Source organism: Culex quinquefasciatus, chromosome 3 (genome assembly GCF_015732765.1).
Source record: "Culex quinquefasciatus strain JHB chromosome 3, VPISU_Cqui_1.0_pri_paternal, whole genome shotgun sequence".
NCBI classification, from domain to species: Eukaryota; Metazoa; Arthropoda; class Insecta; order Diptera; family Culicidae; genus Culex; species Culex quinquefasciatus.
The window spans coordinates 186839686-187049852 of NC_051863.1; the positions used below are offsets into that span (position 1 = coordinate 186839686).

Genomic DNA, 210167 nt, shown 5'->3' on the forward strand with positions numbered 1-210167 from the left:
TTGCTTATATGTTGGACAAGAAAACTTACGCTGTTATGGAATGAATAGAAACTATTTTATTTTTGACAACCTTTTTAATGTTTTTTTGTTATATCATTTGAAAAAAGATATTTACATCTTCCGCCAAGATCAACATTGAGATTTGTTTGACTTTTTTTTATCTTGAACATGTTGGATGGAAACTGAACTGATATAATTAAATTTTTAAAAAAGGTTTGTGTAAGAAGAATTTGTTTCTAAGTATTCGAGAAATTACAGATTGAATTTATAAATTTATGAAACACGTGAGCTACCAAGGGCGTAAGAGGGTTATATATGAAAAAATATCGTTGTATTTCAACCACTTATAAATGCTCAACATTATTTTAATCTAATTGATTTATTAGGCTGAATACCATATAACTAAAGTAATATCATAAAACCATGAAAAACAATTTAAAAACAACTTCGTATCAAATTTTCAAGTTGAAAAATAGTGTTTCAGGTTAAAAAGTGCTAGAAATTAGATTTTTAAGTTAAATTCAATGATTATTTATTTATTCACATGTTGATTTTTTTGTTTTTATTTTTTATTTTAACTTTATGGTCACTGAGACAAATTTAAAAGCAATTTTATGGTTGTGGAGCATAGATTTTCACTGTCCAAACACATTGATTTTAAAAAATCCTTCTCAACAAAAATACTAATAATATTTTTTTTCATTTGGGACGATTTCAAAATTAGAAAGTTTATATATTTTCTCAAAGTTGCATGATTTTTTACAAGCAGTCAAGCCATTAATTGATCCTCACACTCATTTAGACCATTAAAGTTGTTGTTCTATACAATTTCGTTGCAGAAGATTAATCAGAAACAGGATTAGAATAATTTTCGTTAAATTTCAAATTTCCCGGGAATTCCCGGGATTTCCCGGGAAATTTGTTGAAAATTTCCCGTTTCCCGGGAATTTTGTAACCCCGGGAAATTGGACGCTCTAAATAAAACACAATTTAACAAAACTCGCAATGTTGAATGTCAGGCGGGTTAATTTTCAACATTTTAAAGTTTTTAAGTTTTAGAATTTTTGGAATTAAGAAATTTCTAACTTTCTTAATTTGAAAATTGTAGAATTTGTGTATATTTCATAATTTTAGAATTTTAGAATTTTAGAATTGTAGAATTTTTAGAATTTTAGAATTTTTAGATTTTAGAATTTTTGAAAGAATTTTAAAATTTTAGAATTTTAGAATTTTAGAATTTTAGAATTTTAGAATTTTAGAATTTTAGAATTTTAGAATTTTAGAATTTTAGAATTTTAGAATTTTAGAATTTTAGAATTTTAAATTTTAAATTTTAGAATTTTAAATTTTAGAATTTTAGAATTTTAAATTTTAGAATTTTAGAATTTTAGAATTTTAGAATTTTAGAATTTCAGAATTTTAAATTTTAAATTTTAGAATTTTAGAATTTTAGAATTTTAAATTTTAGAATTTTAGAATTTTAAATTTTAAATTTTAGAATTTTAGAATTTTAAATTTTAGAATTTTAGAATTTTAAATTTTAAATTTTAGAATTTTAAATTTTAGAATTTTAGAATTTTAAATTTTAAATTTTAAATTTTAAATTTTAAATTTTAGATTTTAGAATTTTAGAATTTTAAAATTTTAAAATTTTAAATTTTTTTAAATTTTAAATTTTAAATTTTAGAATTTTAAATTTTAGAATTTTAGAATTTTAAATTTTAAATTTTAAATTTTAGAATTTTAAATTTTAGAATTTTAAATTTTAAATTTTAGAATTTTAGAATTTTAAATTTTAGAATTTTAGAATTTTAAATTTTAGAATTTTAAATTTTAAATTTTAGAATTTTAGAATTTTGGAATTTTAAATTTTAAATTTTAAAATTTTAAATTTTAGAATTTTAGAATTTTAGAATTTTAGAATTTTAGAATTTTAGAATTTTAGAATTTTAGAATTTTAAATTTTAGAATTTTAAATTTTAAAAAATTTTAAATTTTAAATTTTAGAATTTTAGAATTTTAGAATTTTAGAATTTTAAATTTTAGAATTTTAAATTTTAAATTTTAAATTTTAGAATTTTAAATTTTAGAATTTTAGAATTTTAGAATTTTAAATTTTAAATTTTAAATTTTAGAATTTTAAATTTTAAATTTTAAATTTTAGAATTTTAGAATTTTAGAATTTTAAATTTTAGAATTTTAGAATTTTAAATTTTAAATTTTAAATTTTAAATTTTAGAATTTTAGAATTTTAATTTTAATTTTGAATTTTAGAATTTTAGAATTTTAGAATTTTAGAATTTTAGAATTTTAGAATTTTAAATTTTAGAATTTTAAATTTTAGAATTTTAAATTTTAAATTTTAGAATTTTAAATTTTAGAATTTTAGAATTTTAAATTTTAAATTTTAAATTTTAAATTTTAGAATTTTAAATTTTAGAATTTTAGAATTTTAGAATTTTAGAATTTTAGAATTTTAGAATTTTAGAATTTTAGAATTTTAGAATTTTAAATTTTAGAATTTTAAATTTTAGAATTTTAAATTTTAAATTTTAAATTTTAAATTTTAGAATTTTAAATTTTAGAATTTTAGAATTTTAGAATTTTAGAATTTTAAATTTTAGAATTTTAGAATTTTAAATTTTAAATTTTAGAATTTTAAATTTTAAATTTTAAATTTTAGAATTTTAAATTTTAAATTTTAAATTTTAAATTTTAGAATTTTAGAATTTTAAATTTTAAATTTTAAATTTTAAATTTTAGAATTTTAGAATTTTAGAATTTTAAATTTTAGAATTTTAAATTTTAGAATTTTAAATTTTAAATTTTAGAATTTTAAATTTTAAATTTTAAATTTTAGAATTTTAGAATTTTAAATTTTAAATTTTAGAATTTTAAATTTTAAATTTTAAATTTTAAATTTTAAATTTTAAATTTTAAATTTTAGAATTTTAGAATTTTAAATTTTAAATTTTAAATTTTAGAATTTTAGAATTTTAAATTTTAAATTTTAGAATTTTAGATTTTAAATTTTAAATTTTAAATTTTAAATTTTAAATTTTAGAATTTTAGAATTTTAAATTTTAGAATTTTAGAATTTTAAATTTTAAATTTTAAATTTTAAATTTTAGAATTTTAAATTTTAAATTTTAGAATTTTAGAATTTTAGAATTTTAAATTTTAGAATTTTAAATTTTAGAATTTTAAATTTTAAATTTTAAATTTTAGAATTTTAGAATTTTAAATTTTAGAATTTTAAATTTTAAATTTTAGAATTTTAGAATTTTAGAATTTTAAATTTTAGAATTTTAGAATTTTAGAATTTTAGAATTTTAGAATTTTAAATTTTAGAATTTTAGAATTTTAAATTTTAGAATTTTAAATTTTAGAATTTTAGAATTTTAAATTTTAAATTTTAGAATTTTAGAATTTTAGAATTTTAAATTTTAAAATACGAGTCATCTCTGCGATACGGCTTTACGCAGTAGGCCTGGCCGCTTTAACGCTTGTGATGTTTCAATGCATTCCGATGCAATGGCACACTACAAATGTTAATAAATGACAAGAAGAGTGCTAGGCGTCATCTAACCTAAGGCACTCTCCAGGATCCCTTCGAAAGATTGGCTGCGCTAGGGTCTGATTAGATTAGATTAGATTAGATTTTGAATTTTTGAATTTTTGAATTTTTGAATTTTTGAATTTTTGAATTTTTGAATTTTTGAATTTTTGAATTTTAGAATTTTAGAATTTTAGAATTTTAGAATTTTAGAATTTTAGAATTTTAGAATTTTAGAATTTTAAATTTTAAATTTTAGAATTTTAGAATTTTAAATTTTAAATTTTAGAATTTTAGAATTTTAGAATTTTAAATTTTAGAATTTTAAATTTTAAATTTTAAATTTTAAATTTTAAATTTCAAATTTTAGAATTTTAGAATTTTAGAATTTTAGAATTTTAAATTTTAAATTTTAGAATTTTAAATTTTAAATTTTAAATTTTAAATTTTAGAATTTTAAATTTTAGAATTTTAGAATTTTAAATTTTAGAATTTTAAATTTTAAATTTTAAATTTTAGAATTTTAAATTTTAAATTTTAGAATTTTAAATTTTAAATTTTAAATTTTAAATTTTAGAATTTTAAATTTTAAATTTTAAATTTTAGAATTTTAAATTTTAAATTTTAAATTTTAAATTTTAAATTTTAGAATTTTAGAATTTTAGAATTTTAGAATTTTAGAATTTTAGAATTTTAAATTTTAGAATTTTAGAATTTTAGAATTTTAAATTTTAAATTTTAAATTTTAGAATTTTAGAATTTTAAATTTTAAATTTTAGAATTTTAAATTTTAAATTTTAGAATTTTAAATTTTAAATTTTAAATTTTAGAATTTTAAATTTTAAATTTTAAATTTTAAATTTTAGAATTTTAAATTTTAAATTTTAAATTTTAAATTTTAAATTTTAAATTTTAAATTTTAAATTTTAAATTTTAAATTTTAGAATTTTAAATTTTAGAATTTTAAATTTTAAATTTTAAATTTTAAATTTTAGAATTTTAGAATTTTAGAATTTTAGAATTTTAAATTTTAAATTTTAAATTTTAGAATTTTAAATTTTAAATTTTAAATTTTAGAATTTTAAATTTTAAATTTTAGAATTTTAAATTTTAAATTTTAAATTTTAGAATTTTAAATTTTAAATTTTAGAATTTTAGAATTTTAAATTTTAGAATTTTAGAATTTTAAATTTTAAATTTTAAATTTTAGAATTTTAGAAATTTTAAATTTTAAATTTTAGAATTTTAAATTTTAAAATTTTAAATTTTAAATTTTAAATTTTAGAATTTTAAATTTTAAAATTTTAAAATTTTAAAATTTTAAATTTTAAATTTTAAATTTTAAATTTTAGAATTTTAGAATTTTAGAATTTTAGAATTTTAGAATTTTAAATTTTAGAATTTTAGAATTTTAGAATTTTAGAATTTTAAATTTTAGAATTTTAGAATTTTAAATTTTAGAATTTTAAATTTTAGAATTTTAGAATTTTAGAATTTTAAATTTTAGAATTTTAGAATTTTAAATTTTAGAATTTTAGAATTTTAGAATTTTAGAATTTTAAATTTTAGAATTTTAAATTTTAGAATTTTAAATTTTAGAATTTTAAATTTTAAATTTTAAATTTTAGAATTTTAAAATTTTAAATTTTAGAATTTTAAATTTTAAATTTTAGAATTTTAAATTTTAAATTTTAAATTTTAGAATTTTAGAATTTTAAATTTTAGAATTTTAAATTTTAAATTTTAAATTTTAAATTTTAAATTTTAGAATTTTAGAATTTTAAATTTTAAATTTTAGAATTTTAAATTTTAAATTTTAAATTTTAAATTTTAAATTTTAAATTTTAGAATTTTAAATTTTAAATTTTAGAATTTTAGAATTTTTAAATTTTAAATTTTAAATTTTAGAATTTTAAATTTTAGATTTTAAATTTTAAATTTTAAATTTTAGAATTTTAGAATTTTAGAATTTTAGAATTTTAAATTTTAGAATTTTAAATTTTAAATTTTAGAATTTTAGAATTTTAGAATTTTAGAATTTTAGAATTTTAGAATTTTAGAATTTTAAATTTTAAATTTTAGAATTTTAAATTTTAAATTTTAGAATTTTAGAATTTTAAATTTTAGAATTTTAAATTTTAGATTTTAAATTTTAGAATTTTTTATTTTAGAATTTTAAATTTTAAATTTTAGAATTTTAAATTTTAGAATTTTAAATTTTAGAATTTTAAAATTTTAGAATTTTAGAATTTTAGAATTTTAAATTTTAGAATTTTAGAAATTTTAAATTTTAAATTTTAGAATTTTAGAATTTTAGAATTTTAAATTTTAAATTTTAAATTTTAAATTTTAGAATTTTAAATTTTAAATTTTAAATTTTAAATTTTAGAATTTTAGAATTTTAAATTTTAGAATTTTAGAATTTTAAATTTTAGAATTTTAGAATTTTAAATTTTAAATTTTAAATTTTAAATTTTAGAATTTTAAATTTTAAATTTTAGAATTTTAAATTTTAAATTTTAAATTTTAGAATTTTAAATTTTAGAATTTTAAATTTTAGAATTTTAAATTTTAAATTTTAAATTTTAAATTTTAGAATTTTAGAATTTTAAATTTTAAATTTTAGAATTTTAAATTTTAAATTTTAGAATTTTAAATTTTAGAATTTTAAATTTTAGAATTTTAGAATTTTAGAATTTTAAATTTTAAATTTTAAATTTTAGAATTTTAGAATTTTAAATTTTAGAATTTTAGAATTTTAAATTTTAGAATTTTAAATTTTAAATTTTAAATTTTAAATTTTAAATTTTAAATTTTAAATTTTAAATTTTAAATTTTAGAATTTTAAATTTTAAATTTTAGAATTTTAAATTTTAAATTTTAGAATTTTAAATTTTAGAATTTTAAATTTTAAATTTTAGAATTTTAGAATTTTAAATTTTAAATTTTAAATTTTAGAATTTTAAATTTTAGAATTTTAAATTTTAAATTTTAGAATTTTAAATTTTAGAATTTTAAATTTTAGAATTTTAAATTTTAAATTTTAAATTTTAGAATTTTAAATTTTAGAATTTTAAATTTTAAATTTTAGAATTTTAAATTTTAGAATTTTAGAATTTTAAATTTTAGAATTTTAAATTTTAGAATTTTAAATTTTAGAATTTTAAATTTTAAATTTTAAATTTTAGAATTTTAGAATTTTAGAATTTTAGAATTTTAAATTTTAAATTTTAGAATTTTAAATTTTAAATTTTAGAATTTTAAATTTTAAATTTTAAATTTTAGAATTTTAAATTTTAGAATTTTAGAATTTTAGAATTTTAAATTTTAAATTTTAGAATTTTAAATTTTAAATTTTAGAATTTTAAATTTTAGAATTTTAAATTTTAAATTTTAAATTTTAGAATTTTAGAATTTTAAATTTTAAATTTTAAATTTTAAATTTTAAATTTTAGAATTTTAAATTTTAGAATTTTAAATTTTAAATTTTAAATTTTAGAATTTTAGAATTTTAGAATTTTAAATTTTAGAATTTTAGAATTTTAGATTTTAGAATTTTAAATTTTAAATTTTAGAATTTTAAATTTTAGAATTTTAGAATTTTAGAATTTTAAATTTTAAATTTTAAATTTTAAATTTTAGAATTTTAAATTTTAGATTTTAGAATTTTAGAATTTTAAATTTTAAATTTTAGAATTTTAGAATTTTAAATTTTAGAATTTTAAATTTTAAATTTTAAATTTTAAATTTTAAATTTTAAATTTTAAATTTTAAATTTTAAATTTTAGAATTTTAAATTTTAAATTTTAAATTTTAAATTTTAAATTTTAAATTTTAGAATTTTAAATTTTAGAATTTTAAATTTTAGAATTTTAGAATTTTAAATTTTAGAATTTTAGAATTTTAGAATTTTAGAATTTTAAATTTTAAATTTTAAATTTTAGAATTTTAGAATTTTAAATTTTAGAATTTTAGAATTTTAGAATTTTGAATTTTGAATTTTAATTTTAGAATTTTAGAATTTTAGAATTTTAGAATTTTAAATTTTAAATTTTAAATTTTAAATTTTAGAATTTTAGAATTTTAGAATTTTAGAATTTTAAATTTTAAATTTTAAATTTTAAATTTTAAATTTTAGAATTTTAAATTTTAAATTTTAAATTTTAAATTTTAAATTTTAAATTTTAGAATTTTAAATTTTAGAATTTTAGAATTTTAGAATTTTAAATTTTAGAATTTTAGAATTTTAGAATTTTAGAATTTTAGAATTTTAAATTTTAGAATTTTAGAATTTTAAATTTTAAATTTTAAATTTTAGAATTTTAGAATTTAGAATTTTAGAATTTTAAATTTTAAATTTTAGAATTTTAGAATTTTAGAATTTTAGAATTTTAGAATTTTAAATTTTAGAATTTTAGAATTTTAAATTTTAAATTTTAAATTTTAAATTTTAAATTTTAAATTTTAGAATTTTAAATTTTAAATTTTAAATTTTAGAATTTTAGAATTTTAGAATTTTAAATTTTAGAATTTTAGAATTTTAAATTTTAAATTTTAGAATTTTAGAATTTTAAATTTTAGAATTTTAAATTTTAAATTTTAAATTTTAAATTTTAGAATTTTAGAATTTTAAATTTTAAATTTTAGAATTTTAGAATTTTAGAATTTTAAATTTTAAATTTTAGAATTTTAAATTTTAAATTTTAAATTTTAGAATTTTAGATTTTTAGAATTTTTTTTAATTTTAGAATTTTAGAATTTTAGAATTTTAGAATTTTGAATTTTAGAATTTTAGAATTTTAGAATTTTAAATTTTAGAATTTTAAATTTTAAATTTTAGAATTTTAGAATTTTAAATTTTAGAATTTTAGAATTTTAAATTTTAAATTTTAGAATTTTAAATTTTAGAATTTTAAATTTTAGAATTTTAGAATTTTAAAATTTTAGAATTTTAAATTTTAGAATTTTAGAATTTTAAATTTTGAATTTTAATTTTTGAATTTTAGAATTTTAGAATTTTAAATTTTAAATTTTAAATTTTAGAATTTTAAATTTTAGAATTTTAGAATTTTAAATTTTAGAATTTTAGAATTTTAGAATTTTAGAATTTTAAATTTTAGAATTTAAATTTTAGAATTTTAGAATTTTAGAATTTTAAATTTTAGAATTTTAAATTTTAGAATTTTAGAATTTTAGAATTTTAGAATTTTAGATTTTAAATTTTAGAATTTTAGATTTTAGAATTTTAAATTTTAGAATTTTAAATTTTAGAATTTTAGAATTTTAGAATTTTAGAATTTTAGAATTTTAGAATTTTAGAATTTTAGAATTTTAGAATTTTAGAATTTTAGAATTTTAGAATTTTAAAATTTTAGGATCTTTGAATTTTAGAATTTTAGAATTTTAAAATTTTAGGATCTTTGAATTTTAGAATTTTTGAGTCATTGAATCTTTTAATTTATTTAATGGTTTTTTAATTATCTGACACTTTTTTAATTGTTTGATTTAAGGAATTTGTAAAAATAAATACAGCAGTTTTTAGAATTTTTGAAATTTTCCACATTTAAAAGAAAATTGAATTTTTAAAATTTCTAAATTAAAAAAATATATATATTTTTTTAAGATTTTTTTTTTTAATGTTAAGAATTTATGTAATTTTTTAATTTTAAAGAATTTTCGAATTTCAATTTTTTTAAAATTTATAGAACTGGTAGGATTTTTTAGAATTTTTGGAATTTTTAGAACTTATAGAATTTTTAGCATTTTTTTAACTTTTTAATTTTTAAAAATTTTTAAAATTTTTAAAAAAATTTAAAATTTTTAAAAATTTTCATTTTTTTAGAATTTTTAAATTTTTTTTGAACTTTTAGATTTTTTTGAATTTTTAAAACTTTTAGATTCTTTTAAATTTCTAAGGCCGATGCAAATATTTTTCAAAGTAAATGTCGCCGCCCCCACCCCCCTTAAGAGTTGACCTGAATAATCAAGGGGCGCAAAATTTTTTTTTCGAAAAACTTCAAAATTTTAATGAAAATTGATGTTTAATCAACTGAAAACCAGTTAAAATGCATTTTCCCGCGTTTATAATCATATTCAGCATGTTTGAACTCCTTTGAAAACATTTTAAATTTTAATGAAAAACCAATGTACAGTCGCACAAAAAGTTTTTAAATTTTTAAAATTTTTAGAATTTTTAAGTTGTCTAGAATTTTTAGAATTTTTAATTTTTTTAGAATTTTTAAAAATTTTAGAATTTTAATGTTTTTTAAGAATTTTTAGAATTTTTAGAATTTCTAGAATTTTTCGAATTTTTAGAAGTTTTAGAATTTTTAGAATTTTTAAAAATTTTAGAATTTCTAGAATTTTCAGAATTTTTAAAATTTTTAAAAAATTTAGAGTTTTTAGATTTTTTAGAATTTTTTAATCTTTTTGAATTTTTAGAATTGATTGCAATCTTTTCTCCTCTCTCTCTATATAAAAAATTACCAAGAAAAACAAAATATTTTTAAGAAATTTTATTTATTTTTCAACGCAAAGTGTAAGTGTGCAAAACGCAAAAAACTCGGTGAAAATCCGTGCACCAAACAAGAAGCGATTTCACTCCCGTTACTCCTCCTCAACCTGCCACTCGGTCCCCCCATCACCGGTCACCGGTTCCTGCGCCGGTCGCTTCTTCTTAGCCTTGCTCTTCCGCTTGCTCTTCCTCCGAATGCCCAGATGAGCCTCCCGGTAGTGCTTGTTGAACACCGACTTCGAGTGGTAAACCCGGGCGCACACGTGGCAAACAATTTCCTCGTCCAGCTTGTGCACGTTCAACCGGTGAACCCGGAGTGCGCACCGCTTCATTTCGGCCCCGCAAATCTCGCACGCGACCAGCTCGTGCTTGTAGGCGTGAAGCGTCAGCAGGTTCCGGCTGGGAAACGACTCGACGCACTGATCGCAGTGGAAGATTTCCTCGACCGACCGGGATCGCTCGCTGAAGAAGGTGGCCTCGCAGTGGTCACACTTGGTCGGCGGCTTCCGGTGGCTGTTGATGTGCTCCACGATGTGGTACTTTGTTTTGAACCGTCGATTGCAGCAGGTTATGAAGAAACCTTCCTCTCGGTGGCTTTTTTGGAAGTGAACCCGAAGGTCCAGGTAGGAGGATCCGGTGTAGTCGCACAGCTCGCAATCCATCTTGTAGAACGCTTCGATGAGGGCGTCGTCTTTGGAATTCTCCGGAACTTGTCGGATGGTGGGGGATGGTTCCACCGTCGTAGGAAGACCCTTCCGGTGGCGTAGCAGATGAACGATGACTCCCTGGCGGGTAAACATGGTCTTACCACAGCACTGAATGTAAAACTTTTCCTTGGGATGTCCGATCTTGAAGTGGTTCTGTCGACCAGTGTACGTACTGATCTCTGCTCCGCACAGCTCACAGTTCAACGGCGTGTGCTTTGCGATCAGGTAATCTTGCATCTGATGAAGTCGCTTCATCCGCTCGACGGTCTTCGTTTCCGGAATCTTCTTCGGTGGTGTGAACCCTCCCTCGATGAGATCCTCACGAAACTCGTTCATCAACGGTCCGTAAACCGCCTGGTCCTGCTTCATCCGAGCACTCTCCACCGCTTCCGTTTCCATTTTGACCTGTTTGACGACCTTGGCCCTGGCCGACTCGTGGCGCCAGTGACGATTCAAGTGTCTCATGATGCTGATCCTCGGCGAGAACCGCTGTCGACAGCACGACACAAAGTACTTCTCACTCGGGTGATTCTGCCGGAAGTGCATCCGACGATCGTTCAAATTGCTTATCTTGAGTCCACACAACTCGCAGTCCAGCGTAAAGTACGTCTGCACCAGATAGTCCTGAACGTCGTACATCTTTTTCTGCTCTTCAATGTCCCCTTTCAACGCCGCGGCCATATCCGGCAACGGTTCGTAACCCTCCAAATCCCGTTTAAAGTCACTCAACATCGACCCAAACGCCAACTCCACGCGCCGCTCCCAAGTGCCGACCTTGGCGGAAACCTTCGGACTCTTGATCGCATTCATGTGCTTCTGCAAGTGTTCCGAAATCCTGCCCTCGCTGGACAGCTTCTCGCCGCAGCAAACCACGTAAGCCACCCGACGTCCGTGGTGTCGCCGGAAGTGAGTCTCCAGCCGCTGGTACGTGTACTGATCCTCGTGGCAGAGGTCGCAAACCATGTCCAAATATCTGCTGATCAAGTTCCGCTCGAATCGAATGGCCGCGCTTTTCGACTTTTGCTTGCGCGTGATCTTGACCGATATCTCCGGATCTTGCACCTTGGCCGTTTCTTCGCTCATCGCACGGAACAGATGTTTGTAGTTTTCCTTTGGGGAGCGTCGGACGGCCTTTTCTATGATGGCGCCCAGTTCCGCTTGCATCGAGTCCTCGTCGTCGATCTGGTCCAGCAGCTGCTGCTGGTTCTGGTGCACCGTGGTGGCAAAGTTGTAGAGATACGGGAATTTTTGATGCAAAAACATATTTTTTTGTTACAAAAACAGGTTCAAGCAAATACCTTGGATACGGTGATGGCACAATCCGGACAGATGGACTTGGAGAGGCGTTTATTGTAAGGAATCTGCAGGAAAATTTAGAAAGATGTTATTTATCATACAAATCACTTTTGTTGTTCTCTGAAAATACAATTAAAAAATGGTACAGAATTCATCAAGTGATACCATTTTCTCAGCAGTTTTCATTGAAAATATTTTTCTTAGTCCTTCAGCGACTTTGCTTCATATTTTTTGGCTTAAATGAAATGTTATCCATTCCTGATCTCAAAAGAAGCCATTTCGCATAATACTCTATATAATATTTTAGACTGGTCATACAAAATTCTGACTTCTGGAATTCTGGATGAGTTTTTTTTTTTAAATCGGAGTTTGAAACATTAATTGGATATAGGGGAAATATACATTTTCTAATCAAACACATATCTTCGTCACAGGAAGAGTTTGATGCTCGATTTAAGCTCTAAAAATACTATACCAGGTTTTTAAACGAAAATGGCGTTCGAATGATGAACGCCCGAAATGTCAGATCACGCGGTGATACCAACATTACGAAAAAATTGTACCATGGCATGACAGTCACATTTTTTTCTAATGTTGGTGCTATACTGCGCGATTTTGACATTTCGAACGCCATCTTCGCTTAAAAACCTGGATAGGCTATAAACTTACCAGAAACAGCACCACCTCAAGTAAGCACGCAAATTTATGCCATTTACTGGCCAAAAAGATCAAATTTAATGCACTTTTGATCATAATTTCTCTTTTGCGAGACCATTTCTCATCATTTTGTTGGCACACACAACCACACGCAAGATCAGAGGTTAACTGTTTAACGAAAGTCGCCCTCAATATCTTTTCACTTGCGCTAACGATTTCAAAGCCCTAAAGATGTAAAATTGCTTCCAACTACCGGCAACATGTTCTTTTGACGATTAGTTAGTCACTCACTTGAAAAATAATCCCGTAACATGTAAATAATTAGCAAGCGCCATCAAAAAACCAAACGCGCCAAGTCTTTTGACAATTGACTTTTGACGACCCATTCCAATCGAACGCTGAAGAAAACCGAGCGCAAAGCGAAGGCAAATAAAGAACAAAGAGTGGCTACCAACACCACCAGCAGCGCCTGTTGGAGTGAGCCAGTGATGCCAGGAAATATTCTCTATAAGTGCTACTGTTCGTGAGTTTTCACTCAAAATTTCATCAATTTTGGCAGCACTAAGCAGACCTAAAACAGCGCTGGAAGAAAAAAGAACTAAGCTGAAAATAGGAAAATAGGCGTGGCCTAATGCATTCTCGACTGATTAGAATACATTTGGGAATTATTTTTTTAAATGCTTGTAAAAGGAATAGAATAGCTTTAAGTAGAAGTGGAAATAAACAGAAATGTTCACAAAAAGTTGCTCTACTCGTTTGTGTACTTGGTTTTAGTAAATTTCAAGGAACACTCCAGATTATCCAGCATCATTAAAACACGTTCGCTTACTAGGCTTAAAATGGATATATTTCCCCTAAAGCACCATGCGTCTACACCAAAATGGTCTGGGAACTCATTTCGATGGACTCACTCCATAATTTTGCATTTTTTCCGCGATTTTGAGTTTTTTTTTTTTTTTTGATTTGGATGAAACTTTTTCCTTGCGTTCCTTACGTCAAAAGAATTCATTTGCATAATTAGTTTTTCCTTACAAGTCTCCTTGTGCATGTTCGAAAAACTGTATCTTGGGAAGGGATTTTTTAATCGATTTGATGGCTTCGGAAAAGTTGTAGGTTATGATTAGGACTTTTCAGAAACAGATAGGTACATGGAAAACAACATTCCTGATTTATTTATTTGACGTTTTATTACATAAAGTTGAATTCCGAAAATACGCTCTTTTTTAATTTTGTATTTTTATATTAGTGTTAGAGAACTAATATTCTCACACCCCGATGGTTTGACACCAACTGACACCAACCAACCACAAACGAACCGGGTCATTTTTTAGTTTGACACCCCTTTTACACGGAGTTCACACACACACTACTGAACGTTCGTTTTGATAGTGTGCGTGAGCGCGGCCAAAAAGTGACAGTTCGTCAAACTAAAAAAGTGACCAACCACCGAGGATTGAGTGTAAAGATTTTTTGCGCTAGATTTTAGAATGGTGCAAAATCTGGTGCTGTAAAACGGGGTGACTTTGATAGATTTGCGATTTTTCCACAGAAAGAAGAGTACAATTAAGTACAATTATTGAAAGCTTCTCAAAGGGTCATGATTTTCTCAATGAACATGATTTTGAATTGGAAAACGGAATGCATTTTCGGATTCTTTGGACAATTTTCCACTTGGAAAAGGTTAAATAAGTTTGTGAATAATATAGTAGTTTATGCAACAAGTTGCAAAAAGAAGATTTTTTCAGCACGAGTTGTACATTTATCCAACGAGGTTTACCGAGTTGGATAAATACGACGAGTGCTGAAAAAATTAAGTTTTGCAACGAGTTGCTTACAACATTTTTTGCAATTCCGAAAAACGCTTATTTAATGGGATTTTATGTCAAACATTCATGTGTTTAGTAAATTCATCGTTCAAAACAAAACAATATTGAAAAATGTTACTTTTCGATACTAGTGCTGAAAAGTTCAACTTTTCAGCACTCATTTCAGTGCTGAAAAGTAGAACTTTTCAGCACTGTTATTGAAAAGCATTCATTTACCATTCAGTTATTTTTGGTAGGGAAAAGTAGGCCGTTTCGTTTCTCCAGAAGGACAGGAAAAGTTGACAGTTTCACAGCGGAATTGCAAAAAATAATTTTTGAAACACAATTAAAAAAACTAATAATTTAAAGGAAATTTCAGTTGAACAAATTTCATGCAAAATGTGACAACTTGTGATTCGTGCTTCGAATTCAGTATAAAATGCAATATAAATCGATAATTTTTCAAACAAAATTAGTTTTAACAATTTTCAAGCAAAATTCCGACTTTTTAACAAATTTACCAAAAATTTATTTGTATGTAGCTTAGTTAACTAAATATAAACATTGTTTTTTTTTTCTTAAAAACTATATCAGCTACTTTAGTGATGGTACATTTAATGTAAAAATTAACTTTGAACATCGTAAATATGATTTTAATTTAAAAAAAAACTATGACTATCAAAGTCACCAAGGAATTTAAACTAAGAATTTTTAACGTGACTATTTTTCTAAACACTATTAAAAAAAATCCAAAAAAGTGCACGGATTTTGTAACCTACTCCAGTACATGTTTTAAAAATAATAATCTTGAGAAAACCTCACCTGTTGGAAAATATTCCAAAAAAAATGAAATCCTATCAAAATTACCCCGGTTTACGGTACCGGAAATATAAATTTTGGAAAATTGTATTATTTTTTTTTGTAAAATATTCAACATATTGAGAAACAAAGCCAATGTAATTATTAGACACAAAACCATATTTTCTATTGTATAGACTTTATGGGCATTTCAAAGCGTAATTTTTTGAAAAATTACAGTTTTTTTTTGCAATTTATAAATATTTTATGAAGGATTAATAATTCTGCAATTTTTTTTTCAAATGCTGACAAAATTTTCTATTTTTTTTTTCTTTTGATGAAATTGTTGATCGGACTGCTGGTTGCTGAAAAACAACCTCTTGCATCTAAAATGTTGTGAAAAATGAAAAATTCTTCTTGTTAATTTTAAACTCTTCGGAACTTCGGAAGCTAATGGTTCGATTTTCAATGTAAAATAATGAAACTTTTGCAAACCGTTCTGTTCTTTTCTAAAAAAAATAAATGTCATTAATTTGTTTTTTTTTTTTATCTAAAAAGTAATTCAAAGTTTAGAAAATTTGTGAATCCAATTTGTGTATAGAATAAAAGAACAACAAAAATACATTTATACAGCAATTCCATTTCAAAAGAGCCTAAACCGAAAAAAAGTGTTACCAAAATTTTCGTTATTAAAATACGCAGCTTTTGGTACCGTAACATGTATAAGTCATCGCTGAAATTCGCAAAAAAGTTTATTTTTGCCGATTTCGTCATTTTCCTATTTTTGCGCGTGGTGCGTTGAAAAACTCAGTTTTAATTTTCAAGTAATCGTATCTCGGAATCGTACGGTTCGATATCGCCAATTTTTTTATATGTTATGTGAAATTTTCCGAGGAATCCGATAAAAATATTTTCAGATATATAGTCTCTTTGGTCCAGATACGGTCAAAACGCCATTTTAAGTTTCCATACGACTTTTTCAATTGTTAAGCTAGATTTTTGAAACTTCTTACTTTTTTCTTTTGCGTCTAAGAAAAAAAAACGGTTTTTGCGAAAAATGACGAAAATTGCAAATTTTTCGAATCACTCTAGCACGATGTAGGTCACCCTAATGGCCAAACAAAAAAAAAATACGGGTCTAATTATTTTGGCCAAGAAACCCCCAGAAAAATGTTGAGCACGATCGGAGAACTTTTTTTCGGTTTAGGCTTTTTTCAAATGGAATTGCTGTATATTTTGTTATATATTCTATAGGGTCAATTAATAAACCACATAGGCACTTTTTGAAAATTCTGGATGATACGCTCGAAATTAAACACTTTTGTCATAGCCGACGCGACCGTCAGTGAACGCACACAAAGTTGAAACGAACGGAAACCGAACTCGGCACTCAAACAAACGCTCGAGACGCGTGCATTTGCTCTCTCTCTTGATTTCTTTCTTTCTCAACCTCTCTCTTTTATTACTCGTGCGCTGCTGCGTAGTGAAAGAAATCATTTGATAGCAGTCAGGGCGCAGATGATCGAAATTTCGGTAGAATGTCAAATGCTTGTTCTGTGAGTAAAAGGATTTCTGGTGAGAGGCAAATGACTGTGTGAGTGACTTTTTTGTTGCGATATCTCGGAAATTTCTTGGTGGTTCTCCAGAAAATATGCCTTTTTTAATGAAAAAAAAACTTGATATTTGACCCTTGCAAAAAACACCAAATTGGTAAAAAAAAAACCCAATTCTGGTAGGACAGCTGGCAAAATTGTATTACAATTTACAAGGACAAATTAATGATGCAAAAAGCAACAAAACTGAACAAAAAGCTCATTCTTGGAAGATTTGCTCACCTACTGCAAAAACAACCACATGTTTCACACTTGTTGGACCCGACACGGCACACTGCACTACAACGCACTCACCTCGAACGTGAACACCGTCCTCAGCTTGGCCTCCATGCTGTGGATGCTGAAGGCGTCCTCCGGAAGTGGCTGCAAAAAGTCCCCCAGGCAGAGGCGGCAGCTGTCCATCGTGGCCAGCGGTCTGGCAAGTTGTGCCGGAAAAGGGACGACTTCGTTCGCATTTATTTGCCCGTTTTTACTAGCAAATTAATCTAGGTAATTGGAGCAACGGGTTATTCCGGTTCACGCTGTAAACAGCAACACTCGTGGAACGCAATTTGGGAGTGCCTTTAGGTTCTCGTGAGTTCCTGAAGAGGTGGAGTTCATTTGGAGCTTGAATTAGGTAGATTAAAATGCAATTTTGTGTTTGAAAAAAGATTGATTGATTTTTTAAGATTGTTAATATTAATTTACAAATTTTATAAATTATATCAAAGAAGTGTAATGGAGACGCATGGCAAATAACTAATATGTGATGGAGACGCATGCTTTTTTCAACCTAGAAATGGAGACGCATGGCTGTTCGATTTGGTTTGCATCACAATTTCCACAGAAAATTCTAGTGCAAATGTACAATTTCCGGAAATGCCACCGTACTGATGCTGCTGCAGTTGCATCTTTCGTGTCTCAGTCCGTCACTCAGTCATCATCCATGTCCCGAAGGGTGTTTCCGTCGTCGTCGTCGTCATCACGTGGCCGCCCAGCCGACATTGAAACGTGAAGAGAGAAAAAACAGAACAGAATAAGTGGAAACTATAAAGCTCACACCACAACCATAATCGGTGCCTGCCTGCTCGAGGAGCTGTTGCGTCCTCGCACCTGAAAGAGGTGAGAGAGCTGGGTGGTTGACATGAGAATTGACGCCATGCTTGATGAGTGGTAGAGGGAGTTGTGCTTTGTTTGACTTGATTAACATTTCCTTTTTTTTGTGATGTTAAGTGCCCTTCGGAGCGATATTGTATGATTTTGAAGATATTTTAAAGAAATTTCAAGAAATTTATCCAAAATAAAACAAATAATGATGCTTCACAGATTGCTTGAAAGATAAACATGTTTGTTAAATATCTGAGAATTCGTAAATATTTATTTTAAACCTGTCAAAATTCAAATGTCATTGTTAAAAATTGATAAATGCGGGACAGAAAAACCCCAAATAAACAAACATTATTTAAAAAAATTAAATAAAACAGCGTACAAAAAATCTTAAACAGTTCAGACTCGATAATCCGAAGCTTCGATTCTCGAAAGTTTCGATATCTGAAGGTTTATATGGGACTTCTGATAATTTATTCTTTTTTTTCGTTTTTAATTTTTTTAAATATCAAATTCGAGTTTTGCGACCCCATTTTATTCAAATTTGAATAGTTAATCGCTTAATCGTTAATCGACAGGCAAAATGTAATGATAGGAAGTGGTAGAATAGGCCAAATATTACCAAAAACAAACATAAACTAAGCAAGATAAATACATATTAAAAAACCAAAAATAAAACAATGAAAACATAAAACAAGAGAAGTAAAGTTTTTCGTAGAACAACAGTTGCTCAAAGTGACCTCCTGAACACGGGAAAAATAGAAATTTTCAAAAAAAAATTGGGCAGTAGAGGGTTACATTACTAAAAGCATTTTTCTGTATTTTATCTTCGCCATTTTGGTCGTCTTGACAATAAAAAAAAGACAAAGAAAATATCGGGTCTGGACTGATATGGCTTACAATAGGACACATCAAGATTAAGGATTTTAAATTGAATGGTCTTTACAGAAATGAATGTGCTGCAGTACTATGTTTGCCTTTAGTTTTCTTTTTTAAATTAGTTGAAGTGCAATAAAAAACAGGAATAATAAATTCTCTTACCTTTTGTAATGTTTCTCGTGAATTTTAACGTCTAAACAATTTAATGAAAAAAATGTTTAAAAATGCATTTTAGACTAGTTCACTGCTCCTGATCGCATAAATGTCCCATATGAATTTTCATCGCTTTTGAGTTATTGATGCAGTTTGATTCAAAATCGTGTGCTCTTTCAGCAAAGTCTATAACATCCAGTACTGTGTTCTAGAAATCAGGAGGAAATCTAGTTTTTTGTAAGGTTTGACAAAAGCAAAAAAAATAGCAAAAAAAACTTTGTACGGTACTGCACATCAAAAATTTATTTTTTTTCAATAAGCTCAAACTTTTCAAAAATGGTTTTAAACATAGGGGGATACATTTTAAATTGATTTCGACTGATTGCACTTGAATATCCTTTGATTTTTTTTAGTTTAAAAAAAATGTTTTTGTCCCGCCCGTGTGGATCAATCGGACCGCGCACTGGACTCACAATCCAGAGGTCGCTAGTTTGAATCCCGCGGCGGGCGCTCTAAAATTCTTTGTGTAAATATGGGTATTCGGCGCCGTCGCTCCGTGCCTTGCTTTCATACACTTAGGAGCTCAGGGCGGCGAAGTCCTTGTAGATAAAAGGAAGACACTAGTGGTTGGTACTAGCAATGGTGGCCGACAGCTATAAAGTCAACTTCGTTTTTTTTGTCCCCTGATTTTTTGGACCGATTTTGTAATATTTGTACCAGCCTTATTTAAGTTATGGAAATGCCCAACTAAAAAAAGCATAGTTGGAATCATGAAACTTTTTTTTTAATTTTTTTATAAAATCATTTTATAATCTTTGATAAAAAAAATAAAATAATTCAGCTAGGTACGTGTTAAAAGAAAAATGCATTATTTTATTAATTTTTATGATACAGACTTTACTAAATCGTCAACCTCTTAGGCCAATGCAAATTTTAGCCAAAAATTTTAAGTTTCATAGAAAATACTCGAAAAATCTATTATGAACTTTTAAGAATACATTGAATATCGATTATTGATGCATTTTCTATCTTATAAAAATGATTCTTTAGTCTCAAAGATCAGAAAAAGATAAAAAAAACTTTAAGATAAAATGTTCATTAATTAATTTTTCAAATTTGTGACAAAAACATAACTGTAATAATGTTAAAAGCATTTGGTATTACTTTTTGTTCAAAATTTGAAAATTTGGCTTGAAATTTAAAATAAAGTTTTATTTTTGTTTGCGAATGTATGAAAAATTGATTTAACTCAGTTTACTATAGGAGAAATATGCCCATTTTAAGCCTAATAAGCGGTCGTGTTTGAATGATGCTGGATAATCTGAAGTGTTCCTTGAAGTTTACTAAAACCAAGTACACCAACGAGTAGAGCAACTTTTTGTGAACATTTCTGTTTGTTTCCACTGTTACTTAAAGCTACAGTCGATTCTCTGGCTGTCGATCTTCTCGATATCAATATTGCTCCATCTATCGATGAATTCTTCAGTCCCTTCAATCTGCATACTCCAATTCTCTTCATTCCTCGATATTTTCTCTTGCTTGAAGGATCTCTTCCTCGACGGTCCCTTGGATTCTGTTTGCTTTAAAAATCTCTTCCGGTTGTCAAAAATTTCACTTTTTCATGGCTTGCATAGACATTTTTCTTCGCGAAACGAAGCTTTTAAGGGTGTTTTACATAAGTTTGTTTTTGTTTGCTGGACGTTGCCATGATTCTCTCCCCTAGCTGGGTATCAAGAAAAAAAATTCAATCGAGTCTTCATTTTGCATCTTTCTGTAAACTGATGATTTTCTTCCTCAGCGGTCCCTTGGATATTGACAACCAGAGAGTCGACTGTATTATATTCCTTTTAAAGTCACTTAAAAAAATATCCCAAATGTATTCTTATCAGTCGAGAATGCATTGGGCCACGCCTTTTTTCCTATTTTCAGCTTTGTTCTTTTTTCTTCCAGCGCTCTTTTAGTTCTGCTTAGTGCTGCCAAAATTGATAAAATTTTAAGCGAAAACTCACGAAAAGTAGCATTTATAGAGAATATTTCCTGGCATCACTGGCTCACTCCAACAGGCGCTGCTGGTGGTGTTGGTGGCCACCCTTTGTTTTTTGTTTGCCTTCGCTTTGCGCTCGGTTTTCTTCAGCCTTCGACTGGAATGGGTCGTCAAAATTCAATTGTCAAAAGACTTGGCGCGTTTGGTTTTTTTGATGGCGCTTGCTAATTATTTACATGTTTCGGGATTATTTTTCAAGTGAGTGACCAACTAATGTGCAAAAGAGCATGTTGCCGGTAGTTGGAAGCAATTTCATATCTTTAGGGCCTTGAAAACGTTAGCGCAAGTGAAAAGATATTGAGGGTTACTTTCGTTGAGCAGTTAAGTTATGCTCTCATCTTGCGTGTGGATGTATGTGCCAACAAAATGATGAGAAATGGTCAAAATAGAAATTATGATCAAAAGTGCATTAGATTTGCGTGCTTACTCGAAGCGGTGCTGTTGCTGGTATATTTATAGCCTAAATAGTATTTTTGGAGCTTTAATCGAGCATCAAACTCTCCATATGATGAAGATAGGTGTTTGATTAGAAAGGGTATATTTCCCCAACTCAGATTTGAGACAATTTTCTTTTGCTTCTTGATTTTTTGAGAATATTTGTGAGGACGTCAAGGTGGTTCTAAAAACATCTCAAAAAGGGAAAATTAAAAATTTAGTTTGTTGAAACTTAAAAAATAATACAAGAAGAAGGTGTACAACTTATGTCATTAATAGATTTTTATGATTCATTTATGTTCACATTAATTAACCTCATTTTGTTAGCCTCAGAATCGCTCCCCGTGCTGTTGGGTCCTCTTCCCCATGAGTGGGTAATGGCAAACATTTTAACCTATAATACAGCAAACGCGTGTGTGAGTGGTATCGCTGTGGGGCTTTCCCTTTGAAGAGTGTATGCGTGGGTGGGTGGTTGGACACCGTTCCTGTTCTGTGAAAATGGGCAAATCGGTTTTCCCTCTTCACTCCATCGCAGTAGGCAGTCGCGTTTTTGCAGCTCGAGGTGTTGGTTTGTGGTTTTCTTCGAGGCTTGAACTTGATCCTTGAACTAGAAAAGAGAGAGGATTTTCCTGTGTTGTGGGTGGACTATTTTTGATCTCGTGAATTTTTCTAGTGAAAATCGTAGTGTGAATTGGTGGGAAATTTGTTTTACATTGATAGTTATGGACGAGTTGAAAAGAAGCCAAACGAAAAAAACAGTGTATTTGAAGTGATTGAAAAATTTATGCTAATAAGTTTGTGGGTTTTGAGAATTTTCGAGAAAAACACTCAAAATGATTTCCAACAAGGTGATTAGAAGAAAAGCATAATACATGTTTGAAATAGTGCATTGGCAGTGAAAAATCAATAGTGTGTCAAGTTTGAAACATTTTCATGGCCTTTCCGCAGTCGCATCGCACAAGTTTTTCCACAGTTTTTCTTCGTTTTCTTCTGTCGCAGAGCATATCACCTCACTACTTCACATAATCGTCGCCGTTGTCGTCATCCGCCACTACACCACAGCATATCCGTCACTCACTCATACACCACCCACAACACACTCATCCTCGAGGAGTGTTCATCTCCATCGCATCCGCTCTCATTTTGCAGAACTCACGAATTAACTCCACTAGAACGAACATGCTGTTGAGCCTCTACGCTTAACGCTTACTGAATGGGTGGGTGGTTGGGGGTGGCAGTCGGTCTTGAGTGATTGAACCCATGTTGGGTGGCAGCGAGTGAGTGTGACTGTGAGTGCGAGTGCTCCATTGTTTACATTCACGCTTGTTAACGCCTGCGTTGACGGAGTTGGCGGTTGCCAAGGTTTCCGCGAATGAGTGAGACAGGGTGGGTGTTATTTATTATTAAAAAAAAGAAAATACAGAATTGTACATTTAAAAATGTATTCCCATCAATTATTTCGGACGTATAAACTGTCCATATTTGCGTTTAAAGTTCCGTACTAAAATGGAGTCCATTTGTTCAGAAGATTTGAAAACCATCGCCGAGGAAGTTTGTCCTTTTTTATGAAAATGGCCTTATATGAGTTTTGCTGGTCTATTCCAAGCAGGTTCTACAATATTCCGGTGAAAACCCAGCGTTTTCCCTTTTTACTTAAATCATTATTTATTCAGCGAAAGTCGATGCGATTATTCTTCGGGCGACTGAAGAAAATGTTCAATTATCAGTCCAGTTGCGAACATGTTTTAGTGTAATTTAAAAAATCAAAATTATTTTGCAGAGATTAGAAAGATTAGATTTTACGCTGAAAATCTACCACAGTCCAAACTCGATTCTCCGAAGTTCCGATTATCCGAAGGGTTGTATGGGACTTCGGATAATCGAAACACGAGCATTTTTTTCGTTTTTTTTTTTATTTTTAAAATGTCAAAGATAAGGCTAACATTTTAAAAAGGATTTTTCAATTTTCAAAAGGAAAACCTTAAAAAAATGATTTTCTCATCATTTTACGATCCGTGGTTTAAAAATTCCAAATTTGTTAAAAAGCTTCAACGTGCTTTAAAGATAACATCTAACTTTTTCGGTTTACAATATACTGTGAATGCACAGTAAATAAATCATGGTAATACTACATCTGGGAAGGTGGACACATTTTGTGTTAGAAAAAATGTGTTATGTTCTTGGTAATGTTAGCTCGAAAAATGGTGTAAATTTACATTTTTTATGTGTAATTGCACTTTTCCCCCACAAATTCAAGTAAAATTACAGCTAAATAGGAAAATATTTAGCCATTTACATTTTGATCATTAGTTTTTCCTGAATATGTTGGGAAAAATATCAAAATAAAATTTTCAACAAAGGTTTTTATCGTGGCTCGATAACGATAATGATAGTCTTATCGTTATCGTTATTGTTAATTCTATCGGCGATAATCTCTTCGCTAATTTTTGAAGTTTATGTCCCTCGGCTCTGATCAAAGTCGAGAGGGGGCAAAAACATAAAAAAGATTAAACATTAAAATTACAGGCCACGGTATCAACATTTGAATGAAAAAGTGTTTTGAAATGCTTTATACACCTGTCCACTTGTTTTTCAATGAATAATTTCCAAAATTTCTAAGTACTGACGAAAATTTTTTTTGCGAGAAAAAAAAATGTTTTTGCGGTGCTTGTAATTTTATAAAAGTTCAAAATATTTTTAAACGAGCCCAAACATGCTAAATATGATTATCAATGCAGAAAAAGACATTTTAGATTGTTCTCAGGAGCGATTCTCCACCAAAACCGGAAATGGATTTAATTTGTATTTTTTGATTTGGCTCAAACTTTGTGGGGGTCTTCCCTATGATCAAATAAACTATTTTGTGTGATTGCTTCATCCATACAAGTCTCCATACAATTTTGGCTGCTGTCCATACAAAAATGGTATGTAAATATTCAAACAGCTGTAACTTTTGAGTGAATTTTCTGATCAATTTGGTGTCTTGGGCAAAGTTGTAGGTATTGTTGAGGACTTTTGAGGAAAAAAATAGGTACACAAAAAAAAATTGCAGATTTTTAGTCAACTTTTTTTTTTACTAAAACTCAATTTCCCAAAATACGTATTTTTTGATTTTCGAGATTTTTTTTAAATGTTTTAGTGGACAAAAATCCGCAATTTTTGAGCCATAGAGAAACATGGTCAAAAAATCTGCCGCCGAGTTATAAATTTTTGAAAAATAGTGATTTTTGTAAAAAATCGAAGTTTTATGCAAAAACAAGTATGACATTATTTTTTAATGCAAAATTGAATTTGCAATCAAAAATTACTTTAAAGATTTTTTCATAAAGGGCTCTGTTGTCAAGATATAGCCCTCGAAAGTTTGATTTTAGCGAAATATTTGCAGTTTTTCAATTTTTAAAAATAGTGACCATGAGTGACCGTTTCTAAAAATATATTTTTTGAAAAGTTCAGAAAATTTGCTATTAAATTGTCTAAGTGACATTGAAGATTGGACCTCGGGTTGCTGAGATAGAGCCGCTTTAAGAAAAAGAAACCCGAAAATTGAAGTTTTCTAAATCTCACCAAAACAACCCACCATTTTCTAATGATATCTCAGCAAATAATGGTCCGATTTTCAATTTTAATACATGAAAAATTCGTGAAATTTTCCGATCTTTTCGAAAAAAATATTTTGAAATGATTTAAATCAAGACTAGCATTTTAAATGGGCATAATATTCTATGTTTGGCCCTTTTAAAATTTTAGTCTTGATTTAAAAATGTTCAAAATATTTTTGTCGAAAAGATCGGAAAATTTCACGAATGTTTCATGTGTTAACATTGATGATCGGACCATTAGTTGCTGAGATATCGTTATATATTGACATAAACTTCGGGAAATATTTGCCAGCCCGGGAGCATGTTGACAGCTCTCATACAAACTGAGCGTACCTCTTTTTGTGGGCCCAGTGGGCCTAAGATGGCGGCCTTTGATATCATCTAGCCAAACATTTGAAAATGGCGAATAGTTTTAATTAATATAGTTTTTGCCTACTTTCGGTTTAAAACGACAAAATAAGCATTTTGGAATCATTTTCTTGAAAAACTTGTTTTAAGATACGCCACGTTAAAATATTAGTCTCGAACAGTTGGAGGGAGCGTGCCGCGAAAGCCGTCACGGAAAAAAAGTTTCCCATGCAAATTTTGAGTTGCGTTTTTAATGGGCGGACTCCGACGAGGTCCACATGCCATCTGTCGGTGGATACGCGCAATTAACGAAAACTGTCATGTTAGGGGACGGCTGATATTTGCATTTTGCCTTATCGTATTTTTTACAAAAGTTCACATTATTTCAAAATTTGCAATTTACAATGCAAAAATTTCGCTTCGTTTCGAACCCATATTGCATTTTTTGAAAATTTTAGTTTTTTGTGAAAAATACGATAATTTGTAAAAATTTTAGTATTTTCCAAAAAAAAAATGAAAAAGCATATCAAATTTCAATTCGTTTGGTACCCATATTGCAATTTTAGAAAATTTGAGTGTTTTTGAAAAAAAGGTAAATTGTGAAATTTTTAGTATTTTCAAAAAAGAAAACTCTAATAAATTTACCTATATCGCAAATTATCAAAATTTTAGTACTTTAGAAAAAATACGGTATTTTGTGAAAACTTTAGTGTTTTACTAAAATACTTAATTAAAGTGAAAAAATATACAAAATTTCACTTCGTGTGATTGCCAATTATAAAAAATTTGAGTAGTTTCGAAAAATACGATAATTTGTGAAAATTTTAGTATTTTCCAAAAAATTAAAAAAAAAATAAAAAGCATTCAAAATTTCAATTCGTTTGGTACTCATACTACAATTATAGAAAATTGGAGTATTTTTGAAAAATACGGTAAATTGTGAAAATTTTAGTATTTTCAAAAAAGAAAACTCTAATAAATTGCAAATTATCAAAATTTGAGTACTTTCGAAAAATACGGTATTTTGTGAAAACTTTAGTATTTTACAAAAATACTTAATTAAAGTGAAAAAATTTACAAAATTATAAAAAAGTTGAGTAGTTTCGAAAAATACGATACTTTAAAACTTACTTCATTTTCAAAAAAAAATATTCTTAGTGAAAGCATTGAAAATTTAACATGTTATGGTTGAATCAATCGATTTTTGAAAGATTATCGCCGATAGAACTATCGAAATAACGATAATGATAGATTATCGTTATCGTCAGACGATAATATTATCGACGATAATTTTATCGATTAACAACCTTGATTTTCAGGTTATTGAAAAATCTACAATTTGCATTTTTTTTTATGCAATCCACAATACTCGCACAACTTCGTCCTTTTTGAGTTCCACCTTCGCGTGAGTCCTTTGGAGCAACAATTTTCCAGAGAGTGAGTTTCCTCTCAACTTTTTTTTCCCCGAAGAGTCCTTTCGGCTTTTCCAGTGTGATCGTTTTGCGTTGGCATCTCCGCTCGAGTCGAGATTCAGCGGTGAAAGTGTTTGGATGCTGAACGGAACGAGCTCGCGCGTCGTTTGTTTCTTGTGCCCAGTTGCCCATACTTATATCCTGGTGTGCAAATCAATTCCCCTAGCTTGTGTGTGTGTGTGGGTTTGTGTGCAAGAGTGAAAAGCCTGTGTGTTACCTAACGATTTTTATGAATGAATGGTTCGGTGACAAAAATCGATTCCGTTGCAATTTGTGCACACTTAGTTGTACTTAGACGCAAAGTGCCCCGTCAAGGATTATGTCGATGGCCTGGAAGGAAGGATTACCGGAACGTGCAACGCCTTGAAAGTTTTAGCCCTTTTTTGCTGCGCTTTAAGTGTACGATTCATTGTGTGAGTGAGCGAGCTTTGTAAGGAAAGTGTGTAATCGAGATTTATTGGCCGATATCGAGTTAAATCACGTCGTTGTTGTGTGAAAGCAAAAGATTAAGTGATTGTGTTTGAAGATGTAACCGGATATTGAAACCGACAATTGCCATCGCCATTTGGGAAAATTTTGCTACAGATAGAGGGATAACACTCTTCACAGTGCGCGAGGGCTGCTGCGTTTCTATGACAACATAATTACATCATACGACCAATACCATGCACATATATCGGGAAAACTATTCGGTTCCTCCCCGTTCCAGGACTTTCGTACAATGTCACTCGATTGTGTTCTCTGTTGTTCATGTTCATCATATATTTAAAACCCGTCAGTCAGGACACTGCCTGAGTGGGTTCAATGTTGTTGCTATAATTAGAACCTCCGAGAGATAACCATCGGATGCAACATGCAAGATAAATGGCGAACCGCAGAACCACCCTGTTAAGCCACCCCCTCGTTCCTCCCTTTCTCGTCTCTACGGGCCGCCCTAACGGAGGGCAGGGATGAATGTCACTAATTATACACCCACCACGACCCGGTCTGGGTCTGGTCAGCAAGTAGTGTGGTCGGGAACAGTGTGGTGTACTAAACTGGACACAAACATCACATCATCATAAATTCTCGAACTTGGACAAGTCTCCTTTTTGTGTGTGTGCATTTGTGGCTGGTTTCGCCTCGCAGAATGGAGCAAGTAATTAACCTTTGAATGTTCGGGGTTCTTTGTTGTGGGCGGTTTTGTTATTGCAATCATTATTGATTTTCGATTTCAGAGAAATTACAGATTTTCACTGGACAAGCTTTTCCGATATGTTCACGGCAGTTATAGAGTTTTTACACAATTCATTATTTTTCTATTTATGACAATAGCTTCAAGATCGTCATTACCAAGATATTGTTTTAATTGCAAGTTATCTTTTGGAACAGACATTGATTTACATAAAAAATTCGGATAAGTTGAATGCAATTCAAATCTTGTTTCAAAATTACAATACAACAATTTAAAAAAAATCATTTACCAAATGGTGAATTTTGATCCAATACCTCTAGCAAATCTTTACTTCATTGAATAACAATCAAATTTCGTGTTTTCCTTCAGTTTAAAAAATCTAAACTAATTTGTCACTAAAATCCTTCAAGAATTGTAGTTCCTCTACTACCCAGCAGTCGTAGAATAAATCATACATATACATTTTTTTCTCCGCGGTTCTCAACCTTTTCTTAGAAAATTACTCCTTTTTGTTTTATTTCAAAACTGCTGGTACTCCTTAGTATTTATACATGGTAATTTTACTTCCAAAAATTTCTGAATATTTTTTATTAAAAACTTCAAATTTGAAAAAAAAAAACAAGATGAAAAATTTGTTTCAGCATATTGTGAAGCAAAATAAGGTATTAGACTATAACAAACACAGAAACAATCTCGCACTTTTTCGTGTTTGATAGTTTGCCAAACACGCAAAATTTATGCTGGCGTACGATTCTGCAAACAAACAAAGCCGGCAAACTATCAAACTAACAAAAAGTGCGAGTTTATTTCTTTGTCATAGTCTGATACCTCCTTAAAAATGCCAATGACTTTGAAGACATGCTACCATTTGTTAACTAAATTTCACTTTTAAATTTGATGTTTTATTTGAAAATTCACAATAAATTGATTGTCAGATTTTTCAATACTGATATTTTAATTTTTATAACAAATGACATTGGCGCAAGATAAGAAAAAAAAAACAATTTTATAAAAAAAATATTTACTGAAAATGCCAATAAATTCGTAGATATTTTACTCAATTTTTATTGCATAGACTTTTAGATTTTTCAATCAATGTGTGTGTTCTACTTGACTTAAAGTCAGAATTTTCAGAAATAACCTCGTTGGATAAATGTACGACTCGTGCTGAAAAAATCCTCTTTTTGCAACTTGTTGCATAAACTACTATTAAAATATTTTATTTTAAAAAATACAAAAAGATGTCAATGCATTGCTGTTTATGCAACATTGAAAATAGAATAAATAAGTTTCAAGATATCAACAATAAAAAACTTGGGGTACTTAAGCACTGCATTTTTTTCATCTAAATATTTTTTAACTTGCTGCGTGTTTGTCGATACTTTATAATTTTTGTTTTTTTTTTTATATTTAATTGGAGTACGAACCCACGAGTAATAATTTTTAAAAAGTGGAATAGTTAACTGTTCCATTCTAAATTAAAATTTGAAAAATAAAGTTTAAAAATAAGTTCCGATTTTTTTATTTTAAATTCAACAAACTTTACACTGCAAAATTAATACCATGAGCGTTTAATTCCACATTAAAAAAAATTTAAACAGATGTATTTTTATTGTTTGTATTATAAAATAAACGAAAATGTCTGAATTATGACAATTGGCACAGAATCTGTTGTTATTGTTACTTTTAATAATTAGTTCTGAACTTTTCTGTGAATAACAAAATAAAAAAAAAGAATTCAAATTTGAATAGACCGTCTACAACTGACGTTTGCTCGAGGGTTGGAATTTATAATGGGGGAAGGTGGGGCAGGACGACCACATGGGGCAAGAGGAACAATCGCTCGCACGGCAGTAATTTTTGCAATTTTGATTATTTCCAGTATAAAGAATTGTTGCTAGCAATGCAATTAGCTGATTCTACTACCACATAACAGCTAAAACGACGTAAACGCCACTGGGCATAATATTGTACGAAGTTGTTTTTAAAACCTTTGTTTTCTTATAATATTTGGAAAGTACAAAATAAGGCCTAGGGTTCGTTTTAAGGCTCATTTTATCAAAATGCTATTTTTCCTAGATGAGTAGTGTCCCTACCAATTACTTGCACCTATTATAAAGTATGATTTAACATTTGGTTATTTTTGTTGAGAGTGTACCATATGGATTTTTAGTATGGAAAAAAATACGAATTGCTGCAACAACATATTTTATTGTGAAATAAATACATAAAAGTACTTAAAAACGGAAAAACAATTGTTAAAAAAAATGTCCATACAAAATATAGTGATATCATGAAAATTTGCTATTTATCATCCAAGAAATTTTTTTCCTAAAAACTATCAAATTTTTAGTAAAATATATTTTTTTTAAACTAAAAATGAAAGAAACGTTTCAAATACATTCTAATCTGATGTATCTAAATAATAACAGTTCAATTGTTAGCAAATTAACATGTTGTTTCATGCATTGTTCCTCTTGCCCCAACCGGTTATTCGTCTTGCCCCACTAGTTGAGTAAAACGTACGGAAAATCAAAAATTTTAAAACCGATTTTTTACATTTAAAAACTGGAGTTTTTTTTAAACTAGTTCTATCAAGACCTGGAATAAGATGATTATAAAAAATCCGACAAATTTTTTAACGTTTTTAATGGGTTATAACGAGCATTTCCTTAGCTCGTTACACTTGCCCCACTTTCCCCTAATCAGAGTATGAACTTTTCGCCCAACAATAATAACAAAAAAGTGGAATAGTTAAAGAAATAAACTGTTCCATTTTAAATTAAAATTTGGAAAATAATGTTTAAAAATAATTTCTGATTTTTTTCAACAAACTTTAATCTGCAAAATTGATGTTTTTTTTTTGTTTGTATTATAAAATAAACGAAGATTGCTAAATAATGACAATTGGCACAGATTTCTCAATAATATATGGATGTGGACGAATCTGTTTTCATTGTGACATTTAATAATTCGTTTTGAACTTTTCTTTTGTGTTGATCTTCATCAGGGAATCTATGATCAATGTCTGTTCGCAATCTATGATTGAATGTTTCATAAATTTTAAAAGTATCCAAATTTGAACTTCACAGTTTCCTCAATTGAAATCTGTGAATAACAAAACAAAAAGTATTCAATTTTGAATAGATGTATAATCAGTTCGATACAACTGCCTCGACGTTTGCTCGAGGGTTGGAATTTATAATACCATCATTTATGTCGATGGAATTCATATTTTTCTATCATCATAAATTCAAATTTCACCAACCGAAAAGTGTACGCAACGGCGGAGAAATCCGAAATCAAAAGCCATGTTTTACGACAGAACCCTTTTCTCGACCAAACCTGTGATTCCAACGGCACAGAAAGCTGACATAAAGCCCCGAATAGCCAATACACACGGGGTCATGCCGTCGTCATGCTGGTCTGGCCTGTGTGCCTTTCGGTGGCGACGCGTTGGGGCTCAACGTAAACAACAACCGTAAGGGGCAGCAGCACTAGTCATCGACCCAAATTCTTCCGTGTATTTTTTTTTCTTCCTCCTATAACTGCTACTACTTTTTTTCTCTACACTGCCTATGTGTAGCTACGACTAGTTTGTTTGATGTGTTTGTGTAGTCGCAAGTCTCTCTAAGTATGTCTTCTCTTACTATCTTTTTACCGCCCCAGTTTCTGCGCCTTGCTAGTTTTGTACAGCCAGTCAGCCAACCGGCCAGGACATTCATGTTTCGTGCATAAGAATCTAGTTGCCGCTGGCTAAAGCTACCTTTTCGAAAAGCTAAATTTTCCTCCTATCAAGTCGACGTTATGTATATGATGTTAGCTCCCTCCTAGCTGTTAATGTGAGGATGTCGACCTGTGTGTGTTTGTGTATCTGTAAGTGAGCTCATGTTTTCATAAGGATATGGTATGTTTTTCCTTGATTTTACCTTTCGAACAGTGCAGTGATCTTGCATTATTCTAAGAATAAGAATTTGAGATTTTAGGAATTTTTATCAAGCTGAATAACTCACAAATAGTCTTTGAAGCAAACTTTTACAAGAAATTTTAAAAATTCGAATAAAAAAATGTAAACTCTGTTAGGTGAATACATCCTTGACCTAGCCTGCTCTCTCCGAAGGGACTGTAAGGAAAATATTTGGCCAATCTACCCTCCCTGTTCCGAAAGCAGAACCATGTTACGGTGGCGCGCTGAGGTTTGCAGGCGACCGTCTATCGATTAATTGAATTATACATCCAAATTGGGCCTGAGGTCATCGTTACGGTGTCAGGTTGCTGTGGAATGTTGGATCTTGTGTATATTTAGGGCTTTTTGAAGGGAGATAATTGGGAAAGCTAAAGGAATGTCCTAGTGATCTCCGTTATCAGCAAAATGAGTAGTAACTTCTTTGTTTACAAAAATATATATTTTTTCTTGCTAAATGAAAATTAAGTACAAAAAAAAAAGAAACGAATTTCCAATAATACAAAAAGCCATGTTTTTTTAAATTTTAAGTTTTATATCAATGAAAATTAAGAAAACACATTCTTGAATATTAGAAAACCTATATGAAGAGGCTAAATGTTACTCTCTGTGTTCCAATCGAACTGTCAAAACAGGATTCCAATCAAACGAAATGACCTTGCAAGTATAAGGTTTAAATCTGTTTGATCAAAATACTACTTTTCAAACATTAAATATTTTGTGAAACTTGTTTTATGGAAATAATAGTAAAAACAACAGTTTCAAATTGTGCGATACTTAACATTTCGTTTTTTTGATCAAAATTATTTCAAACTGTTTCCAACCTTATACTTGCAAGGTATTGTCGCTCGATTGGGTCCCTGTTTTGACAGTTCGATTGGAGAGTAACATTTCGCCTCTCCATATAGAAGACTCTCTATAGAATATGCTGTGTCATTCACACACATATATCAAAATTTGAGTCTAAAAATTGAACATCAGATTATTATTTAGAAACGATTCAAATAATCTTGCTGAAATTTTAAAGAAATATTTTTTTTAGTTTACAAATCAAACATTTAATTACATTTAAAAGTGGCCTTTTAAAATATGAGAAAAGCGTATTTTTTAGAATGAACATGAGACCAATGGAAATTTTCTATCATGTAAAAATTCTCCAAAAAATAAGGGGACAAAATAATGTTTTTGCTGATAGATGAAATTTTTATTTCATGTTTTGGTAGAAGCATTGCCGTATTAATGTATAGAGCTTGTGCAGAATTGCAGAAATCTGCAGGTACGGAAATAGACCTATTGAAAAATCGCCAAATATTAATTTTCAACCCATTTTTGGACTGTAAACATGTAAAGAATAATTCTGAAATTTTGAGAAAAAGTTTCAAAACATTTTTTTAAAGTTTTTTTTTTGTTTGTAAGGCAGCAATCAGTTAATATTAATGCTTATTTTATTTCATGTTTTTGAGTCCCTCTCTCCCTTATTTAATATTTGCCTTAAACAAGCGGGCAAAAATAGTTTTAAATTTATTTTTTTTTATTGAAAAAACTTGTAAAATCAAGTGAAAACTACTCAACATAAATTGTAATGCATTTTACAGGTTTATAATTGCAATTTGCAATTGCAAATTGCAATTCAACTTAAAATTGCCACCTAAAAAAAGAAATAGTTTTAACTTCAAAAATAAATTCAGACCAGAGATTTAAAACCTTGGAAAAGATCGCCTTTCCGCCAAATTCCTTCAATTTCCTTTCTTTTCAATAAACCTAAATTGGAACGAAAACATTGTTTTACGATAAAAAATAAACTTTTCGCGGTGGGTGCTACTAGTTGAAATAAGCTTAAATATGCAAGAATTTAGAACAATACAATTAATTTATCAAAAATTGTTTTCTGTTGGTTGCAATTCAGTTTCATTACAATTTTAAGGTTGTCGAAAAAATATTTAGAGTGCCCCTTGATATTTCGGAACTTTGTTGAAGATAGCTTAAAATGTGCATGACTTTAAAAAAATACTAAATTTCTATTGCTTTTTTCCAAGCTCTGTCTTAAAGTAGCATTTTCAATCAAAATCGTGTAATAACCCAGTAAGAAGTATTCTAGCAAGTTACTATCAAAAGCTCTGAAAAATATTTTTTAAAGAGCAATTCCAGCTTAAATCAAGATTTTTTCTCGAACTTTTGTACCCGACCCGCTCCGATTTCAATGAATCTTTTAATACATGTTTTCCTAGGCCTATATAAGCCATTTTTGTGTATATGGAGCCAATTGTACTAGAAAATATCATTCAAGAAGGGCGTAAATTATTTAAATATTTTTGTATTTTGCAATTTAAAAATAACTGTATCTCAAAGCCATTGCATTGCATTAAAAAGTGGTCAATGACAAACTTGTAGGAAATTTGACGGGCTTTCTGAAAAAACTACACTGAAAGAAAAATTCACGTGACAGTGTCCTATGTACAATCCTTGGGAAGATAAAAAACCTATTTTTTCGAGATTTTTATTTTCAAAACCGCTATATCTTCCCAAGGATTGGACATAGGACAATGGTCAATATGAAGACTTTTAAGTAAAATTGTCTGGGAAATCGATTCCAACAGCCTGTTTTTTTTTTTAAATTTTGACGTTTAGACCACTTTTCAAAAAAACAGTTTTAGTAAATTATTTTTGTATTTTTCGTGAGTCTTTTTGTAACATTTTAGGCTATTTCCTCCAAAATTTTGAACGAAAAAAAAAACCTTAAAATTTGACGATTAAGCTTAAAGATCAAAAAATCTCATAAAGGTGGAGTGTATTTTTCTTTCAGTGTAGGGGAGAGTGAATTGTTTGATAAACATATCAACTCCAAAACCCTTACACATTTGACGTTAAATTTATCGTCATACTATTTTTACAATAAATTGTTTAAAAAAGTGCGTTTAGGGAGACTTGATCCCTGCATTTTTACAGTCACTGGAATCAGCCTCAAGATTAAATAAAGGGCTGGATTTTCTTACATAGTTTCCTTTAGTATAGTTGTACATAAATTACTGCAGTTTGAACCATTTTTTCAAAAGTTTTGTAAACAAAAATTACCAGCTTTTGTAAACATGCTCAATTTTGGTCTAAAAAAGAAAATTTTAAGTTTTTAAATATTTTGCATGCTAAACTTGTTATATTTTGAACACAAACGTACAGGTTAAATGTGAAATTGCTGTAACTTATAGAAAATTAACAGTTTGGATGAATAAGAAACATTTTGCTTAAGATTTCTTAAAAATGTTGAAACATTTTGAAAATGCCGGTTTGAAATATTTTTTTAAAACGCTCAGCATGATTCGAAGAGTTTATCTGATGAAATACCCTTATCAGCCAAACATAGTTGAATATTTAAGCTTTCAATTCATGCAAAAAGTTCAAAGTTTTTGAGAAATTGACAGAGTTATGTGCGATACAAAAAAAGGGGATCAAGTCTCCCCACTCTCCCCTAGTTTTTTTCTCAGAAAGCCCATCCAATTTCCTACAAGTTTATCATTGACCACTTTTTGATACGATGCAACGGCTTCGAGATACAGTAATTTTTAAATTGCAAAACACAAAATTATTTAAATAACTTACGCCCTTCTCAAATGTCATTTTCGAGTACAATTGGCTCCATATACACAAAAATGGCTTATATAGTAGGCCCAGGATAACATGTCTAAAAAGATTCATTGAAATCGGAGAGGGTCGGATAAAAAAGTTCCAGAAAAAATCATAATTTGAGCTGGAATTTCTCTATATAGAAAATTTTTCTATGTTTAGAATTTTTCAAAAATGGGAACGCATGGTATTTTTCCTACAAAAAACGCAACATTTTCAACAACATTCTGTATCGATTTCACCAAACCTGACCAGGGAGCTTTTTCTCCCAGGTGAATCGTTCCAACTTTGACTGCCTTCGGATCCGACAAACAGTTAAGATAACCACAAATGGGTGGTAAAAAAACGCTGGAGCCGTTCTGCGGAAAAGTTACGAGAACCACGCCACGGTCCTATTCGCGGCAGAGGTCAAATCGTTACAGAGAACAAACTGCAAATTGGTCGCCACGAAAAACGGTCGAATTTGTACCGAATTTAATCCTTGCGAAAATCGAGTGTGAGTGTATGTTTGCGCGTATTTGTACAACGTTTGTGTGCGTGTATGTGTTTGGTGTAATCTGACTTAATTTAGCACCTGGCAGGTTTTAATTGGCTTTGTGTTTCAGCAGTAACTACTAGCTAAAAAGGCAGCAGCAGCAGCCCCGAAACGCCCTTAAATTTACGACGAATTTGCTGCGCCACCAGGAAAAGCTCCCTCTAATGGTAGTGTTGTAGTGGAACGTTAATTTTGAAAAAAAAAAAACAAGCAGCTTGATTAAGAAAAAAAGAACATTTGAACACACATTTTTTTTCGGCTCGAATATGGCGGAAAGTGTGTCCTCCTCTTCCTCCTCTCATGAACATGACGGACAGAAAGACAATCTCAGGTAAATATTAAAAATAGAAAAGAAAAAAAAACCTCTCCCAGTAGTGAAGCGCTTTCGGCACCCCCTTGCTCCGAATTTCCCTGGTTTTTCCTTGCCCGAGAGACAACTCTACAACACGAACTGAACCGTGAGCAGAACAACGAATGTGTATGTGTGTGTGTGTGCAACTACCAACTACTTACTATCTCACTCCTTCACTACACACTTAAAAATAGGGTTTTTGATAGCTTCTTCCACAAAACAACAAAATGCTTGAAAACAGACTGCACAAAATCACGTCTTTTCTTACTGGCTAGGGATACGTTTCACGAAATGAAGTGGAAAAAAGTCGTTTGAGGATTTAAAATTGAGGAAAAAAACGTTCAGATATTCTCAAACCGTAGAGTTGGGAGAAATTGAGTACATGCTTGGTTGAAAACATTAACTTAGCGATTGATTTTAGGAAGGGTTGATCGCAATAATGATTTGTTAAGATGGATTGAATTTGAATGATTCTAAGTTTGTTTATTTTTTATGTGTTGTTCGCAAGACCTAATTTAAAATGTTTTTATTAAAGTCCGTCATCATCACCATCATCAGGGACAAAATTGGGTCTGGGTTGCGATTGGGTCATACAAAAATGCAAAAAACCAACGTTACCCCTGTTGATGTATAAATAAAACACGGCAAAATGAGTTATTTTGTTGATGTAAATCATAATTTATTTGCCTTTTTATATTATTGATGTAAAAGTGAAAAGGTTAATGAATGCACCTAAGGTGGTTGGTGCTTTCCTCACATTAAATAGTTTTTTTTAAAGATCCGACCAACAAATATTTAAAAAAATTAGCTTCATATACAGTAGGGTGACAATAAAAAAAAAGTCGACATCAGGGATACCCTTTGACTCGATTCCTTAGGCAAAATTAAGTGTCAGTGCCAATTTTGAGCCAAATCGGTTAAGGTTATCGGCTTTTTATCGTTGAAGTTTATATGGGGAATATCCAGACTGGTGGCAAGCTTGTCAAAAAGTGAACCTCGCTTTTGACAGTCCATATAGGGTGAACGCTCCATAAACTGGTTGCGCAAAATAGGGTATACAGGCCATTTATGAGTTAATTTGAAAATAAGTTAATTTAATATTTAGGTTTGTAATTTGAAATTGTTATTTATTGTCTAGTTATTAATTTTTTGTTAAGACCGAGCCATGCGGTAACGCTTCCGCCTCTTAAATGGGAGTTCAGAACCCGGTGCGGACCAACATAGTTGGTTATCGTTTCCCTACTGGATTCGATTTCTAAGTAAAGTAAAAGTAGTTTATCGTCACAAGCTGGACATTATCTTTTTGGAAAATTGACATTTAACACTAAAATGCTTTAATGAGTTAACAATAAAAAATGTGAACGATTGACTTCGTCCTCAAAAGGCTGGATAATATTTTATTTTTTCTAGTTATTTATTTTTTGATAAAACATATTCAAAATGAATCATGAAAAACAAAATTTAAAATATTTTTTCACAAAAAAAACTTTTTTTCAATTGCACATTTGCTGCCCCTTTACCCTATATTTAGCGTCAGAGGGGTAAAGCGACCAAATAGCGGGGTCCACGGTCCAACCAATGTGAGTATCGCGGCCCATACATACAATTTGACAATCTTGCCATCAGGCTGGGAAAATCGCGTAAATGTATGCAGAAAAACATCGTTTCAGTATTTTTGTGTCAGGTGGCGCGGCTCTCGCCCAAAACTGTTCTTAGTCCAATTTAATTCCCTACAACTTTGCCGAAGGGTGCAAAACGATCTGATGTGATCCTGATTTTTTTTTGTGATTTTCTTTATTAAATAGTATTTTTTAACATACTGACTATATACCCCTTATATACTTTCAAGTATATAGGACGATTTCTTTTCATCGCATTGCTAATAAATCTTCAGGATCAACTTGGATCTTCATGGACCCTTCGACAAAGCGACCCCTTAACCATAACCAATTTGGCTCAAAATTTGCACAGTTACTTATTACTGCCTGAAGAATCAAGCCAGATTTACGATTACGATTTTCCAAAATTTTCAAATTTTCTTATTCACCCTAATATACAGTCGACTCTCTGGCTGTCGATCTCCTCGATATCAATATTGCTCCAGTTGTCAATAAATTTTTCAGTCCCTTCAAGAAGCTTGCTTCGATTTTTTTTTGTTCTATAATTTGATACCCCGGACAAATAAAAGTAATATATCAGGAATATACTCTCTTACATCAAAACGAGATTTTTCAAAGTTGAAAAATTATTTTACTTTAAAAATTGTAAAGAAAACGTTGAATTTTCAAAATGTCACAATAATTTTCCAAATTACGAAAAATCCAAAGTCTCTATATTCCCTTTACCTGTCTCTATATATTTTTTACCTGTAAAAAGTCAAGAATTCAAAAATATACGCAAAAATTTCAAAGTCCAGCATAAATAAAATTATGAAATATTATTCTAAGTGTCCGAAATTATTCATTTCACGATGCTTGGGTAAAATTTTGGAAAAATTAAAATTTTCCAAGGTCCGAAAAAACTACCACTAATAACTCAATATCAATTATAGATAATGCAGTATGATCATGGAATATACTTTCCATGATACGCAGTCGGTTTCAAAAGTCGTCCTAACTCGAGGAGTTTACAGCAAGTTGCGAATAAACAAGCCAAGATAGTTCGAAGTTATCGCCACCAACTCACTTTCCGCCCGAGACCTCCCGTTCTCGACAGGCCCTTCAATATCGACAACGAAAGAGTCCAATGCACTATTGGTGGCCAAGTTTAAAAAAAGTGACCTTCTCCGAATATTTTTTGGTATTTTTTCTCGAAAGTAAACATTCTTACTAAGAAAAATCCAAATTTTCAAAGCTCTAAGTTTGTTCATTACGGAGATACGCAAGCTGAAAGTCAAAAAATGGAGTAAAAATCTAGCGTTTTTCGTAAAAAAGGCTGATTGTTTAATTTTAACATAGCTCAACCATTTTAAATATTTTATTAGGACAATTATACATCGTTGGAAAGGTAATGAGATAAGCTTTGAAACTATTGATGGATAAAATTTTGTTTCCAAACCAAAAACTGAAGTTTTCATCGAATAACTGGAGCATTTTTTTGACAAAACTTATTTTTTTGTGTTTGTTAATCGAGTACTTTTTTTGCTAACCGATGCTAAACATGAAATTAAGATCGCTTGAAAGATTGGATCATAATCTAACATTGCTGAAATTTCCAGCCTGCGATTTTTTGCGTTTTCGGAGATATGCCATTTTGAACATTTACGTTTTATCAAAATTTGCTGCAATCTACATATGCGCCCGTTTATTTCACTTACTTTGCTACCTACTTCGTGGGCATTGTCGCTTCAAAAATCAATACCTGGTTTCAAGAAGTTCGAAATGATTTTATTGGAATTTTCTGTTACCTACATTTAAAATTGAGTGCCTTAGTCAAAATGAGGTATTCGTACCGAAATTTCTCAAGCGAAACTGGAGAATCTCAGTTTGATACCGAAAAAAGTATTCAGCAAAATATTGACTTAGCATAATGCATTTCTGCGATCAATCCATGAAACTGATCCACATTTAAGTTCTATGTTGGTTAGTACAAAACATCACAAAAAGTACCTTTAAGATATCCTGCAGGAGCTTCATGAAGCTGTCAGAAACTCTATAATCATATGAATTTTCATGAACAAGAACATTAGGATTAGTAAGAATATGGTTTGTATTTTATCGTTTTACTTCATAATTAATATTTTGAATAAAATCAATTTTCTGTTATTTGATTTAACAATTAAAATTTTCAAAATTTATGCCTGTAAGGATGGGAGGTCTCAAGTTATATGGCATGGACTCACAAAAAGAAACACACAGCAGTAAATAATAAATACTTGACTTAAAATGAATTTATTACGCTTAACAACATTTTGGTGGTGAGGAGGGAAGGAGGGGAGGGGGGGGGTGGTGAAAGACAGAGGAGGGAGGGGTTGTGTCCTTAAAGTGGGGATGAATTAGCTTATTCATAATTTAATAATATAAACTTGCAATACTATATATATGCAATTCTGTTGCACTTGCAAATGTATGAAAAGACTATTTATTATAAACAATCAACTATTGAAAAACATGAAAACTCATAAAAATCGACGTATATCATTTCAATACCATACAATTACCCAAATTTGTATGAAAAAAACATTTAAAAAGCAAAAAAATAATTTGGCCGCCTGTTTGTATGGAGATGGACCATAGTGCAATGTAGGGTAGGGTAGTCATCAATGAGACACTTTTGGTTTTCAACTTTCAACGATTTTTCTAATTTTTGAATCAGCATGTTTTAATAAGCTTTTTGTTGAATAATCTTTATTTTAATGTGTTCCAACATTGACCAAAATATGAGATCAATCCGACATCTACAGCCAGAGTTATACAACTGTCTCATTGTAGACGCACTTGGCAGGAACAATGAGACAGCTGGGGAACAATGAGACACTCTACAAAAATCTATATTTTTCTAGTAAAACATCATTTTTTATATTGTTCCATTGCAGGTGACTTGCTTGGAACATTTTCAAGCAATTCTGTCAACAAGAAACTTCAATTAACAAAAGTTATACTAAAAAGTATTTAAATTTTGTAAAAATCATATATTTTACAAAATAACTTTATATTTTTGGTTAAATGAAGTTCAAACTCAATAAATATGCCAAAAATCACTTCCAATTCATGATTTGAAAGATTTCCATAGATTTTGAAAAGTTTAATGAAGAAAAATTAATGTGTCTCATTGTTACCCATGGGCCGAAAAGAGTGGGGAACAATGAGGCAGCCCTGGATTCTGGGTTTATTCTAAATTTTGGCCAAATCTAATGAAAGGACATTGTAGCCCAACTCAATCCCTATGGAACGTCGAAAGAAATTTAAAGAAATATTAGTTTTGGTGTAAATGGCAGCCTACGAGCGAAAAAGTAATTTTTGTCAACAATTTACTTTTACACCACAGAATCAAACATTTATGAATAACTTTTCAAGGGAGCGTCCATAACCAAAGCCACTAATATGGCAGACGTGTATCCAGTAGACACACCTTTCCCCCAAATATGAGCCTGATTGGTTGAAACTACGACTTGTGAGAGCCATTTTATCATTGTTCCCCGTGTCTCATTGATGACTACTCTACCCTACTCATTTTACTACTCAAGTTTCGACAGGGTTGACAGATCTTCAGTACAACATAAATAAGGTTGGCTGAATCGTTTACAAAATTTTACGAAATTGAGCTCACATGTTTTCAGTAACTTTCCTGTGCACAAATATTCATAAATATCACAATTTTGCGTTAATTTTAAGGTAGATTTTAGAATACCGTGAAATTTCAATGTGCCGCGTAATTTTTTTTTTTCGCCGTGAAAAATCACTAGCCCTAATTATGATGAACAGCTTTATTTTACATTTAAAATAAAATCAGAAAAGATCAAGTTCAACCAAGCAAAAGCTCAAAATCCCCCAACTTATCGGTTTGCCCCAACCAAATTTGTCTTCCCGAAACACAGTTTCTGGAGTGAAAACTTTTCAATTTCGCACCGTCTCAGGTTCTGTTATTCGGGACTCTACCAAACTAACCCCACCACCTGGCAGCTGCTCTCCTAACGAATTCTTCGAGCAATTCCCAACTTGCACGAATGTATTACTCTTTTTGTGATGTTGTATGTTGCTTCCCCCCTTTTTGCATAATCTCACACTATTATACTGCGCTGTGCTGAACATTTGCCTGAGTATCTTCGTGTTTCTTTTGCTTTCGCTAAAACAAAACTTATTTTTAATCTTCTTAGAATTATCCTGCGGTTGTCTGGAGCTTGACACTCGACTGCAATGGCATTTTCCCCCTCACTTTGTGTTACTTCTTACTTTACGACGTCCTGAGTAAACAGCTACCGGAAGTGCCTTCGGTGTCCATTCCCAACCTCAACATTGTCACTGTTGCTCGGTCACGCCATCTGGCGAGCGTCAGCCGTTTCGGATTTTCGGAGTTGATCCACACGGCGTCCGACAGCCGGGGCTTGAGAGTACTTACGCCGCGCCCAACCAAAAGCACGCAATCACTTGGGGCTCTGATTAGGCCGCTGCACGTGACGGGTTTCGTGATTGCCTACCGTTGGGGGTAAAGTGCGACTGACCAGCGCCATCTCGTTTTTCACCGTCGGAAGTCACTTAGGTTTTTTTGATTGGCCAGATTGCTGCGATGACGCATGGTTTCGTTCTGTTGAACTTGAAGTTTTAATTAGTGGGGAAAATACCAGTTGAATGCGCCCGAAGGTAGAGGGAAAATTAATCTTTCAACCGATATTGATGGTTGGTGGGGTGGGGTAAAATTCCAATCACGCTTTTTATAGTTTTCGCTTGATTGAAGAGCAACCAAGCGAGTAAATAGTTGCGGGATGAAAAGTGCAATCAGTGGCTTCCGTGGTTATGTAATATTGAATTCCAAGGGTAAACTTGCAGCAAAGTTCGCAGCAAGTTTAAATTCTTGGATCGAGCATGAAACGGGTTTCCCAATCAAAGGGTCAAATAATAGAAAAAAAAACTTTGAGTTTGGGATGAAAACAAATGATTGACACTGCTTAAAGGCGCCACGTCCATCATTTTTCCACTTGAATGAAGATCCCCTTCAACGACGTCGACTGTCTGATTATGTTTATCCAAAATGTGTTGCGGTCCGTAATTGAAAGCTTGATAACGTGATCCGCACAAGTGATTATTCGATTCTGCGACGTCTCAAAATCAATTAAACGTGAAAAATGTTCTTGGCATTTCCACTTGTTGAAGATGGATTAATCAATTTGGATGAGCCTGAGGCATCTTTTTCTTTCAGATAACATCCTTCAAGCTCAATTTGCTTTTGATTAACTTCAGTTGACAATTTCCCCCTAAAGGCAAAAAGTGTCTAAAATTTTGAGCACGTGTCAAACCTCAAAGCAGGGTTTCCCATAAATTCCCGTCCAGAATGTATAATCAAAATAATTCCAACTACTGCCACGTGGACCAACAGCAAAAAAAAAGGTGGACCCAAAACGTGAAACTTGGAAATGTCCAGACACGTTCCTAGCATGGTTGCAAAACAACACAAAAATGCCCTCTCAACATATAACGTCATGATTCGAATTCCCGGACGCTTCGAAACCCGGACACTTCAACTTGTTTTATCAATTATTTGGATACAAGTTCGCATTATGAATGTCAAAACTGTGTTATTTGATGAATTCTTACATCAACTTTCATTTAAAGTTTGTTTGAACGCTGTAAATAATGCCAAAACAATTAAATAAAATAAAAGTATAAGTTTACCAAAAATGCGAAACACTTCAACGGAAATATTTCATAGGCGTCCGAAGCACCGGGAAGGCAAAGCAGAAATTTATGTTTTTGATTTTCTTAAATTCTAGACATTTTTTATAAAAACTATCGATTGTTTTGATGTTAACAGCGTATTTGAGACCTAAAGAATGCAATTCACTAACATTTAAGTCCAAATTTGTGCGATTCATAAGCAAAATCGAGTGTCCGGAATTCGAAGCAAAAGTGTCCGGATTTCGAATCAGTTTTAACAGTGTCCGGGATTCAAAGCACAACAAGTCATTTTAATTTTCAAACTCTGATGAAAAATTGTTGGAAAAGACATATTTTGCATGCATTCTCTTAAAACTGACTGTTTATACTAAATCCTGATGATTTTTTTTCATTTCCAACTTATTACATGATTTTTTGCCAGCTATAACAAAAATAATATGGTACTAAGTGTCCGGATTTCGAATCATGACGTTATACCTTGGTGTGTGTGTAGGGCACATAGTTATGCCTCAGCTGTTCGAGAGCTGTGTCCCGTGTAGAGGTGTATATTAGTACGGTGAAGCCAATTTTCGGCGGCGGAATCTCATTTGCATTATTTTTGCCCATCAGCTTCTTCTTGCGACGGAAATCCCGAGTATTGGTATGCGACACAAAATCATTATAATTTTTATATTTAGAATTTAGAAATATTAAATGTTTTGTTGTTTACACAATAAGGCCGTTGCAAATATTTTTCAATATTTATGTCGCCAAATATACAAAAATTCAAAAATCTATATCTTTTGAAAGAATTTTTGATCGATTTGGTGTCTTGGCCAAAGTTGTAGGCATATATAAGGACTATATTGAAAAAAAATGATACACGATAAAAAATAGGGCAGCGAATGATCAAGAAGGTTAAAGCTGCTAGAAATAAATAAATTAACAACAACAACAACGATAAAAAATTTATGATTTTTAATTTAACTTTTTGTCACTGAAACTTTTTTTTTTTCAAAAAAACACTATTTTTATTTTTTTATATGTCTAAGGAGACTTGATGCCAACTTTTAAGAAATTTCCAGGTTGTGCAAAAAATATTAGAGCTTAGATTCCTTAGACATCAATAAATATCCGTGCTAATTTTGAGCCAAATCGGTCGCTTTTTTAACGTTGAAGTTAATATGGGGAAAATCGCAAAAATGTATGCAAAAAAACATCGTTTCAGTATTTTTCTGCCAGGTAGCGCGGGTTTCGCTCAAAATTGTCCAAGTGTCGTAGGGTGATAAAAGATCTGAGTTGATCCTGATTTTCATTGATTTTTTCAGTAAAAAAGTATATACCTATATACTAGGGTGTTTCATCCAAAACCAAAAGTTCTCAAAATCAGGCAAACCGAGGTTCCCCTAGTAGAGGATACCCATAGGGACTCTCATGCCAAATATCAGCCCATTTGGTTGAGAATTGGCCTGTCCCCAGCGGTTCAAAGTTTACATGTAAATTACTATGGGATTTTTATGTTTTTCGTTCAATCGTTCCTACAGGTCTTGGGACAACATGGATTCACTCGGAATAAAGACAGGTGTGTAGGGGATGGTCCAATGAACACATTCCAGAAGGAATTAGGCTTGTCCATTCTGTCCCCAAGGTGCGCATTGGATCGACGTCCGGTGTCTCCAAAACCAACGATTCATCCTTCAAATGCATCGCATTTCCTTAGTATGCTATGACGGCTAGGTGGAAACCACGACGCCCCATATGAGACGGTGAACACGTGGCAGAGCATCTACTCGAGTTTTGGCTCAGAAACATTCTTTAAAGTACTAAAATTATAATTATTGATGTTCCTGGAAGAATTTCAACTATTCTAAATAAAGTAAAATGATTATTTTGTGTTAATAATGCAATCGATGCCTCTCCACGTGCTCATCGTCTCATATGGGGCGTCGTGGTTTCCACCTAGCCGTCATAGCATACTAAGGAAATGCGATGCATTTGAAGGATGAATCGTTGGTTTTGGAGACACCGGACGTCGATCCAATGCGCACCTTGGGGACAGAATGGACAAGCCTAATTCCTTCTGGAATGTGTTCATTGGACCATCCCCTACACACCTGTCTTTATTCCGAGTGAATTCATGTTGTCCCAAGACCTGTAGGAACGATTGAACGAAAAGCATAAAAATCCCATAGTAATTTACATGTAAACTTTGAACCGCTGGGGACAGTCCAATTCTCAACCAAATGGGCTGATATTTGGCATGAGAGTCCCTATGGGTGTTCTCTACAAGGGGAACCTCGGTTTGCCGTAATCTGAGAACTTTTTTGTTTGGCTGAAACACCCTACTATATACCCCTTACATACTTTCAAGTATATAAGCCGATTTATTTTCATCGCATTGCTAAAAATTCTTCAGGATCAACTTTAGTCTTCTTGCACCCTTCGACAAAGTTGTAGGAAATTAAATTTACTAGAAGAATCTCACACTTGGATAATTTTGGTCGAGACCAGCGCCATCTGCAGCCAAAATCCTGAAGCGATGTTTTTCCCCATACATTTTAGCGAATTTCCCCATATAAACTTCAACGATAAAAAGTGACCCCTTAACCATAACCAATTTGGCTCAAAATTGACACAGTTACTTATTATTGCCAGATTTTCTAAAATTTTATTTTTTTCTTGTCACCCTAATCAATACTGTTTTATTTTACAAAAAAAAAATTAGAACACAAACGAAAAATTATCGAAAGATATCTGCTCTTAAGGGGTTACATACATGTAGAAAATCACAAAATTTCATGTTTCAGAAAATTTATTCAATCCACTTAAAAGATGATTATCAATCACTCCTGAAAGTTTCATGAAGATATTCCATGATTAAACTGAGTAAGAGATGATTTACGCTCAAAATTTTGCCATGCGCAAAGCGAACTGTCAAACTTTGTGAGCGTTTTTCTCTAAACGCCGAGTTGATTTACGGGTGCCATGATATCTCGAGATGGGATGGACCAAACTGGCTGAAATTTGAGGTGAAGACTTGCAAGACATATTTCGTGTGCATGACGAAGCCCGATTTTGAAATTTTGCATTTTTTTGAAATACAAAAATCAAAAACTGACAATTTTTTATATGAAAAACACAGAAATATTTTTATCTTTTTTTTTTTCAAATATTTTTTTTTGAAAATCGGGCTTCGTCATGCACACAGGACCGGTTTAACGAGGCTTCACCAAAATTTTGAGCCGATTTGGTCAAAGCAGTGTTGAGATATCGTGGCACCCGTTTTTTGAAACTGCTAACTTCAAATATCTATATCTCGGCAATTATACAACCAAATGTCTTCAAATTTATTTTGATAATAATTGAAAATATTTATTTAATGACCTTAAAACAGATTTAAAAAAAGGTTTAAGTGTGTGCTCAAACCAACCTCTGAAATTTTTGCCGATTTACATGTATGTAACCCCTTAAACCTTCCATGCTACAAAACTGTGTATGGGTAAGAGATGGGCCATCCGAGGAATTTGAAAATCGAAATTTTTCAACTTCTTTTTTCAATGTAAAATCAAATTTGTAATCAAACTATTTTTTTTTGAAAATAGTCGCAGTTATTCGTTTTTTTAAATTTGTGCACATGTTGCCCACTTCTGAAACAAATATTTTTGAAAAGCTGAAAGGGCCAAACATTTAATATTACGCCCTTTTGAAATGTTAGTCTTGATTCAAAAACATAAAAATATAGTTTTCGGAAAGATCGGCAAATTTCACGAATGTTTCATAATTCTTAACATTGTCAACAATCTCAATTTTGACAAACTATACCTTCTTAAATTTATTTTGTAATATTATTGAAAATATTTGAAAAAACTCGATAGAAATTCCAAAAATAAATTTCGGTTTCAATAATGATTTTGCAATTCTTAAGTTTTTTTTTAATATTTCAATAAGCAAATCAAAGTTATAACCGTTTTTGGTCATTATAAAAAAATGTCTGTTTCAAATTTTATAAATAGCATCCATTCTTGTCTATCTCTGAAAAACAAATTTTCAAACAACTGAGAAAATGCCCAACAAATCTGTTTGTTGATTCAACCTTTGGTTGTTGAGATACGGATTTTCAAAAAATAAAGGTTTGAAATATTTGTTATGTTATATAGATTTTTGAATTTTCATACATCATTTTTGTATGGACAGCTGCCAAAATGGCTTTTTTGGGCATACCGAAGGCACCAAAAAAGTTTCAGTCGGATTAAAAAATACAAAAATAAAAATTCTTTAAAAAGACCGATTTCATAGAGAACTGCTCTTCAGCCTTCTATTTTTTTTTTTGAAAATCCTAATCATAATTTACAACTTTGTCCATCATACGAAATCGATCAGAAAATCACTTCGCCAGTTAGGGATTTTCTAACGTAAAAGCGATATTGTATGGACAGCTCCAAATTTAGTTTGAAGTCTTGTATAATTATACGTTTGAAGTAATTATATAATTTTTAAGACATGAAGAATCGATAGATAAAGTTTCATGTAAATAAATAATAAAATACATTTAAAAGTTGATTTGCGAAAACGCAGAGAATTGATCATAATTATTCACTTATCCATTTGGTACGGACAACTTTTTCTTATTTTGTGTGATTCGGTATAAAATTACCAATTTTTTGTTGATGTAGCGAGCATAACTTTTTTGCAACATTCTTGTGTACATATTTTTCTCAAATGGAGAGGAAAAAAACTGAAGCAACAGGACGTCAAGCAGAATATTCACATCGCGTAGTGGCAGTTGTTGTTGCTGTTGCTATTTATGCTAGAAAGCTCAGCCCAGCGGAAAACGAAATCCGACTCTGTCGTCGTTCGCAACTACCACGGTGCTAAGCCAAATCCCCGCAGAGGGCCCTCTCATCCGGCAAGGCACTTCCGCGCGTCGTTTCGCGCCGCCACACCATACGGTCGGTCATTCGCCAAAAGTCAATCCCCTTATCAGTGGGGTTTGCTCGCACTGATAGGCTAAGTCTATCATCGCAAGAAATCCTAATCCGGTGCAAAAGTTGTTGAACACACAGTTTCAACTTGTATTTCCGCCTCCGGGGTGGAAAAACAGGGGAAAATTTTCCGCTTTGGCGAAGGTGACAAAGTTACTTGGGAGTCGAAAAATAAAGAGCAAGAAAACAAGATAAATTCACACCAAGGCTCGAGGCGAAAATTGGACGAAGTGCCACCGAGACAGATGGATAGACAAGTGCCAAAATGGATCCCTCATCCCTTCGGTAGACTTCTTGGTAATGGGAACATCGAGTTACTACGAAGTCTGATTTAATCACGGTTTATTTGGGGCCACGTTTGGGGAATAAGCACATCTTAAGATGCTGTGGAGTATAAGGATTGATAGGAGACGGTTTCCGTCCGTGGATTCAACGGTACCGGAAGGGAAGGACTGTGACGAGGGACGACCGAGCTATTATATTATACGCAGCTTTGAAAGGATGGGTATGCTGAGCTCTATGGAATGAAGAGTTGTGTCTTCGTGGGATGAGCTTTTGTGTGGAAATACTGTCCTTAATTAACAATTCATGGAAACTGTTTAATTTATTCCGGTGGAACCACTAGCTTATGGGTCTGCATCGCATAGAGTGATGAATATTTAGGGCTTTGTCTAACTACTTACATCCCGGTTTTCGGCCGGTCAGTACGCTTACTAAACTAAAGTTTTGAAGGTTATAATACATTTTGAACCGAAACAAATTAAACTTCTGAGATACTAAGATCGATTTCCAGGGACAAAATTTCCGGAAAATTTTCAAAACCGGGAATTCCCGAATCCTTAAATGCTGTCTGTGCAAAGCTTTTTCTTTTTCAATTATAAGGTATAATATTTATGTAAAAAAAATGCTTCCCATTCTAAATAAATTTTCATATTTAACAACTTTTCCTTGGGTACCGTCATCTGGAGTGAATCAGGACAAATTTCTCACACATTTTTTTGATATTTTAAAACAGAAACAGAACCACACATTTAGTAGGACACCGATTTCCAAATTGAATGCAGTCCAATCTACTTTCTCAGTTCATTAGTTCCAATTTGCCCCAGTTGGCGGTAGTGTCTTCAATTGAGTTAAGGGGTTACATACACATAGTAAATCCCAAAATTTCATATTGCAGGAAATTAATTAAATCTACTAATAAGATGACATTCAATCACTCCTAAAAGTTTCATGCAGATGTTTCATGACTGAACTGAGTAAGAAACGATTTAAGTTCACAATTTTGCCATGCGCAAAGCGGACTGTCAAACTTTGAGAACGTATTTTCCTTAAAACCGAGTTGATTTACAGGTGCCACGATGTCTCGAAATGAAATGAACCAAATTGGCTGAAATTTGGGGTGAAGACTCTCAAGACATGTGTGCATGACGAAGCCCGATTTTGAAATTTTGTTTTTTTTAAATACAAAAATCAAAAATATACGATTTTACGCATGAAAAAAAATTATCTTGTTTTAAAATAAACTTTCTGAAAATCGACCTTCGTCATGCACACGAAAATTTTGAGCCGATTTGGTCAAATCAGTGTTGAGATATCGTGGCTTCCGTTTTTTAAACTTCTAATAGCTAGCTGAATAGCTGTATCTCGGCAATGATACAATCAAATAGCATAGCATAGCATAGCATTGGTGTCTACCCGTAGCTGCTACTTCGTTATTGACCAGGACCCCCAAACATTGCTCCGTGGACCACAGATGAAAAGTAGGAACCAATCATCACCCCTTCGCAATTTTCAAAGGTCCCTATCGTGCTGATCAATACCGACGCCGGCCACGACCAGTGGTAAGACACGGGGAAGTGGATGGGAATGTTAGCCGATACTTGAGTGATGGGACCGCCAAATCGACTGCGTCTCCGACAAAGTATCACATGAGTTTTGAGGGGTTAGTAAGATGGGTATGAGGTCAGGATTCACTGTGGTAGGTGATGCGACCATGAGCAATTTGTTTATCGGTTGAAATTTTAAAAATCTTAGGCAGCCGGCTGCGGAAAGATACCTATCTAGGGATTTAAATATAGTATTAATTCCACCGCGATTCTCTAGAAATTCTCCGTCGGCGTGCCTTCCGATCAACGGTGATGTAGGAAGGGCTTCATTCATTAAAATTATTTTATATCATAAGCCTTAAAACATATCCGTCGACGTGCCTTCCGATCCTCGATGATATGGAAAGGACTTAATCCAGCAATACGACTTGCTTGTCTCAAAAATCAGATCGTTTCTATCGAAAACTATATAAAGAGAACAAAAATTAAATTCATCGACCAACGAACGCGCGAACAAAAAATAAATGAAAAAAGAAGAAGAAGAAATCCAATCACCCCATGCACTCGAACAGCGACACAAAAGAGACGGAAAATAACAAGAAAAAACAGGACTGCGCGTCCCACACGCACCGCACTACTGATGCCATTGTTTAATTATCTCGGCAATGATACAATCAAATGTCTTTAAATTTGTTTTGGTAATAAATCTAGCAAAACAATGCAAAAGGACCGAAGCCGAAGTGTAAACAAAGAGTCTATCCTGCTCGTTCCGAATGTAAACATCAACTGACGTGAACAGGATAGACTCTTTGTTTACACTTCGGCTTCGGTCCTTTTGCATTGTTTTGCTAGAAATAAAAATGTATATTTCGATGCCCTGAAAACGGATTAAAAAAAGTTTCAAAGTGTGCGCATACCAACCTTTGATATTTTTGACGATTTAGATGTATGTAACCACTTAAGGGTTCGTTCAAAAATTACGTCCACGAATAGGGGGAGGGGGGAGGGGCTAGGATTTGTGACAGCCCATGTTAAAGGTATAGGAAAAGTGCGGGACAGAAGGGAGGGGGGGGGGAGGTCTGAAATCCCGAAAACCTCTGGACGTAATATTTGAACAAACCCTTGATATATTGTTTAGATGATATTTGTTAAACAAAACACCACATTTTTAACTCACATAAAGTTTTAAGTTGTAATGGTATAATCTTAGTTTTTCCGTGTTTTTTAATTTGATAAAACTTTCTTTCTTGTTAATAAACGCATAAATTACAATGTTACGTTTACAAAGACATTTTTAAGCATTTCTGGTCTTTTTAAAAACAAATAAACAAAAGACATTTATTGTTAAGAATCTTACAAAATCGTCACAAATACATTGAAATAGTAGTTTATGCAACACGTTGTAAAAAGAGGATATTTTCAGCACGAGTAGTACATTTATTCAACGAGGTTCACCGAGTTGGATTAATACGACGAGTGCTGAAAAAATCAAGTTTTGCAACAAGTTCCATACAACATTGTTTGCAGTTCCGAAATTTTAGGTCAAATTTTCATGTATTTTGTCAATAAATCGTTTAAATCATTTTTTTTTTAAAAGTGTTGCTTTTTGAAACAAGTGCTGAATAGTTCAACTTTTAAGCTTTCATTTCAGTGCTGTGCATTTCAGTTTATTTTGAAAAGTGTTGCTATTCGATTCTGTTACTTTTGGTACAGAAAAAACTATTTCGTCGTTCAAGAATGACAGAAAAAGTAAGTAGTTTCACGGATTTGCTAATAGTAGTTTATGCGACAAGTTGCAAAAAGAAGATTTTTTCAGCACGAGTTGTACATTTATCCAACGAGGTTTACCGAGTTGGATAAATACGATGAGTGCTGAAAAAATCAAGTTTTGCAACGAGTTGCTTACAACATTTTTTGCAATTCCGAAAATCGCTTATTTAATGGGATTTTACGTCAAACATTCATGTGTTTAGTAAATTCATCGTTCAAAACAAAACAATATTGAAAAATGTTACTTTTCCATACTAGTGCTGAAAAGTTCAACTTTTCAGCACCCATTTCAGTGCTGAAAAGTAGAACTTTTCAGCATTGTTATTGAAAGGTATTCATTTAACATTCAGTTATTTTTGGTAGGGAAAAGTAGGCCGTTTCGTTTCTTCCTGTCCTTACAGGAAAAGTTGACAGTTTCACAGCGGAATTGCAAAAAATGGTTTTAGGACTATTTAAAAAAAAACGGGATCCCGGGAAAGTTCAAAAATATTATTCCAGTTTCCCGGGAATTTTGGCCTACTTTTCAATTGACGGGTTTTCAAACGTTTTCTACATTGACCCAGAAGGGAGAAACCAATTATGCAAAATGGCTTTTTTGGACATAAGAAATCCATGGGTATAGTTTCATCAAAATAAAGAAATATAATAAAAAATCCATTTGCAAAAATATTGCTTTTTCTTCGTTTCACTGGACAACGAAAGGGGCTATTTCAAGTAAAAAAATCCTCTTCCATTTAATGCCTTTCAGGCCTTTTTTGGTCAATATTTTAGACAATAGAGGTAAAAAAACACACTTTACCCATTTAAAAAACCTCTTCGATTTGCGTGAAACTTTGTCCTAAGGGATAACTTTTGTCCCTGCTCGCGAATCCGAGGTCCGTTTTTTGATATCTCGTGACGCAGGGGCAGTACGACCCCTTCCATTTTTTAACATGCGAAAAAAGAGGTGTTTTTCAATAATTTGCAGCCTGAAACGGTGATGAGATAGAAATTTGGTGTCAAAGGGACTTTTATGTAAAATTAGACGCCCGATTTGATGGCATACTCAGAATTCCGAATAAACGTATTTTTCATCGAAAAAAACACTAAAAAAGTTTTAAAAATTCTCCCATTTTCCGTTACTCGACTGTAAAAATTTTTGGAACTTGTTATTTTATGGGAAATTTAATGTACTTTTCGAAACTACATTGACCCAGAAGGGTCATTTTTTCATTTAGAACAAAATTTTTCATTTTAAAATTTCGTGTTTTTTCTAACTTTGCAGGGTTATTTTTTAGAGTGTAACAATGTTCTACAAAGTTGTAGAGCAGACAATTACAAAAAATTTGATATATAGACATAAGGGGTTTGCTTATAAACATCACGAGTTATCGCGATTTTACGAAAAAAAGTTTTGAAAAAGTTACTTTTTGCGTTTTTCTTCGTTTCGTCGTCCGTGTCTGTCGCGGGTGACTATGAACGGCCATGATCGATGACGACCAACTCCGTCACGAGATATCAAAAAACGGACCTCGGATTCATGATCAGGGACAAAAGCTACCCCATAGGACAAAGTTTCACGCAAATTGAAGAGGGGTCGGGGCAACTGCTGTGTGAGTTGGCGGGAAATTACCCAATTGCAGAAATGATAATGTTGTATATTTTCATTAGGAATTGAGCAATTTAATCTAGAAATACACTGAAACTTTCATTCTAACTCAAATTTTCCAAAATTCCAGAAATTCTATACATGATAGGTTTAGTTTTTATAACCTGTTACACGTCAATAGTTTTCTCCAGTCTCCAGTGACTAGGGGAACTATACCCTTTCTCAGCCTATTTCTATTATCGGCCTATCAGCACTTTGATCATGAATTACAGCTTTCATAAAGTGTTTTTGACTGTTCCAAAGTAATAAATAGCTCAAAGAAAAGTGAGAAAGCAACTTTACATAGTTGATACATCTGAAAATGTCGATTTAATAGCGGAAAACGGCAAAAGTGATGATAATTGGTTGAACGGCTTAGAGTGATTAAAATGGGTATATTTCCCCTAATTCCCCTATTTATTCAAACCAGATGGAAATATATACAGTTCGTTCCATTAGTATTTCAAATATTTACTCAATCAGTTCCAACTGCATGGAAAGCAAACACCTCACCCAGCTGGGAATATAATTGTGATGAGTTTGCTTCATTCTTGCATAAAATTTCAAGGTTGAATTCCCGTTCCGGTACAGCTCAATTAGCATATTATTTTAATGGTTATCTCGAAATTTATTCCCGTTCGAAACTCGTTCGTTTTTTGGGAGGGGGAGGAGAGGGCATCAGATGGCAATGAAAACTCTTCGAAATTAAATATGGATTAAATGTTTGTTCGCAACCCACCTCAAAAGTTCGCACCGAGATTCACGCAGATCGATTTTGGGGGCAAGTTTTTCCTTGCTGCGACACACGGTGAAAAGCTGTTGCAGTCCCCAGCAGCATCAGAGGGTTGTTTCCCAATTTCCGGCACAGCATTTTTTTTTTTTTGCATCGGCACGCCGTAAAATATGTGCCCAAGTGGATTGCGATTCCACCGTTTTGTGGGACTTGTTGAGGGGGCCTCAATTCATTCATTATTCATTGCCGTTTTCTGGGTGGTTTTTTTTTTTTATTTGCTCGAGGTGGGAAAACGCGAACGATGATTGTCGCCTCCGAATCGTTTAGTCAATAATCAGCTCGGGAAAATTTGGCAAACGAACATGTCGCTGACGAGTGAGTGTGTCGAATGCTTGCAAAATTGGCATGGGGAAAAGTTGTGAATAGAAAATTGAAAATTGGAAAGTTGGCAACCGGTTGGGAATTGTTGCGAGGACGAGGACGAACGAAGTGGCACGTTCTTTTTGTAATCGTTGCAGAAACAACATAATGTGTTCGTAAACTTTGTAAAGTGCAATACGTGATCGGTAAATCATTTTTATGCAGTTTTTGACCCTCAGTGACATAGGAACATGTCAATATATATTTTTTATTGAAATTGTGATTTCTGTGACTTCTTTTTACAAATATATCATATTGAAGCTATCGTGAAACGGGTGATATTGACAAGATGTATTTATTTTTCAAGTGCTATTCATTTGTTTAGACTTGTTTTAAGGTTCATATATTTAAACAAGAACAGGGGTAGGGCATACAACGCGTATTTTTTCCAAAATGTGTTTTTAATAGTGTCTTAAAAAATTTTCGCTGAAAATTGTTATTTTGAAACCGAGGTTTTTTTGATTTTTTTTTTAAATTAAATGTGTCTTTATTGAACATTCTTATAATAATTACTTTTCTTTTACATGCTAAGTGGTATGGCTAAATGCTCTTCATGTTTGTTGTACTTTTCGTTTTATTATTAACTGTTCGCAATCATTTATTAACTTCAAATTGTTTTAAATTTTTGCATTGAATCGATTACACTTGGGTAAAAAAATCACTTTAACCTTTAATCCGAGGTTGATTTGATAACCACTGTATTTTTTCTTTTTGAAAAAAAAACTATCTATATAATTGATTCTTCTGTTGATTTCCTTCAAAAGCTCATGAGCGATTCTGTAAAAAATCGGCCGTTTTCGACCATTTTTATTTATTTTTGTTGAAATTGTTTAGCTTTGTGATTTATTTGTTGTCTTTTGATTTGATGTCTTCGGCAAAGTTGTAGTTATTGTTGAGGACTATTCAGAAGAAAGGTACACGGAAAAAATGCCGATTTTTAAATCAACTTTTTTCACAATGAATAAAATTCCCAAAATCCATTTTTTTATTTTTTTTATATATAATTTAGGGGAAAAACCGCAACTTTTGAGCCAAAGAGAAGATTGAAAAAAAAATTGCCGCAGAGTTAGGATTAAAAAAAAATTGGAAAAAAACATTTTTTTTTTTGGTAAACAAAATTGACTTCACCTTTTTTATGTAATAATAAAGATGCAATCGAAATAAACTTAACATTGTTTTTTGATAAAGTGCACCGTTCTCAAAATATAGTTAAAGTTGAAAAAAAAACGTTTTTTTTTTTATTTTTTGAAATACAGTATGGCCCATAAAAAATGCGACATGTGCATTTTTCACAGAAAAAGTGGTGCCATTCTTAAATTTATTTAACAATCTGTTTTTTTTTATGTATTATGGTGTTAGTTTAGTATGTTTTGAAGATAACGTCATGGTAGTTTTTTGCAGTTCACCAAAACTGTGCACAGGCGGTCTTCAATTATGAATGTATTTTTGGAACAATATTTACCCTAATTAAATAATTTATATTTCAAAAACGAAACAGTTCAAAATATCCAACAATGTGCCGAAAGCATCTTTAGAAGTCCTTCTTAAATACGCCCAATCAACGAAGTTTTTTTTTAATTTTGTTAAAATTGGTAATTTGTGTGAAAAATGCAATTTTGGTTATTATTTTGTGTGATTCTGTCAAAATAAATCAATAACTTAAAATCGTTGTCGATGGCTCAAAAGCGTGCCCAGCGACTCTATATTGTTAAAAGTCACATCAGAGCATCTGTTAGTATCAATTACCATCATTAGAGGCATTGGTTTTTTTCGTTGAAACATTGCAGACTCCAAAAACTCCCAAAAATTGATGCATTTTCAGAATCGGGATATTTTTGAAAAGTTCACTATTTTACTATAACTGGTAAATAGAATGCGTAAAATTCGGTGGAACTAACTCTTACAACTCTCAAAAACAGTAACCTTGAAGGCTGTATACTTTTTAGTCCATAAAAATACCATAATAGGCTATCCAGATCGACCAACATGAAAAAAGTATGTTTTTCTTTATATGGCCTGGGCGTAGAGCAAATTGGAAAATTATAAAATTCAATGAGCTGTAACTTATTGTATGCTAAGGGAATGGTTTTAAAGGCATTGATTGTTTGTTTTGAACCTATTTGACATGTACACATGCTACATACATCATAAATAGTAAAAACACAGTCCCGATTTACACCTAATAACAATGTCGCATTTTTTTATGGGCCATACTGTAGTGTCAATGATAGTCTTATCCTTAAAAAAAGTATTTTTCGAAAAGTTCAGAAAAATTAGAACTAAAATTTAATAAAATTATAACATGTCTTGCAAATAGTTGGCATCAAAATAAAAAAAAATCCTGAAAAATAGCCAAAATTAACTTTTGCTTCCAGGGAATTTGAAAAAATTGCGATAAATTTACTACCGTAAACTGGGGTCAATCGGGACACATGGGGAGAATTGGGACAGCAGTTTTTACCATGTTGGAGCACAATATTTTGATTTTTCTGGTTGGTTTCGGTTAGAACAGACTCAGGCCAACAAAATGTGTACATCCATTTCCAAATTTAAAAGGTTAAGTGCTCTAAAAACTGCTGTCCCTATTCAGACTGTAGTCCCGATTCACCCCAGATTACGGTATATAAATAATACAGTCCAAAATCGATTTTCCGATCTTTTCTTAAAATTTTCGGAAAATCGAATAACGATTATGATTTTGTCGTCTTGTTTTCTTGTTGTCTTGTTTTTTTTTTTTCGTTGAGCTCGGGGACCCAACAAATGCTCTGATGTGATTTGGAAATTTTAATTTGGAGATGGCAGCCAAGATGGCAAAAATAAAACATTGAAAAATGCATTTGGTAGTGTAATAAGCAATCGATCACTCAAATTAGGTAAACATTAGATAGAAAGAAATAATTAATTAAAAAAATGTTTTTGGTCACGTTTCGAGTCTCCGAAGTTTCTTAAAAAACCTTCGGATAATCAAAATTCGGATAATCTTAACTTCAGATACTCCAATCTCCAATCGAGTAGAGACGCTACAGGAATTGCAAACATCTAAATTAAAATTATCTCAGAAATCTTTGAAGAGTGAAACGCTAAAAAAATTAATCACTTTTTTTTCCTCAAAATCTGGTTCTAGAAAATATCATAGCAGGCCTTGCCTTATTTGGGAACAAAATAATTACAAATTGGAAACAAAAAAAAAACAAATGGACCATCAAACGTATTACATAGAAAAAAATGATGGTAATATTCATCAGGAAATCGTGACAGATTTTGTGGCAAAAAAATGATTAATTTTACCCCAGAAAATGATGAATTTTCATCAGTTTTTGATGAATATTCATCAGGTTCACATTTTTTTATGTAATATTACTCAAAAAAAAAAAAAGGAAATATTCAAACTACCAAATTTTTAACATTCCAAAATTGAACTTTTTTTTTGTTTATTTATTCAAGTTCAATTCAATTATCACGTTTATGTTTACGTAGTTTTGAAGTTTGCCTGTTTTTTTAAATTTGTCTTATTTTTATTTTGGACTGAAACTTTATCCATCCGAAGCTGCTCTCCATACAAAAGTGATGACATTGGCAAAATTGTAGGTTTTCGAAAAAAAATCTGTTTTTTTTTTTTGGAAAAAATAGATTTAAGAAATATTACTCTTTCTGTTTCTGTTACTGTTTTGTTCTATTCTGTTACTGTTTCTTTCATAGAGTTGATCTTGACACTAGTTTTGGCAGCTTTTAGAACAATAGTGATTTTAAAAATGCATTAAAAATTTATTCGAAAACTTCTCTTTTTTTAAATTTTTTTTTTTATGAAATTTGTAAAAAAAAAATTTTAATGTTGTCTAAAAAAAGAGTCTCTTTCAATCAATTTCGGTTATCATTTTAAATTGTTATTTTTATTTTTTCAAATTGAAATTCCCAACTATTTTCTATCTTGTATTTTTTCAGGAACTTCAGGTAATCGATACGAATTTTAAATCTCCATATCTTTAGAGCACTGTTGGGATAATATTTAAGGTCAACGAATCAAAGTTAAACAACAACGAAACAAATATTTTGTAATTCGATTATCTGAAGTGATTTTTTTCTGTGGACTTCGAATAATGGAGTGTGGACTGTAGTTTTATACCTATTTTAAAGTGCTTGATGGTTAAAGCTTCACTATGCATTCAAAATCATCCTCATGGCCATTAAGCTCAAATAATAAAACTCGTCAAAGCCCTATTGTCAAGCTTTCAAGCAGTGACATTTCCACCAGCTCTAAATTCCCTCCATTTTCAAGGAGACACTCTTGTGCCACCGCCGTCGCCGTGGTGGACAAATCATGAATCGTCATTCTTTTCTGCCGATGCGCGCGATGCCGGTTACGTAATCTAGAATCCTTTTCGTCAAACAAAAAAAAAAAACAAATTCCAGCATTTCTGCCCCTTGTGTCCTTTCTTCTCGTTGGCTCGCACACCACTGAGTTTTGTCCGCACACACAATCTCAGCAACCCAACAAAATCGGGGGCGGAAAAAATGACGGACAAATGGAACTGTCACGTGGGTGCCCTTCAAGTGGACCACCCCCTCCCACCCACAACTCAGCCTACTGGGAAAACTGTCAGCATCTTCGCAGAAGACAGCTGGATTAATATCTCGCTGGCTTAGCAGGCCATATTTTTTTCGATTCCAAGAAAAGTACAATCAAATGATGATGGAGGGAATGTGCCACCCGCGTTGGAAGTTTATAGGTTCTTTTTTTTTGCTTTGCTTCTCCTGTTCTGGCTTCTGTTCTGTAATAGCGACTTAATCCCATGTCATGTAGAATCTGAGCGCACACACACACAAATACCCGCAAACCGCAGAGCTTTCAATTGATGTCAGATGCGTGCTGCTGTTAGTGACTGTTGGCTTTTCGCAGTGCAGGACGCTAGCAGCTTACGTGGGAGGTTGAACCGGGTATGAGTTGTGTACGTACCGGATGTGACGGGAGGAAAAAATCTGACTTGGTCGGAAGTCATGAATAATAATGCACTCGCTTTCACTCGTGCAATATGAATTTCATGGTTTGTGTTTGCATGGTGAATCTAAAAAAATCTAAAAAGTTTCCGAACCAAATTTGATACATTTCAAGAATAAATAAAAAAAAATGAGCATGAAACACTGCCAAACTTAGAGTATTTCTATAAATGCTTTTTATTACCCAAAACGTTACCAAAACTTTAAAATATTAAAACATTTTTGTTTGAAAATTATTTGCAACGGCCTTACGAGTTCTCGGAGTTTTTCGGACAAAAATGCCATTTTCACGATTTTGGGAACTCTTTTTTCTCCGTGTACTTTCTGAAAATGGATCACATAAATAAAAGATCTGGGAATAATTTTCATCTGAATTATTATTTTTTTGGAAAGTACATCATGACATGAGACAGGGTTGACAGATTTTCAATATTTTGAACTCATTAGGAAGGTCTCTCGATTACCTATCCAACCTTAAGTCGGAGGATGGATGCAGAAATCGTTTACATAAGTTTACATCCGGCTTCTTAAAAGTACTTAGATATCACTTAAGTGGTCATAACTTTAAGCAGGGTTGCCAGTTCTTCAATGTTGTGGACTCGTTGGATAGGCCTTTAGTTAAGTCATTGTTTTTTTTTGTTTTTTTTTTGTGTTTGTCACACACACAGTTTAAAATGTTCACATTTATGTCTCGTTCATTGTCCTCGTCCGTCATTGTTTTTGTCCGTCCAAGTGCTTTAAAACTAAGTTGGCTCCCGGGGCGGCTCGATCTCCCTCAAACCGGTGAAGATTGCGGAAAACCGCGCAGCCCCGGAACATAAACTATCCAACGAGATATAATGTGGTGACATTTGGTATGATTTTAGGTCATTTATCTTACATCCGGATATGCGAAAACACACTTTTACCCATAACTTTTGAACTAATGTTAAAAATTCAAAATACTGGTCAATCAACCCAAACATGCTAAAAATTATTTTTAACGCAATTTGATTTTAGCTGATTTCACTTAATTTTCTATAGAAATATTGAAGTTATTTGAAAAAAATAATTTTGTTGACCTAAAACTAGTATCAGCCTTATTGATTCACATTTATGAAAAGCAGTATATGAATGATTTTTCCAGGTTATTTACTGTCTATTAGAGGGTGACGAGCGGGAATTCCCGGGAAATCCATCATTTTTGGACCTCTCGATTCCCGGGAAATTTGGTTGAGACTCTCGGGATATTTTATTCTTATAAATATGAAAGCCAAATTATATAAAATAATCAGAAAAACATTTGAAAAAATCAAAATTGTTTAGAAAATTGAGTATTCAATGATCGATATTCAAGTTCGAATAAACCAATGCTTCTATAATCTTCTTATTCAGAAAGTGTAAATTTTAACTTGTCACAAACCCAATAACTATAATTGAGTGTAGCCAAAAGTTACTTTAAAGCATAATTAACAGGTACACCCCAGAAATGAAAAACTCAAGCTTAAAAAAAAATATTTCTATTTATTATTTCTAAGAGGGAAAAGCCTTTTCAAGATAAGTTCAATTTCCGTATCAGCTCTCGAGCATAGCAAACCTTGAAATTTTGTTTTTTTTTTAATTCTGAGAAAGTTAATTTAGCTGTATTAAGGTAATTTCCTTTTTGATGTCAATAGTAGTTTTGGGTTTTGCATCAACCTCAATATTAAATTACATTTTGAAGAAATAACTCTGCAACTCTTTGTAAAGTTCAGGTCCGCCAATTGTTAAAATTGTGGTTTTCCGGATAACTGTTCATATTTCTTCATTTAATATTTTTCAGATAAATATTTCTTTATTTAATATTTACAGTTGACCCAAGAAGGAAAAACAATTTTAAGTTGTTGTTTTGAGTCGTTATTTATCATATTGCAAAAATAAAAATTCTAAGAAATTATATATTAGCTAATTTTATTTTTTTAGAATCTAATAAAGTTCATGCAAAAAGCTTGAGAATTCAGAATAAAATATATCAAAATGTAGAACTGTGAACTATAAAACGAGGCTACATAAATTAACGTTTCATTGAATAAGTTTGAATTAATTGTAACTGAATTGGTTGAAAAGTAACAAATTAAGTACATTTCTGTTAATTTACATAGTTAAAAAAAAACTCCCGGGTCCCGGGAATTCCCGGGAAATAGCAAAATACAACTATCGATTCCCGGGAAATTGAAAATCTCTAGGATCGTCACCCTCTACTGTCTATTTACATAGCTTTTCACTAAGGGTGGCCGTCTTATCCCAATCTCAATGTTTGCATTTGAAACGATGAGGAAATTTACAACTTATTTCGCCAAGGAGTGTAAATAACAAACATATGATTAACAAAAATAAATATTTTGAATGAATTTAAATTTATCTTTATTGGACACCTTGATCAAGGAACGTACTGCCCCTGATCGCATAAATGTCTCATATGCATTTTCATCGATTTCGAGTTATTGATGCAGTTTAGTTAAAAATCGTGTGCTCTTTCGAAAGATCCTATAATATCCAGCACTTTGTTCTAGAAATCAAGAGGAAATCCAGTTTTTTCGCGAAAATTTAACATGTAGCCTTATGTATGGGACAAACTTCAAATGCGTTTTTCTCAGCTTGCTGTTGCTGTTTTTGCATATGGGACATTTATGCGTAGCTTTTTTCATGGATTTTAGAGCAAAAAATAAACGTTGAACAATGTTTTCCAAGTAGTGTACAAGCGATTCTACTAGTCTTTTTAATAAAAGTTCTTCAAGCTTGCTTCAAGCATTTTTATTTGCTCACAGATTTCTTGAAAAAAATAATGTGGGCGAAACAAAAACAGAGAATCATCATCGATCGGGAACTTTCAAGCAGTGTTATGAAGTTTATTTCCTCTTTCCCAAAATGCAATCTTAATGTAATTACCTTAACTGTTATCCCTAAATGCCAATCCACTCTGCATGATATCATCCAATTAAACTCGAACAAAAGCTTTGCACAGGAACTTCTCCCCGCTTACACTGTTGATTTTGATGTTTGACCCTTTCCATGTTTGTTTGATGTTCAATTAGTAAGTTTCCCAACAAAAAAAAAAAAAAAAAACAAGCTTTCCTCCGGAGAGATCCCCAAAACAAAGTTATCGCAAAAGTCTTTCCGGGGCGCTTATCTCCTCATCGTTGTCTTTCCCCAATCTTATCGTGGTGGCGAGTGACGTTAAACATTCTGGAGTTCTTCTTTTCGTGGAAATCTTGCTTTATGAACACACACACACACCAGCAACGACCTTTTCTCGGCCCGCGACGTGCTGTTTTACTTTTGTTTGTTGAGCTTTCCCATTAGAGCATTGAAAAAGGCGGCGCCGCGATCCGAGGGTGGTTCCCACACGAAAATGGCGCAAAAATGCGACCCTCTCCAGTTTTGGGCACGTGGCATGGTGGTAGCATACCCCGAAGGGACCAGCAACATTTCTCTTTTTTATTTGTTTTTTTTTTTTGCTTAATCGTTCTGCCCACGTGTCGAGGACGTGCTTTTTTTGCATGGCGTGTTTTCCTTTGAATTTTAGAAAACACCATCTTCACCACTTTAATCTTGAAGAAAGCAGCACTTACCTCCCACGTGGTAAACACAAATTTCACAGTAAGAGGAGGGCACTTACATAATTTGATTTAAATGAGATTCTTCCTGCACTTGAATGTTGCTACTTGACACGAAATGTATTGTGAGAATAATTTCTTTCTGAATAATGACTTCGAAAAATTTCATTACGGTGGCAAAAACATTTGAAAAATTCATAATAATCCAGCTCAAGGACGACAGCACATGTGTGGCCCCACGGGAGCCAAAAGCCAAGCACATACCGGAGCAAATCAACTTAAACTTTTCCAACTTTCCACTACCAACTGTTGTTGTTGAAACTGGTGCACATCACTTTATCACACCACCCACCGCAACCCACCACTAAACCGCCATCCCACTTTCTCTCACAGAACGACATCATTCTTACATCACTCACACCCACCACTCACATCATGAAGGTACGGCCACAGACAAGCCGACGCGCAACTCGTTCTAATTTGATCGCACAAATTAACGGTTAATTTAAATTCAAAATTGAACTTACAAAAATATCCGTTTGTCTGTGGCCAAACTTTGCACATTGTTCACCGCACGCGAGACTCATTCAAGCATAGAAAAAGAAAGGAAACAAAAAAAAAACAGATGCGCAAAATAAACTAATTTATCTTGGAAATTCGCCGCCAGGAAGCCAACCTTCCGCCCGTTCAAGTCTCACATCCAGTACATTAATCACAACTCTTTCTTTCCCTCCTCCCACTCCACGTGTGTGTGGTTTTTCTCCCCGCTCGGGTTTTCTTCTCTTTCTCCCACTTTTCTTTTATGTTCCAAAAATGACAACATTATTATGCCCGTTCACACCTGGGAACTAAACAAAAAAAAATCGCATCATCATCATAAAAAAAAAATCCGGAAAAATCGCTCAAATCAATCAGAACCTCGCTGCCGGTGCCCATGTTCTCGCGGAATGACTTCAACATCTGGTCAGTGCTGAAGAATTGCATCGGTAAGGAGCTAAGCAAAATCACCATGCCCGTCGTCTTCAACGAGCCGCTGAGGTGAGTAATTTCATTAAAAAAAAAAAACTAAATTGTCTGATGAGTCTGTGTTAGTCAAACAGTGAAAGAGAAATATGTTTTGTTTTTAATTTGTTAAATTCTTATGTTACTCTTTAAAGAATAAAAAAAACTGTTTGCTAAACGAATATTGCCTAAAAAATCCCAAAGTCCCGCTAGGTTTGCAGTGCGAGCATGTTGCCAGTAGAAAAAATGTAGAAAAAGTTAACTTGTTTAATTGCATTAGAACGGTTTGATCACTCAGCGCAGCACCAGCAATCATGCATCTCAATATTATTAGAATGCTTTGTTTACATTACTATGTCATCATTAATACCTGTCAAAGAATATGGTGGGGTGGAACAAAATATTTATCACATTATTTCACGATGTAGAGGCGAAAGATTATGCAATCAATATTTATTTGAACAGATACACAGATAGACAGACTGCCGTGTTAAGCATGATTGTCCCATGTCATTTTTTATGATTTTAACTGTTATTCATTTTCAAGGATTATTTTTGGAGTATATTTTGAGTTTGCAAGTAGCAGACGAACCACGTTTCGTTCAAAATATTTATAAACCTGATCTCAGTGATGTTTGTTGTGCTTCATAACGGCATCACTACTTTGGAATTCTGGTATACGCCTTGACAAGGGTGATTTAAAAATCGCAGACGTTTTGAATAACTTCAATTATTCCAGCTCTTACAACCCATATTCTTTGAAAAAGTTGAATGAGCTATTGTAAAATAAAACTAACTTAATCCACCTATGTGGTTGGTGCCTTCCTCACTCCTTACTAAAAGATTCTCATCGATCTTTGCAACTCAAAAATTTTAGGGTTGGAAGTTTAACTTGTGAGTAATTCTCTACGAAATCGGTCTTTTTTCTTAAATTTCATTTTTTTTAACCCGACTGAAACTTTTTTGGTGCCTTCGTTATGCCCAAAAAAGCCATTTTGCATCATTAGTTTGTCCATATAATTTTCCATACAAATTTGGCAGCTGGCCATACAAATGATGTATGAAAATTTAAAAATCTGTATCTTTTGAAGGAATTTTTTGATCGATTTGGTGTCTTGGGCAAAGTTGTAGGTATGGATATTAGGGTGGGTATGGATTTTGAAAAGTTCTCAGATCAAGTTCTGGTGTGGTTCCCCTTGGAGGGCATACCCATAGGGACTCTCACGCCAAATTTCAGCTCATTTGGTTGAAAACTGGCTTGTCTCAAGCGGGTTCAAGTTTACATGGAAATTACTATGGGAAATTTTGAATTTTCGTTCATTCGCTCCTATAGGCCTGGGGAAAACATGTAGAAACTTCTAGGATGGCCATAAATGAGCGGAATCGTCTGGAGAACAACTTTCCCTAAGAGACCAGGTCGATTTGTTTAGGGCGTCCAATTTTCCCGGGTTTTAAATTTCCCGGGAAACGGGAAAAATATTTTTGGAATCCCGGGAATTCCCGGGATCCCGGGAAATTTTTGAATCAGTAATAAAATCTATGTTTCATTATATTTGTTATGTTTTCAATCTTAAAATCATTGAATTAGCTTAATAATATCAAATGGTTATAATCCTCACTTCAATCTAAACAAAGACGACAGTTTTAAAATAGCCTAAAAGATTTTTTTGTCTTTGTGGTGTTTAGGATTTTATATCAACTACTATTTTTAATTCCAGTATGATTAATCATTTTTTTATTTGCGAATCAAATTACATAATTCTTTTTTTTGAAAAGGTCCAATAAGCTTTTGTTTTCCATATGTTTATAGGACCTATTCAAAAAAACTTTGGAATTCTTTCATATTTTTTTTCTTTTATATATATTTTATATGACATGACTAAAACAGCTAGAAAACAAACAACGACAATAAATAAAATGATACCAGTCAATGTAAAATTTTAGATAAGTTTTGAATTCATTGTTTTATATAAAACATATTTTACAAATTATCTTCAAGTTACTACCGCCAACCGAGGGAAAATCAGAACTACAGTCTAAATAGGTACAGGAGATTTTAGAGCAATACATTTGGAAGTACAAATTGTTTTGTTCTGTTACTGTTTCAACCGAAGTAATCCAAAACGTCATGCAAATATTTTTTGCTTTAATAGCTGTATTTATTCGTTACATTTGTACGTATTTGCCCTGGATGCCGGTGTTTGATTATAATTTAAAATCGAAAATATACGTAAATATATCCAGTTTTTCAAAAAAATAAAATAATAGAGAAAAAAATGTAAAGCACTAGGCATTTTGCGGACCTGGTAATTCAAATTATAATATTTTTTCCTTAAATGCCAATTTAATGCTGAGATTTGCTGAATACAAATTTTAATTCATTTTATTGTTCTACTATTTTCACAACCAAATCTGAATTTCCAGACCAAAATATGATTTTTTTTTCAATTTCGGGAATTCCCGGGACAAATTATAGAAAATCCCGGGATTCGGGAATTCCCGGTTTAGGAAAAATCCCGGGATTTTTGTCCCGGGAATTCCCGGGATGGACGCACTAGATTTGTTCAACCCCCATCGAGCTCAACGGCAATACATCCGGGGTTTTCGGAACCAACCGTTTTCTCCAGAAGGACATCAAATTTTCCTTAGCATGCTATGAATGCTTGATGAACACCGCGACGCCACATGTCAAACAGCTACCACGTGATTGTAAAATTTTTCACCATAACAATTTTTTCTAATTTGGAGAATACAGCTAAATAGTATCAGGATCACCATAAATGATAATTCTATAGTTCAAAAAGTAATAAAAAGTATTTTTTTATAGGCGATGCTAGTCCACGTGATAGCTGTTTGACATGTGGCGTCGCGGTGGTCATCAAGCATTCATAGCATGCTAAGGAAAATTTGATGTCCTTCTGGAGAAAACGGTTGGTTCCGAAAACCCCGGATGTATTGCCGTTGAGCTCGATGGGGGTTCAAAGAATCGACCTGGTCTCTTAAGGAAAGTTGATCTCCAGACGATTCCGCGCATTCCTGGCCATCCTAGAAGTTTCTACATGTTTTCCCCAGGCCTGTAGGAGAGAATGAACGAAAATTCAAAAATTCCCATAGTAATTTCCATGTAAACTTGAACCCGCTTGAGACAAGCCAGTTTTCAACCAAATGAGCTGAAATTTGGCGTGAGAGTCCCTATTTGTATGCCCTCCAATGGGAACCACACCAGAACTTGTTCTGAGAACCTTTCAAAATCCGTACCCACCCTAATGGATATGGACTACACTAAAAAAAATGATGCACGGTAAAAAAATTTGGTGATTTTTTATTTAACTTTTTGTCACTAAAACTTGATTTGCAAAAAACACTATTTTTAATTTTTTTTATATTTTGATATGTTTTAGAGGACATCAAATGCCAACTTTTCAGAAATTTCCAGGTTGTGCCAAAAATTTTTGAGCGAGTTATGAATCTTTGAATCAATACCGATTTTTTCAAAAAATTGAAAAATTGGTGGCAAAAATGTTTCAACTTCATTTTTTGATGTAAAATCAAATTTGCAATCAAAAAGATACGACCCTTACCCCACATAAACTAAACAAGATAAATGCAATTAAAAGACTAAAAATAAAACAAGAAAAAAACAAAAAAAGTAAAGTTTTTCGTAGAACAAAAGTTGCTCAAAATGACCTCCTAAACACGGAAAAATTTTAAAAAATCAAAAAAAAAATGTAAGCTTTCGAAAATTCTAAAGAATTGTCAAACAAAATTTTAAAAATCATCTCAACATGAATTCAATGAAATTTGCAATCGAAAATTATTTTACACATTTTTTGATAAAGCACACTATTTTCAAGTTACAGGCATTTTTAGGTATTTTCTCGCAAAAATATTTATTTTTGCGATTTAAAAATACTAAACGAAACACCTCCACAAAAATATGTATGAAAAGATTAAATAATTTCCTTCATTTATTTTAATTTTTGATCGGACTGCTGCACCTAAAAAAACCATTTTAGATTTTTTTTAATCAGAGGAACCTTTTTAAAAAAAGGTTTTTTTTTGAAAATGCTAAAATGTTGGGAATGATTTTCAACTTTTAAATTATTTTTATTGAAAAGTTGGGCTCAATTCTGGAGTTTTTTTGAATACCCCTGACTCAAGGCGGTTTCAAAAACACCCAAAAAGCAAAAACTGAAAAATTTGGTTTTTGGGACCTTTTAAAAAAAAAACTCCAGAATTGAACAATTTGCTTTAACAATGCAAATCAAACCAACAGTTTCCTATATATCGCGTTGAATGGGGGCTAAACGGTGCTTTCTTTAATAAAGTATTTTTATCTTACACAAAAAGAAATCTGAAAAAAGTCACCTTAAAATGTGTATAACATACGCCAGTTTCATCGTTGCAGATTTTGAATCATTTTTGATTGCAAATTCCGTTTTGCTTCTAAAAATTATTTTTTGAATTGTGTTGTAAAATTTGAACTTATTCAATATAAAAAAAAAATATCAATGAAAAGCAAAACAAAAGAAAGAAAAAAAAATCAGCAGTCAATCTTGGGAAATTATTTCCATTTTTTTTCTTAGTTGATTCTGTTTCGGTATGATAAAAATATATAAAAATATATTCATTGGAAAACCTTTTAATTGATATTAAAATCGGGGTGTTCCACGATTCACAAATGATTTTCAATAAAAATACTTTGAGGTAAAATTAGTTTAATTTCCTTATTTTCGATAAGGCCGATGCAAATATTTAAAAAAGTTTTTGTCCCTCGGCCCTGGCCGAGGTCAAGGGGGGGGCAAAAAAATAAAAAAATATAAAAATTGAAATAACAAGCCATAATCTTCACATTTAAATGAAAAAAGTGTTTTAAAATGCATTTTACACTAGTTCAGTTGTTTTGCAATCATTAGTTTTCAAAAAATCTAAGATCTGACAAAAACAAAAATTGTATCGAAAAAAAAAGGTTTTGCATCGAAAATTTTCAAAAAATCTTAAGATTTTTAATAAACCCAAACATGCTAAAAATGATTTTAAACGCAGGAGAATGTATTTTAATTTGATTTCAGCTGGTTGCACTTGAATTTTCATTGAAATTTTGAAGTTTATTGTAAAATATTTTTTGCCCCTGATTTTTGGGCCAATTTTGAAGGGGGTTACAAAAACTTTTAAAAATATTTGTACCAGCCTAAGTGATTTTAATAATTTTAAACGTTTAAAACGTAACCTTAAATAAAAATAATATTATTTCCTACGGAATTTAAAACAGCAATTGTGCTAAAATTTAAACACCAACTTTAAAGCGGGAAATTGTTTGCATGCCTGAAAGAAGAGAGGTACAGAATTTTCAACAGCAATGGAATGCATGGAAAAAGAAGCATGCATGATGCTGGAATGAATTCGATTTGGATGGAATCCGTTTATCCAGTGCACAATCCCAACCCCACCTTGAATATTGAATTTCGTGCAGCAGAGAAAAAAAAAGTTAAGCAATGCCTCTCTCTTAAAGTACCATGCTGCTCCATTGAATTAAAACATAGTGCGTAAACTTTTCCCATGTTTTCGATCGTTCCACGAAACTTTAACCATTCAAACTTGCTCGTATGTGTCGGTGTCGTTTTCTTGGTGAAAGAAGCACTTCCGGTGCAATAAACGCACACACTTGTGTGAGCTGGTTTCGTCAAGTTCAAATAAAATAGAGAAAAACAAATCCCACCAACCAATTCCCCTTAACAATTAAGCAAGCATCGTTCGCAAGTGTCGAAAACACTCTCAAACACACGCACACACACGCAAGCCACAAAATTTCGTTAACAAACTGTCTTTCTCTCTCTCTCTCTCTTTCAACGAACTTTGCAGCTTCCTCCAGCGGATGACCGAGTACATGGAGTACGCCCGGCTGCTCCGGATAGCCGCACAACAGCAGGACCCGGTCGAGCGGCTCAAGTTTGTGTCGGCGTTTGCCGTGTCCGCGCTGGCCTCCAACTGGGAGCGGCTGGGCAAGCCGTTCAACCCACTGCTGGGCGAAACGTACGAACTCACACGGCCCGACTTCCGGATCATATGCGAACAGGTTGGTGGTTGTTGAGGTTGAATGTTGAACAATCTATTGTAAAGTGTTCAGAATACATCATATAACGTAATTGCTGTATTTTCAATACATTTTGACACATTTATACTCCCATTCTACGCATAATTGTCCCATGTTTAAAAAAGTGCAACTGAAAAAAAACGCGATTGAAATTTTTCGATGTTTTTTGTCTCTCTACGCATAATTGTCCTGTAGTTTTTCACTCTTATTATTATTATCACTATAGTTATCCCCTTGGTATACAACAGGCAAACAAGACACAATACTTCGCAAAACTAATGATTTCGTGAACAAAAAAAATTGGTGGGACAATTATGCGTAAAAGTACAACAATGTGACGAACAGAGTTGTTTGTTTTTTAGACCCATGTAAACATTATTAAAAGTTTTTTTCCTCGACTCTGACCGCAAAACAAAATTGATATTACAGGCCAATATTTTGTAATTTGTTGATTTATTGGTTAAAACTTTTGATCAGGTCAAGGTTAACATTTTAAAAAAATTAATAAATGCATCATATACCCGTACAGTTGGTTTGCGATCGACATTTTCCAAAAAAAAAAAAAGATTTGAAAAATTAAAAAAGTAATCGAAGAAAAGCCTTAAATCAGTACAGTACATCGATAATTTATAAAATTTTAAATATTTTTAAATAAATCTAAAAATGCTAAAAATGATTGTAAACGTAGGAGAATGCATTTTAAAATTGACTGCACTTAAATTTCCATTGAAATTTCAAAGTTTTTTGTTATTTCTTCTTGAGCCATTGTTGAGGGGGATGACAAAAACTTTGAAAAACAGTTGCAGTGGCCTAAGTATATCTTAGCACAAATTTAGAAAATTGGAAAAGACGTCAAACTTTATAAAGTATATATATATATATGTAATTGAAAGACGCTACTAAGACTATCCAAAACAGTACAGTTATTGTCCGCCCGTGTGGATCAGTCGGACCGCGCACAGGATTCACAATTCAGAGGTCGCAGGTTCGAATCCCGCGGCGGGCGCTCTAAAATTCTTTGTGTAAATATGGGTATTCGGCGCCGTCGCTCCGTGCCATACTTTCATACACTTAGAAGCCCAGGGCGGCAAAGTCCTTGTAGATAAAAGGAAGGCACTAGTGGTTGGTACTAGCAATGGTGGCCGACAGCTATAAAGTCAACTTCGTTTGTAAAGTTATTTCAGTCTCAGGGTGACCACTTAAATTTCATTTTCAAATTCCCGACTTTTTCCCGACTTTTTTCCAGACTTTTCCAGAATGCTCAAATAATAGGAATTTCTTATCTAAAGAATGATTTCAAGCAAAAAACTTTCTATAAGAAAAGTCAATATTAACCACCGAAAAAAATCTCAATGAATTAAAAAAATCCAAATATAGGCATTTTTTGAAAATACCGAAACTAAACAACAAATAATAAAGAAAACTTCAAAAATGTAATTTCATTATTATGATTCAGAGTAGAAACACAACCATTTAGTCTTTGAAAAAATAATCGAAAGTTCAACAATACTTATAACTTCCATGGTATTTTTTAAATTGGCAAACGTGTAGTTTTTGATATTATTTTTAACTTCATCATCATTTTAAATCAAAGAATGATTAAAACGTAATTGCTGTTATTATTCATTAAATCCTTTAGGAAGATCCTTTTAGAAAAATGGCAAGGAATTCATAAAAAAATGTTTTTGCCAAGTTCCCTTTTTAATTATGTAATTTTTGATATTGATTTTTTTAATCAATGTTAATTTTTCTAGTGGTCAGTATTTGACTGTTTGTTTTTTCAGTGAAAATTCAGTTTGATATGATTTAATGTTTTCCCACTTATTTTAAGCGACTGTTTGAAGAGACAATTTTTTTTAAATAATTATGCAAGAGCTCAAAATTTCTTGTATTATTTTTTTGCAATTTCAATATTCTCCAATATTCATAAAAATTTTATAGGTCTTAAACAGCGTATGAACTCAAATATATTGAAATAGTGAAAATAACCTTAAATTTAAAGTTAGTTACTCAAGCAGAAATGAGTGAATTCCATTTGAAAATTGTACAAAAATGTTCACGTTGTCTTTTGATAAACTTCTGTGATTTTATGAGTTGTTTATGTACATTGTAAAACCTCCTAGGAATCTGATAAAACATATTTTCAGGCATATGCTCTTTGGTCCAGAAACATCAAACTATTTTTCCTAGAAATTTCAACTAATCACTTATCATTTACAACCAAGAGAGCTAAAATCGCTTGAAATTACGAGAAGTAAAACTTTAGAAAAAAATATTTTTGCAAAAAATTTCGATTTTTCAGACCACCCTAACACGGCGTAGATCTCCCAAATGGCAAAAATGAGTCTAATTATTCGGGCTAGTCAAATTTATAGTCTGCTGTATGTATTTATAAATGCAAAAGAAATAAAGATTCTATATTCAAAATGACCTCTTGAACACGGGAAAATTGAAAAAAAAATCCAAAAAATGAGCAAAAGAGGGTTTAACAATGTTTTGCAGCATAACTGTACAATGTGTGAAGCATTTAGTGAAACTTTTCTACCAGATCGGAAATAGCAGAAAAATTGAAGAAAAAAAAATGCAAATCTTCATTAATTTAAAAAAAAAATCTTAAGTCTGTGGGCTTTCCGATCTTTCTAATCTAATCTTATCATACCCTAGCGCAGCCAGCTTCTTTTTATCACAATCAGAAGCAGAAACGTTAAAGCGGCCAGGCCTACTGCGTAAAGATTATCGCATAGATGGTTCGTTGAAGTGGGTTGAGTTTGAGCACCGAGTGTTCAAACAACAACACAATTCTGAATCTGAAGGGTGTCGTGATTGAGGACTTTCTTCTATAATAAAAACACAGATATTTTGCAATTAACAAACAACACGTCTTATTCCACACAAAGTAACCACAAAACTTGTTCGGTACGAACGAAGCCAGAAACCCCACCGTGACGACCATCTGCGTTGCCGACGACGAGGGAGAAACGTCATTTGCAACACACCAAGAGCGCGCGGGCAGCGCGCCAAGTAAGTCCGCATCCAACCTCCGACCGAGAAGGACGAAGCAGTAACAACAACAGCAGTGAAAGTGAAGTGCAGAAGAAAGAGGAAAGAGTGGGAGAAAATAAACCAGAAAACGCAATTCCCCGGTGTTTTCCTTTTTCCGTGGCCCCCCTTTCCCCCTACAACTCCAAGCACATACAGTCCACCGCTTCCCATGTCGGCCAGGCCCGAACATGGTCACATCGAACCGGATTTGAAACCAGCTCAAGCCTCCAGAATTGAAGTCGCCGGTTCCAACCGGGACTAGCCAAGCCGCTCCGGAAGCAACCGGAGAGTACCAAGAAGTGCTACTGCCCAAGTTCCCCCTGCGTCCAATCGCAGTTCGACCGTTTCCGAGAGACTGTCCAGCCGTGGAGGTCATCGGAAGTCGGATTCCCGGAAGTATCCACCCTAGGAACTTCCTTTCTGCAGTTGAACCGTCGAACTGAACTCGCGCGGATGCACAAAGCCGGTGAGTCGTTCCTGCCCAAGTTTTCCCGTTCCCTCCATATCCGCGTTCCGGAAGCGACAGGAAAGTGCCGATCGAGAGCTCCTGTCCAAGTTCCCCACCCCGCTGCCCCATCGCAGCTCGACCATTTCCGAGCGACTGTCCAGCCGTGGAAGTCATCGGGAGTCGGATATCCGGAAGGTAACTCGCGCGGATGCACAAAGCCGGCGAGTCATTCCTACCCAAGTTCCCCCTGCTGTCCATCCTAGGAACTTCGTCCAAGCAGTTCACCCGACGAATTGCTCTCGCGCGGATGAACAAAGCCGGCGAGTAGTCCCAGTTCAAGCGTTCCCGATCCAACCCGTTCCGAGCCGAGCTCGCGAGCAAATGCGTTTGCGCGCGTGTGTGTCACCGATCAAAAAGTGACGCAACGAGAAGTGTCGTCGGCCATCCGAGGGGACGAACTTTTCCAGACGAAGCGCTGCGACCCAGCAGCACAAACCAAATCCTCGACGTGGGCTTCCCGGCTAGCGGGAAGCGGCCATGGATCAAACAATGAAGAAGTTGACATATGCGTTACAGCAGCGACACCTGGCGGAACAGAAGGTGGTGTTTGTAGAGGATCTTCTTCTGGGTTTGTACCAACCCACGCTACCACAGCTGACAACCCTGTACGACTTCTTGTGTGCAGCGTTCCGAGAGTACAGCCAGCACCACCTCACGGTCCTCGAACTCATCCCAATAGAGGACCTCGCTCAGCAGGAGGCTGAATTCGAGAGGAACGATGCGAGTTTCTACAATGTTGCCACTGCGGTGGCAGAAATGCAGATCGAAGCAGAGGGAAAGCCAACATCAACCCTGATCGCGCAACGCCAGCAGCACTTGCAAGCAAAAGTATGGCTGAAACAGATGCATAAGGCCTGGGAGGCCAACCAAGTGGACGTTCCAAAGCCTGCACCGAGCCACAAACTCCTCCAGAACCAACAGACTGCTCCCACGAGGCCGATCGTCATCGATTCTGCCAGCGGACTTGGCGGTGAATCCCTGACAATCCAGAGCTCGGACCAGCCGAGTGCAGCCGATTCCCGATCAGCGAGGGATATCAACGCGAACCCGAATGCGAACGCCAGGTCTGACTTGCTCGAGGCAACCAGTTGTAAGTCTAAGGTCGTCACCGCCGAATCGGAGTCAGGCCGAGTGCAGCCAGCAATGGTGCGATGTTCCGACGACGAAGCCGACCAGCGCCATGTCTGCAGCGATAGTGGCCTCCAACGTGGGGTCCAAATCCACAATCACAGCCAAATCCAGATTTGCCGCCTCCGGATCGGATCTATCCCGAACTTGACGACTCTGATGACCGTCCCGGAGAACCAACCGCTTCTGCAGGCCGCGGCTAGGGCACCAGACAAGTGTGAAGTTCCCTTTTCAAGCCACGTAACTCCGGACAAGATCGCAGTCCACAAGCCAACAAGGAATCCGCCAAAACTAGCGCCCTCGATCAGTGCAAGACCGGATTACCACCTCCCAAACCCTCCAGGAGCAGCAGACGGCAACTGCGGAGCCGGTGGCCATCGAATCCACCTACAAGCTTGGCAGCGATTCCCGGCCAAGCCAGAACGCGGAACAACCGAATTCAGTCGCCTCCCGACTAAGTGAGAAAGTCACCACGAACCCGAGTATGGACACCAAGTCCGACTTCCCCGATGAGAGTAGCAGTGAGCCGACGCATCCAACCGGACACTTAAAGGACGTCACCACCGATGCTGAACTCGACAACGAGCTGCCAGCTGCAGTGTTCCTGTCCAAACAAGTTCCCCCACACAACAGCGACCTTAAACCAGAAGCGACCGTGAAGACTGAGCCACTACAACCGAAAGTGGCTCAAAATTCCGTTCACCACGGCGAGCCAGAACAACGCCGTGTCCACAGCGACAGCGGTCTACAGAAGATGGACGTACCAGAATCCGAGCAAAAGCCGAACTGCTTCCATCAGAACGGCAGTTACAACATGGACTTTGCGATGGTGATGACCGTCCCAGTGTACAAACCGCTGCCGCAGCCAGCGGCCAAGGCACCAGACAAGCGTAGACTTCTCTTACCAAGCCGCGTACATCTGGACAAAAGCGTAGTCCACGTCGAAGAAGGGCGTCCTCCCGACGACTTGGTTCTCGCCGGAGAACCCGAGTTGAAGTGTAGCCGATCAACCCAATCCCGATCCCACTCCGAGCCTGCATCGTCAGAAATGCACGTGGTCAACCAGTCGAGAAAACGCCACAAGTCAGTAAGTAATCTGTCCAACCTAACCCCGTACAAGTTCGCCAACGTAGACACGAGCCGTCGTGTGCCCAGCATCCAGATCACAAACCGCCAGAGGTGGTGCACCATCTGGTTTCTGATCGCTCAAGTGCAGAGTCAACCAGTCGCGTTGAAGCTCGTGATCTCAATGATTGGCCCCAAGGTAGCTTTCATGAACCGCCCAGCCAAGATGAACCGTTCCAAGTACGAGATCAACTCAGTCGTTTCCAGCGAACGGTCGATCGCCGGCGCAAGAGCTGGCATTCGACAATCTCACCGGACAAGTCACGCGATCCCGAGTCAGCTCAACCCTGCAAGCGCAGGAGCAACCTCCGAGAGTTTCACGCCGTTTTACCGGCCATCGAAGACGTCGGCGAGCGACGAGAACCGGCGGACCAGTCCGCAGCCATCCACCGGAAGCGTTGTGTGGGCCGAACCAAAGAGTTGAGGGACCTCAACGGGGGGGAGTATGTTCGGTACGAACGAAGCCAGAAACCCCACCGTGACGACCATCTGCGTTGCCGACGACGAGGGAGAAACGTCATTTGCAACACACCAAGAGCGCGCGGGCAGCGCGCCTAGTAAGTCCGCATCCAACCTCCGACCGAGAAGGACGAAGCAGTAACAACAACAGCAGTGAAAGTGAAGTGCAGAAGAAAGAGGAAAGAGTGGGAGAAAATAAACCAGAAAACGCAATTCCCCGGTGTTTTCCTTTTTCCGTGGCCCCCCTTTCCCCCTACAACTCCAAGCACATACAGTCCACCGCTTCCCATGTCGGCCAGGCCCGAACAAAACTGATTCGACAATCTTTATTCTCTCTTTCGCCGGCCTACCCTGACTGAAAAGTTCGTCGGACGTCCGTCGTTTGTCGTCCGTGCAATCGTACGACGTCGCACGACAATGTCGTGCGACTTTCGCGCGAATGTCATACGTTTTTGCACCAAAATGTCGTGTTTGTCGTGCGATCGATGATCGAAATTGTACGACATTGTCGTACGACATTCGACCGACGTCGCACGGTTTTGTTATTTAGGATGTCGTGCCTTTGTCGTGTGATGTCATTTCGGGTTTTTAGGTTATGTTGCATTAAAAAATAGATATTTTTTTTTTATTTTTTTTATTTTTAGATGTATTTTTATTGTAAATTTCACTTTTTCACTCGATTTAAAATACATTCATTAATTTTACTTGTGTGTCGCGATCTCCACGTAGTTTTTGGCGTTGTCTTCCAGTTGGTCTTTCAGCTCATCGCTCGGCATCTTGGCCGGAAGTTTTTGGCGTTGTCTTCCGTGTCCGGAATTTGCCAGCCATCATTTCGAGCCGACCGCCACCGTTTATGTCCCATGGATTGATGGCCACCGGAATACGGGACAACGTCGGTTTACGTACTTCCGGAGCAGATGTTTATGCGGTCGTTACAGCTTCCGTTCAACAAACTGCGTGGGACAACACAAAGACGCTGGTTTGTTAGCAGGATCAGATTGGAAAATTTTTGGTTACCTGAAAAAAGATAACGTCATTCGGCATAATCATAATATCCAAATCATACCTAGAGTTTTGTAGTTGAAACAAAGGGAATCTCATGACAGATATTATACTCAAAAAATCTGTGAAAATTCATAAAATAATTAATTGTGGAATATTCAAAAATTTAACTTTCAATGTAAAATTTTGAAATAAAAATTAAAAAGCAGTTAATTTAAACTTATAATTTTTTTAGAAAATAAAGATAAAAGAAAGTTTAAGACAACAAAAAATTCTAACATTTTAAATTAAAAATTAAAAATCAACATCAACGCATGGGTTTTCTCCAAAGTTTTATGGAGAAAACCCATCTGGACCTGTTTAAATATTTTTGATTTTTTAAAATTTAAAGTGCATGTGTTTCTGAAGACCCCAAAGTCTATGCTTTGAGGATGCTAAGAACTTAAAAGACTTAAATTTTAAAATGTTCGAATGTTTAAATTAATCGTAAAAATTTAAAATATCTGATTAATTTAAAAAAGAAAATTAATCTTTGACATTTTGAAATTTGCAAATATCAAGAATTATAAGAATACACTCAAAACCCGATGGTTTGACACCAACTGTTGTCAAACGAAAGGGTCACTTTTAGTTTGACACCCATTTTACAAACAAAAAAGTGACCAACCACCGGGGGCTGAGTGTAATACAATATAAAAATTTAAGAGATTAAAAATTGTGAAACCTAAGTATTTCAAAATAATAAAATTTTTAGAATTTAGAGTTTTAGAACTTAAAAATTATGAAAAACTAAAATTCTTAAATTCTATAAATCTTTAAGTCTAAAATTTAAAAATCCTAAAATTCTAAAATTCAAAAAAAATATTTTTAAATCCTAAAATTATAAAAAATGCTAAATTTTAGAATTTTAGAATTTTAGAATTTTAGAATTTTAGAATTTTAGAATTTTAGAATTTTAGAATTTTAGAATTTTAGAGTTTTAGAATTTTAGAATTTTAGAATTTTAGAATTTTAGAATTTTAGAATTTTAGAATTTTAGAATTTTAGAAATTTAGAAATTTAGAATTTTAGAATTTTAGAATTTTAGAATTTTAGAATTTTAGAATTTTAGAATTTTAGAATTTTAGAATTTTAGAATTTTAGAATTTTAGAATTTTAGAATTTTAGAATTTTAGAATTTTAGAATTTTAGAATTTTAGAATTTTAGAATTTTAGAATTTTAGAATTTTAGAATTTTAGAATTTTAGAATTTTAGAATTTTAGAATTTTAGAATTTTAGAATTTTAGAATTTTAGAATTCTAGAATTTTAGAATTTTAGAATTTTAGAATTTTAGAATTTTAGAATTTTAGAATTTTAGAATTTTAGAATTTTAGAATTTTAGAATTTTAGAATTTTAGAATTTTAGAATTTTAGAATTTTAGAATTTTAGAATTTTAGAATTTTAGAATTTTAGAATTTTAGAATTTTAGAATTTTAGAATTTTAGAATTTTAGAATTTTAGAATTTTAGAATTTTAGAATTTTAGAATTTTAGAATTTTAGAATTTTAGAATTTTAGAAATTTAGAAATTTAGAATTTTAGAATTTTAGAATTTTAGAATTTTAGAATTTTAGAATTTTAGAATTTTAGAATTTTAGAATTTTAGAATTTTAGAATTTTAGAATTTTAGAATTTTAGAATTTTAGAATTTTAGAATTTTAGAATCTTAGAATTTTAGAATTTTAGAATTTTAGAATTTTAGAATTTTAGAATTCTAGAATTTTAGAATTTTAGAATTTTAGAATTTTAGAATTTTAGAATTTTAGAATTTTAGAATTTTAGAATTTTAGAATTTTAGAATTTTAGAATTTTAGAATTTTAGAATTTTAGAATTTTAGAATTTTAGAATTTTAGAATTTTAGAATTTTAGAATTTTAGAATTTTAGAATTTTAGAATTTTAGAATTTTAGAATTTTAGAATTTTAGAATTTTATAATTTTATAATTTTAGAATTTTATAATTTTATAATTTTATAATTTTATAATTTTAAAATTTTAGAATTTTAGAATTTTAGAATTTTAGAATTTTAGAATTTTAGAATTCTAGAATTGTAGAATTTTAGAATTTTAGAATTTTAGAATTTTAGAATTTTAGAATTTTAGAATTTTAGAATTTTAGAATTTTAGAATTTTTGAATTTTTTTATAATTTTAATATAAATATTTTATTACTTAAAATACTTCAAAATTTCAATAAAAACAAAAGTTAAATCAACTGAAAACCATCTAAAATGCATTTTTCTGCATTGATAATCATATTTAGCATGTTTGGGCTAGAATTACAATATTTTGAATTTTTATGGAGTTCCAATGCACAGAGCCGCAAAAACTTTTTTTTTTCGCGAAAAATAAAATTTTCATCAATACTTAGATATTTTGAAAACTGATGATTGCAAAACAACTGGATAGGTGTATAATGCATTTTAAAACACTTTTTTCATTGAAATGTTGAAACCATGGCTCGTAAATTCAATTTTTAAACTTTTTTTATTTTTTTTGCCCTCCCCCCCCCCTCGACTTTGGTCAGTGGCGAGGGACATAAACTTCAAAAAATATTTGCAACGGCCTAAAAAATATATAAAAAATATAAAAAAAAATCTGTAAAATATTATTCAGGATGTTAGTAGTTTTTAAATTTTGAAACTCATCATCGAGATAATCCTGGCGGCGCACTTATGTTAGAGTTTTTTTTATTGTACAATTCTGAAGTCCACTAATCATAACACACAATATTAGCCCTCATACTTTCCGTCTTCCAAGCTCACTCCCGATACTTTGAAATGCGCCTCTTCCATCATTTCAATGACTTAAAGCAACAGTTCTTTTGATTAAAACTTCCGGTGGATCAGAAACACCGCCACGAGATGATTATTCTGTACCTCTTTTTCTCTTACCTTGGGTAGAACTTTTGACACTCGGTGTTTCATCCTCCTCCTCCTTTGGAATGAACCATATCCTCCATAAGCTCGGTTCCTTCCGGTCCCGTCTTCCGCCACGAAGACCTGGCCCGCCGGATTCATGCGTCTCGTCCTCCTCCCCCACCGCCACGAAGACCGAATTCTGAATATCTGGAACATAAGAAACTATAATTTGGCCACTTGCCCACTCCGGCCGGAACTTTTCGACAGAAAAAGAAGCACAACTTACCTATCAACCGGTCAAAATCCTTCCGAAGCCCAACATCAACAATAACGGGTTCGATTCGGTTGCAATCAAGTCCAAACAAGACCAGCTGAAGAGAACTGTCAAACTGTTTGCGTCGACGAAAATCGTGACGTCGAATTGAAGGAAAATCGATGGAAAAAAAAACAATGTCGGGCATGTCGAGTGTTTGTCGTACGTTTGTCGTCCTTTCGACCAATCGATATCGAAACGGTAAAATCAAAACCGCGCGACAGCTTGTACGACGTGCGACATTTTTCAAACAGGGTAGCTGTTTACTAGCTCGTTGTTCTCTCTCGCAGCTCTTTTGTTGCGCTCTCTTATTTATGAATTACATCAATCTTATAATAAATACTCATTTAATAATTTATTACATATTCAATCCTGCAACCCTTAATCCCTAAGGACGGAAGAATCGTTTTTAGGAAATTATTCTTTGGGAGCACCATGCTATAAGTTGTTGTACTTGTGTTTCCACGAATGCCGTGATTATTCGCCACAACTTGCACTTTGTGGGCTATTCCAATCATATGGTCCTAAAATTCTACTTTATTTGATAGAAAACACAAAAAAAAATTATGTACTCTTCATAGCAAAAAAAAAAAAGCATTGGCCTTAAATAAAATAAATAAAACATCAAATTTCAAACAAAATATTATAAACAAATTATGAAAAAGCAACAATATAATGATCGAAAGTATGAATAAATTGATATTTCAAACAAATCGACACTGTCCTGCTATCTTCTCGTACGTTGCTTTTTGACGTTCCGAAAAAAAAACGCGTTTTAATGTTTGACCTTAGGTCTATTCCCGTACTGCAGAATTCTGCAATTCTGCACAAAAATGGCAGCATAGCGTTCCCGTACTTTTCTGCAACAAAAGTAACTTTTCTCTCAGGCAGAACTTCTGCAGTGAGAGAGGTAGAAGTTGCAGTGAAACCGTTCCCGTACTTTTCTGCAAGCTCTCTCTTCTCTTTCTTGTTGAAAAGTTACTGCAATTTGGTGTGATGGATGTTGACTACACGCTTACATAAAATTTGCAAGTTGGGTGCAATCAAGCATTTTATTATAAGTTGTAATAATAAATGATTTTGGGGTAGTTTTTTTTATGTCTGGTTTTATTGAAAACGATTTTTTTTTATGTTTACGATTTCAGGCTCAGTTCATTCATGTTGATGATAAAGCGATTTTTTTAGTGTTTTTTTTTTGCCTGATAAAAACGGCTAGTACTCCAACATAACAAAATGTACTATAAAAACAAATTGTTTTAAAAACTTTTAAAAGACACATTTCTTTTGAGTTTAATAATTTAAAATAAATATTTGTTCAGGAATAACTTTTGATCTTGAATTGATTTTGAATTTAGTATAGGGGAAGGTGGGGCAAGACGACCATACGGGGCAAGAGGAACAATCGCTCGTACGGCCGTAATTTTTACAATTTTGATTATTTCCAGTATGAGGATTTTTTGCTAGTAATGCAATTAGCTGATTCTACTACCACATAACCGCCAAAACGACGTAAACGCCACGGGGCATAAGATTAAATGAAGTTTTTTCAAAACCTTTGTTTTCTTATAATATTTGGAAAGTACAAAATAAGGCTTAGGGTTCGTTTTAAGACTCATTTTATCAAAATGCTATTTTTCCTAGATCAGTAGTGTTCCAACCAATGACTTGCACCTATTAGAGAGTATGATTTAACTTTTGGTTATTTTTGTTGAGAGCTTTTAAAAAATCTTGTTCAGGTGGGGCAAGTGTACCATATGAATTTTTAGTATGGAAAAAATTACGAATTGCGGCAACAACATATTTTATTGGGAAATAAATACATGAAAGTACTTAAAAACTGATAAACAATTGTTAAAAAAATTGTCCATACAAAACATAGTGATATTATGAAAATTTACTATTTATCATCTTAATAATATTTTTTTTTCGTGAAAACGATAAAAATTTTAGTAAAACATTATTATTTAGTCTAAAAATGGAAGAAACCTTTCAAATACATTCTAATCTGATGTATCTAAGTGATAACAGTTCAATTGTTAGCAAATTAACATGTTTTTTCATGCATTGTTCCTCTTGCCCCAACGGGTTGTTCGTCTTGCCCCACTAGTTGAGTAAAATGTACGGAAAATCAAAATTTTTAAAATCAATTTTTTACATAAAAAAAAAACAGGATTTTTTTAAAACTTGCTCTGACAAAGTCTTAGTCAAGACCTAGAATAAGATGATTATAATAAAATCCGACAGATTTTTTAACTTTTTAATGGGTTATAACGAGCATTTCCTTAGCTTGTTACACTTGCCCCACTTTCCCCTATATTTAGTAGTGTTAAAATAATAGGTAAATTTAATTGGCAAATAATAAATTGTACCATTAACGGTGCTACCAATTTGTATTCTTATATGAACAAAAAAAAAATTAATGTAATTTTGTCAAAACTAAAATTCCGATACTCTGAAATTCTTGAATTCATAAATTCTCAAATTATTAAATTCTTAAGTTCCTAAATTCTCAAATTCTTCGCAATCTTGAATCATAAAAAACACACATTTTTTGGAGTCATATTTTAGGGTAGAAACTTAAATTTAGAGGATCTAGAGATTGGACATTTGGACTGTATCTGTTTTATTTATGTTTGAGTTTTAAAATTTTTGGATTACAGAATTTTTTAGTTTTAATTATTTTTGAAATTATAGTTTCTTTAATTTTTATTCCTATTATTTTTAACAGTTGCTTTTGAATTTTTGGTGTTCTGAACTCATAAATATTCAAACTTTAGTTTTTTTTCTATTTCTATTTTTTCAATTTTAATTTTTTTTTTAATTTTCAAAATTAAGATTCTTTTGAAATTGCAAACATTTTGAAATATTTAGTTTACAATTATTTGAATTTTTAAGCTTTGAATTTGTGATTTATTATTTTTTTATATTTTTCTGATATTATTATTTGCATTTTGAAATTCCTCAAATATCTGATTTATGTTTTTTGATAGTTTCTCAATTTGAAATTATTAGTTTTTTTTTTATATTTTTAATTATGGATTTCTTATTTTCCAAATCTTTGATTTAGAGTTTATCAAAAATTTTGAGTTTTTGATTTTTTTTTTCAAATTTGTCAATTTTGCTGCGTTGTTCGTTGTTCATGTGACATCCAGTCATAATTTATTTATGTTATTATGAATAATCTTTCAAACATTCTGCAATTAAAACTTGTGTTTTTGGTCCCTTCTATATAAAACCTATATTTGTCTTTTTTAATCATATTTATTAAATGTACCTGCCACTCTAATTAGTGTAAAATTAGGTTAACATTAGGTAAACAATGTACAAAATTTGAGTTGTGTCTAATATTAATTTCTACCTAAGCATAATAAATTTTTAGTTACTTAATAAATAATACATCCTTGATTTTTTAAATAAAACGTTGTACTGCATAAAAAATAATATCCCCGTTATAGAGGAAAACTTCTTTCAATTACTTTTTTTGTGAACCATTTTTTAATATGTTGAAATAATTAAAAAACTTTAATACCCAATTTGAGTAAATCCACTCAACTGTGTACAATATTGCAGAAAAAGTACTGGAACGCGCTACCCAGGCAAATGTTTTGCGGTTTCTCTCCTTGCAGAACTTCTGCAAAAGAGAGAGATGAAGAGAGCGAACTGAAAAGTACGGGAACGTGCTGCAAAAAAGTGACTTATGCTGGCTGCAGAATTCTGCAGAAGCTGCAGAAATTCTGCAATTCTGCAAGTACGGGAATAGACCTCTTGAATAAACAAAAACGAGAGCACGCAATGTAAACTGTCGCACTTACATCAATTTTAAGGCTGTGTCAAGATAGCACGGCAAGATTGAAACTTCTTTCATATGAAAAATGACAAAAGTTCACGGAGTGTTTTTCGGTTTTTATCGAATATAAAATTAAAAATATAAATATTGAAATTACATACCATAGTTCAGTTGTTTTGCAATTAATAATTTGTAAGATTTGGCAAAAACTAAAATTTTAGCAAAAAAAAATCACAAATTTTCAAAAAATGTTTTTTATTCTACAATAATTCTAAACGCAGGGGAATGCATTTTAAATTGATTTAATCTGATTGCACACGAATTTCTATTAAAATTTTGAAGTTTTTTGGAAAACATTTTTTTTTTGCCTCCTGATTTTTCGAGCCCGATATTTGTATCAGCCTTATCACTTTTAATAAAATTTTACAAGCACAGGTTAAAATGTTGGAATTATTTTTACTAAATACATATTGTCGTCCAATTTCTCCAGGTCTCCCACCACCCGCCGATATCGGCGTTCCACGCGGACTGCCCGGACGGGTTCACCTTCCACGGGTCGATCCACCCGAAGCTCAAGTTCTGGGGCAAGAGCGTCGAGATCCAGCCCAAGGGCACGGTCACGGTGGAGCTGCCGGGCCACGGCGAGGCGTACTCGTGGAACAACGTCAACTGCTGCGTGCACAACATAATCGTCGGCAAGCTGTGGATCGAGCAGTACGGCACGATGGAGGTCGTGAGCCACGAGCACGGGCTGAAGGCCACGCTGACGTTCAAGACGGCCGGCGCCGGGAACAAGGATCTGCACCGGGTCGAGGGGTACATTTCGGACCGGAGGTGGGGTGGCGATTTTAATGGGTGTGAAAAGAGGAGAGATATTGAAGAGTGTCTTCTTTTTCAGCAAACGCCGAACGCACTTCCTGTACGGCAAGTGGACCGAGTTCATCAAGTGCACGGACTACGCTTCGTACGAGGAGTACTGCAAAGAGAACGGCTACAAGTTCAAGCGGGCTGATGAGCGCAGCAAGAGCCCGAACGAGTCCCCGGGAAATACTCCGAGGAAGGTCCTGTCCAAGCTCAACAGCATCAAGCTCAGCTCGTTCAAGAGCTTGTCGATATCGGAGGTGCGAGACTTGCATGGCGAGAGAGCGTTAACAGTTCGTAAACTAAGCAATTTCACTCTCATTTTAGCCGGACGACCCGCCGGAACCGGCCGACGGTGGGGACATCCCCAAGAGCGACTCCACCTACTCGATCGACATTCCCAACTCGGTGACGCTGTGGGAGGCGGAACCGCGGCCCGGAAATACCGCCGAGTACTACCAGTTTACACGGTTTGCCATGTCGCTGAACCAGATGGAGGACCACATGCGTGGACCGCAGCGGCCACTGTGTCCGACGGATTCGCGGCTGCGGCCCGATATTCGCAAGCTGGAGAAGGGAGACATGGACGGTGCGGCGGCGGAGAAGACGCGCCTCGAGGAGAAGCAGCGCGAAAACCGGAAGAAGTGTAAAAAGGCCGATGAGAGCATCTTTCCGAGGTATTTGGTAGTAACATCTTGCGTGTTTGGCTGGTTCTTTGAGAATTGCATCCCATTTCAGATGGTTCAAACAGGCCGTCAACCCTCACACGAAGCAGGACGACTGGCTGTACAAGGGCGGCTACTGGGAGCGCACGGACGATTCGATGGTGATGGAGATCTTCTAAGATGTGTCTGTTGAAAAGAGAAACCGTTTGTGCAGGGCAACATTTTAAAACCACTCAAATTTGGGAGAGGGGCGGGAAACTTCCAATTTGGTGTTCCATCATCAACATAAAAAAGCAAAATCATATTACATAAAAGGTGTAAAAGCTTCTTACTTTTCTAAGAAGTGTTGAAAAGAGTCATTTTCGTTGAAAGAAAACAAAGAATTAATGCTAGAAATGCTTCGGGCAAAGCTGTGCCAACGAATGAGTTAAGGAAAAGCATACACTGCATAACACTGACAACCATAAATAATCGCATAAATTCATGTTTTAGCAAGACAGACCAATAAACCACATTTAGAAGCAAACAGGCAGGTTAAATTGGAGTTGTTTTGAACGCTAAAAATCGGTTAACCTAGCAATAAATTGTTACCAGAAAATATAACAAAAAAACAACATTTAGAAACATGTTTAACTGCTTTCATTTTAGTTTGATGCACAGTGTAAAACGCAAAAAAAGATGTGTTTTAAAAAATAGTTAAGAAATTCCAGCCAACGAGGCAATAAATTGCTACCATACAAAATTCGACAATATCATTATAATCGTTAGAAGAAGCAAACTAAAAAAAAGAGTCACAACTTCTGAGCGTTTCCGGTAGTACTAACTGTAAGGTCAAAATCAGCCAGAATCAACTCGAATATAATTTGACGTCAATTACCGTATACTGTATAGTTTTTCTAAACATTAACCATTACGGGATGTTCGAAATTGAGATTCTTTGTTCTTTCATTTCCGCTGGTCAGAATTATCTATAGAAGAAGAAGCAAAAGTTCGACGTGGACCAACGTTGGGCGCAAACTGACAATGGGTGTGCTTTTTTTGGAAGTAGTACTAACACTATTTATTCGCTAGTGAACATTGCACTTTGCGTTAGGGTGGGAGGTTGTTCTTAAACAGTTTATCAAATATATTAAAAACAAGCTAAACCCGACAAACTTCGTCTTGTCTTTTTTTTGTTTTTTTAACGTTTTTAGCTTGTTTGCTTATTCAGCCTCCTGTGAATAAAATTTGACTTTACGCAACTTTTCCAGCAGGGCAGAAAATTTCACAAAAGACTATTTTTTAAATTAAAAATCGAACCAATAGTTTTCGAGGCATCGCGAGTTGATAAATGAGATCTATTTAGGTTACACTGAAAACAAAAACATTTTTCACAAAAATTCTCTTTAAGAAACTATCTCAGCAATCAGTAGTCCGATTAACTAAGGCCAAATTAAATTGAAAATAAAGCAGGTTTTTGGGTGCCTTCCGTATGACCAAACAAGCCATTGTACATCATCAGTTTGTCTAAATATGGCTGCTGTCCATAATCAAAGGTCTGTACAAATTTTAAAATCTGTATTTATTTTAACGAATTCTTTGATCGAATTAAAAAATATACGCGGGAGATTATTTTTGCTGATTTAAAAAATCACTTTTTGCTACTTTACCTGTCATACTTGAACGAAAACGCCTACTTTTCTGTACCATAAATAAAAAAATAAAATAGAGAAACTTTTCAAAATAAATGCTAAAAAGTTCAACTTTTGAAAAACTTTTCAACTTTTAAGCACTTGTTTCGAAAAAAATTACTTTCCAAAATTTTTTTTATTTAAACAGTTATTTGATAACATACATGAACATTTTGACGTCGTATTTATCAAACTCGATAAACCTCGTTGGATAAATGTACGTCTCGCGCTGAAAATATCTTCTTTTTGCAACTTGTTGCATAAACCACTACAGTCCAGACTCGATTATCCAAAGGCCTCGGAAAAAATTCACTTCGGATAATCGAATCACGTAGAAAAAACGCTTTCTTATTTTTGATTGTCAAGCTTTAGCATGACTCCTAAACTACGCTAAAGTGATTCAGAATTTTTAATTCCAAGATGTCGACCAATATGGCGGTGATGAAATATTGAAAAAAAGCATTTTTTTCAAAATTAACTAAAATAGAGTCGTAGAACTCGAATTTGATGTTGAAAACAAAAAAAAAATTAAAGAAATATTTTTTTTCTCAATTCGATTATCTGAAGTCCCATTCAAACCTTCGGATAATCGAATCTGGACTGTATTTTGTCACTGAAAATTGATAAAAAAAACTTTTTTTTATTTTTTATGTTTTCACGGACATAAAACACATTCTTTTCAGAATATTCCAGAATAGTAAAAAATCTTTGATTAATTTTTGATTTTTGAAAACATACCGTCCTTAGGGGTGACATAGGGCCTGGAGGGTGAGGTTGGGTCATACGAATTTCAGGAAATTTCAGCATTTTTGTATCACTTAATTATACCCCTTAGATCCAACGTCACCTCCGATGACGGCAGTAATTTAATGTTTTTTTTAAAGAGGTCGAACAAAATTATTAAACCAATTTTTAATGTAACTTTTATTCATGTAACCTTTAGAAGTTCATGAAAGGGTTAAAACACTTATTTTTGAAATATTTATTGAAATGACGGGCTACATTTTAAGATTTCGAAATACATTTTATTGAAACCAGAAAATTACATAAAAAAACATTTTTTAATATTATAATAGAACAAGTGATCAAAAAACGAGGGCTAATTTAGCAACACTGATTTTATCAACCATATAATCAAGATTTGCAGCCAGATTTTATCAACCGTATAATCAAAGTTCAAAAAAGCAAAATGCAGGAACATTTCTTAACTTTTCAAAAATATTTATTTTTTGTTTCAAAAAATCGCAAGCCTAGACACAATTTTTAAAAATTTAAAAACTGCGATTTAAAAAAAAAAGTTCGAAAGATTTAAATTAAAAAAGGTGCACTTTATCAATACTTCACTGAAGTATTTTTAGATTTCTAATTTAATTTTATTTTTACCCTTTTTAAGATTTTATTTTATCACAATTTAAAAATAAATAAATTTTGATTTTGAAAGCTGATTTTTCTAATTTTTGGTATACCCTCTAAGAGAACAGATAAATTTGTTGATTGCTCATAACAACATTTGTTATTATTTTTATCTTTTTTAAATAAAAATTTGAACAATGTTTTGAGGGTCATCAAGATGGCCATGAGTTGCAATCTTCAATATAAAAAAATTGTAAAATGTTTTAAATTTTCATTTTTTTTTATTGTGATATTTAATTGTGATAGGCTGTGTAGTCGGAGTTACCGAATTCTAAGAAGCTTAATTTTCTCAAGGTGGCTTAAAATTGAAAACTTAAATTAGCAAAAAATATCTTTCATTTCAAGAGTTTTATTTCAATAGTACTATACTGTTCTACGCATAATTGTCTCATGTTCAAAAAAATGCAATTGAGAAAAATGCGATTGAAATTTTTTTTAACGATTTCCTTGTTTCTACGCATAATTGTCCCGTGAGTCCCTGTACACCCTGTATATCCCTTATCACATAGGTCAATTATGCGTAGAAAGGCAGTAGGGGAAATCTACCCATTTTAATCCTAATAAGCGGTCGTGTTTGAATGATGCTGGATAATCTAGAGTCTCCCTTGAATTTTACTAAAACCAAGTACACCAACGAGTAGAGCAAGTTTTTGTGAACATTTCTGTTTATTTTCACTTTCACTAAAAGTTATTCTATTTCTTTACCAAGCATTTAACAAAAAAATCCCAAGGGTATTCTAATCGAGGCGAATGCATTGGGCCACGCCCATTTTTCTAATATCGGCTTAGTTCTTTTTCTTCCAACACTCTGTCGAGTGTTGCCATTTGCGCTGACAGTTCAAACGAACACTCACGAAAAGTGGCATTTATAGGGAAAGTTTCCTGGCATCGCTGGCTGTGCTGCTGGTGGTGTTGACGGCCAGCCTTTGTTCTTTTTTTGCCTTCGTCTCTCGCTCGGTTTTCTTCATCCTTCGATTGGAATGCAAAGTGAAAATTGAAACGTCAAACGACTTGGCGCGTTTGTTTTTTTTTATGGCGCTTGCTAATTTATTACATTTTTCGGGATTATTCTTCAAGTGAGTGCCTTACTAATGATCAAAAGAACATGTTGCCGGTAGTTGGAAGCAATTTCATATCTTAAGCGCCGTGAAAAAGTAAGCGAAAGTGAAAAGTTAATTTTGGCGATATTCATTAAGCGTTTGAGGGATTCTCGTGTGTGTCACTGTGTGTGCCAACAAAATGATGAGAAGTGGTCTCGCAAAATACAAATTATGTTCAAAAGTGCATTAAATGTGATCTTTTTGGCCAGTAAGTGGCATACATTTGCGTGCTTACTCGAGGCGGTGCTGTTGCTGGTAAGTTTATAGCCCAAATAGTATTTTTGGAGCTTTAATCGAGCATCAAACTCTCCATATGACGAAGATAGGTGTTTGATTGGAAAGGGTAGATTTCCCCTATAAGCGCTCAGTTTCCGAACAAGCTCCAAGGCTACGCCCATACAGTCTTAGAGGGGTGGTTTGGGAAAGATTCGCAATTTTGAATGAAACTGCACTTGGACTGGCAGCTGAATTTTGACGTTTGAGATTTTTGAATTTGAACAAAGCACAAACTTAGCTTACCATACAAAAATGGTATGTAAACAACATGTTGGTAAATGGTATGTAAACATAAGTTGGTAATTTCTAATTCAAGTTTTTATACTGCTTTTGTTTATTTTTGTTTTTTTTTTTTCAGAGAGTGTAAACATTATTTTTGAATACAAAATTGACAACTTGATTGCTTCAATTTAATTAAAAACAGTTTGGTAACAATTTCCCACCCTTTTTGGCAAGGCAATCGCAAATTGGTGCAGCTCTGAGAAATGTACAGCATATTTGTGGGGGAAGAAAAATCTCGCCGGTAAAGCGAGAGATGCGAATCACTGTTCGCAACCACACACATATAAAATAAATCAATAGATGAAACTTAACCGGTGAAACGGTCCAGAAGAAAATGAAAACCCAAGTAGCGCATATTGTTCAATATTGTTATTTGATGATGAAGAAGAAAAAAACGATAGTCGATATATGTAATGGAATTAAGAAGCATTTAGAAGTACATTAAACAAAATATATATATATTTGAATTGTAAAGAAGTAAAAGATCAATGTGAAATAAAACCAGCAAAAAATCCAGCTCAACGCAACCCGTTAGGACTTTCTTTTTCGCTCCATTTTTGAAAGAAAATTCAACACTTTTTTTTCAGCATTGAAGACTAATCCTTTTCGGTGTTTGGTATTCTTCAAGAAATGAATTTTATTTTGGGTTTGATTAGAAATTACTATTGGTTGTTTTTGAGTTTGTGTGTGTGGCTTTTCCCCTTCGAAAAAAATCCATGCATTCTTTAATACTTTTTCTTGCTCTGTTTGACGGGAAATATTTACAATTTGCTTCTTTCTCTTTATTTTTTTTTTTTGCTGCGGGGTGTGCTTTTATTTCTGTTTCTTTTAAAATCAATAATCTGCTCAACAATGATATAATATAATCTCGTAGATGCTTTTGCTTTTTTGTCTATCTCATTTGCTATAACGACAAAGTTGTGTGTGTGTTTGGGTGTGAGTTTTGTTGGCTCTTGTTTTACTTTCTCTAGAATCAACTATAAAATCTGCTTGCACTATCCTACAATATCTTTCTCTTCTTCTGTTTCTACTTTATGTTATAATTTCTTTTTGCTAATTTTTGTGCTACTTTCTAAAAAACTAATCTTTGCTTGCTCTGCTTCTACTGCTACCAACATCTTCAGTGTATTCTGTTTCTCTCTTGCTCAAAAAACGACGATAACGGATCAATTAAGGGCACGCGGAACCAAAATAGGCGTAACTCCGAAAAGCCAACGAAACAGAAAACGAAACCCAAACGTCCCAATTCAACTCACGTGCCGCCGCTGCTTCTCCTCCTCCTCCTCCACATCCTCCTCGAAGCTTTCGTTGGCGTAGTCCTCCGTCACCGAAACGGGCGCCACCACCCCGGATGTGTCCACCACCTTCGGCACGCACGTCTCCCACGCCCTCCGACGACGATGCTGCTGCTGCTGGCTTTGTCGCTGCTGGCGCCGATGGCGAGCTCCCTTACTGGGGGAACCGTGCAACCGGTTGCTGTGGGTGCTACTCCGGGACAGGTCGTCGTCCCGGAACAACCGGCTGTCTTCCTCATCGCCATCGCCATCGTCGTCGTCGTCATCGTCCAGAACCACCAGCAGAATCTCGCTGTTGTCGTCCGTGGCCACTTCCTCCTCTAGCGCTGGTCCCGCGGGCTTCGAACCTGCAAGTCAACAACCCCCGGCCGGAAAGCGGGTCGGTCCCGGAAATAAATTGCGAAAATTGCCGAAAAGGTTGCAGAACACATAAAGAAAAAGGAGAGAAACGAACGAAACGCGAGGAAAGAGAAAGAAAAAATCAAACGAAGAAAGAGGAGAAAAAAGCAATCAGTTAAAACTGTTATTCAACGGTTTCTTTCTTTTTGTAAAAAGCATCAATTTTGATTTTCATAAATTGTACCAGCAGGGAAAGTTAAGGAGGAAATTTTGGGGAATTATTTACAAACAAGACTCACAGAGGAAAAGGCACAAGAAATTTTGCTTAGCAAATTAAGGTGGCTCGAAAACCTCTCTTCACATTACACATTGACATCGAAGGTTTGTGTTGAATCCATTGCTTTGTTTTTGTTTTGCGCTAATCTATTCTACTACTCACTACTATTGCATGGTTTGCTTCGATTTCACTAAAATTCTACTCTCTTGTTATGCTCAACAACGCTCTCTCACTCTCTCAACTGTGATATTCGATTAGTAACAAATGCTTACTTGGTTTACAATTTGTTAGACGAATTCGATAAAAGTCTGTTCTACTGATTTGCTATTGTTTTGCGATATAACGAAATCTCTCTACTGAGTATGTGAGTGTGATTTGCGTGTGTGTTTGTTCTGGTAAGCTATATTTAGTTTGAAGAGATATTTTGTTTTGTTTCTTTGGCCGTTTTCAACAGGTGCGCGTGTGCTTTAATTGCATTTTTTTTGTTTTATTAGTGAAAGCTATAGATTTTTACCTTTTGTTAAGTGTATTTGTGCGGATTTTAAATCCTGTTAATCTTTTGCGTTGTTTTGGGTTAATTTGATAGAGCTACTTGTTGCTTCTGTGATACTTTCATTAGTGTGTGTGTGGGTGTACGTTTGGGTTGGAATACGGGAAGGATTGTGGGAGGAATTGTTCGTACGTATATAGACTTTTTTTTGCGAAATGTACAAAATTTCTGCAAAAGAAGCTGAGATTTAACTCAATTTCGCGAATGTTATCTTAACTTATTCTGTTGAAAAAAATATTTCAAAAACATGAGAATGTTAACAAAATCAAAATGTCAACATCGTTTTGAAAAAACTTTAATAATGAAAAATTAAAAAAATCAAAAATTAAAAAAAAAACTTGATTCGATTATTAGAAGTCTATAACCAATTTTCGATTTTATATATATTTTTTTTGATTATTGAAGTATTGGGTTTAAATTTAATTTTCAGTTTTAGGATTTAAAAATTAATGAATATTAAAATTTTCAAGATTCAGAATTCTAAAATACAAAATAATAATTTAGAGTAGTTCAGGACTTTTTTAATTTTAGTATTTTTTTCATTAATTTTTAAATTAAACAATAATTACAGAATTATGAAAACATGAATTTTTGAATATTCGATTTTCAAAATTCTTGAATATTAAAAATTAACAAATTCAAAAAATTTAGAATTTTAACACTAAAAAAAATCAGAATTTTAAAATTTAAAAATTTTAAGTTTCCAGATTTTTGGAATTTTAAGAATTTTAGAACTTCAGAATTTATGAGTTTGAAAATTTTAGAATTTTGTAATTTCGGAATCAAGGAATTGAGATTGATTAATTTTCAATTTTTAGAATTCTGAAACCAATTTTTATTAAATATTTTTAAATTAAAAAATTGAAGAATTGAAGAGTTTCAGTATTACAAATATAAAAATTTAAAAATTTTAGACATTTTAAGATTTTAGAATTTTAGAATTTTAAGTTTTTGTGTTTTCAGAACTATGGAATTTTTTAGAATTTATAACTAAAGAATTTAAGAGCTAGAAAATGAAGAATTTAAAAATCTAAGAATTTTAGAATTTTGGAATCAAGAAATTGAGAATTAATCAATACAATTTTTATAAATTTTTAGAATTTTGGAATCAAATTATAAACCTTATAAATTCTATAATTTTTAAAATTATAGAATTGAAGAATTTCAGTATCAAAATTGTATGTTTTTTTGTTTTTGAAATTCGAAATTTTAAAATTTTAAATCTGAGAAGTTTTTTTTTTTGAATTTTAAAATTTTAAAATTTTAGTATTTTAGAATTTTACAATTTTAGAATTTTAGAATTTTAGAATTTTAGAATTTTAGAATTTTAGAATTTTAGAATTTTAGAATTTTAGAATTTTAGAATTTTAGAATTTTAGAATTTTAGAATTTTAGAATTTTAGAATTTTAGAATTTTAGAATTTTAGAATTTTAGAATTTTAGAATTTTAGAATTTTAGAATTTTAGAATTTTAGAATTTTAGAATTTTAGAATTTTAGAATTTTAGAACTTTAGAATTTTAGAATTTTAGAATTTTAGAATTTCAGAATTTTAGAATTTTAGAATTTTAGAATTTTAGAATTTTAGAATTTTAGAATTTTAGAATTTTAGAATTTTAGAATTTTAGAATTTTAGAATTTTAGAATTTTAGAATTTTAGAATTTTAGAATTTTAGAATTTTAGAATTTTAGAATTTTAGAATTTTAGAATTTTAGAATTTTAGAATTTTAGAATTTTAGAATTTTAGAATTTTAGAATTTTAGAATTTTAGAATTTTAGAATTTTAGAATTTTAGAATTTTAGAATTTTAGAATTTTAGAATTTTAGAATTTTAGAAGTTTGGAAGTTTAGAATTTTAGAATTTTAAAATTTTAGAATTTTTGAATTTTTGAATTTTGGAATTTCAGAATTTTAGAATTTTGAAATTTCAGAATTTTTTATTATTCTTGAATTTAGAATTTCGAATTTTTGAATTTTGGTATTTCTATTTTTTTTTTTAGTGTCTTAGGCGATACAAACAAATGTATAAATTGATTTTGCTTAGCATTCTTATGTTCAATAATTGAATACAATTGTAAGTAATTCACAATTTTTTAAGTATTCGTAACAGACGCAGGACGAAGTTTAAATTCGTTAGTGCGAATAATAATCGAGCATAATTTTGCATACCACAAAACAACTCTTGGTAAAATCACAGTTTGGCATCTCGCAGACACATTCAAAATAAACTTTGCAAACGTAAAAAAAACTCTCAACTAAATTCCCACCGCGACCAACCCGCAAACAAAGGGTCGAGTTTGCACTCCGGTGGCAATTTAGATCAATTATTCGCACTATTTCTTGTCGAGCCGCAGATCGAGCGAATCGACCAGGTCCAGGTTCAGAACCTGCTGCGGCCGGGACAGATCCACCATGGCGGGAAAGCCCGAACCGCCCGATGACGCCGCCGTGGCCGCTTCGTGGACGTCGTGCAAACTGACCACGTCGTAGATGGACGAAAAAGTGGCAAACGTTCCGTCGAAGATGTTGTTCTCGGACTTGGAGGAGGTTAGGGAGCTGCATGGGCTGGCCGACGAACTGGACGCGGATGGAGCGCGGAAGCTGGGGCTGCTGTCCAGGAGGAGGAGATGCGGGGAGGCCGACTCGTCGGGGAAGATTAGGCGCTGCGGGGGAAGTTGGGAGTAGGAAGAGGACGGAGTCGCTTGGAGGAGGGGGATGGTGGACGTGGTGTGCGCCAGTGGCGAGTGGGCCGAGTTGGTTGGCGTGTTGAGAGTGCTGGTGCCTGTGCTGTAGTCGTACGGATAGTCTTCGTCGATGTTGAGACTGCTGATGGTGTTGGCGCTGCTGCTGCTGTTCAGCACCGAGTAGGTACACTTGACCGGCGGTGGAGCAATCAGGCAGTCTACGTCGCAGAACGAATGTCGCGTGTGGGTTGAGGCCGCCGTGTGGCTTTGGTAGCCGAGGGAAGTCCTGCTGTTGAGCGGTAGAGACCGTGCCGCAGGTTGTTGTTGCGTGCTTCTGATCGTGTTGATGCTACAACTACCACATTCAACAGAGGTGGAGGGAGGTTTCATTCTACTGTAACTAGTACTAACGGTAAGGTTGGCTCCGCTGTCGCGAGTTCCACCGGAGGAGGAGGACGGGAGGACGCCGGAGCCACTAATTGGTACAGGGGCGGAGGACACGTTACGGGAAGTAGACACAGGTTCGGTAACGGACACATACATCGAATTACCACCACCACCACCGCTAGCACCGTTCGGGTAGAAACGGGGCGAACCGGGCATCCGGTTATTACCTGTCGATTGCTGAATGGCTCCCATCGCCGATTGGCTCATGCGGCCGTCGCCTCCGCCATCCACCAGGCTTATGCACGTTCCGTCCGGTTCCCGCAGCGAGAGACTGGTCAACCCTGTTGCGAGCACGTTTCCGGGGTGGTCATCTGAAAGGCAAAACAGATTAGAAGCGATTCTGTGTTCAACAACACTTCATCTTACCACATCGATCCGGCGGCATGTCGTCGTCGTGCGAAAGCGGACAGCACTCGTCGTCGTCCAGGAAGGAATCGTCCATGTGGGCGTCGTCCCCGTCCATCGACTCACCCTCCATCGAAAGACTATGCGGCGAAGTGGACAGGCCCGTCTGGCTCGAACAAACGTTCGCGTCCACGTAGAACTTTTCCGGGTTTGTTTCGTACGGCTCGCAGGGGATGATCTTGGCAAAGTTGAACTGCGCCTGGTTGATCTCTTGCGTCATCCATTCCGTCTCGAGCAGCTGCTTGATGGTCAGTCGCGTCTTTGGGTTCTTGTCCAGCAAGCCCAGCAACACGTGCTCCAACTCCTCGCTGATCTCGTGCGGAATGATCAACTCCGACTGCAGAATCTCCTCGACGTCCACAAACGGATTCTCGAAGAACATCAACACGTACAGCGTCACTCCGAGCGCCCACATCTCCAACTCCGGCCCGCTGTACCGATTGCCAGCGAGCACCTCCGGCGAGCAGTACTCCGTTGTGCCGTAAAACGTGGAAAACAGCTGTCCCTCCTGCACGAACGTCGCCGACCCAAAATCAATCAGCTTGATATGAAAGTTGTGATCAATGATCACGTTCTCGTCCTTGATATCTCGGTGCAAAATGTTCAACGAGTGCAGAAAGGCCACCGCGTTCGCAATCTGGCGGAAGATTAAACAGCCCAACTTTTCCGTCATGACCGGCCGCCGATCGATAAACTCAAACAGGTCCATCCCGGAGCCGTGGATTTCCATCACCACCTGGAAGAACTTTTCGTTCTCGAACCAGTCGAACATGTTGACAATGTTTGGGTGCTTGACGTGGGTCAGCAGATACACCTCCATCGGAATCTCCCGGTTGTCCTCGCTCGTGATCATAAACTGTGGGACGAGCTTGTCCTTCAGGATGAACTTGGAGATGACCAGCAGCCTGTCCGAGTTCCGGTAGCTCAGCTTCACGTACCCGTACGCGCCCTTCCCGATGTGCCTCACCAGCGTATAATACTTGCTGTACTCGCCGTGCGTCAGATCATCGTCACACTGCGACATTCGCGAAGCGGACGCCGGTCGATCCGTCGAATGTTGACCTGCCGCGGCCGCCGTATTCTTAATCGCCTGCCCCAGCGAGTTGTCCACCGTGCTCGTGATGCTGTTGAACGTCAGCGTCAGATTCTGGTGGCGATCTTCGTCCTCCTCGAGCACGTCGTTGTACGACGACTCCGGATCGCGACTCACCCAAATGCAGAACACCTTCCGACCGCAGGGCAGCGTTTGCTTCGAGATGGTGTACAGGATGTCTATCACGTTGCCGTCGTAATGGATCGCCTCGCCGCGATACTTGCCGTCGGTGTAGATGGCCGATCGTCGGGGACCGCCTGCCGCTGGGGCTGTCGTGGGAGGCAGGTTGGGCAGGACGGCCGCGGCCGAGTGTCGCTTCTGTTGGTCCGGGGTTGAAGTGACCATGGCTTTGGAGAGTTCGTAAGGCTTGATGTAGCGAGGCGTGGTGACCGTTGGAGGAGCGCTCAGTGGGGCGGAGTAGTCCCGACTGAGGGCGGAGTTGATGTCCTCCGTGCTGTAGAGTTGCTCCTTGGAGCTGTTGTCTTCGCTGGCGTTTCCCATGAGACTCTTGGAGGTGTCGTTGACCGGCGTGAGTAGATCACAGTCGACGAGGTCTTCCAGCGCTGGCGGTTTCGTGAGGACACCCTCGCGAAGTGCAACCGAGCTTGACGACGTTGTGGCCGCCGTTTTGATCGCGTTGCAACTGGCCGACCCGGACAGGTTCGCGTAGTTGCGGTTATTTTCGCTGTTGCTCTCCAGGTAGAGCAGGTTCTCGGGAACTGAACAGACGATGATCGAGCTGAATAGGCCACTGGATTCGTTTGCCGGTTCGGCGGGTGCCGGAGGATGATCCGCTGTCAGCGAGATCGACATGCCGTCCGTGCGGTTGTTGCTGGTGGAGTTGGCTGTGAAATCTAAACACACCTTCCGGGACTCCTTCACTGGACTTCCGGACGCGACATCCCCCGTTTCGGCACTCTTCATGCTGTTGATCGCGTTGTGGATAAACTCGTCCTTGTTCTCAAAGTCCACGTGGTCCGTCTCCGTTTCGGACTCGTCGTTGTCCAGCGAAGACAGCGTGGCATTCCGACTGCGCACCATAAAACCCAAATAATCGCACTCCTGGCCAAAGTTGGGCAAGATCTTCGTAATGTGCTCGCCGATGATCTTCTGCTGCGAGTATCCAAACATCAGCATGGAGAAGTGATGATTGCACGACTCAATGACGGAATTTTCGTCGATCACAATCAGGCCGGACATGTTGGTGAAGACCCAAATCGTGATCACGTACAAATGGTTCGGGTTCGATAGGCCGCTGTCGGCGGTGTCCGTACCGGAGTCGTGATGGGCAATCATCAGGCAGAGCGGAAAGGCCACTCCTTCGGCCGTTTTCCCAGTGGCTTTTTGCTTCCGGATGTGCTTCGCAATCATGCTGTTGTCCGCGTCCGGCAACTGAATCGCCGGGATCAACAACGTAACGTCCATTCCATTAAACTTTTCGATCGAGTCCAGCTGGAACAACATCAACGCTTCGTAATCTCCAGACACAACGTACCCGCCCTTGTCCACCACCAGTTGGGCCACTCTCCGTTCCACAGGTTCCGCCACGGCCAAGCACCGAGCTTCATTATCAATCTGACGAACCCACAGCGAAACGGCCACGTGATCCCCAGACTTTGTACACAGCTCCACCACCTTTCCACTCAAGATGATCACCGTGCCATCTTCGCTGTTCAGCTGACCCTCGGACAACGCCGAAACGTGCATCTTGTTCTTGTTCGGCAACAAACTGGCAAACTGCATCTCGCACAGTTCCTTCGAGCTGTACCCCAACAACTCGCACGCATTCCGATTCACAATCAATATCTGCGAACTCTTGGCATCGATCGTAAAAATCGCCTTGTTCGGGTTGATCCCGGTCTTGGGCAGCCGTCCAATCGATTCCGACGCCGACGCCACGTACGACGCATTATTGTACGGCGAGCTAACCCCCGCCCCCAGGCATCCCTTCGGCCGGAACGCCGTGAACCGCAACCCGTTCGCACCGTCCACCCGAACGCGATCCATCAGGAACGCTGACCGCTGGTGGCGCTTCCTGCCGCCGGTTGTGGTTACAACGGATATCGGCGCCTCCGACGGCCCACGGTAGAATCGCAACGGAGTGTTCAGCAGCAGGTCCGCATCGCGGCGCCGCACCCGCCGATTAACGATCCCCGGGAAGCTCTGGTTGACCTCGAACGAGTTGCTGAAGAAGCTGCGCCAGTCCGAGTCCGTGCCCGAGTTGCCACGCTGGGATGTCCTGGGAGGGGGGAAAGAGTGAAAAGTTCATGAAATATGCAACAGCTTGGAGGCACACATGCCACACAATATGGATGGATGGGATGGGTTTAAAGGTTAACGGGGAGCGTCACAGCTGGCGAAAAATCGCATCACATTATGCTGTGCAGCAAGGACAACGCACTTGGCGCTCGGCGGTCGTTATCGTCGCATGTTTCGGTTGAAGGCGTTGGAAAACAAAGCACCTTCGCTCGCGAGCTGTCTTTGTTGTTTTAGGTGGCTAAGCTTTCTTTCTCGTGGATTTTATCCAAGCAAGGCTAGAACAAAGGACATGGTAATCTGTTAATCGCAATCCTTCGGAATGAATTTTTGGAACTTATTGAGATGTAAGGAATGCAAGCAGAAATAAACCATCCAATCAAGGATTGAGCTTCGTTGTCTAACATGAGAGAAGGAATAAATAGTTTCTTTAAGTCCTTGCAAAATATTCAACATTTTAAAAAACAAAAGTCCAAAAATTCTAAAATTTCAAAAATACTATTATTCTAAGATTAGGGGAGCAGCATCTAATTCCAGCTTGCCTCGAATGTTGGCAGTTCAGAACTTTGACATTCAAATTATAAGCGTTTTCAACTGAAGAAGAAGTGAGCAAGCAAGTTTCTATCAAAAGTATTGCAAAATGTGTTGTTTAAATAGTGAAAATCAACCAATTGGATGGAGTTAGGAGCGAGTGCTTAACCTGCCAAACATACGAGAATTTCCCCGGTAAAAAGTTAAAATCAAACAGTTCAAAAGTTCTAAAATTCTCAATTTATCGAATTCAAATATTCTCAAATTCTAAAGTTTCAGAATTTTCTAAATTATAGAAATTTGGTGGTTAGGATGAGCGTTTTAGCAGAAAGTATTACTAGAGATATAGCGGAATTAAAAGGAACAACTCGTCTCTTTGTATTCATAGTATAAAATTTTTAATTTTTATAATATTAGATTTTTTATAAATATTCTGATTTTTGAGTTTTTTACATTTTCTGAATTTTTAGATTTTTTTAAATTTTCTTAACTTTTTGAATTTATTGATTTTTTTTTGAATCACCTAAACTATCTGAAATTTCGGAAGTTTTTAATTGAATCTGAAGTATCTGATTTATTGAATTATCTTATTTTTTGAATTTATTGAATCATCAAAATTTTCCGAATTTTCAGATTTTTTTCATTTTGTGAATTTTCTGTTTTCTTTTAATTTTTGATTTGTTTTGAATTCACTAAATTTTCTGAAATTTAAAAAATTACTAAATTTTCTGAATTTTCAATTTTTTTTAGCAATTTTTTTTTATTGCGTTGAAGTTTCTAAATTTTTCGAATATCAGAATTTGGAGAATTTTGAGAATCTGGAGAATTTAAAAAAATCAAAATTGAGAATTTTGGAAATTTTGAAAATTTTGATAATTATAGTATAAGAAGAATTTGGAGAGTTAGTAGTATTTTGAAAATTTAGAGCATTTTGAGAATTTTGAGAATTTTGGAATTTGGTGAATAATTTTGAGCGTCTTGCGAATTTTGAGAGTTTAGAAAATTTGAAAATTTGGAAAATTTAGAAAAAAAATGTTGAGCATTTTTGGAATTTTGAGAATATAAAAATTTAAGAATAAGGAGAATTTTGAAAATTTTAAAAAATTGAGAATTGTAGAAATTGGAGAATTTTGAATTTGAAGAATTTGGAGAATTTTGAATTTGAAGAATTTGGAGAGTTTTAAGAATTCAGAAAATTTTAAAGCTTTTGAAATTTTAGATTTTGAGAATTAGAGAATTTGGAGGATTCGGAGATCGTATTGAATTTATTTTGAAAAAAAGTTGAGAATGTTAAGAATTTTGAGAAAGTTGAAAATTAAATAATTGGGAATTTTAAGAGTTTAGAAAATTAGAAAATTTGGAAAATTTAGAAAAAAAATTAAATGTTGAGCATTTTTGGAATTTTGAGAATATAAGAATTTAAGAAATAGAAGAATTTTGAAAATTTTGAGAATTGTAGAAATTGGAGAGTTTTGAATTTGAAGAACTTGGAGAATTTTGAATTTGGAGAATTTTGAATTTGAAGAATTTGGAGAGTTTTAAGAAATCAGAAAATTTTGAAGCTCTTGACATTTTAGATTTTGAGAATTAGAGAATTCGGAGAATTCGGAGATCGTATTGATTTTTTTTTTTTCAAGAAAAATCTAGAATGTTAAGAATTTTGAGAATGTTGAAAATTAAAAAAAAAAAATGGGAATATTGAGACTTTTAAAATTTGGGCAAATTGGAGAATTTTAGAATTTGGAGAATTTGAAGGTTTTGGAGAATTTGGATATTTTGAAGAATTTAGAAAATTTGGAGAGTATTGAAGATTTAGAAAATTTCGACAATTTTAACAATTTTGGGAATTTGAAAATTGAGAATATTGAGAATTTTAAAAATTGGAGAATTTTTGATTTTTTTTTCAGAATTTGGGGAGTTTTGAAAATTGTAGAAATTGAAGAATTTTGAATTTGAAGAATTTGAAGAATTTCGAATTTAAAGAATTTGAGAATGGAGAATTCAGAGATATTGAATTCAGATAATATTGAAAATTAAAAAAAAAACGAGGATGTTAAGAATTTTGAGAATGTTGAAAATTCATTGATTGAGAATTTTAAAATTTGGAGAATTTTAGAATTTGGAGAATTTTATGAATTTGGATAATATGGATGATTTAAAGAATTTAGAGAATTTTAACAATTTTGAGAGTTGAGAATTTAAAATTTTAAAGTGTTGAGAATTTTACAAAATTGGAAGATTTAGAGAATTTGGATAATTTTAAGATTTAAAAAAAAATTAAAATTTGAGGGATTTGAAGAATTTTAGAATATGGAAAATTTGAAGAATTTGGAGAATTTAAATTTTGAGAAATTTGAAAATTTTGAGAAGCTTGAGAATTAAAAAAAAAATGAGAATTACTTATATTTTTTTATTTGTTTGACCAGAGTCGAGGGACAAAACTTCAAAAAATATTTGCAACGGCCTAAATTAAATTCTGCTTTTTGAGAGTCAGGTTGACTGAGGCAACTCTGGAATATTGAATATTGAATATTATAACGAATGCAGAACTTATTTTAAACAAGCATCGCGCGAAAAAACCTTAAACTCCACATTCTTTTTATGTCCTTTTTCAGCTGCCTAACGCTTAAGAAAAATCACAAACCTTTCTTGAGTGTTTTTTTTTTTTTTTTTGTATGGGGTTTTGCATTCCTTTCGAGCTGCGTACTAGCCTCATAAGAACTGAAAAAATGCCAGTTTTGAACCTTCTACGACAAAAGGAGATGAATTTATGGATTCATTTGAAACGTTTTAAAATACTTAAAACAGTTTGGGGGCTATAAAAATTTATTTAGAATTTGTGTTCACTTAGGAAAAATAGATCAGCGCAATTTCAACCCAAACAGCGCTCATGTTCCACAATGCACGCAAGGGAAACCCTTTCATGTTGGAATGTTCTACATGCCCTTCTAGCACTTCAAACCTCCCCTCCGAGCATTCCAACCCGCAAGCCCTTATCCCAATTTTCCCACCTTCAACAGCACACACTCACCTGAGCTTGTTCAACGGCGTGAAGATACTGCTCGGCTTGAGGCCACCCTTGGCCGCTTTCCGATCGCACGTCGGCGGTGTCTCCGCTTGCTCCCCCACCGCCTGTGGCCTGTGGCGCCGAAAGAGGACCCGCTTCTTGCTAGTGGAGCAGGCAACTCGCTGCAGCAGCTGCTTCCGCCTGGGATCTCTGCGGACCGAGTTTTCCTTGTCCTCCTCGTCCTCGTCCCCAGCGAAGCCCGTTCCGGTGGGCGCGGGGAACTTTTTCCAGCTGATCTGGCCCGTCGGAGGTGTCCGCAGGTTGTGGGCACTGGAGGACGACTTGACGGATTGTCTTTTTTTGGGGGTTGAAAAAAGTGGGAAAACAATCGATCAGAGGGACTTCTTTTCGTGGCGCAAATGGACTCGAACGACGCGGGAATCGACGGTGGTCACTGTAAAACAGCAGGGAACACTCGTTGGACAACACGGGGACAACAATCACACAAAGTCGACAGCAGTGTCCGCGAGGGAATGTGCGTAAGTGACGAAAAAACGGGAATCACAAAGATTTCGCGACCTGATGGACACATACAAACGTACACACACACATACACACTACTGGGGTGCAAGGATTTTTGACAGGATGTGTGCAAGAGAATTCTGAAAATCGATTCCGTTTTGGCAGGACGGATGACATACGGGCCATGAGATGGAACCGTGTGCGCATGTTTGCCACCACCGTCAATTCCCGCGCGCCAATTAGTTTGAAATTGGACCGTTGCGAAACAGAATCTAGAGCAATCTTACCTGTTCATGGTTCCGAGTAGACCTGTGTCCGGAAATAATCGAAGCAACCTGCCACACGGAACGTTCACCGGAAATTACAAATTTAAAGGATTGACGCACAATGTCACAATGGAACTTCTAAATTTAAATCGAAAACACGTAACGAAACCAAACACTTATCCTAGAATCTAAAATATTCTAAAATTTACGAATTAAAACACAATAATTTTAAAAATTAATTAATCAGCGCGTTGGCGGCAGTTGCACTTCAAACGGATCTTTTGTTTCTGACTTGACAAGCGATTTAAAAGGACGAGTGCAGAAAAAAACTGCAAAACAAACAAAACAAAACAACGGGAACGATTGGAAACGGAACGCGCAAAAAAGCGAAACATTGCACTGCACTGTAAAAAAAACTAGAAAAAAAAAGTTAAAAAAATGCTTTTTTTCATATTATTTTTTTAAATGTGCAGAAATTTGATTTTACGACAATAAAAAACAAAACATTCAAAAAACAATTTCATATCATTTTTTTTCAATTTTAGTACATATTATATTAAATATTATTTAGTTGACTGCGCTGGCTCAACTCGAGGAGAAGCATAAAGTTTAGGGTCCCCAGAAACACGTGCACATTGAATTCTTCAATGGTATTTCTCCAAATTTTGTATGGTGAATTAGGGCAGTTCATTGGAGATAACCGTTTTCCCCTGTTTAAGGGCCGGTATGCTCTTCAAAAGAAAGGGGGTCAAGAAACAGCTTTACGAACGGCAGAACAAAAGAGAGGGAACGTTTTCTTGGGGCTATTCTTCACCCTCTCTGGCGTTCTCTACCGCTGCTGCCCATTTGAATTTTTTCTTGACCGGTTTCTTCCGAAGTACATACCTTACATAAATATTTTTGAAAAATACTAATTGCGTGTGTTCCTGGGGACTCCAAAGTTCATGTTTCCCTTCGAGTTGAACCAGCGTAGAAATTTCGGTGTAATCAATAAATAATAAAAAGTGTATTATTTCACAGTATGCAATGACTGTCTTGACGTTATTCGGAATCATAAAAACACATTTTCAGACTGATTACATTCGAACATTATGTTTATTATCATCAACATAGCAGTGGTGTTCTCTTTGTACTCTGCGGTTTGAACTCTTTCATCGCCATCATCTCCTGAATGACCTCGAACGACTTTCCCTTGGTTTCCGGTATGAAGAAATATATCAGCACGCCCGTACACGTGGTACACAAGCTGAAAATCCAGAACGACACGTACGTTCCTGCCCCGTCGGAAATGACCTGGAACAACTTCACCACGGCAAAAACAACCACCGAAGTTATCATGGCAAATACAGCGTTTGCGTTTGCCTTGATGTGCTTGGGAAACACTTCACCCAGTATGGCAAACGGAACCGTTGCCAGACCGACGGCAAACGAGATGATGAAAAATAGGGTACCCACAAACGGAACCCAGCTAAACTCTTCAACGGGATACCCCAGGGTATCCATGGTGAAGAATACACTACACGTGACCAATCCCAAAACTGATCCACCACTGGAGATGAATAGCAGTGGTCGACGTCCAGCTTTGTCTACTACAAAGGTTGGAATTATTACAGCAATCAGCTGCACGACCGCCATGATAATCGATAGTTCAGCTGCTTTCAAGTCCATATCCAATTTCGAGAAGATGGTTTGCGAGTATCCAAGAATAGCATTGATTCCAGTAAGCTGCATCCCACATGACAGCAACAGTATGATCACCAAGCACTTTCGATTGGATTTTGCAAACAAGGCTCCCATTGAAGTTTGATTCTGCTTTTGCTTCTCGATGAGTGACTTCATCTGTTGGAACTCCTTATTCAGCTCAATTGAATTATCATCTAATCGACGCAACCACCGCAAACTGTTCAAGGCTGCTTTGTCATTGCCTTGAGCAAGTAGGTAATACGGCGTTTCAGGCATCCACAAGAACGTAGCTAAGAATGCTATGGGGAAGCAGAGAGATATCCATGAAAGCGCTCTAAATGTAACGAAAGGTCCAATGCTGTATTCAAGAAGAAATGCTAGCTTTGCCATCACTGTTACAAGCACCCCTGTTGATCCACGAATAGCATTGGATGATATCTCCCCCAAATATATTGGGGTTACCGAGTAAACGGTTCCATACGAGATTCCCTGGAGGAAACGCGCCAGGTAAATCATTGGCACATTGCTAGCGAGTCCGATGATGATCCATCCAACTAAGAGTGGAATCACCGATAGCAACAGAGTTAGTTTTCGACCATGAACATCGACGACTAATCCGGTAATGATCGGACCGAAAAATGAACCAATCGAAAGGATGGACACTATCCAAGATCCCTGATCTGCAGTGATAGGAACTGGTGAATCTTCACGCTTCAGTGCAGGAATTGCGGGAGATGACCAGCCGGCTGCAGCTACTGTTGCTACGAGGGATAGTGTGGCTATAATTGAATAATGACGTTGAATGGACTTTAAACTATGGAAACTTCCTATTACACGTACCAGTCAGTGCAGCAATGTATTCATTGCGATACTGAGACCAACTGCCTCTTTTTGTTTCAACGACCATGCTGCTTGAACTTTGAAGTAAAACTAAATCAAGGTGGTGTCGAATGCACCCGAAAATGCCCTCCATTGCTACCTTGTGTTACTAAATGAGGGGCTATGTTTGATCATGTCTAGCAAGCTCTCAATAAAGATTAGGCCGTTGTAATAAAGATAAGCGCCAGGGCATTCACACCCCCTGTTAACCGCACTAATTAGAACGATCGTAACCAATTATTTGCTTTCTCCACCGACGCCCATTGCCCGGTATGTACACATCGCCGAGATTAAGCTGTAAATACTGCAGTGTTTGCAAACCGGGTTGGTCGCTGCCGACATCGCTGAAATCACAACAGAGTCTGAGATAAGAACGCGACATTTAGTTGAATTCCGTTGAGTTGCCATCAGCAGTACTGGTTTGAATCAGCACTTGACCGACATATAACATTTAGTAGACGATCAAGTTTGCAATTTGCGCTCTAGAGAACTTAAAGGATTTTCTTAAAAAGCTTTCACATTGAGCCCTGAGAATGCTACTAGGCAAACCAAATCACATTTTTCGCTTTCATCGATTTCGCAAACTGGTTTACACCGAAACACCCACCAGATTGCTCGACTACCTCTACAAATCCAGATCGGTACAATAAAAATTGTCTTATCTTAGCGCTGTTATGACGCTGCGCTCTAAATCACGCTATCCCGGTGGGTCTGACCAGGGTCGCGCTTATCTTTGCAGCGGCTGCCCCTGCGCCTTATCTTACTCACTTTCTATGAAATATTTATAACCAGTGCTACATCAGCGGGTGCTATCTCGCGCAATACATGCCGCGCTTGACCAATCAATCAATCATATCTTAGCACCGAAATACCTTATTGGTTATCAAAGGGGCTTAGCCATTGTCCGAAATTCTGCAAGGTTTCAATCGGTGTCGTGAATTTGAAGTGAAAAGACGTTGCTAAAATTGCTAAAAGTGCGAGTAAAATAATTAGCTTTTAAAAACATTCAAAATGGGAGCATGGGATAGCATAAAAGATTTTAGAAAGTACTCTAATCAGTATCTTGCAGCATTCACAGGTAATTTTCAACAGTTTATTTCTTACGGGTTGATTCATTCTATATCTGTTGTACTTTATTTTATTCCACGAAGAATTTTGGATCGAGCCTCCAGTCGATTTGACTCGAGTTCGAGCCTAAAGCGGATTACGCACTTGGCAAGCTGCTTTTTGACCCTAAATCGACTCGAGGCTAGAGCCATAATCCTCAGTGGGATTGTTCATAATTCAAGCGGACTTTCTTAAACGGTCATAGCTAAGTAGTAAATCTAAAGCACATTAATGGTAACAATAAAATATTCAAGAACTATTGTTATGGAACTTATCAGTTTAATCATCACAGAAAATGCTCAACATGATTTCTTAATTCACCGTTAAAAATGTTTCCAACGCATTCGATGCCTTATCTAATCTCAGCATTTAGGAGAACAATACTTCGCTGAATTACTCAATCCTGTTGGACCGGTTGTACCCAAACATTGCCTCAGGTGGGCGTGTACGTCATCATACTGATAGCTCATTGTTTTCAGTTACCCTGCTAACTTTATCGGTGATTGCATCTTACGGTTGGACTTCGCCAACGCTACCAATTCTACTGGCACCTGATTCACCACTACCAATCACACCCGATGAAAGCTCATGGATCGTCTCAATTCTGGTTCTGGCATCGATCGCTGGTCCAGTTCCGACCGCCTGGTCCGTAGACAAATTCGGGCGGAAATACACCATGCTGTTTGCGGCTCTTCCAGCAATAATTGGATGGGTTTTGATTGGTGTGGCTCAATCAGTGGAAGTTCTCTATGTTTCGCGACTACTAAGCGGCCTGTCTTACGGTATGGCGTACTCCTCGATGCCTCTATATTTAGGCGAAATTGCATCTGACCCGATTCGTGGATCCATCGGAACGCTGCTTACGGTTATGGCAAAAGCTGGTATTTTGATAGAGTATAGTATTGGGCCATTTGTCGATTTCCGAACGCTGGCTTGGATTTCAATTGCCTTCCCATCGGCTTTCTTCCTTCTATTTATGTGGATGCCCGAATCACCATATTTCCTATTAGCGAAGGAGAAAAATGATTCTGCTAAAGAAAGCTTGCAATGGCTTCGTAAACGCGATGAAGTCACCGATGAATTGGCCATGATGAAAGCTGCTGTAGACCGATCTAAACAAAACAAAGGAACGTTCCGAGAACTTTTTACAAAAGGAAATAGGCGATCGCTGACCATCGTGCTCGGGCTTGGTGCACTGCAACAACTCTGCGGAAGTCAAGCAGTGATCGCGTATTCGCAACAAATCTTCGAAGAAGTACAAAGTGGACTCGAGGCGCATGAATCATCCATCATCATGGCGGTTATTCAACTTGTAACGGCTGCCCTCTCGTCTTCGGTGGTGGACCGCGTGGGACGAAGACCACTTCTGCTGATTTCAACGGCTGGATGTGCGATTGGAACGTTTGTTGTAGGACTTTACTTTTTCTTGCAGCAGCAAGGAGTTGCAGTTCAAAGTGTTAGTTGGATCCCACTCGTAGTGATGATGCTATATATTGTTTCGTATACGATTGGCTTGGCCACGGTTCCATTCGCAATTTTGGGCGAACTTTTCCCTTCAAACGTGAAGGCCGTTGCAGCCGCAATGTATACCATGTTTGCATCCGCGGTTGGATTTGGCGTGGCCAAGCTGTATCAGGTTATTTCGGACGAGATTGGAACGTATGTTTCGTTTTGGATCTTTGCGGTGTGCTCCACATTCTTTTTGGTATTTGTCTTTTTATTGGTGCCCGAAACCAAGGGCAAATCACTTGATCAAATCTTGCAGGAGATGCATTCTCCGCAGAAACGAAGTTTAAACTGTGGAAGTTGTTGTGGACAGAAGAAATCAGTTAGTTTTTGAAGTTGATAGAATTGTTTAAAATTCTGCTTGGTCACTGTAAAATAAAATAGAAGTTAAGAAATTAAAAAAAATGTAGGCTCGAACATGATGTGATGATTAAAAAAGATCTTTTTTTATTCTTCGAAAATTCCTTGTTGTAGTCTTCCCATCGGATGATGTTTGCGAAATATCAAATTGCTCTTTTTGATTAAGGAAATTATGGTCAGAACTTTTTAATGCATCTGTTTAAACTTATAAAATTGTTTTTTTTTTTTCATGTGGCACTAGGGTGTAGTAACAAAATCGCGTTTCCAGCACATACATTTTTTAGTTGATTTTGGGATCCTAAACAACTCCTCAAAGTTTGGGATCGATCGGTTGAGTTTCCACTTTGCGCAAAGCGATTCAATTTCCATGGAAATTTGTATGAAGGAAACCATTTTTTTGAATGACGTTTCAGTCCAGTTTTTAAACGCTGTCTCTGTTTTTGGGAGCACCATATCTCTTCGGGAAAGTTGTAGATCACATTTTAGAAGAGTTATCGTTATAATGTAAGGTATGCACTTCGGAAGGAACCGGTCAAGAAAAAAATCAAATGGGCAGCAGCGGCAGCGCAAGCAAGTCAGAGAGGGTGAAGAAAAGCCCCAAGAAATCGCTCCCTCTCCTTTGTTCTGCTGTTCGTGAAGCTATTTCTTGACCCCTTTCCTTCCGATCTGCATACTAGCCTTAAATCCGGTTTTAATATATCGTAAAACGTGGATTTTTGAAATATCAAAATAAAAAAATCCTCATACGCATAATTATCATTCAACACTGAATCGCTTTGCCCCAATATCAAATACATCCCAAACTTTAGGGATGTATTGGATATTGGGACCCTAAAAGGAACTGAAAAGTTGTAGTGGCTCAAACAATTTATACAACTTTATTTTTTTCCATAAAAAATTATATTTCGCACAGTGCCAACGATATTCTTTTCTCTTTGATGAATCACCCCTTGTACGTCAAGATTTCTACTGGAACGCTTTGAAACTGAAACCAAAACATAACGTGAACTGTCAAAAAATGTAAACAAATGCTGTTTAAAACTTTGATTCTCAAATTAAATTTATTTTTGTCTACTAAACCAACGCTAAGGCTGTGTTAACTCGTAAGTTTAAGCTTAATTAACCCCATCCAACAAAATGTCCCGCTCCCCATGGATCACCGGAACGTTGCTTCTGCTGGCGGCTGTGGTTCCGGCCAGCTTTGAGGCCGAAATCGACTGCGCGGATCTGCGGATGGGTCAGTTCCTGTGTCCGGATCCGTCCCGAAGGGACCACATCGACCCGAAGACGCAACAGCTGCGAGGCTGCACGAAGGAGGGCAAGGCCAAGGTTTGGTGCCTGGCCGTCGACGGAATCGTCTGCAGCGAGACTAAGAACGGGACGTTTACCCGGGAGATGCCCTGCAAGTGGACGTGAGTTGAAATGAACAGGAAGTTTGTTGTGGAATTTTGTTAATGTTTATGTTTGTTGTAAATTTCAGCAACGGATACCACTTTGACACGGCGCTCTTGTTGTCTGTTTTTCTGGGAATGTTTGGTGTGGACCGGTTCTATCTGGGTTATCCAGCGATCGGCCTGTTGAAATTCTGCACCCTTGGCTTCATGTTCCTTGGCCAGTTGGTGGACGTTATATTGATAGCCACGCAGGTCGTAGGGCCAGCGGACGGGTCGGCATACGTGATTCCCTTCTACGGTCCCGGCATCGCGGTCGTCCGAAGTGACAACTGGACCTATCGATTACCCCAGGACAATTGGTGATCCTTAACGTTAAACGGAAAGGTCTTAAAATAAAAAGAATCGAAAAAAATAGACGAGTCGTTTTACATAAAATCCGCTCAACTATTGACTAGTTCAGTTTAGCCACCGTTTGCAACCTTCCCAAGGACGTTGAATTCGTCATGCTCTGAAAGGGTTTTTTCATGCCAAAAAATCAACAATCCATCAATCAATCACGAAAGAAAGCCAAAAAGGTATTTTCTCTGCCTCCCTCTGGTCTTGATCTGCTGCAGTCTAGCCTTTAGCGAGTGAGTGCACAATAAAATTGGCGACTCATCTATTGGTTTTATGGAATTTATTGATGTATCTCTCACAAAAAATATGCGAGCATGGACGAACAATCGTGTAAGAACTTTGTTTGTTTGGAGTTTTGGACCCAACAAAATTGAATAGCTCGCTGCTCTGCTCTGTTGCTGTCTAATTTTATTAGCTTGTGAAGACAACAACGGTGATGGTCGTCCCTGGCCAAGGTAAGGTTCAGGCGGCTCGCGCCCTTGTCCTAGATAAATCGGTTCCTTCGGCATTTTCGGTTGTTTATGGTGCATTAAACGAAGGCAGCAAAGTCGACGGCGCGGTTCAAGATTTATTGCTCTTTTGAATGGGAAAAGGCACCCCGAAATTGCACCACGCGCCGAATCGAACCGAATGGCGGGGGTGAAAAGGGCGAGTTTGATTGGTTTACAATAATTGAAATGGTGCGGAGTTTTGATTTATGGCTGTCTTGTGCAATCAACGGAAGGACATTGCGTTTGAGTGACAAGGTCTCGCGTTCCCACGACGACGTTTCATTCGAATTTTAAAGTATCAATTTTACATTTTTGAGAAAAAGTCAAGAAAACTTTTCGTCCTAATGACTGATTTTTTCGTGACGGGACCACGTTTGTACGCATATGTTTTTAGTTTTTTTTGCTTATAACTTTAAAATCTGTGGGAAAAGGTACTAATATTTATACAGATTCGGAAAGTACGATAAATTTCCCATAAACTTTACTCCAGAAAACATAAAAAAAAAACAAAAATTGAGGTCGGAGAGATAAAAATGCGGCGTGACGGGATAACATCGTACAATTGAATAATATGGCGGTGCTAGAATTTTGGAATTTTGTTATACACAAATGTAACAGGCAATCAACAGGTCAAATTCAACTGATTTGGGGTAGCTGACTGATCCCTAGTACTCAGGTATTTGAAAGCCATCTTGGATTGCACATTCCAAGAGTACTATGTTTAAAAAAAAATCCAAGATTCTAGCTTCATCAGCCTAGGGCCAAGAAGGATGAAACTGCCAGAAAAAAATGAATTAACAACAGCATCGCCATATTGGCCACCATCGGCAATTCAAGATGATGGCCAATATGGCGATGCTGTTGTTAATTCATTTTTTTCCCTGAATACTTTAGATTTTTATTATTATATTCGAGTTGAGCGATCCCAAATTAGTTAAATTTGACTAGTTGATTGAACTAAAAAATTCTTTTATGGTCGTTTTTCCATTCAGCCGACATTGGACGCCATCTTGAATATCTTGCTCCACTTAGAGAACTAAGAAAATCAACAAGCAAATTCAGATTCAGGATGGTCTATTTAGTCTAGATCGATTAAAACTGGCCTGTTGCACGATTTGCTTCTAGACACGAAAATGAGCACCTTTTAGAAAATTAAGAAAATCCGTAAAGTTACCAAAACTGGATATTTTTTTTTAGCACCATCAGTAGTAATAAGAATCAATCATCAGAAATGTTCGAAACATATTAGAATCCAAAAACCAAACATTCCAAATTTTCCAACCTTTTCGAAAACAAAATCTAGATTTGATTTTTTTAAATCAAGACTAACATTTCAAAATGACCAAAATTCAATATAACGCCACTATTTAAAAAAAAAACAACTCAAAATTTTGGTGCATACTTCTGAATGGCTTCAATGAAGCGGGGTGTTGACCCATAAAACATTTACAAAAAAAATGATTTTGGGAAATTGATTTTTTTGTGAAAAAAAAATTAATTTAAAAATCAAAATTATTTTTCCGTGTACCTATCTTTTCTGAACAGTCCTCATTAATATTTACCTACAGCTTTGTTGCAAACACCAAATCAATCAAAAAATCCTTGAAAAGCTACAGATTTTCGAATATTTACGTACCATTTTTGTATGAACAGCTGAGCAACTCTCTACGAAATCGGCCGATTTCGACCATTTTTATTTTTTGTATTTTTTTATTTGACTCAAACTTTGTGGAGGCCTTCCCTATGACCAAATAAGCTATTTTGCATAATTGGTTCACCCATACAAGTCTCCATACAATTTTGGCTGCTGTCCATACAAAAATGGTATGTAAATATTCAAACAGCTGTAACTTTTGAGTGAATTTTCTGTATCAGTTGTAGGTATTGTTGAGGACTTTTGAGAAAAAAATAGGTACACGGAAAAAACAAATTTGGAGATTTTTTTATCAACTTTTTTTTCACTAAAACTCAATTTCCCAAAATACGTATTTTTTGATTTTCGAAATTTTTTTGATATGTTTTAGGGGACAAAAATCCGCAACTTTTGAGCCATAGAGAAACATGGTCAAAAAATCTGCCGCCGAGTTATGAATTTTTGAAAAAATAGTGATTTTTGGAAAAAATTGAAGTTTCATGCAAAAACAAATTTGACATTATTTTTTAATGCAAAATTGAATTTGCAATCGAAAAGTACTTTACAGTTTTTCAATTTTTAAAAATAGTGACCATGAGTGACAATTTCTAAAAATATTTTTTTTGAAAAGTTCCGAAAATTTGCTATAAAATTGTCTAAGAGACATTGAAGATTGGACCTCGGGTTGCTGAGATAGAGCCGCTTTAAGAATAAGAAACACGAAAATTGAAGTTTTCTAAATCTCACCAAAACAACCCACCTTTTTCTAATGACGATATCTCAGCAACTAATGGTCCGATTTTCTATGTTAATATATGAAACATTCGTGAAATTTTCCGATCTTTTCGAAAAAAATATTTTGAAAATTTTTAAATCAAGACTAACATTTTAAAAGGGCCAAATATTGAATATTACGCCCATTTTAAATGCTTGTCTTCATTAAAAAAATTTCAAAATATATTTTTCGAAAAGATCGGAAAATTTCACGAATGTTTCATATATTAACATTGAAAATCGGACCATTAATTGCTGAGATAACGTCATTAGAAAATGGTGGGCTGGTTGGGTGAGACTTAAAAAACTTCAATTTTCGTGTTTCTTTTTCTTTAAGACGCTGTATTTCAGCAACCAGAGGTCCAATCTTCAATGTCTCTTAGACAATTTTATAGCAAATTTTCCGAACTTTTCAAAAAAAATATTTTTAGAAATGGTCACTAATGGTCACTATTTTTAAAAATTAAAAAACTGCAAATATTTCGCTAAAATCAAACTTTCGGTGGCTATATCTTGAAAACGGAGCCCTTTATCAAAAAATCTGTAAAGTACTTTTCGATTGCAAATTCAATTTTGCATTAAAAAGTAATGTCAAACTTGTTTTTGCATAAAACTTCAATTTTTCCAAAAATCACTATTTTTCAAAAATTCATAACTCGGCGGCAGATTTTTTGACCATGTTTCTCTATGGCTCAAAAGTTGCGGATTTTTGTCCCCTAAAACATATTAAAAAATCTCAAAAATCAAAAAATACGTATTTTGGGAAATTGAGTTTTAGTGAAAAAAAAGTTGATAAAAAAATCTCCAAATTTGTTTTTTCCGTGTACCTATTTTTTTCTCAAAAGTCCTCAACAATACCTACAACTTTGCCGAAGACACCAAATTGATCAGAAAATTCACTCAAAAGTTACAGCTGTTTGAATATTTACAAACCATTTTTGTATGGACAGCTGCCAACAGGGCCGTAGCCAGGATTTTTGTTCGGGGGGGGCCTGGGTGCAAAAATTCAAGGAGTATAAAAATCAGCAAATCATTTATACCATCACTTGGTTTGTGGTATAATTATTGAGATGAATTGTAAAATTGTAATGTAATGTATGCAAAAAAGTTTTCGAAGATTTTCATATTAAATTTTCAATGTTGAAGAAACTCCTTCGTCATTTTTTTTCTCTTTATTTTAAAAGCTAGTTTGTGTTAAAGGAGTAGAGAAAGTGTTTTTTTTTTTACATTTTCTTGAATTGTTTAATTGTAATCCAATTTCGTGAAAAACGTCGCTAAATTTAAAACATACTTAACTTGAATCAAATTTTTGAAAGCAAAAATTTTTTTTAAAAGAAATATTGATTTATCTAACCATAAGTATTATGTTTTCTGTATTTTATACTGAGAGAAATTTTAAACCGTCTGGATTTATATTTTCAGCTGTGTGATAATTGTGATGGTTTATCTAACATTTTTCATTTTTTCAAGCACAACATAAAACTCATATCTGGAATATTTGTTGTTCTTAAAATTTTATAAACAAACATAAACAATGTTTTATTTTAATTGTTCTAAGCTAATGAAGCCATTTCATATTTTGCGAAGCTCCTGGTGCTCTCAAAAATAAATAATTTTAATGAAATACAAAAAAAAAAAATAATCGATGAAATTTCAGCTTCTGAAGTGTCTCCATGGTAATTGGACGACACTATAGGCCTATAATAAATATCTGTTAATAAATAGATTTGAAGAAAAAAAATCAGTGCCTGTGTTTAATTTTAAAGTGTTAAAAAATTTAGATAAATTATATTAAATTAATTTTCAACGCCAAAATATTCACTGGAAGAGTTGTTAATAATGCATATGTAATGAATATGTAACCGTTAAAATTTTCCTCGATTGCATCAAACAATAAAACGATTCATGTTTAACTTTAATATTCCAACTAAACGCCATATTTAAATTCATTACTCATTGTATTCTGAAAATTGGTCCAGAATTTGAGCAAAAATAAAATTTTAAAACATTACAAAAAAATTTAATCAGATCTTCATTCTAAAGATAATTTTTTAATAAAATTTAAATCTATCGTTGCAGTGCTGCTTATCTTCGAAATTTAAAAAATAAATAAATTAAAAATAAAATTTTCTGATCGAATAAACGGTTAAATTTAAACCAAAGAGTATCAAAAAGACATTATTAAAGATATCCAGAGTCAAAATATTTAAAAGTCTATGAATTCATAGAATTCATTCATTTTTTATCGATAAAAAAATAAATCCACAGTAAGCTTTAAAGTGCATATTTCGTTAAAACACAAAAATTAACATTATCCAATTTATTGAAAATAGTGTACAAACTGTTTAACAAGTATTTCAATGAAAATGATATAACAGCAACATCAAGCAAAACTTTTATTGTTCTTATCGTGTAAAGACTCAGAACCATTGGAGATTGATCTATTAGTTCCTGAGACACATCTTCTCGAAATAAAATAAAATGTACGATAAAAATTGTAAATGCGAACACGATTAACAAATTAAAATCTTCAATTCACTTATTTATTTATTTTGAAATAACTATCAAAACTATATTATTTTTAAAATAAGTTTTGATAACCAATATGATTTTACAAGATAAAGGGGAAAAATAATGTAAATTGGCTGTGGTGGTTCTAGAAAAGACTCTCTGAATATTTCTAAGCAAAACAAAAAAAAAACACACAAATGAAACCCTTTTTTTCTATTTCTGGGATCTAATCATGTTTAATAATTTAGGATTGTAACCATTTATTAAAATCGATGTTTGTTCAAGCAATATCTTGACTCTGGGAACAAAATTCTGCACATTTTATGGTTTAGAAATTGTACATTTACGAAACCTTGCTAAATTAAAAATAAAGAAAACTTTATGTAAGAATTCATAAATCGATTAGTTTTATCCTGTAAATCTAATCTTAGTCTGCACTAGAATTCAAACATACCAATATTCGAAGCATAAAAAAATTAAGATTATTAAAACATAATTTATTGAAATGATTGAATATTATTTTTTGAATATCTTTATTTAAAAATGATAAAAAATGTTTTTTTTATAATTTAAGGATTATTTTAGTTGTAAATATTTTATATTTTTTATGTTTTTGATTTTTTTTCATTTTTGGAATTTCTGATTTTTTTTAAATTATCATGTGTAATTATTATCTTAAATTTTTGTTTTAAAAGTAAAGAATACTTTATGTAAGAATTCTTAAATCGATTACATTTTTCCTGTAAATCAAATCTTAGTCTGAATTTTGATGCAAGAACCATATTTTACATTCGAACGAAAATTTTAAAAAATGTCCTGTAGACTCTTAAAACTCCATACAAAAAAATCTCAAGAAACGGTCAAGAAAAACTTTACGAAAAGACTTCTCTCAAGCGGTACGCAGCTGAAAAGGAACAGAAACAAAAAGCGTCGTTTGATATTTCTTCGGGTGCAATATGTGTTGATGAGGTTTTGATTTGTTTATTTGGATGCGACTGAAAATAACGTTTGAAAATAATGTATTCGCTTAAATAATATTGAAGAATTGCCTCATGAAGCTGACTATCAAAACGCTGAATCTTAAAATGCTGAAATAAGGGAAAAGCTATTACAATAATCACCTAATTTTCTGGTAAAAATAAATAAATTTAGGAATACTAGAATTCAAACATAAAAATATTTAAAGCATCCAAAAATTAAGATTGAAAAAACATAATTTATTGGATTTTGAATAACTTAATTTTAAAATGATATTTTTTTTAGTTTAGGATTTCTTAAGTATTATTAATTTTTCAGTTTTAGATTTTTTTATGTTTTTATTATTTTTATTTTTGATTTCTGGCATTTCTTTGTCTTATACCAAAAAAATTTAAATCAAAAATTATAAAAATTTAGAAATTTGAAAGTGTAACATTTTTAAATCTTCAATTAGCCGTTGCGAATATTATTCTGAAGTTTATGTCACTAAACGCTGACCGAAGTTGAGAGGGTTACAAATCAAAACTACAAGGTATGGTTTTATTATTTTAAAAGTGTTCAAAACACACTTTAAATCAGTACAGTTGTTTTGCATCATTAGTTTTCAAAATATCTAGCTGATGGCGAAATCCTTTTTTCGTGAGAAAAAACTTTCCGCGGTTCCGCGACATGTTACAAAAATTCTAAATATTTTTAAACGAGCCCAAACATGTCGTATATGATAATCAAAGCAGGAAAAACATTTCAAATTTGTTTTCCGGACCGACCTGGTCGCTGGTCCTAAAAAGACTTAATCGAAATAAGTTATTTCCATTAAAATTGTGAAGCTATTTTTTTTAAATATTGTATTTGTTCTCTGTTTTTTGGTCCATTTTGAAAAGGAAATAATAATAAAGAAATTTTAAAATTTTCAAAATGCAAATTCTAATCTGTAAAATCCAAAAAATAGAAATTAAATAGTTTAAAAATGAATTACCAATCAGAAATTATATAATTTGAAAGTGATGTTTAATTAATTTAATTTCAGAGTTTTTGAATCCAAGCTTAATTTTTTTTAACGTTTTGAATATTTTTATCATTTTATTTCTTCCTTTAAAAATCGCAAGCTCATGCACAAAGTGAAAATTAGTTGATAATAAGTATTCACTTAGTTGATCTTCCGATTTTTGATATATTAAATAAAAATGGTCGAGTGGTTTCGGAAAAAAGGTTTACGAAAAAGTAATAAAAAAATACACAAAGATATTTCTCAAGCATTTTTCTCTAAGGTCTTAGATATGTAACTAACCATATTCTTAAAACCACAACGATAAAATTAGAATTGTATTTCTGATAATAGTCGAAATTCACTCAAATGTTTTTCATATTAAATGCTTTCGTTTTTGAAAACAAAATCTAAATATTTTTGAGAAATTATGATAAATTTTGAAAAATGTAGAAAAAAACATTTGTTAACAGTTTAAAGGTTTTAATGCAAATAAAGGAGGGCTATTAATTTTACAGTCCAAATTCGACTAGCCGAAGCCTCGATTATCCAAAGTTTCGATTATCCGAAGTTCAAAGGACTTCGGATAACCGAATCAGGAACAAATGAAATCGGCATGTTTTATTTGCTTATTTTTAACATCAAATTCGGCATCTGTTTTTTTAATGGTCCAATACACCAAATTTTCAGTTTTTGCTTTTTGGGTGTTTTTTAATACCCATGACGGTTTCAAAAGCACCCAAAAAGCAAAAACTGGAAATTTGGTTAATTAGACCTTTAAAAAAAACACCAGAAATATTTCTTGACCTCCATTTTGGCCGCCACATTGAATCCAACTAAATTATTTTATGGTTCTTCAGGGGTCATACTTAAGTTCTACAATCAAAAATAAGACAACAAGATCTAAGGATTTTTGCTGTCCCTATTCAGACTGTAGTCCCGATTCGCCCCAGATGACGGTAATTATTTCTATGTAGCCCCTTAGAGCAGTCCGCTCGGAAATTGTTATTTTCGAAGGTTAATAACTTTTTAAAAAAAAACCCAAAAAAATAAGGTGTCTTCGGGAAAGTTTTTCCAAATTTAAAGAAGATATTAGTTCTGAAAATTGATAAGAACTGGATAGTTATTGCGCCTTCCATTGGTCAAAAACTGAAACAGTTGCTTTTCTCCATACAATTTGACGATTTTGCCCATTTTGACGATTTTGTTTTGGTGGTCAGTGGTCAGAAAATGCTCAAATTTTGGAACTTAGACTAGTGATCAATCTTTGATTTTAGGGGGGTAGCCCCAAGTAAGCCCAGATTTGGACCATCCTAACCAATGTAATGCTAAAACTACAAGATAAATGAGATGTTACTGAATGGAACAATGTTCAAATCTGCAGCTCAATTTTTAAATATTGGATCCATAATCTACAAAAACTGAGCCCAGCAATGGACAGGCAAATTACTTAGTTTGATCAATCTATTCTTGATTCTCTATCTTGCAAATTATTTCTGGGAAGAGAACACACAATCATTGATTTGAGATTTTTTAAGGTAGTTCAATTTAAAAAAAAAATGGAAAAAATTTCGGGGGGGGCTGCAGCCCGGAAGCCCCCCCCCTGGCTACGGGCCTGGCTGCCAAAATTTTATGGAGATTTGTATGTATGGACCAATGACACGAAATGGCCCCCACAAAGTTTGAGCCAAATCAAAAAAATACAAAAATCAAAAATGGTCGAAATCGGCCGATTTCGTAGAGAATTGCTCAATAACAAATCGGAGCGTTTGGTACGGTATGTTCACGCATCCCTCCTCCGCTGTAAATTCTGTTAAATATGATCCGTTCACTGAATCCCTTTCTGCGGTAAACACAACGCAATAGGGCTGGCCGTTTTAGGTTTTGTAATACATTTTCGGATATTCTCGGATGTACTGCAATAGAGCATATCCATTCGAGAAGTTTTTGCTTTTTTCTACAATGTATTCCTTATGGGAGAACTGATTTAGTGCGCTGACCACGGGGACGCGCTGTCTTGTTTTTGCATGCTCATTTTCATTTCTTTTGTGTCGATGTTTTTGTGCATGGGGTGATTGGTTATTATAATTGAATAATGACATCATAAGTGCAGTGCTTCTGGGGACGCGCAGTCCTGTTTTTTCGCGATAATTTTCGTCGTTAATGATCGTAAAAATTTACTCCAACTGGCAGTTTTAGTATCAACTCATCAAACTATCGATTTTATGAAGAGTAAAGCGTCATTTATTTACTATTTTTGAAATTTGCTCGCGTTATCTAAATTGTAAAAACAGTAAAAATATACTGATAAGTCCAGCCCATAGCACTACTGCTCGGCTGGCACGCGTTCGATTAAAAAAAACTTTTTAAATAATCAATTATCTATCTTTCCGCAGCCGGCTGCCTAAGATTTAAAATTTTCAATCGATAAACAAAATGCTCATGGTCACATCACTGCCACTCGTGAATCCTGACCTCATACCCATCTACTAACCCCCTCAAAACTCATGTGATACTTTGTCGGAGATGCAGTCGATTGGGCGGACTCTATCACTCAAGTATCGGACTAACATTCCCATCCACTTCCCCGTGTCTTACCACTGGTCGTGGCCGGCGCCGATATTGATCAGCATGATAGGGGCCTTTGAGAAGTTGCGAAGCGAGGAAAGATAGCTCCCACTTATCTTCCACGGCTCGTGGATGTAACTTCTGGAGGTCCTGGTCAATAACGGAGTAGCAACTGCGGGTGGGCACCTATGCTTATGCTTATGCTTAATGTATTCCTTATGGGAGAACTGTCATTTCTACCACTCAAATCGGGTGCTCCAGTATTAATATTGACAGGACAACAGCGCTTGGGGCTGAATCTAACTCTGAGGCTTTTCAGTATGCTTTCATCGGATTGGCTGCGTCTGTATTGAATTAGATTAGATTAACTTCATCGTTATTATTAAGTTAAAATATATTAATATATTTCTTGATCTTCTAGAATTGCTCAACTTGATGTAAATCATTGGCTCATGAAAAATATCATACAAATACACGTATACAAAATAGCAAAACGTTGAACACGAAATTATGTTTCTATGCCAGCAGGTTCAACATAGTGATTAAACAACAACCAAGTTGTAAACACCAAACATCAACATAAAACAACCAGCACTATTCCAGAGTGGCAGTGACACGCTGCAATTTTCGCGCGCGCCAGCACACACGTGAGAGTGTGATACTTTTGCACGCTTTCTCTCTCTCTCTCTTCCACGTGGTCCACACCCTTAACACACTGACCCAACTGTGTCAGCAGCAGCAGCAGTTTAAAACGTCGGCATGCCTGGTGCAAAAATTGGCCAACATTTTGAAGCGCCTCGGAGCGGGGTGCCCTTTTTGATCGATACGCCCGATAAACAGCAAACAACAGCAACTCGGCACCAAACAGTAACCAAGTGAACACGTGCGCGTATCGTGCGATTTTCGTGAATGCTCCACCTCGCAAGAGCTTGCTGTTTGATGACTCCGAAATCAATAGACAACAGTAATAACCACAAAACAGCAGCAATAACCAGTGACAAAGAGTTTGGCAAAAAAAAGGACAGTCAAATGCGGGAAATAGGCAGTTTTTTTTGGAAAAGCATGAAATTGGAGTATTGTGTTGATTATTCCACAATGTTTGAACTTACAAAAAAGTGAATAAAAAGTACAACAATCTGAAATCCACTCCGGTCACAGGAATCCCAACTCAAACATAAAACCGTGGTTAGTATTGGGGCATTGCTTCCCATATTTTTACAACCACCATTCAGTTTTATTCAGACGTTGTTGTTCCGAGACTGAGTTATCCACCGTGATGAACACTTATATTCGGCCAAATCCTTCCCCAGAAAGTGTGTCGTTTTGTCACGAAACTTGGGGTTGCAAATGATAGTCACCTGTAGACAATTTATGTCACCTTGGTTAGCAAACCGTGAAAATATGGTAATCATATGCGCAGTGTCGTGTTTGGCATTTGACGGTGACAGTTTTGCGATGACAAAGAAAATCGTTGGGTGTACCCGAATTTGAATCATTTATTGAACCGTCAAGGTCAAAGGTTGATCATATTTTGTCTCTCGAATTGCGAGTTTTTTGGAAATAATTTATGTGCCAATAATCCTCTCAATTACTTTTTTGTTTTCGATTTCCATAAATAGTGATCATTATTTATATTTTTTGTGTACCTCGTAACTTTTTTCCTGAACATTGATTTGCTTAAAACCACCAAGACATATCGGGGTATAAGATGACTTTGTGTATACTTTTTTCAGAAAGAACTAGATTAAATTTGGTCAAATTTGAGTTTAAAGGGTACACAAATATTGGCAAAAGGATGCAGTCAAAAATCAATTAAATATTTCTGACTACAAAACCAATATTGTTTTTATTTTTTTTAGTTATGATGATACTACATACTTAGGTAAGAGCTGATTAACAGGTTATCATTAGGTGATCTCTAAAAAAATAAAAATGGCAACGCAGCGCATGCAACTTGAAAAAAAAATATAAGAAGTTTTTTAAATTAATCTGTTTTATAGCAAATACTAAAAAATAAAAAATAAACATAATTTTTGATAAGGCCACGACGTGAAAAAAAAATTCAATGTATTCCATAATCTTCTAGCACTTTCTCGCGGATTCTCGCACGTCGATTCTCCAACCGATCTCCCCCACGAACACCACACGACTCACTAAAACAATTAAAAATTAAAAGAAAAAAAAAACACATTGGATTTCAGCATTTTTTTTAAACATTGTCAAACATTAGGTTTATGTTTTTTTGGTTTCATAAGTAAAAGAAATAATAATTGAAAAAGATAAAAAAATACCAAAATTTTCAAAGGCTTCTAACCAATTGATGCAAAATTCAAATCAACAATCGAAATCAATAGATTAAAATAGTAAGGGACACTTTGTTAAGTGCTCCAAACTAACTGAGTTAATTTGAATTGAAAATTGAACGAAATATAACAACATTATTCAAAACATAGAAAACAATTTTCAAAGCTTGGGATACCCCAAACTTTTTTTTTACAAAATTCAATAACTCCCGATTTTTTACGAACTTTGGGGAAATCCAAACTACAACCCGATCTTCCCGATTTCCCGACTTAGTGCCCACCCTTTGACATGTGCACAATAACTCGGCCACAAAGCTATTTTTTTTTGCGAAAAATGTTAGTGGTTTCAAAGTACAAAATCATTCCAAACATTGTTTTTAAATAACTTTTTATTGTTCAATCGAAATTGCTGTGTGCAGTACTTTACGAACATTTCGAAAAAAACTTTCCCGTTTTCGAGATGCATTGTTTAATTTGAACAAATCCGTAATTTAATAATTTTAAGGGAGTGCTCATGGATTCCGAATTTTGAAAACTTGTGTTTAAAGAGCTGAACGAATTGCAAAAAAAAAATCTTTTAATAAACATTGATCATTTCTGAAGCAACATTCGAAATGGGAGCATATGCATTTTGACAGCAATTTTGCAATTTTAGGGACAACAGTTAACTTTTTAACTACACTCGATGTGTTAAAGGAGCTAGCTATTGTTCAATATTTCGAATTTTGTAAAATAATTACGTGCAGTTTAAAAAAATTAAAAAGTTGTTTTTATGACACTTGAAAAACTTAAATGTAAATGTTTCGTTTTTGAGTGGCTGTATTTCAGAAAAAAAAACAACCTTCAATGTTTCTCAGATCAATTTTAAGGCATTTTCTCAGCTTTTCGGTACAAAAATAACGCTTCAACTTTTTTGCGGGTTTTTATTTTTTTTTTCGAAAATTACAACTACATACTTTAAAAAAATTATAGATCAGCGAAAGATTGTTGACTAAATTTATGATGTTGAAAAAACAATTTAATTAATTTATATTTTTTGAACCGTCCTGTACAATGATATCTATCTCTGTCCCCTAAAATAAGAAAGAAAAAAACAAAGATATAATACAGTGTTACTATTTTTCTGGAATAGTCCACCGTTACATCGAAGAATAGAAGAAAGGAAAAACATAATTGCATGGATATTTGAATGGGAATAAAAATTATGCAGAACGCCTTTTTTTGACAAAGAGATTGAAATTTTTCAAAAGCTGATTAAAAAAACGGTTAAATTGTTCAAAAGTTATTGGATTAAAAAAAAAGGTTTAATTTCGCATAGCTAAGCTAAGTGTCATTACTATAATATTAGATGTCGTCAATTTGCTATGGAGTTGCAAGGTTGTTCAAGTTCAGTCATCAAGCACCAAGCGTCTCCATGGAAAACACCCGTAACTTGTTCTTTACATCTCTTCACCTCCGGTACAACAACACAAAGCGAATCATGAATGAAGAAATAAGAAATATATCCCCGCGTCTCAGGCAATGGCAAAGAAAACATGGTCACGGTGGGGTGGCTACGGTTAAACTCCCAAAAACCAACAAAGTTCTTTGTGCAGTGTTGGTTTTCAGCAAAAGCACGAAAAGTTTGTTGGTGTTCTTTCTCTGTCTGGCTCGTTTGCACGTGGTTGTCGTTCCTGCCTGCTTTAGTACTCCGGCGAAACCCCAATAAATTGAGCCTTTATGGTAGTGGTGAAGACTTGGGGGCAACATTTAGGGTACCATTGCTACTTTTGGTTGAAATTATATTTTGACGTTTTTTTTTCTTCTAACTTTTATAGTTCAAAAACCTTTAGTAATGTTTTTTTTTTCTTTTTGCAGTTTCAACAACAACTCACCTACCCTAGAACGAAAAAGTGGTTCGCGCGCGCAAAAAGGAAACCCCCGCCCGCAGGAGCAACATTTCGCGAGGTCCTCACGCCATTCACCAACATCAACGTCGTCGTCGTCCCGGGTCCTGGTCGTAACGATTGCCGAACCGTGGTCGGTTGGAACATGCCAGCGCCATCGCCGTGGCAGACATTCATCAAGTCCTGGAACAACGGCTAGCAGTAGCGAAGACGGCGTGCGCACGGCCAGGTTGCCAGGCCACATGTAAAAGGGCATTGATCCAAGTTCAATCGGTGCCAGTGCTCTCGCGTGGTAGGAGAACGAAGAAGCCCCTCAAGAATTGGGCCTTTGGGGTGTGCTGAAGGCCGCCGCGTGTCGTTGTCTATCATTTCAATAAATAAATAATATTTACGATTTGAGGGCACGCCGGAGGTTCGTCGGAGCCGAGCGGAGTTTGGTTGCTGCCATCAGTCAGCGTCAGCAGTTTGGAGCTGAAGACCCCAGCACATAGTACATAGTGAACCGATCGGGCGTGTGTTTGCTCTAAATGTATACCGCGTCAATAGCTCGGGGGTTTTAGCCACGTGTTAGTGTGGTTCCACGGAGAGCGAGTGTCTTTGTGTAGTGATGGTGCCGCAGTTGTCCCGCAGTCTCGCGCCATCCTGGCAGTAAATTGTCCTCTCTCGGTTCCACCAGTCAATCCTTTCCTCCTTCCCTAAACTTTTGCGAGACCACGACCAAGAACCGCTCGCTCGCGAGGGCATAAAACAAGAAAATGTCTACCAGTCGCTACTTAAACTGGTCGCGACCGTCGCCCGCGAGGCACCATCCGCTCCGGAAGCAGATGTCCTGCATCGAAAGCTTCTCCGGTGGTGGTAGCACGGGACGAAGTCTTTCGGTGAGCAATCTCTCCACGGTTGGCGCCGGTGGTGGTGCCGATTTCGCCACCTTCGTGACGGCGGCCATCATTCACACGAACCGGTTCCAGCAGCAGCAGCAGTCGTACCAGGACCCTCCGAAGGCCACGTTGAGCCGGCGACCGGCCAGTGCGACGACGTCCTCGGCACGACACGCTTCGACGTCCTCCGCGACGACCATGGCCAAGCGGTTGAACAATAAGGTGTTGACGAAGCAGCTGTCGCTGGACCACCACAGTCCGGCGGCGGGACACGCTTGGACCACAGCGGCACCAGCGACGGCCAGTCGGACGGCGCTGTCGACCGGTGCAGGACTTTCTGCGGGACAGGAAGTTGGGCAAGGCCACCAAAACAATCCGAAAAGTTGCGTCGTCAAGAAGAGACCGCCCGGACTAAGTGTGAAGAATGAGTGCGTGAAGTTTATGTTTTTAAATATTATGGCAGAAAAGCGGGAGTTTGTGAATGGAAAAATGCCAGAGGAATCAAATTACCTACGGATTATTGGGAATATTGTTCACAAACCTATAACAAGCTCAGGATTAGTAACAGGAAAAAAATGTTCTAGTGTTATTTATTCCAAGTGTTTTTTTGGTGATATTGTATAAATTCATACAAGGAGAAAATATTAGGAGAAATTTGTCTTGCTCAAAATTTAAATTTGGTGACAAGCGTAACGCCACTGCATAAAAACAGATTTCCCCATATTTTTTTTTATGTTTTAGGGGACATTAAATGCCAACTTTTCAGAAATTTCCAGAACGGGCAAAAAAACTTTGACCGAAGTATACATTTTTTAATCAAGACTGATTTTTTCTAAAAAATCGAAATATTGGTCACAAAAAAATTTCAACTTCGTTTTTCGATGTAAAATCGAATTGCAATTGAAATTAAAATCAAAAAGTACTTATGTGAAATTTTAATAAAGTGCATCGTTTTCTTAAAAAAAGTATTTTTGAAATGCTGAGAAAATTCTCTATATTTTGCTTTTTAAACTTTGTCGATACGACTTTTAGTTGCTGAGATGCCATGCAAAGATTTAAAAACAGGAAAATTGATGTTTTGACTTCGACTCACCCAAACAACCTCCCATTTTCTAATGTCGATATCTCAGCAACCTAATGGTCAGGTTTTCTATGCGAAAATATGAAACATTCTTAAGATTTTCCGATCTTTTCGAAAACAATATTTTTAATTTATTAAAATCAAAACTAACATTTCAAAAGGGCGTAATATTGAATGTTTGGCCCTTTTGAAATGTTAGCCTTGATTTAAAAAAAAATGAAAATATTGTTTTCGAAAATATATGCGTTCTAACATTGAACACATATTGACCCATTTTTTAAGTAGAAAATAATGTATGACAAAATTGAATGTATGCAACTAAAACAAGCATTGATAGATGAGTTTCAAATGGGATAGTAAAAAGGAATGGAGCAGTTTTAATTTGACAAAAAAGTTGTAAAATTAAAAAATTACAGTAAGTAAAAAACATTGCATTATTGAGCCAAATGTAATTTTCTGCCGAGATAAATTTTACTTCAGCAACTTAAAGAGCATCAAAATTGCTCAGTATAAAAATTACTCGCACTACACGAACCTGCCAAATCCGCAAACTTGTTTGCGTCAAACTCGCAAACACGACGGCAACATTTCAAAAGGCATCATGTACATTTTGACACTTTCTGGGTTATTACATGTTCTGAAATGAGCAAAAGTTACTCCAGTAAAATCTGTTTACCCAAGTAACATTTTTAAACCAGCTAGCCACCACCAAGTTTTTTTTTGAGGTTTTATTGTAGCATCTTGATTGCTTAATAGTTTTATTTGGGCATTCACCGCAACCAACAAGCAAGAGCTAATTAATAGGTTCAGGGTTTTATGCCTCGGACATAAAACCGGGTGGAAACAAAACCCGACTGGCTTTCAATAAGGTTTTATGAAAGTTTTAATAGAGGCTTGAAAACCAGATGGCAATGCCATGCCAAACGGTTTTATCGCATGCTTTGTTAAAACCTAGGGTGTTGTAGCTGTCAATTGCCGTTATGCATGTAAAAAAGCTCACTTAAAACCATAAGCTCCTAAAAGAGCATTTATCGCGGCCAAATAGCAGTGCATAAATATGGCGCTAAACGCGTGCTCTGATTGAATATGATTGACCGCCATCTTGATTGAAAAAATAGAAAACTGAAAAATTTGATTTAAATTTGATGAAAACACACATTTATGCTGAATTTCTAGTATGATTAATAGGGGAAATATACCCATTTTAATCACACTAAGCCGTTCGACCAATTCTCATCACTTTTGCCGTTTTCCGCTATTAAATAACATTTTCAGGCGTATGAACAATGATGAGTTGCTTGCTCACTTTTATTTGAGCTATTCATTAGTTTGGAACAGTCAAAAACACTTTATTTAAGCTGTAATTCATGATCAAAGTGCTGATAGGCCGATAATAGAAATAGGCTGAGAAAGGGTATAGTTCCCCTACTATGATGATAGATGTTTAAAAATATATTAATCATTTTTTTCAAAGAATTGCAACAAAATATGTTTTAACATTTATCACTATGATTACAAAATATCGATTTTTGATGAAGCGAGTTGAATTTTTTGGCTCTATCTCCCCTTCATTTATCAATAAAATTTCAACCGCAGCTGAATTTGAGCCATCGATTGCGAGAAATGAGCTTTCAAATTATTAGGATTACCTCTAATATCTATTATTTATCATTGCCATCATTGCCATGCAAGACGAAGACTTATTTTTGCCAAAATAAATCTATTTGGCATAAGACGTTTGAAGACGTATGAAATGTCATTTTTCCATAACTCCTAGGTTTTAACAAAGATTTTATCAAGGCTTTGAGTATGTTGTTAGGATTCAGTTGTAAAGCCTTGAACTCCTATGTAGGTTTTATAAATAGGCCGTAACAACCTTTTGCGGAGGTCCTTTTGTGGGGGGTGTGGGGTTTATCAAGGTTCTGGGGAGCTTGTTACTACTAAGGGGTTTTAATGTTGGTTTTGGCTGATAGGTTTAATAGCGGTTGTGACAGCTTTGATAAAGCCTAAAATGTTACTTGGGTAATAATGAATTTAAATAAAGTAACATAAACAAAATCTCTGGCATCAGCTGTCCCTGTCCCTGTAAACCTGTCAAATAAAAGACTACATGAACCTCGTGACGAAAAAAAAAGCGTCATGAAAAAGACGCCATGTACATTCGCCGACGAAAAGCGAATCATAACAAAACTTTCCCTCCGCTTGTAAAAAGCGCCATGTACATTCGGCGAAGAAAAACGAATCATAACAAAGGGTGATATAGACATTGGTGATTTCAAAAGAAGTTATGTTTTTTTAATATAATGAAGAAAATAATGTTTTATTGAATATGGATGATCAAGTATCTATAAAAGCATCGTTTTTCATCGTTTGTGATCATTAGAACATTTCCTTTTGCTTTTATATAAATATGGGAATTGACAAATGATACCCAACATTCAAATGCGTTTTTCTTAAAACGCATGGTTTGTACATGATGCTTTTTGAAATGTTGGCGTCGAACAAAGCAAAATGTATGCAGGCTGACGTTTCTGCAAACAAATGCAGACAAACGAACAAAGCAGAAAAACTGTCAAAAAGTGCGAGTTTGTTTGTTTGTTTGTCATAGTCTAATCCCTCCTTAAGTTTAGCAAAAGTTTAATACATTTTCGTCTTAAAAGATTTTTATTATAAAATTGGTTTAAATCTGCAGGATTGCCAGCATTACTTTATCACCACTTGTAAACAAAATCATTTTTGATTGGATCACGATCAATTTTCAAACTTTTAATTTCAAAATGCTTTAAAATAATCAAAATTGAACGGTTTGGTCTAGAGAAAAAAAAATTAACAAGACATCATAATTACTGATTCAGTGTTCCAATTCGAGATGTCATCACAAATTTACAACTATTTAAAAGTGTGAAATTTTGTATTAAAGTAAAAATTCCGTATGTTAAAAATCAAAATTATGGCATGTGAATGTCTGTTTCAAAACGTACCCACGGGGCCACCAAATATAAGCCGGCGGGCCACATTTGGCACCCTTGATTCTAAGGGATGTTTCAAAGTTTGTCAAGTAAATTTTCCATTCACTGATAATGCTCTATTTTGACAATTACTTTCGAAACGAAGCAAATAATCTAATATCTTCCTCCAAAAAAAAACAGCACCGAACCAAACGAGCACACCAAAAAGGTCCTGAAGCAGGCCAAGGATTCCCGTATCAACATCAAGATCTTTCTCGGCCAAACCGTCCAGCAGGACTCGTCCGACAACGGCGTCAGCGACACGGAATGTTCCGTAATCCAGCGCGAACCCGCCACCGTCCCGAACCTACCCCAACAACAACAACAAGGCAATCAAAAGGCCGAAGTGGAAAATTCGGTAAGTTTTTCACTTTTTTCCCTCCGTGGCGAGCCCACCCACCCACAAACACACGTGGCCCACACGGCCTGCCACGAATCGATTTAAATTTCAATCAAAGATTCTTTTTTTTTTGGTTCAACGAAAAATTCAGTCACGAAAATGGGCCAACCAGCGCACTAGCACTTGTGTGTCTTGTGATTTCAGTTTTCTTTTTTTGATAAATTACTCAGCACCGCCATTCACATGGCACAGTTTTTCAGTTGATGGAGCAACTCACTCGCCATCCCTTTGGAAAAATGGGGAAATTTAAGTGGGGGTGGGAAACTAAAACTGGGTTTTCCCCCACATTCCAATGGGCTTTCTTCTATAGGAGGGAGTTGTGTATGATTTGTTGGGAGAAGATTTGTCAAAATATTTAGTCGTTTCAAAAAATCTGGAGTTTTTTTTGAAAAACCAATAAACCAAATTTTCAGTTTCTGCTTTTTGGGTGTTTTTCAATATTCCTGACTCAAGGCGGTTCTAAAAACACCCAAAAAGCAAAAACTGGAAATTTGGTTTATTGGTCCTTTTCAAAAAAAACTCCAGAAATAATTTTATTTCAAGGTTGAAAATTTTCCATGAATTTCAAATGATTCTTCCTAATAACGGCCTCCCCCTACTTGTCAAGCTGCCGAGGCATACATTTCACCGGTTTGAAGAAATCCCAGCAGGCAGTGATTTGCAAAACTCAGCAGTCACGCTATTTTCACGGGGCTGCTGGCGCGGCAGCCAGCGTTTGTTGTCAGCGGTTGCTGAAACTTTATTGTGGAGGTAATCGTTGTTGTTTGCTAGGAATTTTTCAAAAGGTCTTAACAAGCCGCAAAATTAAAAAAAAACAAATTCATGCTATTGTGTTTCAATCACACTAGAAAAACCAGTATTAAAAAAATCTTCGTTAAAAAAGAGCACTATTGAATCGCACACCCAGCCATGGTAAACAGAATGACGAGAGTACAAACTTTCGAGACAATAAAACTGGGGCATCATTGACGCTTTCTGGCACGTGTACCTCTCATGCCTCCGCGAACCTCCGCGAACCTCCGCGAACGAAACTCGGTCCCAAATCGTCGTTATGGGGTGAGAAATGTGGAAAACCCATTTCTCTACAAGGTAGCAACTTTTCGGGTTAAAATAAGACGGTGTCGTAAAATGCCCAAACTAACTTTCTCCGAAATATAAGTTTTAGGACGATCAAAGTAGGCACCGGTTGAATCGGGCAGGTCGTGCGTTTGGACGCCTCTTGCAAACTTGAACTTGGGGCCACGTGTTCTTGCCAGGGCAACCACGCACAAATAAACACAACGCGGAATGTTGTCTGAGGACACGAACCGAGGTTATAGAACTTTTTTTATGATGAACAAACTGCAGAAATTAAAAAGACATCAAATTGATGGTTTATTAATTGCGCACAGTTTGTCATTTTGCCGCGATTTATTCTGCTGAGAAAGATGACTGCAGTCACGACATGATTTTAATATTTCACCATTTACAAGTGAGGTAACAAACCTTTGTCAACTGTAGGGATACCAATCAATTTACTATTTTTTAAGTGACCTACTTTGGGAAATCATCGTTATCAATATAAGAAATATGTTGAAAATTAAGGTTGTTCGGAGCACTTTTCACACTTTTCTCTAAAACTTAACCCTGAATTGCTACGTTCAAAAACTGATGTTAGAAGATTTGCTCAGATGCTTTCTCTAAATTTGTTCGTAGAAGGCGTAGAATACGAGAAAAAAAATGGTGTATTGGACAAAGTTGCTCGGATTGGCACGCCCAACAACTTTCTAGAAGCCAAAAAAAATCCCAAAAGTATTCTTGAAAAGTTAGATTTTCAAAACCACCGTAATCGTGAACCACCCTAATTTTGAACCAAACCAAAAGTTGCCCTTTTCCATTTGCAACAACTCTTCTCTAGACACCAAAGCTCTAAATCGTCACCATTTTTCGGAAAATCCATTTTCCACTTAATTTTGCATTCTGGACCACTGTGCAATGGTTTCTGAGATTTGAAGATTGAAAAATGAGGTTCAATTGGGTAGAACTTGCAAAATAACAGTTTTTAGTAATTTTCATTCTTTACAAGGCCATACCACAGCAATCAAAAGTCGGATCAACAATGTCTGAAAAAGCTCATTGTAGAGAAGCCATTGGTAAGCAGAACCGTAATATCCTTTCAGCACTACTGATCATATGATTCGACTATCAAGTGGTGTTTCCTTTATCAACAGCATGTATGAATGCGCCGAAAGATAAAACACCATGATTGGCAAAACTAGATCAGTAGCGAAAAGGTAACAGTCATTGGCCACCAACGGCGCCCGCCATGTCGGTTTGTAGATCTCGATTTTAAGGGACGGGAATGATAGTTAACGCAGGTTGCTACTATTAGGGCAGCTGATTTACTCTGTGCTTACACCCCACAAGCGCCAGGAACCTGAAAATGTGTTAGTAGGATAGGGTTTTTGGTCAGGATTCATCATAGAAGACCGTTTTCATTATTATAATTCAGAGTGGAAACACAAACAATTAGTCTTTGAAAAAATAATCGAAAGTTCAACAATACTTATAACTTCCATGTTATTTTTTTAATTGACAAACGTTTAGTTTTTGATACTTCGTTTCAACTGAAAATGACAAAAAGTTAAAGATAACTGAACTTAAAATAGCGTTCCTATTTTTTCAAAACTGCATCATCATTTTAAATCAAAAAATGATTGAAACATAATTGCTGTTATTATTCATTCAAAAGATTTAGAAAAATGTCAAGGAATTCATAAAAAAATGTTTTTGACAAGTTCCCTTTTTAATTTTGAAATTTTTGATATTAAATTTTCTAATCAATTTTAATTTATCTAGTGGTCAGTATTTAACTGTTTTTTTTTTCAATGAAAATTAAGTTGATTTTATGTTTTCCCTCTTATTTTAAGCAAAATATTTGAAGAAACAATTTTTTTAAACAATTTTGCAATAACTAAAAGTTTCTTGGATTATTTTTTTTGAAATTTCAATATTTTCTTTATGTTTCCGAAACGTAAAAAAGTTTTTCAATTTTGGATTTTATTCGATAGTTAAGTTTTCCGAAAAACTGAAAATCAAGCTTTATCTTTAGCTTTACCCATACTCACAAAAAAAAGTTCAAGGGCAACATTTGGAAAAAAAATAATTTTAAATTACTTAATAAATTTAGTTAAACAATTAAAAATATTCACCAAAAAAATCCATTGACAAACTCAAGTTGGAATCTGTTACCAAATATCCAATTATGTGACAAAATGAAATAGAATCATAATTCTAAGCTGGCCATTAGGCTCTATTTTTATATTAGTTTTTCATTAACTTTACCTCTTGTTTGATGAACAAAAATTAAAGCGATCATTTGATTAATAAAAAATATTATGAAAATCTGTGTCAAAGACTCCAATATTCATTAAGATTTTGAATGCCTTTAACATCTTTTGTATACTCAAATATATTGAAATAGTGAAAAGAACCTTAAATTTAAAGTAAGTTACTAAAGCAGAAATGAGTGAGTTCAATTTGAAAATTTTACAAAATATTACAAAATTATTCAAGAGTTTAAAAATAATTTTCAATCAAGTATGCTCAGAATTCCCGACTTTTCCCGACCTTTTGACAAAAAATCATAAATTCCCGACTTTTTCCCGATTTTTGGCGGATTTTGGCGAATTCCCGACTTTCCCGATTTCCCGACTTGAGTGGCCACCCTGTATATATTATTCTCAAGGCAAGCAAATGCTGCGGATGAAACATTTCCCGTTTATTGGTTGTTAAATTTTAAATGAAATGGTTAACCTTAGACAGCCGGCCGTGGAAAGATAGAACCAAGATCATTTGTAATTGAAGAATAAAGAATTTAACAGTCTGACATTTAAATTGTGATGTTTTTACGAGTTTTAAATGATTGGTGTTTAGTGAGGTACTGATAAAAGAAGCGAATGACGAGCTGAAATGGATAAAAGAAGCGACCCGCGAAAAAAACGAAAAGCACACCGACGATGAACGCCAAAAATCCCGCGACCCGGCAGAAAGGCATCGCAAATCGAACTGCTGTAGAGAAGCTTTTCGAATATATTTTCAAAAATGAACAAGGATGAAAACTATTTCTAAAAGTTAAGTAAACACAGTTTTTGTGGAATATTTAGTATTCAATTTCACATAACCGGCTCCGTGGCTTAATGGTTACGGCTTCTGTCTACCAAGCAGAAGGTTCAGGGATCAAATCCCGGTCGGTACTTTTGAAATTTGGAATCAGGAATTTGTACTTTGAATAAAAACTTTAATGAATCAGGTGGGATTTGAACTCACACCTTTGGATTGGTGGTGGTCTGGGACGCTAAGCAGTCGGCCATCAGAAGGTTTACACTCTAGTAGTGAATTGATCCGTAGTGTTGAAACATGTTATCTCTTCTTCTTATATTATTAAATACGCGCTGATCCCTGATTTGCCTGACGGGATTGGAAGTCTAAATATAGATCGAGTTTCCTTCAGATGCTTGCTTCTATGTTTAGGCGGGGCCGAACAATGCCCAACGACCTCGGAATTGGACCGCAAGGAGCTCTGTCATTCTGAAATGGGTCGTTGGAAGCAGCGCGAGGGCTATCACCACCTAATACCCGGGACTGAGATAAGCTGTATCAGCATTCGGCATATACACAGTCTGATACAAATTATACTTTCCCATAATTTCGCTACCGGTTAGCGGGTATTGGATTGGACCACACACACACACACACACATATTTAGTATTCAATTTCACATCTATTTTTTTTTGTATGCATTTTTAATACTTTTTCAAAAGCACTTTTTCCTAAAAATCATAACTTGGCCAAAAACAAAACGTTCGTCTTCCCTATTTGTTGGGAAGGTTTTTTGGACATATTTTCAATTCATGATGAGAGATCAAGATTACCCATAAGAGCAAAGTTTCACGGAACTCGAAGAGGGGTCAGGGATACTATTTTACGATTTCGTGTGAGTTGGCAGAGAATGACCATATATTTATTTTATATATTGAGCAATTTTAACGATTTCGTGTGAGTTGGCAGAGAATGACCATATATTTATTTTATATATTGAGCAATTTTCTACGAAATCGACCGATTTCGACCATTTTATTTAATGTATTTTTTTTATTTGGCTCAAACTTTGTGGGGGCTTTTCCTACAAACAAAGAAGTCATTTTGTGTCATTGGTTCACCCATACAAGTCTCCATACAGTTTTGGTAGTTGTCCATTAAAAAAAGGTACGTAAATATTCGTAAATCTGTAACTTTTGAAGGAATTTTCTGATCAATTTGGTGCCATCGACAAAGTTGTAGGTACTGTTGATGACTATTCGGAAAAAATAGATACTCCAATTTTTTCGTCTTTTTTGATTAAAGAAAAAGAAACAAGAAAATTTAAGTTTTCTAAGTCTCACCCAAACAATCCACCATTTTCTAAAGTCGATATTTCCGCAACTAATGGTCCGATTTTAAATGTTAAAAATGTTAAGGGACCATCCATAAACCACGTGGACACTTTTTTGGGAATCTTTTACCCCCTCTCCCCCTTCGTGGACAATTGTCCATACAAAAAAAAAACTTTTTTGTATGGATCGTGGACAATCGCCATAACATCGTGCTGCCACCTGGTTTTTTTAAGTGCAAGAGTGGAAAAGTGCTGAGTCATCGTCTAAAAATAGACGGCGTCCTATCTCGCCCAGCAAAATGAAGTCGATAAAGTAGTCGGTTTCGATGAGAAAAAGTGGAAAACGTGGTCTAAAAATAGCGACGCCATCCCCCTATTCTGAATCGACAGGGGAGGAAGAAGCGTGGGGACACACCACCATACGCTCCGAGATTTGGTTGTATTCGTTGGGAGCACCATGCTAAGAAGGTTTGGTACTCCGGGACCCTCTGGGATGGGACATTGTATTTCCACGAATGCCCTGGACACTATTTGCCGTGGTTATAGCGCCACAACTCGCTCTCTGTAACAGTATTCCTAATTCCAGTCCACGCTCACCAAGTCGTTATGGCCTAGTGGTTAGCATTTTTGCTTACCAATCCAAAGGACGGAGGATCGAACCCCACCTCGAGCGACTTAGATTTTTCGTTCATATTCAACATTTCAAATTTATGTGTTCTTAACTTTCTCGTTGGGAGCAGATGGGAATCGAACCCAGAACCATTCGCTTACAAAGCGAACACCGTAACCAGTCGGCCACGGCCGCTCCTAATTTGTGAAATTTTCCGATCTTTTCGAAAAAACTTCAATTTTTCTATTTCTTTTTCCTTAAGCCACTGTAGCTTAGCAACCAGATGTCCAATTTCAAAAATGATCACTATTTTCAAAAATTGAAAAACTGCAAATATTTTGCTAAAATCAAACTTTGAGTGGATATATCTTGAAAACAAGGCCCTTTGCCAGAAAATCTGTAAAGTACTTTCAATTTTTTCCGTTTACAGTCATCCCACATATTCGGAACACTTTTATGATAATTTGTCAATAGCATGCCAAAAGTAGCTTTTCTGTCGACTTTACTATTTTTAGAACCTTAATTTGGACATTATCTTGCTATTTCGCTAGTAAAAGTAGTACTTTTTGAACAAAAAACTTCATTCCAAGACTATTTTGTCCACAGCAACAAAATACTACCTCCAAATGGCCTGTTTCATAATTGTGGGATGTTATCGGCCTCCCACAATTGTGGAACACCTGAATTTAACTGATATTTTCACAAAAAAAGTTATCAAACCATGTGTAAAACATCACTAAGCTTGAGTTTCATTGGTTTCAGTGTGTGAAGTCATTATTTGGTAATAAATATGTACTCCTGGACAGATCCAAAGTTTGTTTACATTCGTAAGAAAAAAGTGTTCCGAATTTGTGGATTTCAAGAGTCAAAGTAATTCTTTTAAAACTTCATATAAAATTTAAAATTTGCAGATGTGCGATACAGAATTCGAAAGATCGCAAGAAAAGCTTTCAAATGAAGGTAAAAGCGAATCATTAAGTTCAATTATCGATTTGCTATGATTTTTTGAACATTGGCCGATCTGGAAACCGTTCCGAATATGTGGGATGACTGTACCTATTTTTTTTTAAATATTCCACACCAATACATACTTACAACTTTGCTGAAGACACCAAATTAATCTAAAAATTCCCTCAAAAGTCACACATTTGCTTATATTTACGTACCTTTTTTGTGAGAACAGCTTCCAAGATTGTATGGAAACTTGTATGGGTGAACCAATGACACAAAATGGCTGTTTTGGTCATAGGGAAGGCCCGGACAAAGTTGAGCCAAATAAAAAAAATACAAATAAAATCCATTTCCGGATTTGGTAGAGAATAACTCAACTTAATTATTCTGCCCATAATTGAAAATTCGGCTATTATGCCAAATCAAGTATTCCGAGAAAAACGCGTTTTAGTGTTTGTAACAAAACCTCCGTCAAGGCAATTTCCCATAAGAGAGGCATATTAGCCGTTTGGTTTTTCGCATCGGCAGCCAAGTCTAAATATTATTTCAGTGAAATTCAAGTTCCAGGAGATGCGTTGGAACATCCTCTACCATCTGGTGCTAATATCTCGTTTTTGCCAAAAGTGGATATTAGCCGTTTTTTCAATGGTGGGCAGTATTGGGGGGGCGAATGGGAATGCTAATTCATTTTAAATATATTGTTTGCCCAAGAAGGGTTATTGCAACTGCACCAGCAACGTTGTGGGTGGCGGCTTTGACGCTGATAGCAGGTGCTGTGTTCCAATTCGAAGCTTCAATGCACCCGCTCATCGGTGGAAGGACCGGAAGCAATACCACCACCAACTGCTACAACTGCAACAAGGATGCACTGCACATGTTCGAACGTGTGCGTGACTTCAATTCTGCCCAAACAAATTAGATATTTTGCTCTCAAGGTAGCGCGAAATCGTGCCGAATTCAGATGATTAACCCGTTTTTTCGCAATAACAACAACAAAACACACAAGTCATGACCCGATTTGAAGCCGAGGGAAAAGAAAACATTGTGTTTTTAAAAATCGAACAAAACAAAGTGAACATGTGCCACTTCAGGCCCGGAAGGATGTAGGCTTGTAGGACCACGCGATTTCTGGGTGTCTTTTTTTTCGGGGCAACGATTATATTGGCTCGAAACAATCGGTTGCAATCACGGACCGACAGTTGGTTGGGGATTTCCGCGCTAACAAGAGCGCTTCTTCGTCTGTATAGATAAGAGAGGAACAGCTAGGAAATAGCCTACCGTTAGGCGATATTGCACGCGGGTTGGCCTACTTTCGGGGGTTTTCCCCTTACGCCGCCACACAAGAGTGTGAAAAGTGGCAATTAGTTGGTTGCCTGTCGCGTGGTGAAAAAGAAAACCGATTTCACAGTCAAGTGGAAGAAAGGTCCTTGTGACCTGGGCCGAAACTGGGGGAAGGACAGCACCGTTGACTTGCTTAAAACAAAAACTTCGCAACAAAGCCAAAAAATAACCATTTCCGTATTTCAACACCCGAAGCATTCGAGAATTAAGTCGAGGACTTTCGGTTCCGCGATAGCATCAAACAAACTTTCGAGAGTGCTGCTTGTAGTGGTAGAACAGTCCTCGCGCCAAAGTTGAGTTGAGTTGTTTGTTTGGGTAGTTGTTGTTGTTTTTTTTTCCTCAGTGCATTTTTCCAGTTGGCTGCACAGCACGGACATACCTCCTGTGCCAGTCGCCACTCTTCCGTCACGTGGCCAACAAGAGGGAGGGACTAATGGAGTAATTAGTCGCGGTGGAAGTTGTGCAAGTGCATTCCTTGGTGCTGGTTTGCCCGGCTGTCCGTGAAAGAATTTTTGTGGTTTTTTGCGCTTTTTTGTTATTGTGTTTAATACGATGAGTGAATGAAAGTGAAATTTTAATTACGAGAAAGTTTAGAGTATTGTGGCACGATATACAGAACTATAGTTCAAGGTAAGATGGTTTTAGTGGTGTGCACGAACTTGTTGAAATTGTTTCTTGAAGCGCAATTTATCTTCGAATAAAGCAAAACTGTGGAAAACAATTTAATAAATCGTAGGCTTCAAATCGCTCAAATGTTAAAAAAGAATCAGCAATTCCACGTCGAACCAGTAGGATCCTGATCAAAAGTGCTCCGTTTGTCTCAAAATAATTAGAACCGTATTTTTTTGTTTGGCGATTAGGGTGGTCCTATGTGTAATAGGGTTGTCTTAAATAAGACTTTTTCAACCATTCAAATTTCAAAAAAATCGTTTCAAAAGAAGGAAAGGAAACATTAATTATTTTTAAAAACATTGCTAATTAGAAGGTCTCGGGACCAAAGAGCTCACAGCTAAAAATATTTGTCTATGATTTTTCATAATGTTTAACGCAAAACATTCAAAAATGATAAATATCCATAAATAGAATTCTGAAATATGATCTTTTAAAAAAAATACGGTTTCGGTACAGTAGGGTAGAGTAGTCATCAATGAGACACGGGGAACAATGATAAAATGGCTCTCTCAAGTCGTAGTTTCAATCAATCAGGCTCATATTTGGGGGAAAGGTGTATCTACTGGATACACGTCTGCTATAACAGTGGCTTTGATTATGGACGCTTCCTTGAAAAGTTATTCATAAATGTTTGATTCTGGGGAGTAAAAGTAAATTATGGACAAAAAATACTTTTTCGCGCGTAGGCTGCCATTTACACCAAAACTAATATTTCTTCAAATTTCTTTCGACGTTCCATAGGGATTGAGTTGGGCTACAATGTCCTTTCATTAGGTTTGGCCAAAATTAAGAATATACCCAGAATCCAGGGCTGTCTCATTGTTCCCCACTCATTTCAGCCCATGGGTAACAATGAGACACTTTGATTTTTCTTCACTAAACTTTTCAAAATCTATGGAAATCTTTCAAAACATTAATTGAAAGTGATTTTTGGCTTATTTATAGAGTTTTTACCAAATTTATCCAAAAATACAAAGTTATTTGGTATAAATATATGGATTTTACAAAATTTAAATACTTTTAAGTATAACTTTTGTTAACTAAACTTTCATGTTGGCAAAATTGCTTTAAAATGTTCAAGGCAAGTCACCTGCTATGGAACAATACAAAAACATGATATTTTAATAGAAAAGTATTGATTTTCATAGGGTGTCTCATTGTTCCCCAGCTGTCTCATTGTTCCTGCCAAGTGCGTCTACAATGAGACAGTTGAATAACTCGGGCTGTAGATGTCGGATCGATCTCATATTTTGGTCAATGTTAGAACACATAAAAAGAAAGAAAATGTAACAAAAAGCTCATTAAAACATGCACATGAAAAAAATAGAAAAATTGTTGAAAGTTGAAAACCAAAAGTGTCTCATTGATGACTACCCTACCCTACAGACACGATTATCCGAAGGCCTCGGAAAAAATAACTTGGGAAAATCAAATCATCGGATAATCGAATCACGAAAAAAAAATTTTTTTCGTTGTCTTATTTTTGGTGGTTTAGCTGACTCATAAACTGCCGAGAAAAACGCATGTCAAATTTGTCTCGCCCATAAGGCTACGTGTTAGAATTTCACGAAAAAATGGACTTTCTACAGTTTCTAGAACAAAGTACTAAATTTTATTTGTTTTTCTGATAGTTTACATGATTTCGAACCAACCTGCATCATTACCTCAAAATTGACGAAATTACTCTAAAATAATTAATAATTTGTTAAGATGGTGTCCAAAATAGCGGTAACATAACGAAAAATAGCATTTTTTTAATTTAAAATGCAATCAAATTTTGCCTAGAATGGGGTCACAGAACTCGAATTCAATGTTAAAAGTATAAAACAATGGTTATAATTTGATTATCCGAAGTTCCATACAAACCTTCGGATAATCGAACTTCGGATAATCGAACTTCGGATAATCGAGTCTGAACTGCATATCAATCGAACTCAAAGTACCATATTCCCAGTATATTTTGCAGGAGACGCATGGTGTTTTATGCAATTTATGCGCCATTTAAGTTTATCTCCAGAATTCAATTGCTGGAAACCACAATAATTTTAAATTCTCATTTTTTAAGTATAAATCGGAAAACGGTCAGCATTTTCAGCTCCACGTAAAACTTGTGTTTAAATTAAAATTTTAAAGGCTGGTTGAAAAAATATTTTGTCACTCGGCTCTGGTCAAGGTCGGGGGTAGACAAAAATAAAACAAAATTTCAACCCTAATTTTCGAAATTCCTGGATAAAAAGTACGTATACCAAAATACTTTTCAATCATCACAGTAAGGCCGTTGCAAATATTTTTCGAAGTTTATGTTCCCTATCCCCCTTCCAAATCGGCCCGAAATGTTTTTTTTTCAAATTACTTCAAAATGTTAATGGAAATAGAAGTCAAATCAATGGAAAACAATTTGAATGTATGTATTTTCCTAAATTAAAAATCATATCTGGAGTTTTTTTTTTGAAAAGGTCCTATAAACCAAATTTTCACTTTTTGCTTTTTGGGTGTTTTAAGAACCGTTATGAGTCAGGGGTATTCAAAAACACCCAAAAAGCAAAAAATGAAAATTTGTTTTTTGCAATTCCGTCGTGAAACTACTTACTTTTCCTGTCATTCTTGAACGACGAAATAGCCTACTTTTGTCTACCAAAAATAACAGAATCGAATAGCAAAACTTTTCAAAATAAATACTGAAAAGTTCTACTTTTCAGCACTCAAATGGGTGCTGAAAAGTTGAACTTTTCAGCACTTGTTTTGAAAAGTAACACTTTTCAACATTTTTTTGATTTAAACGATTTATTGACAAAATACATGAAAATTTGACTTAAAATTTCACTCAGTGTGTGTTTTTTGGAATTGCAAAAAATGTTGTATGGAACTCGTTGCAAAACTTGATTTTTTTCAGCACTCTTCGTATTTATCCAACTCGGTGAACCTCGTTGGATAAATGTACGACTCGTGCTGAAAAAATCCTCTTTTTGCAAATTGTTGCATAAACTACTATTATAGGACCTTTTCTAAAAAAACTCCAGATATTTACCATGTTTGGGCTCGATTGAAAAAAGTTAGATAGTACCGCAAAGTTTTTTTTCGCAAAAACTTATAAATTCATCTTAAAATTTAAAAAGGAAAAAGATTAAAAAGTTTGTTTTTTTATTTAAAATAAATATAAAGTCTGTTTTAAATTTTATTTATGTTTTTGTCCCTAAGCTCTGGTTCTGAAAGGGGTAAAATTTCAGGCCAATTTTCAAAAAAAAAAAATAAGCAGAAAGCATTACAAAACGCTTTGTACATTTTTACAGTTATGTTACTTCCGAAAATATAAAGTTTTATGTCTTTTCCCGATTTGTGGTCCCAAAATTCAAAATTTGCAAAAAGTTCAAAAGTGTCATATTTTGATTTTAAATAAAAATTAAACGTGTATTTGGAATAGTTTACAATCAATTATACAGTTATTTTTTATTATTTAAAACTAAAATATTTTACAATAATTATTTTTTTGTTCCCTGATTTTTTGAGGAATTTTTAAAGAGAGGGGGGAGGGATGAAAAATTTGAAATGGCCAAGTGTCTCTAAAACAGGAATTCAAAATATCTTTGATTCTCTAGCCTTTTTGTACAACAAATCTCAAGTAATTGTGAAATCTCTTTGGTTTATTTATGCATCAAAGTAGATTACAAGCAAAAATAGGTTATATTTCCATGATAAATCTTTTTAATGATTATATTATATTTTTCATATTGGAGGAAAATTATTAGTTTTTGTTTCTAAACCAAAAAATTTATTACACAAACATTTCTCGATATTTTTTTCAGATCATTAACCAAAATTTAATATTCATTTCTTTTGCATTTTAAGTGTTTTTGAAACCACCAAGTAAAGGACTTTCAAAAACACTCCAGATAAAAATGGTTTAATCAGTTTTTTATCGAATTTTTTGAAGTTTTATGAAAAACGTTTTGTTTTCCCCAAAGATTTATTATATTTATATATTCTTCAAACAAAAAAAAAAGGCATGGCAATGTTAACAGATTAAAGCGGAAGAGTTGTAACTTGCTATTTAGCCTAAATCTCGTCAACGTTTAGACAACAAAGTGAGTTAGGCAAAATTGGTTACATCATGTCAAAAACAATTTAAAAAAAATTAATTGAGTATATTAAAACACTATTTTAAAATTGGTGTTTTGTTTTTTTTTTATTCTAAAAACTACCGAATTTAGTTGTGTATTGAACTATTTTTTCGGAAAGTATGAATCCAATGTTAAAAGTCATAAATAAAAATATGGACAAAAGAAAAAGAAATCATTGAACAAAATTATACTTTCGATAATAAACTATTCAGGATATGGTACAACGTTAATTTTCAAACTTTTGCGGTTTCATTCTTTTAAAAATATGAATTTCGGTACCACACATTGAAAATAAACGCAAAACTTTAGACAAAAATATATATATTTGAATTAACTGATATTTTGATATTTTTCTAGTAGTAATGGCTGTTACAATGTACATTATGTGACCGATTGTTGTATTGGAAACTGAAAATGGATTTTTGTTGAATTTAAATTGAGCTTTTTTCAATAGATTCACATAAAATAACTAAAATCTACTTTTGTTCAGCAACCAAACTCATGATTGCTCAAGTGACGTCCATATTTTCGATAAATCGAAACTATTTTCAGGCAAAACCCATGTCGCACATGCCGAACAAATGTGATATCAACTGAAACCCCAAGGCCAAAGAAACATATTCGTAACCAAATCGAGCTCCGTCCATCAAAATCGTTCCAATCGAATGTGGCAAAAAAAGACTGCGGAAGTACGTTGCAAATGGGCGATCAATAACTTACGAAACAACTTTTTTTTATTATTATTTTTCGCACAAAACAACTTCCACGTGTGCGCGATTCAACACAAAACGTTTTGCCCTCAAAATAAGCTTCCCCACCTGCCAGCACACATACGCGTACGGTGTGCACCGCGACGCAAGAAAGTGAGAAGCCACAAGTTCAGCAATCAGCACGCGACAGGATAATAGAACGCAACGTTCCACCGTCCTGACGGCAATTGCGTCACGACAACTTCACACTTTCTTGCAGCAAAGGTGTTGAAAAGAGAAAGTTTCTAAACTTGGTCCGTTTTCTTTTTTTCTTTTTTGCAGCACCCGGAAGGTGAGACGCTCTCCAAGCACTCCAAGCCGAGCAGTTCTTCGTCGGCGTCGTCGTCTTCCTCCACCGCGTCTTCGACTTCAAGTGGTCGCAACTCGTCGCTGGCTCAGCAGCGCCGGGCCCAGTACCAAGCGAGCAGCCGCCAAAATTCCGAATCCACCGCCGAGAAGCGCCCGCCCCTGGTGCGGGCTATGTCCGCGCCGATCCGACCCATAGACGACAACTCCAAGTTCCTACAGAGCAGCAAGCGGAAGGCCCGCAAGAAGAAGGTTCTGCGGTGAGTCATTCGAGGTTCTGTGAGGTTTGTGTCTGAATTACCCCACCTTCCCCTCCAAACAGCGATCGTGACGAAATCAACGAATGCGACGAGGATGCTTACGAGGACGATCCGCTCAAGACTAGCAAGGACAGCAACGCCGCAGCCAACAACAACAGTAAGGTCATCGCTGGAGGTCCGCGAGCCCGTTCCGTGCTAGGAGGACCGTGCGACATCGAGACGCTCGTTTCGCTGCTCAGCTCCGGCGGAAGTGACTCGGAGAAGGAGGACTCCGCTCCGTCGCCACTGACGGACACGGACAGCTTCGCCTACAACAACCTGAACAACAACCTCATCGGATCGAAGCGCCCTCCAATGCTGAAGAAGGCGGGAAAATCGGGTAAGAGGTTGACGCACAAGGAGAGAGGTCATACGTTTAAGCGAATTGGTTCTTTTCGCAGTTTCGTTCCAAGAGTCCGAGCTGAAGCAGCCAACCGCCGGGCTCAACCGGGACTACTACCCGGCTGGGCACCGGAAGCCTCCGGCGTTGCAACCCATTGCCAACCGCATCAGGAGAAGCCAGCAGCTGGCCAACTCGCTGAATGCGTTTCATCTGAAGGATGTTAAGAAGAGGTAGTGTTATCAACACAAACTGTCACATTTCTTTGACACATTGACGTCTTTTTCAGTTCCAGCGAGGAAAGCAAATCCGACGACGAAAAGGACCACACCGGCGAAGACCCGCCCCCGCCCTCGAAAGAGTCAAAACCCAAAAAGGAGCCAAAGGCCGCGCAGCAAAAAGCCGACGAGCAGCAGCTGGTCGACGGCCAAACACCAAAGGAGCGCGAATGCTACCGCCTGTTCCAGAAAATGTCCACCATGGGCCTGTCGGTTTCGTACGACACGATCCTGCGCGGGATGCTCACGCCGACCGAGCTGCGAGTGCTCGAAAAGCAACGCAACAAGCTCCAAAAGCAGCAAGAATCGCAGCAAGCTTCGCGACAAAACAGCAGCGAATCCGAGGGGAACGACACCGGCAAGACAGCGCCGATCGATCTGACCGCCGGGTTGGGTTTGGTTGGCTCGATTGGGGTGGTGGAGCTGGCCAGTGGGGCACGGTTGGAACAGTATGCCACCATTGTAGAGTGAGTTGTAAGTTGAACCACCACGCTTCTCCACCGAGAAAAGTGTGAATGATGGAGACGCATGGCGTCTCAATTGTTGAAGCCCGCGAAAAGCATGTTTGCAAGCAAAGCCACGCTTGGCCACGACCATTACGTTGAGTTTATTTCCATCATAATCATTCAGTAGTGAAGCGAATATAGAGAGTTTGATCGGCAAACTGTGATAGGACAGGAAAAGAGCTTTATTCTGTGTTGGAAGCAAAACAAAAACGTAAAACCAAACAAAGGAAGCAACAATGTTAGAGTGCACTTATTACAGTAACACAAACACACAAAACAGGCACACCACCAGATGGAAACAGAGAGTTTAATGATGTTGGCAAGTGAGTTGATTTGGTTTAACAAACAGAGAGATGGTTATTAGCAAACAATAGTTTAGACATTAGCGGCACAGGTTATATAGAGTTTTGGTAACGGCATTGGCTTGGAAATTCATGTAATGATTAGCAATGTAATAAAAAATAGAATAAAAAAAATAGTTTCAATTCAATTTTCAATTGTTATCTTTCATCAATCAAAAATCTTGTTCAAATATTTGCCTGGTTTCTATATTTAACTTAAACTGATTTTTGGACAATTTTATTCAATTTTTGAGCCAACTCCGTAGCAAAATTTGGAAAAAAGACCATGCAAATTTTGGAGGGATGGAACTTTGTTAAACAAATTACTTGGCAAAAGGTAATAATACATTCCTTTGATACATTGAAAAACTAATACATTTTGCATTTTTTATATGGCTAAAACTTGCATCATTAGTTCATCCATTCAAAAGAAGCTGATTTCCTTAAAAATCAACAAATGCATATTTTCAACGTTTCATCACCGCCATTTTGGCCGCCATCTTGGATTTAAAAATTCTAAACTACTTTAAAGTAGCTTACGAGTCAAATAAAAAACAAGACAACGTAAATGACAACGATTTTTTTCCTGATTCGAGTCGAGTCGAGTCTGGACTGTACCGCAAAATGTGTATAAAGCTACCGTAAAAAAATATTTTTTCCAAATCTTTTAAGTCTTTTACCGATCTGTGGGCAAACAATTAAAAAATGGTTAAAAAATAAAATGTAAAATTTTAATTAAAAAGGCACAAATAACCGTTAAAGATTATATTCTGAATAGTTTAAATTCAATGTTACAAGTTTCTTCCCATGAAAATTTCGATTTTAGTCAATAATTTCCCTAATTGTTTGATGAAATTTTGAAAGGGGAGGAGACAAAAACTTAAAAATAAATTCGGAATGGCCTAAAGTGTGTTTCTTTGAAAACGTTAGAAATATTTTTTTTCATCGACATCAGCCTTGGATATTTTTTTCTGGGCACCCGAATGCCTGCTCAATCCTTTCAGGCCAAATTTAAAAAAATATGATGGCGAAATGATTTTAAGGACCATACTGCCGTTCTACGCATAATTGTCCCATGTTCAAAAAAGTGCAACTGAGAAAAACGCGATTGAAATTTTTCAACCGATTTCTGTGTTTCTACGCATAATTATCCCGTGGGTTCCTATTCGCCCTATGTGTCCCTAATCGCCCCAGTTAGCAGTTTATCACCCTTATTTGTGCTTCTCTTGCTATACAACAAGTAAACAAGACATAATGCTTAGTAAAACTAATGATTCCGTGTAAGAAAATACTTGGTGGGACAATTATGCGTAGAAGTTTAACGATGGGACAAACAAACTTGGTGTTGTTTTGAATGAGTTTCCGAACAAAGTACCAGATTTTATGTATTTTTCTTAAAGTAAACAGCAGACTGAACTTAAAAATGTCATAAAGTCAAAATCGTCCAGAACTGACATGGGACAATTATGCGTAGAACGGCAGCATACCTTGCAGAGAAGATTTTGATTTTTGGTTCAATATCAATAATCAGGTCTGAGAAGGTTAAGTCTCTGAGAGAACTCAAGTCAATTTTCTCTCTGAAACATAATAGAATTCAACATTTAGAAGACAATATGGAAAGACAGATGTGTCAACACACTCATTTGAAACAAAACCATTTGATTGGTTGGAGTCCCAACAATCAAATGGTTGTAGACATCCAGCATCCTTATTTGGGGTAAATTTTCATCGGTAGATGTCTCTATCCCAACCAATCAGGGATCAGTACCTTTACGATCTAGACTGCCGTTCTACGCATAATTGTCCCATGTCATTTTTGGTCGATTTTGACTTTTTGTCATTTTTAGGTTCAGTTTGACATTAACTTTTCGAAAAACACATAAATTCTAGTACTTTGTTCGGAAACTTAATTGTCCCACCAAGAATTTTCTTTCACGAAATTATCAGTTTTACGAAGTATTGTGTCTTGTTTATCTATTGTATACTGCCGTTCTACGCATAATTGTCCCATGTCATTTTTGGACGATTTTGACTTTTTAACATTTTTAAGTTTAGTTTGTCGTATACTTTAAGAAAAACACATAAAATCGGGTACTTTGTTCGGAAACTCATTGAAAACAACATCAAGTTTGTTTGTCCCATCGTTAAACTTCTACGCATAATTGTCCCACCAAGTATTTTCTTATACGGAATCATTAGTTTTATGTAGTACTATGCCGTGTTTACCTGTTGTTTAGCAAGAGGATCACAAATAATAGTGATACACTGCTAACTGGGGCAATTATGGACACATTGGGCGAATAGGAACCCACGGGACAATTATGCGTAGAAACACAGAAATCGATCGAAAAATTTCAATCGCGTTTTTCTCAGTTGCACTTTTTCGAACATGGGACAATTATGCGTAGAACGGCAGTATAGCAAGAGGATTACAAAAAAGAGGGATAAACTGCTAACTGGGATGATTAGGGACTTATGGGGTGAATAGGGTTCGAAGGGACAATTATGCGTAGAAACACAAAAAAACGGTCGAAAAATTTCAATCGCGTTTTTCTCAGTTGCACTTTTTTGAACATGGGACAATTATGCGTAGAACGGCAGTAGAGACAATTGACATTGACATTTTACCGAAATTCCAATCACTTTTCCGATGACTGCATTCAAATGATTGCTGTCAGCACTTTGCACCACACAAGCAATAAAGAGAAAGAGAGAAAGAAAACGACCATGTGTCGTCGTGTCGCCCGGCGGTTTGAGTACGGAGTTCGGCATTCTTTCGTGTCAACTTCGTGTTTTTCAACTGACGGTAAGCCGGTAATTTCGGAATTCACCAGGTTAGCCTCAGCTGAAATTCATGCTGTCCCTTGTTGCTTGTTCCTATGTAGACCTGAAGAAGCCTTTGCCACTAGCAAAGGTGAGCAAACTCTATGCAATCAACCTGCGACATAACTCTTCGGACCACCCAGGTCAACCACAAAGCTACACAAGGGCAGTCCGTGCAGGAGCAGAAAGCGGAGGTTCGAACCTAACTTTTAAGAAGAATTAAATCTTACAAGAGAGAAACAACTTTTCAAAATTAATCATAAAATTAGAGGGAATTTCTTTTGTTCTATTCGCATATCAAAGTGTTAGGTTGTCTTGAGAATGTTAAATATTAAATATTTAATTTGGATGCCTGAACTGCGTAACTGTCTCCTGTAATGTACGGCATCCGCTTGTGAGTGTTTCCTCTCTCTCTTTCAGTATGTGTTTTATATTCTCTTTAAATAGTTTGCTGATTCAAGCCGCAAACTCAAAACACGGAGGCTAACATTGCTATAAAATAACTTTTAAAAAAATGGGATTCGCTCGTACAAATATAGTCTAAAAAATAACGTACACTTTAAATTAAATAACATATATCACACGCACTTTTAGTTCAATTGTAGCACATATACTGTGTTCGCCTGTGACCCCATCTGCATTTCCGTCTCGCTCGTAACAAAACAAAAAATAACCCTCTCCTGCACCGTCAACCCTGGATTGTCACCACACCCTAGTAATCATTTAATGTTTGACGACACACTGTGTAATACTGATTTCATTTAAACGAATCTTTTTTTTTCGGTGTGGGGCGACAATCTCTTGCGTACCTTAAATGCTTAAATGCTACCTCAGCTCAGCACAACGGACATTCATGCGCCTTCTTCTCTTGTTCGTAAAAGTAGGTTTTGAAAGCGAAACTTTTTTATTTTTTTTTTTTGATTCGCTGATTTAGTTTAAGAGTGCGATATAAAGTGCGAAAATATCACTGGTATCATGAGGAAGGGGGAAGGGGGAGGATGTCGCAATGTAACAGGGAAGAATTACAGTCGGAAACAGTGAAATCTTGAGGATTCAGCAGATTTTGTAGTTGAACTACCATGCGTCTCCATTAACTACACAAAGTAGTGCAGATGGAGTTGCATGGTTCTTCAAATGACAAAAATACACAAAATGCTTTGTTACATTGCCTAGTGGGAAGGATGGTACTTTTGATCGTATATGATACACAATTGTTTGTTCGTTTATGATAATTGCTTTTCCCCATCAATAGGGTGCACTCGTTTACTGTTATTGCTGTTTAGTCAAGGTTATGATAAAATTGTTTATCGACGACGATTTTAATTCTAGTGAAGATTGTCAAACCTAATTTCTGAATTGATTTTTGTTTGACAAAATTGCACATTTTTTTCGTTTGCAAAACAATCGCCCACAGCGACAATTTCATCGTTAACAACCTTGACTGTTTAGAACATGGCACTAGCACTCAGTTTTCAACTCGCTCTCAAATCAACTCGCCATATCTCTAAAAGGGGCTTTTTCGGATAATATCCGTGGCCAGGAAGGAAGCAGCAACCTGGGCACCTGCCTCCGATCGTCGTCGACAGAGTTTGTTTTAAGTCTCATTCGTGTGCAGATTCTCGTCTCTCATTCCCCCTAGTCACTCTTGAGGACCGACTCGAGCGGGTTCGGCCCACGGAACTTGGACGTGGACGACGTGGACAGCGATGGCTTCCAGTCGGACAGCGACGGGCCTCCCGACGAGGAGGAGGAAGCTGAGGAGAATGCCGACGCCGACGGCGAGGACGCACTCTTCGGGGAAGCCATGCTGTCCACGTACGGCGTCCGCTGGGTCTGCAGGCAGTTGAGCCACTCGGACAGTGTGATTTTGCGGTCGTTGTTCACGTCGCAATATCGGGGCATCTTTTTGCCGCACTTGCGCAGTTGCCTTTTGGATTTTTGAAAATTTGCGTCATTTACGGAATTTGACCACTTGGATTCTATAAATTGACTTACCTCGCCGCCGTCACCAGCTCCCGGAAGGTCTTCCACTCCTTGCGCTCCCAAACCTTGTTCTTGTTCTTATCCAGCAGGACGAAGCTGAGCGTGGCGATCTTCTCGTCTTCCGTGCCCCACTTGGTGTTGTTTGCGCTAAAACCAAAAACAAAAAATCAACTCAACATCACCCCCGCTTACAACACCTCAAAACTCCTTACGCCGTGACCGAGTTACTCGCAATCTGCTGCTTCAAAAAGTCTTTCAAATCCCTCAGAAACTCCAGCTTCTTGTCGTCCGGGCAGCCCCGCATCTGACGACCTCCAACGCCCGGATAGACATCACACTGGGGTCGCTTGTCCTTCGTCGACGTGCCGGGAATGTTCTTGCCAGTGTCCTCGTGCACGCACCAGCAGTAGCCGGTCGATCGGTAGCACTGCACCCGTTGATACCGGCCATCGGCGGTACATTCCGGCACGTACAGGGCGGTCGCTCCACTCTGGAAGAACAAAACAGGTTAAGCCTCAGTAATTGAAGAAATTTAGAGCAAAATTACCCTCTGCTCCTCCAGGGCGGCCGCCTGGTCACTCAGGCAGTCCGACTCGGCCTCGCTGTCCTTGAAGATGGGATCCTGCTCGCCACGTAGCTCCATCGTCGTTTTGGCCTGCAGCACTGAGCTCATGGATTGAAGTGAAGGGACGATTAGTATTTATTTAATTGAAGGGCAAAATTACTGTAATTCTAAATTGAGAGCTACCTTTCATCAACATGTACGTACTCAAAACTGTTGGTTTTGTCAAGTAACTAAACAAAAAATGAGTAGGGGAAGGTGCGGCAAGTGTAACAAGCTAAGGAATGCTCGTTAAAACCCACTAAACATTTGAGCAATTCTCTACAAAACCGGCCGATTTCGACCATTTTTATTTTTTGTATTTTTTGATTTGGCTCAAACTTTGTGGGGGCCTTCCCTATGACCAAAGAAGCCATTTTGCATCATTAGTTTGTCCATATAAATTTCCGTACAAATTTGGCAGCTGTTCATACAAAAATGGTACGTAAATATTCGAAAATCTGTAACTTTTGAAGGAATTTTTTGATCAATTTGGTGTCTTCGGCAAAGTTGTAGGTATTGTTAAGGACTATTTAGAAAAAAATAGGTACACGGAAAAAAAAATTTCCCGATTTTTTTATTAATTTTTTTTCACAAAAACTCAAATTCCCAAAATACGTATTTTTTGATTTTCGAGATTTTTTGATATGTTTTAGGGGACAAAAATCCGCAACTTTTGAGCTATAGAGAAACATGGTCAAAAAATTTGCCGCCGAGTTATGATTTTTTGAAAAACTGGTGATTTTGGAAAAATCGAAATTTCATACATAAAATTTTTGACCTAATTTTTATGCAAAATTGAATTTGCAATCAAAAATTACTTTACAGATTTTTTGATAAAGGGCCCCGTTTTCAAGATATAGCCACCGAAAGTTTGATTTCAGCGAAATATTTGCAGTTTTTCGATTTTTAAAAATAGTGACCATGAGTGACCATTTCTAAAAATATTTTTTTTGAAAAGTTCAGAAAATTTGCTATAAAATTGTCTAAGAGACATCGAAGATTGGACCTCTGGTTGTTGAGATACAGCGGCTAAAAGAAAAAGAAACACGAAAATTGAAGTTTTCTAAGTCTCACCCAAACAGCCCACGATTTTCTAATGACGATATCTCAGCAACTAATGGTTCAATTTTCAATGTTAATACATGAAACATTCGTGAAATTTTCCGATCTTTTCGAAAAAAATATTTTGAAAAAAATTAAATCAAGACTAACATTTTAAAAGGGCCAAACATTGAATATTATTGTATCTCAACAACCAGAGGTCCAATCTTCAATGTCTCTTAGACAATTTTATAGCAAATTTTCTGAACTTTTCAAAAAAAATATTTTTAGAGATGGTCACTCATGGTCACTATTTTTAAAAATCGAAAAACTGCAAATATTTCGCTGAAATCAAACTTTCGGTGGCTATATCTTGAAAACGGGGCCCTTTATCAAAAAATCTGTAAAGTAATTTTCGATTGCAAATTCAATTTTGCATAAAAAAATGAGGTCAAAAAATTTTATGTATGAAATTTCGATTTTTCCAAAATCACCAGTTTTTCAAAAATCATAACTCGGCGGCAGATTTTTTGACCATGTTTCTCTATAGCTCAAAAGTTGCGGATTTTGTCCCTAAAACATATCAAAAATCTCGAAAATAAAAATACGTATTTTGGGAATTTGAGTTTTGTGAAAAAAGTTAATAAAAAAATCGGGAAATTTTTTTTTCCGTGTACCTATTTTTTTCTAAATAGTCCTTCACAATACCTACAACTTTGCCGAAGACACCAAATTGATCAAAAAATTCCTTCAAAAGTTACAGATTTTCGAATATTTACGTACCATTTTTTTATGAACAGCTGCCAAATTTGTATGGAAATTTATATGGACAAACTAATGATGCAAAATGGCTTCTTTGGTCATAGGGAAGGTCCCCACAAAGTTTGAGCCAAATCAAAAAATACAAATAAAATCCATTTCCGGTTTTGGTAGAGAATTGCTCATTTATATAAATCAGTCGGATTTTTTGATAATCATCTTATTTCAGGCATAAGCAGGTTTCAAACAAATCCAGTTTTTGACTGTAAAAAATTGATTGTAAAATTATTGATTTTTTGAGCGTCTTACGCAACTAGTGGGGCAAGACGAACAATGCATTGAACAACATGTTAATTTGCGAACAATCGAACTGTTATCACGTTGTCACATCAGATTATTAGAAGGTATTTGAAACGTTACTTTCATTTTCAGATAAAATAATAATATTTTACTAATATTTTGATCGTTTTTGCGAAAAAAATAAATTACTTAGATGATAAATAGTAAATTTTCATAACATCACTATATTTTAAAGGGATAATTGATTTTAAAAATTGTTTATCAATTTTAAGTACTTTTATGTATTTATTTCTCAGTAAAATATGTACTTGTAGCAATTCGTATTTTTTCTGTACTTAAAATCCATATGGTACACTTGCTCCACCTGAACAAAGCTTTTTATAAGCTCTCAACAAAAATAACCAAATGATGAATCATACTTTATAATAGGTGCAAATCATTGTTATGAATGCTTCTGAATGCTTTTGATAAAATGAACTTCCAAATGTTATAAGAAAACGAAGGATTAAAAAAAACATTCAATCTTGTGTCCCGTGGCGTTTACATCATTTTTGTTGTTATTTGATAGTAGAATTAACTAATTGCATTGCTCTTGCCCACTTTCCCCTATAAAAAAATAAACTCGCAATGCTGCAATTCTACATCTGCATTTTTATTTTTTATTTTTCAACATTGTGTGTGGACCTTTCTCACGAGTCGTAAGACTTACAAGACTAACATTTCAAAAGGGCGTAATATTGAATGATTGGCCCTTATACTGTTTTCGCAAAGATCGGAAAATTTCAAGAACGAATTGAATATTTTGAAAACGGTGTACTTAATAAAAAAAATGTAAGGTACTTTTCGATTGCAAAGATTTTACAAAAAAAAAATGAGTATAAGATTTTTTTTTACAAAAATCACTATTTAAATAAAGTATAGCTCATCGGCTAAATTTTGGTCTACACTTCTGAATGGCTTTAAAGATGCGGGTTCTTGTCCCATAAAACATAAAAAATGCGTATTTTTGGAAATTGATTCTTTGTGAAAAAAAATTATAAAAAACACAAAAAAAAATCAGTGTGCCTAAATTTTCAACAATACTTGCAACTTTGCCGGGACACCAATCAATCAAAAAATTCCTTGAAAAGTTATAGATTTGATGGGTAAACCAGCGATGGAATAATGTTCATCAAAAGAAAATCGTTGGAATTTGAAAAAAAATCATCATCTTAAATATTTGGCGGAACATCTTTTTCACAACTACACTTGCAAGTGTTTTAAATATTTTTGTTATGATGTGTTCGAAAAGTGTAAGTCACATTTAAGCTTTTTTGTAATTCTGTAATTTCAGAATACACCCGTCCGGCTGCAGATGAAAATTCATGCTGTCCCATGTCGCATGTTCGGGTGACTAAGTCGCTTTTAAGCATTTTTTCTGAAAATTGCACATTTGTTTGGAAAATGAAAAAAGTGAAAATAGTTGTGTCTAATTAGCTTTTATTTTTTAAATGAACATATTCAGAAACTATTGTTCGATTTTCAAATTTGAGATTCCAAATTTGATTTTGCATCTGAAAATTAATTCTTAACTTTTTTGCACGTTATATCCAGCATTTGAAAAAATCATAGCTTCTTTTTGGCGAACATAATAAATCGATCCGAAAAATCGAAAGCAAAAATTAGTTTTTTACTATTTTTGTTCAAAAAAGTGCCAAATCTGACCGATTTACTCTAAAAGACGCTTACTTTGATTGGAATTTCGAATACCCGCTATCGACTTTTATACAAGGCCCTGCGTGGATCTGGCAAAACTTTCGGCCATCGGCCTTTTTTGCATGCAGAATCTAAACGTTCAGAAAGATCCGTGCATGTTGTATGGCCGGCCTTGTATAGAAAAACGAATTAACCCAAATGTTTTCTTTTTCATATGTAATAAATGCATGGACAAAATTTCATACAAAATAAAAATAAAAAATCTGTTAAAAAGTTTCAAATAATAATACAAATCGCGTTTCAAAAGAGTTGATTGAATTTTAAACCCAACAAGCAAACTATTCACCAAACTCCAAGTGACTTCAATGTCGTCGCACTTGTCACCGAGAAAGCGACGAACCTCAAAGAAGGGGAGATAAAACCAACAGTTTTGAGTGCCAAAATCGTACAAAGGTGTTTTAACTCACGTCACTTTGTAAGCCATTTTTTTATTTTTCTAAACATTCTAAACAGATACACAAACTATTCCGCTATCTAAAAAGGAGAGTGACAGAAACAACAACAACAACAAAAGGAAATAAAAACTCGATAATGACAGATGTTAAGGGTGAGAGCACAAAGAGGTGTGTTGGGGTTTAATTTTGCCAAATACCGAAACACCGAAAGTGGTTTTGTTTTTTTTATGGGTTGATTTTGATGAAAATGAAGACAATTCGGCCAAAAATGTGCGAGGGCGGGGGTGTCTTAGCATCCGTCATTTTGGGGGTACTTCTACAGAGAGAGGTTTTGCGAGTAAAACATACAACAATTAGGGGGATTGGTTGGGAGGTTTCGGGGGTGGTTTGGAGCGAAATAATAAAGAAAAGAAGAGAAGACGGGGGAGGGGGGAAGGAAACAAAAACTTGACTTGACTGAGTTGAATTAGATACATACACAGATTGGGCTGCAGCCGCTTGTCGGCAATGCGAAAGTGCAGTCCGTTTAGTAGCGTGTTATCACTATCGGGCAGTTCGTCCGAATCGTCGTCATTTTCTGAGTAATCGTCTTCATCTTCAAATTCAGTGTAATCGGTGGAGCCATTCTGCTGTGACTCGTCGTACCGGAGGAAGCTAGTGCTAGAGCTAGAGCTAGAGGAGTGATGTGAGGAGGGGGAGGAGCCACCGACACCGATTACTGTGCCACCTCCACCGCCACCGACCGCCGGATGCTGGCCGTGGAACAGCCCGCCGGACGAACCGGATGATGAAGATGATGGGTAGTGGTGCTCCATCTCGGCTGGATGGACCACAAGTTTAAAGTTGGTTTTATTGTTTTATGTGTGTGTATGGTTTGTTTTTGTTGTTATTTAATATTGATTAATCATTTATCGTGAGGATGGTGGACAGAAGAGGAGGAAGAGAATGAAGTTGTAATTAATTACAAAATATTTAATCACATCGTGGTCGAATCTCTAATGATCAAAACAGTTCTAAAGAAGGGTGTTAGTCACTGACGTTAATGGATGAGTTAAGCTCCTCGCAACCGCTTCGCCAAAATCCCAAGAGAATCCGAAATTGATAAAGATACCAACGTTGAAAGGTTGTGAGCCGCTCGTAAAAGCTCGACCATAAAGTTTACGGATGTCACCGCGACAACGCGTCACATTCCTGCGATATCGTTAGGGGAACGGTTTCGGTTCGGGTCAAAAAGGCAAAACAGTTCTTCACATGGTGTCTACTCAAACCTCACGCCTAATCCTGCCAACTTGTTCGGTGACAAAACGCCCCTCATTAGCAAGCCATATGGAAGTTGCGACAACATTCCACGACAGAAGTCTCCCGGTTTAGCAGGTCGCCAATAAATCTTTGATTCGCTTTTAGGAAATTCTGGAACTGGCAGCTGCGGTTGCTGGCGGAGCTTTTCGTAGAACTTTCAATGTGTGAAATGGTGAATTTTGTGGGTTATGTTACAAAATTTTGATGCAAAGTGTTAGTCAGGGATGAGAAACTATGGGGCGATCAAAGATACTCACGTGTTAGGTTATCTTTCGAAAAACAGTTGGACCACTCCAGTCGGGACAGCCGCTCGTCCTGGTCGGCGTCGCAGCTCTTTCCAAACGATCGGCCGCACCGTTTTGGTTTCACAACCTGCAAGCAGAATCCTGTAAACGGCTATTCTTAGCCTTCCACTATCTACGATTAACCTACTTTCTTGATCAATCGCTTCAGCTCCCGGTACTCGTTCTTGTCCAGCATGCCGTTCTTGTTGCCGTCGATCGAGCCAAACTTCCAGTCCAGCACGCTCTTCTCCGTCAGCCCAACGCTCTTCGCACTCTGATGGTGGTGTACCCGAATGTGCTCGTTCTCGAACAGCTTCAACAGGTTCCGATTAAATTCCGCCCGGTCCATGCGGGAGCAACCTGCGACCGCGATAGCAAAAGTGTTAAAAGGTGCCGATTTTTAGGAACTTTTCATAAATTCCACGAAGCAAAAAAAGAAGGTGTGATTCGGCGCGCGGATTAGCCGCCAAAGTGTTCCATAAATTATCGGATTGATAAATATTTTGAGCTCGCGGCGACATCAGCCGGGCTCGTTATCAGCAATATTTATAACAACCAACAAACAACAATACACTCACTGCGTTTGTTCCTAACCGGATTCCGGGGCGAGGATCGGCGCTGGTTCGATTTGCCCTTCTTCACGCAAACCGGTTTGCCGTGCTGGACCGTCGTGTTGGGCAGCGGTTTGCCCTGGCCGTTGACGCACCAGCAGCCGACGCTCTCGAGGCACTGGACCGGGGCGTACGTTCCGTCCTCCCGGCAGCGCGGCACGAACTTGACGCCGTACGGCGAGCTGGACCGGTGCTGGAGGGCGTACGTCCGGGACGCGAGGCAGACGTCTGCGAAGGATCGTGAATTTTTCGTTTACGTTCAGAGTAAACTACTCAAAATGTTATCATTCCTACCTTTACACGTGCCCCGGTGCTTGAGGCTGACCTGGTGGCCACTGCACTGCGCCCGGATTAGGTGGCACCGCGTCGGATAGGTCTGGTTATCTGTGCCGCAGACTGGCCGCCCCTTGCTCTCGTCACACTCACCGCCCTTGGCCGTACACTCGGAGATCTGCAACCGGAAAAAAATAAACGAAAGAAAAGATCAGCTTGACTAGCGCACACCGATAAAAGTCAAATATGTGCAACAATTTAACGGTTTCCCCTCACCTCTCCCCCCCTCTTGTTAGCAAGGATTGCATATAAAAATTAAACGACTCTATTAGTTCGGGCCAAAACGCATTCATTAAACGATCGCGACGAAGATCGTCCATCAGCAGCAGCAGCACCCCCCGGGGGGACGCACACAAACACGAATCAGTCACTCAACGGAACTCCACGACCGCCTTCAAGCAGTGAAAACAAATCGTTAGAATAACCAGCAAAAAAACGTATGAATCCATCTAGCAGTGCAGATAATTACATGGGATTTTTAACTTCTGTCCAAGAAATAAGAATACATCACGATTCGTAAAATGAAAAACGACACACACACACACAAAAAACGCGCAGATCGTCGTTGCAGAGAACGAGGAATTATGAGCCAAGCGCCGATAATGATGGCGCCAATTTTCATTAGTGTTTGCAAATTGTACCTTCCCCTCCGCGCAGAGCCGGCACCGTCCTCTGGCCACGTGCCACAAACTCTGTGCTGCTCGGTAAAAAGCTGACCAGTCCACACAGTGCACACTTGAGATAGCAAACCGTTACAGCTAATTCTTTCGCTTTACAGTGCTGATATTTGTAGACTCCCACCAAACACAAACAAAAACATAGTGTGCGTATAAATCATATTCTAATTCTGTCGCAATAGTCGGGATACTTAATAATTTGATAATATTATTTTGATCAGAATCAGATTCACGAATGAGATATCGGCAAAAATCATTTTTTTGTTGTCACCCTTATGGACAGCTGTTCAATTTCTATGGAAACTTCTGGAGTTTTTTTTTTTGAAAAGGTCGAATAAACCAAATTTTCAGTTGTTGCTTTTTGGGTGTTTTTTAATACCCCTGACTCAAGGCGGTTTCAAAAACACCCAAAAAGCAAAAACTGAAAATTTGGTTTATTGAACCTTTTCAAAAAAAACTCCAGACTTGTATGGACGACCCAACTACCGTCATCAGGGGTGAGACAAGGGGTTTCTAGCATCAAGGATTACTGACCAGTATGTCAAGGGATTATTGGGATTACTGGCAATATGTCAAGGATTACTTTGACTTCCCAGAATTTCTGTCATGTACCAGATACCACACGGAATTTCTCAAAATTAATAAAAATTACTTGGAGTTACTGCCTAGCATATTATTTAATAAAAAGTCTTTTGAATGTAATCGACTGACAGCTGTCAAACGCACAAAACCACGTGCTTGGAAATAGCGCGTCCATCTAAGGAATTCCTGGGATAAAATTGACGGATTTTTTCAAAAACTGAGAATTGCCGAATTCCTGAGATTTTTATATTTTGCACTAGGAAAAACCTGGGTGCTGAATAGTGGTTCGCAAAACGGCCTCAATTTTGAACTGTCAAAGTGGAACCAATTTACTGTTCGCCAAAAGTAGAGAGTATTGCTATCGATCATTAAAAATTGTTCTGTTTTTTTTTTGCAATAATGAAAAATTTGTGGCTTTTGAGGACCATAAGTTGAAATCAAGATATCTTAAGAAAGTTGAAGACGAAATCGTATTTTTTTATATTATGAATGGAAGTTGCTTATGGAGTCGATGCGGTTGTATCCATTCAGAAGCTGTCTTAATTGTTTGATTCCGTTTGAAAACCTACTGGTTTAGTAAAAATCTTCTCTGTTTGATGGATCAGCTTCCCTACAATTAACGTTGTTTTTTCGCTGGACCAGGAAGAGCTGCAAGATTCCAAAATTTGCCAGGGAATTTTTCTGCGACATTGCAGAGTGACACTCTCGCCGCAGTTCGTCGTCACCCGTAAAAAACAGTGTTCCCACTAGCCTAAGCCATCGGCTAGGCTAGGTTCATTTTTCTGGTTCAGGTTCACTCCACACGTCGGCAAGCATCGTCGGCTCAGGCTCAACGAGCGTCGTGAGCCATGGTTCATTTGGTTCAAACCAGGCGAGGCTAGCCAAATTGAACCATTGGCTTGAACCAGGCTTGAACCTGATCAAAGAATGTTAGGCTAAACGGCGAGCTCTGTTACACCATGATACTGTTCAACCCTTAATCTACTACTGCGTAACAGTGTTACACCGTAACAGTGTTACACCGTAACAGTGTTACACCGTAACATTGTTACACCGTAACATTGTTACACCGTAACATTGTTACACCGTAACAGTGTTACACCGTAACAATGTTACACCGTAACAGTGTTACACCGTAACAGTGTTACACCGTAACAGTGTTACACCGTAACAGTGTTACACCGTAACAGTGTTACACCGTAACAGTGTTACACCGTAACAGTGTTACACCGTAACAGTGTTACACCGTAACAGTGTTACACCGTAACAGTGTAACACCGTAACAGTGTAACACCGTAACAGTGTTACACCGTAACAGTGTTGCAACGAATGTTGTGGTGTAACAATGTTATGGTGTGACGAATGTTACGGTGTAATAAATGTTACGGTGTAACAAATATGACGTTATAACAATGTTACAGTGTAACAATGTTACAGTGTAACAATGTTACGGTGTAACAATGTTACGGTGTAACAATGTTACGGTGTAACAATGTTACGATGTAACAATGTTACGGTGTAACATTGTTACAATGTTATGGTGTAACATTGTTACATCATTATATTTGTTACACGGTAGCATTGTTGCACCGTAACACTCATGCATAGTAGCCTGTCCCATTTTGAGGTCATGTCGAGGAATTTCAGGTGCTCACTTCTTAAATGGTAGATTATGATGTTAGGAACAATGTTTTCTTAGACAAGAAAAATTAATAAAATACTTTCTCGCACCCCCTAGTCGATTTACTGAAAAAAGTCACTTTTTTGAACAAATTTTCTAAAATCGCTTGGAATCAATACAAAAACTGTTTCGATCAGGTGTGTATTATCTTCAAACGATAGGTTTTTGTCCATAGATTAAGATGCACTATCAATATTGGACCAAAATTTAAGTTTTTGGACTCTCCCAGGCGGATTTGTGTCGAAAAAATCGCATTTTTTCGAAACTTTTTTCAGAAATGTTCATTTAATTTAGGGTAGCCTATTTTTCCCAGTAAAACCAATACATGCAGCTTGTAGGAAATTTCATGGCGAACATTTTTCCCTCTGAGAAAATGCAATTTTGACACTCCAGAGCCGAGATATTTGAGTTTTAGTGAGGAAAAACGTGCCAATTTTCAAAATTTCTCAGAATTTAGAAGCAAGGCCTACTAATTACACGATGTAGCAAGCATATGTCTCAAAGGTCGGGGTATGCTTTTTTATAGTAATTTTGGCCGCTGAATCCGAATCTGAAATCAAATTTCGTGTACACAGTGATGTTTTGGAGCTACACCCTTTTGGAATGTTATTTGCGTGTTTAAGAGGCAGTTTTTGTAAATATTGCTCCGTTTGTTCTAGAGGTCGTATCGAGGTGCTCCGATTTGGATGAAACTTTCAGCGTTTGTTTGACTATACATGAGATGAACTCATGCCAAATATGAGCCCTCTACGACAAAGGGAAGTGGGGTAAAAAAACATAAAAAATCTTAAAATTAAATTGCTCGCATTTTAGTAAAACTTCATCAATTCCCACTCTCTTAGATGCATTCGAAAGGTCTTTTGAAGCACTTCAAAATGAGCCATAGACATCCAGGATTGGTTTAACTTTTTCTCATAGCTTTTGCAAATTACTGTTATTTTTTTTTGCAGCAACCTCCAACACCCATACTCTTTTAGTTCAAAAGTTAGGGAATTTCATGGACTATAAGCCTACGGTAATAACTTGTTGGCCAATCGCAGTTTTTCTCATAGTTTTTCGATTTTTCTATAACAAACATTTTACAACGTTAGTTATTGTCCTGTAGGCATCCATAGCGGCTCTTTTTAGTCTCGCTTTTGTCATATTCGAAATCCTCGGAAAATTCAAACTTCAATGCCCGTTTTACCCCACTTCCCTTTGTCATAGAGGGCTCATATTTGGCATGAGTTCATCTCATGTATAGACAAACAAACGCTGAAAGTTTCATCCAAATCGGAGCACCTCGATACGACCTCTAGAACAAACGGAGCAATATTTACAAAAACTGCCTCTTAAACACGCAAATAACATTCCAAAAGGGTGTAGCTCCAAAACATCACTGTGTACACGAAATTTGATTTCAGATTCGGATTCAGCGGCCAAAATTACTATAAAAAAGCATACCCCGACCTTTGAGACATATGCTTGCTACATCGTGTAATTAGTAGGCCTTGCTTCTAAATTCTGAGAAATTTTGAAAATTGGCACGTTTTTCCTCACTAAAACTCAAATATCTCGGCTCTGGAGTGTCAAAATTGCATTTTCTCAGAGGGAAAAATGTTTGCCATGAAATTTCCTATAAGCTGCATGTATTGGTTTTACTGGGAAAAATAGGCTACCCTAAATTAAATGAACATTTCTGAAAAAAGTTTCGAAAAAATGCGATTTTTTCGACACAAATCCGCCTGGGAGAGTCCAAAAACTTAAATTTTGGTCCAGTATTGATAGTGCATCTTAATCTATGGAAAAAACCTATCGTTTGAAGATAATACACACCTGATCGAAACAGTTTTTGTATTGATTCCAAGCGATTTTAGAAAATTTGTTCAAAAAAGTGACTTTTTTCAGTAAATCGACTAGGGGGTGCGAGAAAGTATTTTATTAATTTTTCTTGTCTAAGAAAACATTGTTCCTAACATCATAATCTACCATTTAAGAAGTGAGCACCTGAAATTCCTCGACATGACCTCAAAATGGGACAGGCTAATGCATAGTCATGGTTTTCATTAGCCGGGTTAGCCTGGCTTAAGCCATGGTTCATGGTTCACTGAACCAGGATTGAACCACAAAAGGAGGCTTAAGCCGAACCAATTTTATTGGTGAACCTAGCCTAGCCGGTTCATTTGGGAACTCTGGTAAAAAAAGAAAAACATCTTCTAACCGACCGAAACTTGAAAACACACATAATAAACAGCAGAAAAGTCAGAAAAGTAAAAAACTATACAAAATAAAACACAAACCATTGATTATGAAACAGCTCATTTACCAGTAAGAAAAAAAGTCATGCTTGTGCTTGAACAGCCTCCTACTTTGTAGATGTAAACAAAGTGGGATCATTCGAAAATCACGTTACGCATTCTCTCTATTCATCACCCAGGGAAAAACCGGAATTGATAAAAAAAGCTAAATTTTGGTCAGGAAATTCATATTTGGTTGTGTAAATACAGTTTAATAATAAGTAATCGTTGATAAATTTATAGCATAACAAATTTAAACCAGCATTTATCAGCATTTATTTTTCCCCGTTTCCTGGGAAATTCGAGACCTAGGAAAAACTTGGAAATCATCGAAAATTTTGGGTAAATATCAACATCAGTTTGACAACTGGTTTTGACGTTTGAGTGCTTTTTCATCCGAATAAATTTGAATTATCGAGCATTCTAACTAGCGAAATTCGCTCTGTGTTCCCTTTAATTACCAGTTAATGGGAAATACACGAATTACTATGGAGTTACACGAATCACTACGGAATTACTAAGTGATTCAGAAATTACAAGAATTACTTCAGAATTGGGTTTTAATTCTGGAATTACTGAATTCTTGCTCATAATCCGAATGATTCCGTATTAGCTACAACTTTGGTTCCTTATTGAAAATTAATAGGCAATAAATAGATTCATTCCAACAGTTACCGAGATTATCTTTTTAACAGTTATTTTTAATGTTTTATGATTTTCTGAAGAATGTTTTCACATAGAAAGAATCATGGAAATACTCTGGATTACTCTGGAATTACACAGTAAATGCAGAATTACCGAATTACTTGCTCAAATTCCAAGTAATTCCAGATTAGTGAACAGTCTGACACGACGCTGGACACCCCTTGGGGTGAGATTGTGTCTAAAAATGTCAGCATTTTTGTATGGTCCAATCTCACCCCCAGGCTCAGTGTCACTAGTGACAAAATTTTGGAGGTTGCTGAAATGTTAACAAAAAGTACATGATTTCCAGAAAACTATAAATAAAAAAATGTTCGGTTGAAATGGCGAGTTATGATTTTGTTAAAAATATGTTTTTTTGCGAAAATCAAAGAAAATTGCTATTTTTCGGACCACCCTAACACGGCGTAGGTCACCCTAGTGTCCAAACAAAAAAACGGGTCTGTTAATTTTGGCCAACGAACCAGCAGAAAATCTTAGAGCTCGATCGGAGAACTTTTTTTTCGAATCATGCTGTTTTCGTGTGGAATTCTAGATTTAATTTTCAAAGGTCCTATCTGCATAGGAAACACATGAGAAATAGTTTGTTTTAAAAATTTAGTCTAGAATTGTTGTATTGAAATATAAAAAAAAATAACTTTTGCAAATTTTCTTTAAACTAAATGCATTTTGTACACGGTATAAAATCGTCAACATTTTTCAAAATAGATAACATTGCTGTTCGCAATCGAAAAAAATGTTGACGATTTAAAAAAAACAATTCCATGTTGTCGAATTCAACAAAACAGAGTTACCGGATTTGCTTCCAGGATTTCCAAAAGGTGACAACAGAAATGTCCGTCCAAAAGTAGTGCTGCAGAAAAACTTATTATTTAAAAAAAAAATTAACAGATCAGCAAAGAATTACAAGTTAGATAGTCAAAATATACTTAATAGTTGGTTTTGTCATTAAATGACAAATTTTGTTTTTGCAAAACCGCATATTTTTAAACGAAAATGCCAAAAATATTCGTAATTGCCTTTTGCCTCTTGGTGGCGCTTTGTGTTAGTATGTGTGTGGTCGATGTTTGCGGACGTGCACATAGAACAGTGAGAACTAGCAAAAATTCCTCACTTTTTTTCTGATACAAGTCGCTTTATTAAAATTGCTTGAAGTTGCAATAGTTCATCCAAATTATTGAAAGTATCCTGGAGAGTGCTAGGTCGAACACATCCAACATCTTTCTTTTAATGGCCAGGCCTACTGTGTAAAGTAAGCCGCAAAGATGCTTCATTGAAAGTATTAATCTTGAGTGCAACAATGTGCAAAAGATTGCATTGCACTGAGCCTCACCTGCATAAAAATTGAGGAGAAACAATAATCTCTACAATTTACTTTTTTATGATAAACTAAAAAAAACGATTCTAAAAATATCTCAATTCTCTACTTCACATTCCTCGGCCATGATTCACCGAAACCGATGACATCGATAGCTCGATAGGTCATCAATCCGGTTTGATTGAACACAAACTTTGCCAAATCTTGCCACGGTAATCATATTCACATCGTATAAGCGATATCCAAACCCTCAACACCTTCCACCCCGTTCTCTATCCCCATTTCTATTTCCTTGTATTCAATTAAGGCGCCACTTGTTCGCATGTTAATTAATACACACATTGTTTATTTTCACCACGGTTGACGTCGCGCGGTCGTCGTCACCAGATGGCGCCACCACCACCAGGCACCAGGGGTCTGGCCCAGGGCCAAAATATCAACATTTTGGATTGGTGGCAGACGCCACAATCAGGTGGAAGACGCCACCTTTTTTTTTGTTTTTTTTTTTGCTTGATTGCTTAAAAATTCCGTGGACCTAGGTTTGCTTCCCAAAAAAATATGCGACCATCGAGCAGCCCCCCGTCGGATTGGTGCTTGCAAGTGTGGCTAATGGTCGATGGCATTTTAGTTCGTCAGCGCGACTGACAGGCGGCGCTTATGCAAATTTCCTCTTAAATCAAAACAAAAAGATGCGGTATTTGCTAATACAGCTCTCGAGGCGAGGCGACGAGGGCTCAAATTTCCAACTCGTTTGTTTTTTTTTTTTTGGGTTCATCAATAAAACGTATTAATATGATGTTTGTTGATTTTTTTTTTCGCGCGCTCATTTCGCTGACATGACGCCAGCCAGCAGTGTCCAGTGTCCGGCGAAGGGGCCAATTCCGGACAATCCCCCAGCGTCCAGGAATGGGACCGAACGGATTCTCCGTTTACGGTGTGGGGTGGTTGCCGACGAGGGGAAACAAATTCGTCATTGTAATCATAATAGGAAAAACATAGCCGTGCTCAAATAAATTTTACAATCAGCGTTTCTGTCTCTCGGACGCTGGCCCCGAGGGCCAATCCAAGACGGGTTGACCCACCCGACTCCTTCACATCGCTCATGCTTTTCAATTGATAGGGTTACCAGAAAGAATACAAAAATACTCTTAACTGCTATGTCTACTTGTCTATGTATTCAGCTTGTTACATAACCTCAAATACAACTACCTTAACCTTCGGGAAGTCGCGCTAGTGTACTTTGTGCACCAGATTTGGGAAACTTCGAAAAACAATTATTTTTCATGAAACAATCAAGCCGTAGCCTTGATATATGCTCAAGATAAACCTTTTTACTTACGGAAACAAGTTGACCTAAGATATTGTATAGTTAAAACTATTTTTAATATATTTTTTAAAATAGTGTTTTTGGGTTGGTGCACAAAGTACACCAGCGCGACTGCTCGTGTAAGTATTTTTTTTTGTGGAATGAATACCGGAAGTTACACATTGTTTTTATGAGTCTCAATTTGGATCAATTGACCCCAAAACTGTTGCATTGTATTCAGGGGGGCCTCTAATAACGACTCAATGCATATATGGGATCTGAGTGCGGTCCGGTGGCCCTTGGGGATGTTCCGAAGAGGGGACATATCCGAAATTCCGGTCCGCTAGGCATGATAGGTGTCAAACTTCATAAATTTCAACGGCAAACCTCAATATGAACATTTCAAGTGTCAAAGATGATCTTGCCACCATCCGGATTAACCCCGTGGCCCCGGGGATGTTCCGAAGAGAGGACATTTCCGAAATTCCGGTGTGCATGGCATGATGGGTGTCAAACATACAATTTTCAACGGCAAACCTTAATATGAACATTTCAAATATCACAGATGATCTTGCCACCATCCGGATTAACCCGGTGGCCCCGGGGATGTTCCGAAGAGGGGACATTTCCGGAAATCCGGTCCACAAGCCATGATGAGTGTCAAACTTCATAATTTTCAACGGCAAATCTCAATATGAACATTTCAAGTGTCACAGATGATCTTGCCACCATCCGGATTAACCCGGTGGCCCCGGGGATGTTCCGAAGAGGGGACATTTCCGGAAATCCGGTCCACAAGCCATGATGGGTGTCAAACTTCATAATTTTCAACGGCAAACCTCAATATGAACATTTCAAGTGTCACAGATGATCTTGCCACCATCCGGATTAACCCGGTGGCCCCGGGGATGTTCCGAAGAGAGGACATTTCCGAAATTCCGGTGCGCATGGCATGACGGGTGTCAAACAGACAATTTTCAACGGCAAACCTTAATATGAACATTTCAAATATCACAGATGATCTTGCCACCATCCGGATTAACCCGGTGGCCCCGGGGATGTTCCGAAGAGGGGACATTTCCGGAAATCCGGTCCACAAGCCATGATGAGTGTCAAACTTCATAATTTTCAACGGCAAATCTCAATATGAACATTTCAAGTGTCACAGATGATCTTGCCACCATCCGGATTAACCCGGTGGCCCCGGGGATGTTCCGAAGAGGGGACATTTCCTAAATTCCGGTCCACAAGCCATGATGGGTGTCAAACTTCATAATTTTCAACGGCAAACCTCAATATGAACACGGAAAGTGTCAGAGATGATCTTGCCACCATCCGGATTAACCCACCCGGTGGACCCGGGGATGTTCCGAAGAGGGGACATTTCCTAAATTCCGGTCCACAAGCCATGAAGGGTGTCAAACTTCATAATTTTCAACGGCAAATCTCAATATGAACATTTCAAGTGTCACAGATGATCTTGCCACCATCCGGATTAACCCGGTGGCCCCGGGGACATTTCCGGAAATCCGGTCCACAAGCCATGATGGGTGTCAAACTTCATAATTTTCAACGGCAAACCTCAATATGAACATTTCAAGTGTCAGAGATGATATGCATTTTTGTAAAATTTCCAGTTATCAAAATCAAAATCAAAGTGAACATCGTGATCAGTACACAGCGAAAAAAAGTTGAATTTTGGAAAGATAAAAATTTGGTTGGTTGAATATAACCTCTTTTTTGAGTAATATTACTTGAAACATTTTCCTGCAAATTGGATATTTTTGGAAATCTCGATTCCCGGGAAATTTGGTGACTCCCGGGAATTTTGAAACTTATAAATATTGAAGCAAAATATTATATAGCCAATCAGAAACACTAGGTTACTTATATTGTATACAGATTATTGTTGTTGTTAGGAGCGGCCGTGGCTGACTCGTTACGGTGTTCGCTTTGAAAGCGAACGGTTTTGGGTTCGATTCCCATCTGCTCCCAACGAGAAAATTAAGAACACAAAAATTTGAAATGATGAATATGAACAAAAAATCAAAGTCGCTCGAAGCGGGGTTCATTCCACCGTCCTTTGGATTGGTAAGCAAAAATGCTAACCACCATGACTACTAGGTGAGCTTTGACTGGAATATGGAATACTGTTACAGAGAGCGCGTTGTGGCGCAATAACCACGGCAAATAGTGTCCATGGCGGTGTGCCCCACGCTTCTTCCTTCCCTTGTCGATTCAGAATTGTGTTGTTGTTCGAACACTCCGTGCTCAAACTCAACCCACTTCAACGAATCATATCTCTGCAATACGACTTTACGCAGTAGGCCTGGCCGCTTTTACGCTTGTGATGTTTCAATGCATTCTAATGCAATGGCGCACAAATGTTAATAAATGACAAGAAGAGATCTAGGCGTAATCTAACCTAAGGCACTTTCCAGGATCCCTTCGAAAGATTGGCTGCGTTAGAGTTTGGTTAGATAAGATGAGATTAGATTGTTGTTAATTCAGTTATTTCTGACTGATTTCACCTTCTTGGTCATTCGTTGCCCTATGCTAAAGAGGAAAAATAAAATGTTCATATTGAGGTTTGCCGTTGAACACCCATCATGCCTTGCGGACCGGAATTTCGGAAATGTCCTCTCTTCGGAACATCCCCGGGCCACCGGGTTAATCCGGATGGTGGCAAGATCATCTGTGACACTTGAAATGTTCATATTGAGATTTGCCGTTGAAAATTATGAAGTTTGACACCCTTCATGGCTTGTGGACCGGATTTCCGGAAATGTCCCCTCTTCGGAACATCCCCGGGGCCACTGGGTTAATCCGGATGGTGGCAAGATCATCTGTGACACTTGAAATGTTCATATTGAGATTTGCCGTTGAAAATTATGAAGTTTGACACCCTTCATGGCTTGTGGACCGGAATTTCGGAAATGTCCCCTCTCCGGAACATCCCCGGGTCCACCGGGTGGGTTAATCCGGATGGTGGCAAAATCATCTCTGACACTTTCCATGTTCATATTGAGGTTTGCCGTTGAAAATTATGAAGTTTGACACCCATCATGGCTTGTGGACCGGATTTCCGGAAATGTCCCCTCTTCGGAACATCCCCGGGGCCACCGTGTTAATCCGGATGGTGGCAAGATCATCTGTGACACTTGAAATGTTCATATTGAGATTTGCCGTTGAAAATTATGAAGTTTGACACCCTTCATGGCTTGTGGACCGGATTTCCGGAAATGTCCCCTCTTCGGAACATCCCCGGGGCCACCGGGTTAATCCGGATGGTGGCAAAATCATCTCTGACACTTTCCATGTTCATATTGAGATTTGCCGTTGAAACTTATGAAGTTTGACACCCATCATGCTTTGCGGACCGGAATTTCGGAAATGTCCTCTCTTCGGAACATCCTCGAGGCCCCCCGGTTTATTCTGGATGGTGGTTAGATATCTGATGACATTCTTGTTGGTGAAATCAACAACTTTGTAGAACATTGTTTCTTCCTATTTTGAATTATATTCGATTTATTTTAAAATTTCTGACAGGTGCACAAAGTACACCACGCGACTGCTCTTGTAGTTTTTTTTTGCGCGACTTCCCGAAGGTTAATAAAAAAATGAAAGACGATAAATCTGGTCACCCTATAGCGGCGCAATCGAAACAGCGCTTACAGCTGCTTGGAATAATAAAACAAGCAAATTGATTATTATTAATACTGGTTATTAAAACATTATCTACATTTTATAAAACAAACGCGAGCAGCAAGCTCGGAGGCGCTTAGCGCCGCCGCCGGACGCGTGATTGAAATTGCTTGGAGTTGCTTTCCCGTTCGCGCTCTTGTGAGTGCAAAACACAGACGAGTTGATTGTTTGCAACTCTTTGAACGATCTGTAGGGTGCGATTAGTGCTTGCAGTGCTACATGCACACACATGATGATTCTGGGAAATGTCACAAAGAGAAAATTGTTTGCATTTTGCTTAAAGTATTCGACAAAGAAATGAAATTAAATGTTTGCAAAAAAATGTAAAATATCATTTTCATACTTTTAATAATTAAAAAGAGAGCGATTCAAGAAAATTTGGTACCGTAAAACGGGGTGACTTTGATAGCCGGGGTGAATTGCGAGGTTTGCGATTATTCCCCAAAATGAAGAGTACAATTAAAATACGTAAGGAATGGTTCAGAAACATACTGACCGTGGTAGAGAAGTGTTCAAAGTACCTCATGAAGAACTTTTCATAAATTTTTGAAAAGTTTATAAAGTTAGTTAACTATAGTTAAGAAAATGTGGATGAAAGTCATTATTTTAAACTTCTCAAAGTGTCATGATTTTCTCAATGAACATGATTTTTAATCGGAAAACGGAATGCATTTTCGGATTCTTTGGACAATTTTCCACTAGGAGAAGGTTAAATAAGTTTGTAAATAATAAATAATATGTGTTTTTGAATCACAATTAAAAAAATCTCCAAATTTATAGGCAAATTCAGTTGAACAAATTTCATGTAAAATGTGAAAACTTGTGATTCGTGCTTCGAATTCAGTATAAAATGCAATATAGATCGATAATTTTATAAACAAAACTATTTTTAACAAATTTCAGGCAAAATTCCGACTTTTTAACAATTTTACCTAAAATTTATATGTATTTTGTTAAAAAGCTTATAAACTTAGTTAACTTAATATAAACATTGATTTTTTTCTTACAAACTATATCAGCTACTTTAGTGATGGTATATTTAACGTACAAATAAAGTTTGAACATCTTAAATATGATTTTAACAAGAAAAACTATGACTATCAAAGTCACCCCGGAATTAAAACCAAGAATTTTTAACGTAACTATTTTTCTAAACACTATTGAAAAAACTTTTTTTCCAAAATAGTGCATGGACTTTGTGTGGCCTACCCCAGTACATGTTTTAAAAATAATAATCTTGAGAAAAATCTAACCTGTTGGAAAATATTCTAAAAAAAAATTGAAATCCTATCAAAGTCACCCCGGTTTACTGTACTCATTATCTGGACTGCGGTGTCAGAAAGGTGACTCCAGCTTGGACAAATTCCGTAGTCCCACTCTTACTCAACGTGAATTTTCACTACTGTGTACTACTGTCATATTGTTTGTTTACATTCAAGGTTTCGCCCTATTGCAAATTCACTACGGAATTTTTCTAAGCTGGAGTTACCTTTCTGACACCGAGTCCAGAAAACGAGTCTATGAAAATATAAGTATATACGAAGAGAACGGCCGGGGCAAATCTAAGAAAATCTTGATAAGTTTAACTAAAAGTATGGGTTAATTTTTTACACAGCTTTTATTCAACAATCGATTGTTATTTTGTTAACCCGAAATTGCTGCTGTTGGAATTGCCATTTTTGTTGGCCGAACAAAATTCTAGCAGTCGACTGCTATAATATTTTTTTCAGAAAGTTAACTAAAAATTTCTTGTTTTCAGCTGAAATATTGTGGAATATTCTGTTAAAAACTGGCTACACGGAGAAAAAAGATTTCCCAAAATCGTGAACACCCGTTCATGAAATTCGGAACCACGAACAAAGTGTTCAATTGCCATGGTACCATGAACGGGTGTTGACGATTTTGAGAACTCTTTTTTCTCCGTGTAGGACATATTTTTTAACTATTTTCGAACAATTTGTTTTCGTTGTATCAACCGAAATATTTTTGAATGCAGCAAATTATTAGTGGTTTATAACAAAACATTTTTTAATTAGACAATGTTAATGTAAGTATTGGCATATATTTTCTTTAATTATCTAACGATATAGGCTGGGCCGAATTTCTAGCTATATTTTAACTAATATCTTACTTGAATACAGAAAAATATTCGTACATGTAGTCAATAATTAGCTGATATTAGCAATATTTTTATTGAATTTGCAGTAAATTTTGTAATAATGCCTCACAAATTAGTGCTGAGTGTTTTTATTTTCGCATTTATTTTGCCTAAAAATTTAACGTTTTTTACTAATTTGTTTTTTTTTTTGCATTAAGTTGTTAAATTACTGTTAAAAAGCATCAAAACAAAACATTTTTTAACTGTTTTAATGAGACATGTAAAGTTTGACTAATGATTCAAAAAACTACGTTGCATTAATCTAAAAAGATAATAAAAAGGCATATTACAAATTTCTCGTGAATTCCTTAAAAATAGAAATCGAGCAAAATTTTCAAAATTAAGTGTTGTATTCACTTACCATCACTGTGAAATCACCCGATAAGTCATCATCATCTACAACGGTCTCAGGTTTAGTTATTTTCCTTGTGTTAGGACACAGAATTATCACCAAAGTGAACCTTTTGCTGCAAATAGACATATGAAATTTATCAGTAATTTAATAAAAAAAATCTTAATTTCGGCTATAAACTTAAAAAAAGGAACGTAAATAAATGTAATTATAATGAGGAAAGAAGAAATATCAATAATGCTACTAACCAAGCTTGCATTTATTTAACAATTACTTTTGGCAACAACCTTTCACTGCATTTGATTCAATTTATTCAACGTACTCCGATTCCTGAAAAAAATATTTTGAGTTTAACTTACCAGTTTATTGAGCAGTCGTATTGCAACAAAACTTTCAAGATAATAATTATCTTCTTTTATATATTTTTTAAAATATTTTTCTAATAAGAATCACATAAGAAAAATACTTACATGGATAACCCAACATTTTGTTAAATTTGCCCGGGCTGCTCTATCCGTGAAGAGTTGGCCCGCATCTCCCTTCTACTGCCCTCTCTTTCCTTCAAACATTCTTATAACGTCTTTAGCTCACTCGCATTAGAGGTCCTCATGGCGAAGGTCGTCCTCTTGCTCTTCATAGTTTATCACCTGCAAAGAAATCATCAACAAACCTACTCACCAATTCCACCTCCCCAGTTGCAACACTTTGATTTGCCACTTCAACATTAGCCAAATAGTGTTATTTTCACCTTTCACATCCTCTCACTTCATAATTAACAACACAAACTCAACAAATCGACCGCTCTCGTTCGAATCCTGACTTCAAATGACAGACGTAAACCAACCCAAGTTCGTCTTTTGAATATTTAACTAATTGTTAATTATATTCAACCAACAAAATTTTTGTTTTTCCTAAAACCAAAGCTAACAGTCGTGCACGTTCATTCGAGTTCGGGAAATATGTTAGCTTTTTGCCTTTAGCATTTTCAACAAACAGGTTATTAAAATAATACTGAATTTGGGATAACTGGATAAAAACATTATCGAAATTACGATAACGATAATGGTTATCTTTAACGTCTGGACGATAACGTTAAAATATCGTTATCAAAATTTCGATAATGAGCAGTTCTTTACGGAATCGGTCTTTTTTCTTTAATTTTAATTTTTGTATTTTTTATCCGACTGAAACTTTTTTGGTGCTATTGGTATGCCCAAAGAAGCCATTTTGCATCATAAGTTTGGCCATATAATTTTCCATACAAATTTGGCAGCTGTCCATACAAAAATGATGCATGAAAATTCAAAAATCTGTATCTTTTGAAGGAATTTGTTGATCGAATTGGTATCTTCGGCAAAGCTGTAGGACTACACTAGAAAAAATGATTCACGGTAAAAAAAATTTGGTGATTTTTTATTTAAATTTTTGTCACTAAAACTTGATTTGCAAAAAAATACTATTTTTAATTTTTTTCTTTTTCTGATATGTTTTAAAAGACATAAAATGCCAACTTTTCAGAAATTTCCAGGTTGTGGAAAAAATCTTTGACCGAGTCAGGAATTTTTTAATCAATACTGATTTTTTCAAAAAATCGAAATACTGGTCGCAAAAATTTTTCAACTTCATTTTTCATGTTAAGTCAAATTTGCAATCAAAAAGTACTTTAAGGAAATTTTGATAAAGTGCACCGTTTTCAAGTTATAGCCATTTTTAGGTATTTTTTTGGAAAATAGTCGCAGTTTATATTTATTTTTTTAAATTAGTGCACATGTTTGCCCACTTTAAAAAATAGTTTTGATAAGCTAAGAATATTTTCTATATTTTGCATTTTTGAACTTTGTTGATACGACCCTTAGTTGTTGATATATTGCCATGCAAAGGTTTAAAAACATGAAAATTGTTTTTTTCCATGTCTCACCCAAACAACCCACCATTTTCTTACTTCGATATCTCAGCAACTAGTGAACTTTTTTCAAAAAACTGTTCATGTTTAAAAAAAAGGGACAATTTAACAGTATATTTAGAACGACCAGGAATAGGTTGGGTTAAAAAAAATTAAAATCAATCACTTTTTAGGAGTCACTTTTTTCACAATCGATATTTTGTCCTTTCCACCTTATGTCTTTCGACCTTTTAACAATTGAACTTTTGTTTATATGACCTTTTGTCGAACATCCGATAAAGCATGTTTGGATTTATTGGAAAGTCCGATTTACAGTAGGGGAGAGTGGGGAGACTTGATCCCCTTTTTTTGTATCGCACATAACTCTGTCAATTTCTCACAAAACTATAAATTTTTTGCATGAATTGAAAGCTTAAACATTCACCTATGTTTGGCTAATAAGGGTATTTCGTCAGATGAACTCTTCGAATCATGCCAAGCGTTATGAAAAAATATTTTAAACCGGCATTTTAAAAATGTTGGGAGTAACTTGATCCCCCTTTCAACATTTTGAAGAATTAGCCCAGCCCAATTAATTATTTACAATAAATCTTGAGGCTGATTCCAGTGACTGTAAAATGCAGAGAACAAGTCTCCCTTAACGCACTTTTTTAAACAATTGATTGTAAAAATAGTATGACGATAAATTTAATGTCAAATGCGTAAGGGTTTTGGAGCTGATAAGTTTATCAAACAATTCATGTATAAAAAATATTTTTGTGAATAATTTTTGAGTGTTTTCTATACATATCAAAACAAACAAAAAAAAGATCTCTTGAAAGTTTTTTGCAGTTCGTTTAAGAAAAATGTGTGTAACTCAACCTAAACATTTTTTAATTTTTTTCTTTGTTTTCTACAATGAGTTTAAGTTAATTTCAAACAACTTTCTAGAACAAAGCTAATTGTTTTACACGCTGACGAGATACAGGCTTGGGATCAAGTGTCCCCGGGGATCAAGTCTCCCCACTCTCCCCTACGTGAATACCGCAGTTTTGTCGCTGAACTTTTTTTTCATCACAATTGATATTTTGAAAATAAATCGTTGCTAAACAACTGTGCTGACTTTTATCATTCACGTTATAATACCATGGATAGCAATTTCAACTTAAATAGTCTTTTTTCATATCTGAAACAATCTGTAACTAAAGCTTTAAAAAAGTTCTATAAAGCATTAATACGGCATAACGTAGAGTTAAAATCTGATATTTAGTAACATATTTTAAATATTACCATGCCCTGATTTAATCCTACTTTTGCACAATGCCACATTTTTAAGTCCAAATTCCTCCTTACTTGCTGGACAACCCATCGCCAGTCATGCTGGCTAATTGAGCTGCTCCGAGCAAAACATTCTGATGGGGATGGGGAGGGCTGGGGTGAAGTGTAGCAACGAAACTGAATCGGGACTGCTCGTGACTGACCCCGCGACTGAGACCACAGAGTTTAAAATCAATTAATTTTTATGCGCTTGTTAGGGGTCCGAAAATTACGTCGTCCTCGCAGTTCTGCGTGCTATTTTTGCAGAACAAAAAAGGCCGTTAGTCATCCCCAAAGAGAGAAAGAACGACGCAGACGCGACACATCCGTCAACGACACGTTTCCTTTCGCCATAAAGTGACATTGGGCGGGGGTTGGCGAAATTAAATTTAAGTTTTTTTTTTTTTGTTTGGTTTTGCTGGCTCAAGTCACCAAGCGGAAGGTCCGTTCACCCTTTTTGTGGTGTTGTTTTGAATAATTCAGTTGTACGTCTACGGTTCACGACAGACACGTGTTCTAGATAACGCGGTTATGTCCCCGCATTGACGCGGACGACGTCACACTTTGAGTTCCGTCAAATTGGACCTGATTGAGCTGAATTGAGGTTTATGTCTTAGTTTGTGAGGTTTCTTTGGCTTTAGGATTCCTTGGAAATGGTTGATAGGCTACTTGGCTTATCGTAGTGAACTTGGAGATAAGGTGTTGCAGGAATAGTGGGGGAATTGATTTCTTTTATCTTCTAGGAATCGCCGTTGATCCAACCTCGTCAATCAACTAGTTTCCAAGGAATCTGTAATACTTGACGGGTAATGATCTACGCCGAGTGACACACTTATTGCCGCTGACATTGTTGTGCTGATTTGCATCGAATGTCTCACTTCAATAGTCATAACAACTTGTCGGACGAGAATGCAACTCTGAATGGAAGATGACAAGTAACTTTTTCTTAGCACCGAAGCGGAATCACTGTTGAATTTTTGAATGGAGCGATTTTTTGAACTTTAGCAACCAAACAGGTGTCACATTTACAAACCTCTTCAACTCCCGACAAAGTCTCTCCTCAAAATCGAGGAGGTGTAGCAGGTGATCAAAACGGCTAACTAATGGGTCGGAAATCAAGATCAACAGTGGGCTCGCGCTAATCGGGTAAAATATGGTTATTCTATTCAAATTTGGCTTATTTTAGATCGAATTTGTGTCCCAACCTGATTGTTTATCGGATATTTATACGAATTTTTGAGCGAGCGACGACTAGTTGAAATTTGAGAAACCAGTTGTTGTGAGGTTCGTCAAAATGTGAGAATTTGCTTGGTTTTGACCGAAAAAATCCAGCTGAAGCAGCTTCCTTCGAGTTCCTTAATGTTTATCTATTAATTGATCAGCAAGGTGTACAATAGTTAGAACAAAATCAATTCAAATTTATTCGTCTCGGCGTTTCGAAAGAATCCCCCCTAGAATACAACTCAACATATACGTTAATCATGCCGCAGGAAAGATAAGTTCAGGGGGCTTGTCCGCGGTGCGAATTGCAATTAGCTATAGCGTGGTGATCGATCACTTAGCCGTGTGACGCCGGAGAGCAAGAGTGTTAACAAATGTTAACATGCACTTTTACACCTTTCGAAGTCGGCGTTCTGGCTGGAATTACTAATTGCAACCTGGAGATCCGCTAGATCGTGCAATGCGACGATTAATTAATCCGACATTTGATGGGAGTGATGTCTGTTGTCACAATATTGAAAAGTGTAAATGAACACGAAAGTCTAATTGAGCATATAATTTATAAGTTTATTTTTAAATTAAAAAAAAATGCAGCTTTCAAATCGTGGGAACCAGCTTGGATTGCGGAAGTAACCGGAAGCTGTTTTATCATAATATATTATGTTTACATACGTATGTTTGAAATGTAGTTGAAATTGTTATCTGACACCTAGTCAACATTGAAGCAGGTTCGCCTAAGAAACCTAAATTCTCTTCTTATTTATTTTAGCCATCATTCAACCTTTATCAGCGTGTACAATAAACGAATGTATACGCACACAAACGGTGTTTGAAACATGTTTACAAACATAAACATGCAAACAAAGTGTTTTAAGATGAAGAAAATATAGGGTAGATGGTCCTATTTTGAACCAGTATTTTTAAGAGCTATTAAAAACTTAATTGCTTTGGCTGCTTTTGTAAAGTATGGATATGAAGACTTTAGAGAATTACTCTTGTGAGTTTGTTGTTTGAGGCAAAACAAAAAAAAAAATGGATATATGTTGTACCTAAACAGACAAAAAAATCAGAAACAAATTAAATAAAAAAGAACATATTAGGCTGGTACAAATTTTATTCTAAGTATTATGATACCATATTTTGAGTGTGACAATTTTGTTTACATTTTAAAGATCTTGACCAAAATGACAAAAATATCAACTGAAAATAGCAAAAAAAACGGTAATGGGCAAGTCAGTAGTAACAATACCTACTATTCATTCAGATAAAAAAAATCAAAAATCAAATTATTCGCTCTACAGCATTGTCTTGGCGTTCTCGATAGCGAGATTCCTACTGAGCAGTTCTCTAAGGAATCGGATTTTTTTCTTTAATTTTAATTTTTGTATTTTTTTAATCCGGCTGAAACTTTGTTGGTGCCTTCGGTATGCCCAAAAAAGACATTTTGCATCATAAGTTTGTCCATATAATTTTCCATACAAATTTGGCAGCTGTCCATACAAAAATGATGTATGAAAATTCAAAAATCTGTATCTTTTGAAGGAATTTTTTGATCGATTTGGTGTCTTCGGCAAAGTTGTAGGTACGGATATGGACTACACTGAAAAAAAATGGTACACGGTAAAAAATTGGTGATTTTTAATTTCACTTTTTGTCACCAAAACTTGATTTACAAAAAACACTATTTTTTATTTAATTTTTTTATATGTTTTAGAGGACATCAAATGCCAACTTTTCAGGAATTTCCAGAATGGGCAAAAAATCTTTGATCGAGTTATGATTTTTTGAATCAAAACTGATTAAAAAAATCCAAATAAAGGTCGCAAAAATTTTTCAACATCAGTTTTCAGGTTATAGCCATTTTTAGGTAACTTTTTTGAAAATAGTCGCAATAGTTGCTCACCTTTTGAAAAAAAAAACATACTTTTGAAAGGCTGAGAAAATTCTCTGTATTTTGCCTTTTTGAACTTTGTTGATACGACCCTTAGTTGCTGAGATATTGCCATGCAAAGGTTTAAAAACATTTGATGGTTCAAATAGGCATGACATTTCAAAAGGGCAAAATATTGAATGTTTGGCCCTTTTGAATTGTTAGTTTTGTTTTTTTTTTATTTTTTAAATATTGTTTTCCAAAAGATCGGATAATTTCACGAATGTTTCATATTTTAACAATGAAAATCGGACCATTAGTTGCTGAGATATCGACATAAGAAAATGGTGGGTTGCTTGGTGAGGCTTAGAAAACATCAATTTTCCTGTTTTTAAACCTTTGCATGGCAATATCTCAGCAACTAAGAGTCGTATCAACAAAGTTCAATAAAGCAAAATATAGAGAATTTCTCAGCTCTTCAAAAATATTTTTTCAAAAGTGAACAAACATGGGCACTAATTTAAAAAAATGAATAACTGCGATTATTTCCAAAAAAGTTACCTAAAAATGGCTATAACTAGAAAACGGTGCACTTTTTCAAAATTTCACTAGAGTACTTTTTGATTGCAAATTTGATTTTACATCGAAAAATGAAGTTGAAAAATTTTGGCGACCAATATTTCGATTTTTTGAAAAAAAAATCAGTATTAATTCGAAAATTCATAACTCGGACGACAATTTTTTGCACAACCTGGAAATTTTTGAAAAGTTGGCATTTGATGTCCCCTAAAACATATAAACAATAAAAAAATAGTGATTTTTGCAAATCCCAAAAATTCTATGTCAACAATATATGCATCAACTCTAAGGCAACAAGAAGGTAAAAAGTTGGCCCTTAGTGTCAAGTGTAAGTCGCGTGGGATGACTCTCTCTGTGTTGCGCGTCGTCACTCCCTGCAGGCAAGTGAACACCTTAATCTCAATTTAAACGGCGGGATTGTGTGTAATAAATTACCGTCATTCTAAATATTTGAACAACGTGTGAGACTTACCGGAGGCTCTACGTTTTGCCAAGAAGTTTATCAAATTGATGGTGGGTGATTTATTGCAAAACATTTTGAAACTGTATCAACCTTTACTTTTAATTGACGATAATTCTTTCTAAGCACACTGACAACCAACTCACCGTAACTGTGTCAATAGCATAATTCCTTTATGTTGGCAGAGATAATCTTATTCACACCTTTTTTTGCTTGCCCCCTTTCCATCCCTATGCTTTCAGTCAAGGTTCAGTGCCATTCGAATCGGCAGCAGTAAAAAAAAGAACAAATTTTACATACATTCAACATGCGGGGAAACACACCTTATAACATTTCGAGGAGTGGCCGTCGCGATTTCTGCCAAAAGTCTTTCGGGAAGAAAACCGGCTGAAGAAGAAGCAAACAAAAAAAAAGTAAGAAAAAGGAACGGTTCACACGTACGTCCTAAAATTCGTGATTTTAAAATAAATCAGAACCTTTGGCTGCAGGAAGGAACGAAAAAAAAACCAGGCGAGAAATCTCTTCAAATTGCTGTTAAAAGTCGCCGTAGACTTTGTGGGACCAACCTTCGATGACGATGATGCCGATGATTCCACTGACGGTGGAAGGAACCTCCCAAAGGAACCCATCAACGTCGGCCACAACGTCGGACAATCGATTCCCGACTTCTTAAAAGAGCAATAAAAAAAGCGGTGTATGAATTGATCGTTATTTTCAAGAGATGTGGGAAGAAAACAAAGAAAGGAAAAAAAAATAAAAGGTAACCAAAAGGTTTCCCCCAGCTTGTCCGAGGGACGAGGAAGACCTCTCTCGGAGGTGAACCTCCGCCGCGGGAAGAAAATGCCCTTTTGACTGGCCGGCCGGTTTGTGTTTCTTGGTTGGTGTTGTTGCTGTAGTTGCCGTTGCTGCCTCTTTTGGGACCGTTTTTGAACTCAAGTGGATGTTGTGGTATGGTTTATTTTTTAATTTGCTGGTTTAGCTTCTTAGTTTTGATTGGTTTTTGTGGGAGGCCAATATGTTTGATTTATAAACATTTGGACTCGTATCACTACAATTTAATCTACTTTGGAATTTTGTAAAATAGTAAAATGTTTTATTATATTTTTCATACCTTTTGAAATATTGCTTATTTAACTGTTTTGTAATCAGCATAGCTTTTCATAGGCAGATTTTTTCAAATAGTGTTTTTTGTTAAAAATTGAAATCTTGTACTAAAATTTTATGACCTAATTTTATATGTAAAATCGAATTTGCAATCGAAAAGCATGAGCATGAGCATGAGAGATCACCTATGGTTGCCCCTCCGTTGCTGAACAGAACCGTAACATCCTTTCAGCACTACTGATTATAGGCTTCGACGATCTAGTGGTGTTTCCCTTATCAACAGCATGTATGAATGCGCTGAAAAGATAAAACACCATGATTGCTAAAGCTAGATCAGTTGCGAATAGGTAACAGTCATTGGCCACCAACGGCGCCCGCCATGTCAGTTTGTGGATCTCGATTTTAAGGGACGGGAATGTTAGTTAGCGCAGGTTGCTACTAGGGCAGCTGATTTACTCTGTGCTTACACCCCACAAGCGCCAGGAACCTGAAAATTTGTTAGTAGGATAGGGTGTTTGGTCAGGATTCATCATAGAAGATGATGATGCGACCCAAAATCATAGTGTTTGTTGAAAGGTATTATGTTTTAATCTCAAGGCAAGCAATCGGATGCTGCGGATGAGTCATTTCCCGTTTATCGGCTGTTAACTTTTAATTGAAATGGATTTATCTTAGACAGCCGGCTGTGGAAAGATAGAACCAAAATTATTTGTAATTAAATGATGAAGAATTTAACAGTCTGACTTTTTAATTGAGATGTTTTTACGAGTTTTACATGATTCATGTTTAGTGGGGTACTGATTAACGAAGTGAACGACGAGTTACGATGTTTATCGAGCTGAAATGGTATGATAAGGTTTTGTTGTTATTGCACACCGATGACGAACGCGAAAAAACCCTGCGACCCGACCGAAAGGCATCGCAAATAAGACTGGCTCAATTGTCATCGATGACAACCAGAACCAGCCGCACTTTTACACACATACACGCACGCGAAAAAAAACGAAAAACACACCGACGACGAACGGGAAAAAAAACACGACCCGACGGAAAGGCTTCGCAAATCAAACTGAGGAAATGGAGAGAAAGAAAATAACATAAAAAATAAAACCTAATCACATAAAACCTACTCACATAAAACCAATCACCCCATGCACACAAAGAGCGACACAAAAGAGACAAAAATTATCACGAAAAAACAGAACTGCGCGTCCACCGAAGCACCGCACTTCTGATCATAAAAGAAATGAAAATGAGCATGCAAAAACAAGACAGCGCGTCCGCGTGGTCAGCGCACTCGTAAAATCGAATTTGCAATCGAAAAGTATTCAAACATTCAATTACTTACTTTTTAAATGTAAGTCTTGACAAAAAAATCAAAGTATTGATCTGCAAATTTCACGAACACGAAAATCGGACCATTAGTCGCTGAGATATCGACATTAGAAAATGGAGGGTTATTTGGGTGAGACTTAAAAAAAACTATAATCCTGTTTCTTTTTCACTAATCCGCTGTATCTCAACAACCAAAGGTCCAACCTTCAATGTTTCAGAGCCTAAATTGAAGGACATTTTTTGAACTTTTCGAAAAATATATGTTCAGGAATGGACAATCATGGACATTATTTTGAATAATAAAAAAACGGAATCTTTCAGACAAAATTTAACTTTGGATGGCTATATTTAAAATGTTAATTACTTTTCGATTACAAATTAGGTCAAATATTTAAGTAGAGGATTTAAATTTTTAACAAAGTCAAAAAAAATCTTGAGATGGCTAAATGGCTTAAAAGATCACAGAAAAAAAATGATTATAATATTAGGTTGCCCAGAATATGAGACTTTTTTTTCTAAACCTCGCTCCACAAGCTGATTTCTTGAGCTATTTTAGGACTCTGGGCCAAATATAAACAAAATCGGTCAACATTTACCCATTGATACTCGAGGGTAAAGTTAGTATAAGAAAAATTGGAAAAATGCATGAAAAACCCAATTTTCTTACGGCTTTGTCTAAAGGGCACGCTACTTTTATCCAAATATTCTCAAAAGTGAAATTCTTATCGGAAATTTTATGTTCTACAACTTTGTAGAACATGCCAAAGCTGTAAAACCCCATCCTGAAAAGTCATTAACGATTTAAAAAAGTATTTTTTGTATGAAAAACTTATTTTTCACCAACTTTAGGCTCGAGTATTAATGGGTTAATCTTCATCAATTTAGCTCAAAATTTACACAAATGCTTTGCTTTGCTTCGCTTTTTTTTTATTTTAAAAAATAACCCAAAATTTTTAAATCAAGACTAACATTTAAAATGGGCGTAATATTGAATGTTTGGCCCGTTTGAAATGTTAGTCTTGATTTAAAATTTTTGAAAATATTTTTTTCGAAAAGATCGGAAAATTTGTAAAAAAAAAACATTGTAAATCGGACCAATAGTTGCTGAGATATCGACATTAGAAAATGGTGGGTTGTTTGGGTGAGACTTAGAAAACATCAATTTTCCTGTTTTTAACCTTTGCATGGCAATATCTCAGCAACTATGAGTCGTATCAACAAAGTTCAATAAAGCAAAATATAGAGAATTTTCTCAGCTTTTCAAAAATATTTTTTTCTAGGGTGGGTCAACATGGGCACCAATTTTAAAAAAGAAAAACTGCGACTGTTTTCAAAAAAGTTACCTAAAAATGGCTATAACTTGAAAACGGTGCACTTTATCAAAAATTCACTAAAGCACTTTTTGATTGCAAATTCCATTTTACAGCGAAAAATGAAGTTGAAAGATTTTTGCGACCAGTATTTCGATTTTTTGAAAAAATCAGTATTGATTCAAAAAATCATAACTCGGTCAAAGATTTTTTGCCCATTCTGGAAATTTCTGAAAAGTTGGCATTTTATGTCCTCTAAAACATATCAAAAAATAAAAATAGAGTTTTTTTGCAAATCAAGTTTTAGTGACAAATAGTGAAATAAAAAATCACCAAAATGTTTTTTACCGTGTATCATTTTTTTCAGTGTAGTCCATATCCATCCACCATATCCATCAAATCGATCAGAAAATTCCATCAAAAGATACAGAATCTTGAATTTTCACATATCATTTTTGTATGGACAGCTGCCAAATTTGTATGGAAAATTATATGGAAAAACTTATGATGCAAAATGGCTTCTTTGGGCATACCGAAGGCACCAAAAAAGTTTCAGCCGGATTAAAAAATACAATTTTTTTTTCCATTTTTGTAAAAACAGTTGCCAAAATTGTATTGGGATTTGAATGGGTGAACCAATGACCCAAAATGGCTTCATTGGTCCCACAAAGTTTGAGCCAAATTAAAAAAATATACAAAAAATTGGTCAAAATCGGCTGATTTCGTACAGAATTGCTCTTGAGTGCTGGAAAGTTCTTTTCAGTATTGTAAATTTTTACAATGAAAAGTAGGCCGTTTAGTCATTCGAGAATGTCAGAAAAGTAGTTTCATAACGGAATTGTCAAAAATAAATTTAATCGTGAGTTTTGGAAATTTTGAAAAACAAATAAAAATATTTTGGAATGAATCTGATTGAAAATAACTTCATATTAAGAGCCAAATACAGAAGAACAAATGTCACGTTAAACAATCATAAAATCATTAAAAAAACCTCAACTGATTCTAAATTATCCAAAGCGACGATGACGCTACTCGCAATATTTATAGCTCCAGGGCCTTTGCTTGATTTATTTGGACAATGAGTCCAACATTCCTAGATGGATGCATTCTCCACACAGCCACAACGGGTTTTCCGACAGCTAGAACTCGAACCCTCCCCCGCCGGCAAGTTGGCTAGTGGGTGGTGTGGTGCAGATTTCATAAACAGTTTTCCGATGGAATTACTACACCCGGAATCGATTAGCAATTGGAAACAATGTTGACTGTAGACGCGAACCGCAATTCTGTGCGTAAACACGTGTCAAGCTGAGCCGGTGATATGTTTGATACAACAGATACACTTGGAAGGAACATTTGGAAAGGGCTCGTTCGACAACAATGTGAATGTTTTTTATGGGATTTTTCCAACTTGAAAGGTGATTTTATTAAATCTTTGTGAAGTTTGTAATTTGATACAAAAACAATTTTTTATGTTAATAAATTCTCTATGAAATTTGCGTAGGCCCCCAACCTCGGTCCAATGTCCAACGGCCACGATATGACCCCCCTTCGAGGGAGAGATATGATTGAAACCCACCAATCCGGCCGATGACAAATGATGGCCCGCGTACAAATAATCGACCCTATTGACGTTTGACAAATACACTTCAATTAGAATTGTTAATTAGGGCCTCTCCACCGTGCGCATATCTATTTGTGCTGAAATTTCACGGCTGAGGTGTGGCATTTTGAGGCTCCGGCAGCCGATGAAATCATCTTTCTCTCTGGGGTTTGACTGTTTTTTTGCCCTCACGTATTTTTTGACGATTCAATCGCGCGAATGGTTTGTATTTTTTGACGTCGATGCCTATCGGCAAATGTTTTGCGTTAAATAATATTTATCTTTGGCATCACACGAAACATAGACGGATGAAAAATGTCTGATTGATTTCGGGGGTTGGGTTGATCCGGGTAGCAGCGCGTTTTGGACATTGAGAAGAGGAAAATCGAAGTTCACAAAACATTTTTATTATATTCTGGTGAATTCTAAAATTCCAATCTGAATCCACGTTTTTTTGTGAATATATCCTTGTCCAAAATGCTCGAAAATCATTTCTTGATAAAACTCCATCCAGCCCAAATCAAACGGCCAAATGCCAGGCCGTTCCGAATCAATCAAGGAAGACGCAAGAAGCGGTGAGTTCGAGGCACGGAGCGGAAATATGTACGGTACCCCACAGACGAGCCGGGGCATCGTTTAACCTGGAACGCTTCGCTCGCCCTGATGATGCCCTGGAGGAAGCTGGACGACGACGACCACGGTTCTTGCGCTGTTCTTATTTACATTTTCCTGCGCGAGTTTTGACTCTTTGGCTTCCCCCGGGCGCGCAATCCATAATGATGCTGCGCGCGATCGTACATAAAACATACGCCGAGCATCACCTTTCTTCTGCCTGCACGATGTTCATTTCTTGTGGTGTTCCTTGGTTTGGTTGGCTTGGCTGATGATGATGATGATGCCGAGATGATGATTGCTCGAAAACCAAGCCAGACATGCCGTCGCCACACCCTGCCGATTGGCTGCTCTTCTTGCCACAGCAGGTCGTCCCGCCGAACCTCTTCCCTTTGTGCCTGCTGATGATGCTCACAACCTGTGGGATACGGTACAGAAGACACACGAGAAGAGGTGCCGAAGATCAGCCTCGAGTGCTATAAGCACTTCTTCGTCGTCCTCCGCTCTTCCTCGTCGTAATACGTTTTCTTCTGGATATCTGCCTGTTGCATTTGGCCGGTGGTTCCTCCAGGTCTGCCGGGCTCGCTGGAGTGGGGAACCCGGTTTCGGAATCGTCCGACACAAAAGCAACCATGAAATCGGTGAAGAACAGGCGTGTAAAAAGAGGGAACCTCTTGAAGAAAAAAAAAACAGATCTTCGTTATCCTCTTCGTTTCGCCGCTTCTTTTTTTTTAAACTCTCCTGAATTGAACCTCAACGGTGCCGAGAGCAAGAAGAACAAAAGCAAAAAGCGTTCAAAATGTTTCCAAAAGTGATCTCGCAGATTGATCTTTAGTGGAATCGCTTTTTACGCATTAAAGTTGTTACTGTTGTTTATGATGGACTCCTTTTTGTTCCCTCCGTGCCGGTGCGGTACTTCATAAAATAACGATCACTCTTCAAAACGCTGTGTGGTGCGCGGTTGAGTATGTCGAGTAACACACTCCAATTGGATATTGAAGATTTTCGGGAACGGGCAATTGAACGGCCGCAAGAAGATGATCCACTGCTGATGCCTGCCTCTGGCGGTACTCGGAGCTGGGTTCAAAGTACTTTACAATTTTCACTAGTTGATCGCTGGTAAATTGCTTACTCTGAAAACCTTCAGTTATAGTGTTAGAATTATGTTAGATTTTTTTTTTTTACAAAAAAGAAAAACGTTAAACCTTCTTAAAGTTAAAAACAGGTAATATTTTACTAATATATTTTCTACTCATTTTTAATTCATGTGCGGGGAAGCATAAATAAGCTTGCGGGCGTTCCACTTTCATTCTCTAGACACGCTTAAAGACAACAGTTCAAATTAAATTGTTTGAAAATATTACATTTCCCACCTAGCTTAGGGTGTCACAACACAATAACACTAATTTTTAAACAAATTTTGTAAAAAAAAATAGTTTTTTTTTATAGAAAGCTCGTTATATCGCTTCGCTTCGCTAGGAGACGGTGATTTTAGCGGATTGCAGACTGGATTTCGCCATGTTAAGTGATGATTGTCTAAGCCCAAGTTGCCTAGGAATTGATATTTGGGAATAAAACCAACTCCACCTGAACCAGATTCTCACCACCAACACAGCCTTCCATAGCCGGCCGCTACCATCTCCACCGCGCACCAGGGACAAGGAAAAAGATTTGGAAGACGGGAAGAGTTGATGCTCCACTTTTTTTAAGGGGACAAGGGAAAATCTACAAGGTGTCTCCAAGTTGGTTTCGTTTTGATAGAATGCTCGTTATATGCACCCAAAGTTAAAGAACGAGGGGATAGTCCTCACGAAAAGAAACGTGAGGAAAGTGCTATTTTGCGAGAGTATAGTCCTCTCGCGTGTTCATTCGTTCATTGGAACAGTTCATCCTATTGAGTGGCTTATATGGACAAATGACCATCACTTAGTCACCGAACCATGGTGGCCCATACGGCAAAGGCCCGGTTCAATATGCCGAAGGTCTTGAGTTCGAGTCTCGGTAACGGTACTTTTTTTTTGATAGATGATGCTACACCTAGAACTGGGCATCTGCATACGAGAGGATAAAGAGCACGATTCGGTAGTAAAATGGTACTGTGTGCGGACAGAGCACGGCGTGTTTTCTGGGCAACCTTAAGGAGAAAAAATAGTCATCACTACTTTCAAAAGTGTCTAATAGGAAATTTTCTCAGCTTTCCAATGCTTCAAAGAGCGAAATGTTTCATCGGGAAATTTCTGAGATATCTCTATTTTAAGTTTTTTCTTTTAAAATCCTTGATCATTTATTGGAAACTTTTAAATAACAGTCCAGGAAACTTGTCAAATGATGTGTTTCATGTGTATTTTACTGACCAAAATGTGCAAAATAAGACAAGAAACAACTTTGTAGAAGGTTGCAAACCGCTAAACATTTTGAAAATTAAGTTTTAACTGAATTTTTAAATATGTGGGATTTATTCAATTTATTTATAATAAAACCGTATTGAAATATTATTTTAAAAGAACAAATAGATTATAACATGATTGTTGTGTACAAATAACACCGGTCTGCTCTAATTCAGCTTGGAATTAGCTGATACAACCGAAATTTCTACAGGTTTGAGATTGATAGGGTATTACAAGATTTTTATGAATAAATATCATATTTCCTTAATCAAACACTAACTAGTTGCATGGATACAAAACAAGTTTTATACTCGAAATTAAACTGCAAATTACTGTTGCTAGCTTTAGGAGAAATACTTTTCATTAGTATGAAATGATTGTTTCAGTTTTTTTTTTTTGTATTAAATCATCAAGGAATTAGCAATATTTTAGAAGTAGAATCTCATCTTAAAAAAATATATATGTCTTGATTTTTGTTCAAATAGTTTGGAAAGAAAGTTTCTATTAGATTTTTTTGTTAAAATACTATTTATTTTTTGTTCAAACAAAAATAAATGTTTGTGACGGTGTTATCAGAATTCTGATTTGGAAGACTCGAGTTTTATTGCTACTTTTATATGCATTTTCTACAGATTTTTTTTTATAAAATTTTATCTTTATTTTATACTCATGAAAATATGACTTTTGAAGCATGCTATACAGTAATATGCAGTACATTTTCGATTTCAAATCATTTTTGTATTCATGTTCCTGGCTAATGTTTGCTTCAGAAAATATCAAATTTATTCATTAAAATTCAATAATACCATTAACAATCACAAACCTGCCAAAGTTTCAGTTGAACAAGCTAAATCAGAGTAGACACGTGATATTTGTACACAAAAAATATGTAATTATCAAATAATTCTTGTAAAAAATACATTTTTACACTGTTTTATGATATTAATTTCTGAATAAATCCCATATATTCAAAAACTTAGATAAAACATAATTTTCAAAATGTTTAGCGGGTTGCAACCTTCTACAAAGTTGTTTCTTATCTTACTCATCAAAATGTGCAAACATTTTGATGAGTAAATGACTCATGAAACACATCATTTGATAAGTGTTCTGAACTGTTAGTATAAAGTTTCCAATAAATAATAGAGGAATTTAAAACCAAAAAACTTAAAATAGAGATATCTCAGAAATTTCCCGATGAAAGATTTCGCTTTTAGAAGCATTGGAAAGCTGAGAAAATTTCCTATAAGACACATTTGAAAGTGGCGATGACTATTTTTTCCTGATAAGGTTGTTCTAGAAAACACGCCGTGTGAGAGGATAAATCCCGAAATTACCGAGGGAACTTTACTCATGGGTTCATCTTCAAAAAAAGTTCATCTATCAAAAAAAAGTACCGGTACCGAAACTCGAACCCAAGACCTTCGACATATTGAACCGTGCCTTTGCCGTATGGGCCACCATGGTTCGGTGACTCCATATAAGCCACTCAATAGGATGAACTGTTCCAATGAACGAATGAACACGCGGAGGACTATACTCTCGCAAAATAGCACTTTCCTCACGATTCTTTTCGTGAGGACTATCCCCTCGTTCTTTAAATTTGGGTGTATATTTATTGTTTTGAAGCATAGATGTTTAAACACTTTGATTAAAAAAATACTTCTCAACAAAAAATACTTTTTTTTATTATTTGGAACGACTTGAAAGACAGCATAAAAAATAAGAAAATTCATAATATTTCCCCAAAGTTGCATCATTTTTTACAAGCATTCAAGCCATTCATTGATCCTCACACTCATTTTGGACATTAAAGTTGCTGTTCTGTACAATTCTGTTGCAAAATATTAATCACAAACAGGATTAGAATAATTTTCGTTAAATTTCAAATTTCCCGGGATATTTGTAGAAAATTTCCCGTTTTCCGGGAATTTTGTAACCCCAGGAAATTAGACGCTCTACATTTGATAATTCAAATAAGCAAGGAGTCAACTGTAATTTAAATTCTATAGTCTAGGGGACTAGTGCAACTTTGTTCTTCAGTTTTTTGCTCGATGTTATGAGATTTTTTGCATAAAATTGCGGATCATTTTGGTTAACCCTTGCAAGACTGCTTGTTTAATTAAAATTAGTCATTATATTTTTTGCACAAATCTCACAAAAATAAAAATGGAAAAAAATCTGGAACTAAGAGTACATTTTTTTACTCTGTGTATACCTTGGTGGGCATCATTCAAGAGATTCGTTCAAATCAAATGTATATGCTATAGCTATACTAAGCTATAGCTGTTAGAAGTAAAAAACGTTACTTAATCCACCCTTAGGTGGTTGGTGCCTTCATCACATTTAAATTACCCTTTAAATGTGAAGAAGGCACCAACCACCTAAGGGTGAATTAATCTATCCAAAATACAAAAGGGCGGACCTTTCAACTTGATTTATTATTCATACCATCAGATTGGGTAGTCAATTCTGGGCACTTATGTGCTTATAACTTTTGAAAGGGTTGTCAGATCTTCAATCTTTTGAACTCGTTTGAAAGGTCTTTTGAATACCTTTCTAAAAATGTATAACATGACGGGGTTTCTTAAAAAAACAACCCTTTTTACAATCTTTCGGACTTTTGCTAGAATCGTATTTTAAGCATAACTTTTGCTTAAAAAAAACAACCATGGGTGGTCTCTCATGCTCATGCTCATGCTCAATCGTATTTTAAGCATAACTTTTGAAGTAGGCTTATCTAAACTTTATAATTTTCAATAGGACCTCAAGACGGTTCGAATGAGACCAATACGGTCCAAATCGGTTCTGCCAGTGCCGAGATAATCCAGTGAAATTTTTTTGATCAACATCCCACCTCACACACAGACATTTGCTCAGAATGTGATTCTGAGTCGATAGGTATACATGAAGGTGGGTCTAGGAGGTCAAATTAAGAATTTCGTTTTCGAGTGATTTTAGCCTTTCCTCAGTAAGGTGAGGAAGGCAAAAAGAAACCCTTTGTCCAAAAAATCCGAAACAGCGTTTTCTGATCCGAACTCATTTTGATTGAGATTGATTGATTGTTGTCGTAACTTTTCAAACTTTAACGAAAACTACTTCTAAGCTGACGTGTTCAATCTTTATCATGCTCAGTATAGTTCCAAGCCGTTCAAATATATTTGCACTTTTAATTTTGCAAAACAAACTTCAATTATTCATCCCGGTTTACGATTTCTGTTAATGGATACGGAGAAACTTTTGAATGCCTTAGTGGAAATTTCACAACATATTTTTAAGAAAAAAAAAACAATAATTTTCCTTAGGTCCCATAATCTCGTGTTGCCAGATTGTCCGACTTCTTGTCGCTTCACAGTCTCTTTGCAAATTTTACAAAAAAACCCGCTGAATCAATCTGTTGTATTTTTTTTTACAATATTGATGATAATTTAGAAGAAGGAATCAAATTAAACTCACCGTCGGTTCCGACTTCGGCGGAATGGCCAGCGCTCCACGCAGCACCAGCACGGCCAAACAAACCACGGCCAGCTTCATGTCGTCGTCGTCGTCCTTCAGGGCAGCACGTATCCAGATCCACTCGTACTATCAGCCGCAGTAGTACGCAAACCGGAGCAAAGCGTATGAGGGGGGGTGTCCCGCGTAATCAATTGGCCAATTTACAAAACACAAAACACTTGCGCGATTGCTGCCGCGGGTGCGCCTCGCCGACGTCGGCTTCTCAGAAGTCTCGGCGCGGTTCGAAAATCCAATTCTTGCTGACAGTTTCGGTTTGATTTATTGCTCTCAAAGCCACACTGGGCACGCTGTTAGTAGTACACGCCGGAGGATTTGTTTACTCGCGGTGGCGCGAACCGGTTCAAAACAGAACGTCTCTATTATCACTCCCGACCAGTGACTACTCAGTACAAAACGCGCGAACAGATATCACTTGCGCATCTTCCTTTCCAACACACACACGCGACGCGAGAGGGTAATGTGAGATTGAGCTGCTGCTGTTGCCACTGCTGATTAGTACCCCGCCGATTTCACCCTTGAATAGAGATGCGTTTTCACAGACTTGCAATTGCTGAACACTCTCGGCGACTGTACATTACACACTGTGTGCGAGCGCGCGCGGATTAAGATTGAGAGTTATACTTTTCACACATTGTCACGCACCGCCGCAGAAGAACCGCTGATGCTGCTGCATTCCATCTGCTGATTTGTCGAGCACACTCAACTCAGCTCACTCACTTAACAATACACACACACACACACACTTGTATTTCTTCTTAATACAAATTGACCTGATTTGATAATAAATTTATTTATTTGATTTTCGACTTCTGCCGGCCGGCCGTCGAGCCTTGCTCGCTGCTACTGGTATCGCACGGACTCGGCGCAGGGTTCAACTGCTGGGGGCAATCGGTTTCTCGACACACACACGTTTATTGACTTGTTAAGCATCGCAGTTTGATAGCTTCATCGCGCGCGTTCGAACAAAAATGTTCGCCTCCGGGCCAAATCTCTGAAAGTAAAAGAAACGAGCACAAAGTGTGAATTAGAACAAATTGCCAACAAGTTTATAACACGGCGGTGCGCGCGGTCGTGTGTTCCCAATTAGAATACCATCTGCCTGCGCGCTGCGACACGAGAGGTGAACCCGCTAAAGAAACTGAACCTCCTCCCTGCGCTGGGCTACACAATTGCTTCAATTATTAAATCGTAAATTAACCGCCCATTTGTCCCCCCAGTCAGAGAGCCACAGAACCAGATGATGGGCCAAGTGCATCCGCAGTGTGCGATACTGCGAGATATGATGACGGTCGGTTGGATGTCGAGAGAGAGAGAGTGTGGGCCGCATTCCAGCGATTCGTGCGTTTTTTGCTTGGATGGGTGATTTTTTTTCTATTTCAGTCTGCACACGAGGTGACGCGGAATTTATCAAAGTGAAGTTCTTAGTTGATGCGTGAAATAGTGAATTAATTTGTATAAGATTTAGGTTAGTTTTAGTTAGTTCAGGTATAATTGACCTTTTCAAAATCCTCGGCGACAAAACAACATAAAAAAGGACTCGATTATCATTGTTGAAAAATACAACTTTTGTGAATAATTCTCTTTAAAAAAAAATAAAAATCAATCAATGATATTATTACAGTCCTTTTGAAATGTTATAACGTCATGATTCGAATTCCCGGACGCTTCGAAACCCGGACACCTCATCTTGTTTCATCAATTATTTGGATATAAGTTCGCATTATAAAATGGGTTATTTGATGAATTCTCACATCAACATTCATTTAAAGTTTGTTTGAACGCTGTAGTTAATATCAGAACAATTAAATAAAATAAAATTATAAGATTACAACAAATGCGAAACATTTCACGTGAAATATTTCATAGGCGTCCGAAGCACGTCGGAAGGCAAAGCAGCAATTTATGGTTTTGATTTCCTTAAATTCAAGCAAATTTTTGTATAAAATATCGATTGTTTTGAACGAAGTTGACTTTATAGCTGTCGGCCACCATTGCTAGTACCAACCACTAGTGTCTTCCTTTTATCTACAAGGACTTCGCCGCCCTGGGCTCCTAAGTGTATGAAAGTATGGCACGGAGCGACGGCGCCGAATACCCATATTTACACAAAGAATTTTAGAGCGCCCGCCGCGGGATTCGAACCGGCGACCGCTGGATCGTGAGTCCAGTGCGCGGTCCGATTGATCCACACGGACGGGACAATTGTTTTGATGTTTTTGAAAAACTAATGTTTATTTGAAAATTTTATAAAATCACTATTTAGCATAAAGCCATTGCAAATTTTATGTCAGCAAAAAAAAAAATTACAAAAATTGTTTTTTTCATTCAAAAAACATACTAAATTTTCGTGACGGGACAACGCTTCCATATGCCCCCTTTTTAAAGTCCTGCACAGCGATGGAAGAATCATCAACAAAATAAAATCTTTGTACGTTCATCAAGAGAAAAGGTCCGAAGGGAACATGACTCTACTCCAGTGTTTCTCAACCGGTGAGGAATTCCCCCCTGGGGGAGAATTTGGCCATTCTAGGGGGGGAATGAGGGTTCAATAGAAATTCAATGTCTTGAATCATTATTTGAATCATTCTTTGCAACTTTCAGTTTCTTTGATTAGTAATAACAACATTAGTTTTTTCACAAAAAATAGTTATTAAAGTTTCAATTTCTGTGAATTTTGACATTTCTTGAAACAATAAAATGATTTTTTTTTAAATATTTCTGAGGTATTTGTATTTTTTGGACTCAAGCAGATTTTTTTGGGACAGATTTGCTGGTTTCTGTGAGATTTTTGTACACTTTTTAACAAGAATGTTTTATTAAATAATTGGCAGTTGACAAAAAGTTTTTCAAATATTATTTAAGTTTGTTTGAATTCTAAACATTTTTAAGAGTAATCTGTCTTTTGCCGCAGATAATTATTAATTTTGTTTAATATTTGTATGTATTTTATAATTGTATTTTTTTATTGTAATTTAAACGAAAAGAAGCTCAGAATAGTGGCTTTTCATTTTTTTTTAATTAAAATAAAACGTTTTCAAATACCTTCTATAGTTTTTTTTTGTTATGAAAACTGTAATCTTTTTGCAAACCTAAAAAAATTGATTATGTTTGTGCATTGATACCAGTAAATTAAAAATAAGGGGGGGGGGGGAATGAAGTTCTTGCAAATCAGTCAAGGGGGGAATGGATCGCAAAAGGTTGAGAAACACTGCTCTACTCCCTCGCCTACGAAAGATTGGTAAAAGAAATCTTTAAAAATCATCATCTTGATTATTCGGCTGAAAATCTCTTTCACTACTACACAGAAAAAAATATGTGAATTTACTCGACACGGAAATAATGAATCACATGTAAACTCAGTTGATGTAAACTTGAGATTCGACGTAAACGGGTGAATCATACGTAAATTTATATCAAATTGCATGTAAATTTAAATGTTTAATGACGTGCAAAAGTGTTACATCATAAATGATGTAACATTCGGAAATATTTTTTTGTGTGTACACTTGCAAGTGTCGAAAAATGACTTGTCACTTTTTGTAGATGGGCAATGTGTGTAAACAAAGCGAAATAACTAATTTTAAGTGGTGCCGAAAAGGAAATTCACAAAAATCACCAACGATTGATTTTCTTGGAGAAGTTCGGGAGCGATTTTCTTTTGCGTGATTTGTCTCCTCTCTCTTTCGCGGGCGAAGAAAGCTTGCAAGCGAAAATGATTTTTTTGCGATTATTCCATCCCTGGTCCTGTATAATGTTATACTTACAGAATCTTCTTTCATCAACAAGAGGGCTTATAAAATAGTATAGTATATGAATTTTAATATAAAATCCCGATATTTCAAAAAAGTGTCCACGTGATTTATAGACGATCCACACCCTTACTGTTGATATGCAATCATTAATTTGCATTAGTTTACAAAAAATTTAAGATTTCACGAAAATATATTTTTTGCGAAAAAAAACTTTTTGCAAGCCCGTACATCGCGAAACCGAATGCTTTCATTGAAAACCGAAAATTTCCAAGTTGATTTCTTAAATAATTGATATACTCCCTAAGGAAATTACTTAACATTGCACAGTGGTCCGAAACCGAAATCTAGCGTGACAAAATTGATAGCGGCCACACGTTAAGATTTAGAGCTTTGGTGTCTTGGGGACAAATGATCAGGGACAAGAGGGGCATCTTTTGGTATGGTGAACATAAGGGTGGTCTAAATTTTAGGGTGGTTCAGATTTTTTTTATTTTGGCGGGATGACGAGATAGCGCATCGGTATCTTTAGGAAAGTTGTAGGGAACACCATTCTGAGCAACTTTGCTGAAGGGCACAAAGCTCTATTTTTAAACGGGAAGTTTCTAGAGCCATTTTTGTAATTTAGGTTTAGGTGCTTTTGAAAAAAGATTTTTTTGAATTTATTAACTCAGGCTTATGCCGTAGCGAGTTGGTGTCTTCTAGACATTTTTAGAACTTATCAGAACACACATTTATCTTCCAAGAGAACGAAATTCGGACCTTTTGAACCAAAGTTATAGCCAAAATACGACGAAAAAGACGCCATTTTGAAATGTGGATAACTTGAAAAGTTGGTGGAGTTTGACCTCGCTCTTAGAAGCATCTGAAAGTACACATTCTAGAGTACAGTTGCTGAAAATATCTCGGAGGTTTTTTTGGTTTAACTCCTTTCATCTCAATTTGAAAATGAGCATTTTCAAATCGTTTTTTGCCCATAACTTTTAGAGCAAAAAAAACATATGTTGGAAAACATAATTTTTTACTCTTTTGTATTGATCATATTTTTTTCTTACGCTTGGTAAAGAGTTAGTAAACAGTTATAATTGCACCAAAATAGATAATAACGTAACACACAGCTGAAAGGAACTTCAAAATTCAGTTAGACATTGCTTAAAGAAACTTGATTATTCACAAAAAAACTGAATATGTTTCCTCTAACCAATAAGCCTTACATAAATTTTATCATAACTTTCTTGAAAACGTATACAATAGTTTAACCAAGGGGAACATCATATATCTTGGCGATTAAAGGATTGGATCCTTTTCCATCCAATTAGTAAAATTTTACTAGTTTAATACTTTATTTTGAAACACTTTGAGAAGCCATAACCGAACGTTTAACCAGGTTTACATGGTTTATAAGTAAAAATAAATTCGCAATTTCGCACACATGCCCTTCACCCAATGTCTTCCAGCTCACGATCGATCAGCTGACTGACTGAGCTCAGTTCAAAAGAATTGCAAACACTCTCGATTCGCATCATCACTCAGTGATCACGATCTGGCCGCGATGGCCAACGAAACCGCAACACAACAAACATGATCTCTGTGCGAGCGAGTGCGCATAAGAAACAGCTGCTTTTTGAGCCCTTCCCGCAGGTCAAATGGAACAAGTGACACGACCACGAGAGCATACTATACGTGCACTTGCCATTTCGAAGAAGTAGAATCTTGTTTAAGATCTCCATCTGTTCTACATATAGTTAGGTATAGTGTGCAATACATCAACCGGCAGCGGCACGCGTCTACTCGCGTAGTGAATGAAGGGAATACGGGTGATTTATGCCCTTATTTGCCTACCTCCAAAACCCCGCTTCTGCGAGAGTCTTGTGCCCATGAGCTGTCGCTGCCGTTGTCGATCTGGGCAAGTGAACCATTTTTTTTTTGTTCAACTCCGACTGCCCTGGACAAGTCATGCCGTCATCAGTCAACACATCGGCTCTTAAACGGTTTTCGCACATTACATTAGAGCGCGAAGTGCGCAAACCACATTCATCATTACGACATTGAGAGAAGCCTAGGTTGAGGTTGGTAGAAGTTGTTGTAGGACTCGTTAACGTAAATCGCTCATTGACGAGTTACTGCGAAAAATAATGGCGATTGCATTAATCAAATCTGGTCGAAGTTGTTGGTTTGTGGTTTTTTAATTACTTGTATGGTATCTAGAAAAGAATGGGATGTAGATTCTACAGGTGTGTTTACGACCTCCTTACTACAAATCAGTCATACGCCCTCCAAATCCAAAACAAAAAAAAAGCAATCAGCAACTCACGAGACGCGGTCACGACGCGCGGCGATAAGCAGTCCGGAATCCGTGTCTCGTCGCGTCAGAACGTCGTCGCCGACGAGTGTGGCGAGCCAGCTTGAGTCAAAAAGGAGAAAGTCATCAGAATTGCTGGCTTTTTTATAAGGAAGTGACAAATTAAGTCACTTGTGGTGGTGGTGCAAGACGCTGGAACGTTTTCAGTTCGTCGTCCAAATGTTGTCCAAAGCTTGACCGGGAACGCGGAATTTCGTCCAATGCTTATCTACGGGGGTTCACAATTGACGGGTGACTCAATTTGACGACGCTTCCGCGAATTTGACGTGATGACACAAATTGGAGATTCGCCCAATTTTTTAAAACACGACGGTGGGAAGTCGGTACTCCTCCACGTGTTCAAGAAACAAATCCGCATTCAATTAGCAGTGCCGAATTGTGCAAGATTGTACACACTCTCCAGGAATGTCCATCGGGGCGGTAATCAGTAATCGCCAATTAGCGCGAAAAAGCCAGGCCGGCGCGCGAAACGCGAGGAAAAATGCCAACAACAGTCGTCCTCGAAATTCCGTCGAGCGATGAATTGTCTGTGTTTTTTTTTTCTTTATTTTTTGGTACGCACAAAACCGGTCCTGCGAATTTTTTGGACTCAAGAGTCACAGACAATTAGACGGTTTTTTGAAGATTAAAAAATTAAAAAAATGAACTAAAAATATAAAAGTTAAGTGAAAATAAATACAATGATTAATGTTTAACCATTAAGAACAGGGTGACCACAAGATTTCGATTTTCAAATTCCCGGTTTGCTCTCGAGGCCAACAATATTTTTTCCAGAGTGTTCCTTCATAAAAAAGGGTTTTTATATACTTAAATACTCCTTAAATGCATACTTTTGGAACATATATTATTTTTTATATTTTCATTTCTCAGGATATCTTTCAAATGGTTCTGATTGATTTTGTATCTTCGGCACAAATATTTCTTTTAGTTTTTACATTTAAAGTTGTTGTTTATATAATTAAGGTGTCTCTTATCTACAAATGATCATTTGTCATTGTTTACTTTCAATGAATTGCGCAAAATAATATATTTTTTTTGATGTTTTAAATTATAGAAAATTTAATGATTTGAGTTATAACACAAGATGATAAAAACATATTTGGCGACGGGGTTCTGTCCAGATGATTCTGTGCGCTCGGTTTTGCAGAATCTGGCAGTTGATTTGGAACGGTCGAAAAGTGCGCGTCGTGATTGTTTTGTTTGGTTGTTTTTTTTTTTAGTTATATCTTTCCACAGCCGGCTGTCTAAGATTATAAACATTAATGAAACTTAATAACAAATAAACGGGAGTTGTCTTATCAGCAGCATCAGATTGTTTGCCTTGAGAATGATACATCACCATATAAACAAGACTTATTGATTTTTGGGTCACATCATCATCTTCTATGATGAATCCTGACCAATACCCTTTCCTACTAACAAATTCCCATGTAGAAGTAGTTTTTCCGGTACACGTGGGGGTGTGGATATCGTATAGAACCCACCTTTGGTAGCAACCTGTGCTTACTAACATTCCCGCCCCATCCCCTCGAGATCTACAAACTGACATGGCGGGCGCCGTTGGTGGCCAACGACTGTTACCTATTTTCTCCGGCTCTAGTTTTGATGATCTTGATGTTTTATCTTTTCGTTTTCGTTTCGTTTTACGGAGCAAGGTGGGGGACGCGGCCTCAAGTCAGTCCAAGTCCGGTTTCTTGTGGAAAAAAGGGTAGTGGCCGAACTAGTATTGCATACAAAATGAACACCACCGGAAGATATAGGGGATCGGGAGGGGGAAGGTGAAAGAAAATTAGTGTAGGTGTGAGTAGTAAGAACTTGGATGACTTGAGCAGTTACGTTAATCTAAATTTAAAACTGAATATAGGAACTCTAAAATAGTCATTTAAAAATGGCTCGGAAGAACTTTAATTATTTTTTTCTGACATATTTTGAAAAGTTAACTAAACGGTGAATACAAAGAAAACCTATTATGCATTCCAACTCTAATTGGAATCTAAAAGTCGCACTAGAAAACGAAATATGAAATAACAAATCTTGATGCTGAAACCTCTAAACTGGGTCCCCGTCCTGTCACGTTCGTCAGTAGTCTTGTCGTACATTTCACCTAGAAGCATTTCTGCCAAAACCTTAACTAAACTTAAACTATCTGAAATAACCTTAATCTTAAATCCCCGAAGTTTTTAGTTAGAAGCTAAACATTCTTTTAGCTTGCCTTCAAACCTGTCTTGCCACTTCCAAAATCAGTAAACATAAATGAACAGTTCATATTTTACAAGTTGAACAAGCGTCGTGAATGAGAAATTAGACGACTTATTTCATTTCATTAGGGCACATAACTTATGTAAACAAGAGTGTATCTCTCTCACGCCTTATGAAAATTATCATTTGAGTGAAAGGGACACACTCCTGCTCACAAAACCTATGCGCCCTTTTGAAATGTAAGGCTCTATTTGATCGTCAAAACTCCAGTAGATCCTCGATTCGCAACAATGGTCGATACATCCATAATCCGAAAACCGTTAGTTCAACAGATCAACGAATTTTGTCCGATATCATTTCATTATTGATTGATCGAGACGCTATGGTAAATTTGACAAATCAGAATAGAACTCAACCTGAATGAAAACTAACGTTTCTGGCAGTATTACTTGCCCCAATCTAATCTAATGCAAATGCAATCAAATTCCTAAACTAACTACATGCAAAATCTCTAAAGTTCCAACTGACGAATAAAATGAGATAGACTAGATTTTAATTTGAACTCTTATGCAAAACTATTATTTTAAACAAAATCCTAACCTAACTCCCACGTTCGATAGGGGAAAAGTCACATATGTAGCGGTTTGCTGTACATTTGTGATATTTCCACTATCGGAGAACCTCTTGGTCTCGACGCCAGCTTAACTCACCAGCAGTCGCGTTAGTGTTCAATGTGTACACGTTGTAAGGACACTTTAAGAGTGTCCAAATTACGCGACTTGTAGATGGTTAAGCCAAAAGACATCGATAAGCCTTGGTGCTACGGCAAAGCGGGTTCTCTTCAGCATGGAACGATATCCATTGTGTTAATAAAATGGAAGTTTTAACAGTATTTGGCACAATACAATTAAATCCTCAATTTCATTACCATGACGGATCTATCCATGCCCCTTGACAAAATGAGCACTATAACGATTTATATAATACTCTCCTTGCAAGGCCCAAGGATGATCTTGATGTTTTATCTTTTCAAAAAAAAAAACAAGTGTCTAAAACAAGTCGAAAACCCAAATATGAACTTTTTAGGTACAAAATAAGTATCATAAAGACCGGTTCGTACCTTTGCCCTGTGCGTGCTTTTGCCCCGTACTACTCTATGTTTTCCGAAATTTGATTCCATTTATTTTGAAATCTTATAAGTCAAGTTCACTAGAAAAAATATTATCATAAAGTACAGTCATCCCACATATTCGGAACACCCACAAATTCGGAACACTTTTGTGATAATCTGTCAATAGCAAGCCAAATGCAGCTTTTCTCTCGACCCTACTATTTTTAGGACCTTTATTTGTAAATTCACTTGCTATTTCACTAGTAAATGTAGTACTTTTTAAACAAAAAACTTCATTTTAAGACTATTTTGTCCAGAGAAGCAAAACACTGCCTCCAAATGGCCTATTTAATAATTGTGGGATGTTATTGTGCCTCCCACAATTATGGAACACCTGAATTTAACTGATATTTTCACACAAAAAGTTATCAGACCATGAATAAAACATCACTAAGCTTGAGTTTCACTGGTTTCAGTGTGTGAAGTCATTTTTTTTGTTACAAATATGTACTCCTGGAGAGATCCAAAGTTTGTTTACATCCGTAAGAAAAAAGTGTTCCGAATTTGTGGATTTCAAATGAAGGGTTGAAGAAAAAAAATAGCGTAGAAGTTCTTAAAATAAAGTTTTCTGAATGCAATTTTTGTTTCTTTTTAGTATTAAAAAAAGAGCTACATCACTTCCACTTGTCTGTGGTCTCTCACCTTTTTTTATCCCCGCTGCTGTCCCCGTGTGAATACCTTTTGACACTAAAGACCGAAGACACGCTCGCGATAAGCAATAATGCGCGGACCCAAGATTGGGGGACCTGGGCTGTGCACGCGGGGAGGGAAAATCTTCTTCTTACTCGTTCCGTCCAAAGCCAAAGTAAACGCGCACGCGGGGGATATGTATAAATTATAATGACACTATACGGCCAGGCCAGGCAAAAGAGATGGCCATCCAGAGAACTTGCCCTGCATCGCGCTAAAGTGCATGCCCCCATATGCATTTTTGGTCAACGAGCTCGATTCACTATTTTTAGGGGAATGGTGCCAACTTTTGGATTTTGGAAAGTTCCTATTATTTCCCTTGAATACAAAAAAAATGCCAACATCTCCTAAAATCCCTTTGCAATAAAAAGCATAAATGTTTGCTGAAAAAAATATCCAAAGATTATTCCCCTTACGCACCTTTTGCCAGCTCCACCGTTAAGCTTTCTTGTGGGTAAGTGGGGGGAGAGATCTTCAACCTGTGGAGACACGAAGAGAAAAAGGCGAAGAAACGGTTATGCATAACGTCCCAAAAATGGTGACCCCTTCAATTGCGCGCATTGGATTGGGTTTTTTTTTAACTTTATTTTGCATAGCCCCTGAGGGGATTTACGGTACTGATTTGGCACATGGCAATGCTTGGTCCAGTGATCGAGGCTGTAATTGTGGAGCACTTGTCGATTACGAGGGATTAACTCGTCGTCGCAGATTTTCGGTAAATTGGTTGCGAAAAATGTGCAATGTTGCCATTTAGTATATTTTGATCGAATTAAACAGCAAAATTTATTTAGAAAAATACACATATTTATCATTATTTCTACTTCAGAAAATATTTTTACGAAAGAGATCAAACAGTTTTAAACCATTCGCCAGAGTTCCATTTCCCGGAATAGTTTATTTATAACGTAATGTACAATTTATTCCAAAAAAAGATCAGTTTTACAGTGTGAAGTGTTAGGATTTCGCCTTTTTAGTGATAACTGCTGACAAAATTTGAATTTTTGCTTCTTTAAAGAAGGTAAAACTCTCATTACTTTCGAAAACAGCTGACAAAAGATGAATAATTTTCCCTCAAAGTAGAATTCTGGAGTTTTTTAAATAGGTTCTATAAACATATAAATAACAATAGCTTATGGGTTAAAAAAACTCCAGAATTGTCCCTTCTTTAAAGAAGGGAAAACTGTTTCAATTTGTGATTACTGCTGACAAAAAATGATTTTTTCCATTAATGTTCAATTTTTCCTTCATTAAAGAAGGAAAAACTATCCTATGCTAAATGGCATCATGCTAAATGGGAAACATAACATTGTTATGTTCAAGAATCTAAATATTTCTAGGGAATGGGTCATTCTGGGGAATGAGATAGAACCGATTAAAAAAAATGCATAAGCAGTAAAAAAAACTTCATGCAAACATTGAAAACTACTGTTTCAATGAAGCAAAAAATAATAATAACTTTAAAAACAACTTCAAAATGCAAGAATTTTTTGTAAAGCTTTTTGTCTGTTAATGTGACCTATTTTGACTGAAATTAGATATTTAACGATCTAAAAAAGTTCTACATTTCAGCATTGAAATGGGTGCTGAAAAGTTGAACTTTCGAGCACTTGTGTTGAAAAGTTATACTTTTCAATATTGTTTTGATTTTATCAGTAAATTTAATAAACACATAGACAGTTGACTTAAAATTTCATTCAGAGGGTGTTTTCGGAATTGTAAAACAATCTGTTTGGAACTTGTTTTTCAGCACTCGTCGCAATTATCCATGTACGACTCGTTTTGAAAAAATCTTCTTTTTGAAACTTGCATAAACTTGTATTTTCGCATTTTCACAATGGAGCAATTCCAGTTCAAAACAGTATTTTTTAGGTACTTTTTTCTTGATCCTCTCCGATTTCAATGAAACTTTGTAGACATATATAAGCATAACATATAATCTATTTTTGTGTATATGGAGCCAGTTGCACTCAGTAATGACATTTGAGCCGGGCGTAAGTGTTTAAATATTTTTGTATTTCGTAATTTAAATTTTGGTGTATCTCGAAGCCGTTGCATCATATCAAAAAATGGTCAAAGACAAACTTGTAGAAAATTTTAGCGTTTTGTGAAAAAAATACACTGAAAGAAAAAAACACACCACTTTTATAAGTTTTTTTTATTTTTAAGTTTAAATGTCAAATTTGAAGGTGAGCGATAGTTTTTTTGTTCATTTTTTTGTGAAAATAGCCTAAGATGTTACAAAAAAAAAAACTCTCAAAAAATTCAGGATGGAGCAACTCTCTTAAAAAAAATAATCAAAAATCATTTAATAAAACTATGTTTTTAAGTGCTCTAAACGTAAAAAAAATCGAATGAGGGAATCAATTCTCCAAACAATTTTACATAAAGTATCCATATTGACCATTGGCCTAAGTTAGATCCGGGTTTAAAAATTGAAATGTTGCAAAAAACAGAGGTTTGGGCCTGGCTATTTCTATATGAGAGACTTGAATTTTCAGTATCGAAAATATTTTTACCGGAAAGCTCGTCCAATTTCCCATAAGTTTGCCTTTGACAGCATTTCAATTGGAAGAATGGGCTCACAGATATAGGCTTAATCACATTACTCGTACCCGAGCATGGGTAAATAACAAGGGAAATGCGTAATAATACCTTTTTCTGGTATCAATACAAATGTTGGTATTCCTGAACCCTTTAAAATTTGTCTTAAGGATTATGCAAGAGCAAAATGTGGTATCCTACCAGTTTAAGGTATTATTTTGATATTGCAAAATTGCAGAATTTGTCAATGGTCGAACACCACATTTTGGTATTCTCTATCAAATTCCTCTGAAACTATGGGAAAATTTTGACCAATTTTGACAAAATAATTTATTTTGCGCTCAAATGATGTCTTAAAGCGAATGCTTTCATTGAAAACCGGAAATTTCAAACTTGATTTTAAACATTTTTGATATACCTTCTAAAGAAATGACCTGAAATTGTGGAAAATTTTCTAAGGCAGGATGGCACATTTTGGTATTATTTTGGTATTGAAAGGTTTCATCGAATTCCTCTGGAACTATGGGATTTTTTTTATAAATTTTGACAAGATAATTAATTTTGCGCTAAAATGGGGCATGAAACCCAAGAATGTTAAAGCTGATTTTATTTTTTTTTAATATACCCACTACTTTTTTTTTAAACGTTGAAAATTCTCTAAGTTGGGATAACCAAATACTTTGAAAAAACGAGTAAATCGACAGATTATAGAATTTTGATGAGTTTCAATCCAGTTTCATTTTAATAACACTTATTTTTCAATTTTGTTATTTTTCAGAATCTTCAAGAATTTCAAGCACAGGCCGTTCATCAATGACAAATATTCCCGTGTTATGTACCTCTGCTCGGGTAACTGAAACTGGATATTTTTTCAGTGTGGTTCAGTAAACGGTAGTAACCTGGATAGTTAATTAGCTTACATCAATAACATGTCTACAAAGTTTCATTGAAATCCGACCTGGTCCGGTACAACCGATCCTCTATTTGACATGGAATTGCTCAATAATTGGAAATTAAACTCGCACTGGGATTTGAAAAAAAAGTAAAAATAAAATGTTCAAATTATTTTGTTCTTTATTTAATTAACTAAATGAACTCAATGTCTCATTTTTCTTTTACAATCTTATTTGAATTTCATATAAACTGCAGGCACCGGGTCCAGACTGTTAATAAAATTTAATTATTAGTCTTTGATAATTCTAAATTGTTAAGGCAATTTTATTCAACTAAAAAATTACAAAAAAAAATCTTGGAAAAACAGAAAGAAGTTTGAAACGTCCAAATTTATTACGCTCATTACTGGAGTCAAATAACGCACCAGCCACAACTCAATTAAGATGCATTCTTCCTTTTGTGCAAGCACATTCCTCCGTAAAACAATAATTAATTACACCAAACCACTTTGGTCATTTCGCACGCGAAAAAATGCACCATAAATGTTCAAGACAAACGCCATCCACGACCATGTTTCCCCCGGGGGTATGGAATCTGCAACACGAAACCCGCTCACCTGTGCGTTTGTGCGATATGCAAAAAAAAAAGAAGTTCTCACTTAAAAAAGCCATCGCGCGCGGCCAGGTGTTAATTAGACAAGAAACGAACGTTGAAAAAAAAAATAACGCCAAACGCTCCACGAAAATTTATGACACCCATATCGTACGGCTTTATGCGGCAATAAATTCATTAAACGATTTCTTTGAACGATCCCCAAAAACCCATCGCCAATTAGCATAACTCACCTGTCGTCTCGCGCTCTTGGCTCGGTGGTGGCTTATTTTCTTCTACAGCAACAAAAAACTGTTTTTGTAACACCAATCACTTTGAAACACACGACACCACTTTACAACCGAATATCCACTCCCAAAAGGTGCTCTTTTGACACTTTAATAAAAACGTCCCCCGATATCAACACCTGCGAGAGGTGACTTAAAGTCAAGCGGATTGATTGATGGGCTTAGGCTTTTACAAGCCACTTTAGGCAAAATCTCAAAGTCGATCACGCTCGATATTTCCAAGACCCGGCAACGCAAATCCCTGCAGCTGACCCGTCCCGGTCGAGCTCAGCATCCAAACTGATCTGGAACGAGCAGAACTTCTTCGCGATTTACGCCTCCAACGAGCAGCAGCAGTAAAGTTCTTTCACTCTCACTTGAGAAACACGAACATACACACTCACACGCAGTCGTTCTAAGCTTAAACACTGCTTTTGGAATACCCTCCAGCTTAATCCGAACCTCTCCAACAAACCAGACACGTCCGACGCTAAGCGAGTGCCAAACTGGACTGAGACTCCAAGCGCTGCGGATTGTGGCGTGCGGCGTCGTCGTCGTAATCTCCTCGACACGGCTGCGATTCAAAACTCTGGAAAGGAGAGAAAATAGAAGCATGGTTGGTTCTGGCGAGAGAGTGAGAGAGAGCGCGGTGGCATCGCTAAGTAAGGATTTTCCCTTTTGATTCAGGTGTTTCGGGGGAGAGCAGAATTTGTGTGAGAGAGGACTTAAGCGTGGAAAATCTTGAGCTGCAGGGAGCGATGCGCAAGGATAGCGCAAAGGACCAGAGTTAGTTGCCAACTGAAGTGTATACAATTTGAAGCTTATCAATTTTTTCAGTTTGTCTTAAAAAAATTAAGAGTTTTTTTAATATTTATTTAATTTAATTTATTTAATAGGGAAACTATACCCTTTCTCAGTTGAAACATCCGAAAATGTTGATTTTATAGCGGAAAACGGAAAAGTGATGAGAATTGGTCGAACGGCATAGAGTGATTAAAATGGGTATATTTCCCCTATCATTTGCAATAAAATCCGCAACAGAACTTCTCTTCGTTTCAACAAAGCGTTCATTATATTCTTTGATATACATATTTGGAGGCGTCCAATTTGCCCTCTATCCGTATTAACTATTTCTTATTCCTGATTTCCTGTTCTTCTATTGATCTTCTATCTCTTTTTTTTTGTCTTTGTGAGGGGATCATCGATCCATTCATTAATTTTTCTTCTTATCTTTTTTTATATTTTTCATTGTTTTTTTAGGGCTTACTATCAATCTTTTTGAGGGGATACTGATATCGATTTGCTCTCCATCCGCATTGACCTTTTCTCATCTATGATTATTAGGGTGGTCCAAATTCGGGCTTACTTGGGGCTACCCCCTGAAATCACGAGGTCTTACAGTGGCGGCGAACGGATGTGGGTAGTGGACAAAGTTTTTGAAAATATTTTTCAAAGTCTATGTCGCCCCTTCAAAATCAGTTCGAAACATCAGGGGGCGAAAATATATATATATTTTTTTTTTTCAAAAAAACTTCAAAATTCTAAAGGAAATAGAAGTCTACCCAACTTAAAACAATTATAAATGCATTTTCCTGCGTTTAAAATCACATTTCGCTGGTCTGGGATCAATCAAAAATATTTTCAATTTTCGAAAAAAGT

At 35.3% G+C, this 210167-nt stretch overlaps 8 protein-coding genes and 1 long non-coding RNA gene across 21 annotated transcripts; 4 read left to right on the plus strand and 5 right to left on the minus strand.

The window, feature by feature from the left end:
- Positions 1 to 10093: 10093 nt before the first annotated feature.
- On the minus strand, positions 10094 to 21964 carry LOC6048044 (zinc finger protein 26). Of its 3 annotated transcripts, none has more exons than XM_038260430.1 (3): positions 21858 to 21964; positions 12076 to 12138; positions 10094 to 11983 (listed from the first exon to the last, which is right to left on the minus strand). In XM_038260430.1, exon 3 carries the CDS (start codon positions 11939 to 11941, stop codon positions 10163 to 10165), a length of 1779 nt encoding a protein of 592 aa, XP_038116358.1. In that variant the 5' UTR covers positions 11942 to 11983; positions 12076 to 12138; positions 21858 to 21964; the 3' UTR covers positions 10094 to 10162. The 3 variants fall into 3 exon arrangements, with proteins under 3 accessions (XP_038116358.1, XP_038116356.1, XP_038116357.1); XM_038260428.1 differs by lacking the exon at positions 21858 to 21964 and adding an exon at positions 17241 to 17476; XM_038260429.1 differs by having other exon boundaries at positions 10094 to 12138.
- A 287-nt stretch (positions 21965 to 22251) lies between these two features.
- LOC6048041 (oxysterol-binding protein-related protein 2) lies at positions 22252 to 87877 on the plus strand. Of its 7 annotated transcripts, none has more exons than XM_038260433.1 (8): positions 22252 to 22391; positions 36327 to 36584; positions 64759 to 64881; positions 70708 to 70921; positions 85694 to 86037; positions 86102 to 86324; positions 86392 to 86741; positions 86803 to 87877. In XM_038260433.1, the coding sequence occupies exons 2-8, from the start codon at positions 36520 to 36522 to the stop codon at positions 86906 to 86908; spliced, it is 1425 nt and encodes a 474-aa protein (XP_038116361.1). In that variant the 5' UTR covers positions 22252 to 22391; positions 36327 to 36519; the 3' UTR covers positions 86909 to 87877. The 7 variants fall into 7 exon arrangements, with proteins under 7 accessions (XP_038116361.1, XP_038116362.1, XP_038116363.1 ...); XM_038260434.1 differs by having other exon boundaries at positions 22256 to 22391; positions 36324 to 36584; XM_038260431.1 differs by lacking the exon at positions 22252 to 22391 and adding an exon at positions 26995 to 27106.
- Positions 78126 to 81543, minus strand: LOC119768875. Its single transcript, XR_005278273.1, has 3 exons — positions 81390 to 81543; positions 81137 to 81310; positions 78126 to 78218 (listed from the first exon to the last, which is right to left on the minus strand). It is a non-coding gene; the product is annotated as an uncharacterized LOC119768875 (long non-coding RNA).
- Positions 87878 to 92056: 4179 nt separating the features above from the next.
- LOC6048039 lies at positions 92057 to 105406 on the minus strand. Its single transcript, XM_038260678.1, has 5 exons — positions 105164 to 105406; positions 104379 to 104708; positions 97429 to 100799; positions 97230 to 97373; positions 92057 to 93112 (listed from the first exon to the last, which is right to left on the minus strand). The coding sequence occupies exons 1-5, from the start codon at positions 105169 to 105171 to the stop codon at positions 92718 to 92720; spliced, it is 4248 nt and encodes a 1415-aa protein (XP_038116606.1). The 5' UTR covers positions 105172 to 105406; the 3' UTR covers positions 92057 to 92717.
- An 840-nt stretch (positions 105407 to 106246) lies between these two features.
- On the minus strand, positions 106247 to 107734 carry LOC6048038 (facilitated trehalose transporter Tret1-like). The gene is made up of 2 exons (XM_001864976.2): positions 107666 to 107734; positions 106247 to 107604 (listed from the first exon to the last, which is right to left on the minus strand). Exons 1-2 carry the CDS (start codon positions 107730 to 107732, stop codon positions 106247 to 106249), a joined length of 1425 nt encoding a protein of 474 aa, XP_001865011.2. The 5' UTR covers positions 107733 to 107734.
- Positions 107735 to 108624: 890 nt separating this feature from the next.
- Positions 108625 to 110698, plus strand: LOC6048037 (facilitated trehalose transporter Tret1). Its single transcript, XM_001864975.2, has 2 exons — positions 108625 to 108782; positions 109291 to 110698. Exons 1-2 carry the CDS (start codon positions 108716 to 108718, stop codon positions 110649 to 110651), a joined length of 1428 nt encoding a protein of 475 aa, XP_001865010.2. The 5' UTR covers positions 108625 to 108715; the 3' UTR covers positions 110652 to 110698.
- Positions 110699 to 111663: 965 nt separating this feature from the next.
- On the plus strand, positions 111664 to 112610 carry LOC6048042 (TM2 domain-containing protein CG10795). Its single transcript, XM_001864974.2, has 2 exons — positions 111664 to 112089; positions 112158 to 112610. The coding sequence occupies exons 1-2, from the start codon at positions 111815 to 111817 to the stop codon at positions 112432 to 112434; spliced, it is 552 nt and encodes a 183-aa protein (XP_001865009.1). The 5' UTR covers positions 111664 to 111814; the 3' UTR covers positions 112435 to 112610.
- Positions 112611 to 123241: 10631 nt separating this feature from the next.
- Positions 123242 to 148811, plus strand: LOC6048061. Its single transcript, XM_038265028.1, has 7 exons — positions 123242 to 123592; positions 126568 to 127902; positions 131705 to 131921; positions 146100 to 146383; positions 146446 to 146762; positions 146824 to 146995; positions 147052 to 148811. The coding sequence occupies exons 2-7, from the start codon at positions 127352 to 127354 to the stop codon at positions 147509 to 147511; spliced, it is 2001 nt and encodes a 666-aa protein (XP_038120956.1). The 5' UTR covers positions 123242 to 123592; positions 126568 to 127351; the 3' UTR covers positions 147512 to 148811.
- Positions 148812 to 151020: 2209 nt separating this feature from the next.
- On the minus strand, positions 151021 to 209097 carry LOC119770814 (SPARC-related modular calcium-binding protein 2). Of its 5 annotated transcripts, XR_005279002.1 has the most exons (13): positions 208476 to 209097; positions 204616 to 204674; positions 193965 to 195015; positions 160036 to 160192; positions 159709 to 159969; positions 159279 to 159490; positions 159104 to 159218; positions 158026 to 158367; positions 153241 to 153356; positions 152906 to 153183; positions 152706 to 152840; positions 152113 to 152637; positions 151021 to 152054 (listed from the first exon to the last, which is right to left on the minus strand). XR_005279002.1 is itself a non-coding variant. In XM_038266341.1 (12 exons), the coding sequence occupies exons 3-12, from the start codon at positions 194040 to 194042 to the stop codon at positions 152346 to 152348; spliced, it is 1986 nt and encodes a 661-aa protein (XP_038122269.1). In that variant the 5' UTR covers positions 194043 to 195015; positions 204616 to 204674; positions 208476 to 209097; the 3' UTR covers positions 151021 to 152345. The 5 variants fall into 5 exon arrangements, 4 of the variants coding, with proteins under 4 accessions (XP_038122269.1, XP_038122270.1, XP_038122273.1 ...); XM_038266341.1 differs by having other exon boundaries at positions 151021 to 152637; XM_038266342.1 differs by lacking the exon at positions 204616 to 204674 and having other exon boundaries at positions 151021 to 152637.
- Positions 209098 to 210167: the final 1070 nt, after the last annotated feature.

What these genes read in the sequence shown, in the direction of transcription:
- LOC6048039 (XM_038260678.1), bottom strand. An exon ending in CATGCCGCCGGATCGATGTG is followed by an intron (nt 97,374 to 97,428) that starts GTAAGATGAAGT and finishes TTTGCCTTTCAG; the next exon opens with ATGACCACCCCGGAAACGTG. An exon ending in AGCCATTCAGCAATCGACAG is followed by an intron (nt 93,113 to 97,229) that starts GTAATAACCGGA and finishes GTTGACTTGCAG; the next exon opens with GTTCGAAGCCCGCGGGACCA.
- LOC6048037 (XM_001864975.2), top strand. Translation starts at nt 108,716, where the DNA reads ATGGGAGCATGGGATAGCATAAAAGATTTTAGAAAGTACTCTAATCAG. An exon ending in GTATCTTGCAGCATTCACAG is followed by an intron (nt 108,783 to 109,290) that starts GTAATTTTCAAC and finishes CATTGTTTTCAG; the next exon opens with TTACCCTGCTAACTTTATCG.
- LOC6048042 (XM_001864974.2), top strand. Translation starts at nt 111,815, where the DNA reads ATGTCCCGCTCCCCATGGATCACCGGAACGTTGCTTCTGCTGGCGGCT. An exon ending in GAGATGCCCTGCAAGTGGAC is followed by an intron (nt 112,090 to 112,157) that starts GTGAGTTGAAAT and finishes TGTAAATTTCAG; the next exon opens with CAACGGATACCACTTTGACA.
- LOC6048041 (XM_038260433.1), top strand. Translation starts at nt 36,520, where the DNA reads ATGGCGGAAAGTGTGTCCTCCTCTTCCTCCTCTCATGAACATGACGGA. An exon ending in GTCTTCAACGAGCCGCTGAG is followed by an intron (nt 64,882 to 70,707) that starts GTGAGTAATTTC and finishes CGAACTTTGCAG; the next exon opens with CTTCCTCCAGCGGATGACCG. An exon ending in AGAGCTTGTCGATATCGGAG is followed by an intron (nt 86,325 to 86,391) that starts GTGCGAGACTTG and finishes CTCTCATTTTAG; the next exon opens with CCGGACGACCCGCCGGAACC.
- LOC6048061 (XM_038265028.1), top strand. Translation starts at nt 127,352, where the DNA reads ATGTCTACCAGTCGCTACTTAAACTGGTCGCGACCGTCGCCCGCGAGG. An exon ending in AGGCCGAAGTGGAAAATTCG is followed by an intron (nt 131,922 to 146,099) that starts GTAAGTTTTTCA and finishes TCTTTTTTGCAG; the next exon opens with CACCCGGAAGGTGAGACGCT. An exon ending in CGCAAGAAGAAGGTTCTGCG is followed by an intron (nt 146,384 to 146,445) that starts GTGAGTCATTCG and finishes CCCTCCAAACAG; the next exon opens with CGATCGTGACGAAATCAACG.
- LOC6048038 (XM_001864976.2), bottom strand. Translation starts at nt 107,732, where the DNA reads ATGGTCGTTGAAACAAAAAGAGGCAGTTGGTCTCAGTATCGCAATGAA. An exon ending in ATACATTGCTGCACTGACTG is followed by an intron (nt 107,605 to 107,665) that starts GTACGTGTAATA and finishes ATTCAATTATAG; the next exon opens with CCACACTATCCCTCGTAGCA.
- LOC119770814 (XM_038266342.1), bottom strand. Translation starts at nt 194,042, where the DNA reads ATGAAGCTGGCCGTGGTTTGTTTGGCCGTGCTGGTGCTGCGTGGAGCG. An exon ending in GCACCGGGGCACGTGTAAAG is followed by an intron (nt 159,970 to 160,035) that starts GTAGGAATGATA and finishes GATCCTTCGCAG; the next exon opens with ACGTCTGCCTCGCGTCCCGG. An exon ending in GCGGCTGCAGCCCAATCTGT is followed by an intron (nt 153,357 to 158,025) that starts GTATGTATCTAA and finishes CCATGAGCTCAG; the next exon opens with TGCTGCAGGCCAAAACGACG.
- LOC6048044 (XM_038260428.1), bottom strand. Translation starts at nt 17,348, where the DNA reads ATGGACAGCTGCCGCCTCTGCCTGGGGGACTTTTTGCAGCCACTTCCG. An exon ending in GGACGGTGTTCACGTTCGAG is followed by an intron (nt 12,139 to 17,240) that starts GTGAGTGCGTTG and finishes ATTTTCCTGCAG; the next exon opens with ATTCCTTACAATAAACGCCT. An exon ending in GTGCCATCACCGTATCCAAG is followed by an intron (nt 11,984 to 12,075) that starts GTATTTGCTTGA and finishes ACGGTGCACCAG; the next exon opens with AACCAGCAGCAGCTGCTGGA.